This window comes from Athene noctua, chromosome 6, assembly GCF_965140245.1.
Source record: "Athene noctua chromosome 6, bAthNoc1.hap1.1, whole genome shotgun sequence".
NCBI lineage: Eukaryota > Metazoa > Chordata > Aves > Strigiformes > Strigidae > Athene > Athene noctua.
In genome coordinates, this window is record NC_134042.1 from 34,643,223 (window position 1) to 34,931,580 (window position 288,358).

General features: G+C 39.9%; 3 protein-coding genes across 5 annotated transcripts; all 3 read right to left on the bottom strand.

Moving 5' to 3' along the window:
* Positions 1-2,258: 2,258 nt before the first annotated feature.
* Positions 2,259-3,410, bottom strand: GPR68 (G protein-coupled receptor 68). The gene has a single exon (XM_074909353.1). The coding sequence runs from the start codon at positions 3,390-3,392 to the stop codon at positions 2,316-2,318; it is 1,077 nt and encodes a 358-aa protein (XP_074765454.1). The 5' UTR covers positions 3,393-3,410; the 3' UTR covers positions 2,259-2,315.
* Positions 3,411-32,519: 29,109 nt separating this feature from the next.
* Positions 32,520-140,574, bottom strand: CCDC88C (coiled-coil domain containing 88C). Of its 3 annotated transcripts, XM_074908548.1 has the most exons (31): positions 140,122-140,574; positions 139,909-140,009; positions 131,901-132,009; positions 94,042-94,111; positions 82,433-82,491; positions 80,728-80,811; positions 79,276-79,416; positions 78,323-78,507; positions 77,672-77,753; positions 77,060-77,218; positions 70,853-70,999; positions 69,334-69,478; positions 66,443-66,624; positions 62,813-62,950; positions 60,283-61,353; positions 57,232-57,359; positions 56,182-56,323; positions 55,421-55,609; positions 54,902-55,063; positions 53,127-53,404; positions 48,262-48,405; positions 46,557-46,743; positions 46,163-46,308; positions 44,632-44,721; positions 43,584-43,825; positions 39,511-39,693; positions 39,118-39,186; positions 38,251-38,319; positions 37,186-37,487; positions 35,990-36,205; positions 32,520-34,766 (listed from the first exon to the last, which is right to left on the bottom strand). In XM_074908548.1, exons 1-31 carry the CDS (start codon positions 140,179-140,181, stop codon positions 33,753-33,755), a joined length of 6,294 nt encoding a protein of 2,097 aa, XP_074764649.1. In that variant the 5' UTR covers positions 140,182-140,574; the 3' UTR covers positions 32,520-33,752. The 3 variants fall into 3 exon arrangements, with proteins under 3 accessions (XP_074764649.1, XP_074764651.1, XP_074764652.1); XM_074908550.1 differs by lacking the exon at positions 35,990-36,205; XM_074908551.1 differs by lacking the exon at positions 139,909-140,009 and having other exon boundaries at positions 140,122-140,136.
* A 10,655-nt stretch (positions 140,575-151,229) lies between these two features.
* PPP4R3A (protein phosphatase 4 regulatory subunit 3A) lies at positions 151,230-200,104 on the bottom strand. Its single transcript, XM_074908552.1, has 15 exons — positions 198,735-200,104; positions 190,880-190,935; positions 180,978-181,076; positions 177,902-178,519; positions 169,158-169,235; positions 168,939-169,055; positions 168,326-168,442; positions 166,861-166,992; positions 166,668-166,770; positions 165,230-165,388; positions 163,838-164,007; positions 161,284-161,426; positions 158,569-158,759; positions 157,809-158,035; positions 151,230-155,449 (listed from the first exon to the last, which is right to left on the bottom strand). Exons 1-15 carry the CDS (start codon positions 198,874-198,876, stop codon positions 155,336-155,338), a joined length of 2,466 nt encoding a protein of 821 aa, XP_074764653.1. The 5' UTR covers positions 198,877-200,104; the 3' UTR covers positions 151,230-155,335.
* Between the last annotated feature and the right edge of the window lie 88,254 nt (positions 200,105-288,358).

Genomic DNA, 288,358 nt, shown 5'->3' on the forward strand with positions numbered 1-288,358 from the left:
CCTAGGCCTAACCGTTACAATATAGAAAGTATTGATAAAACATTGACTTCAGAAAAGAAGAAAAAAAATTTTTAAAATTCCCCCCCCTTTTCTTCTGGATTAGCAGGTTAAATGCTGAGAACTCTAGCAGAATGGTGGACTCTGTTACACAAATCTCCATCTGATTTTTAACTTCAGCAGCTGACTAAAAGCTGACCACATCAAAGTACCAACTCAAATAAACCTTAATCTCTCAGATGACAATTCAATGTAATATGGCATGCTCTGCATTCCAGCTGTCTAATTTAAACAAGATGGGTAACTAAAGAAGTAAAGTATAAACACAACAACAAATGTTTCAACCTAGAACAAACGACGTGTGTGTCTTACATCCTGCCAGGTCATGGCAGTCCAAGTAGTTGGCTCGGTGCTCAACAACACACGAGCACAGCATTATGGCAGTCAGCAGTCCCTGCTTTACAGTGCCATTGATACAGACAGGAGATCAGAGGAAAAGTAAAGCTAAACAGCACTAATAGTCATAAGAAAAGAATGTATATGGAAGGTAATTAATCCAGTTTGGTGACTGGTATAAGTATAAAAGAAATGTAAAATAATTAAACAAACCAAATGTTAACCTAAGCAAACCTAATCCCCTCCTGGGATTGTGGACATGAATCCTTTCTGCGAGAGGAGGGAGGAGAGGATCTGTAGTCTTACAAATAGAAACTGTGGGCCAAAGCCATAAGATGGTTATTTCAAACGCAGAATGAACAAGTATCGGAAGAAAATAATAAAAACATTATTTATTAAACACATCCCCTAATTATTTCTAATAGTGCACTCTTCAAGGCGCTTTCCAGGAAACTGTTAGAATATATTCCTTTTAGAAACTGTTGACAAGCAAGGCTGTGTTACAATGACATATTTCAGACACCAGGAGTAGACTGTCCAGAAAATCTTCTGACATTTAAAAAAAAAAAAAAAAGAAACAAAACTGATTATACTGCTGGAAGTTATCAGCTCCGGGTTGCAGAGACAGAGGTGTTTCAAGCAAGGTTTGAAACCAGAGAAATGAAAGGACAAAGCAATATTCATGGTGTAACAGTTACAGCTACAAGAAGGTATGATAAGCAGATCACAAAGAAGTATCATACAGGATTTATTAGTATAGTAAAAAAAAAACTAGAGAGGAGATGGTGGTAGAAACAATACTTTAGAGCACAACTCCCACATCTTTAACTGCCATTATCTCAGCTTATTCCTCTATTTTGTTTCTGTCTAAACTAGGAAACATAGTTCATTCATACATCATATTTATGATATTTTTTTTACTGAACAATGACCAAACCCTAAGGTCTAGTATCTATGGGAGAAAACAGAGTTTAAACAGAATCCAGAATCCGTTTAACAGTTTCCCTGACAAATCATTGTTATTTAATTGTCTGCATGGTCTATTCTGCACAAGACACACAAACTGTAAAGGACACAATCAAAACCTTAGCAAGGTGTGGTAGAACGTAGATGTAACTAAATTTGTCTTTGAACAGTGACTCAGAGAAGCACATGAGTTCAAAGCACCTCACATACTACCAACCTCCTGTTCTTTTGCAAGTCAACAGACCAAATTATTTATCCCCATCAAAGCCAAGAGTTCTCATACCTCTGGAAGTTAACAGGAGCCTTATGATGACGTCCAACAGTCCAAGACTCAACAGTCAATCAACAAACTGAAGGTCTTAGAAGATGCTGAGTTCCTTGTGCATATTGTCCCAGAACATCTCACATTATTGCACTGGCTGTTGTAGGAGCTTGGTTCTGACACAGTCTCTGCAGGCCTCAAAACTGGCTGAAGGAGGTTATCTCAGCGAGTTACAGAAATGTTGCAAAAATGCTGCTTTTTTTTTTTGCTTTTTAAAGGTACATATGGGGACATTCATTTGTTCTGTCTCCAACCTTTTCAACAGGTGATGACAGCTTGTAGAGAATCATTTTCTCTAGATGCTATAGGGGCAAACAGAAAGCAGTTTAAGATGAATTCAGCAGAACCACACACCATGAGTACTAGGCTTATTCCAGTCAATGCAGTCAAGACAACAGGTTTTGAGCGGTACCACAATGATCACAGACACGTGATTGTAGCTGAACTGACTTGGCGTGTGCTTTCCTCACTATTGCCAAGGTCTAAGCACCTCCAGAAATGACCTCACCATACTGCATTGCTAATAAGCCTTTGGGAGGTAACACCATCCATTGTAATACATGAATAATTCAGATGGATACACAAACAGGGCCATAGCTGCAGCTTCTAGATTAATGTCCTTTTTTGATAAATGCTATAGGCTGCCCATGATAGTTGTGGAGGAGTCCTTCATTCCAGCACCATCATGTGATATCAGTAATAACCCCGGTTGTTGCTCATGCTGTGGTCTGTTGGGAGTTTCTGGAGCATTCAGTGGATAGGATTCCTTTGTCTCAGTCCTCAGACACCCTAAACATGTTAAACAGGAGTCTCGCATCTTGGCAAAGTTCTGGTAAGTGCTTTCACTGGAAAAACAGTACAATACCGGATCAGCAACACAGTTAAAAGTAGTCAACAGGAGAGAAACATGGTAAATATTAAATATTTTCTCAGCAAATGAGCAGTTGTTCTCCAACAAGCTGCGAACCACGAGTAGAATGTGGTATGGTCCGAAGCAAACTAAAAAAATGAACACAGTGCTTGAAACCAGTCGTTTAATTTGGATTTTCTTCTTCTTTTGAGTGCCATGACTCTTGTGGACAACTCGTAAAATTCCACAGTAAGAGAAAGCCAGCAGAAAGAAGGGGAAAAGGAAGCCAGCAGAGAAGCGGTAGTAATTGACATTGTGCTCCCATTCTTTGATGGGGTAATGCTCAAAGCACACCACGTGGCTCTCAGCATCCATACTGATCTCCCCGTGTGTAAAGACAAAGCAGCATGTCATTATTTCTTTGGTCCAGATAACAGTGCTCACAATTGCAGCGGCCTTCATTGTCCGAAACTGTTGAAACCGAAAAGGGTGCACTACTGCGAGATAGCGGTCAATGGAGATGCAGCAGAGGAAGCCCACACTGATATAGATATTCTCATACAAGAGGATGCCACAAATTTTGCACAGCAGCTCATTGTAGGTCCAATTGTCATGCTGTAAAACATACTGAAGCCAAAAAGGCAAAGAAAATATGTAGAGCAGGTCTGCTACAGTCAAATTGCAAAGGTAGATACCCAATTCATTTTTAGCCTTGATCTGTAAATACCCATAGTACAGTGACAGGCAGTTAGCTGGCAAGCCTAATATAAATACAAATACATATACCACAGGTGATAATGTCTGGTGGATGTTGTGATCAATAGTGCAATTCTCAGTTGCATTCTCTGTGAAATTCACCATCTTCTACGTCTCTCTGTGTATTACTCATCAGGGTCCTGAGTGAACAGATGTAAAATTTAATTTCATTCAGTTTCATGTATCACTTGTTTCCTCCACAAAGCTTTAGGCTGAAGTGATGACTTGCTGCGGGATATTATTAACCTAAAGGTAAAACATATGAAAATCTTCAGAAGGGATAAGATGGTCAAATACATATTACGGTTTTCAGTTAGCTGCCTTTTCCTAGCACTAAGTTTCCTAGAGTCTTTGATAAAAGATAAAGTCTGTCTGGGAAATCATTATTCAGATGAGCAAGTCCTAGTACTTACCAGAAAAGTACCAGAAAATTTTGTGTCCAAGAATCCCAAAGCAAATTACAAACATTCGTCGCTTTACCTTTGCAAGTGAAGAAATATCTCTGTTTTGCAGATAATGCACAAAAGCAGTAATCTGATTTGTCCATGATAGAGAAAACCATCTCTGGCAAACCAGCAGTCTATTCAGACTTCCTTAGAGGATGCAGGGTGCACAAAACATTATTTTTTTTAATTTCCATTTCTTCAATTTCCCTTTAGATACAAAAGAGTATGGAATATGCAGTTCAACCCATCAGGATTTAAAAAAAAAAAAAAAAAATTTTTAGCAGTCTCTCTTACAGTTACTTGTAAACACAATCCTGAATGCAAGCTGTCTTTCTCTGTCAGAAGAACACTGTTAAAATCTGATATAACGTATCCCCATGGTCTCAGTCCTACAAGATATGCTATTACAGAATAATTATTTGCCATTGGCTCTCAAAAACACTCATTTATTGTTACTACTTACACATTTGTATCTTCCCTTTTCATCTTCATTGAATATGAACATAATTGTTTTAATCTGAAGAATCTTCTATAATCCAAGCACATACCCATACAGACGATTCCTATACTATACTATTACTACTTAATACACTTACAAAAATCACTGATGACAACGGGTTAGCACTCAGTTCAACTAGGAGTTGAGCGTTCAGCCTTGAGTCGGCTCACAGTAACTAAACCCTAGACTAAAAAAAGTATCACATTCAGCATTTTATCACCCTGTGCTATATTCACATTGGCACAAATGCTCAGGACTGCAAAACAGTGGGGCAAACTGCCCGGCCTGAAGGGGATATATGTTTTACCTGATGATGCAGAGCAGTGAGACTGTACGTCTTTCAATCTCTTCCCAGAAAATGCACGGTTGTAGTGTATACTTCTGTAAGGTTAACAGTTTGTGTACTCTTTCAACAGCTTCAGTTAATATGGATTCAAAAGGAGACAGCACTATCCAGGGACAAAGATAAGGCCTTGCTGCTTTTTCCTGTTTACTATCCTAATCTGTATTTTTGTCATCATCTTCTGTCCTGTCTAGGAACATACAATTTTTTCCAAGGCAACTCTTAAGAAAACATGACCATACTACAGTAAAACTACTGTCAGCTGCAGCATTTGAGGATGCTACTGTCAAATAATTTTTTTTTCAAATAGCGGTGGGCTTTACTCCTGTAGAAATTGAAAGAAAATCACTTCCTTTAGGCCAGAAAACAAATGCCTGCCTGAAATAAGTGACTAAACCTGCAAAGACTTTCAGTGTTTAGCTTCACCCTGTGTAGCAGAGTCTCCCAGGAATCACTTCAAAATTAAGGACACATGTAAATATTTAAGAATTTGAATGTGGTTTACATTCTTTTGCTTTTCCTCTTTTTCTTACCAACAGACAGAATATCATCCCCAGTTTTGGTGGAAATATTCTTGGGGTTCTCAGATACCTTCAGTCATGAAACAACAGGCCAGCGTAAGCTCATCTCTCTCAAAATGTCTAACTTCATTTTCCAATGCAACTTGTGTGAAAGTCTGGTCAAGTCTAGCACAGTGCAAGGTCTGCTCTCCTTCCCTCACTCTCATGCAGCAACTTTGGGGGTTAAGAGACTTACCCCCTCCATTGTGGGTAGTACAATAGTTATTATGGATAAATCAAGCACAGCAGGATAAATGCTGCTTAAGGCACCCAGTCACAGATACCTATGGTTCAGTCTGAAGTTTGCTCCATAAACTTCCCATGGAATAATGATGATACTGTTAGCAATGCAGACATGTACAGCAGAAATTAATCATTAAATCACATAAAAATTTCCCAAAGGACTGTTACTTAGGGGCCATTGGCTCTCCTGTAACACCATCCAGTGCACTGTGCATTTCTCAATGGCTTCATAACCATCACACATGGTTTTCTGTCTACAGAAGACCTGGATCCACACACACAAGGAGAGCACACAGAATCTTTGCCAAGGTAAAACCTACTTACTGCGCCCCACCTTTTCCAGTCCAGAGCTCCAGGCCAAGTACAACTGTATTTGGGTTTTTATTTAATACCATTTCATTTCTGTATAATAATTTGGTGACTTTTACACGTAAGAGTTTGCCTGTACAGGATGATTGGTAGACCTAATCAGAGTCTAAAATGCCTACAAATCTGCTATCTGTCATCTACTCTACCAACTAAAAGCGTCCAGTCAGTGTCCAGCTCCTGTTGATAAGGCCAATTTGAAAGCTGTCAACAATTTTGAAAAGTCTAAACTGTCTTTATATGTCTAGCATAGTTCAAAAGAGCTGAGTTTTGCTCAGTGTCACCCAGTGAGTCAATATGGAACACAGTATGAGAAAAAGCAGATGTACTCTACAGTTGCACTGTTTTTTGGAAATGTTTCTTTTCCTCAAAGAACTCAAAATATTTTAATTAAATCATGTTTATGTCATGGAGAACATGATTGTAAAAATAATTTCTGTTTAGCTTAAAAGTCTTGCCAGAATGCAGAACGTGAAGGAGACAGAAAAGGTCTTACTGATATGACGTTATGCTAATATAAAACTCAGTCGTGCTTACAGCAACATTTCCTGCTCCCGGAGGAAGTGCTGGAGTGGGCTGTTTCAGGGGGCAGGAAGAGAAGGCTGGGTGTTACCAATCTTCTTGCCTTATACCAACAAACCCTCCCCAAAGACGGGGATGACAAAGGTCCAGATTTTTGCTTGCCCAATAGCTGTTTTATATTGCTCTTCTGATGAGTGGCAGCAGTGAGCAAGAAAATCCTTCCCATGTTTCAACCTCCTTAGCACATGGGCTCTGGGAAACCTTGGTGCCCTCTGACCTCCTGTGCCTGGCTAGGGACAGGCTTAGTAGCCAAATGGGAAATACAAAGGCAGTTCACTTTTGTCTCAGCACCAAGTATACCAGCATAGCTGTGCACTGGCCAGGGACTGAAACTGTATGATACCAGTACTGCTGAAAAAGCACGAGTACTGCGATGGCAGTGTTAAACAGATGGGTGCAGAAGAGCTCTCCATGTTACACACAATACACAGTGGAAACTGAGGGAAAGGTGATGCAGGGTATGGGAGGGAAAAGAACTGACCTTGTCTGGATAGGAAGAGGAGAAAAATTTAAAGAGTTGCTGTATAAAAAACATCTGGGGTGCAGATAATCATAAAGCTAAAAGCAGTTACGAATAGGAACACACAAACATCCCATTTAGACAGTTTTAATACGGAAATAGTGCAGCTGCATGATTTTTTAGAGCATAGTTTATGTAACACCTTCAGTATCATGAGTCTGCAGACATTTCCAGGCAATATTTCTCTCTCATATATGCCCACATCTTTTAGATGATACCCATCTAAGCCCAGGTCTTGGAAAAAAATTGCAAGAGTCTTACCAGCTACATGAGCTTTAACAAATTCTCTTGTTCCTAGACAAAAAATAAAGACAAAGATCGCTGGGCTTCAGAGAGTTTCACTTTTTCTTGGTTTAAACGAGCCAACTTCCATTACTCACAAGAGGCTCTTTTCTTCCCAAACTCCTTTGTGCCTTAACTGTTGACAAAAACAGGACTCCCCACTGCACTGTGAGCCATGGAGCAGCTCACATGTTAAGCATTGTCTGCTGGTGTCAGCAGAGGAAATAGCTCAGAGCCACTTTTGCTAACAGCCTCTTCAGCTCAGACCAAGTACTAGCATGGAGCCTGGGGGGCGGTATTTCAGTTTCAATGAACATTGCTACAATCTTCCTCATAAGAAAACTGTATGCAGTTAGACCTACACAGGCATTTGCAAAAGTTCTGCATGCAGTTTGTCTCATCTACAAAGCACTTGTTTCTGTGAACAGGGAGTGTAACATGGTCATGTGCCTTTATGTGACAGTAGCTCTCCTGTTGTTTAATCTGCCTCTACAATGCAGACAGACCTGAGTCATGTGGCTGTCGTAGCAGGACTTGCACTGTGGTTGAATGTCTTAGAACCAGAAACCTGAGGTTTTTTCAATTTAGAATTTGGTTCAGATCATTACTCATACAAACTCCTGCCCTTAAATTCACACGCTAAGCTTCCCCCACCACTTGGGGGTTTGTCAGCTTGGTTTGATCCTGGTTCACAAAGCCTAGAAGAATAAGGTCAGATAAAGAAACCAGGAAGCAATGACCAGCAGCACAGATTAGGGACCAGTCAAACAATATAAACTATGCAGAAACTGGCTAACATCCTTAGAGCAAGTTTAAAAAAAAAATGTAGAAGAAAGTGGAAATTGGGGTGCGTAACCAAGTATGAGAAAATGGGACAATGATATTTGGATTCCATCAGAAGAATTATGATTTAAAAGAAGGACCTGTTGGTGCAGGTCCAGAGGAGGGCTACGAAAATGATCAGGGGGCTGGAACAGGTCTCCCCGGAGCCTTCTCTTCTTCGGGCTGAACAATCCCAGCTCTCTCAGCCTGTCCTCATAGAAGAGGTGCTCCAGGCACCTGATCATTTTCATGGCCCTCCTCTAGACTCACTCCCACAGGTCCATGTCCTTCTTATGTTGGGGCTCCAGAGCTGGATGCAGCACTCCAGGTGGGGTTTCACAAGAGCAGAATAGAGGAGGAGAATCACCTCCCTCACCCTGCTGGTCACACTTCTCTTGATGCAGCCCAGGGTACAGTTGGCTTTCTGGGCTGTGAGCACGCATTGTTGGGTCATGTGAGCTTCTCATCAACCAACACCCACAGGTCCTTCTCCTCATGGCTGCTCTTAATTCACTCATCACCCAGCCTGTATTTGTGCATGGGATTGCCTCAACCCATGTGCAGGTCCTTGCACTTGGCCTTGTTAAACTTCATGAGGTTTGCACAGGCCCACCGCTCAAGCGCCCTCTGAATGGCATCCCTCCCCTCCAGTGTGTTAACTGCACCACACAACTGGGTGTCATTGGCAAACTTGCTGAAGGTGCACTCAGTCCCACTGTACACATCACCAGCAAAGACATTAAACAGCGCCAGTCCCAATACTGACCCCTGAGGAACACCAATCGTCAGCGCTCTCTGCTTGGACATGAAGCCATTGACCACAACTCTTTGAGTGTAACCATACAGGCAACTCCTTATCCACTGAGTGGTCCATCCATCAAATCCATGTCTCTCCAATTTGTCAGTCATGATTTGCCCTTAGTGAAGCCATGTTGGCTGTCACCAGTCACCTCCTTATTTTCTATGTGCCCTAGCATAGTTTCCAGAAGGATCCACTCCATGATCTTGCTGGGCATAGAGGTGAGACTGACTGGACTGTAGTTCCTCAGGTCTTCCTTTTTTCCCTTTTTGAAAACAGGGGTTATGTTTCCCCTTTTCCAGTCAACAGAAGCTTCACCAGACTGCCATGACTTCTCAAATATGATGGATAGTGGCTCAGCCACTTCATCCACCAGTTCCCTCGGGACCCTCGGATGCATCTCATGAGGTGCCATGGACATGTGCACCTTCAGGTTCCTTACATGGTCTTGAACCCGATCTTCTCCTACAGTGGGTGGTTCTTCCTTCTCCCAGTCCCTGCCTTTGCCTTCTGCATCTTGCACAGTGTAGCTGGAGCCCTTGCTGGTGAAGACTGGAGCAAAAAAGTTGCTGAGTACCTCCACTTTCTCCATATCCCAGGTGACCAGGCTTCCTGTTTCCTTCTGGAAGGGACCCATATTTTTCCTAGTCTTCCTTTGATCATCAACATACCTACTGAAGCTTTTTTTGTTGCCCTTGATGTCCCTGGACAGATTTAATTCTATCAGGGCTGTGGCCTTCCTAACCTGATCCTTGGGATAGAAAATACACTTACTAAATCAGCAGATTATACTGACTTGTTAAGGAGTATATAACACAAACAGGATTTAAGATGATCTTGGCCTGAAAACAAAACAAAGTCCATTGAAGGCAAATGTAAAATTACTGTGTTTGGAAAGAAAAAAAATAATTGGATTGTCAGTATGCAATGGAGAATACCTGGCTGTGCAGCAGGATGGATAACAATGCACTTATATTCTATCTGTTACTGCTGAAAATAAAAGAATTACAGTGGGATGCCGTACTTAAAGCTTTGGCATGAAGTCAGGTGTCCTCTCTGCTCACCACTGGTGAAGTCTCTGGAACATTTTGAGCTCTAAGAAATACACAGGTAAATTAGAAAAAGTCCAAATATTCTGGGCAACCAAACGATACAATCCCCATCTCTCTGTCTTCATAAATTCAAAATTATATTCTGTTACAGACAGGAGTTCTCTGAAGGTAAATTGATAGTGTTTGTGAAGCACTCAAATGTCCTACCAATGACTGCCACAGATAAAACAATGAATGACAGGCACCTTTGTTAGAGGAGGAAACAATTCTAGTGAATAAGGTGTTTTATCCTTGTTCATCACTTGGAATAAGGCAACACATTACCCAGGCACTCACAGGGGCACAATACAAAGCCATGGAGATACTCTTAAGCACAGACTGTTAGCTCAGGGATCAGAAACAGCAAAGTTGAGGCAGTGAGATGCTTGGCCTGGCAGATAAAAGAAAAAGGTGCTGTCAGGCCTGGAAGAAATCCAAGGTAATGCCCATCTACTGCATTATGTTTCTACAGGAAAAGTGCTCAGATTTGGCTCAAGCATCTCAGTAGGGCACTGGTTTTGTTGAGTTCAGAGTTGGCATGGCTCATATTGACACAGAAGTCCAGTACAAATAACAGTTCTATTCATTAAAGATCATAGCCTGGTTTAAATATGCAAGTGGGCTAAAAACGAAGTTGCACTAGAGACCTTAAGATTTCTAATTCCCAACCCTAGCGTACCTGTAATGCTCACCTTTTCATGCTGCTCATTTTATGTGCACCATCAAGGATTCTTTATAGGCCACAGGATTAATTTCTCTACTGACCATACCATGGTTTTTTTTAATTGGATCAGTTTCTAAACCATTCTCAGTGAAACCGTAATTAAACATATACCACTTTAAAGGCAGATCCATGGTGCTTAAGAGTATAAATTATGTTACTACAACAGGAAGTGTGCAGAAATATTTTTATCAAACCTCCGAGTGAAGAGCAGCTGGCTGCAAGGAGTTTTGTTTGTGTCTTCTGCTGGTGGTGTTGTTTGTAAAGCAGAAAGGCTACTTCCCTGCTATACTTACTTCACCTTTCTTTTTTCTGTCTGTTTTTTTGCATTAGAATAAACTCTGTATGTCCTTCACTTTGCAAGAGAGTCTTACCAGAAGCATACAGTAAAAAAAAGACTGTATCTTTTTAAACCTCTGAAACCTTCTTACGTAAATTGGAAAAAAAAAAAAAAAAGGCAGAAACTCAATTCCTTCTTAAATTGAATTCCGTTCTAAAGTTAATTTAGGTCTATACACAACACATCCAGTGTTTGTTAACTTGTGAGTGGACCTTTCTAACATGAACCTCTGTATACAATATTTATTACTCTGTGTATCCGTTTCAGTGGGAAGAAACCATAAAAATATTCTGTAAATTACAAATCACTTTACTTTTGTCATTATTGTCTGACTCCATTTATAAACCTATTGTCAAAGTAGGAAGACAGCAACATTTTTCCAGAAACCACATAAACAAAAGACTAATTAGTCACCGATGTCCAATTTTCCCTAACACAGACATGCAATTATTTACAGCACTGGGTAAATCACTTCATTTGCTCAAACTCTGATATCCTGGGAATTTGTCCCAGCTTCTTCATTTCTGCTTACCAAATTTCTCTGAAGCTCGTTACATTACATATTTTATTGCTAAAACTTCAGACGCCATCTGGCCCACAGTGGTGGGGTAGTTGAGGGTTTCATACCCTCAACTTGTAAATTTGTCATTAGGAATTGATCATGTGGATTTGAGTAACAGGTTCATGTTAAAATACTTGAATCATGAATCTTTTTTCTTCCTCATAGTGAATTTGATGCTTGTCCAAAGCTGAGAAATTTGCTGAGTCCATAAGTTGAGAAATTTGACCTGTGCAGTCTAACATAAGCAGTGTGGGCTGATGAATGCAACGCAGCTAGAAGCCAATGCAGAAGGCCCACATATATTAACTACGTGATTAATTCAAATAATTTCATGACCCCTAAATCTAGTTCCAGTGCTTATTTCCCATTCAGTAATGACATGGTAATGTAGTTTAATCTTACAAGTGTCCTGGCTCACAGATCATGAAGCTCTGTAAGGAACAGTATGGAACACAAACATAAATGTTCTCTGTTCAACCCCCTTTATAAGCCAAACAAACAATCAAACTCTCAGTTAAGCAGGAAGCCACCTAGAAAGCAAGCAGCTAAGCATTTCTGAATAGCCATGAAGAGTTAAGGCACCACACACCAGTAACTTGTAATAACACATTACCCTGTAGGCTACACCAGGAGAGGTCACAGGAAAAACTTGTTGAAACACAAAATTTACATTCCTGGAAAATGTAAATATTTCAGAAAAAAATGCCCTGAAAAACCCAGGAGGTTTTAATCTTGGGCTCACATATGTCATTTTAATTAGAGCACTGAGTATCCAGCTTCTTTCTTACCTGATGTGCAAACTGCTGTATATGGCATATTATGTATTTCCATACAATACAAGTCAGTAATAAAGCATATGCTATTTTACAGTAGAATGCCAGGAAGGATGCAGGGGGTCCAGAGGTCACACACAGAACTGAGGTCAACAACACACTTTTATAGAACACACACCCCACCCCCCCCCCACACACACACAGATCACATCGGGATCTCTCAGCAGGCTGTGGGTACTGCCCCTCCATCCTGTGCACCTCTGTAAGGCTCTGAGGTGCACGGATCCTCTGGGATCCACCAGCTGTGGTCAGAAGAAGGGCAGGGGAAAGGTCAGATGTCTATCAAAGCTGAAGACTGAAGGAGATGGGCTTGTTTAGTCTGAAGAAGACCAGATTGAGGGCAAACACAGCAACAACATTCAAACATGTTAATGATTGTTGCAAAGATGCGAAAGGCTAGGTTAAACACAATGAAAAACTTTCCACTAACAAAGACAAGTAGAGCACTGGGATAGATGCTCTTGAGACCTTCTCATTCTGTTCACTCCTATTGTTTGCCAGGTGACATGACACAACTCATCCCTATTAGTGACATGCAATAACATGGAAAAAAATTGTATAAACCTGACATGAAGCAAAATCATCTCTGCAAAGGAATTTTGTTTTTAAAAAATAATAGGAACATTATTATTTGTATGAAAGTTTTTTAATTTTGAAAGTTTTTTCCCAGAAATGCCTCATGGTTTGAGCCCAGAGGGCAAGTGAATACCATGCAGCTACTGACTTGCCCCTTCTTCCTCAGGAATGTGAAGGAGAAAATAAATAAAAAGGCTTGGGAATTGAGATAAGGACAGAAAGGGATCACTCACCCATTATGGGCAAAAGACAGACTCATTAGGGGAAGAAAAAGAAAAAGAACATCAATTTAATTCAAATGCTAACAACACCACCACATAACAGAGTGGACAGAAGTACTACCACACCTTAGAAACACCTTCCCCTCACCCCTCTCTTCTTCCCATGCTCAGTTTTTCCTCTCCATTTCTTCACCTCCTTCCCTCCAGATGTACAAGGGGCAGTGAATGGGGGTTGTGGTCAGTTCTGCTGCTTTTTCCTCCTCAAGGTGGGGGCAAGTCCTTGTATTCGTCCTCTGCTCCAGCATGATTCCCCTCTCACAGGAGACAGTCCTCCCTGAACTGTCTCTGATGTGAGCCCTTCCCACAGGCCACAGCCCTCCCTGAGCTGCTCCAGCACGGGTCCCTGCCACATGCTGCAGTCCTCCCAGTGCCAGACTACAACAGCGGGAGCTTCTTTCCCCAGAGTCCCAGACTTCTTTGAGCACAGCCCCCTGTGCTGGTGTGGGGTCCTCCATGAGCTGCACGTGAGCATCTGCTCCACCGGTGACCTCCATGGCAGGTGTGCTGGGTTTGAGTGGTGGGGCTTTTGGTAGCAGGGGAAGTGGCTACAGGGGGGAAGGGTTACCCTTGTGAGAAGTTTCTTGAAAGCTCCCCTGGCTCCAAGCTGGACACACCTCTGGCTAAGGTTGAGCCAGTTAGCGATGGTGGCTGTGCCTCTGTGATAACATATTTAAGAAGGGCAACCTGGAAGGGGGTTGGGACTTTGAGAAGGAGTTACAAGAAGGACACCTGTGTGAACACTGAGGTCAGTGGAAGGAAGGAGGAGAGAGTGGGGGAGGTGTGCTGGAGCTGAGAGCCCCCCTGTATCCTGTGGTCAGACGGCAGGGCCACCCCCTGCCACCTATGGGGGTCACTGAGGAGCAGAGATCAGCCTGCAGCCTGTGGAGGACCCCGGGACTCTGGGAAGAAGCAGCCCCCGCTGTTGTGTTCAGTGCTGGGAGGACTGCAGCACATAGAGGTGACCCATACTGGAGCATCTCAAGAGAATGCATCCTGTGGGGACAACTCACAGAGGAGAGAGATTGTGGAGGACACTCTCCCACGAGAGGGGAGCCACTTGGAGCAGGGGGAAGAATGTAGCAGAGTGTTCCCCCCTCCCTGCAGGAGAAGTGTTGGACTGACTGCACCTCTCATCCCCTGCCCCTATGCTGCTGGGGGAGGAAGAGGTAGAGATATCGGGAACAAAACTGAGCCTGGGAAAAAGAGAGGGGTGAGGGGAGGTGTTTTTAAGATATTATAATGCTTCTTACTGTCCCATTCTGTCTGTTAAGTGTAGTTAGTGTTTTGAATTAACGTGATGGGGTTTTATTCTTCCCCTAAGAAGCCTGTCTTTTTCCTGTGACCATAATGGGTGAGCCACCCCTCCCTGTCCTTATGTCCATCCCTGAGCCTTTTGATTAATTTTTTCCTTCCCAGTGCTGGGGGTTATGGGGTGAGTGAACATCTGCATGGTGCTCAGTTGCCCTCTGGGCTCAAACCACAACAGGTAGCAGGGGCACAGCCCTCCCTCTCACCACGGGCTGCAGGGGAGTCTCTGCTCCAGCGCATCTTGCCCTCTTCCTCCTCCTTTCTTCCACTGACCTCTGTTTGCATAGGTATTTCCCTCACAATTCCAACTCCTCCTTCCAGGTTCCCCTTCTTAAATATGTTATCAGAAAGGTGCAGCCACCATGGCTAATTGGCCCGGCCTTGGTGCAAAGGCGGGTCCAACTTGGAACTGGGGTGCTTTGAGAAGCTTCTCACGCAGGCCACTGCTGTAGCCCCCTCCCCAGTTACCAAAAAACCCTGCCACACACACAGACCCAACACAAAATGAAAGCCATATTGAAGTGAAATCTATATGACTTCACATGCACAAAAACTAATACCAAAAAAAAAAAAAAATCCATGTTCTACTGCTGTACCATTTCATTTCAGGTTTTTATGACTGGACTTCTTAGATGAGGCCTGCACATATGAAGGACAAAATGACATGGAGGATAAAGGAAGGCAGATAGGATAATAAGCACAGTTAGTCCAGTATCTCAGACTACTACTTATTCTTTATCTAGGATTAGGGCCTTTTTACCAAATGCAAGGTCTGAACAACTGGTTGAACACAGAGAAGTGCTAAAAAGAAACACCACTTTGGAAACCCCCTATTCATGGTAATAAGCTCATACAATGTGTAATTTCAGGCAAGCAGTCCAAGTGGTATCAGGAAGGTGAATCACGTATCAGGAATTAGTCATGCCATAGCTGCCTCAAAGCTTTTAAAAATGATCCTCATCTGCCCCCTCCTTCCTGCTGTTAAAGATCAGCCAAGTGGACTATACGACCCTTCAAGTATTTCACCACGGAGCTTTTGTTGCGAGCTCCTACCCACAGGGGACATCTCCCTGAGGCTTTGTGGATGACTTGCTTGAGTACAGAACAGCAGGTGGAGGAAAATACATCACACCACTTTCTGCAGAAATCTTGCATCCCTATATTCCTCAAAGAACAACTGAAAATCTTCCTTTCCCCTCAACAAAAACCTCAGCCGAATCAACCTCCCTCTCCCCCACAACCCTCCTTGTCACAGAAGTCAAAGCAGCGTTCTGTCTCTATTGCACAAGCAGGAAAGTAAGTAACAATCGATCATAGGCAACAGAACTGCTTATAATACTGAACCTGTGCACCGATCCTCATTGAAAACAAGACAATAAAATCCAAGATTATGCAGGTTTTACTTTTTTAGAAGCCACACGAGCCATGATCAACATGCAATACTACCAGTAAGAAACAAGGACTGGAAAAACTGTGTTGTAGCCTGGGATTAAGAAACAGGAACTTCACCCTTCTGAACTAAACGAGCTCTGATTCATTTTACCATCTACGGCCTTGGGGAAAAATTACTCTTCTGATTCATTTTCACAAACTCTGTATTATTGCCTCTTTTGATGCTTCAGCCTGCTCTGACACCAGCACTTGTGCTCCATCAGGCAATGCCAGATGTCTTGCATAGAAATCAGTGACTTAAGGCTTAGGTCATACCTGTATTGCATTTCAATGATTTTCACCCTCCTTGTTTTGCCAGTGTGCCTCTCTACCCCCAGCCATACAGCCTCTGCTTCGCAGCATGACTGCCCGAAGGGAGCCATGGCCCCAGGGGAGTCACCCCACAGACTTCTCAGCAGCCTGAGCATGGGCCCCCCATTTACAGCACACGGGCCACAGCACACTGCTGGCATCCCGTACCGGTGAGCATGCACGCACCAAGGCTCAGCCAAGTGAGTCAGTTGGTTAGCCCGTACCTTCACCCAGATGCTTACAGCACTACACAGACATAGCTAATGTGTGTGTGGAGAGCAGCTTGCTCTCTGTACACCTATGCCCTCACAGAAAGGGGAGGGGCTGCTGACAACATGCAAGGCAGTCCCTTCTGTCAAGCCTCCCCAGCATCACTCGCTGGTTACAAGGGAAAAGTATTGTTCAAAAACTAACAAGTTGGAGACCAAAGGAAGGCCCAAATTATCTTTCTGCTTGCATATTTTATAATGCCATTGCCTCCAGACAACACAAGGTATAATTAAACCCAAGTATCAGCACATCGTACCGTCCAAACAGAACTATCTCATTAACCAAAAGTGGTTTGGAAAGTAACCAAACATTCATCTGTACAATTTTCTCTCCCCCTTACTGACAGTTCAGTGGATAGAACTGATTTTGCAGTGCTGCTGATGAGCAGTAGCTTGGGACATCAATAATCAATGTTTGACTAATAATGTTTGACAAATAACAAAGACTGAGAGAAAGATTTTGCCTGCTACATCTAACTGAAATGTGGCTGAAACACTTCCATGTCTAAAGAGATTGAGCACATCTCCTGTTGAAGGAGAATGTTAACATTTTCATTACTCCACGCATCAGCAAGTAATGATACATTCAATAAAGTCATCTCTCTTTTAAATGCTATTTTCTGCATATATGATTCAGCATATGATTCATTTTGTACAGCAAAAGTTTTAAGACATGGTAAAGTGAAAAGCTGTTTGCAGTAGCTGGAGATTTTTCCCTTCTTACCCTGATTTTTCTTTGACTTAATTCTTTTTCTTCTAGTTGGAATTTATTTTAATCAGAGATTAAATTCATCATAGGATAGGAGCCTTTTCAACTGAAGCACTTAACACTGTGTGCACTCTCATCATCTAAGACTGTAATAATTATTTTGTGCCTTTACACTGTGTTTGTGTTTCTGACTTACAGTGATTCCCATTGTGCATTTCAAACATGTTTCTGTTCTAGATCCAATTCTTTCTAGTCTAGCACACCATCCGCCCTTCCACACACTGCTGTTTAGCTGTGCTCATTTCCTTTCAGACTCAAGTTGAGTCTTTTTTGGCTTCTGTTCTGTATTTCTGTATTTATTCCTTGGATCCAGCACTGGGGGGCATGGGGTGTGTGCACATGCATTTGTGCATGTCTTCAAATAGTCCCCACCTAGCCAATAGAGATTTAGCTCTTCTAAGCAATCCCTTTTTGCTGCCTTTAATTAAACTTCCTTCTATTTTTTTTTTTAAGTTTCCCTTTTGGAGATTAACCAGGTTTCCTTTAGATCTAAGTCAATATTCGCATGCAAGGCGTGTTCTCCAATGTTATTTCTCAGACTTCTCATGATTATGTAGAAGCAGTGCACCTTGCAGGTTTTCCTCTGTGCTCTTTCCCTCATTGTTGCTCTTGCTCCCTAGACAACTATTGAAAACTTCAGTCCTTTTTTTTTTTTTTTTTTTTTAAACTCAAGGATACAGGACTCCAACAACCTAGTCCCTAAAGGATAAATCATTCTAAACAGTGATGGCATCTGTATCTTCAGCCTTGCTTACATTTTCATTTCCTGAATTTTCCTTTCCTCAAATCCCTTAATTTTAATTTAAAAAATTCTTTTAGTATTCACATGATTCTAAGTGCTAGTGTCTTGCTTTCATTAAGATTTAAACAAAGTCTGTCTTTTCCTTACTCCTGAGTGTCCTCATTTCCTGATGTATATGAATTCATCTTCCCTCCTCCGTTTTCTTAGTCATACCTTGAAACTGCCTATCTCTATACCTCTGTCTGGCCTTACATATGGTGGGAGAAGCCTTCCTCAGCACAGTGCTACAAAAGCCCTGTACTTCAGCATCCTGTCTATGAGCCTAAATGTTCTTTCCAGCACCTCTCTATCTCACCCTTTGGATGACACTGGCATCCAAACAGGCAGTGACTGCCCACCTCCCCTGTGTCAGGTTTGCCACCTCTCTCCTGGGAGACAAATCCCAGCATCCTGCTTGGAGGCACAAACTCAGCCAACTATCTGCTTGAAAACCATCTGACCCTTCTTTAGTCAATTTTTAACAAAAACTGGAACAACCTGTCCCTAATAACGGTATTAATCTGGATAAAAGAGTTTACACAGAAAAATTGAAAAAAGTAGTTGAAGAACCATGACCTCACAGAAATGAAAAAAAGCACTTCTTTAATATCAGAGAAACAACTCACAGCAAAAGCAGCAACCTTACTGTAAACCATTCACACTTCCCAGCATGCATCTGACTAGAGAAAAGGAAGAGAATCAAATACGTATTACAGGGGAGTCCTGACAAGCTCTTGGGCAGGAGATGGTAAAGGTGGCACAGGAGATGCTGGATTCCAAACTTGAGAGCTGTTCAGAAACCCAGATCCTGCTCTGGGGTGGAGGTGTAAGACCATCTCTGAAATTCGGACACAAGTTCAAGTTCCAAATAATAATGTCCTGACATAATAAGTTAAGTGATCTTAGTTTAAAATCTCTTGCAAGATTAAAAGACAATTGCTATTTTGAAAGCTATGTCTCATCTCTTCTTAAACATGGAGTATACAACAGATACACCCTCTAATTAGATACATGTGTAGACAATAAATCATTATCCATCACAGAGTAAAAATTCTCCTTCTTCCTTTGGCAGATGGAAGACAAAATGTTACCAGATATAAAATGCTCAAATTCTAGTTGTTACTAAAATATTGAGTTATAAGAAAGCCAAACCAAGAGATCTCTGTAATAATATTTCCATTCTTCCCTACTGACGTTGCCCATTTTAGCATTTTATTCAGGTGTCACTGAAGTGACTTAAGTTTGATAGTTTGACTGCATTTGCTTCTGTAATGCATTCATTTTTGATCTCCCCTTCCTCTGTTAGCTGTCTAGCCTCTCTTCAAAGCTATGTGTCTTTACTGTTAACCCATAGCAAACAATGTGAGAGAAAGGAAGCTTGAAACCTTGTTGAATAAAGCAACAATGTTCAGAAATGAGAGACTAGGCTCATCCTAGCAGCAATAACTGTCCATAGCAATTTTTGAGTGGATGATGTCAGAAGGACATCTCTCATGGAGCGACAGTAATAGCAGCAGAGTGCCCTCTCCATTACCTGTAGACCAGATCAGTTTTGCATTTCTGTTCACCTCTGGCATGGTGACCGATCTGAGCCTAAGCAACCCCAGATCAAACTCCAAGACAACCCAGCTGGAAACAAATTTGTTGCCACAGAAACAATTTCTGGCAAGAGGGCTCCATGGAGAGGAACAGAATATACTTTCAGGTGAACTCGTTTCTCAATCTCCCTCTAACCCTCTAACCTATTATTTAGTCTTTTTTTCTTTTTCAGACAGATTAGCTACAGCTTCCGGATGAAGTGCCTAAGAAGTTCTCCTTTTGCTACCCAGTAGATTAACAGAGTTCAGAGTGTGGTTTCTAGTGGAGAAAAAGAAATTATAGTGGATGCATCCCTCAGAGAATAAACTGCAGTGTTGTTCTTAGCTGCTGATGATTACTAATACCTTTACTTAAAATTATTGGCCAGTTTCTTCTAAACATTAAAGCTGTTCTGTGTCTTTTCAAAACCAATTATCATCAGCTGTCAGGGACAGCAGCTCTGCAAATGCTTCAGCTGGCAGAATAATTCATAACAAGCATTAAAAGCCACTCAGAATAAGCTTTATAGGAAAAACAAACCTCTTAGAGGAGACATTCAGCTAATTATAAGGTAATGAGCCTCACAAGGCTGCCACTTCTGCAGTTGTCTTTCCACAGTTCTTCACTTAAAAATAATTAGCAAGTTGTGTAAATGTCTCATGAGCCTGAAGTAACTTTTTCTTTGGTTATCACCACACTGACACAAGAATAGTCAGTGGGAGCGAAGTCCCAGGGCAACACAAATGCACCCTCAGGTCAGGTCTAGAAAAACTGTCGAGGGGAAAAAAAATTGTCTCCACGTGCTGTTTAATGGGGTGCTGAGAAAACTTGCAGTTACAGCATCAGCTGGTTAATCTGAGTGACAGCATCCACAGGGCTGGTTAGGGGAGGAAAACTTACATTAATGCCCACACCTTTGTACACCTGGTTCCACGCCAACTGTGCTCAGCCACAGGTAGGAAGTTTCCAGTCTGTCCAATCTTAGGAACCAGCCATCCCCCAGGCTCACCCTATTTGATGACATCTAATATGATGTCAATGTACACCTAGTTTGGCTGGGACTCATTTTCCTCCCTTCTCTCCCATTTCTCTTCTCTCTTTTCATACTGTCTAGGGTTGCTTACATGCCTCAGGTCCCAGAACAAAGGTAGTCCATTTTTTCTCCACCAGCCACAAAGATATATACATCTCACTGAAGATGTCAAGTGAGATGAGGTTTTTTTAGTGAGATTTTGGAACCACCACATCTTTCTTAATTTAAAACTGTGATACTCAAATCATGACTCTGGGATGTAGACATTGTTACGCCCCCAACTGTGCCCCGCTATCACAGAACAACATACTGGTCTGGTCCTATAAAACCAACATTTTCTCATGGTGTACTCCCCAGACCTTGGGAAGACTCCTAAAACTTTGGGGATGTAGCTTCTGTGTTATCATTGAAATTACAGTTGTATAGCACTGACCATAAAAGAAGTTGGAGACGACTACTTTCTGCCTCTTCCCTCATATAACAGAAAGACCTTTACAATCACATGTGTAGAAGCAGCATGGTATGGGGGAACAACAACATACTAGCAGCAAGATGGGAAGGCAGGAAAGATAGGGGCAAGACAGTAAAAAATTTTGTTTCCTTAGAAAAGGAATGGAATAGTGGGTGTTCAATACACAGGATTGACTCACTTTTACTGTCTTCTTGATTAAAGCAAACTTGAAAGAAGAAGTGGTACTCTTCTGGAGCCAGTGTGAACACAGGGTGCTAATGTGGAAAAAGTCACGGAAGGAGCTGATTAACAGACTGCTCAGAAAGTCCCGTAATGCTCACAATGACAGTGTCACATCTTATGAGCCTATGTGTAGCCATTTTTCCTTGCCTCACTGTTAAGTTTCCTTAAATTTTTATTAATAAATATCGGCATGTGTTCTGAACACAAAAGAACAGGACAAGGCTGTTTTATTCTTCTAAATTCTGTATTTCTCACCTCCCTCCCCCCCCATGTACACATGGAGCTGATTGCTCAGTCTTTACAAAGACTGTCAAGAACCAGAAAAATGTACTTGTAACACAGGCAACCTACAATAATGAACACAGGTTTTCAACCCTATTATAAAAAAAAAAAAAAAAAAAAGATTAATTTTTTCATTTTTGGCCAAATGGATTTCATTTCACTAAACAAACTTTCACATTTCAAGTTTCCCAAGTCAGGTTCTGAACAGCAGCAAGAAGAGTGGCTTAGTGTTTGGAAAATACAGCAATGACATACTTTTGAGATACAAAGACAAATCTATATAGGTGCAGAGCACCCACACACCAAGGTATGTAGTTTAGCAGTTTCCTGTTAGGTGTAACTTTTGACTTCTTGTTAACAGGGGAAATTAAGTATTGAAGTTGCTTATCAGTCCTTCAAAATAGCTTATATATAGTCAGCTTACACAGTCCTACCAAGTTCTCTGAAAATGATTTCTGGAATTTATCTACTGGCTAATGCTCTGATTCCCCACTGCAAACATGAAACAGTTTCTTGATTTATCTTAACAATTCCCTTTCGATCTTCAACATTCAGCTCTCCTTGTGCCTAACTGGAACTCAAGAAAGTTTTTCTGGAAGAACTTTTATTCAAAGTTCTCACTAGTGGGAACTTGCCAAGCAAGTTAATTTTTAAGTTCTGAATTTTTTTGGACATACTACTTTGGTTGAATCCTTGGACTGCCTCATTGTTTTGCTTTAACAACCTAGTCAAAAAACTGTCCTGCCATCCTTCCAGGGGTCATAATCTTGTATCACCTGGCTCAATGCTAGAAAATTAACTTGCTTTTGAGAATGAATAGATAAAAATGCAACTCACCTGTAAGTAGAGTTTATGCAAAGAGGTTTTCCCTGCAGCGTGAAGAGCACAAAACTTCCCAGCTCCTGCTCAGGCTGCGAGTGAGGCTGTCCTCCTCTCAGCTGTGAGCGAGGCTCTCGGTGAAACAGCACAAGGAAGGAGGAGGAGGAGATTGTGTTTCAGCTCCTGTGCTCTTTATGGTTCAACTGCAAAGGAGTCAGCCCAGCCCAGCCCTCTCCTCCCTCACCCTCTCATTCATAAATGAAAGAGATGAGAGTGCCAAAAGCAGACACTAAATACGGAGATTGCAATGCACACAGAGCGGTGTTCTCACCCGTACCTACCATCACAGACACAAAACAGCAGATAAGTGCACTGTGACCACAAGCAGCTGGTGCAAAGCCCCAATACTGCTCCTTACAGCTTATCTAAACACTCACAGATGTTGCCGCCTGCAGGCATATTACAAAGTATACAGAGGGTTAGTGTTGTTATTAGTATTATTTGCAGTAAATTGTTTCTAGAGCTTGCTGAGATCAGACCTTCATTATGTCCAAACACAGCAGAAGCTGATCTCTGCACAACAGACTGTCTTCTCTGGCTGTGCAAGAGCAAGGGCTGCAAGGATGGATTTCCTTCCCCTCTCGTGTACACAGCAAGACAGACCAAGGCGTAAACAGATCAAAGGGCTGGTCCAAGGTCATTCAGGAAGATTGTAGCAGATGTAAAAGCCAACCTCCTGCTAACTCACACCACTACTCTTATTCCTGCAGGAGTGAAAGCTGCACCATGGGACATGTATTAGAGTGTCTGTCATTGAAACTGAAATGCACTACCCTTAAAAAACCCATATAGATAGGAATTACATCATTGAAGCTCGAAATAAAAGCTGTTACCAGTTCAGGCTCTGAACTGGTGCGTAACTCACCCAATGTAGCGCTCTGCCGTGCTGCTGTAGGGACCCAGTGGCACTGCGTGCTCAGCACCTGCCTAACGAGAGCTCCCCTCTGCTCACTGCAATGGGGCAAGAGTGCCCCAAGGGCAGCCAGAGACTCTAAGTCTGGAAATAGGACTCTGGTGCAGGGTACTCCGGGACATGTTCTCCATTCCAACCTGGTGGAAAGCAGAGTGACATAAGCGCATAAACAAAATAGAAACAAAAAAACCCCCAAAACACCGAACTAAAATACACCAGGGAGAGGATACAATGACATTTATAAAACTTGGAAATACTCCAGGAGTACCCATGGCTAACGTCAGACCCAGCATCAAAAATAACTCCTCATTCCAAACACAAGCAAAGGGCTTTCCAGGTATGACGGGGTACCAGATGGCAGAGCCCTTCCTCTGCCAGGGCCTCTGGCAGATCAGAGATCCAAAATAATCTGTGGGATTAAAGGATCTCTCAGAGTTTCTGAGGAGGGATGCAGCAGAAAAAAATGGCCATAAAATGCTGCGAAAAGCACAGAATGGTCCTTTGCAAGCTCACTATGCTGCTCAGAGGATGGCAGAGATGCAGACAGCATACCTGCCTGAAGAGGCAAGGCACAGGCTCCTGGAGCACAGCCAGAGGCTGAACACCCTGTGCAATACTAAAGAATATGATGGGTTTACATCAAATTTATTAGGACTACTTGGAATGCTCCCCCCTCTGTTTGTTTGGGTTTTTTTTATTATTTTTTATTATTTTTTTATTTTTTTATTTAGCACTCATTTAGTATATATATGTATTTTTATATACCTATGTAAGAATATTTACATGTAAAAAACTGCACGGAGCAGGATCCTTCAGGAAGCAAAGTAAAACATTTGTTCCAGTGCCTTTTAATCCACAGTTACATACTCTTGGATATCACAGCTCTTATTAGATTTAAAGACTTTATTAAAGATGGTATTAAGAAAACTAAGTCTAGTTACTTTCTTAGTAATATGGGCGTTACTCTTCACTAAGGAGCAACAGGGCATTATACAGGACTACTTGTCTTTCCCAAGACCTTGCCAGGGGCAGAGATCACTTTGGTATCCAGGTCTCACTGGTGGCTGCAGGTAAAGCATTTCCACCTCCTGCAGGGTCCAGGCTGCAGATGGGGAACAAGTCCTGAGAAGACACACAGACAGTGATTACCCCTCTGGGTGCCAGGGAAAGCAGAGACACGGGTGGGAGGGACATTGTGGGCAGTACGTCCTTCCTAGTTCCCACACTGGCTGCAATTCTGTCATGCTGAACTGCAAACTTCCTCAAAGATGTGTTAGACAGATGTTAGATACAGGTGACCAGATTATCCAGAAAGCAGAGCCAGAGCAGTGGTCATCAGACACAATATATGACTATCAGAGTGCGCTAAAAAGGCAGCACTTGACCAGCACAGCTGGTAAATCAGGCCTTGCAAGTGGAGCAGAAACAGTCACTTCCACAAATCTCCTTTTTCAAAAAATTACAGTCAAAATAAACTCCAGAAAAATCCTGATTTGCTTTCCTTTCATCCAGTCATTCTATTTTGCTTGTCTCAGTATGCAGATGCTGTAAAACAGGTCGCTAAAATAAAGTGATTTGGTGGCCTGGGTCACCTGCCCTTGTCACTATCAAGGGGGCAGAACAGTGTCTGTTGCAGACCACAGGCTCCATCACACAGAGTCAGCAACTGCATGCTGGGCCATATTTAAAACTCTAGAAATGAAAAGAAATTACAGTTTCTGTAGCCTTTTATCTCTGTGAATTATGCAGCAGCTATTAAAGCTGACAAATAGCTATTACTCAGTGCAAGTGGCAATTCTTGCTTTTCACTTGCTTTGGTCAAATCATTTGAATGTGTATAATGATTAAGTAACTCCACTGAATCGAATAGCTCCTCTCTTGCATGTGTCAGAAACAGAAGGACCAAGCTTCAAAAAGAATGGAGCTAACCTGGTGCTATAAATGTCACAGATGCCACAGAAGTGCAGCAGGAAGGAGGTCATCTAGACCATCTCCTTACTCTAAGGTCCAGTAAGGAAAGCTAGACTACCTCCTCCAGAACTTTATCTTCTTCTATTAAATTGCCACTGGGGAAGATTCTACCTCTCCTCTGGCAATGTCTCCATCCCCTGGCTAGGCTTGTTCTTAAAAAGCTTGCACTAATATAAAAATGTTAATCTTCCATGTTTCCAATTAATTTATTTTTTCCTTGTCCTTCTGCGAATGAACATGAAAGTCTATTGCTACCTTTCTCAACATTAATCATTTAAATATCTGAAGATTAATCATGCTGTCCCTCTTAAACTTTCATTTTGTAGACTAAACAACCCCATTTTTTCAGTCTTCTTCACAGACCATGTTTTCCCAACCTCTGCTCACTCATGTTGATCTCATTTCCAGTCATCACCATCCCTCCCTAAGTGTATTTCAGGAGAAGCCCTTTGTGGCAGTGTTGGCTCCATTTAATTCCAATTATCTGATCTATGCTTTGGCTGTAAGGGTCAACTTTTCTATTGAGTTTGATTTAAATCCTTTCAAGCACATTTCTATGAGGATAGGAGGAAAACAAATAACTTCTCTCTTTTGCAGTGATAATCCACACCCACATACCCATTTTGTGTAGCTGAGAAACAAGGACTTGCTACTGCTCTTCCCTCCATCCTGGTACCATCTCTAGAGCCTTTGCACATCCAGCTCTTACTGAGGAGTGGCTACACAACAAAAGGCTTCACATGTTTCAGCTGCCAGTGCAAGAGGGAACACTGCTGCAGACTTCACTGTAGCCCAGGCATCTTGATTTATCTATCTGTTATCCTGTTTTCTCTTGTTTCTGTTCTTGTCCCAGTCTGCACTGTACCATGTGTTATTTTTAACCTCTTCCACAGGTCGCAGTTTTCACTCTGCAAGGCACATGTGCAGTCCTCAGATCTGCACTCCAGGTGCTTTGTGAAGATGCATGGACCAATGTCCTAGAATTTATGCCCAGAACGTGTCCCAAGTGGTGAGCTTGGCTTCAAGAGTTCCCAGTGAAAAATGCCATTGCCTAACATACATCTCACAAATAAGCTCAATCACCCAGGTCACCCTTCTACCTCCAAAAGAAACTTCGGGTCTCTGCCCTTGCCACTGTGCTTGTTAGACCCGCTCTCCTCCCTCTCAGTGTCTGACTTACTGGGATTTCCCAGCTTCCCTTCAGAGCCTGAAGGGTTCCCATTCCCCTAGACTCAGCACAAGACCAACAGCTCAGCTCTGTCTTCCAAGCCAACAGAAGAGCACTAACCTCTTATTCCCAAAAAACAAAAGAATGGAGAAGAGCCCAAGTGCTGGCTAAGCAGAGCACCATGTGTGTCAGTGCTCTGCCAGCAGCATGAGGGCTTTGGCAAGGCCAGCACTGATGAAAAGCACTGGCCTGAAGAAGTGCTGCTGATACCTGTGACAATATGTGACGCCTGTGGCCACCCACAAGCAGTGGGGTCTCTCACATGTGACGCCGGCTATTTGGGAGCTTCCATCCTTCAAATGGTGAATCTCTGAAGTTGTACCCAATCCTTAACTATTTTAAAGACTTTCATTTCTGCTAGCAATGTCTGCTGACCAGACTTTTATCCCACTCACTGTCACGTCCCACAGAGGAAGACACAGAGACAGGACACGCAGGGGACGCCTTTCGCAGCCTCCGCTGCTGGTGAGCTGCGCCTTTCAGCTGACTTGGTGGGTTAGTGCCTCAGCTCTGTCTCACATTGGTTAGCACAACTCTGGCTCGGTATCAGCCAGGCTCTACAGGTCTAGAAATACAATCTGGGGCCAGGTAATCTAGCTTGGGGTACCAGTGTTTTCATAATTCAATTTACCTTATTCCTTCCCAGGGATCCTCCTTGTGAGAGCGTCCTTCAGTGTGTATAAACTCTCTCCTAGCTCAGAGGTTACCAAACTTTCAATTGGTACCTTCAGCAGCTAATTTCTGGAAGGAGGAAAAAAGATTGTCAACACCTTTGGGAACTCAGAAAAACTGAGGAACTTCTGCCACAAATTAAAGCTCAGCGAGGTGACACAGGCTGAGACCACAGCAGCTCATCACAGGAATGTGTCCATACCATGTAACCAGCAGGAAATTCTGTCTGTCCTCACCATGCTGGTGTTTCCCAAGCTCCTTCAAAATGCAAAATCAGAAGTGCTCATAATTTCCTACGTCTGCTCACCTCAAGGTCTATCCCACAGAGCTTGTGCCTGCTTATTTTCTCCATTTGTCTGTTCACAGAATCATAGAATATCTCAAGCTGGAAGGGATCCATAAGAATCATCAAGTCCAATTCCCTGCTCCTTGCAGGGCTACCTAACACTAAACCATATGACTAAGAGCGTCATCCAGATGCTTCTTGAACTCTGATAGGCTTTTGCACTGTTATGAGCAAGCAATCCTTACTCAGAGGATTGCAGTTCTAAAAAAAAGTTCCTGAGATTTTCCCTTCACAGACATTTCCCCGATTCTCAATATTTCTTCTACTTTCACTCACAAATAGCCAAAAGGGTCCTACCGGAGCACTCTCAAACTTAATGGGAGTTTCATCTCTGTAGAAGGCTGAGATGCTGCAGCAGAACATTCCCAGCTAACCAGTGGTTCTGAAACACACACATCCACGGATTAGGTATTTTATGGGCTCACAGTGCACACACACACACAAATGCCAAGTTTTGGATAACCAGAGAAAAAAAAATCCTTTTGCAAAGGTGCAGGGGAGCATTTTCCATGGGTTTAACAAGAATGGGATAATTTTGGTCAGAGATATTTAAAGCAGCAAGGAAACACAAATTTTCACATACCATGACTTTCAAAATACCCTGCCGAATGGTAAAACAGACTAGAAGCATAACAAAATGCTCACTTTGGTTCTTACAAACTTTCCCATTTACTTGCAGAAAACTCCCTCTTGCCTGCAATGCAAGTCTCTAGAGATGCCTCAGCAGTCCACCGGGGAGTTTTGCTTCTCCAGCTTGAATATCCTTCGCAAACTCTCACGTTTTTCCATAGCAGTGTGTTCCCAAACACAAACTGTGCTCTACTTGTCATTAACATGTCTCTCACTTCCAGAGCATGCCAACCACTGAAAAAGTGAGGTGATCTTTGACGTGTAAATTTGAGGGTTTTCACATGGAGAGGTGCCCACTGTTCCTGGTGTGATAGCCCAGCTCCATTCAGAACCCAAAGGCAACCAGCACCCGATGCTGGAGAGGAAGGAGAGCCTCTTACATTTTACCTGATGACGTTTTCTTAAAGCAGAGGCTGTTTACCTCTCCCATAAACTATCTCACACCATAAATCAACAGCATTAAACCACTATATTATATTAATCTATTTGATTCCCTAAGAGCCTGGTGTAATGAGTCTTGCCAATAGCTTCATTTTTCCCTTCCTAAGCACTCTCTTTCTTTAGCGTGACTTTGAGATCACACCAGAAGGGTGTCACTCATTGAAGAGAGAGCTGCGCTCCTTCTGTTTTCCCTTTGTGCAATATATGCTTTTCACAGGCTAACGCCAATGCTTAAATCTATTACTCTTCCTCATTCTGGTATGCAACACATGCATTATGTACTTTAGCATAGCCTCACCTTCAGAGCTGCATAATCCTCAGTTATGATAGTCTTTGGTTGAAAACATGCAAGTATTTTAACTAGAGCCGATCAGCACAGCATCTGGGAATGAGAGCTGACATTAGTTTCCATGGCATTCTGCTTTGTTTTGGACATATTTTAGGTTCCTAGTTTCTGTGGAATAACCACATTTGCATTGTCCTGTTGTCAGTAAAAAGCGATTTCACTTCTCCACCACTACTCTCCTTCCCCCCAACCCAACAGTCAATAAATTGGCCCTTCCACATCTTCAGCAGGGTAAGCACAGGTAGTCTGCCACTGGGGTGCCCACTCACCCATATTACTCTTTAATGGCATTCTTTGCAATCCTTCAAATCTGAACTTTGTGTCACAGTTCATCAACTCACATTTCACTGTCTTTAGGACTCAAGTTAGCCTTTTAAAGACTTTCCTATTTGAGAGGGTTTTAAACAGCAGCTTCCTGTTACCTACTGTTCTCTTCATACTTTTGAAGAAAACCTTGTGACTGGAAAAGCGCCACATAGTTTTGAAAAACTTGACATAGCTTCTCCCACTCACCTTAAACTCCTGCCAGTACTCTCGCAAATCATAGCTTTTTTCACCACTCTTCAGCTGGTACCACTCTTAGTTCTTATGTCAGATTCTAGTACCAGCTTTCAAGATAAGACCTTCACAGCCCAGTCTATTTCTCCAGTCTAGCAACTCTTCATAATAATAACGTCGATTTGTTATTTTTAGTAACTTAACTATTTTACTCTGCGCTGTTACATCAGGTTAATTCTGTCTGGTACTGGTGATTTGTAAAATCATTCCCAAGTTTACCACCGTGCTGCCAGGATCCGATACTCTACAACTCTGATGGGCAGAGAAGCAATTGTTAGGACAGAAATTTCTTTCCTGAAGCTTACCACAACTGATATTTTCCCTTTCATCTAAAAATGCAAAACCACAATTCAAATGTTCGCAGCACAGATGGGTTCATGTTTAACCAAAAAAAAAGTAAAATTGTGTTGATCTCTTTACATTCAGGTTGTAGTCATTTCAATGAACTAACAATTTCTGGAGCATTTCTTCCATGTTCTGTCTTAATTTACCTTTGGCTGAATTAATATGCCCTCAAACATCTGGATGATGAGAAATAATTTCCAACCACATGGTATTCCTTGATGCATCGTTTTTCTGAGCTATGTACTAGCCATTTTTACAATGCACTTACACTTGGAACTTCATTACAATAAAAGAAAATTCTACTTTTTAATTCTTCTTCTGGAGGTTTTATGTTCTGCACTCAATTAACTGAAATCAGAAAAGGTCTGTTCACTTAATGTTTAGCTCCAAGATTTGAGGAACAGCTGAATATCTAATAGGAAAAAGGTTTCCATAACATGGTGTCTCTGTGAAGGACCTGGGATTCAGATTTTTTGGTGCTCTTTGGAGCACACAACTCCCTAGGAGCAGTTTCCACAGCAGCCATACCTTTTACTTGAAGCAAGTACCATCATCATGCAGCACATTCCATTTTAAGAAAAATTTGTTTCCTCGCGTCAAACAGCTTCAGTGACTTCAGTTTGAGCACGCTGCAGGGAGTGGGTGTTGCCAAAGGCACAGAATGAAATGGCTTTCTTGGCTTTCTCAGAAACCTATTGGCAACTTAGCTAACTCCTTGGGATGGGAACCCCTTCAAAAATCCGTCCTTTAGGAGAAAACTGACAATTAATGAGCCATGTATACAAACTGAGGCATTCCATTACGGAATGTTACTTGAGCGTTCTGTGCAGAACCACCGACACCGCTATTTAGCACCCACCGATGAGCATGCGCTCCGCCCGCATCAGGAAATATCGGCCCCCTACAGCCCTTTGCCAGGCAGAGCTGGGGAAAGCCGGTGCACTGAAGCCCAGGGCTCCTACAGAGAGGTGCCTTTGCCCCGGTGCTCCAGGCGTACCAGCGCAGGGCTGCGCCCGGCGCCTCGCCACCTTGCTGCCCGCACTCCCAGCCGCCAGGCCCGGCGCCTGCCGCACACAGCAGGTCTCGGCAGCCTTCAAAGTTGTGCAAATTGAAACAGTTGCTATTTTGTTGCAGTTCCCCTTTTCTTTGTGGAAGGAATTGAGAAGCCTGAAATTGGCATCTCTGCTCCCCCCTATTTTCCCCTCACAGAAAAACCTCTCCCGGCAGCTCCCGCCATCTGCCCAGCTCCACCAGCACAAAGGTGGGAGGATTTGCTCATTGCTCTCTCTATAAACACGATCAACTTGTCTCCCATGTTAGCTCTGATGCACTGAAACACCCATTTGTACTGCTGATCACTGCTCTGGGCACCCCAGAAAGTCAAAGAGTAGCAGCACCTTGGCTGCAGACAGGCCTTGTTCTCCCACCCACCCTGTTTCTTACCTGATGGTGCAGCACACGTCAGGAGCACGCCAACCTGGGAGCCATTGTGTCTATCAAAGAAGAGTTGAAAACAATTACATGAATTAAGAAGACTGCAAAATGACTGCACCTGTTGCAGCAGGACAGGCACCTATTACCAAAATTTTCCTTAACATTCTCAGGAAAGCCCGAGTGCCACAGTACCGCATGCTTCAACAGTTGTTTCATGTTATGACATCTGTATTTAAACTTATCCCATATTTGAAAGGTACTATGTAACTATTAAGTACATTTTTATTCAAACTCACTAGAACTGAGAAAGTAAATAATTGTAAATAACTCAGAAAATGACAACTACAGTGTAACTGAGCAGGTATTTATAGCAAAGGCAGATCTACAGTAACTGACAACACACAGATCAATTCCTCAGCCATCTAGCCTTGCAGGGCAATCAGGCAACATGCCTCTAAAGAGCAGCTGAAATAAGGGAAAAACACCTTTCACCTGTAGTGATCTCTCCAAGAATCAGTGTTGAGAGAGAATTTCTGGAAGAATTTCAGTTTACCAAAACCACTCAGTATGTTCTAAAATTGCTGTACAGCACATAATTTTAAAATTGTTGCAAAACTATGGTTTGCCATTAAAATAGCAGAGAAGGCCGAAAATTTCTTTTGTCATTCTCTTCATATTCCAAGATGGGTAATTTCTCACTTTTGTAAGGCATCCTGAGAGTTAAGCATGAAACAGACTGTACAAGATGTAAGCTTGGTCATAATTGACAGCATGCTTGGCACTGTCTGAAGTGGTCAGAGAAGAATAAAAATCTAATGGTCTGATTCTGCAGTGACCTGGAGGTCATCAAATCTGCGTGATCAATCCTCTTAAAGTCTTCAGTACGAAGGTTACAATCAAATGGAAAGATTTCTGATACGCCTCCTGTGGCAACATTATAAAAACAAATGCAGCTCTGCCACACAGAGATGTAAATCAATACTGAGGCTTACACAAAGCTATTGCAGACGGATCTCATCCAGCACAATGAATCATGGGGTTGTTTTTTTTCCCCAAGGAAAAAAAAGTACAACATCCATCTATTTTATTTTAATCTTTATTATAAACAATTTTGTAGTTTCCAGAATGTGATTACTACATACTAGATAACAAAAACATCCTCAGCAGATTCAGTTTTAGCTTTTACTAGATTAAATCTGAACCAACAAAACAAGTATTTTTTTTTAAGGATTTAGTCTATTGCAAGAAAAACAGCTTTACAAACATGAAATAGAATTAAAGATACACATTTGATCATATATACATAAGCAGCTGATGACACTCTGGACAGAAACATACAAGGAACCTCTTTGCACATAAATAGTTTTTTTAAAAGTATATTTCTTTCACATGTATACAAAATTATTTTGCTTTCTAGACTGAGCAAAGTTCTTGGAGACATAAACAAGGATTTCTAAGAGACAAAATCCCACATATTGCTTAGGATGTGGGCTGTCATGCACACAAGGATGTAATAATACAATTTACACAGCATTCCTATACAATACTTGAGCTTCTTATATACATACTTACAAGACACTTTTGTACATGAGATGCCACCTTTGCAATTGAAATGGCATCTACCCTGAAAGGCTGAATTAGTTCCAGTGTTTGTATAAAAGATATAACAATTTTCAAAAGGCAGCACCACTTGGCTTGCAGAGTCAAGGATCCACAGAGCTGCAGCTATAGCAAAGGCAGCAGGGGAATTACACTGGCCTCTGTGTGTTTACACAGTCCCAGTGGGGAAGGTTAAGATGTGACCCTTGAAGTCTACACACTATCTATGAAATGTGGCTGTGCCAAGGACAATTGGTTTTAACAGATCCATGGCTAAAGCCACACACTTCTGCTCTTCAGCTTTCTCTTTAAGCTACTTAAGCCAAGTGTCTGGTTCTGTCTTTGGGGAAGTTTGGGTTTACATTACCTCTTCAGTATGGTTAAGGTTTTTATCAATGGTGGGGCTGGGTTCAGCACACACACGACCTCTTCTTTAATGCAGAGAGAAGGGGCGCACAGTGTAGTAATGACAGAGGACCCTGCAAAGCTTCTCCTGGAGGTTGGGAATGCTCAGCACCTGTGAGAATCAGTTGCCAAGCCTGCTGTGAGATTAGGTCAGGCTTCCACTTTGCTTTAGGCACAACAGTATCATCAAAAGAAAGGCTGGGGTTGTGCTCCTTGTTTCTCTTAATCATATTTTGTCCAACTAGAAAACAGTACCTGGAGAATACTCAGAGCAGCATGCAGGTGATGCCTTTTAAGACCTGGCACAGTGTCTAGCCAAATGCCACCTGAACGTCAGCAATGCCAAACACACATACTACTAGCTGCATCTGTGGGTTACACACACCCATACTCATACCAAACCGTCTGCTGATCCCCCTGGGGGTCTGGAGACCCAGGAGTGCTGCTGGAGCTGCTTCCTCTCATGGGCTCCTCCACAGCCCCAGCACTGCCTTCTGGCACCTTACCCTGGCACTTGGTAAGCAGGGCATCACCCTGGCCTTGCCCTGGGGAAATATTTCCCTCAGTGCTGCTGGAAACAGCTCTGGCAGGGGCCACCGTGGCCACCTCTCCAGTACGAGGGGCTGGCTTGGGTTTGACTTTAGAGGGAGTGTGTGATGTGGGTGAGTAGTGTTGCCCAGGGTTCACACGCTCCTGTTGCTGCACATTGAGATTGCTGCTGGATGCAGTGGGTGAGGCAGAGAACTGATGGAAGGAGAGCGGCCTCTCATCCTTTGGTGGGGCCAGGGAAAGGCGCCGCGCATCCAGCTGACGACAGCGGGAATCGACACCTTGCAAGGAACCTGCTACCTTTGCAGACTGTGGCCTCTCTCTTAAGGTTGCCTGGGAGCTCAATGGCACAGAAGCCCTCAGGGTCTGACTGACAACATCCTTGCCCCCACGCAGGTCTGCTGCTGACTTCTGAGAGCTCTCCTGCCTGTACGCCTCCGGGCCGGTGGCTCTGAGGAGGTCTGCAGAGGCTAAGCTAAATGCCCTGCTCAGGGATGTACTCCTCCTGCTCGCGGTTCCAAGCTGCTGAGGCTGTGCCATCTGCCGCATCCCACTGGCAGACTGGTGCTGTGATGTGTGAGGAAGCTTAATGGAACCCTGAGAATCTGCCAGAGGCTCAGGTTCGACTTGTCTGAGGTTTGGCTTCATGTAATTTCCAGGCTTAGCCGTTCTTCCTTCTTCACTGGCAATAGTCATCTTTACAGCTGGAGCAGCAAGACTAGGGGGCATTTTAGCAGCCTCCTTTCTGGACGGCTGAACCACCAGGTTCCCAGTAGCTGAAGGCTCATTTGCTTTCCTGAAATAATCGCTGAGCAAATCATCTCTGTTACTGCAGGTGTCCTGGTGTGAGAAAATATGCACATGCCGCATTAATGACAACACTTTTTGTTTAAAGAATTACGCAGAGTTTTGCGTTCAGATAATCTTCCCACTTAATTCAACCCAAATACAACCACAGATTTTAGTTTTAAAGAGGGGAACAGAAGATAAAAATGTTTACAATGGCTATAAATCCAAATCAAGGAGTAACATGCTTATCATAATTAGATCATGACAGACTTGTTTGCCAGATTAATTGTCTTAAATTTAAAAAAATTCATCTTTCCTGCAACCTGGGCAGCATCTCTTTTCCTTCCTTTCACATCAGCCACTGTCACTGTAACATCAGTATCATATTAATGACAGCCATTGGTATCAGCAGATATCAATTATGGGCTGTCATCTTCCAGAATACAGTTCATCTAGATAACACTCTAACTTCAGGGATACAACAGAAGAGAATATCCTGGGGAGCTGTGCTAGCATTACAAGAAAGTTTCTTTCTTCTCCACTGATTCGCCTCCCCTCTCCCAGTCAACATACTATACATGTTAAAATCTGCGTGTACGATATAATGAAATGTACAAAAAATCATTACAAATATTGCAAAATTATTGCTTGCCCACAATTAACTTGCAAATTTCAAGTCAGACAATTAACCTGGCAGTAAAAGAAAATATATGATGAATGTTTCATGGGGATGGTCCATGCAATCCAAACCAGTGATACCTGATCAGCTGCCATTGGACTATTAGTACAAGGCATGCTCAGAGTAGTTACGGAACATGCTGTTTTCACAAAAAACGTGCTGAAACAAGCTCATGGAATTTACTTCTTTACTCTTCTCTAGGGAGTATGTTAGAGCTTAATATATTCATTTCACTAGCGTTCCAAACGTTTCTTCCAGTCACAAAACTCATTTGCTAGAAGTGAACACCAACAATGGTGATAGTGCAGCAGTAAGATTTCTATGCTCAACTAAATGTTAAAGCGTTAGGGTTATTTTTAACTTCACTTTAAACTTCTGTTACGCACATTAACATTACAGCATGACTAGTTCTCCAAAAACACGCATGTTTATGAACAAGCTCTAGAAATACTTTATGAGCAATTAATTCAAGTGATCTGTCAGGCTTCAAAATAAGAGCTAAGAGTTACAAGTATGCTTCTATAGGTATTAATATGCTAGCAAAAGCTGAGGTTAAGTTGGGAGCTGTTGCCTTCATAGCAATAACAACAGATACCCTGGGGATATACAGTGAAGTAGCTCTCCTATTTCCCCTGCCTGTTCTGTGCCTCACGCTGTCGAGACATGAATGACTGAGGACCGATTCGAGTGACTGCGAAGGTTCCTGATGGAGGGAAGGACATAAGGAGTAGCAAGAGGGATACAGTGCATCAGCTTCTAACAGAAATTGGTGCAATGAAATCATTTCACTCTCATTTAAACTGCGCCGACGCTGAAAAGGAACAAGGATGACAGAAAGAATGAAAATGGAGACATGGTCATGTAGTTACAGATAAAAAAAAAAAAAGTAAAATTTTAGACATCTCTAAAAGCTAAGAATTGTATTTAGGATAATGAAGGAATAGGTGGTATGTTTAAATATTGCTCTGAAAATTCAAGGACCAGAATTTACTGTAGCATAAAGTGGTACAGTTCTGTTGATTTCAATACTGTTACCAAGGCATTCATGAAACAGAAACATCTGCTCACTTACACTATCAGTGAATTGTTCTTAAGATATTAAGAATGTGCTCAATACTGCACAGCCTCACTACAGTAAAAGACAAATGCTATCCAGAAAATCAACATTTCATTTCCAACAAAGCACTTCAGCATGTGGCATATTCCTGGAGTCACTGAACCAACAGAACAGTGCCAGTCAGCATACAAACACACAGCATGGTGAAAGCATTGAGAACTTCCTTCAGCAAGAAAAATATTCTCTCTGAAATGCACTGATGGTATTTTCAGATTAGGAGACTGTTTTAATAACTGCATATTTTGCACTTCAATTGAAAACTACTGTTAGGTTTCACTTCTAATTACAGTTTTAGCAGGTGAAAATTCCACAGAAAACTTATCAGTTCACAAATGAAAATACCTGAAGCTGAGAACTGATGATATAATACAAAACGCCTTGACCACCAGGGTTTGGTATTGGAAAGCCCCAGCAGTCCAATACGTAGTACCTGCAGTGAACTATCTGCCTGGCTTGCCATAGCTGATACACCAGAATAAATCAGCAGAGTGCTGTGTGAAAGTTAATTTTGCCTTAGTTGTTGGAACTGTTTCTTTCATTTTGCAAGATTCAACAGCTCTCTGCAAGTTCCACTCATATGAACTTTCCTGGTTTCCCTATGTCCTCCTTCCCCTGAATCAGCTTTGAACAGTTTTTTGTTATCTGAGATGGGCTATCTAGCTCTATTTACTTACACTTGGTGGGGACAGCCTGTTGCTCTCTTCCAAAAATTCTTCCAAAGTTACCATCTCACTGCCAGGGGAGGCAGACCGTTGTCTGCCGGTGTAAGACTGGGATGGAGTACTCTTCTGAGGTATATCGTAAGAGATCAGACCATTCCTGTGGGAGGACAACTCATGCCTGCTGCTAGGGCTTAAGACATCAGAAGCGGAGTGAAAGGGATAGGTGTCTCGGAGCAAGGCTGGTGCCTCTCTGTTTGGCACCGTATCTTCACTGCTGAGACTCTCTGTTCTACCATGGATGTGATCTAAGGAACCTGAGGAGAAGCATAAATACCATTAAAGACACTGTTCTTCCCTCATTTCAGTAGATTTCTCACTGAGATAGAAACTTTTTCATGCAGGGCCACTTCCACACGGACTAGATGGCATTTTTGACCTTACTTTCTTCTCCCATAGAACTCAAGGCAGTCAGAACTTTGAATCAGGACTGGCAAACATCTCACAGTACATACTTTGAGCCCCTGTGTTAAAACTAGCACAGCTACTTGTCCAAAGTATAGGAATAACAGAGATAGCAAAGGGGCATCTTTACCACCTCTGTGTTTGTTGTAAAGTCATCTTTACCTGTGTGATCTGAGAGTCAAAACTTAGCAGTGGAAAAGCAAAAAGTGGATTTTCCCACACTGCTGGGTCACCTGGCATCCTTCAAGGATGCACAATTTCAGCAAAAGCAAATCTCCAGAGCACCCCAATTCCATACACAAGCTGTGTACAGAGTAAGAACACCTGTTGTTATAAAGTAAGTCTGAGTGGCCTGATACTTCCCACGATATGATGCCAGTCAGACTGAAGCAAAACTAGACTGCCTGCCTTAAAATCCACCCCTTGCCAAAATCAATCTTAGAAAAATACTTCTTGCCAGCAGTTTTGATTCCCAAGACAGCCACGTCCAGATTGCATAATCATTACAATTTCAAAACAACAGTCTTCAAATTTAATTGGAAGGAAAACGGCATGTTGCACAGTTTCATGGAATTTCACTTCCTGTTTGTCAGAACTCAGCTGTAAAAGCTTTACCTTTCAAATTGAGAGGTGAACTGCTGCTGGAAGCATTCCTACTGCTCTCTAAACTGTTTGGCTTGGACACTGAAAAACACAAAACAAGCATTGAACAAACAGATCTTAAGTTCCTCTAATTCTCTGAAAGACTTGGCTACAGTCTGCTTTCCGAAAATAGGACCTGTGCAACCAAGTCACTTTGAAAACATTGACAACGTAATATACACAGGATGCCAAAATCTGGACGGAGTAGAAACCATTTTCATATTTCAACTCAAGTTATTCAGGATCCATCTTGTTCTTCTCACTTATTTTTTGCATGAAGAAATATGTTCTGTTTTTTTCTTTTACGGCAACTATAAACAAAGTAATGTAAATACTGAAGAATTTCAACAATAAGCTGCTGTCTCTTTCTCAAGTTTGTTTCTTTAGAAGGAGCAAGGAATCAGCCTACAAATTAAGTCTTCCACAAATCTCTAACCAGGCAGTGCTGCCGCTGCACCAGTTCCCGCCATGCATCCACACCCCACACCCCAAATGTTTTTTATTGCTGATTCACTCTCTTACGGAAGGAATTGAACACTGTTCAGAAAAATCAGCAACAAAGCTGTAGGACATGCATTAAAAGGTCTGTTGCTAGGGCAAGGCAACTCATCTCAAAGTCAGCATCGGTTTTGAAAATTTATTTTGGGAAAACACCCATTAAAAGCTTCTTAATAGAAAAATAGAAGTACTTAGATCCACATTCCCAAAATGGTGTTGTGATACTACATCTCATTCTATCATGTTAATTTTAACTAAAGCGCTCCAGGATAGTTCATGTGGATGCAATGAAACAAGTCTTAATGTAAAGGTTTAAAGCACTCGTATATGCTACAAGCTTACCGTGCTGTCTGGTGCTTGCAAGCTCTACCTCAGGGGACTGTTCACATAGATTATCTTCTGAATTATAGCCTGAAAAGAACAAAAAACTTTAATCAAAAGGCTTTTAGAGAGCCAACATTGGAAGAGCAGCCACCTTCTCACCACTGCTGTGAACCATTGGACAGGGAACCACAGAACTGACATCCAAATGGGGTCTGTCAAGTTGATGACATTACAAGAGTGATGAAACCCAGCATCTGATCAATTAAACCACTGGGCAGATAAAGTAGGAGTGAAAATACTAGTGCTCTGGTTTTGTACTTGAATGCCAGTAGAAGCCATGTTTCACCCAAGCAGGAACTACGGAGTGGGCTGACTTGTAGTAACAGCTGGTACATCAAATGCAGTGCACACCTTTTGGTCTGTTTTGGAGCCTGGAGATGGGGGTGGAAGCATGCAGATGAATAGCTGAGGTCGAGTAAGTCCTGGGACCCAGTTCCACCCAGCAGTGTTTTGTCACAGAGTCTGCCGAGATTTCAACATTATCATTGCTGCCTCCGTGATGGGAATTCCTCTTCTGCTTTACGTCCATTAGCACTGAGGGGGAGAGAGGTAAATAAATACAAGTCAATGAAAAATAGCATTAGGAGATTTGTATTTATCTGCCCATACAAACATGACAAGCAGGCACAAAGAAACTGCACAACAGAGGCACTAGTTTTGCAAGCTTTTCCATAAACAGTTCAGTATTGGATAGGAAATTTCTGCCACCAGTTTTTCAATCATGTGTGCTCTCTGTAAAGTGTGGGAGTGACAAGGGCTGCTTAGTGCCAGTGGGTGGGTTGATATTATACATGCAACAATTACTGTGAAAGGAAGAAAAAAAGGAGCAAAGTCATGAATGCAGAAAAGATAAGTGAGGTGTAAAATTCCCATAAAATTATTCCTTGCAGGTACATTTTATAAGCACTTGCTTCAGTAATAAAATAGAATAAGGAAAGAGTGACAGTAGTCACGCTCTTCTTCAAAGAGAAATAATGCTGATTTGGAAACTATCTAGCATGATCCCCACACTAAGCTAATTGCTCTCAGGTTTAGATCTTTGCTGTGGGTTAAGAGCTCAGTCTCTACAAGATTAAAACTCTGCTGCTCTTATGATGCTCTGGTGCAATGATTTTTAAGTGGAATTCCTGGGATCTTAGCGTGAGAACAACAAAAACTACCTGCTAGAATGTTATTTTGATTCAGAAAGCTGAAGACATCTTTCCTAGTGATGAGGTAGGTTAATTCATTTCTTGTAATGTGAATGTAGGCACACATAAAATAGAAAAAAATTTAAAGAATTTACTGTAGCAAACACCCTTAATGAGATGCAAGATGCTAATTTTCTACATATTTCTAGGGAGTACTTGGCTTAACTAGTCATAACTAAATGCCGAAAACACAGCAGAGAGCGGTGGTCAAAATAAACATTTTGCAGAGACAATGGACAGACAGTTAGTTCAAAGCACAGAACAACAGCAAAGTTGTGTTAGAGAAATGGACCGAGTTACTGTCATCTTGGATGACTCCTGGAAGCTGATTTCAGAAACAATGTTTTCTCCCACAGTCTGCGTGGGCTCCATAGCACAGGCCTGGCACTTTCTTTCAGAACTGTTTATGACATGCCTGTAGGGGCAATTACTGGCTAAAGCCTGGCATGCAAATCTAACTGAATTTGTAGATGCACTTAACACCTTCCATAGATGTCAGAACTATTAACTGCCCTGGAGACAAGTGTTCTCTACAAATCCCAAAATGGGCAATAACAGGCTACTCTGCCAGTGTTGTGTCACAGAGGGTCAGTTCTCAGAGTGAGAAGGAAAATGAGATCTTCTGGCCTCTCTGCTAAGCGCCCAGTAGCATACTGCCCATGCTGCATAGGTTTCTCTAACACAGAGTGGAGACTGGACCCACACATTCATTTCAGAAACCACCAGGTCATGACTATCAGGCAACAAGAATTCTGGGCAATGGATCCATGATGAAGGTTATTCCCAATCTTAAAAGGACAAATCTACTTTCTTCTTCCAAAAAAATCTGTCAAAACTGAAGCAGCAGAAACTGAAACTGTAGCTCAATTCAAGATGAATTTTCATAGCTGGAAGTGTAAAACCTTGCTAAACAGCAGGTTTGAATGCAAACGTCAAGACACTTTGCAGAGAATAATTTTCCCAGTAGATTCCACTCTATATTCAAAGCTAGAGTATTTAAAAGCAGACAAAGATGTTAAAAAACCTGCCATTTTTAGCATTTAGTGGCACAGAATACTGAAAAAATCTCCAGGATTTGAGACTACTTATATATTAGATTTGTATTTTAGTAGGACTATGACATTGTAGAAAGCATAGCAACAGCAAATCAGTTCAACACTTTAACTGGACACGATGCAAGTATGTGATTGCAAGAAAATATTGAAGCGCATAGCATCTTCACTTACTTATAACATGCACCACAGCCAATATACATACGCAAACTGTATGCCATGAGGTCCCCTAAAAATGTGCTGCATTGAAGAAATGATCCACAGTGTGCAATAGTGATTCATCTTCTACAGGAAAACTTAAGTCCATGTTCGCTAATCTGTGCTTGCACTTAAAGAGTATTGTAAAGACATGCTGAGTGTTTCTATTAAGGTGTGTGTTCTTTTAAGGCACATGGGATTTTTATTTTTATTTTTTTAGTTTAAAATATTTGTCAGAAAAAAATGAAGATAAATGCTAAAGAAAAGATGTTAGAAATCTCCCAATTCCGAGAAAGAAAGAGGTTCATTAGGAGAGGATGGGATGTCGGAAGAAGACCAGAACCGGAGCCGATTAGAGAGAGACTGATGATTCGATGGAGACTTAGGAGACTTTTCTTTATCCTTGATTTTGCTTCTCAAAAAGGCAATCTTTTTGCGATGCGCAGCTAAATTGTTATCACCCAGGTATCCCAAAAAGAAGAAAAAAAGTAAAGAAAACCTTGTAAATAAGATTTAAAGGGTCTTAAACAGATTAAAGACTACACAACCAGTAAAACCAAAACAAGCTACACAAAGACTAATACATATATTTGGAGGACTGACTAATACATATATTTGGAGGACTGATAATCATTCTGACTCAGATTAATTCATAGAGTAACATGTATGTATAAAATATAAGCAAGTCCATTAAGAAATCACTGTTAGATCACCCAAACTGTTTTTACTTAATAAAGTGAAATCAAATAGGTGTGCATGTTACTTGGTGATAATATACTCAAACTTCCTAGATGTCTTATAGGCTTTAACACTGATGCTCGTCTCAACATAAGCATGTTTCAAATAACATCAAAAAGAATGAAGTCCCAGAGACTCTCTGTTATTTCTGGCACTCCATGAGGGCCTTGTTCTGTGGAAACCCAAGACCAAATTCCTGGGTTGAACTCTGGATGCATGTTAAACACTTAACACCTCCGGGAATCCCATGGATGATCTGAGACATGCATTTTTAATTTAAGTGAATCAACGACCTTGAAGAATACAATGGGAAAAGGGAAAAATAAAACCCAATCAATACAAAAACTTTAGCCAGACAGGCACTTGCAGTAGTTTATAGCAATAGTTCTAACCTCCTCAGCTGCTCCCCTTCCGTTTCCCACACTCCCCAGTAGGAAGACAGAAATTATTATTTAAGGATTAATTTCAAAACTGCTTCTTGAAAAGTGTTCTGGGAGGAAAACGATCTATATATAGAAGATGAGTGATCTCAATAGAATAAGCAAAGCTTGTGATATATAATACCTTTAATATAGATCACAAAGTATTTATTTTGAGGAGCTTTTTTCTAAATTTCCCATAATTAGGAATGCCTGATTTACTGTATGAACTAACTAAACAGAAAAATAAATCATTCCAGCTTCCTTATGTTTGCCTTAAGAGTGTTCAAAAATTTATTTCATCATTTTACATTAAGAAATTCTTAGTTTGATTCTAAGTCAAAACATGGTATCATTCTCCAAAATAATTCGATTACAGTCAATTAGCATTTGTTGTTATTTCTTTTGCATGTGCGCCATCTCCTGGCAGTGGCTGTAAGACCAGACCCATTTGAAGAATAGTTGCTAATGAACCATAGTATTGTATGATCCAACTTTAATCTGGTTTGTTGCAAAACCCCAGTAAATGAAGCATCTCCAACTTGCAATGCATTCAGGCAAAACAAGAAACTGTATACAAAAGCTGAAGGGAGAAATAGATAAAAGGAACAAACTAAACTGAAACAAAACCAAACAAAAAAACCTTCTAGCTTACTCAGCCTTTTAGTTTAGGGGATTTTGCTTAGTAAAACTTTTAGTTTACTAAAAAAAGGAGCATAAAATGTAATGTAATGGAGTATTAACATATCCTACATATTAAAAGATATTTTAAAAATCTTTTCAAAAAATGCTGTTCAGCTCATGAATTTAGGCGGGGCATTCCTTACCTTTGTTTGAAGAACCCCCTGCGTTCTCTCTCTCTTCCACAGAGTTTGACCCTTGAGAAGTATTATCTTGAGTCTCTTGTTGATGTTTCAGTTTTTGGGAGGCAGATGGAGAGTTTACCATCTCGGGCGATTCACAATGCCATGGAGGGCTTTCTGCTGCTGGTTTCAATCGCTCCCTTGTAGTCTCCTTCTTTGGCTTGATTAGCTTGACTAAGGCTCTGGCTCCAATCCAGTGGTTTTTCCTGATAAAGCAGGTTTTGTGAATGGGATTCACAAAATGCTACAAGAAATACTCCCTGAGAAGTTTACATCTGTGCTAAAGCCATCAAGCCATCCTACATTCTTATTTGTTTACTGATATTAAATGGCCGGAAAGATGCAGCATGAATTTCACAGAGCTTGAGATATATTTCTCTCCCGAAGTCAAAATTATTTCACAGAAATATTTCTTCAGCGTGAGAAATGTAAGAAAACCAACCATTCCCTCTTCTAGAAACCTACACTACACATATGGACCCACATTTTAACAGTGTGAAAACCTCTACTACAGGAACAGACTGAGAAGAAATGAAAACTGCTTTAAAGACGAATCCCCTCTCTTTGCTCAGGCTATCAAGTCAGAACAGTGTGTGGTGGAATTAGCTTGGCTCTTTTTCCGCTGTTCTAATATAATTTTAAGTCCTTTCTGACAGACTTTCTGACATCCCCTTTGGAAAAGCAGCTCTGGAAGCTCTGACCGCTGCTCAGTTATCATATTGGGGGTTCCTCTCCCTTCTAGGGACAAGACAATATTCATCAGGACAAAGTGGCTCTTTTCCAGTTAATACTTTTTCAGATTCCACTATTAAAGCAGAGGGCCCCACACGAGGTACCATGCTCTTTATCAACACAACCTGCTGCTTCAGGGAATGGCTTGCGGCGTGAGAGTGAAAACAGAAGTGGAGATGACACTGTCCTTATTTCAGATGAAATTTCTGTTTTTCCAGTTATGAAAAGACCCTTACAAATCTGTATAACAGTAGCAGAACTGAACCCATATGGGACTTACTTTTTTGGAGTAGGATCATAAAACTTGTACTGATCCATTATCTTCTCTTCAAGTTTTTCCTTGTGTCTCCTTAAGGCATTCAATTTATCACTGTGAGGGGGGAAAAGCACATTCTTAACCATCTGTATGAAATTAAGCATAATCAAAAAAATTGAAGACCAAAAGCCACCAAGAGAGAAAAGAGACCGAAATATCTTCCTATCATGTAACCTTCAGAATCCTACTGAGCTCTTTCACTGTCTGTTTAGAGAGGGCGAATGCAAAAGCCTAACAAGCTTGCTGATGGGTGATTTTTATGTAATAAGCATTGAAAGGTGAAAGAGTAAAGTAGATTGGTGCTAGATTAGTCACTAATAACTCATGCAGTGTTTGTTTCATGGGTGTTAAGATTAATCTTATTTTGGTTTTGAAAATTCGTTTGCTGATTGCTCAGTCTTATTCACAGATCACTGACAAATACTCAGGGTTAAGGGTTAAGATCCTTACACAGTTCGAACTTCTTGTCTACATGATAACTGGGTATTTTATTTCTGTTCTGCTTACTCTGTTGTAACTAGAGAAATAAATAATGTTTGACCTCTTTAAGACTACTTTGGTCTCCTGTGAGCAGTGTTGAAGCACCTTCAGCAGTGCCATGTACTATTTTTTTTTTACTCATTATTTTATTAACCTGCACAGTGGATGCTAGCAAATCTTTTTTCATTCAAGTAGTAGGTCTAATGTACCTCCATCACAGAACTGTCAGACACCTGGATAAATATGCTTGGATTACATTTGAACTGTATTCAACCAATTTCAGCAATTTCTAGTATTTCAACTATATAACCCAGTACTGAAATAAAACCCAGTCAGTAATTCCCACATCATCCTGAAGTGCTTAGACTGAAGTTCTTGGGATTAAGAACACTTTTCTTCCTTCTTTCATACCTATAGGAGAAATTCACTGCAGTAAGAACAGGATTCTTTGTAAATGTATGTTTACAGTATGTTTAAACAGAGCATCTCACTTAAGTGTGTCATCCTGTGCATGGGGGACACAGCAATATATGTTGACACTTGCATCTTTAAAAACATCATCAAAGGAAGTATTTCTTATAATGCAAATATTAAAAACTCGAGGAGTATGAATATTTGCTACTCTTCAGGAATCTAAATATAAAATGACTCAGAACTAAATTTTTGTTGCAACTCAGCTGTTACTCAAGCTCTTCAGAAACCTTTGAGAAGTACCACTAGATTCAGCATTCCATCTTATATAACTAAGTTTTCCACATGGGTTCATCTATGTTATTTGAAAAGAGCTGTGCTTGTCCGGGTGTCTCCTGAACATCCCTTTGCAGTAAGGCAACGCAAAGAAATTTTGCAGCTTCTCCCCATTACATATATCTCCTCCTAAGCATCCCCTTTTCTATCCACACATCAAGTAGACCTATCATTCCCCTGCCTGGCCTTCTATTCCTGATAGATGATCAGTATTCTGTGCTTGTCTAGAGGACTTTATGTTTTACAATTCAAATCTCTAGGTTCTTACATGTACTGTTTCTGTTCTTCATGATACTGCTCCCTGTTCTCCATGTTCTGCTCCAGTAACATCTGATTCTGCTGGCTCAGCATCTGAATCTGACTCAGGAGATGATGGTTTTCTTCTTCCAGATTTCCCTTTAGACGGGACAGCAGCTGTTAAACAAGATAGATTATTAAACAAGATAGCTCCTCTGCATCTGGCTTCCCTGGAAGTGCACCATAATCAAGCTAACACAATAGCATAGCAACATAGGATACTAACTGATAAACTTCAAAGTATATGGGGGTGTTATTATGACCACGTAGCTTGACCACCTCTATACAGTGTGCCATAAACTTTACACGATGAATGTTAGCTCTCTAACAGGAACCCAGCAGCATACCCACCTACAGCTACTCACCTCACAGTGGTTATCCAGTTTGGTCAGAGAGATATCCATGGACTGATGCTGTTCTTTCAGCTCATCGTAGCGAGCCTGCCAACGATTCAGCTCCAGCTGGGAGTTGTTCAAGGAAGTTTTCAGCTCTTTAGTATGTGAATGCAGCCCTTCATACTCTGCCTTTAGTTGGCTGTGCAAGAAATTCACCCTAAACACGAAGCAGCCAGCAGGCTTATAAGGACACTTCATAGAAAGTACCTCACATTCAAACACCACACCATCAGCGTGCAGCTGTCAGTAAATCAAGTATTAAGTTCCAAAGACTAACTCTTAAAAGAAATTTTTATTCTAAGCATATAATAAAATTTTATTACAAAAGTAGTTAATAGCATTATAAAATATTTCAAATATACAAAAGAACTGAAAGCAAAATAGATGAAACACAAAACTGCTATTTGCTCAATGTTTAAGAAACACACCACAAATTTCTGAGGCACAATGTATTTAAGAGCATCTGGATATAAAGGCAGTTCTACCTGGCACAAAAAACACTCACACAAATCTTTTCCTGATGCATGAAATATGAGCACTAAAGCATCCTGAACTGTGAAACATCGTAATGTTGTAAGATGTTACTGTGGTATTCTTTTATAGCTTTTGGTGAACCTAAAAATGTCTACAAATCATGAAGGCATAAAATTAAATAGTTAAATAAAAAAGATCAGGTTCTGTATCTACTGACAGATCAGCTAAGCCTTGCTCTCTGCCAGTACTGCAATCTACATTTTGCAGCATCTTCCTTTGTCCCTAGAGAAACTGAGTTCCGGAAACAGCAAGCTTGAGGAAAACTCCTCTGCAGTGTTCTAAAGTACAATTGGGGCAGCATATGAAACTTTCATGACTGAACTTAACATGTGATTTTAAAGTATGATTCAATCTGACATTACTTTAACTTGATACGACCTTGGCCCCTTATTTGTACCAAACTATTTCTCAAAATGCTTCCGTAGTATCAACAGTGGCACTGAACTGGTTATAATGGAGAAAGCCCCAGGAGTAATACAGGCTGGGGGGCACGGTACGTTTCACCTCTGCATTATGTAAAGTTCAGATGCTATCTCACAAAAGGGGTTTGACATGAGTTAACAGTCACCCACTGATCATATGAATCACTAAGTCCACTTCTAACAGCAAGAGTCAGGTCTCTTTCAAATATTAACAAATGGCAGCTTTCTCTGGACAGGAGAAAATAAACAGCAATGGTAACTCCTAGAACTAAATCATGTTGTGTAAAAAACATAACACAGTTCTCCTTAAGGAAAAAAACCTGGGTAGGAACATTTCACACAAGTCTAGATATTATTGTGCATTTTGAGTATTTGTAGTTCCACTTAAAGACAAGCACTTGGAAACAACTCATTACAGAAACACTTGTGAACTGAACCACACGTGGAAGCCTATTTTGAATGAACAGAAGTCTCAGGATCAGACCATGTCTGAAGCATTGAATAACAGTATTTGCTGACAATGTTCATGAAGCTGATAATCTTAAATAATAAATAATAAAATTAACAAAATAATAAAATTAACAAGACAGAAATTGAGAAAAATTAACGGACACATTAATGAAGGTATGCTGGAGATACAGTTAACACAGCAAACCAACTGTGCTTTCCATAATTTACTGTTTAATGATATATACAAGAATTTAACAAGGGAACCATACCTGTCCAGTTCCTCCCTCAGCTTCTGATTTTCCCCAGTGGTTATTGCATTTGATCTCCTCTCCTGTTGCAGAACCTCTCTCTCAGTCTTTAAAACTATTTCCAACTCTTCCAATTCTGCTTTGTGTTTCATTAAACTGTTGTATCTGCAAGAAAGAGGAGTAGCATATTCTTAGCTTTCATTTAAACGTTTTTTATTCCTCTGGTTTAAGTTTTCCAATAGGTGATACCACCATGACTAGAAAAGATTTTTTTTGTTCCTGCCTGCTTAGTTTCATACACACTTGTGTGGTTAAACATCTACCAAGGCTGATGAATTCTACACTATGCATGGAAATTCACCTTAGTCCATAAGTCAACAGGGAGGCTTTTAGAAAAAAGCCATATTTTTTAAGCACACTGGAATGCAATTGCCAGAACCCTACTTCAATTCCAGATTCTGATAATTTGGTAAAAAACATGGGTCTCCAGGGTGAGTGGAAGCTGCACCATTAAACTGGAATCCCATTCACAAATAATTGTCAGTGACAGATTTCAAAAACCTAACTAAAAAGCAGAAAGCAGCAGCCAAAACGCAACAAGCAAGCAGTGGAATGAGCAACATTTTATTAGGTAACAACCTAATGTATATTAGATTATATGCACAGGTAATAGCATCCTGCATAGGTAATAATCTCCTGCATATTCCAGACAGATGAGTTGACAGCAAAACACCTTTAAGCAGGGGCTGACCCACCTGCTTGAGCGGCTCTACTTGTTCATTAGTAAGCAAGAGCAACACTGGTGTTCATGTCCAGGCTTTCACTGTTACTTGGTTTATACAATTTGGGCATAAATTCAGGACGAGGAGCTGCGCAGAGACAGAGGGCAGACACCATCAACTATGTCTTTAATTTCAAACTCTGGAATGCTAAAACAACAGAGGTGTGGAACTCCCCTGATACTTGGCACAGGCATCGATTAGGCAGACTCAGCCTGCCTGAACTGCTACACCACCTGTATCTGGAAAACACTGCAAAGAATGAGGTGGCTTGAGACCACTTTGCAGAAGAGCAAGCTGTTGTCAGAATTTATTTTTTTTTCCTCTGGTGGCCTCTGTCAGGGTCTGTGCCCATGCACACACACTAGCAGAAGCCACTGGGGACACTAGGGCAGTGAATGTCAAGTGTCATCAGCACATTTTTCTGTGACTGTGATAAAATGATATTGCCCCAAAATACCCCTGGGCAGATACACCGGGGCCTGTCACTGAGAAACATCCTTCTAAGCAATTTTAAACCAGCAACTATGTGGAAGATGCAGTATTGCTTGAAAAAGCTAGAGAGAATAAGCATCATCTATCTGTGACTCTCATCCCAGCAGAGATGAATGCAGAGCACAGTTACTCTGCAGTCACAAAAACTTCAAAACAAAAACAAAAGCACCAAATACACTGACTCCTGCCAACTTGTTTTTCTTTCAAGCTACCATTCCCTTCATCCCAGGGTCAAATTACAGCCTGTCCCAAATTCCAGTCCATTGAAGAGCCACACAGAAAAGTACCTGTCTCCCAGACAAAAGCTGCTTTTTGCTATTCATTCCCAGTAACAGCAGTGGAGTTTAATTAACCTTATTTATTTGTTTTCTTCCTCCATTCAGCTCCAGGACATTTCAAATTGAATGTCTGTACAACAAATAGAAGAACCTGAAAGCAGAGGAAGGTTTCACATCCAGCTCCAAGAAGGATTTAAGACAGAGTGCATGCCAATCCAGAGTCTGAGAAGGCAAACTCCACAGTCAGTCCCCTGGCAGATTACCATGGCTGCCTCTGCAGAAACTGTGTTGCTAATTCATTTGCCTCCTCTGTATGATAGGGCTACTCGGTTCATTTTTAACCAAGCCCTCTCTTTAAAAAAGAGGGCTACTTAGAGGGAAGCAGTATACTGGTTCAGTTTTATCAGCCTGGCCCAGCTCCACATGCTGCCTTTGAGCATGTGGACCTCTGAGGTAGACCACAGATGCTCTGCTAGATATTAGGTGAAAAGTAAGAAAGAAGAGACTGTCTGCAAAAATGCAAGTGATTCGGTATCTCTGAAGCCCTAATGAAATCCCTAGGCAAAATTTTCTTGTAATCCAGATTCAGCATGGAGTCAACCATTTGAGCAGGATTTCTGCAACCTCACAAGCTCTACCACAAGGGGCAAGGTTACCCATCCTGTAGGCTATTCAACATTCATGTTCACACCACTTCTTTAAGCATCAGGCACCTGGACAAAGGGACTTTAAAAGTATTTTCTTATACATACAAATAAAATTCATTTTGGGTCTGACACAATCCATTGCTAGGATTCAACAATCATATTCCTCTTTGCTCTTTCCAGCTTTCGCTGTTTCTTCTGCTCTGTTAGGAGAAATACTATGTGGGTAGGTATTTGTGACAGAGAACTTTAAAAATGCTCAGCTATGATAAAAAGCATGTGGCGAAAGGAACCCAGAAAAATAATTACCAGCCAACACTGGTAACATAACAATGCAAGTCCCTGCAATATGTAACACTCCACAGCAAGGATTCTGTTTTTCCAGTGAGATGAGTTTTTCTCCTGTCTCTGCAGTTAGACTTCTTCAGAGTAAGCCACAAAGAATTGCTCAAGGATCTGCTAATCAATTGCAGCTAGTAAATTACCACCTCCCCTTCGTAATGTGCAATAGGTAAAGTAATTTTAAAAATGCAGCAAGAGTCCAGCCTTTCTGTGTTCGCTGAGATGGTCAGCCAAACACTGCAAAGTCAAGAAACTGCTATTAATGGTAAATGATCCTAACATACTAACACTCCTTGTCTTGCCAAGTCAAACCTACAGGTCTGTGGTTTGCTGGGCTATGACAGGTCATTTCACTGCAGTTACATGCAACCCATTATTCAATCCCCACTGCAGTGCTAATACTGTGCAGACAGAGCCAAGGGAGGTTTAATGAAGTTTGCTCAGGTGCAGAAAATATCCTGTGGTTAGAATGCATCAGTGAACCACACAGACCTTGGCTGTACACAGTGTTAGGAATACACAAGCTAACTAAAGTTTCTGTGGATTTTTCTAGACAAGCTGCAGTCATACAGTTTGCACAGGAGTGCAATCCTGCCTTAAGCAACAGAACTATGATTACAGTGCTGTCACCAGCTGAGAAAAAACAATTACCTTGGAGTTGGGACAAGCAAATCTTGTCTCTTAGACACTGCACAAGCAAAGTTCTTGGCTGCACTGAGCTGCTCTGGGAACATTTAGCAGGTGGTGCATTCTAACTTAAGTTGAAAGTGACGTATTTCATCTTAGCAGTAAATGCTTCACAGTGGCAGAAGAAAACAGTTTTCTTACAGCTGTTTTTCTAACTTTCTTCCCTCTGCTTCCTCAGCCAGCTGAGTTGCACATAGCACATGATGGAGGGAAAACAAAACGCACACAAAAAAGGTGGCTTGTCTCTTTTTTCTGACAACCAAATGGAGACACAGGCTGTCCTTGGACAAATCACCTCGATAAGCATCTTTTGAGACTGATCTGCTGTGTAGGACACTGCACTATTACAACTGCCAAAATCAACCTGCTTTGAGTATAGAAAAGGCCACCATTCACTCCACTGCAACATCTCTCACCAGCTGTCACATCTTGGTAACAGAGATTTCAAACTGTTAAATGTTTACAACAGCGATCTGAGCATTTTATCACTAGAGATAACCTATTTTTAGAAAACCACATTTTCCTTAGGCTAGAACTGTTTAATAATTGGTACTTATCAAGAAAAGAAAGAACCCAGCAAACTGCCTCAACACACCGCACGTGATAATCTCAAGCAAAGCCTAAATCAGTAAGAACGATTAATCAGTCCGAGAGAGACTTGGTAGGCAGGAACAGTGTCTGTGTAATCACTTACAGCTCATTTAGTTGACAGCCAAGCAGCTGTCCTGTCACACAGCCCTGGTGGATATTTTAATCACAGTAGGTTTATTTCTGTACTTTATCAAAATCTACCACACACTGTATTGCCAGCTCCTTAGTCTTTGGGAAGAAAAGTGTATCACCAGTTTTTAGTCCACCCTCAAAGATGATCACTGAGTTGCTCTGAAGCCAACTTACGGTCTTGAACAGCAGCTGAACTAAATACAGATATTTTGAGGAATATCACTGAATTGTATCAGAAAAGTTTTGAGCGGTAGGCAGAGGCGGCTTTTATGTAGCAGTACATTATATATATTGTTCTATCCACACGCAACTGTCAGAAAATGATAATGACAAGAGACTAAATTAGGAACAGATTACCCTGATTTCACAATTCAGTTGAAGGGCCTGAAGTGAAAGCCTTGGATTGTAAGAACTAGACGAAAATAAAAACATCACTATCTCATAGTTAGCTCAATACAGCTTCCTTCACAAACCCTGCCTTGTCATGAGGTGGATGCCACACCTAATCTGCAATGATTTAAATTTCTCAAGATACATACTACCCACAACATAGGTAGCTACCTGTGACTTACAGACCTTACTGTATGACTAGAAAAGATAACCCCACAGTAGAACTGTGAGATTCTTAAGGCTGTATGCTATTATAGCACAGATCTTTAAATGCAGTAAAGGCATTTAAGCTACTTCAGACAAAGCATCCCCAAGACCCAAGCCTATGTTTGCAAAACATCACCAGTCAACTGTGGTTTGCCACCTTTAGAGGTCTAAAAATCTACGGCTTTGCAAATATCTTCATCTAATCTCCTAATGATATCAAGAAGACACTTTTCTAGGGGAACAATTCAGTAGTTTTCATTGTAATTGGAGACCAACATTTAAGGCTAAAATTGTAACATGGATACATACAACTACACTACACGCCTGAGCAGTGAGCGTACCTCTCGCCCAGACCTTTGTGCTCCAGATCCAGGTTTTTGTGTAATGTTTTCAGGCAGCTGTGCTGGTTTATTAACATTTCATATTCTGCAGACTGCCGTTCGTGCAGTGAAGCAAGGTGTTCATGGTCCTGAAGCAATGACTCATACTCAGCTTTCAGCTGCTCTTTCTGTTTCAGTAGGTTTTCATTCTCATTCTCCTTGGCTGTCTGCTGATTTTGGAGTAAAGCATTCTGGGTCATCAGTGAAGCACTCTGGGAGCTGAGGGTTGAATTTTCTACCTAAAGTTTCTCAAATAAAAAGCAGGCATTACTTATTTACACCTTATTTACACATACAACAAACATGTAGAAGCAGCCTGTATCTGTATAGAGTTAATCAAGAATGCATTCATCGTTTTGTAGACTTAAGACATCTATGGAAAATTTTGCATCATTTTGATATCATATTGCTATTGCAACATATAAAGCCGCAATACCAGCAGTATGAAAAGTATCAGGATAACCTCCAAACTGAAAAAACACTTTTACTAGCAGAAGCTCTTGAGCCTAAAGACCAAGATGAGCTGGAATACTCACAATCCAACTGCATCTCTGACAATGATATACAAAGACAAAAGTTACCCCATGTTTTTGTACAAAACATGAAAACTCAACAAAATTAACTGCACAACTGTGTATGGGGCAGCACTCCTAACAAGTCTGATTTCAGTAGATAGGTAGCATGCTGATTTTATATGTTACTTCTATACTTGAATTACAGGTGAGAAATAATTAAAGAGAGCAATAAAAAAATAAAAATCTGTGAACATGCAAGAAAAAAGCCTGAAAAGGAAAATTCACGTAAAAAAAAAAATAGACCTGATTCAATATTGCCATAGAATCATACAGAATGGGTTGGAAGGGACCTTAAAGACCATCCAGTTCCACCCCCCTGCCATGGGCAGGGACACCTTCCACTAGCCCAGGTTGCCCAAAGCCCCGTCCAGCCTGGCCTGGAACACTGCCAGGGAGGGGGCAGCCACAGCTTCTCTGGGCAACCTGTTCCACTGTCTCACCACCCTCACAGCTAAGAATTTCTTCCTTATTAGATTAGATACTAGATCTACCCTCTTTCAGTTTAAAACCATTGCCCCCTCATCCTATCACTACACTCCCCCTTTCCTGTAGCCCTCTTTAAATACTGGAAGGCTGCTATAAGATCTTCCTGGAGCCTTCTACTCCCTAGGCTGAAAAACCCTAACTCTCTCAGCCTCTCCTTTAAAACTGTTCTTTTTCTCAAGCTAAGTTTATTTTTTAAAAATTAATGTTTAAGAGTATCTGTTTTCCATCAGCAAGTTTGATATTTTGTCTGAAAGTATGAAAATTGTGATTGGAATTCATTGCTATAATGCCTCTTGGGAGCTGACTTGTGTCCTCTTCCCATTTCTTCCAAGCTCTTTCACAGGCATAGCATTAATAGAAAAAAAAAAGCAAAGATCTTTTATCCCAGAAGTGCAGCTTCTGGAACAACACAACTGGATTTTGCTGTATTAATTTTTAAAATTTCTAAGTAACTATCTTCTTAATGAAGATAGCTACCAGATATTAGCTACAGAGCCAATTTCCTTCCTAGCTTGGAGAAATTCAGACCCCAGACTAAGTTCCACCTTATGGACCTCATCTTTACATCACTACATTGGCCGACCAATGCAAACATTTTCTGATTAGCTGTCATCTTCTCCACACTACTATAATCAAATCCAGTCTCCTGGCACAGAGGTGCAAGGCTGTCCTGACCTGGAGCTTGGCTGTCTGCGTCTGCAGGGCAGTGTTGTGCTCCTGCAGGAAGACATTTTGCTTCTGTAGTGTCAGGATCTGATTGTTGAAGGAGACGTTCTGTGTTTCCAAATGCTTCAGCTGTTCTTTAAGCAGCTGCTTCTCGGTATGCAGGGCTGCATTCTGAAAGAGAGATGGCATTTAAGGGGTGACAGGAAGAAATGAAACAACTGTCCTGATCATTTGGACTCCTATCAAAGGTGAGAACCAATTAGTGATGATCATTCTGCAACAAATATGTAAAAACAAACTCTTCCCAGCATTAAATGAAGGTAGGACCGATGTTATACACAGGATTAATCACTGCAATGATGTTATACAAATATGTAGAGCATTAAAGTCCCATGCAGTCCTAAGAGATGCCCAAGGAATTTGGTAGACTTACATGCTCCAGAAAAACCACCAGATTCCTATAGGCTCAAAAATACATTTCCCAGCAACCCACTCCTGACAGATAACAGCGAAAAGGAGAAGGCTTACATTCCTTTCCAGTTCAATTGCCCTGTCCTTTAGTTTCAGCAACTCCATGGTAGCTTCTCGGTGCCCTGTTTCCAATTTCTCATTCATTTGGTGGTTGGGAATGAGTTTCTCTGCAGAATACCTCAGTGACTTCTGAGCATATTGCCCATCCTGTTGAGTCTGCTTAAGTGCATCAAAGTCCTTCTTTACCTGCAAAGCCAACAAGCAACAACCTTCAACACTGATTTAACAGTGGGATTTTATATTAATTATGATGGGATATGCAGTTTCTCTCTTGTATTGTAGGGACTAAGGGATTCAACAACCATTACCCTCCCTTCACAGATGGGGAAGCTGAGACACAGTCAGGTGGAGGAATCCATGTCTCCCAGCCTCCAGTCAGGTGCCTTTTAACTCAAGCTCACTGTCACCTAACAGGCTGTTCATAGGTGAGATGTTTCAAGTGCAGACTTCCTCAGACTATGTTTTCATTAAACAAGACAGAAAAACAAGACCGTGGCAATGAAAAAAACATGGGAAACTAGAGATCTGTAAATAGCTGTTACGTAAAAAATACTCCTGCCATGCCTCCAGCCCAACAATTTTTCTGAAATTGCTGCCATTATATAGAAATGGGCAAAAGAAAGCACCCCAGTCAAAAAGGGTTTTGGGGAAGGGGGAGTGGGGAAGTAGAGATAATTTGTTCTTGCTAAATAAAAAAAAAATGCATGTGGTTGTGCAGAACTACATCATGAAAAATTAAAATTCAGTTAACCTCTTACCACATTTAGATCATTCTGCAACTGCTGGTTCAAGTTCAGAGTATCTTTCACTTGAGCTTCAAGCATTGCAATTTTTTCCTCTTTCACTGCTAGTGTTGTTTTTAGTGCTGATTCAGTTTTGCTCTCCAGAATCTTGTATTTTCTGAAAGACATGAGAACAGCTCTCCAATGTCTGCCACTAACACATGAGCCACCATCTATATAGGTGACTTCACATTCACCCACTTCAAATCTCACCACGTGTTACATTATATATGTTTGCTTCTTCAGGAAAATTATTTCCTCTACTGCCCCAGATCGCTACTGATATATTTACAGCTGGGGAACCTGCTTTTGGAAAGTCCAATCTACTTTAATAGAGGTAACACCAGCATGGTTCTACAGAAATATTTAAACAGCTACATAACTTGAAAGTAAGTTATTCTCTTTTCCCCCTAAATACACTACAGAAATTTTTTCTCATGTCTCTTTTTTACACTCTTGACAAGGAGAAAAATCGACAGTAGATTCTAAAGACTCCTACAAGCTGGGTATGTTTCTCTAATTAGGTCCTACCAACAGTCCTATATACACATGGGGTTTTGGGGCTTCTTTGTTCATTACTATAGGACTTGCAAAGGAATTCTTGCAATCGTGAATTTCTCAGGCAACATCTGTGTTTATATTAACAGGTGGATGGATAACCAATTACATACGGTAATGACAGACACTGCTTAATAGTCACTATTCTTACTTGTAAAGAGAGTATGAGTAGGAATACACACGAAATATCTACCCAGCTACTCTACTGGGCAGTAGAGGGGGACTGTAGTACCACTGGCTAGCAGGGAGAGAGAAAATGGCAGTTTTTCCTTCCACTCATGAAAAAGTTTGCAAAACTTGCAGTATACTGCCAAGATTTCTACAGAAGAATACACTTTATGTCAAAAATTGGTAAGGGTAATTGAAGTGAGACAGATGAGAAACAAAAGAGAAGGCAAAGGGCTTGAGTTAGGCTGAGGAAAACCCTACAGAGTCAAAAGAATGACTAAGAGAGCCCAGTTTCCTTACGTGTCATCATTGCCGTTGTCATCCTGTAGCAGCAGCTCTTTGTTCAATCCTATCTTCTCCAGTTCCTGGCTCAGTTTGTCCAGCTCACTAGACAACTGTTGACTCTTCAGCTTCTCCAAGACCAAATCCTGTAACAGCACTAACAGGATTAGCTGCTGTGCAAAGGGTGGTGATAATTATCTGGCACTATTGATTTTTTTAAAAAGTACTGAATCTTAGTTCCTACAAGGTCAGCTAAAATTCTTCATCAGTGACAGCCGAGTGTAGAATTACACTGATTGCTTTTATTTATAGTTTACTTGGAATAAATCTGAAAAATGCTTCTTTTGGCCTTTTGTCTTGCTCACTGTATGGAATTACATCTGCCAACGCTGGCAGCCTGCTTGCCTGCCAAAAGAGGGAATGTGTGCAGGCCGGGAGACACCCTGCCCTTGTGCCACAGAAGGGATGTGTGCAGGTCAGGGGACAGAGGGAGTTCCCACCTCTCACCTAGGACAAAAGCCCTACTGAAAAGCCCAGCCAACACTGGCACATACAGAGAGGAGTGACAGTGTTTCGGTATGAAAGTTTCCTGAAATAATACTGTTAAGATGTTATTACTAAGGGACTTGGTAATAGTTCATTTTTACTACTGACTCTGAGTTTCTGACACATGGTAAATTACCATCAAAATTAAAAAAAGCATAATTACGTTGTCATGTAAGAGACAGTTGAAATGCTGGGGTTTCAAACCCAAGCCCCAAATTAAGGTTGACATATGGGTGATTCCCCCAGTTTCCCTTTAGGCTTCCCTCCAGGGTGGGTCCAGCCTGGCAGGGAGAGCCATTGGGTAAATGAGCCCCGGGTGTCCCACATTGAGTAACCAAGGGTCAGGTGTCCCACTGAGGGAGAAAAGCTGGGACCACTTGCAGGCAGGGGCAGTGTCTGTGTGTGAGGTGGGTGCCCTGTGCAGAGTTCCCTGTTGGGGAAGGACCTCCTGCCTCCCTGGGACTGGGCTCCAGTCAGGTCTGGCTTTTGTAAATGTGGGCTGTGTAGAGATTCAGTATGTGGCTTCCTTGGTCTTATGTATTTGGTTTGTTGACTCGGTTGTCTCCTGTCCCTTCTATGGGAGACTGCATTTCACCATTTATTCCACCCATTGTTGGTCATGTGGTGTCGTTGTTGGGGTCAGTGGGATTGATGTCGATTATGTATCATCTGACTTGTTTGTACCCCCAGCGCTCACCCATGTACTGACCCTCTTGTAACAAATACAATTTGGTTATTGGTTCATCTTTATGCTGGCTGTGTCCTTTATGCTAGGCCTAATAATTGGCAAAACAACAGTACAGCTTTGGAGATTAGAAAGCTTCGTCACTTATTCTGCACCTTCTAGCCCATTCTGGTTTCATTTAGATTTCTTTGGAAGAAACTTAAGCAGAACCAGACAAGGCAGTCATATGAGGAGGAGATCTGGTGGAATTGTACCAGAAGGTATATTGGGACAATGTTTTGCTGTTATGCCAGTAAAGTGGTCTGTGTGGAAATGGCCTGAGAAGACATAATACTGGCCTGCATGCTTAGAAAGCACAAATTATTTTTGGTGCGTAACCAAGTTCAAAGATTCCTATCATTCAAAACTGCCTGAAGAGGAAATGTACCACAGAACTACACTGCTCATGTTTCTGCTCAAAAGTTTACTTAAGGTGTGAAGAAAAAGCACAAAGTTACTGAAGCACTTCAAGTAAGAAAAAAAATATCCTTGGACATTAAACAGAAGCAAGAATAAAACTTTAAAAAATACTTTATTAAACATAAACTGTAGGTATTCCATACTCCTCTGATATCGCAAATTTAGCCACATACTCATTCACATGGCAAGGGGAAAAAAAAAGGTAGGGTTAAGGTCAGTGACAGTCCATGCTCTGGAAACAGGTCACAGTCACTTCAACACCCACGAACTCCTTCTGTAGATTCTACAGGAAGTAACTAAGGAAAAGAAGATATGCTTCTGTATGGGTCTGCACCACTGGAAATGTACAAAGGGGAAAGATTAAAAGAGAGCCTTCTCAGTAATGTTGTTATTTTATTTCTTTTTATGGAAAGTTGGATAGAAACACAACTTGGGACTTTTTCAATCTTCTCTGATAAACTGTTTTTCCTTCTCAAAATTGCACTAATGCTTCAAAATCTAAAGTAAAATTAAATCTTAAGTAATTGCTTACGGCATTAGCCTTGCTAAACTTCTCACTGAGCTACTGCAGCATTGACCATTTTCCTTTGAATGCTCTTTCACAGGAAATCCTGTTTCTGGCAGGACAACAGCAACTGGGGCAGACAATGTAGGCAAGTTGCAACAACTTTAATCTGCTCATAGGTATTATAAGAGTGTCAGGTTCTGGCACACACATCATTAATTTGCTAATGTGTGTATTTTAAAAAGATCACTACTCGGAAAAGTGCAATTACTGCATTCTGCAGTGGAGAGGGGTGCGGGAAGAGATTGCTGCTGCTTAAGAACAGAGCTGCTTAGCACACTATCACTCTGCATGGAAGCATTTGGGGAAAAATGCTGTAGGTAGTTGTAAAGAAAAAACTTGGTGCAGCTGTTATTTGAAAGGATTCGGTTGATCATCTGGGATGGTTCTTGCTAAGTCTGATTTAGAACAGAGATGTTAATGTGTCCTCAACAAGTGCTCTAATTTCTAGGTTTAAGAGTCAATCTCTCCTGCTGGAGCTCTCATGTTAGCAAACAATTTTGTGGTCACAAGGTCAGCAAAAGTATCAAAGTCTTTGTTTACAGCTACCATGTGGGACCTGTGTCAAAACCTTATTCTTTGTGAAAAAGATGTCATTTGGAGATACTGTGTTTGTGCACACAAAGGAGTACATTGCAGTTTTTGGCAGGTTCGACTTTCCAAGGCAACACTATCCAGTCATAGCTGTTAAGGCTGTGAAGATGTCCTAGCTCATGTATTAAATAGTCATGGGACAGATGTCTCCCTTTGGTACTTCACAGCACTGAAATAAAAAATAGTATCGTATTGAAACGAGTAGTAGTATTTTGCTTACCTCTCTTAATGTAGCTAGTGTTCTTTTATCAATTGTAACTTGCTTTATGAGATCTTTATTATCCTTCTCAAATTCTTTCAGCTTATTAGATGAATCTCTGAATCGAGCAATTTCCTTTTCTAGTGTCTTGTTTTCTTTCTCAGCAACAGCCAATTTTACTGTACTATCATCCAAAATAGCATCTTTCAGCTCCACTTGCTGCCAAAGCCTTTTTGTTTCTTTCTCTAGCATTTTTTTGTCTTTCTCAAGTTGAGACACTTCTTGTTCTAGGGCTTTGTTTTCCTTTTCTAACCTTTCTAGTCGTTTGGCAGAAATCTTCAGCTCCTCAAGGTTTCGCTGGAGGACCTGATTTTCACTCTCCATTCCCTGTACTTCTTTTTCTAACTCCTGGATCTTTTTGCTGCTGTTCTCCACGATTTGCTGAAGCCTCTGGTTTTCAGAGTTGACACTCTGATAGCTTAGCTCCAGCCTCTCTGATTTCTTGCTCATTGTTTTCAACATTTCCACATTCTTTCTTAAGTCCTCTTTCTCCCTCTCCAAATCTTTATTTTCTGCTTCTATTTGTGCCATTTTTGTGCTGGTAAATCTCATGGTCTCCACCACCCTCCTGAGCTCCAGATTTTCTTCATCCAATTGCTTGTTGTCCCTTTCCAGGTCCCCAAGCCGAATGGAAATATTCTGCAACGTGTCCAGGGATTTTCTTAGCTTCCTATTTTCCACTTCTAGATCTCCATTCTCCTGCTCTAGAACTTCCACTTTTTCTGTCACTATTTTCATTGCTGCTGCCTTCTTTGTGAGCTGTTCATTCTCCCTCTCGAGCCGATGAAGCTCTTTTTCCATTTCTTCCACTCGTTCAATTTTTTCTTTAACCTGGTCAAAATCTTTTTGCAATTGTTTCTTCTCAAATTCCAGCTTGCTCAGTTTGCTACTAGTCTCTGTAACTGTTTCGTGAAGGATTTTGTTCTCTTTTTCAATATCTTTAACCCTTGCCTCACTGCTCACTTGAGATCTTTGTCTCAGGGATAAGACAACTTGATTAAGGTGATCGTTTTCTTGTTTAAGGTCCTTTATCTACATAAACAATAAAAAAAGTCATGGAAATATTACTCATCTACCTTACAAAATGCAGTATAAATTAATCATCTGTCTGCTTGAGGACTAACAAAACCACGTTCATTTAATCTAAAAAAAATTTCTCAACAGTTTTCCCTGACTAAAACCAACAACCCAAAATAATGAAAAAAATTGTTACCTCTGGTAACCTGTGATTCTAACAAATTAAAAACAGTGCTATATTCCTGCTACCAGCTAACAAGGTCAAGGTAGAGGGAGAAAGTAGACAGGGGACCTTCACAGAACACCTTTGAGAAAATGCCTTGTTTGGAATCATTCCTAACAAAGGGTACCTTTCTGTTTAGGCTTACATTTGTCTTCAGGATCTGAAGACACCAATTATTTCTGATAAGACATGAGAAACCTGAAAATTTAAATTTATAGCAATTATAGATCTCATTAAGGACACTTTCTGTAACAACAATACATTTACCACACTGGTCAAATTTCAGCTGAAACAGTTGAGATTTAGACTGCAATTTGCATTTGATTCTTATCTAACAACATCCACAGAAATTCAAAAGAACTTAGACCTGAAAAAAATCAGAATCTACCCTTTTCTGAAGATTGAGGCTATTTCTGTTTTTACTTCCTGCCTTACCTATGAAACATTCATTAATTCTTACCACAAAATGTCTGTATGTGTCCTAACTGAAACTTATAATTTTGGTGATAAAGTGCAGTTTCCCAAGTAGAGGTCTGGTTAAGAATCTTTCAAAATGAAAAGCACTACACAAATAATACATTTTATTTAATCTTCACCCTACAAAACTTTAAAAATTAAAAATTAAAAAAATTAATTTTTTTAATACAGGTTGAAAATACACAGACCAGTCTCCAGTGATCTGTCTGTATTTTCTTCACTAGTCAAATTAATACAGATGATATCTTGCATGAACCTGTAACAGGATAGTTTCAAGGCACTGCACATGAACTGCAGCATAGTAGTAGTAAAAGCTGAGGGCATTTAAAACATCAATCCAGAAGACATAACATGCTTTCTCAGCATCTCTTTAAATTAGAGCAAAACAGATTGGGTGGTTAAAAAAAACCCAAACCAATCAGGACATATGGCTGGCAGGGGAGCAGTCTTCTGCAATAAAAAGGGGTTTTATTTGCACATCCTAAAACTCGTTGGTACTCCATTTAGTAAGATCCAGGGCTTTTTTCCTCAAAGAGGGAAGGTCTGTCTTACAGCAGCCTGCAGATCCCCCTGTGGTAACAGGAGCAGTAGCTAGTAAAACATGGTGGGCTTTTTTGCTTGAAGAATACTTTTACCTACATTTGAACAAGTTCAACCTGCACTTAATAGCTCTCAAACCCACTTATCTCCCTGAGAGAACCAGATGCTCTAAATGGCATCAGTGAATTACCACTTCTAATATATGATTTTATATTACATTTGTGAATTTTTCACCTGTCTGTCTTTGTCAGCTTTTAGAGTCTCCATGATGACTTGTAGTTGTTCTTTATCTTTTATCAGCTCTTCACTCAAGGTCTCCAGATCCTGATTACTTTGTTTCTCTTTCTCAATTTGATTTTGCAACTTCTCAATCTGTGTGGAGAAAACACACCAGCACACCAGACACAGCTTGACACAATGACTGTTTGCACTTAAAAGTTATTTTGAAGATCAGAGAAGAATGAGATGGGGACTATGGCTGAAAGATGTAATCCCTCCCTTCTGCAGCTTGCCATTCTTAGAGGAAGAAATGGACTGTTTTGTTTTTCTCACAGTGCCAAGAATCTCCTTCATGCCTATTGAGATCAGAGCATATGAGGTACAGCAGTACGAAACGCTTCACCTGCCTGCCTGATACCCTGTTGCACTCCTGTCATCAGTGATTAAGCTTCGAGTGCTCACCTTTGAGGGACTTGACTCATCCCAGCATCTCCACCACTGAATGCTTTAATCTACCAGTAAATGCAGAGAAAGTTATTAAGACAATTCAGTGAGCAACAGAATTAAAAAAAAAAAAACAAACAAACCCAAAACAAACCCGGAACAGAGGTAAAACACTGGCGCTTCCAAGTTTACCTTCCCTCTCCCTGTGCTCTGCTGGCCCTCTGTGTTCCCCAGCGGGTGACAATACTGGATTTGAATGATTTGTGAATAAGGTCCCAGTCCTACTATGAATGATCCCTCCCCTTTTGAAAGTCGTACTCATAATGCACTGAAAAGCAGTAGCTCTTCAGTATTCTGAAGCAAGAGGTTCAGAGAGCTACACTCCCCAAGTCAGAAAATAATCCTTTTTATGCTTGTAAAGTACTGTGAGCACCTACAGCTCCGCACAAGTATCAGCTCATTTTTTGTTTTGCTATTATGAACTTTGGCAACAGTGAAAATGTCAGTGAAAAAGGTATTAACAATAATTCTTACAAGTTGGAAATAGCTGGAGGCTGGGCTCTGCCTATGTCAACACGTGCCTCATTACAGGAAGTGTTTAAACAAGCAGGGGCTGCCCAGATTGGAGATAAGAAGGGCTTAACAGTTAGAAATGTAACCATGTTAAGGTTCACTGGCCTCAGAGGAGCTGTTCAGAGAAAGCTGGAACAAACTCAGTAACTCAGCAATAGCTGGTCTTCATTAGCACCTCCCAGAAAACTGGAAGCAAGTAAGAAGCTACTGTTTACAGCTTGTTTCAGTCCAAGAAGTCAGGAATGCAGAGAAAACAGATAGGTGCTTGGACTGCTACTACTTGACTATGCCTGAAAGGAGGGTTTTCTATTATAAGTTCATCTGAAAACTTTGCAAGAAAGGAAAAAAATGTATACATTACTTTTCCTTCATATCATCTCCTCTTGTACTACCTGAATAATCTTGTTCTGGCTACATGATCCTTCCAAGCACTAGATAGCCAAGCATACTCAACACTTTTTGAAAGTCTCAGAGAGTGGCGAAATCTGACTCCACTTAAACCACTTTAGGGAGGCAAGATTTTACTATGGGTATCTCAGAAAAGTTACCAAAAAAAATCACCAAACACAGATGCATACAACATTTGAGAAAAAGAACTTACTTATCTCTTATCTATGACTTTATACGTGCTTGTCTTTAACAGTCCTTAAGAACTGCTGCCCTTTCCTCTGCCTACTGTAGTGACCATTCTGCAACGAATCAGGTATTTCCCTGATTATTCCCCTTTCTCCTAGCACACCCCCTGCATACTCTCTAAGTAAGGGGATACCTGTGTGAGAGAGATATAAATACATGTTAGAGAAAGAGAAGATTAAAAACCAAAACCAAATTCAAATATCTCAAGATTATTTTATGTATCAAGTATCAGGTTTCTGTACATTGAGAGACAACCGTATGTCTTGCACAGACTACAGAATACTGTCTACTAGCTTTTTTCCCCCAAATCTCCCTGAATGGGAGGTGAAATCCAGCAACTTGACTTGCCTGTGGTATTCAGTCAACAGCTCCTATCCTATTCTATGTTTCTCTGGTGAAGAGTTCATGCATTTCAACTGCTCTCAATAGTAGTATTTTTACTTGCCATTTTTTTACTTGTTGGTCTGATACAGTGCCCCCTTTCACCACCCAGGCATTCCCCATTACTGATTTTTGCCTTATTTAACTACCAGACCTGTAAATGACCCCACCACATCAACGCATTCATCATCATCAAAAACATCAGACTAATTCTGCAATCACAACTGTTGGCACCAATACAGTGCCAGAACAAGAGGTGCCCACAGGAATGTGCCTAGGGGAAAGCCAAAGGTTGACCATAGTTGTTCAAGTGACTTAAATTGCTGTACACCACAGGTATCTGCTGAGTGCTTTATATGCCTTGATCTCAAATTTTATGCATGTAAGTTAAAGCTGGAGTGAATTACTCATACACAACAGGTCACAAATGCGAGTGTGGAAGGAGGTCTACAGTAAACTGAATTTCTGCAGTTTTCCTTGTTCACAGAAGAAAGCCAAGAAGCAGAACTGGTATCTCAACTTGGCAAAAGAACCTCTCCAGAGGATGGAATGATGCAGTGATGGATATCTGTTCTCTGCAGAGGAACTGGCACTCTGCTAGTTACAATCCATGACCAGCATTTCATATCCAGACTCTTTCTCCCCTTGTTGGTTGAAGCATAAAGTTAGCCCATAGGCAGGCCAGAGAGGTCTGAAATCTTCATTTCAGTCTCACACTCAGAGGTTACAGCAGTAATAGAAGGAGGAGAAATGAGCCTTATATTCTGAATAATTTAGCAATGGTAGGAATGTGGAAAACACTGACGTGGAAATTTTTTATACTCAGACTAGCAAGAATCCTCTTTCCCCACTGGCACTTGGCTCAATCAGAGTTTAGGATGCAAGTTACTAGTCAGACAAAAATAAAGCTGGTGGTTGGAGGTGAACTCAGCACTGTTTCACAAAGACAAGCACTGAGCTGGCATTTAAGCTAAATGTAATCACAGTTAATAATAGAGTGTAATACACATATATATAAAAATAAATTGAAGAAGTGATGACTTTCATGTTTGTTACAAAGATTAAAAGAACTCAGATCTTTGCAAGAGGGAGATACAAGAGAACTTCTAATAGGCAAAAGGACAAGACAAAAAGAAAGAGGTGGTCCAAGACTACGGACAGCAAAAGAAGATGTATTTAAAAATACATTAACCTGAATTCACTTGTGTGATTTATTTAACTTTCATGGAAACAATATTAAAACTTTCAAGCAAACAAAATAGTTCTACATAGCCATGGCTTCCTTGCCTAGCAGTGACTGCTATAACATGACAACAAGGGACACAATCAATAGTATAATCTGACAGGGGCAAATGAGCACTGAAAAACATCTTTTTCAAAACAAGAACAGTCACTTTTGCTTACAATGATGCACATACATAGGCAGAAGTAGAAGGCAATAGAATACACCAGTGTTACAGTGCAATTAAATAGATGAGCCCTAAAACATGCCCAGTCTTCTGGGGAACATAGGTGAATACCCTACAATCCCTCATAGTTCAGGAATGCCATACAGCCCTGGGTGCACTGTGTTTAAAAACCTGAGAGGTCTGTTCATGTGAGCAAATTTACCTTTTTGCTAAGCTGCTGATTTTCTTTTTCCAGTTCCACAAACTTTAGGCTGCTCTCTCTGGAAGTCAAGGAGGCATCTCTCAGCTCTTGGATTGTGTTCTGCAGGCTCTGATTATCCTTCTCTAGCTTCAGTATGCGACTCGAAGCACATTCATTCAATTCAAACACAAAGGACTTTCTGGCTGTTGAAACATGAGAATCAGAAGATGGCAGTAACCAGTTCACAAACATATCCTTTCCTAGGTCCTTAAGATTCACTTGTATGAAGATAATTGCAGTCAGATCCTTATCATTTCAGCTTGACTGCTAAGTAAACACTGTTAAAAACAGAACCCATTTTCAAAGATAACAATTAAGACCTTTAATAAATAGGGAAGTATCCGAACAGATAAACATCTTAAAAGTTACTTTCTTAACTCTTCTTAAAGAGGCTTTAGCCATGTTAGCAGTGTGCTTAATGTTAGTAGCAAAATATACTTTGATATGCTCTCATACTTCCATCAGAGAAATAAATTGAGGCAGAAGGTAAAACCACTGCAAAGTGTTTTTTAAAACAGCAAGATGGTACACTTCCAAAAGCTAATGAGAACTTAGGTAGTCAATCATATTTAGTCATGGAAAAAATTCTTTAAAAAGTGAGTTTCAATGCTTATCATTGCAGCTACTTCATCAAGAATATGCTGAATCAGGGAGGATATTTTAGGTATCCCGGCACAAGACGTCCATCAGAATGCTGACCATAGAGAACTGTCTGAAGATGAAATCTCAAAACTAACTAAATTTATGTAAGTTTTACAACAGAGATGTTATTTTACTCTAAATGATTGTAGATCAAAAGTCTCACTACCTCTCAGTCTCAGCTCCTAGCACCAAAGTCTCATTGTTCTGTTCATTCCTCTGCTCAGCACCTGAATAAGAGCAACCCTCTGTTTCACATGGAATAATTGCTACCCTTCACCTCAAAACCATGTTCCACATGAATTTGACTTTAACGTTGTCTTCAAGTCTCATAAAATTATTCACTCCTGCTAAATAATCAGCACTATTACATACAGCACACTGAGTACTTTAGAACTCACAGGTTTCTGAAAATGGTAAAATCCCACTTGTCTCTTTTATGGAGCATCACCTGGGAAGTTTTGGTCAAATTAAGACTCAGAGTAAACGTTAACTAAATGCTCCAGTTGAGTTCTGTCCTGAAGCAAAGTCCATCTAAATTACTTTTTCCCATACTTATTTTTTAAATTATTTTGAATAAAACATTCCAAACTAGCATGTGAAATTTTCTGCTATCTGACACCCTTGCAGACTCAACTTGAAATCTAGGAACAGGAGGCTTTCCAGAAGAGCTTTGTAGACTGACTCCATTTGTACAAACAAGCTGCATTCAGAACAGCAACGTGCATTGAAATGGAACTTCTTAAAGAGAATTATTGTAAAAGTAGGACAGCACTTCTGTAAAATAATTTCAAGTTTCAAAGTTCAGTGTTCTTATTAAAATCAGGCTTCCTTCACTAATTTATTTTTCCTACTGAATACAAAAGATTACTGATGTTCTCAGTTCCTCTTATGCTCTTTTTCTCTGGTTAATCAGAGGTTCTGGAGTTGCAGTTCTGAAATGCTAAGCATCAGTGCAGTGAAGCAATCTCAGCTTTTTTCATTTTTTTTAAACCACTCTGTTGAGCAAGTTTTGAAAGTTATGTTTCACAGAAATTAATAAATAAGAGATAACAAAACTAGCATCTTTCCTTCCATTACATCACTTGTGAAATCAAATCAGGAAGAGGACAAAACTTGCTATCTGAAACAAGCCAGAATATTACAGTTTTACATTCTCTTTAAATAAGCTTAATCAAAACTTGTAAGTTTTGACAGTGTTTTTTCCTCACTGACTAATATAATAAGCAATATCATTGATTAAACATAAGGAGGAATAGAGTGCCATTCACTCCTCAGGCTAAGGTAAACCTGCTTTGCAAGATTATGAATTAAAAGTATCAATTAATTAGCCATTAATCTTTGTAAAGAGAACTCAGATCCTAGACAGCAAGTAGATTTGAGAATTGATGTCAGGCACACATTCTGTTATTTTACAAAACAAAGCCGCTGTTCTAGACAGCTTTACTGAAAACTGAACACCTGCTTATTCTAATTTATTCCTTTGTCTTCAAGTTAAACTGTTCCTGGTACATAAAACCAAACACACAAGTCTTAGCAGAATCAGGTGGGTAATCAATAAAAGCTGCAAGGTGAATTGCAAGAAATAGCTTATATTTCCCATGTTCCATGTAGCATTGTTATTTAGGCTGGTATTATGGACAGAAACCAATGCTAAAACCTGACTAGTGAAGGAAGCATTAGTTATGTTTGTGATAGTTACAGAAATCTAATCAACCATTCAAAAAAACCCAACCATCCAGTTATTTTAACTGTACACATTTTTCAGTATCTAGTAAAAATAAATGACTTCAGCATACACTGCTTCCTGGGACTTAAAGACCAGCTAATTGTCTGTACTAATTGTACTAAAGAATACTAAAGATCACAGAATCCTCCCAGCCATTCAGTTAGAAATATCCAGTGTTCAGTATGACATTTCTGCTTTCTCATTTATAAAGTTGCTTTTTAAAAATCATTTTTCTTAAAAGTCACTCTCTTGGTGACGAACAAAATCAAAGGAAAAAAATTTAATGCTTTCAAAAAAAGTGAAAGAAACTAGAATGAATAGATTTCAGAAGTTCCAAAAAACTAAGTTCAAAGTGAAGTGGCTGAATGAACAAGTTCTCCAAGTTGGACTGAACTTCTGTTCCCATCTACTCTGAAAGAGACCACAAACACAACACCACTATCAACACCACAACACAAGAACAGCTACCCCAGCTGGTACTCACTATCTGCAAGATCTGTGCTTTTAGACAGTTGTTCTAGTTCCCAGCCTAGGTGTGCAGACTCGTTCATGCTCTGTTTCTGTGCAATCTCCAGGACCATGTTCTCCTCCAGCAGCTCCTCAATTCTCTTCTTGTCTGTGTCCCGGTCCTGTGAAAGACACGCATGAATGAAAATACACATTCAGCTTATCCGTAAGATTGTTCTGGCAGCTGAACTGCTACATGCACAACACACATTGGAAGGTAGAAGAATCTCCTTCTACACCTTGCTTTTATACTGAAATACATGTACAGCATTAAAAGTTTGCTGTGGGCTACCATACATGTCACAGAATGCAGTGCAAAGACACCTGACTGGCCCTGTTCAGAGTCAGCTCAGGCCCATGATACACTTGGAGGGAGGATGATGGGAATGAGAACATACTGGGTGATGACAGGACCAGTATAAGCCAGGGCTAGTAAGGCAGGCTGGATTCAAGCTATCTCCAGAGCTAAGCTCTTCAAAAACATGTATCATCATGCACCGAAACACTAGACATATGGATTGGCAAGTAACACCTGCCTCATAACCTGGGTTTTAAAATACCCAGAAAACAGACATGGAGAATGAATCCATCATTGCTCCTTGTGATTATTTTGGCCATTTTCATTTGTGGGAGCTTAAGGGGTGCCTCAGAGAGTCCCAAATTTTCAGAAAGCATTACACAAAAATTCAAGTCACCCAGAAAAGCATCATTCAAAATCACTGGCCACTTTTGAAAAGCTGGAGCATGACATGACCCTTATAATGCCCTGAATCAATCATTAAATCTAACTCCACACAGCACCCTCAACATCTTTGTTTCCAACAGACCCTGTTGGAAACCCTATGCAGCTAAACCCCTACACAGTTAAACCCACAAGGATTTAAAACACAGTGGGTAAGAGGAAGACTTTTAAGTAAAACAGAAGAGATGAAAGAGTTCTTTATGATTTCTAGTGGGATTATAAAATCCAATGTTGCTTTTTGTTTGTACACAATAATATGCCACTTTTTACATTTTCTTGTATATGAAGCAATAAGCCATATGTCTGATTAACAAATAATACATTTTGAAACTTTGTGTCTTTTATGGAATTAATGGATTCTTAAACTTACTGTAATGGCTGGGAGTTTTGTTTCCAACAAGAAAGATAATTTCCTACAGTTGGTTTCATTTCCTGTATCTAAGACATTTCTACTTAACTGACAGATTTTAACATCTCCATTACCAATATGTATGAAAGCAATCTGTATTTTAAAACTGTGATATACCTTCTTGGATAAAATTAAATTCAGTCTCTCGCAAAGTAGCATTGGCAATATTTACAATGTTAACATTATAGTATTTCAAGAATTCATGTACCCAAAAATCAAACTAAAGGCTTCTAAAAGCACTGTTGATTTATTTGCCTGTTTCCACTGGTTTCTGTGACATGAATCTGTGACCTAACATGAAAACAGAAGTTCAAAAATTAGCATAATGAAAAAAAAAGGGTATACCAGCTCTACATCATGAAGTTTGGACTTCAACTGCAAATTTTCCTTCTCTAATTCATGAAGTTTATCACCACGAGCTCTTGCCATTGTTAGCTGTTCTTCTAGCATGGCCTTTGTTTCAATTAATATGATGTTGTCCTCTCTTAACTCCTACAGAGAAAAGGTAACAATGTTAATCTATTTAAATAAACTGACTTTTCAAAAATGAGGTGGCTTTCATAAACTGACATTGCAAATCACAAGAAAGAAATTTGACATGTTTCTCAGTTTCATAAAAATGTTTTTACCTGATACTTTTATGGGAAATATTGTGTTTAATTATCTGTGAGTCATTAATACAAGTAAATCTAATATTCCTTATTGTTTTTTCCTGAATTTTAGAAGTTTTGAGTTCTTTTTGCTTTATATGAGGCTAGATCAAGAGATGCACCAAAGAGACTCAAGTCAGAGGAGCAACTGTTCAATTCCAATTCCACTGTTACAGTACCATTTCCTTAGCAAACTCACTATAGTTTCTACTTTCCTGTTTCAAAATAGATTATTTACTTTCAAGTTATATGTTACAGTGTATTCAAAACATGCTGGGGAGCACTATCCATTAATATATACTATGGCCATATCCCTGTTTCAGTTCACTTACATTTGAATGTCTGTTTATTAAAATTTCTCTCTCTCATGAATAGGAATTCAATTCCTTAAACAAAAGAAGTTGTTTTATACTTAACACACACCCTGCCCCAGCCCCAATAAACACATGAGCATTAATTGCACAAGCCATGCTGTTTATCCATTACACTTTTTTTTATCTGTTTTTACGGAGTAAAAGTTTAACTTATTATTCTGCTGTAGCAACAGCATTAGAAACAAGTTAATTACACTGCACTCTGAATGTTCCCTGCAAAGCAACAAATGAAGCTCTGTATTCAAGTATCTTATCTCCAGAAACATGAAATGTTCAAAGCATAAAACCTAGCCATGTATTCTTGGTCATGTTTTAAAAACATTTATTAAATGTCCTATTTCAAGCTATAGTACTTCACTGCTAGCTTTTACTCTTCCTGATCCTCAGATAAGTCTTGAGTCAGAGACAGAATTTTCCATGGCAGGAACACACCAGCATTTAAAAGATTAAATGAATACAGAAAGGATTTTTGCCCCAAAGAGTTACAACAGGGCAAGAAGTAGATTTACTTGACTCTCTAAAGAAATTTCCTTTTTTCTCACTTTGCTTTCCTCTCTCTTTTCTCCATCCTTCCTGCTGTTCCAATGAAATATGAAAACCCAGAAAATGTGCACACAGGCAGGATGAAATGCTTATGGCTTGACAAGTTTATTCCTGGACAACTGTCTTCAAAATGTGAAGTCTCATCAGTGTTCATGTCTGCTTTCTCAGACCACAAACATCCAAACCAAGTAGATTCCTGAAAGATCACCAGGCATGAGCAAATCACTTTCACTGCTTCATCAGCAACTACCTTCCCATTTTTCAGGGTAGAATCAGCCTTAAGAAGGCTTGTTGGCTCAGTTATTTAAAAAACAGAAAAAAGAAAAAAAAAGAAAAAAGAAGACAGCTGTAAAGCATGAGTTAAGAGTGTCTGATGACAGCTGCTCTCCTCTCCTTTTGATAATACAGGTCACCATGATTTAATAGCCTTATATAGCAAGTAATCTTAGTTGTTTGCAGCATCTTGACTGTAGATGCATAATATGGAAAGTCTACCTTATGCAGTACCATATTGCCCTTGATCTCCCAGGGGATCAACTACCAACATGCAAAATATGAGAAGAAAAAATCTCCCTACTACAGTAGTATTAAAAGGACAAGTATGTTAGTGCTTGCAAAGTGGTTCAACTACTGCAATTAAAATGTCTGAGTATGCAAGTAACTAAAATAATAGTAATACTGAAACACTAATTTTATAGAACCAGCATTTTGGGCCAAGTCTGATCTAACAGGGTCAATTCAAGGTGGGCAAACTAAAAAGGCTGACACTAAACTGATGACAGAGCAGAGGAAGTAGACAACACAAAATGTTCTGGGTGTCATGTAAGCTGCCAGAATACCTGTAATGAAACAGCAACATGACAAGAGTTTGGTTTGCCAGATCATCACACTCAATCTGGACCACAGCCCTAAGAAGTAAGGTGGTGTCTGACCTCAAAAACATGGCCTCAGAACTATCCCCAAAACTGCCTACCAAGCAGGAACTAGTTATTTTAGTGTCTCATGAAGAGTCAAGCTATGTGCCAAGCACATACCATATCAAGGCTGTGGTACAAACCACACATCACTGGGAGCTGCAATTCGTGGAAGCCTGAAACACTTTCCATCAAGTGCCCAGGAGGGGTGGACATGTCAGTTCAAAGCAGTTCTGATGAAATCTTTAATTAATAACCTGGTGGAAAAATCCTGCTATGGCAAGGTCAACATGGCTCACTGGTGTACCCATGATCTGAGGTTGTCTTAATATTGGAAAATTCATGTAATATAAGTAATTACTCCACGGGAGCCTTGTAGAGTTATATCTCAAGGCCTGGAAGGTAAAATTATCCTAAGTAAAACATGTCAGCACTAACATCTCCCAGAAGTTGCTGGGATAACATAGTTGACCTAAAAACCATGTCTGGCTACAAATTGCATTTGTTAGACAATCAGCAGGTGATGGTCATAGGGTAGCGGTGCTTAACAAACCCACCAAAATTACTTTGTAAATATATTTATTTCTAAATTGACAGCAAAGAGTTGGTTGTAGATTTATTTTTTTTTTAAATACACTGAATTTATTAGGCAAAGGCTTAAAAAATCCTTTTGTTTTAGATCACTTAAATTGTGATGGTTTAATATCCAACGTAATGCTGCTTTTGTAATTTCTAAAATAAATTACATACTGTGCTTTGATCCTGTATCACTGTGCCTTGAAATAGCTTTAAGAATGTGCAGCATATACCTATATGGTTACAATCATCACTGGGGTAAGAGATTGAACAATCAGGGTGTGTTGCTACTGGAAAACATTTTCAGAAATTAAAGTAGCAATCAGATTGTTTAAATCTGACACTAGGGAATTTGCACATGCACCCACAACTAGTTATTAAACAGAGTTCAAAACCCTCCCTTCTGACCATTCAGAAGCTGCCCCTATTGAGCCATGATACAGTTAACACCTTGTGACAATAAAACATTGCTTTGGACAGCTATATGAGAATATAAGAGATGTTTTTGCTTTTTTTCACCTTCACAGAAATTCTTCCTGTCATCCCGCATGGAAACATGATTGCAGTGAGGAGGAGGAAGAATGGGCAAGGCAGACTCCCTGGCCTCAGAAAATAATCTGATCTCCTGGAGCAAGTTTCAATGGAGAGGAATGGTGGAGGGAAGCTTTACATTGGAGAGATGCACCTCCTTGGAGGAAGCCCTGCACTAAGCCTGCTCCTCCACATTCACAGTTACAACCTCATTAAGCCACCCCAGCAAAAAGGATATGAATATGCTCTGGAGACCATGTTCCTTGAACGATGATCAAATTAAAACGTCATTTCTGAACAGCTTTGTCAAGACATACAGAGAAGGAAAACACACATGCCTAAAGGAGTTACGTTCACATAGACTTACTCCTTTTGCACTCCTTCCTGCAATAGCTCCTTAAATCTCTTCCTACTGTCACTGCTGATTTGTATTATGTGCTTTCAGAAACCAGTTGTAAGCTTGCTCTCAATTCCTAAAGCTTTCACGGTATCATACACAGAACACATGCCGTGCTTTTTGCTCAAACTACCAAATGTGTATGTGAACTACAAGAAGGCAAAGATTCTAAGTGTTTATTTAATAGCTTTCTGCATTGATGCACAAAGGTAAACCCACTTTTTCTTCTCACTTACCCATTTGGTACTGCTTTACATCCGTCAAGACCCCATGAGCCTTAAGGTATCACATTACCATAGAAAAGTGGCTTATGCTGTACTTTATGCACCTACATTTTCACTGCTGTGTCTCTAAGATTTGTTCAGGTCTTAAGACTTAGAGCTTAGGAAGCCAATCACAACCAGTAAACGCCATGAGATGAATCAGCACTGTCTAGTGGCAAAATTCTCTACCATGTTACACCCCTGTACAAATCTCACAACTTGGAACTGTAAGCCAAATTGTGGGTCTTTGAGGGAGTGGAAGGAATCTGAGCAGATGCTGAACTGACTCTGGTCATTAACCCTTCTTTTAGAGGGGCGGAGGATTTGAGACAGTTAAGACAAAAAAAATGAGGGACCATGGGAAGTTGGATACTGGCTACTATGCACAGGCTTTGTGCTACTCCATGACCATAAAAAACACAGAATAGTGCCCTGTGGAATCCTCTGAATGTATCAGCATGAAACCAGTGGAGTTTGCCTGACGCTGCCACTGCTCCAGACTGGCAGTCCATGGCTGTGCCAAGACCTGATCAATGATGGAAGAGGGAGTGGTGAGAATGTAAAACACTCTGGCTATTCTAGACCACGAACAGCCTGCAGACAGCTGTGTAATCCTGCCTCATATTAGAAAAGCTCAGTCCCTACAGCAGCGACAACTCTTGCTAGAGGCCCCACTGTGGCCTAGAATTGGAAAAGTGCCATATCAATGGGAAATAATCTTGGTCTCACTACTGTATTTCAGGGAGGTATCCTTGGAGAGCCAGCACTCATCTCTGACATTCAACACTTTCACCAAAAACTGACAGGCGGAAGAGGGAATGAGGAAAATTAGAACAAAGTTGAAAATGAAGTGAAGGTCTCTTTACTGAATGATACGTTAAGCAAGACTAGCATGCAGACAGCAGAGCAGGGAACTGCTGGCTCTAGGACAAGCAAGGAGGCTGAGAACTCAGGAACAGAAATATCTACTCCCCTTGATCTCAGATGAAGACTGAAAAACTCCTCTCCTAGCTCCAGCTGAATTATCTGAGTAGCAAGTAGAAGCTAAGTGACTCCAGTGCACTGCCAAAAGGGAAATGTCAGGATGCCACACTGATAGGTAGTGTGCCAGGTTAACGCACGACTGATTTGCCAGCTTGAGGGAGGAAAACAGACACACACAGACAGGGAGGGTTACATGCTTCTAATGTAAACTGGGAATTACTGAAAGGGAAGACAGGCTTTTGCAGGCTATTACTACCTTTAATAACCATCCATTGTAGTGAATCTATTCATAAGAAGCAGCAGCTAGCTGGCCCCTTAGGTTAGAGAGGGAAAAAAAAAAAATCACCTACAAAGTAGAGTTTATAGAGCAGAAGTAAAGTCTGTGTTCTCAGCCAGAGGCCTGGCAAATGTGAGTTTTAACATCACTCTTCTACCTCAGACCTGGGATTTTATCTAATTATAATGAGGTGGTCAATTACTGAACCTCCATATGTTCACCAAGTGTGGATATTTACTTGACTTTGGCTGGTGTTATGTATGTGGTATTGAGAGTTCAGGTGAGAATGGCTCAAAGAACTGAAAGAAAGTAAGAGCAGTCTGATGCAAATTTAAGGTCAGCCATGCTGGGAGCAATGAGTTTGTCTAGATGATTTTCAAGGTCCTTTCCAACCTAAGTTAATTAATAATTCTAGGAGGGCCACAGCTGCAGGTAACTAAGCTGAGTAACTGGCATTACTGCTGGAACAAAGCTGTATGTTTCTTATTGACATACGCTACTCGGGGCACTAGGGAAGATCCAAATTTTCTCTCCTTTCTACTATAAGCAACAGCTGCAAAAAGGGCTGGCTAGAATTTGCCATCTGAGGTCATGCTTAAAAATGTCCACCCATTTTAACAACAGTTGCATCTGCTACAAACCCCTAAGGAAAAACACTCAGACATGAATGTAGCTAATTTATACATGACATTTAAAATGTTGGTCAAAGGAACAACTCAGGAACACATGCATTTTACCTAAGAGTAACTTCTCAAGGCTAGACTAAAGGCCTGGATTCTCTAGAAGAAGCATCCCAAAAAGGTCTGACCTGTTTAACCACATAATGCTGAACTAAGCAGAGATTATTAAAACTAATGGGTATTTATTTTTTGTGCACCAAGTCCTTCTTGACACTGAAAGAAGTTTCAATGTTGCTGTGTCAATAACTATGACATGTTATGAAATTTCCACTTACTCCGATGCTTTGCTACAGTCAGATCAATGAAAAATGACATGAGCCATTAAGGATTACTCAGCAAATCTTTCTCCCAATTTCCACTTGCCTCCATGCGAGCTTTGTAAAAATCCACATCATGAAGTTTCTCTTTGCACCGAACAAGTTCCATCTCAAGTCTCTCCACACGGTTTGCCCTCTCTCTCAGAGAGTCAAGCTCATCTCTGTATGCTCGGGCAGAGCGAGCATCTGAGGCCAGGTGGATATTCTGTGACAAAAGAGGAATAAGCAGGAAAAAAAAATAATCTTAGTTAATACTTTAAAGCATGTTCTTTAAACTTGATTTTTATTTATTTACTTATTTTAAGCATAGGCAAATAGCATTCCCCTGGTTCAGGAGTAAGAGAACTCTCCTGCTAGTCAGTAAATTCTCTACAAGACAGAGAGGTTCTTCAGCCTGTTGGGACAGACATTTCTAATGCCTGCTGCTGCACAAGCTTCAGGCATTACTAGGCTATTTGCAAGCTGAACAGATGAGACTTCTCTCACCAGTGAAGTGTAAAGTGTAGCAATACTATGCCATAGCCATAATCATCAAACAGCTTGCTGGAGTAACGTGATTTCTTCATTAAAAAATAGGCATAGTAGTATTTTTAGCCTCATGCTGAAAGTGGCTTTTTTAAATAGGGAAGACTGTAACAGGAAAACGAGCCCATCATACCTCTTGTTTTATTTTTTGCAGTTCTACGGTGAGCTGCTCAACTTCATGTTTAGAATCTACAAGCTGCTCAGTCTTCTCTTCCCTGAAAAGAATTGGAAAAATCTTAGTAAGAATTTTTTTTTTCCTGAAACAGTACTGATTATATGGACGCTGCTATGAATCTGGAAAGGAAAATAGAAATCTTCTAGCATATTCTGAACATAATGCTTCTTAGTCATGACAGCTTCATGAAAACAAGTTTTTTCTCATGATACCATAAACTTATGGACTTGAGTTAACAACTCTATTTTTATACTAAGTGCCTCTGTTAAAATCTCATTGGTGCTCCTGCTGTTATAGATTCACTGGTCTCTGGACTTCCCACTAATAATTAAAAAGTGCAGCTAGCAGTTGGCATTTTGAAGATTGGAAGAGAGAGGTGAGAGACAAAAAGAAAAATGGAAGTAGTAATCACATCTAAAGACCAGTTAAGAAAGAAGAAAGATGGAACACCCATACTTCCTACTGCTATGACTAAACTATTTGAAAGACACGATGCTGAGAGCTCCCATGGAGGCCAGTGTACTGAAGCTGACAGGCACCTGTTATTTTCAGGATGCACAAGACTAAACATACAAGTCTCTGTAAAAGTGCAACTCATCGGTGACTCACAGCTCCTGCCGGATTCTTCTCAATTTAGCCTTTGTGTCTGCCAGCTCAACTGCAAGGTGCTGCTTGTCTTCATTAGAAAGAGGGCTGGGTGGGTTTGGTGAAGAATCTGGACTTGGTGCTTTCAGAGGACTTGGTGGTTGCTGAGACTGCAGATAATCTCTCTCTTGAGTGAGGTCTACAATGACCTGAAAATACAGGAAGTATGTAGTGTCAAGAGATAAATAGTATAATTATACACTGTTTTTCAAATATCTAAAAATGAGTTATAAATGTAGAAAATTATTAGCATGGCATTATACAGAATTCAAATGATAGTCAGGAGGGAAGGTTACACAGAGGAGGAAAGGAATCTCCACTATGCTCAGACCACTAAAACATTCCCCTTCCAATGCTCAAAATAAGCATTCTGTTTTGCTTGGAGAATTCATAAAAACCTATAACAACTAACAGTTTTAATTAACACAATCACAGTCAAAAGCCTGACAGAAAATTAACAGGTTAAAGAAGGTGAGAAGCCTCCTCCAGAGATCTGAAGGGAAAGGAACTGATGAGTCAGCAATAGACATGGCCATCTTCACAATGAAAAAAAATAGAGAAGACACTGGAACCCCTGATGGTAGACATCAATGGAGAGACAGACAAGTAGTCACTCAAAGCTGAATGACTGAGCAGACACGCAGAGTCAAAATTCTCAAGACAAAGTCACAACTTCAAATATTTTTGTCTCCACTTCATGGAGAGACCACTCCACTCCTCTTTATCAATCGTTTCACTACACCTTAGCGTTTATGCAAGAATCAATCAAAAAGTCAAAATCTTTCTACAGACTTTCAGGTGTAGTAAAAAGGTGCAGAAGAAATAGAAACCCAGTGCACAAACAAAACGAGAAAAGGAATAGAGCCTCCATCTGCTGCTTCACATGAGCTCTAGACAGGATAGATAAGTCATCGTACTTCTGTGCATTCATCTCTCTCATCAATGAGCCTCTTGAGGTGGAAAACCATATTCCTGGAGAGGGACTCTAGTTCTTCTGGGGCCATATCTGGGAGCTCCAGCCACTGCAAGTCAAAGACATTTTCCTGGTTGTGAGTCACCTAGGAATGGGAAAAAAAAATGTCTTTCCACTGGTTGATTTGTAAATTTGTTTGCTATATATGCTGCATCCTCCAGGTTCTTCTACCAATTAATTAAAAAACATATCACATTTCACCAAAACCAGGTAGTAAATAATAAACAACTACCTTAACTGTAACAGTACCCAGCAATTTCTGGTATTTAGATTTTTTTATAATTATTAAGGCTGATTTTTAAAAGTGACCAGATACATATTATGATCAATAGCACATGTGCTTGCATATTAGAAGTATGCAATTGTCTTACTGCAAGCACTAAGGTGGTCACCACAGGGGTTTGAAGGGACTGATCCCACACTGAGCAGTCAGGCTGGCTTCTCACTGAGAAGAAGCTCTGCTTTCAATGAATTTGAAATTTGCAGCTGAAACAGCTGGGAGAAGCTGCCTTTAGCGGAAATGTCTCTGGTTTCTGCTGGCAATGTACCTTTCAACTGCTATCTTACCCAAACTGATGTTCTCTGAATGATTTAGCAGAAATATCAGGCAAGTCTCTAAAGCTCAGTTAAAGACTGTTCCTGCTTTTGTCATAACCATGTACTTAGATCATCATGCTTTTTTTTTTTTTTTTAAAGCAGAACTGATTTTTTTCTAAGTGTTAAGACCAGTCCTGTCTTAGACTTTCGTTATTTGTTTCTCAAATCTGAGTGTACCAGGCTCTCCACACAGGCACACACTGACACCTGGCCACAGTCAGTGCCTGCTCCCAGAAAGGTGCACTCAGCCTGGGCTGTTTCTGCAGGGCATTCCTTTGGGTCTCCAAAGCAAGCTGGATCCTAATGCCTACCTGTATTTCTTCCCTCTGGAGAAACCGTAGAGTCCAAGAATACTTGTCATTGGATCAAACAGAGTTTATGTCCAATTTCAGCTGCAGAGTATGCTTCTTAAGACCATCTGAATTATCACCATCTGTGTCTCACCTACCACAGGAATTGGGGACTAAGTGCCTACAGCACTGCAGCTCCTAAGCCATACAGGCTTTTTGGAAATAGTACACATGTATCCTTACAATCCCTTCCACATAGCCCATAACTGGCAAACGAGGCATTTACCACTGCATCTCATTAAAAGACCATTGAGCCAAGTAATGTTCCCAGTATCTATCATTTTCATTGTAAAGTTTGATTGCAGTAACATGTTCAATCTTATTTTGGGGTGAAGTTCATGAATCCATTATGAAATTCCAAGCATTAATATTTCATAGAAAAAAAACCCCTGTTAAGTCAAAAAAGGGAGAGATCAAAAGTCAAAAATAGACAATACTGAGAGTCCTACCTCCTGAATGTGTGACACAATAGCAGCTTGGGTTTCAATATCCAGTTGTTTTATTCTTTCAATAAACTCTTCTTTTCTTTCACACTGTTAAAAGAAAACACACCCTGAAACAGCACTACATATCCTAAAACTTACTGCACCATTTTTCATTTAAATTAAAAAAAAAAAATCCCACATTGCTAACGACAAAATGTTCCACATCTACACTCTGTCACACTAGAAGGTCTAATACTTCACTGCTCCATATGGAGCATGAACTGAATTATGCATTAAATTATTTAAACTTTTTACAGTCAGTACAATTAAGGCTAAGTTAAATGGCTGGTTTTGCTCTTTAAATACAAGTTCAACACATAATGAGATCAAGAGGTGGGGCAACAGCCGGAGAAAATAATCACAGCTTCATTAATGGAGCTGCACAAATGTAAACCTACATTGCATCATTTAACCTGTCTGCTTTGCTCTTTGCATTTTGCTTGGTTTTGGCAACGAAAAGAGATGCATCACTTTAGATACTTTTCACATCAATGCATAATGTTGCTTGCTGGACTAAATCAACATGTGCTTTAGATTAAAAATGGGGTTAGGAAACATTCTGAATAAAAATGAATGACATTTCAGGCAAACAATAAATCTTTTGCTTAAGACTTTAAAAGAGGCAGAAGGCAGACATCTGCTATCTGTGCATCCGTGACTGTACACTAACAACATTATTGCCTTCTTGTAACAACTCTGCATTGTGTAGAAGTCAAGCACTACTTAAAGTTTTTTTAAACTCATTTACAGTGTCCTTTTGGGGCTAGGTTCTGAGTCTCAACCATTTATTTCACTGTGAGGAACCTCAGATCCATAAATGGGGACTGAGGATGCACAGCAGCTTGCCAGATCAGATCTTTATTCTTTGTGCTGCAATGCAACACCGAGATAGTTCAAAGCAGCTATACGTAGACAGCTTTACCCTGACATAATTGACTTGACATAGCAAGCTGGGTAAGTGTCCTAAGGCATGACAAAAACACTAGAAAGACCTACAAACAAGGTCAATTATAAGCAAAGGGGAGCCTGCAACGCATCCATTGTTTACTGCCAGAGAGGTTTGGTGGGGAGAACACTGATTTCTTTATCTGGTAACTGTCGTGCATTTCTGGAAAGTTTCCCATATACATTGTCTATTTTAACAAACACTACATAAAAATCCCCACATGAATATACAAAGTATCTATTCATTTCAGATTTTCTATGTGCAATATTCAATCAAAAGATTATGCAAATAAAATCAGGATTCATTAAACAAATGTTTAGACCTTTAGCTTATCTGTTTGATATTAACATGTACTGTTCCACTCTCTATTTTAAAACAGCAAGAAAATAAACCAAAAACAATCTTGATAGCAAGAACACTATTCAAAGCTTATCTCTTCCCACTTTGTTATCAAAGTAGACTACTTAGTTGCAAGAGGACATATCCTGCGGCTGATTAAGCACTGGCAACAAATTGAGGCTACTGCTATCACAGAGTGTGCTTCCTCTCCCCTGCATTGCTTTCATTCACCTATTGTGTCTTCTCACAATTTCAGCTCACAAGCTCTCTTGAGCTGGAGATCTGTTCATATGGCACTGATTTTTGGGTGGATATTCTTAGTCCAGAAAAAAAAAACAGATTCAAAAAAAAATCTTATTTTTCAAGCCTTTAATGAATGTTCACCTGCACAGCACATCCCAGAATCAACAACAGCAGCTTCTTAATTTCATCCATACTTTTACCTAGAGAAGAAAAAACAGATTCAGTACATCAAATTAAGTACTTGCAAGTAATCCTTTCTAAAATACCCACCTGAAAAGAGAAATAAGACCTCTGAACAAGTGCCTGAACAATATATATGTGGCCCCTTATGATGTCACCATGATGATGTTCCATGTAACAGTACAGTTCTTATGGATTAGTTTAAAATCCCAAAACTGGCAAGACTGTTTTTCCTTGATGTGCTATCCTCACCTACATTTTCTGAGGCTCTTCTGATCAATGCAGGGAAAAAAAATTAATCCTTTAAATAGTCCAATGCATATGCCCAATGTTTGTCCCTTGTTTTATGATTAATCAGGGTGCAAAAAAGCCCACGAAACCACCACCACCTCTTCCCTTCCTCCAAAAAAACTCATCAAAACAAAAACATACTGGGCAGTGATGAAGGAGGGTTACTCTCAAAGAAAGAACTTGTCCTAAATTTTCTCTGTAAAATACTTGCTACTCAGACTTCCCAAAGCTGAATGTCATTCTGTGTACATAAATTCTCTCTGAGAGGTGTTTTAAGCAAATAAATTCTGTGTCTGTTCTGCATCAAAGGCTGTTCACACTTTGAAACACAAACCCCATGTGCTAAGAGGAATAAAAAAAATAATAAATGAGTGATGTAGAAGGATAATATGCAGCTAACCATATGCTCAGGGAGCTGTGGGAGAGAGGAGACACACACAGGTTGTTACTGTAGGGAATCCTGCTGCGACAACAGCCTTGCCGGCCACCTCCCAAAGTTAGGAGAGAGAAAGCTGCACACAGGGAACTGCTGTGGCTTTGAGCCAACTCCGGATCTTGTTTCAACAAAATTATTGTGGGGATTGTTCGGTGGTAAAGAAAATTATGTATATCAAAGTTAGATAAAGGGAGATAGAAGGCAAGCAGCTTCAATGAGGAAATAAAAAATCATTATGGAGTTAAACTCAGGAAAAACTTGACCTCACCCACACGGGGAAGAGGAGACAGAAACAGGACACACAGTTTTCTTTCATCCCTATACATCTGCATGCTTCCTGACACAGAGTGTATAAACCGTGGGATAATGCTTCCATTTTATACCCTGCTTTACTTGCACGTTCAATTGCTCCTACCACTAAATAGACAGATAATAATTTCTGAGTGCAGCTGTGTTCCTCCACCGACACCATGCCCTTGTAAGGCTGCACTGGCAGAAAGTTAGAGGCATATGCAGGACCAAAGGCTGCGGAACTGGACTTAAACTGACTCATCAGTTAAGCAGCCTCCCAGACACACAAAGACACACTGACCTAAATTACCACAGGGGTTAGTTCCATTCTCAGAACTCTGCAAGCCACTGTGGCCACGTGCAGGCAGCTTAGGAAATAACTTGTTTTCTGATTTCCTGATTTTAGGGCACACAAATGCCCTAAACAAGTCTTTAAGTATCTTACTTGTTAAATATTTTTTTCAACAACTTTTAGGAATGTTGATCTTTAAAATGTTTCAATAATGCCCTACAGAAGTTATCAGTATACTGCACAGATCAACACTAGAATTCTCAATATCCAAGTCCCACTTTATTAATCATTTAGATTTTGCAAGCAGGAATTCTTCTCTTCTGCAGAGACAGACATATTTAAAATGTGCTAGTTCACACTTCACCCTGTAAATACGATATTGTTGATTTCCCTATTTAAAAACTGTTTTTGAAAGATGTACAACCATTCTTACTCTTCTCCCTGTACTAGCAGCATACACAGATTACTTTTTTTCAGAAAAATTACAATATACAAATAGTATTTCAGTCTGTGAAAAGTCTGATTGTTCTGTATCATTCTGAATAAAACAACCTTAAATGTAGACAGTGCCACAAAAAACCCTCAGAAAGAACAAAAAACCCAAAAGCGTTACTTTGTAAACAGTTCCTTTGGGAGCACTACTAGCTCAAGGAGACAGTTCGGTCAGAAGACATTTTTTCACAAAACTGATTTCTCATTAGACTTTCAGCACTGAGTCTCATTCAGCATCAGCTTCAGAGCAGATACAGACCATGGATTAAATACAGAACATGCCTGTGGGACACAAGAACAAGTTGCTAATTTATGGAGAGCAAGTAACTCGAGTGTGTCTCATTCTCCCAAACTTACTCAGGGCAGAACATCTTCTCCATGAGAGACTGAAGGAGTAGCCACCAGGCTGCTTGCTCTGGATTACACCAGACAAGTGCTCTAACCCTGGCATACTCCGTTATCCTGGTTTGAGTGAGTGGAGGGGTTTTTGGTAGCAGGGGAGGGGGCTACAGGGGTGGCCCCCTGTGACAAGTTTCTTGAAGCTCCTCCAAGTTGGACCCACTTTTGCACCAAGGCTTGGTCAATTAGCTATGCCTCTGTGATAACATATTTAAGGGGAACCTGGGGGGAGCTAGGGGAGGTGTGAGAAGCTGCAAGAACATCTGTACCAACACCGAGGTGAGTGGAAGAAAGGAGAAGGGGGGGAAGTGCACCAGAGCAGACTGCCCTGTATCCCGCGGTGAGATGGCAGGGCCACCCCCCGCCACCCATGGGGGTCACTGGTGGAGCAGATGCTGATTTGCAGCCTGTGGGGGGGCCCCACATGGAACCAGTGATTACACCTGAAGAAGGCCCCGCTGCTGTAGGCTGGTGCTGGGAGGGCTGCGACACGCGGGGGTGACCCACACACCTGTGGGAGTGACTCATGTCGGAGCTGGTTTGTGGAAGACTGTCTCCAGTGAGAGGGGGACTGCGCTGGAACAGGGGAGGAATGCCAGGAATTTCCCCCACTGAGGTGGAAGAAGCAGCAGGACTGACTGCACCCCCCATTCCCTGCCCCCTGCTCTGCTGTTGGAGGAGGAGGAGGTAGAGATAGCATGAGCAAAGCTGAGCCTGGGAGGAACAGAGGGATGGGGGAAGGTGTTTTCAAGATGTGGTAATGCTTCTCACAGTCCAACTCTGTTAAGTGCTGTTGCTGTTAGTGTCTGTATTAAATTTTATGGGTTTTTTGCTTCCCCTAGTAAGTGTGGATTTTGCCTGTGCCTTAATGGATAACGTCATCCCTCCCTGTCCTTATCTGAAGTTCCTGGGTATTTTGCTTCTCTCCTTCCCAGCACTGGGGGGAAAGGGGAGCACAAGCAGCTGTGTGGTGCTCAGCTGCCCTCTGGATCAAAACATGACATGTGGGCACCTCCATCTGTTGACCATAAATTCCAATTCATGCATCATGGCATCACAGCTATCCTCAGGGTGAGCCTAGTGGCTTGAAATCACTCATTTTAGAAAACATCAGGGTTATCTTCCAACAGTTAGAGTATCTACACCATCCTTAAGCCATTCAAACCACACTCCAACTCTCTGCACCAAAGGTAGTAGGCTTTGCTATTCTCTATGTGAGATAACAAATGGGCATTGGTGATTCTGCATGGCCCTGTGAGGTTATTACTGATTACTGTTATTACTATTACTGCAGAGTAACTTAGCAAAGTCAACCTGTTCTCCCACCAGGGACAGACCTTGTCCTCACTTGGGCCCTCCTACCAGGAAGAGAAGTGGAGGCAGACAGGGCAGGCCCCTTTGGCAGGTAAGTTTACAGTATAGTTTATAGAAAGGAGTGAGAAATTAAAGACTCACAGTAATCATGAGATGCTACTGTTTTAAAGGTAACATTTGGCAGTCTGCTTTCCCCACTGGCAAGTTTTACAGAAAACTTAGCTGCCAGAATTTTTCCAGGATTTCTTTTTTAATAAATTATTTTATGTTTGCAGATGTGCTATGCATGTATAATGAAAATGCGATTGTACTGCCCACTAGAAACATTTTTAAGATTGAAAGGTCTACTTAGCAGATGTACTCTGCCAGCCATACAAGTGTTTCAGAAGACCATGAGTGACTGTTATAAAGAGTTCAATTACTTGGGCTTTCATTCAGAAATTGTTTCCCATGGGGCGGAGACACTTTGCTGGCATTAATGCACTCCAAGATCACTCATACTCAAGCCAGGTTCAAGTAACATTTTAAAGCCTCATAGAATAACATTATTTACAGGAGATATTTAGAAGAAATAGGGTGTGAGTATGAAAAAACCTCTCTACCCCTCTAAAGTGCTTTAGAGAGAGTTTTCAATTAAACCTCAGAATGAGCTAGGAAGGGATTAATTATGCCTCTCCCCTTTCATGTCACCCACAGGAGAGCTGAGATACCACACACTTAAGTGGAGTGCCCAAGGTTACTAAGTGAATTGGAAGCACATCTAGGATTATTACGCATCGCAGCAGCTGAGTTCTACACTTGGGACACTGCATTTATCCTGAAATGCATGGTGAACAAAAGCAAGTGATCTTTATCCCCATTCAGCCATGACTCCTCAACAGCAAATGATTCTGCAATGCTTTTCAAAAGGCTTGATTTGTGCTAATTTAATAAGGTGGTAAATTCCTTGTGTAATTGCATAAGCAGGAGGAATGTGTAGGCTTCTCTCAGCTGGCTCACTGGGATAGCAAGTCCTACCTGGACAGCTGGGAAGAAAGTCTGCTGGGTCCACTCAGGCTTATTAGCTGACCTTACCAAGACAGTGTCCTCCTATGACCTAGGATGCAAACACTTAGGTCTGGCACAGCTCCTCGCAGACAGGTATACACAAGCGGAAACAAACAGGCAGGATTCAAACTAGCACAAACAGAAAGGTGCTAATTCAAAAAAACCCAAACAACCCCAACTAAACAAAAACCCAACAACCTCTTTTCTTTTTGAAAATTCCAGAGCAGCTGCTCTCAGGCCACATGTTTGTGCCTTCAAGAGAATCAGCCACCTGGGGGATTTGCAGAAAGACCATCTGCTCCCAACTGAGAGACAGAGCCAGCAGGTTTTCTAGAAAATAAAGGGAGGGAAAGCCCAAGCACCACCTGTACATCCTGGGAGCCTCACTGTGCCAGAGCCAGGAGACCCCTCTGCTCTTATAGGGGACGGAGGGTGGGAAACAGATGGCAGGACTCTGGGAGAAGGCAGGCAGAGGGTTTAGGAGACACAACAAAAAAAATGAGGATCAAGGTACACAGAGAATACAGATGATGAAAAGAAAAAACGAGGAGAGGTAGGAAAGATGTCAGAGAAAATGGGAGCGAGAGAGCCCAAGTATGTAAAATCTTGAGCTTGTGCCACTTCTTTCTGCACATTTCAACTCTGATGTTCCTCCAGGGGAGGAGAGGGAGTGCCAGCGCCTCTAGTGCTACACACAGCTGCCGGTGGATTTGCAGAGAAGGTGGAAAGGGGTGGAACACACAAGCGCCATTTTTCCCAACTGTAGCAACATCCTGAGTGAGAAAAGCTTGAATGCTAAATTTACACTATTGAGGCATTGTTTTGTTATTAACTTCATATTTTATGAACCTTTGTGCCTCCAGAGGTTTGTGAAACAAAATGAGGAAGGAAGACAGACATGAAAAAAATACCCCAGTGAGCGTAGACATCTTTTATGATTTTAATGAAAAATAGTCTCTATAGACACTTGCCAGCATGGACTTTGGGCTCTCTTATTCACAACCTTAACATATAATTTGAAAAGAGGATCTAAATAGCAAAGGTTTTTTAAGCAACAGAAATGAGCCTACTTCAGGCAAATAAAACCTCATTTCCATTCTTGGTCTGAAAAAAGTTAACCCCCCCCCCCAATTAACTATGACTGTTTCAAAGGATTAATTGCCATCAGTTTCTAAGTACACCCACTAGCTGTGTTAAACTAAGCACGTCTAGAAACTAAGAAATTAAACAACACCTCTAAATAGAGGTTTGTGACCAGTACTGTATACTGATATTCCTTGTGTGGGCACATGAATGAGTGGCCATTTAGAAGGCATGCTAAAACCAGAGGTAATTATAAAAAGTGATTACAGCGATGTGTATAGATTATTACACTGATGATTCTCATATTGAGCACAGGGGGATTTGTGGTGCAGTAATGAATTGAAAAGGCTGTTCAGTAAGAAAAAACATGGATGAAGACAAAACCAGAGAGAAAATTTAATGGTAGTGGCTGTCTACTGTACAGTGCAGTGAAGAGGATAAATCCAGTAATGTCAGCTGCATCGTTCTGCAAGTCGGATTCCTGGGAAAGTTTTCCAAATCCTTTAATTAAACTTTCAAGTTTCTTTTCAGCACCCTATATTCTAGGAAACAGTCAAAGCCTTCATCATCTTATAAATATTTTTGCAACTTTTACACCCATGGCCAAATGAATTGAAGTAGGTAAAATTGCCATGGTTTAAAATAAAACTATTTAGAGGACATGAAAGCAAGTAAGGCTCCTAAACCCAGCAGACATGTGCCTTCTCCTATGCAAAAGCCCAGCTTCTACATTTTTAGTGGTGGCAGCTCTGTTTTCCCAACTGTCCCATATTCATAGCAGAGCTACAGAAGCCTTCAATAATACCAACTGCTGAGTGCCAAACAGGAGCTAAATAGCAAGAAAAGCATTCCTAGCTTTAAGGCTGTTCAGTTCATAATTTAATAACATGTAACTTTTGGCTGTGTTTTAGAAGAAAATTTGCAGATAGCACGTGAACAGACAGCTCTGAAAAGCATGCATAGCAAAACATGACGTGGTCTTGCTACAAGGAGTAAGTCACTGACATTGTTACACAGTAAATCATACTGAATGATCTAACAGCTCTCTTGTCTTGGACCTACAGAGTAAATACAGTCATTAGGAGCTAAAACAGTACAAAGCAACACTGTACTTATTCCAGGAATCTGATTGTGGGATCACTTTTTCTTCCTCTGGTCAAGAAGGACCTTTCATTCGGGTAACTTACCTACAGGACAGGGAACACAAAACTGGGAGTGCAGCCTCTCAGATCCACCCCAGCCCTGCAAACCTGCGTCTTTGTCTCCAGCTCCAGTGCTCCCCACACCACCCAGCACTGTCTCTGCAGATGCCTCCCTCAGGACTCTCCTCCTTCATCTCTGTCTTGGACTGGATCACTGACACAAAGAGGTTTTTCCTCTACCATTCTTGCCACCTTTAAATACTTCCCTCAAATAACCATCTTCATCACCTCTTCTCCCCATACTGCTGTTACCCCCAGCCTCCTCGCTTCTCTGTCAGCTTTCCCTGGAGCCTCTCTGTCTTCACACCAGATGCACAATTTCCCATACTGATGACTGCTTTGTCATCACATCTCTATGAAATCTGCAGCCCTCCTTTAGCACTCTCACTGACAGAATCTCTCATTTCATTTGTTTTTCCCCTTCCAAGTGCCTCTGCTTTCCTCTCACTCCTCTCTGCAAGACACTCAGTAACAAAAACATGAACTCGACAGTGACCTGGTCACCACTCACCCACATTGCTCACTGCAGCCTATTCCTTCATTTAGCTTTTTGTATTGGTTTTATCAACTTCTCAGCTTTCTCCTATCTGTTCCCTCTTTCCAAACTTCCCATCAGTGCTCAGTCAGGGTCCTCTTCCTGAAGGAAGTTCTAGTTATCCACTTCTCTAACCATTTCTTCAGCACATCTGACCATCAATCTACCTAAGATTAAGATGAGCTTCTCTTGAAACCCTATCCCTCAGACACTCTCCTCCTTGAATACATTCTTTGGAGCAAGTATATCTCAAGTCTTTGTTCACCACCCTTCTCTGCAGTGTTTAAGCTGGGACTGGTTCTCAAAACCATTATAAAATATGGCTAAACAAGAACTTCATTTTTTATACGCACATATCCCATCAATTTTAGACATGCAGACATTTCTGCATTCTTTATCCCCTCTTATGGTTGGCATTATTCAGAATGTGAGAAGTCAGCAATGGATAAAAAATAGTTAAAAAGACCACATTAAAAAAACCAAAACCAAACCACCACATTTTAAAAGATGTCAAAGTGAAGCAAAGTTTCTGGTTGTAATTAAAGGAGCTGGAAGATGGGAACACATGGATATATTTCCTACAAGAGACATCAGGTACTTTCTTCAAAGAAAGATAGATCTAAGGTGCTGACAAAAACCAGCAAGTCAACAATTTGAAATTATAGCTAAATACAGGACAGCTTTCAAATGTGCAGCTTCCCCAGGAACCAACACTGTGGATACTGCATTACGAGTCTCCTGCCAGCTGTCACTCAGGAATGGCCAGGACAAGAAACCATCCAGCCTTTTCCATTGACACTTAGCCAGCAGAGATACTGCCTTGTTGGTCCAGACATCTCTACTCCCTAGAATTCTTGATGCTAGCAGCCCAGGCTCTGCCCACTGCCCATATGATAAGAAAAGCAACACCTCTTCTATTTCCATTCTCTTCATCACTCATAACAGTAGCCTGTACAGGATAATTAAGACTGGCACTGCACACTTTCATCGGCTTTCTGAAGAAGTGGATGCCTTACTTTCAAGCTTGATTTTACTGCAGAAGTGCCAAGACTGAATTTCAGTGATCCAACATCTGTAAGTAAATTTTATTTTCCGATATAAACCCCTTTTTTTGTACATATACACACTACTGCTGCTAAGAACAGCAAAGTAAAATCTTGTGCCAAAGTTTCTGCCATTTGTTTGTTCTGGAGATGCTGATTACCATGTCATTCCCCATCACTGCTGACTGGGTTCATCCAGTTTTCCTTCTTTGGTAAAAAAACATTGTCCTTGGCACTAGCATGGGACTACGGCAGAGACAGAACAGGCGTGCAAAGAAAAAGTAAAACCCACAGCAACAAAACCTTTAATTTCAGAAATGTAGTTCTAAGGAGAAGTCAACTTCATTTTCAGGCTAAACAACTTTCATTTTGTCTCAACAAAGGCTCTGGACATGAGCTCATAGGCTTCCAGGTTGCTTTTGAGGTGATACCTCCTACAACAGATATCCTTGCCTAGACAACATAGGCAGACAGGTGCTTTTCTCCTTGTTCATTCTTTCTCACTTTTCCCAATTTTTCATAGATGTATTTTTCTCTCCATCCTCATATATTTTTCTTCTCACATTTAATTTGCAACAGTTCCTTCAGACTTTAGGGCAATTCTGCAAGACTCTTCTGGTGTGTACATATAGCCACAACTGAACTGATTATACAGGCACACAGGACAGAAAACCTGGAGGACAAATTATTCTCCTATGGCAGACTCTATCCTTGGTCACTTGCAGTGAGGAGTGAACAGACACAGGACTTCCAAGCAAACAGTTGCTGCTCTGGCTTTGACAAGAATTAACTCACTACCACATGTGTATGACATGCAGACATGTATGTCATTGTATTTTTATGCACAGGTATGTAAATAAGTGTTATATCTTAAACTGTGAGACTCAGAGGTACTCAAATACTTGTAGTTTGGCTACAAATACATATAGTTTGTTTAAAAACATGTTTGTAATTTGGTCTGTTTAGCAGCCTGCTTGACAGAGTCCACTGGAAGGCAGTGCTGAAGGCCAAAGGAGTCCAGGAAGGCTGGAGATTCTTCAAGAAGGAAATCTTAAAGGCTAATGAGCAGGCGATCCCCGTGTGCTGAAAGACAAGCCAGCAGGGAAGACAACTGGCCTAGCTGAACAGAGAGCTTTGACTGGAATTCAGGAAAAAAAGAGAGCTTATGACCTTTTGAAGAAGGGACAGACAACTCAGGAGGACTACAATAATGTTATTAGGTTATTCAGGAAAAAAAATTAGAAGGGCTAAAGCTAAGCTAAACCTTAATCTGGCTACTGCTGCAAGAGACAATTAAAAAAACCCCTTTCTATAAATACATTGACAACAAAAGGAGGGCTAAGGAGAATCTCCATCCTTTACTGGATGTGGCAGAAACATAGTGTCAAAGGATGGGGAAAAGGCTGAGGTACTTAATGCTACCTTTGCCTCAGTCTTTAATGGTAAGATCAGTTGTTTTCTGACAACCAAGCCCCCGAGCTGGAAGACGGGGAACAGAATGAAGCCACCATAATCCAAAGAGAGACTGTTAGTGACCCGATACACCGCTTAAGACACACACAGGTCTATAGGGCCGGATGGGATCCACCCAAGGGTACTGAGGGAGCTGGAAGAAGTGCTCACCAAGCCACTTCCCATCATTTATCAGCAGTCCTGGCTAACCGGGGACGTCCCAGTTGACCAGAGGTTTGCAAATGTGACACCCATCTGCAAGAAGGGCTGGAAGGAAGATCTGGGGAACTCCAGGCCTGTCAGCCTGACCTCAGAGCCAGGGAAGGTTATGGAGAAAATCATCTTGAGTGCCATCACACAGCACATACAGGACAAGCAGGTGATCAGACCCTGTCAGTATAGGTGTGTGAAAGGCAGGTCCTGCTTGACAAACCTGATCTCCTATGACAAGGTGACCTGCTTAGGGGATGAGGGAAAGGCTGTGGAAGTTGTCTACCTAGACTTTAGTAAGGCCTTTGACACCATTTCCCACAGCATTCTCCTGGAGAAACTGGCTGCTCATAGCTCAGATAGGCATACTCTTTGCTGGGTAAAAAGCTGGCTGGATGGCTGGGCCCAAAGAGTGGTGGTGAATGGAGTTAAATGCAGTTGATGGCCAGACACCAGTGGTGTTCCCCAGCTCAGTATCAGGGCCAGTTCTGTTTACTATCTTTATCAATGATCTGGATGAGGGGATCGAGTGCACCCTCAGTTTGCAGATGACACCAAGGTGGGCAGGAGTGTTGATCTGCTTGAGGGTAGGAAGGCTCTACAGAGGGATTGGGACAGGTTGGATCAATGGGCCAAGGCCAATTGTATGAGGTTCAACAAGGCTCTGTAATGGGTCCTGCACTTGGGTCACAACCACCCCATGCAACACTAGAGGCTTGGGGAAGAGTGCCTGGAAAGCTGCCTGGTGGAAAAGAACCTGGTGGTACTGGTTGACAGGCAGCTCTATACGAGCCAGCAGTGTGCCCAGGTGGCCAAAGTGGCCAATAGCATCCTGGCTTGTATCAGAAATAGTGTGGCCAGCAGGAGCAGGGAAGTAATCATCACCCTGTACTCAGCATGACTGAGGCTGCACCTCAATTACTGTATTGAGTTTTGGGCCCCTCACTACAAGACGCTGAGGTGCTGGAATGCATCCAGAGAAGGGCAGTAAAGCTGGTGAAGGGTTTAGAGCACAAGTTCTTGCAAGCAGCAGCTGAGGGAACTGGGGTTGTTTAGCCAGGAGAAAAGGCTCAGGGGAGACCTTATCACTCTCTAACAACTACCTGAAAGGAGGTTGTAGCAAGGTGGGTGTCAGTCTCTTCTCCCAATTAACAAGCGATAGGACAAGAGGAAATGATAGGACAAGTTGCACCAGGGGACGTTTAGATTGGCTATTAGGAAAAATTTCTTCACTGAGAAAGGGCTGTCAAGCATTGGAACAGGCCGCCCAGGGAAGTGATTGAGTCACCATACCTGGAGATATTTAAAAGAGGTATAAATGTGGCCCTTAGGCAGTGTTAGGTTAATGGTTGGACTCAATCTTAAAGGTCTTTTCCAACCTAAACAATTCTATGATTCTATTCTAATTTAAGAAAATAAAACAAATACAAATTTCATTTAGCATTTCAGAGGAGAAGAGTGAAGAACCCAACAAACTACTCACCAGAAAGAGGATCTTTGCCAATCATTAAAACATTTGGTAAATTCATTACAATCAGCTGCTGGAGGACCTCCTAAACAAAAGAGAACAACAGGCAAAGTTCAGTGTGAAGGAATCCCAATCAATCACACCACAAAGAATACAGAGCTCCACTGCTTACAAAGCTTTTAACATACTGGCAGGTCAAAGGTCACAAGAGGAAGCCCCACTTGAGAGAGAAATCACTATTTGAAGATAGCATCAGGTTGCACAGCTAACATACACTAATCGCTTCTTTTAACAATGGCCAATATAGAACTTAAAGGGTCCCATGGCACTAATCAGAATAAATGTGTGGCCATGCCAGGCACACCAATCAGTCATGCCTTTACCCCAAGCATGACCTGTATTCATTTGATGTTCAACATACAGCTGCTGTCATGTTTCAGGGCATATAGATGCAGCTGGTTCAAAGGTACCTAAGTCATTCTTGTGAAGTCTGAGTAATTCAAATAATTGGTCAAATTATTTCATGAGTCTGAGATTTTAATGACGGTTTGGGGAAGTAGGTGTGGGGGAAAGCTACTGAATAAGCATCTGGCACTGCTCAGAGAAACTGGATTTAAAGTTCTAGATTTGTCTGCATTGTTTTTAAAGGGGAGTAAAACAGATTTAAGTATGTCATAAACCTTGTTTAAAGGTCATTTTATTTTGGGGGAGATGAGGGAAGGGAGGTGCATTGCTTGGTCAGGTCCAACAGTTAAATGTCAGCTGCCTGAAGCTACTCTGAAATGACAGAATGGACCTAAGAGAAAGGAAAGGCTACAAACCCTGGGGCAGGCAAAACGCTTAAATATAGAAAAATAAACACATTGTAAAGGGAATGCTGCATAGTAATACTGTCAGCCATGCACCCCAGTAACATACAGAGCATGGGAGTACCAGCACTCATTTGTGATGACCTGAATAAAGAATTTTGCAGACAAGTATTTGTTTCACATAAAAAGCCTATGAGGAAAATGGTTGTGCTATTAAAACACCATGCTGGGATTCAGGAAACAAAAGTTAGCACATACAACTGTACCAGATGTTTGTCAGGTGCCTTTTCCCTGCCTGTCTCATTTCCCAGTCCACCTCTAGGCCACCGGGAGGGCACATGCATTGATACTTGCAGAGCATTTAGAGCCAGGGGAAGAAGTACTGCTGCCAAGCACAGAAACACACTTCCTGAAACAATCACCCATTCACACAAACACTTCCCCTCCAAGCTACCCCATTGTTATTTCTCTGCTTTCAAAGTTACCATACGAGGAAAATTAAGCTGGACTGAAAGAGGAAGTATTTCACTGAGCCTGTGGTATTTGATAAGTAATCAGAGCGGATATTCTTAAAAAAAAATATGTTTTGGACATATTTCATTTCTTTTTCCTCTGATCCATACCCAAAACATATTCCTCAGCAGTTTCCCTTTTGGATAAAGTAGAAAAATCTCAGTGTCACTGCTTGATGGGGGTTTTGGTGCTGTTAAGAAAGAAGGCTCTACAAACCTTTATGCAATGTGAAGTTTGGCTAACGCAGACCAAGCATTCGCTGAGTCATTAGACAAATACTTTTTATAGTTTGTGCATTTGATACACATTAAGCAAAGTTTGTTTGCACCTGCTACCAAAACAGGTGCAAAACCCGCTGGTTTTAGCAGCACATGGCTGGACTGCAATATCTGCTATGACAATGCAGCATGGCACTGAGGCTTTAAACAAAAAAACAGAATTTACATATATCGAAGTACTGAGCTTTAACCAGCAATTTCCATGGCAAAAAAAGAGAAAGAATTGTGCTTCTAGTCACCCAGCCATGGAGTGGCACTGAGGCAGGAATGCATAAGGAATTTGTGTTGTCTTTGTGTAATCATCAGATCGCTAGCTATTTAACTGGCAGACACAAAAGACATTACAGCTAACCTTTATGCTGGTAACATTCCCATGAGCTCCTTCTGTAAAATTATTTGAGTATACCATCCAACATAACCCAAAGTGAATGCCCTCGTGGCTGTTTGAATTTAGTATTTTCTGGCAAGAATCCGACAGTCACCGAATACATGCAGAAATGGCCCCAAGCATGCGAAGAGTGATTTCTTAATTGAGATTGAAAGATTCAAATTGGTGCAAGAGGTGATACTCTGACCTGTTTATTTTTAAAACAAATTATTTAAACAGATAACGATCTTTACTGTTCTAAACGCCTTCTCCTTCAGATTAGTGCTTATGATGATAATACTTAGCTGTTAGGCAGTGCTGCTCACCAGTAGATCTCAACACTTTATAAAGGAAGGTCAATGTAATTGCCCTCCTTTTTCAAGATCAGGAAAGTGAGTCAAAGAAACAAAGTTATTTCAGTTTAATAAACTATCTGCTAACAGTGATGTACCAATGAACCCTCCACTCGCACAGCAAGTGTGAAAAAACGTGTTAACTGTAAGCTCTTACACTGACACTGATTAATTTAGCTCACATTTTGTCCAGACTAAAACCACAGAAAGTTAGTAAGGCTCAGCTGACACCCAACAACTGACTCAGTAGCTGGGATAATGTGACTGTGTCTCAGGTCTACTGCTTAAAATCCCACATCTGGAAATACAACCAAAGTCCCCTCCCCTAAGAGCTAATCAGGAATTCTTCAATTTCTATCCACTTACCAATATTTTCTTGTTTTCCTTATTTGAAGCAGCAATAACACAGATTAACAAGTAAAATGCTGTGCCTCAGTCTGGCCTCTTTGTTCCCCTCACATTTTACCATCCCACCCTGAAGGCCCTGCAAAGTCAAACTCAGGCTTCAGGAGGGGAGCTGTGCTCTTACAGCCTGTGTGTGAACTGGCATGAAGGGATAACGGGTTCCACGGACCTGACTGTCTCCCAGGGTACAACCATGCTGGACACTGGGTTAACCTGGACACACCGATGAAGCCCAGCCAGCAAAAGAAATGGTAGATAAAACGCAACATTTCCCCACAAGGACAGCAAGTTAGCGTATTATGTAAAATGGTGCTGTTATACTTGAAATCAAACACAGCTGTGAAACACCTCAACAGATGCAGAGATGGCATTTATGTGTCCTGCCTCAGGCAACCGGCATGGCAAGGGGCAGCACACCCAGGCAGGAGCTGCTGGAGAGCAAAGACGGGTTTTCAAACACTTTAAATAGCCTGCAAAACCCTATAGTACTCAGGAGAGCAATCGTACAAGCAAAAAAATCTAATTCCTCCCGTGAACAACCTTTTAATCATTTTTACAGCACAACAAATCTTGGTTAAACCGTAAAGGTTACAGCAAAAACATATGGTAACAATCTCTCTGATTATTAGAACAATTAGGGTCTGGAACCTGCCAGCTTTACACCTAGACCATTAACCAACTTGGAGGCCAGCTACTGCAAGTCAGGAATCACCTCCTTCAGACTACAGTTTGCCTCTTTTTTTTTGTTGCTAGTGAGATTTCCACAAAAAAATAAGGTTGGTATTGGAAGTGTTAAGGAATTCAGTTAAAAACACAACCCCGTCGGGCCTTGGTGCAACATCTGTAGATGTCTGAAACGCTCCTCTACTGAAGATTAGGATATTTTAAGCTTGAAGAGATTTGTTCAAAATCTCAACTCTTTTTGACAGTAGTGATGGTTGCAAGAATGGATGTTTCTAGTTAGCAGGTGAACACCACTACCGCAAAAATACAGAGACCAGCAGCCAAGTCTTTATCTACTGAGTTTGGGGGTCTGGCTCAAGTAGTATAAGTCCACAAAGGTTTCTGCATGCTGAGTTACATGACCCCATGAGCTACAAGCCCTCGATAGGGAGGGCCTTTTAAGTGAAGGTCAAACTGGATGTTCAGTCCTTGATCACTCCCTCTCCTGTCCTTGCCTGCAATGATGTGGAGCACGAAGCAGGCTGAGAAAACCCCGGCAGATCTGAGCAACAAGAAGGCTACTGCCTAAGCCAGAGGTAAGTTTTGCTAAAAGCAGCTAGGCACTCCAGGACTGGTACCCCAAAGATTCAAAAACATTATTAAATTACCTAGAAATCATGAGGTTAAACATAAATAAATAAAAGCTGTGTTCTCATTAGAAGCCTTCTTGCATCTAAGCCCTTGCTGTGCACTTGCTTCACATTTGCAAGTTCTTTGCAATCACTTTGCTAAGAAAGGAGCTTTAAAAAAAGATAAAGTCAAATTTCCCCCACATTGATTCTAACAGTCAAAGGCTTTAGGAAAAAAATCAAGACACATATGAGATTCAGGATAAAATTCTAAGCAGCAAGTTAAGCTTATTAAGAGCATGAGCAAACATTCATTCCCTCTACCTAAAAGTTTCTAATTCATTTCTGGAGTGCTGAGGCACATTTTATCTACTCTTTCTATCCTTTCAAGATCACACACACCGGATGTTTGCTCTCTGCCTCAGATCATCAGAAGAGATGTAGTGGCAGCTCTCACTCTAAAGTCACCATGGTCACATATTAACGTTTTATTTACCTGTAACAGGGTAAATGGGCCCCTTGTAATTTTGTAGAAACAAAGTCTTCTTGGGCCACACTAGACTTCAGTACACATTTGCTTCTTAAAACTACAAGTGCAACAGCATGAAATAAAATGGTCTTAAGGTATTATTCTTGGCTTCATTTTTAAGTGCCAGTATAAGCATGCCAACCGCGCTCGCAAAAAACACATTGTTAGGAAAGCAGTAGACAAAATTGTCCTTTCCATGACTGAGAGACCAGGCAAATACAAGCTCTACACAAAAACTTCCCCCTGCACTGCAGTACAACACAGCATTAATGTAGAGTAACTAACTACTAGCTTCTCATGCAGAATTAAATTAACCTCTTCGTGAATCCTAAGCAAGAAGCAAGTACTAAATAAATTATGTAAGAAGAACGGCAGTCTACCGGCCATTGTAATTCAACACTCAAGCCAAGCAATTCCATTTAAGTATATTGCTTAGCTATAAAATGCTAATTGCCCAGCTGACTGGAAGCCAAATGGTGCTTTCCTACTTAAAATGCCCATGAGGAAAAACCATCACCAGCTTTATTTATACCAGCAAGCACAAGCACTACCTAGCCAGGGCATCTGGCTTACATTTCAGCAGCAACTCAGGCCAATGGAGGAAAAGTTCAGCAGAGCCCTATCTATGCAGCACAACTGACATCTTTCTCCGATAAGCTCAGTATGGATCTGATCTCATAAACATCCTTGGAGTGGGAAACATTTGGTGAAGGAGATACTACATGCTTCGATAAGGTCTCAACAGGAGTCAGTGGCCATCTGCACCAGCTCACAGCCTCCCAGCAGCAGTACGGGGTGGCAACTTTGCCCCTACACATCTTAAGGATGCTACCACAAAGACAGGCTGGGAGCTGTGTTTCCCAGGCAAGGTGCACTCCAAGTCTAAGGGACAACTGAACTCAAGCTTTTCTGGAATCGGAACTCTAAGGAAAAGTGAACACTCAGGCTAATGAACAAGTTTTTAACATTTCAACATATTTTAAACAGCAAACTGAGACACAGGGTTGTATTTTACATATGATTTTTCAAAGTTTCCAGTTTTGTTTTAATATGATGAAAACAAGTTATTATGCAGCCTACAACAGAGAGGTTATTTTAAAGGAAAAAAATATTTGTCTTCTCATATAAACTTTTTTTTAAACTATAATTATCTGACGAGTTATTAATTGTGTCAGGAAAATAATTTATAGCAAGATTCTGTAACCCGTAAAACAGGGTCCCACAAAAGATTAGACAAGATGAAACAAGTTATTGCAGGGGAATGACAAGGAAGTGAAACACAAACAGGTCTTTTATTGAGACGTTTTCCATGTACACCTTACCATGCCATCAAGCCTGATGACAATGTGCATGTGACTCAGTACTCATTGTCTCCCTGCCAACATATTATATACATGACAAAATTTGATTAAGAACTTTGCTCATCTCCACAACAATTATATTTGTTATGTAACTGACTAGAGGATTAGCTGTCTTTAAAGGGATTTTTTTTTTTCCTGAAAACCACCAAATTACAAAGCACACTTCTAAAGACCCTTCAAGTGGAAACCCAAAAGCCACTAAAATAACTGTTGCCTCATCTGCTGAAAATAATCATTTCTGACAATCGTAGACTGATCTCAGTGGGAGGGGATGTGAAGGAATCATACCTAGTCTTAGCTACATTTAGCCTGTGCAGGGTGCAGATAACCCATCAAACAACAGAAATATACTCAATGTAGGAGTATTATTTTTTATAAATGTACTTTTTTTTAAAAAAAAAAAATCACATATATACAATTTGACTAGCACATAATAGAGTATCATATAAAAAAACTAGAAAGGACCCAGACACAATCATCCACCCAATTCATTGTTATGGCTCAGGTTTTGTTATCTGTATTAGAGGAGTGCAGAAATCCCATTCAGGAGCAAAACCTCATCTGCTGCAAGATGTACAAATACATAGTGAGACACCCCTGGAACAAAGAGCTTGTCATGTATATATGTGCAAGCCATCAGTAGGGTGATGAAAAAATAGTAACAAGAAATGAAGGAAATGAAAATAAGATTCCATGGTTATAATGTGATCCATTGTGCACACTGTCACTGCTTTATGAACTGGTTAAGTCAGCTGCTCCAGGCTGGCACAGAACTAAACCACTCTGGATAGCAGAAGGCAAGGCAAGCAAGTCCTGATAAAAACATCTGCTTTAAGATCAATTAAAACTGTTTACAGTGCACACTGTTTACATCATATAACAAAAATTCTATGTATATTTAAATAAAGGTACTTTTAGATATGTAAAAACTATTTTAGGACACAATTAATTCTACTTCTAGCCCAGTGGAACAAATAATGAAGAAGCTGCCACTCCCACACACACGAGTTGCAGAGGAAATTTTTTTTTTATATCAAACTAAATACAAAAATGTACATTTACTTCTAAAGTATGAAATGTTCAATGGCTATGTTAACAGCAGATTTCCTACCCTAGTTTCACTGACTCCAAGATGAATCACTTATGTTAATACAACATACAGCTCTATGGTTGTGCCTAGTGGCAATATTGATTTGACTCAGAGAGGAGAAAATCCAATTGTGAAGCACTGTGTTCTCCTGCTTTTATTGCCAGCAGCACCCTTGACTAATTTACCTACTTTACTGAAAATAAAAAGCCTATTGATTTATCCTCAACTTCCCTCCAAATCATGTATAAGTGACTTCACATGTTTGTAACAGTATCCAGACAAATTACTCGACTTCTATTTTATTTCACCTTAGATTTGTCCTGGGGTGGTTTACGCAGTAACAGGGAATATGAAATGTGTAGTCTTAAAGGCCTGTCAATTGACATTACAAATATAACCAGCTAAAATGCAATCCATCTGTTCAACATGGTTACAGTTAATCTGTGGTGGTCTCTAAGGACTGTAATAATTTAGCCTAACACATTAAAAAGAAACACCACAGGCCATCAGAACAGACTTGAAGCACTTCTGAATTCTCTGAAACTCAGCAGCAAGCACACTCATTTGTTTTAAAAGGAAGCCAGTTTTCCCATACATGGTTTGAGCTTATTTTGCTGGAATAATAAAGCCAAAAGTTTTCCCATCGAACTCTAAAACTGAGCAAGTATATTTTAGTTTTTAACACTGAAGCCTGTGACCAAAGTACATTAATCACACAGAGCTCTGAGGTACAAACTCTGCTCCACTGCCCTTGTTCACTGGAGTGAAAATATTTACAATATTAAAATACAGTTTGCCATTAAGAAACAAACACCAACCCAATAAAAGCATTTCTAGGAAGATTATCTACAGCATATGGTGACTTTTGGGACTTATTTAGAGGCTCAGAGTTAGAGATCTGCATTGCAACTTCAACACTACAATGAGTCTCAGTGTCTGAAAAAGCACCAAGAACTACGAAGCAACCAACCACTGGAGTGACAATCATAATGCAATGCCTGAAAAAGCAGAAGCCAAGTGTACAGGAATACAAAGGAGTTAGAGATTGGAAGACGCGGGAATACCAGTTACACATCACAGCAATACTGCATTCCCAAAGATCAATAGCGAACAGAAGCTACGTAGTATAAACGTACACACATTTTGCATTTTTGCCAGTATCAGGTAATTTATTTGTATAAAAGCTGTTTGAAAGAGAATGATGCATCTTAGGAAAAACTGTAAAATAAACTGTTAATTCCAGAAGGGCAGAGCAATTGTGACAAGAACCATTTTGAGGTTCTCTAGTACAAATATTGAAAAGTCAAATCAAAGCCATCAAAGTTTAAATAAGAAAACAAATTTGTGAAAGTAGAAAAAAATTAATAAAGGGGAGGAGACACACACACACAGAGGAATGGGATACTTTCATGATTTCTAATTAATTCCTTGTTATGAATGTATTTTAGTAGCAAACAGAAAGCCTAACAGAGGTGATCAAGTTTAACGTGAAGGTACAAGTCAAAATTTCATCAATGACTAAGGGTAACAAAAGTAAAACAAACATCCAGGTTTACTGTTACTAATCTGATACTCCTAGGTCCTGTTTAGAGCAGGAACTTGCCAGTAATTTTCAATCTACCCCTCAGTCCCAAAAAGAAACAAGCTGATTTACCCTGTCACTCTTACTAATGCTAAGTAACATCCTACTGTCTCAGTAGCTCTCTTGATTGCCACAGGGTCAGCTCACAGAAAAATATTTCTCATTGTTAGCATATGGTACCATGCCTCTTCACTACATCCAAACATCCTCAGAGTTGCTCAGATATAAAGTAGATAATGCTTAGAAACAAGCACAAACTTGCTCAGCTTTCCAGAATAATACTTCCTGAATAAACAAGATTTAAATTCACATTACACTGGTAAACCATTTTGAGAAACTTGGATGAATGGTACTGGAGAAGTGCAGAAAACGACACCTAGAAATGGAGGAACAGTAAACATATGGACAGCATTCAGGCAGTGATGATCAACAACAATTTTATGGGATAAAACATGTAGGTTATTGGTTTACACGGCTCATTTTGAAATGCATGAAAATCTTTCAGTCTGTAATTTAGGAAAAATGGTAATCCTGAAACAATTTTTTCTCCCAGTAAAGAAAAGGGTTGTGACAGTGCTTGAGGAATACTAGAGAGAACTGAACAACTGGTCTGTTAGCACTCACCCTATTTTCTCTCCCCAGCCCCCTAAAATGTATATAAATGTGAAGAAAAAAATTAAAATCAATTAAGTTTAAATTAAACTGATTAATTTCCAAAAGCTTATTTAAAGATTTTTAACCATGAGTTTCCAACAAGCTTAAACCTTCTTGCGCTTGGGCAGCTTACGGGCAACCTAGTATTGAACAACAAATCAACGTTTCAGAAAGCACGCAAACAGTCACTATGCCATCAGTTTATGATTTAACTTCAACAGAGGACAGCAGCATAGGCAAGTGAGGTCCTTGTAGCATTTGCAGACAGCCATGCAAAAATCCATGTTGGATTTACAGGAGAGGGAAGTTTTCAGCTGGTCTGAAGGGAAGACATAGCAGGTACAGGGACAAGCTATCCCACCCTGGAAGGATGCCTGACCAAACAGTAAGATGCTATGGGACAAATGAGGTAGCTGGGGAAGTACAGGGAGGGAAAGATTTTATTGATACTGTCTGTGGGTTAAAACAAAGGAGCTCACACATGCTACTCATCTGATTATGTTAGCTGTTTTCTCATTCATCTCCTGCAACAACACGACCTTCTCATCACTCGGAGCTCTCTCTTACAGGCAAACTCCTGTTACAAACCAGTTACCAGGGGCACTAAAATCTTAAATACCAATAATGTGGAGTCCTTGCAGTTCAGGCATGACCCAGTCAAATACTCTTAGAAAACTTCAAGGGGTATCATTTCAAGTTAATGTTATGAGCTTTCCAATTATTTTGAAGCAGAATTTATATCCAACGTCATTACCTCAACATGTCACTGCATTATCAGTATCATCTAATTTACCCAATATCAACAAGGTCAAACACCCAGACAGTCCCTAGTCAGATTTGCCACTGTAGCAAATTTTTTTCTTAAGGTGGGTAAAGGGAGAAGCTTCAAGTCAGACCAGATGGTTCCTCCATGCACAAATGTACAGTGGTGTTTATAGCTAGCAGATTGCCCCAGGCAGCTAACATGCAAGGGGTGCTTCTTGCACTGTACAGGTGGAGAGGCTGCAGTAAGTTTTATGTGGCTTTCCCAAAGCAACCCAAGCACTCTTGTGAAAGAAAACACTCCCAGCGTTTACTGTGTCAATCACCAGTTTTACCATTAGCACTGTGCTGCAGTTATAATAAGGAAGAAAAAAAAAAAAAAAAAGACAGACAACCACAGAAACTAGCAGTGGTAAAAGCTAATAGTGAATAAAATGGGAGAGGGCAGGGAGATGAAATGGGGGTCATGTCCTCAAAATAGCCTCTGGGCCTCTCATTGTTTCCCTTCTGGATTTTCTAGGCTTATTTGTTTTCAGTTGCAAACAACCTTTCTAAACTGCAGAATTACTGAGTCCCCCTTGGGATGCAGTTACTACAGGGAGGAGACACAGCCATTTGAGTTGATGCTTGACTATTCACAGAGTTTACTACCAATAACTTGCACCTCGACAAAGCCAAGTCAGGCATAACCCCGAGGCAATTACCGTGTCAGGCTTTCAGGGAGAGCCTCCCTGGTCTTCCCAACTTGTTACCGAGGAAGCTCCTCCTCATTCCCACCCCAAGACCTTTCACTGGCATCTGACCCCTTTGTAGACTGCCAGCCCGGAGCTACCCCGACAAGAAGGGATGCTGCTTCGGGATGCTCAGCCCTCAGCAGCTGCCAAAGACTAGTGGGTCCAAGGGGGTACCTGGGGCATTCCCAGTACATCCTTAGCGCTGGGGCTTGGGTCCCATCCTGTGCCATCCCCATCTCAGCCAAGTTCACTCGTTGCCCCCACCCTTCTGGCATCACATAGTAAGAGAAATACTATGCTCTAGCAGCAACTGATGTACATATATGTCTCTATACACACACACAGTTACATGTATACATGTGTTTCCATTACTTCTCCCCACTATTACTTCAAATTACTATACCTGCTCAAACCTGGGACAAGCAAAATCCTCTGCAAACACCATTAGATTTGCTATACATAAGACTGCCCCACGTTCAAGCATTCAGAGTTCCATGGCTTAGCAACAAGAGCATTAGTTTTACTACGCAACACACAGCAACAAGCTGGCTTCTTAAACACACAACACTGAAAAGTCTGCAAAAATTATAAAGAAAAAGTGTGACACTGTGTACTTGATAAAATTTAAGGTTAGTCTTTCGGGGTCAGGAAAATCCAGTTACTAAAGTTACTCTGAGCCTGAGAAATTATACGAAAGAATTAGCTGCTCCCACACTTCCTTTAAAGAAAAAAAGAGTGAAAACTCAAACACTTTTAACAAATAAGGAAAATCACAACACAATGTGCTGTGTTACATTAAAATCTTAAATCTGCAATCATTATATCCTCCCTTATGAGTGATGCATCCTATACACCCTTACAAACCTCAGTCACCTTCCACACCCTATTTCACACATGTGCAAGAGAAAAAAAGCATTAAAAGTTCATGGTGAAAACCCACCAAGCCACAATGAGTCCACAATTCATGTAGCAGTTAACATCACAAGATAACAAAGATCTCCTTACTGTTGCAACTACACAGCAGGGGTAATATTTCATATTCAAGAAGAATTATGGCAAAAAAGATAAAAGAAAGGAAAAAGTCACTTCCAACATCTGCCACAATTTCACCTATACACAAAACAGGAAACAGTCAATGTCCCCGTGTGGCAGCTGCTAGGCAAAATTTACTTATCAATGGGAATCCGGGCTATGCATTCACACACATACGCATACTTGCACATGCAAACACTCTCTCAAGAAGAATTTTCACTCTTGCCAGTTCTTAACAGTGCTCCTTTAAGTATCTGAAACGACTGATTAACCCTGCTTAATACAATCTGTGTAATCTACTGTAAATCTTGCAGGTAACTCATAACTGTTAATATAAATTAAATCAGCAGAGCGCTACCCCCCTTCTTGCCCGCCCACCAGCCTCATACCCCAGGCCTCAATTGAAGAGTTCTTCACAACAGCCCTAACAGACAGCTTAGGCAGAGTTAAGCAGCAAAGGTGAACTTCTGATGTAGAAAACTTGGTTAAATAATTGTTGTGCATTTTTAAAAAAGGGTTTCCCTGGTTTATACTTTTCTTCATCAGCACCTGCCAGTAGTTACAGCACACTTCATGCATATAACACCCCGGGAATACCCATGATATCATAAAAAAATGTGAAGGGTGCAGTTGCACCCTAGAAGATACTTTTCTTTATGCCACCTGTCACAGAAACAGAAGTTGTGTCACTATGTTATTATGAACATTCAGAAAAGATTAACTTCTAATACTCCTGCTATGCCAGTTCTAAGGCTTCTAACCACTAGATTTTCTATACCAACAAAATACAATTTTCTCTTAAGCTGTGATATTTAGTGTTTTCCTGAAAGCAAGCCTTATCTATCATGTGCTCAGACAAAAGCCTCACCTATAATTTAAAAAGTGACTTTCAAGACCTTGCATCTACTGAGGAAAACCTTAAAAATGGTCACAAAAGTTTCAAAACCAGCAAGAACCCCCAAACACAAGAAGCTGCTCTGGCTACAAGCAGAAAAAGCAGAACTATGCACACTAGCAAAAACCTTTTGTATTACTAGTGTAATTTTTCAAGTATACTTCTTAATGTTCAGTGCCCTTTCATGGCACATGAAGGTGGCAGGCATGTATGTTTCCAGGCAATTTCCAAGCTGCCTCACATGTGGATCCTATCCCTTACCTACATCAGCAGAGCTCAGGTTTACTATTTAAGCAACATAATCGAGGGAAACTTAATATGACATATTATGTGACTTGCACTCCCTATCAACCCGATCACAAAACAACAGCAGTGCTGCCGTGATGGGCTGGCCTCTCAGCTAGCTGAAAGCTGAGAAGGGGCGGGTAAATTCCCAGAAAGATTGCTCAAGGAAAGAGTGATTCAAGCCTCAGGCTGTAAAGAGCAACACCACCTATGGTCTAACACATTTAGGCTGAGTTGCTCTGTAAAAATAAAAACTGTTAGAATTTTAAAAGATACAGATTACCCAAGTTTATAGTTGTTGCGACTACCGAGCAGTGTAGCATCTATGCCTAGCAGTGTTCAAAGCATGCCAAACCTCCTTGGTGGTCCTAGAAGCACCCTCAGACGAGATTTTAAGGGGCATTACAATCAGAGAAAGGTAACACAAGCAACATTTTATCAGCAGAGTGTTTACACCCCTCACTTCAGTGAAGCACAAAACCTTGGCAAGGAGATGCAGCTGTACAACAGAGAAAGATCCACTGCAAACTCCGAAATGTTGGTGATGTTAAGTGCTGGAGTAAGGACTCTTTTGTTCTGGTTTACACGCAGCTTTTCACATAACTTATTAAAATGACTCTCCATCATTGTTTAAACATACTTTGGTGGAGGTATTGAGTTACGTCGACAAACCTGTTTTTTCTAAGAACATCATGAATTGGTTGAGTGATGAATGGCTGATCAGAAACTGGAGCTCTATGGGAATTACTGCAGTCACTCACCGAAAGAAATGCTGCAGTAAAGCAATTTGTGCTCTTCAAACCTACAGCAATAGTTTGCATTTTAAAGTTGGGCATCTGAACTGATGGTCTTACTTCTCAGTGCCCAGAAAACATGCAGCCCCCCACTAATTTTAAAAGGAGAAACAGATGGTCACTATTGGGATAAAATAATCAGAGAAAATCCAGCAGTTAAAATACAGTAGCTGAATGCAAATCTAGATGCTTTGGCACCTCAGTACTACTACCTTAATTCACCATTCCTTTAAATCTCAGCATAAGCCAATGTTTGTATCTCCACAATATTAAGGCATTTGGTAAATATAAGGTGCTAAAATCAAGCATTTAAGTTTGCATCTCCAAGGTAAGCTATTTCTATTGACAGTGTAAACATGCTGAAGATCTGCCAGATCTCCAAAATTTACTACTGAATATTAACAGATATTAGTGAAAAAACGGAATTTCCCCTGAGCTAATCTACAGTCACTGATGTCACTTTCTATGCAGCAACACAGAAAGAGGCACAATCGAAACTGAAAATAAAAAGAGCGTTTGCCACGTTTCAGATTAGTAGATACATGATTCCTTGTGAATTTGGACTGAAAGTCATTCTCACGAGGTAGAGGCAACAGCCCCTTTGAAATTGGCTCAGCACAATGCAGGCAGGAACTAAGCAAACTTCTTCAAACAGCTCTGCCAACACCATTCAGCTCCAAGCTGCAAAACTCCTGCTGTTTCAAATTCAGGGCCTCCTGTGAGCAGACTGCTGATTACACCAGGTTGTATGGCAGGTTTTTGATATGTGCAGAGGGCAGAAGAATGAGAATAAAACCTGCCCACTGGTCACATTAAATAAAAGATTTCACACCACAGAAAAAAAAAAAAGGACACTTTGCCATTTATTCATTCCTTCGCCCCCCATTAAAGAGAAAATATATTGTAGTATGCTATACAGATACTCCGCTCTGTGTGTACAACTCATGCAAGTGTTACTGGACAGGCTACTGTCATGAAAGAGAAATGGCAGACAGCATATGTATTGGAGAAATGAAAGGGGGGTGAACAGAAGGCAAAAGGAACAAAGAGATATTGACTTGGATAGTTTTGACAAGGAGGAAGGTTTCAGTCCAGGGGCAGGTAGGACTAGGTAGGAAAATACTCAGAAAAGCTCAGAAGGAGGAAGAGAGGCTAAATACAAGGGTTGGTCCAGATCGTTTTATGCCAGCATAAAAACCAGACTGGAATCTAAATACAAGGGCAGGCAGATTTGGTGAATAAACAGAATCAACAGTTGACTACTTTGTTCATAAGTCAGTCAGCAACAAATATAAGAAAGTTACAAAAGGACAGGGCATGTCTGGAACATCAACATCTCAGTTAACAGAAAATGTTGCCATTTTAGCAACTGCTTTTGCTTAAGCACAAACCTCCTCTGGGGAAGAAGTTCCCCAAGAGGACAAAAATCAGGAGGAAATATGAGAAAGATAATCCCTCTGGGAAGGGATCAGTGTGTGATCTCCAAGGACAAGGGACACTGGAAAAAAAAAAAAAAAGAATGTCCAAAGAGACAATCAGTTAATTGGATACCGCTGTCTGCACCCATTTCAGAGGCAGACTTATTTATGATCGGTATGGAAGACTTGAATTGATGGGGACCAGGGGTTGAGAAATTAGAACTCCCCAGACAAACCCCTGCTTTCTGTTAAACTAGGGAATGAGGCAGTTACATTTCTACTTGATACAGGGGCAACATACTCTGTACTAAATAATTGTAAAAGACCCATGAGCAAATTCTTTATGTCAGTGATTGGTGCCACAGGGCAGAAAGAAAATCAGCTGTTTTTCCAGACTTTGAAGTTTGGAATTAGGAACAGGGCATTAACCCATCAATTTCTTTATATACCAGATTGCCCTATGCCACTAGTAGGACAGGACCTATTAAGTAAACTGAATGCATAAATCACTTTTGAAAAAGGGAAAATCTAAATCCATATTCCTGAATATAAAACTTAAGATGCACAAGTCTTTATTCTCAGATGGAAGCTGAGTGACAGGAGGTACCTTCAGAAGTCGAAGATGCTTTGACTCCTATTGTATGGGCTGGAGGAGTCCTTGGACAATCCAGAAGAGCAGAAGAGCAGAATCAGTAATAGTTGACCTTAAACCAAGATCATCCCCAGTATGAATTAAACAGTATCCTCTAAAGCTGGAAGCTAGAAATGAATTGGCGCCAATAATTAATAAATTCTTAAAGTACAAGTTATTAGTAGAATGTGAGTCAAAATACAACACCACCATTTTACCAGTTAAGAAGGCCAATAGTAAGGATTACCAGTTGGTCCAGGACCTGAGGGTAATAAAATGGATAAACCCAGGATATTCATCCTATAGTGGCAAATCCATACACATTGTTAACAACCTTCACTGAAGAACAGGGTTGGTTCACAGTCTTAGACTTAAAAGATGCATTTTTCTGCATTCCCCTTGATATTACAAGTCAGAAACTCTTTGCTTTTGAGTTGAAAATCCAGAACCAGGGAGAAAAAAAAAAGTCTACCTGGATAGTTTTAACTCAAGGCCTTAAGAACAGCCCAATAAACTTTGGAAATCAACTGGCAAAAAAGTTAGAAATTTGGAGAAAAGAAAATCAAAGAACTGTATTAGAGTATGTGGATGACATTTTGATTGCAGCAGAGACTGAGGAACAATGTCTTGCCCTGACCTAAGCCTTTTGAATTTCCTGGGCACCAGTAGATACCAAGTGTCAAAGGACAAGGCCCAGATCACCCAAAAATCAGTTACATATTTGGGATTTGGAATCCTGAAAGGCCAGAGACAGCTAGGATCCGAGCACAAAGAGGTCATCTGCCTCCCTGAGCCCAAAACTGAGAAAATTATGAGCACTCCTGGGAATGGTGGGATAGTGCTGCTTATGGATCATTAACTATGGATTATTAGTGAATACTCTAGATGAGATGTTAAAAGATTCCCATGAGTATCTTGATTGAACTGATAATGGCAGAACTACATTTAAGCCATTAAAATGGTAGCAGCAACAGTATTGCTAATCCAGCAAGCCTACAAGCTTACTCCAAAACAAAAAATTACTGTGTATGTTCCACACATGGTGGTTACTATGTTAGAACAAAAAGGGGGGCATTGGCCAGCCCCCAGCCTCATGCTAGAACATCAAGTGGTCTTGCTAGAACAGGATGATGTTCATCTTTAAACCACTTCAATTGTTAACCCTGCTGTGTTTCTCTTGGCTGACCAAGTAGGAGTGCCAGAGCACTATCAAAGAAATCTACTCCAGTCAACCAGTCCTCAAGAACACCACATTAGAGAACCCGGATTAGGAGCTGTACACCAATGGAAGCAACATTGTTCAAGATGGAACGTGAGTGTCCAGGTATGCCATAACTACAGTTGACAAGGTAATAGATTCACAAACTTTGTCTTCAAAGGTGTCTGCCCAGAAAGCCGAATTAATAGCCCTCAAGAAAGCACTAGACCTGAGTGAAGGAAACAACCCAACATATGGACAGATTCCAAGTATGCCTTCAGGGTAGTCCATGCCCACAGGGCTATTTGGAAAGAAAGAGAGTTGTTATCAGCACATGTGATTAAACATGCCCCCCAGATCCAAGAATTACTGGAAAGCATTCAAAACCAAAAGGCAACTGGCAATCATCGTAGTTATGCATTGTAAAGCCTACCAGACAGGTAAAACCACACCAGAACTGGGTAATCATTTGGCAGATAAAGCTGCAAAGGAAGCTGCAGAAAAAGGCACCCTAGCCCCGGTATCTGAAAAAGAAATCATTTTACCAAACACACCACCCAAGTATGATAAAAAGGGTGGTAAATAACTAAATTACAGGCCAAAGAGCGGGTGAATGGATGGGCCATGATGCCCACTGGACAGGTAATTATCCCACCCTCTTTGATGAAAGAAATTGATAGGAAAGAACGAAGTACATTGGGGAACAGAGAATTTGGTGAAATGACAACAGCCAACCAATTTAACAATTTATTAACACAAAACTCAAGTGGTTAGATACAATAACTTGATGACAACTGCTTAACTAGATAACAAGCAACCTCTGTGCTACACGTTTTTACTTGGATCTAGTCACAATTCATTAAGTTCATTACAGAGAAAGAAAGAAGGGGAGACAGGGAGACAGAGACAGAGAGAGACATCACCACCCGTGGATCCAGCAGTGTCCCATTGATTCTTGATTCTCAGTGCCTTGGTGGTGGGTGTGTCCCCTAGCTCCTGATGGTATATTACCATTTTTATACAGTCCAAGCCCCAAAGTCTCTGCCTGGTTCAAGAAACTTTAAGCATATGTATGGTGAGTGTGGTGCCGGGGTTGCCTTATATAAGGCCCTTCCTCAAAGTCAACGACCTAGCACCCTACACCTGCATTTATTTGATGACAGTCATCAAAACCACAGAACATATTGTTCAATCCTACCTCCACAAGGCTGGAAACCTGTGTCTCATTCTTGCTTCCCTGTACCAAGAAATGTTTAAGGCCAATGTCCATGCATCTGTCCGCCCCACCACCCCGTGGCTTAAACATTGATTGGTACCATTTCCTGAAGTCCTCATAGTCCTTGTCCATGGGGGTGATATGCACATAACAGTTAGAAGGAAGTATAGAAGAAGAAGCAGCAACAGTACATATAATCATGAACAGCACATAGCTATGCTAATTAACATCTTCTTTTAACAATAATATATTTCAATCTAACTGGTTTTACAAAATCAAAATGTGTCCCAGGCCAAGTTTGAAAAATTGCTTATGGCTCTGGGAAATCAGAAGACAGAGCTGATTGTCTACCACAACAATTGCAAGGCAAACAAACACATATATTAAAAGAATAATTACAGCAATAGCTAACAGGGTAAGTGCCCCAAAATAAAGTAACAGAATTGTATACAATTTGTCTTCTCTTGCAACTCTTCTAGTAATATCAATTCACAGATAGTGCCTCTCATGACAGGAAAGTGCCTTCTCTGCATTACTCCCAGGGTTCCGGCAATACGAAGCTGGTCATTGTTGATCACAGCCCTCGTGGTCAGTGCTGGAGCCAATGGCTACACTACCCTGGTCCAACAGAGTTGGGGTCTGCATACGCAGCAAGAAAATGGATTTCCACACCCCCAGCCCAGAGCGCATGTGTGGTTTGGGCCTGGGTACTCTCATCACATATTTTTCCCACCTTACAGTTCTGGTGTTTTAATTCCAATACAAACAACCAATGATATTTTCCATATCTACCTCTTCCACCCCACAGGTAGTAGAGCTGCTGCTCTTAAATTGAAAGTAAGGAAATCATGATTGAGTTTTATGTCTGGTCTGTGACAATTATGATAGCCATGAGTCAAGTCTGGCCAGAGCCAAAATAGAATCAGAACCTATTGTTGGGTCTGTACACATTTACCAGAACACTCTTCAGAAACACCAGAGTACACAAGGATTCCAATCCCTGATGATACCCCTTACACGATATTACCATTGCTCAAGGCCAGAGCTACAGACAAATCACAATGAGCGCAGACTTTCAGTGGGGCAGTGCTAATGACTACTCAACAAGAAATCCAAATAGAAGAACCTTAAATATCCTGTAACTATACCTGCATACAACAATGTCATCTAAATGATGCCACTCTATACTGTAAAAACGCTATAGATATAAGATTAACCAAGGGGTTTAACAGTTACATGAAATATGTAGATGGCCAATTTTATCTAGCCATCTTAGATCAATTTAAACAAAACAAAACTAAACCCTCAGTTAATTGACCTGTACCCCAAACTGAAGGAATAGGATAGTATTGGCTATGTGGTAACCGAGCTCAGAAAAATATTACCCCTAAGATGGAAAGTGTGTACCCTAGGAGCCCTAGTCCAAATATGACAATAGTTAATAAGCTGTATGAACTGAGTGGATGGGTGAGGATCTTCCTTAAACAAACCAGACTCACAATGCTGTAACAGACCATCCTTTTGGATGTCCAATTGAAGTGTCCAGTTTATCTCAGGTAGTATTACAAAATCAAATAGCCCTTGACTTTACTATTGGCTTCACAAGAGGGTGTCTGCACTGTGATTAACACAAGCTGTTGTGTATATGTAAATCAGAATAGCAGAATTTCCATAAATTTGGCAGAAATTTAGGAACAATGGTCCTGCATCAGGTACAATATATCCTGAGGCATTGAAAAATTGTGACACAAACTTACTTCTTGGCTACCAAATTCGGCATGATTGAAAAATTTGTTAGGAATGATCACAATGATAATCTATATCTGTGTTCAAACGTGTATCATGATTCAATGTTGTAACTGTTGTTCACAATTATGCTTTAGTATCAAATACAGAAAATTCATATAGAATGAGACCTACAGGATATTACATTATCCTGTAAGTCTCAAAGAGAGGAGTTGATGCCTGGTAGCTGATGCCTGGAAGCAGTTCGTGCCTGCAAGTTGAGGCCTGTAACAATTAGTGATCCATTACACCTTAAATATTAAGAAATTATTTTACCAAACAATGTTTAACTTCATTTTAACAAGGCCTAAGTGATTAAAATGTACAGAGAAAATATCCTAACCTTGAGAATAGATACATCCTGGCAGAAATGCTCAAACAAGGTGGATAAGAAAGAACATCTTGGCTAGACAACAGAGTTAGGAAACATCCAAGGAGAAGTTGTCCTCCAAAGACTCATGACAATAAAATGGAAAAAGGAGTAGGAGCCTAACTCCCTAAACAACCACTGATGACCACCTGAGATGCCATACATGCATAGTATAATTTTGCAATGACAGCATTATTTAAACATAATAGGCAGAAAGGTGGAAACTTCTTGGAAAGTGTATGAATATTCATGTCTTTAAGGTATAGAAAAGATAAACTTGTGGTTTAGTGCATGCACATTAGGTGGAATGATCCCCTGTGCATCCAGTGCTGCAATAAAGAATGCCTGCCTTCTAAAAACTTCAAGCTAACTCTTAGAGGGTTCTTTTGAGACTGAATTAACAGGAGCAGTCAAGAAGGAATGAAAGCAAATCAACAGGCATTTTTCAAGCTGATTTTTATGAGAGGGGGTAGAGAAATCAACTTTTACAAGTTTCTGTGAAATGCTGACAGATAAGACCCTTGAGTATCTCTCCCAGCAAGGGAAGAGCAAGGGCTACCATACCAGACAGCAGCCAGGTCAGCATACACCTTGCTCCACACACACCTCTGCACGTGCCTACTGTTGGGTTCAAGGCATGGGGGAAAAAAAAAACCATCAGGGTTTGTGGAGGACAAGAGACCTGCAGAAAGCTCTCCTCTGTTCCCAAAATAATTGTTTTTAGTTATGAATTTGAGCAAAGAGGCCTTTTGCTGCCTAATCAAGTGCAGTCCCCTTGTTGCCTTGTTGTAGCATCACAGCTGTGATTCTCCTAATTGCATCTTTGGTATGCAGAAGGCAAGAAATCTTCATGAAAAGATGACACTAAAGGCTTCACTGCCTGGTGATAAACATGGACAGTAGAGTCTTTCCTTAGGGAATGGCCAGTACAGAAATCACATGCTCAGAATATATTTCTGCCCATATGGTTCAAAGTGATGAATAATGGACTTTAGAAAAGAATGACGACAAAAATACAACACCGCAGTAAACCACACGCCATATTAAACAAATAACAGGTGGTGACTAAAAATGCATTTTTAATGAGCACCTCTTTATGAATGTACACAATGCAAAGAGGTTTCCACTGCTTTGTAACTCACCACTCCTCATTAAGGATTAAAAATATGTCAGTTTTATAGAGCTAGATGTGTAAAGTCTTTACTTTCTCCTTGGACACCTCATGGATTTACTTTTTTTTTTTTTTAAGAAAAAAGTTAGCAATCAAACAACATGAACTTTAAATTCTGAACTCTTAATACCCACAGATTCTTTAATTAACACTAACTTTTTCACTAGGTAAATCTGTAATTAAATGTTAAAACTTATACTGTGATGTGTGTTTTCAACGCATCAACCTCATCATACGTGCTGTTCTTCACATGTATACAATTAACTGAGGAAGAAGGCAGTCCAGTGGTTAATGCAGAAGAGAATGTTTAATTCCTGGGTCCAGACAAGCATGAGACACAGACCCACAGCAGCTCTTCAAAGTGAATTACTGCATTCACAAGCTCTTCCCAAACCAGTCTGCATGCAATCCAGTGGCCAAGAATGAGACACTACTCCACAGCAGGAGGTGCTCCTATACCACAGGGCATTAAAACAACCTAAGAACCATTTCACCAGCGTTACTTATCCAACTGAAAGCTACAGAAAGTATTACAGAGAACAGTTATCTAAGGTATTTAGAAAGCAAGACTGGTTTAAATGGATGTTTCTGCAATGAAAAAGTCTCAGAAAGAAATCTTAGGTAATTAATACAGTCAGAAAATGAGACTTTGGGCTATTAGAGCTACAGCATAATATATTATGTTCAGCTAAACCTGTACCCTTCTCTGCCTCAGCAGAAGAGCCATATTATCTTAAAGTTTCCAGCAACAGTTTAAGCAGTTACTCAAGTCTGAATCTTCTTGCATGAAGGTCAACGTTAGAGAACATGAAAATAAATTTATTTCTCCTCTCTCAAGTGTGGCTGCCTTGTTAATCTCAAAGATTAGATTTTCCTTGGGTATCAATCACCACTTAAAAGCCCTGATTCATACAGAGAGACTTAGGAGCACAGAGCAGGTTATTATTTCAGCAGGTTGCTTATTTCTACGGAGCATAATACTCCTTGTAATTCTTAACTGCTTTTCTCCTTGAGGGCATACAGCATATGTCTTGGAAACTGGAACAGACTTGCTCTGAATATCAAAGGAAAATTAATGACTTGTCATTAAAGAGAAAGGTGAGAGGTAGTAGTTAAACTCTACTCTCTCCTAGTTGGTTCCTTAGAAGGACAATAATTTTTAAAAATGTTATTTTTCTCTGTTTAATAATTGCTTAGATGGTATGCTAAAAAGTAAAAGGCTTGTCCCTGCAAACAGAAATTATTTTAGACTGCTACATATTTAATATTGTATTACATTAGTCAGACTGGTTGTTCTGTTAAGCACAAACTTAGATGGCTACCCAAGTGCCAGGAAACCAGTTCACTCCATTCATAATTTCTCTTTGATACAGCAGCAGTGTGTGCCAAAGATGTGGAACTCAAAAGGGTCTGTATCACACAGAGCGGATGATGATTAAACAAACTGGGAGTGCTTAAACTGACACAAAAACCTCCCTCTCTCCCCATCCTCACAATAGTAACTGCAGTGAGTGGATCTCAGTTAATGTTAAGAGCCAAATTCTGCCTTTTCATAAACACACAACTCCACTGAGCCCTTGAGATTTGCATCACAGACTACAAAAATCTTTCACATCCATTCCTGATTTAAGACTAGCATGAGGAGCTGAGAATACCCTTCTAGCAGTTTTTAGAGCACCCAGCAAAAAGCACTGCACTGTAATTCCAGCATAGCATTTGAACACTTCTTTGCCTGTACGGAGTCATTAAATGACATGTCTTATGCTAGGAAGCTAGATACTGCTGGTACATATTAAGATACATTATTAACATAGTAAGCCTCAGTTTATGTGGAAAGGAGCTGCCTTGTTCAAGCAGCTGACCATGACCGCAATTCCCATTGCCATACCTGGGAAAAAAAATAGCTTCTATCACTGTACAAATAACCATAGAAATTCAAGTCATTAAGTGCAAGAGGAAAATCTATTCAATGGGAGCTTCCTTTTGTACTGCAAGGCAACAAGAGCCCAGAACCCTGAGCAAACACCCCTCCACGAGGCAAAGCTCTGGTCTCTTGAGACAGCGTGGATGTAAGCATTCACAAGGGAATGTGTTCAAACTGAGCTTACGATATCCGATGAGGGGGTTGCCCCTCCCGAAGGCAGACTCCCTGCTGTCTTATCCCATATGCCCTACACAGCGTGAACTGACTTGGAAATGGTTTATACCTACACCACAGTCCCAACACAACCAACAGACAGAGAGGACCAGTTCTGAACCTGGCACCCATCTGACAGGAGGCTTGTGCTGTAAGTTTTGGAAATTTGGTAAGCTGTGTGTTTCAGTTCATATGGATTCATGCTTTAGGTAAGTCAAAGTCACCATCAGTATCAACAAATTTACCTGGCAATAAAGCAGAAATTTCAAAGTTGTTGATGCAATAACTACCATGAACCCAGTAAATGAGGTCATATCTCAGATCTTCCCCTTCTCCCAAGCAAATTTATCCATCAACATCTAGAGTACATGTGTTCTGGGATCAGGGCACTCACAGTCTTTTCCTCTGACAACTCTTCCATTTAATTTATTTCATATTCTTAACCTATTTCATATTAGACACACGTGTGCCTTGATATCACTTTTTCTCATTTCATAAAACTAGCTCTTTTCTTCTGCTTTTCTTAAAGTGCCCCAAACAAAATATTTCAGGCCAAGTTAAAGAGTTCACCTGGTAGGTGGGAAAGTAGGATGGAGGAAGAGGGATTTTAAAAAAATCATAGTCCTAGCTGAAAGTGGAATAAGACAACAGTTAAAACAAAATTATCAGTGCATGAAAAAGTCAAAATCCATACTATTTTTAATCTACTATTTTAATCCCTATCTTTCTACCCGAGGGTAGGAAGGCTCTGCAGAGAGACCTGGACAGGCTGGAGCCATGGGCTGAGGCCAACTGGGGGAGTTTCAATAAGGGCAAATGCTGGGGGCTGCCCTTGGGCCACAACAACCCCCAGCAGCGCTACAGGCTTGGGGAGGAGTGGCTGGAGAGCTGCCAGTCAGAGAGGGACCTGGGGTGCTGATTGACAGCCGGCTGAACAGGAGCCAGCAGTGTGCCCAGGGGGCCAAGAAGGCCAATGGCATCCTGGCTTGTGTCAGCAATAGCGTGGCCAGCAGGGACAGGGAAGAGATCTGACCCCTGTACTCGGCACTGGTGAGGCCGCACCTCGATTCCTGTGTTCAGTTTTGGGCCCCTCACTACAAAAAGGACATTGAATGACTCGAGCGTGTCCAGAGAAGGGCAACGGAGCTGGTGCAGGGTCTGGAGCACAGGTCGTACAAGGAGCGGCTGAGGGAACTGGGGGTGTTCAGTCTGGAGAAGAGGAGGCTGAGGGGAGACCTCATCGCCCTCTACAGCTCCCTGAAAGGAGGGTGCAGAGAGCTGGGGATGAGTCCCTTTAATCAAGTAACAAGCGACAGGACAAGAGGGAATGGCATCAAGCTGTGCCAGGGAAGGTTTAGACTGGATATTAGGAAGCATTTCTTTACAGAATGGGTTGCTGGGCATTGGAATGGGCTGCCCAGAGAGATGGTGGACTCCCCATCCCTGGAGGTGTTTAAGAGTCAGGTCAACATAGCGCTGAGGGATATGGTGTAGTTGGGAACTGTCAGTGTTAGGTTAATTGTTGGACTAGATGATCTTCAAGGTCTTTTCCAACCTAGACAACTCTGTGATTTTAGAATCAAATTGATGTTTGAAATATTAAATAACTTGCATTAAACACCTCAGAAACATCTTACATCTTAACTGGACAGTATGAAATATTTAGCAGTATTTTTCTGCAGTTTCAGTTCTCCTCCTTTACACTCATTATAACTCTCAGACTAACTTGACAGTACAACAGATCTCCATGGTGAGAAACGGCTTCCAGTATGTCTAGACTTGTATGCTTGTCCCTGTCACAATTTGTTAGTACTATATTAGGCAGTAACCATTCCTCCTTATCATCCCAACAAAGAGAAAACATACATATCCTAGCAGAACCACCCTGTGGTGGTCAACCACTCCCCATCATAGGTACCAGCAGACAGAAGATAGGCAGGGAAGCAACTGTAACATCACAGCATATACCCACACAGTGAGTTTATTCTTACTTAAAAGAAAAAAATCCCACACAACACCAAAACCAAAGAAAAATTATTAAAAAATGCAATAAAGCCTACAGTTTAAAAAGTAGTCTTCGATGCAAATTTTTGACACCAGGGGGTTGTGGGGGTTTTTTTGGGGGGGAGGGGGATATGTTTAAAAAATGGCTTTGTTTTGGGATGAAATACACAAGGATTGACTATTTCCCAGCCTCTTCTCTGCTTATGCAGATGTATCTTTCAGCAGCACCTCTCTACCAGTTACACAAACACAAAAGACACAACCAGAGAAGTGCGACACTACATACTCAAAAATACCTACCTGTAACAACTTAAATTCAGGGCTAACCTGATAATATTCTCTGGCACACTGGTCAGACAACTATTTTAGAATCTCAGATTCACCTATGTTAATCTATCACACACACCACCAGTAAGCTATAGCCTCTGGTTTCGTGGTGCTGCAGAGGTACAGTAAGAACTGCCATAAAAAAAATTTATTTAAAACAAATGTGCTGAATGCATCCACTTGTTACCTCCTTTGTATATTAAATATGGTTGGTGGAAGAAGTCAAGACTCAACTGTATCCTAAAGTTTTAAATTGAGAGTTATATGCTACCCGTTAACAGAAAGAACAAATTACGAACTTGTTTGTATTTTAAGCACCATTTTAACCAACTAAAATTAAAATTACTCTTCACTATTAACTTTAATTTACAAAAGACTTTAAGGAATTAAGATTAATGCAGTCTGATGGGACAGACTTGCATGAATATCATTAAGATGAAGGTGGAGGGGTTTTTTGGGTTTGGTTTTTTTTTTTTTTTAAATGTACTTGATAAGTTTATCCCTTTAGTCTCAAGAGGTTAAGTCACTGGTTATAAGTGTATTTCTACCTGTTTATAAGCAAAATGAAAAGAAACTTCAAATGATCTGTCCTTTATAAATGGGTGAGAGTACAGGCCTGACTGCAAGAGTCTGCATGATGGAAGAGCAGAGCAGTTCAGACTGTTACAAAAACAACTGCTTTTTACTCTGTCATGCCAACTCAGCTCTCTCATCTGAAAGCATCTCTTACCAGTAGGTCTGGCAGAACGCTCAAAGCTTCCAAAACTAGGTGTCCTGCTAAGTTCAAGACTGGGAAGGCAAGTCATGGTGGGTCCTTCTGTAGATATTCAAACAGCTGCCATAAACACTGCAAAATCTCAAAGTACTGATAAAGTGTGATAAATACCTTGACATTGGCAAAGGCTGCAACATGCTGTCAAGGAGAAGAGCCAAAACAAACCATGATTTGGCAGACAGCTCTGGTTTCACAATATCCAGCAGTAGCAAAGGAAAACTGCTTTAAAGACTGCCACACAAGATGCTCAGCGTCTCAAGTTGCATCAAGTCAGCCCAAGAAAGTCAGTGCCACTTAAAATCAGGTCCTATGCCATACAAAGCAAGTGCAATTGCAAGTTAATCGAGATGCTTTAAGAAACAAAGAAACCGAACTGCAGCTGCATCTGATGGAAGTTAAGTCTCCAAGCAATATAAGTGATTTGAAATTTGAATCCCTCGGTTGCACTGAGGGTTGCAGAATTCAGACCCAGCAATTTTTAAAGAGAAAGGGCTAAGTGAAAAAGGGAGATCAAAATCGCCTTTCCAATCAAGGTTTTGGCTCAGGCTACAAAGGAAACACATACTGGAAGAAATGCAGGACAGATCAACCAAGTTAGAGAATTGAAACCAAGCACTCTGGTTTAGTTTCTTCTGCATGACTGGAAGTTGCGAGCTAGATTAAGCACCAGAGCACTGAAGTGTAAGCAAGGCTTCTAATAATGGCAGCTTTTGTGGTCCTCTACTACAGACTCATTCCTTCTGCATGTAAAACTGTAAAGTTAGATCCATGTGCTGTTTGGATAAGCATTTACCACGAACCTTGAAAACAAAGGCTAAGCCTTCAGTACCAACACACAGCTTTTTCATATTCAGGAAAACACAGAATACACAGGGTAGGGCTCTTCTGTTTGATTGTTGGCAGGTTTTTTTTCCACTTTGTGAAAGATCAAAATTGAAGAAGTGACCTTAAGACAGTTATTACATTAAAAGGCAACTCCTTGTAGTTAAACTGTAGTTCTGCTTTTAAGTAACTCAGTCTTAAGAGATTCCAAGTAATTCAAACAGATAAGCAGTCAAATTCGAAGGGTTTGTTTGCATTTTGGTTTTGTTTGTTTGGGGTTTTTTTGGTCCCCCGTCCCCCCCCCAAAAAAAAAGAAAAAAACAACACCCAAACCCCAAAACTTGAAGCAGGCTTTACTTCTCAGGACTGATTCTATTTCTTTGGAATCTGCATCCCGACAAGTGAGCCTTTTTACATACATAGTAATTCTGCCTTTAATATCCAAACTTTGAAAGAAATTTACCTCCTTCCAGTTTCTAGCAGTAAATGCTTCTGCCTCTCATGGGACTCCAGCCACTTAGCTTTACTGTAACACAGCTGCTCCAAAATAAACAGGCATTAACCTCAATACCACCCTCCCTTCTTCTAACACACACTGTGCACCAAACAGGTCTTTCTGTAACACAAATTTGATGCTGCACTCCCTTACAAATACTTTTCCAGTGGATAAACTACAAATGGGATCACCATTATAAAAAACTCCAACAACAAAACAACTCTTCAAAGTGCCACAGGGAATTTATCTTTCTTCTTTTGCTTCTCAGCCTTACAGCAAATAACTGAAATGTTTTTGCAATCAGTTAACATCAGGTAAATAAAGGTGACTTTGAGAAGAACATCACCTATTGTAGTTTAAAGATATGAATAACCCACTAAATAATTTTCACAAGACAGGAAGATATTTAAATAGAATTTGTACAGTATTTTTCCTTTGTTGCAAAGACCACAAGTCTTTACTACCAACCCCCAAAGGAGCAGATGTCTATCACTTATCTTGATCACTTAACAGGCACCAACGATGTCATTTTAAGTCTAAAAAAACAAATTAAATACACATCTAGAGACTTTTAATAACACTAATTATGAAAGAGAACAGACAGTGACAGCTCCACAGGGGCCATTTCAGTCTGCTGAGCAGATTTTTATTTAGGCACTTTTACTGGCTATATGAGGACCTAGCAGAATTTAAACACTTAACTCTCCCATTATTATTAAGAGATGGAGCTGAAGGGAACAGTAGAGGCACCAGCTCACACAGAGCTTATATTCAAACAGCTATAAAAAAGTCATTCTACTTACGTAAAGCATAGCATATGCACACCTTCACTTGCTGCTTTATTTACTCTTCAGTTTGGTGGGTTTTTTCCTATTAAATCCTTCCTTTTAAAAACCAACATACTTGCCAATGGGAGATCTATGCATGTGACAGTATGCCAAGTGACAGCATTTCAATTTCTGTGCATTCATGAGTAGGTGCCTTCCCTAATTTGTGCTGGCTTAAAGTTCATATACCATGTAAAGTGAAAAATACACCCTTTCCTATGGTTTGTCTTCAGCAAGAAACTAGCACGCTAAAACTTCCTCCTGTCCCCAGGGCTGTTGCTTACTCAGGTTCAGAGACCCACTTGGAAGGGTAAATCCCATTATTCTTAACCTGGGTAAGCAACTCCACAACCTGCATGCCCGTTTCTTAACCGGAGCATTCACATTTGTCAAAAGTAGTGGAAGTCAACATAAACTTGAGCAGACCTTTACAAGCCAAACATGTTTTGTTTTCATAACTAATTACAAGTCTGCATTTGGATATGATACTCTATCCAAGATCTCCCACACATTTCCAAAACTGATAATCACTCCTCCAAAACAAATAAGCACTGCTTAGAAAGACATCTCAAATATCCATCCCAGATGAAAACACACTGTGGAAGAACTGCTTACAGATCTAGTAAGTCATTAAAAAAAAAAAAAAAAAAAGCAGCGCACAAAAAGGTGAGAGTTTGTTACAGACCTTTGTAAAAAAAGCTAATTACAACACTCCTGGTGTGGTAAGCCTAGGCCAGCTGAGTTAGAGGCACAAAGAGACACCTTCGCTCACTCCACACCACAGGGTCACAGATGTCACTGGAACTGATGGAAACAAGCCTTGACAACAAACCTTAATCCAGAGTCAGAGTTGTATAAAAGCAAGACCACTGACTGAATCCAGTGTCCCACGATACAGCATGTGACAATATCCTCAGTAAAAGACATGCTGGATTAAACACTTTCACAGACAGAGCATGGAAATAAAATTATACATCACTTTCACTTGCTACCTGCTATTACAAAGCAGAAATTATTTGCTTTGGGAATTGGTATGCAATTAGGGGGGTTGCTTTACAACCATACTTCATACATTTGTGGAATTCATCTTCTTCTCTCCTTAAAGACTTTTTAATGAAAAGGACTAAGTGACATGAAATTCACTACAGAAACACAAGCAATAAAGCAATCTTTAACTTGCATTTATTATTATCTTTTAGCAAAAATAAATCTTAAAGCTATTTTCAGCTACAAGTGGCATGCAGGCTATTTTCTAACTTACCCAAAATTGGTAGACGCTACAAAACTTATCTCGTTCACAAAATTTCAGCTGATAAAAATGGGAAATTTGACTGAAATCTAGGTAGCAGGACTGAACGTGGCTGGCTTGTGAGACTGTCTGAACAGATCCTAAACCTAATATCCAAAAATAGATATATGTAGTAGAGGACTGAAATACCCCATCAACTTCAGCATTGGTAATCACACAAATGGCCTAGGCGATTAACATTAGGCCTTGGCTTTCATTAAGAAAAGCCACACAAACTCTCACATTACCCCTTTTTCAAGCCTTATAAAGGACACAGGGGATGTGTTCTATAATTCAGACATCAAAAAAATTGTTTTCAATTAACATGTCAGAGGTTAAGGAAATACTGGTGCATGGGAACCAAACAGCTATTCCATACTGTAAAATTTTTACAGGTCACCTCCATTTGCCTCCATATTTTAGGAGACTTCTCCTTTCTTCTTGGCCTGGTTTCTGTCTGCACAATGAATTCACACCCCTCTATATTACTAAGCAAAACAAAGACAAGACTACAAAGACACATGCCAGCCTTTTCTGGTCTTTCCCATATTCTAGCTTCAGGAAATTACAGGCAATAAAGTAGTTTAAAAGCCAACCTATCCTCTTCCATCTGTTTGAGGTCACTATTCCATTCCATATTAAAATGCATGTGGAGCCTCAAGGGAAAAAAATGCATTGCTAAACCCAGTTGTCCCTTAAACTTCCAGACATAATTCAATATATCAGCTGAAATGCATCCTAGAGTCACAGCCAGTAACCACAATCAGGTGTCCAGCAGCATACTACTAGCTACCTGAAATGGCAGCTGTCACCAATCTGGGAACACTACTCAGAGACCTCCACAGAATCTTATTTCAACTCTGGGGCAGAAGTTGGTTTTTTTGTCTAGTTGTTCTGGAAACCAGCAAGACAATTCTCACTGAAAAAGCATCAGACAGTCTGGCTGGTGGTGATGAGTCACCTGTCTCCACCTCTTTCTCGCTGAAAGGCTCGATAACAGAACCTATACAAAAAAACCATGCTCTTTGTGATTGTTCTTACGTTCATTCCACTTGCAGCAGAGTGGTACCACTATTTTCAGGTGAAGGACTAAATCAGAGACTAATATCCCCAGTTCAGCATTTCCCAGAACATCTGTGACAAGGTCAGTCACTCCCTTGCCCTGTAGCCACCACTGTAGTAATTGAATATCTTCACAATACCAGTCTTACATGCAACCTTCATGTCTTATGATCATGCTACTGCAGGACAGAAAACTTAAAACAATTTTGTCACTGCAGAATTAATAAATCCTTGTTAAGCTAAGTACTGCATAAATACATATAGACAGTCTATGCCTGTAGCAAGTTTTAAGCTAACTAGAGAAGTTAAATGAAGAATAGGAGTGGAAACAAATACGGAGCTAAGGTCCTCCTCTAGGTCATGCCTGTGGCAGAGTGGCAGTATCTCCCAAGTCCTTGCCCAGTGCATTACCGAAACACAGAGCATCTCTGCAGTTGTACCTCAGCACTACTATCTTGTCATACTAACTTGTTTATTGTACCCTTGTGGAAAAAAAACTATAAGATACAGAGAGCTTCAGCAGCTGCTCACCATTGTTTCTACATGCAGCTGCAACATAAGGCCACGAGAATCTGCAAGCTACCCATTCCCAATGCAGAAACAATTCAAGAGACTGTATGCATGTAGCCTGCTCAACTGTACAGAAAAAGGAAAGAACACACTCTTAAGAGTGCATAGGATCCGCAAAGTATTTGAATTAGAAAGCTCTTATCTGCTGAAGCTTCTTATATCTTCCTCAAGAAAGCTGACATTCTCAGTTAACAGTCTTGGAATTTAAAGCTTAAGATGAGGAAAGGTCCCTCTTAAGCCAAGTTGCTAAATTAAGATTTCTAAGAAACAGGAATCAAAGGAAAGCAGTCACCCAGATGTATTGTGGTTTTAACACACCAAATGGACAAGGCTAGCAAAAAAGTTTATTTTATCACCTAATTCAGTATGTCATTGTGGGTACAAACTCTCTCCCTCAGAACAGAGGAATGCTTTTTGACTTCAGGGAATGCACATTTATGTGCATTTCTAGCATTTTGGTGTTTATTTTGCTAGGACTGGATTAGTAGCCCACTAGAATTAGTCTGTCTAGTAGGGAAAGATTTCGACTCACAAAAGAGGACATTGCTACTTCCAGAACTTTATTTATAGCTCAAGCACAGTTGCCAGTTCATAACTTGTGCCCAAATCTGGAGCTCCAAGTTTAAATTTCTTTTTGCAATCCAGTCAAGAGCTCTAAATCTGACTCAATGCTTCAACTGCAGGCGTTGCTTATTGATCTGGAATCTACCAGTATTGCAAGACCTCTGCTGACCCACCATAAAAACCAGCTTCTGCCCCAGATTCAAGACAAAACAGTTTCTCTTTTCCAGAGGCTAGAGACACAGCACTACTGTAGCCTCAGTGTCAAACTGCTCACAGTAACAGCCAAACTCACAGGCAGCTAACCCCCTTTAACATGCCTGATACAAACAGAAGGATAGGTGATATAAAATCTCTACAAAGGCAGCAAACAGTTTCATCTTTATTTGCCCACATCCCCACTTCAACGTAAATGCTAAGGGTTATGAGTTTCTTATTGAAGCTTCAAGGCCACACAGTCACAACTGGTTTCAGAACTGTCAGTATGATTTTTTTTTTTTTAATGAAGACATATTTCCTATCTAGAAACATGAAGTAATCTGCTAGGTATTTAGTGGCCACAACTGCAAGAAAATACAGGCAACAAAAATACAGCCATGACCACATTGCAGCATTTCTTCCAACAGCATTTCTCATCCACGTACTTCAGATGTGGCCATAATAACCATGCAGGGACTAGCCAAGGGATGATCAGAATCTTTTTTCTTCTATCAACCTCAAGTTTTTCATTTAAGTGGTAGGAGTTTTTGCTGGAGTGCAGTATATACTGTTGGAGTGATTACTGGTATTTTTGAAGTTTAGAAAACTAGCTGACATCAAAACAGATCCTTTCATAATTTTAGGGTTTTTATAACCTGATATCAAAGTTATTTTTAGTTCCTTAGAAAAACTCTAAATCCAAGGGTTTGCACATGAGCAGAGGAAGGACAAATCTACTTCAAGCTTTCCCTGCCTGCCTGTCTTAGGTCCCTTCCAAAACTCTCCAGGTCTGAGCATACTGTCCAAATGTTAAAGACATCAGGGCAGCTGCTCTTAGATGGACACTTCAAGTACCAGCATTTACAGGATTTAAATATTCCCTACAGCATGGCAAAGGGATAGGCCAACAGCCCTCAGATTTTCTAGCTTTCTTCCATCATCAGAAGTGACAGAACCAACAACAATAATAGCTCCTGCACAGGTCACTGCAGCTTAAGGGGGGTTTTGTTCCTTTTTTGTTGTCTTTTTTTAAACATTGCCAACAAACTCTCTCAGTAACAGAGAGACAGTGTCACACCACTATCAAGATACCTGCTGCAGCTGGGATTAATCACTATTTGGAAAAGCAGCACAAGGCCATAACAATTCACTGTCAATAAGGGTCAGGAATCCTTATTTCAGTGAAGCCAAACAGTTAGTTCAGTCTTGCAGTACTCACAGCTGAACTATATTCAAACCAACTTAATTGAGCCTTAGTGGAGCTCAACAAGAGCATTTCAAAGTGAAGGCAGAATTTAGTAATAGCAAGACAATTTCATCGTGTTACACTGGGCTAGCCAGTGTCAGCTTAAGAATGAACATTCCCAACTATGTTATCATGGCAGTAGACAACAGCTGGAGGTCAATCTATTCCATATGCATTGGGTAGCTGTAGCATGAGGTAAAGACTTAATCCTTGGATGAGGATGCACAACATCTGCACCAGTGAGAAGTGGATGAGTATCTCTTCCCCAATACACTCAGTTCTCTACTGACCTCTTTAATCAACATCCTCAGCGCAGTTATGGACAGTAACCTGTAACTCTCTGTACTAAACTATTCCCTACAAAAATATTTTGTATTCCAGTTTAAAGACAGCCAAGTGTCTGAATTCAGTCAGAGCAAGAAGAAACATGAAAAAAAAAAATCACACTGAGCAATGAACACATTCTGCCACGCTCAGCCCTTTTCCAAGATATGGCACCAATTCCAGAAGTTTTATGACCAGCCATTTCTCCAGTGAACCAGTGCTGTAACAGTTATTAAATGCAATTAATGACAGATTCTCTTGAATGCTCATGAAATCCCACAGCAAAATGAGTCATTTGGCCTGGTTTCAAAAGAGGGGCCTCTCAAGCCAATAAGAGACCTGCAAAGGTGCAACAGCTCAGAGTGGGAAATCCAGAGATGCTGCTTGCTACCACCCATAACAAATGTTACATACCCAATTAAAAAAAAAACAAACAGCAAACCATGATTTAGAGTCTTGTAATAATGTTTTTCCTAGTAGCCATAAGCAATGCAGTTTTATGCAGCTAAAAGTTGTGAGAAGGCAGCTCTTCAGAAAGTTGTTTAATGAACAAATTCAGTTAGCAAACTTCTAAAAATTAGATGTTATTTGAACTGGGAAAAGGCTTCTCCATCGCATTTCCCCCTCCCAAGTTACACCTGCTGAAGCACAGATAGGAACTGATCTTTATCAAATCAAAGCCAAATTCCACCAAAAACCTGGTTTGTTCATAGTCATTCCCAGCAGAGACCCTTGGCCTAAGACATTAGGAAAGCCTCAACACTGTGGAGAATACCTGGATTCACACTTCTGGATTACACCTGTCCCCGTTTCCTCAATTAATATTATCTGCATTAATGAGAATTTTGCTTCAACAGAGACATTAGCTATACAAATATACAAGAAATCTGATACTAGATACAGACAGGCTAGACAATTACGATCTGAAATGTCAACTAGCTTTTGAATATCAGAGTTAATTTTAGCAGACACATACGTTGCCTTTCTCAGATACAGTTTACCATCAATTCACATCATACTCTTGATCACTTCCTGCCCAGTGCAGAGGGGCAAGTATTCTTCCATAGCTACTGATGTCTTTCAATAAAGCACAAGGTGGCATTTTCCTCATTCTAGGAGGCCTAGTTGACCAAATTCAGTAACCACGTCATAAACTTGACTTAGGTCCATTAAGTGAAAGGGAATGTAAAACGTCAAGGCCAACACTGTATTTTTAGCGCTTTTGTTTCTTTTGAGGAAACAGCAAATTCATGTTCCTATTGTTTGTCAGGAACTTCCTCAACTCCTCCAGCCTGCAACCAAATATGATTGCGTATTTTCAGTCAGTAAGACACTACCCTCATCTTAACTGAAGATAATGTATTAACACTACTTCAGACAATGCCCAAAACTTCAACCTATTTAAAAAAAGTCTCTAGCGTTCAGGAGAGAAGAGGCCTAACAATATTTAATATATTTCAAAGCATCTATTTAGTTGCATGTTGAAAAAAACTACTAAAAGCTACTTATATCAGATGCTGAAGTACAACACAAGAAACTATCCAAATATCTAACAGAGACATTACTACAGATGTAATGTTATACTCAGCATCAATCACATACATTGCTTGGCCACAGCATAGATAGCCTTAACTCTTCCCAGACTATGGAGAGTTGAAGGCTGCACACCACCACGAGAGGAAATCTCAGAATAGCATCAAGACCTTGGATGTTTTACATAACGTTATCACACAATGTTTTAAACTTTGTTGCAATTACACAATTTCAAGACGAAATGAAAAGAATGACTGGCTCTCACGACTGCTTTGTTTACATACCATATATATAGTCTTCAGTGAGCAAGATCAATAGTACTTAATTTCTGGACTACAACAGGAACATCCCTGTTATGCCTGCTACTGCAAGCCTCAACTACTGTTTCCCATCGAAAATTCTGCGTCTTAACCTCTTCTAGTTGTTGCTAGCTTTGTTGGATTATGACTACACAGCTCAACAGCTAGGTCAACAAGACACCAAGCAACATCCCACATGATTCTGAATCACTTTTCTTCTTTCCTGACTCTTCCTCTCTCTTCAGGTACTCTTAGAAGAGGTCAGATTATCAGCTTCAAGACAAAGAACTCACGTGAATAAGAAGTTTTAGAGTTTTAACACCTGAATAACCAGACTCTCAGACTGTAAATCTTGTGGGGGTGAGGAAGGAGCGAGAAAGACTAGTCCTGTCCCTGTCCTTAAACATGGCCCTTTTTGCTTCTAGACTCCAGAAACATTTACACTGTTCAGTGAGTAACAGAAACAAAAAAACCTTCAGCCTCTAGTTATGACCAAATGGAATTTCCCCTTAGAAATCACAAGTCTCAGGAATGACATCATACTGCATCAGCATCTCCAGTTCTCAACTATCAAGACACATGTCAGCTGTCTTCAGAAATACATGATATTATCCTACATCACCTCAAACCTGAGTTAGACACTTAATTTTTCTAGCAGGCTGCTGGAGCTTGCACAGATGAGTCATCCACCTCAACTGACTTTTTCGGAAGTCCCTCTCTCTTTTACACATCACTAATCAAGTCCAAAAGCAGAGAGCAAAGTAGTGGCAATAACATGGAATAACAGTAGGAAAGTTCTGGAATAGAATGGCATCAAAAGGCACTACTATAGTTAAGTATTACATCTCTCTTGTATTTTGAAGACATATGGAAGAGACTGTATATTGGCTTTGTACAGAAAGATGAAGAGTCCAGGACGAGCACACCGACATCAACTCCTGCAGTTTGTTTTGTTCATTACATGATTGAGACACTTATGCAGAGGAGCATTTAAACAGTCCTCAGTGCTTCCTGACTGGTTTATACTGCACAGCATTTAAATCTGGCAAAAGATGTGTAAAAGGAAACAGCAAAACAGTTACCCCTCTCACTAAGAAGTCTAAATACACACAACCGTGTGCATACAGAAATTCTATTTAGAGTAACTGAATTCACTCCTATGGCTTTCCAGCAGCATCCAACATGTATCTAAGTACAAAAGTGTTCAGCTGTCACCACTCCAGTTTTGGGGCAGCACTATTACAAGCAGAATAACACTGATGGTCAGTTCAAGGATGTTGCCTAAGTAGGGCACTGTGAGAATTTCCACTTAAATCTCTTAGAGAAGTTCAGAACAAACAACTGCTTTAACACCTAAGAACAGGTACACAGCATAAGTTACCTACATACAAGATAATCACAGATTTATGTTTCCTAATAGTATATCAATTTGAGGTTTATATCCTAGCATTAAAGGAATTTCTTCATAACAATTTATTTGCTGGCAGCCCCTTTAAGAGAATGTTACTTGTTTTAAACAAGTTCTGTATCCAAAAACATTATTCCAATTTCAGCAAATCCCTTCACATACACACTCCCCACAACTCCACCAGAGGATCCTTTTTACTACATATATCTCCAAGTGCCATCACAGCTTTCAAGCACAATTTCCTCTTTAGAAAAAAAAGAGGGGAGCAGGGAAGCAGCCTCTGGCCTTGAGGAATAGAGAAGGTAGCCATATTGCTTCATAAGAAAAGCATGGCTGAAAGTACTTTTACACAAACAAAATTTCCTTTCCATTTCCTCTCCACTTTCAGTATCAAGCTGCTTTTTGAGCCATCAGCCCCTGCACTAGCTGAAATGTTATAGCAATCACCACAGATCAATGAGCAGAAATCTCACCTGATAGTAAGTCTTAATGTTTCTGACTAAGATAGTCAGGTTTTGAACCCGAAGATAGGTGTCATTATTTACATGCTTGTTGACACGTTGGTTGGTTGGTCGAGGATCTCTATTAAAAGAAGAAAAAGAAAATAAAGTATTACATGTTTATTCAGTGCTAAGACTTAGCATCTCAATAATGCACCATTAGGAAAACCCTTAATTAACCCATTAAATGCACTGACAGGATACATACACATTAATTCATGATAGAATAAGGTCACTACCTTTGCACCTATGTATATATTGGAAATCTTCCTATGTGCCACAAAGTAACCTACTTCAGGTTAACCTACACAGCAGTTCAGGGCAGCTTCCCTCCTTTATTTGTACTTTCCCAAAGAAAAGAGCATATTAGTTTGTGCATACTAGATCAAAGCAGTCTCCGATAAGGGCTTTGCCTTATTTAAATAAAGGGAAACCTAGGAAAGACTACCATGCCTTCTTTCAGTTTGGAGTTTTATGACAAGAGGATGGTGTTAGCATTCAATCAAAGATCACTGTGCAAACTGCAAAACTCAGATACATCACACACTGAAGAAAAAAAAAAAAAAAAAAAAAAGAGTACTGCACTTTTCTTACACCCATATTATCTAACTAGGTCTCTCATACCCACTGTTTCACAAAAACCAGCTCTACTAGACTCTAATTCTATGGGTCTTCAAGATATAAACAAAATATAAACATGGTAAAGATAAGCAAGACAGGAAAAAAAGTTGGTGGAAAAATGTAAGGGAAAGAAGCCTAAAGTTTCTGTTTGATTTTAAAGGAAAAGAAATCAAAAGGGTACCTGAAGCAATTTTATTTCTAAAATAAAAGACACAGGAAAAAAGCTGCAAATAAATTAATATGAATGTGCACCTTCAGATTCTCTGTGTACACCCTAACATGTTGCAAAAAAGTAACCTGAAAACCTTTATCTGCCAATACCGTAGATCAAAGCCATGCAATTCCTCGCTAATACTCTTATCAGCAAACTCCTACACAATCCAAACACCTGCCTCCCAGAGCTGTGCTTTGGCTGTTAATTAAGCCATTCACAGCTCTTCCGGAGCCAAATATTGAACTCGGGCATTGACAAGGAAATGAAAGAGGAACTGATCCAATATTTATTTTTAAAATATATCTGCCAAAGTTTACACAAGTATGTCAAAGAGCTTTTCTTTAAAAAAAAACACCACACAAACAAAACACAGCCATCCCAAAGCACCTCTCTAGTTAAAGCAGTGCTATGTGTATAAATATGACAGAATACACAGATATTCCAGAGATGGAGAGATGAGAGAAAACTGCCTTGGCAGCAGATAACAGACACAGTGTTTATGTACCAGGGTTCAAACAAACAAAGTACAGATGACCAAAACTGACACTGGCATAAACTTGCAAGACCCTATACAGACTTTACAGCAGCAGGCAACTTTGTATACCGATTGGCACTGTAACAAATTATGAAAAAAATCCCAACCAAAGCCAAAAACAAAGAGAGGCAACTAACAAACTTTTACAGTAAAATCTGTAATAAGTATTACATTTCACTGATGCTTAGATACAGGAGCGCAGAAGCCATACTCATACACAGTTTGACAGTATGGGACTTCAACAACACAGTAATTTGGAGAAATTTAACCGGCTCCTGGGGGCTTGAGTACCTTGCTTTCAGTACTCCGAGCATCTGGATCCTGAAGGAAGCTGGATGCTCAGCCTTTTTAGGCAAGGTCACGACAACAAACTAGGAAGCTAAAAGGGAAGAAACACAAAGTAAAGAGAAGCTGGCCTAACAGAAGGGTCAGCCTACAGTTCTCGTTTCCATGTGAAAGCTCATGTAGGCAGCACACTGCCATGCCGCTGTCTGGCAGTGACCCCAGTCTGTGGCCAGGAAAAGAAAGCTTTGGCTGTATAGCAGAATAATACTCCACAACATTTCCCAAAGCTGCACAAAATAGGGCAAAAATCCACAAGACACACCCACTGGCCACAGCAAAGGAGAGGCAATTTCTTCAACAGCTGTAGGCAGTGTAACTGCAGGACTTGGATGAGGTTTTCAAAAGCACGGAAGACACAGAACAACTCCTTCCAATACAAGACCTGCTCATCTTCTGGCAAAGTGAAGCTAGTCACCTGTTACAAGAACATAAGCATTGACAGGATCAGGCCCTCAGAAGCAATTTTGGAGGTTTTATCCTATCATCTTCATTAATGGTAATTGGTTGCCCCAAGAGCCCTTAATGCCACTGACCTCAGGGTCCTCTTAACCTGAAGCCAAGCCACAGCACACAGTGTCACTGAGTCCTGCCTCCTCCTCCTCACACAGAAGTTAAAAGCTTTTCTGAAAACAGAATGTAGGTCAGAAAAGTGACAGTTTGGATTTCTGGATGTGTTGTATAACTAACTGCAGCCAGCACCTCAGCTCACTTCAGAGAGAGCCCTTTGCAGAAGACATGAAAGACAAGCATAGCCTACACTTTGAACTACTACAGGGTTTACTGTCTCCATGGTGAAAAATAAATTCCATCTCAACAAGCAGTATCACATTTCTTCTTCGTTACCATATTTTTTTCTTAATCCTGGTCCAGATCAGCTCGAGTACTAACTATAGGTGCCCTAGCTCCACAGCTGAGAACTTGGAGGAGCTGCAGAAAGCTACTCTTGGAGGCAGTGGGAAGTTCCAGAAAAAATAAGTACTCTTTTCCATTTACCAGGTAAGCTCAGTTTTATCCAGTTGGCAAAACATCTTTTGATCTAATAATCATGGATATGAACACTTAGAAGAATCAAGGGTGTGAGGCACATGTTTATACAGAAAGAATATATTTGATTCATTTTCAAACATTTTCTGCATCAGACCTCCTGCCTAGAATAACCATGTCACACTATACTGCCGCTGCTGCCTACTCCATGATACTCACCCAGCTCCTGAGACGTCTTGGAGGACATGGAAGAAGTGAGACAGAGGAGCCAGGAGTTGCAGCAAATGGGCCTCCTGCTGTAGAAGCAGAACCCAGACCCACCCGGTGCCTCCTCTCCGAAGGGGAGCGGAGAGCAGCCCAGAGGTGGGCAGGCCTTGCTGCAGGGGAATGGGGCAACACTGACCTGTGCTTGGGGAAGGAGTGAGCCTCCAGAAAACCCACAGGCACACATGCTTACCGATCTCAAGAGAAGTGAAAGAAAAAGGCTAAAAACCTAGAGAGACTGAGGAACTCCAAACACTACAACCTGAGCAGCCTGATCTACAGCAGGGAAAAGCAATGCTGTTAGTACCACACTCTGCACATTATAGCACTTGTTTGGTTGGTGAAACTTGTTTATGAAGAATTTTCCAGAACAACTCTTTCCAAGGATCACATTGAAAATTAAAGATTTCTTGCAACACTAACCAGGTAACCCAAACAAATTCCTGTCTGAATGTATCAAAAAAATCCCTGAACACAACCTCAATGAGATGTTTTTTCAGCCCTTTGATGTTTGGTGTTTCCCTTACATACATATATAATGAAAATTACAATTCTCTTTTTTTAAAAAAACACCTACTCCTCAAGATCAAAAAAGTTATCCAAATAACACTGAGGCAGTGTGACTAAGGGAGGTACTTCACAAACCAGTAAAAAACACCCTAGCCAAATAAACAGAAAGAAAGTCTCAAACCTTAGTATAAAGCCAAACATTTTAAAGAAGTCCTCTGGTCTGTACACCTTCATAGATTTTACAGGAGCACAGAGGAAGGGAAGAGCCAGGAGAGAGAGGCCAAGTGATGAGTTCAGCAGGTATGTGGCCAGCAGCTTGAAGATGCAACCCCTTAAGCCACCAATTAAGTAAAAAAAATAAATAATTTTTAAAATTAAAAATGACAATCCCATTCGAGCAATTTCTGACAATTTTGATGAGTAAGGGGGAAACCCAGAAGCTGGACCCAAGGGTTATGAGACTCCAGAAGGAACCAACTGTGCCCAGCACCCCACAGCACTTCGCTCTGCAGATAACTAACTGAAAACACAGCACTCTTGGAGCAATCCAATTCTCCTATCATGCAACTTCTTCCTCTATCATCAAATGAGATGATGCCACTAAGTCTGGCAGAGTTTCTAATTTGTCTGGAAAATGGTAGAAAAATGCACCTCTAAATGAGATTTTAAATTAAAGGATGCACATCTTCAATCTTCCGGTACTCACGCCATTTGCTATAAACCACAAGAAGCGGGCACTCACAATGTGGCTGTTCCCGTCACGTGGTCTAAATTAAAGATGACAGATTGACAGTACCACAAACCATGACAGCTGCGATCGAAAGGGAAAAACCTACTATTGTGCATTTGCATTATGTGGTTTTAATACAAGTAGTTTTATCAGCCATATTCCTAATACACATTTCTGTTTGCTAAATGTTATACCAGAAAAGCAGAATCTACTACCAATTAGAAGAATCAGAACAAGTTCATATGAAAACACTTATGTGTTTATGTGCCTGCATACCTAAATCCCCACACCAAATCCCAAATAAAACTTTCCATAGCAAGTTAAGCAGGGCAAATATTTCCTTATGTCTGTAGATATTATGCCACAGCTGCAATTGTAACACCAAAGGCAGTGTATGAGGTGTCACCATGTGCTTGTTTCACACCAGGAAGTGACACACAGCCATCTGAAAAAAGGTTCTTTAAAATTTGTCCACAGAGAAGCTCATTAACCCGATACACATAAATCCACCAGAAACGCAGAAGCTCAGGACACAGAACTTCCACTCTGAAGATCAACAAACATTTTTGTATGTAGAGTATTCAGTCAGTACTGCAAGTCTGCAATAATGTGTCCTTCATGCATGATCAGGTTGGGGTATACACTTGGACAGAGCACAGGAAAAGGAAACCATGCATTTACAGCAAAATGACTTGAAAAAAATTTGTCTTGTTTTAAAATATAAGTGGGGAAGCCAAACGCTGCTATCTCTTCCTATTAGATTTCACTCATTCAGCAGCTAGATGCCACTACTGAGAAAGAAGCAACCCCCACAACTTTTTTAGAAGGGTCTTGCTTTGTTAGGGATCACCAGTAAAGACCAGCAGCTGATCACCTACCGACCACGTAGTGGCCAGAATCTGCCTAAGCCAGACCAGGTTCCCTTCCTCCGCCCTTCCACAGTGGCTACATTTGGTGTGCCTGAGCAAACTACATTTTATGCCCAGCTAGCATGCCTGGGGGCAGTTCATTTCTGAAGAGGATGGAGCAAAGGCAGAACCCTATTTTCACCTCCTGTCCCACAGCCAGTGGGGACTTGGCAGGCAGGAAAAGCAATAGATGTTACATGTTCTAGTGACACAGCTGCCTTGCTGATATGAACCCACCACCTAAAAAACGTTGACACCACAACATCAAGCAGTTGGGATCTTCTCCACCCACTCTAAGTTGCCAGACAGCATTTGGGCAAAATCCAACCTATTACAACAGACACTAGAGGCTGACTGAACTCATACAGCCCACTCCTGCCTCAAACACCTAAAGCCCTACTTTCACTCAGCAATCTCCACTCAGCAGGTATATCTGGATTTCTTCAGATCCACCTGTCTTTTTGGCCATCAATTAAACTTAAAATCTGCTTAGCTGCAGGATGAAAGTGTTTTAATAACGAAAATTCCAAGAATTTGGCTTTGAAATCATTACTGAAAAAAACCTGTTGATCTGCAGCGAAGTACTGCATCACACCTGGTGTTTAGATGCATGCTCATGTGCCTGTGTTGTGTTCCAGTAAGCGGGCAAGCAGGATATTTAACCTAAAAAACTAAAAGTGAAGTAACACACACAAGTGAGGTGACAGCTATCCACATCAGGAGCCCAGCTCTTTCACTCTGCTACACCCGCTCCATGCCTCTGTGCTTGCAGGCAATCAACAGTACCACGGAATGGCATATCAAATTCTAGCAGATTTATCAAAGGCCCTCATTAATACAATTTCATCAGGAAGAAATCTCGAGCCAAGCACTGAAAGTCATCTTCAGGGACCAGAACTTGAAAAACTAATGAGCAAGCACTTTAAAACACATATCTATTTTACCATTCTGAAAGCTCTGTGGGGCACAAACAGGCCTTGCAAGGCTTTCCTGATTTACAGGCAAGGAGTAATTGCATTGCAATTTCTAAAGGTTAAGTCAGGAAAAAAGTGAAGGTCAGCACCTCTCCTGAGCGTCTTTCTGGGTTGGGATACATAAATACAACCACACTCAGTCAGCCTATATGTTTATCCTGATTTCAATAAAAACTTGTTGTTCACCCCTTGCCCCCAGAGGACTATGAAGCTGCTTCACAGACATTAATGATTTTATGTCTCCTTAGACATTATTTCAATGGCCAATGACAAAATATTTAAGTTTGCATACATCACCCAATAAAGCACTTCCAAGAGACATCACTCATACAAACGCCAGTCATTCAAAAGCCACATAACTTCAGCCTATTTAATAACAAAATTCAAGAGTGACTAAGTATTAATTTTTCTTGTTTTGAAATAAGATTCTTTCACAGATTAGATGTGATAGTTTAGTTAAACCTGCAGCAGACTCAAGTGCTGCCATCCTTGATCACCTCTTTGCCAAACACAATGGTCATAAATCAAAATCCAATTTCCCACATCTTGGAAAACTACAAGTCTGGATCTGAACGCTCATATTCAAGACTCTAATTTGCAGAAAGTTCTATTTTTACAGTGTAATTAGTCCTTGAGAAATGCTGGAAATTACATCTTCTCTTTACATCAGGTGTCCACCCCAGCTAACATTTTAAACCATCAGTTCATTATCCCCAAGCAGGCTGAGTGATCTGGATTCTGTTCTGAATCATGAAACTTCACAAGCTTCACTATCTAAAGTCCAGCTCACAATTTCCACTGTTAGTAACATCAAGCCAGAAGAAAATTTGATTACCTTTTCAGATGAAGCAGCCAGGTACCAGAAGATAACAAAACTTGCAAACTTGAGTGGATAGGAGTATGGGTTGCAAGACTTTTTCAGTTACTTTACAAGAATTTCACTTAGAAGATTCTAATATGAATTCTTAAGTGCTTGGACCTGGCCTAACATTGCAGATGACTGGGTGAGCTTCAATTGATTTCATTCACTTAAAAGTGCAGTGCCAAAACAGAATGATTTCCAAAGTCTCCTCCCCGAAAGTCAAATACTTGTCCCTACAAACTCTTTGTAAGTCACACTGCAGAATATTTAAAAGCAGATACTGAGGTGACAGAAGTCATGATGTGCATGCAGCAGACTAGCAACAGGGAAGGATGTGGTTAAAAAAAAATGTGTAACTTCTATCAACAATTCATTTCAATATTACGGTATTTTCAGTGTTTGCTCTTTTAATCTATTTATAAGATTCCTCAAGACATATCCTTACTGCGCTGCCCGAAAGAACTGTCACTGATATTGTTCTTTTTTTCTCTGAATTAGGTATTTAATAAAGTTTACATGAGAGTAGACACGCTTCAGATTTAATCCTCTCAGTAAAGTTTTGTATGATAAAGTACTTTCATTTCCTTATTTGTACTACCACATACCTCCCCCTAAAGCATGTATGAACAACTGAGAAAAAGTAGTTAGTTTGGAAAAAAAAAACAAAAAGCAAAAAATACATACCCAGAAAACACCCTCGAAAAATATTAGAGCAGATTTTATAGGACTGGATTCGCCTGATGGGTTTTTTGTTCCCCCTTTTTTTTTTGTTAATTTCAAAGAGCAACCAGAAGGAAAAGCCCACGCAAAGCCCGTGCTTTCGCCCTACACGCGGCCCCCCAGGCTGGCCGCTGCCAGAGCCGCCGGTGGCGGCCGGGCGGGCGCAGCCCGGCTCAGAGGGACACGCCGCACCCCGAGAGGCCTCTCTCTCCCCCGGCAGCCCCGCTGCCCCCCGCGGGCGAGGGGCCGAGGCGCGCCCGGGCCCGCTCAGCGCCGGGCTATCACCCTCCTCCCTCCCTCGGGAGCCCACTCACATCTGCAACATAATTTTGTTCAGGACGACACCATCCACCAAGTCCATGTAGACGCCGAGACTATCCTCGTCGCCGCTCTCCAGGGCCCCGAAGGTTTTCACCTGCCGGGAAGAAGGACGGCGGGGTTGGGAGGACGGCGGAGAGCCCAGCCACCCCCCCCCGCTCCCCGCGCCCACGGCGAGCCGGGGCCGCCCCGCCGCTCCCCTCGCTCACCCAGGTCACCAAGGGGCTCTGCAGGAAGAGCTCCAGGAGCTCGGAGACCGTCACGTCCATGTCGTCGGGGCCCGGCTGGCGGCGGGAGGCTGCGGGAGCGGAGCCGCCTCACTCGGGAGACAAAGGCGCGGAGCCCATGGCCCGCCGCCCCGCTGCCCGCCGGGCGCTGCCTACAGGGGAAACAATGCGCGGCTCATCGCTCCCCCGCCCCCGCGCCGGGGGGAGACGCGGGGCCGCCCGCCGCCGCCGCCGCGGTCCCTCCTCCCGGCAGCAACAGGCGGGTCTGGCCCCGCCGAGCTCGCCCCACAGCCACAGGAGGGACTGCCCAGGCAGGACGCCGGAGAGGAGGCGGAAGGGGGACAGCCGCCCCCGGCGAACCCCCCGCCCCAAGGCTGGCGCTAGAGGCGCGAAGCTCCCGCGGAGCGGCCCCGAACAGCTGCGAGCGGCGCAACACCCCCCGGCCCGCTCCGGACGCCGCCGCGGCGCTACCTGCGGCGGGGCGCGCCCTCGCCCCGGCAATTAGACCCGAGCCGCGGCCGCGCCGTGACGGGCACGGCCCGCCGCGAATGAGAGGCGCGGACAAGGTCGGCGCCGGCCAATGGGCGTCGCCCTGGGTGGCGGCGGGGGAGGGCGAGGGCGGGCCGCGGGGCGAGCTGCCCGTGCCGGCTTCGCCCGCCCGTTGCGCCTCCCGGGAGCGGCCGCCCCCGGCCGCCGCATCTCCCCCGCCGCAAGCCTCCGGGACGGGCAGCGGCCGCGTCTGTCCGCCCCTCTGTGATGGGGGTGGGGGGTAGGGGCGGCCTCGTTCCCCCGCTCGAGCCGAGGCGCTGTGGGGCCCCGCTGCGAGGGCGGCCCCGTGACCGTGCCGTGGCGGCTGTACCTGCGCGCCCGCCTGCGCCCGTTGCTCGGACCTGCGCCCTACTCTGCTGGGGAGCAAGGCAAGTGCGGAACGCTAGCGCGCAGTTCTAAAGTTTCTTCGTTTTAAGCACGAAGCTACCCATAGAGTGCTCGGGCAGGCAGGAGCAGCTTCTCTAGGGGGGGCCTCCAAACGTGCAGTGTAAGTCCCTGTTGCAACACAAAAAAAAACTAAAAAGGAAAACTTGGAGGAACCACGAGCGGCGCAGCCTGTTGCGTGCGCGTTTGCGGTGAAGCGCAACGAGCCGCCGCTTCCCGCCGCGCGGTGCCTCCCCGGGGCTGGCGGGGGGCGCCGAGGCTGCGGCGGGAGCGCTCTGCCCCCGGGTGCCCGGCCCGGCGCTGCGACGGGCCGGTTCTGCCACCCGGCATGGGAATTATTTTCCTGCGGGGGCAGAATGTATTCTGTCTTTAGTTAAGGAAAAAAAAATAATCCTAGGTAATCCGGATGATTCCTGCTTTATTTATCCGTCTCAGATTTTGAGGAAATATGACTTAGTCATAAAGTCGAGCCGTTACGTGTGTGGTGTTAGATGGTGAGGTTTGCTTTCGCTAGGTTTCACGTTTGGCGGCTTGCTCTGTTTTTCACAGATGCCATCTTTTATCTCTGGTATTGCCTTTGCATCAGCTACTTCTTAATGCCTTTTGCCTAGTTCTTGTTTAATCATACTGAAGTCGCAACATTCATTTTGGATTTTACACGGTCGGGCAAAACATATCTAAAATTCAGTTTATTATTAACCTCTTAATCTTCCATTAATATTTCTGGAAAGGGAGGTGGGTACATGTGTGTCTGTGTATCAGCTGAGGGAGGGACATCTGTTGTTTTGCCTGAGGGACCTGAGCCGTTTGCAAGCAATCAGTTACTAAATGATAGTTCATTGCAGCGGCCTGTTTGTCCCGCTAAAGATCAGATTTAATGATTTCCCTCATGAGGATCCTTATTTTCGGCAGCCCGGTACGTACCGAGGACCCTGCACTTGGTGGTAGCATCAGTCGCCGATACATTAGCGAGCTCAGGCCTTTGTGTTTGCTGCTGTCGGACTTCGACAAAGCAGAAAGGGAAAGTTGCCAGCTCGCCCCCCCCGCCGCCCGGCCCGCGGAGGGCAGCTCCCGCCGGCCGCCCCGCCTGTCCTCACGGTGCCCCCCGTGGGGTCGGTCCCGCGGGGGCACCGCCTGGCTCCTCATTAACGAAATCTAGAGCGGCCCAGGCCGTCGGCTGCGGGTTTGCATTTCGAGGGATCCCATTATTACACGGAAATGGCCCTAAATTAGCTGGTGAACGCGCTGTTTGAGGCATGCGATTTATTTGTAATCCTCAAACCTGTAGACCAAGGCAGGGTAACGCCTGGTGGGGTAGCCAGACCTGGCCCAGGGGAACTGCCACTTCTTTACAAGCCAGTACAGCTCTTGAACTCCAAGTTTCTCAGAGTTTCTTGGATGTACCAGGAGCGTACAAATTGATAAATTAACTCTTTGTTGTGCGAGTCTGAACCTGGAAAGAAGGTAGGCTTGCAAGGAAACCACCTGTTTATTTGGAAGGAGAAATAGGTACGTTTCTGAGCATAACAGCTCTTGATCAGGTGTGGAGAGGAAAAGAAGAATAGTTAATAATTTCTCAACACTTCATAGATAAGGGCTGCTACACTTCAACCTCTTGAAGCCTTGTGATCCCCTGTTTTGTGAACAGATGTCACTAAATAAGATCTTAAAGCTGTTACTGCAGTACTTACAACAGAGGACGTTAATCAGTAGAGTCAAAAGAAGAAGAAGTTAATATTTGAAAAATGTGTGGTTTCCTTCAGAGGAGGCAGAATGCAGATGGAAGAATTCTTTCCTGCTTCTCGTAACTGGCATGCGTACACCTCGACACACCCCTGAAATGAAGCAGCAGTTGCGGATCTCGCCGTTGCTGGTAGGCAGTCGGAAGGGAGGGTGCGTCGTGGGGCACAGTTCTAGTAACTAAACTTCTTATCCAGGAAATCTTCCTGGGGATGCTGTTAGGTGCCGGGTGCTCACACGTTAGTCAAGGGTACCGCGTGCGTTACAGGAACTATCTGGCCTCTAGCAGCAGCACAGCGGGTGCTGGGGATGCAGCCGCTGGGCAGGGGCAGGGGCCCGGGACGCGGGCGCCGCTGCCTCGGCGGGCGGGGGCCGGGCGCCCCCTGGCGGTGCCGTCCGACGGCGCAGGCGGGACCGGGGCGCGCCGGCTGCGGGGTGGGGCCGGGCTCCGCGCTGACCTGCGGTGCTGAAAGCAAAGCGGTAGGAAATAACGCTTTTCTTGTTTGGAAAAGCGGTACCTCTGATGATACAGCTAAAATACTGTTAAACCCCTTCAGCATGCCCGACAAGGGGGAATGGGAATGCAGCGAGGGTCTCCAGCCCGCAGCCGAAGAGCAGAAGGGCCGGGGGGCACGCTGAGAAATGCCGATCCGAGAGCCTTCCAAGGCCCCCTGCCCGAATGCTCTCTTGGGCCGCAGAATTAAAGCTGCCCACACAAGCGCGCTACGTGTCGATAAAACCCTGCTGACCTGGAGAGGAACAAGACCAGGCTTGCCCGGGAGTCCTGCAAAGCTGTCTTGTGCACACAGGGCAGGACTGGAGAGGTCAGACTGCCTGCCTTGGGCAAAAACCATACCCTGGCTATTAGACTCCCAAACTGCGTACACTGGGTTTTTTTCTTCTTGGTAATTCTGTGTCAAACCTGTCAGCCCCAGCTAGGCTGTGTGCTGCTTCCTCTGTGTTCTCTCTAAACTAAATTTATAGTACGAGTGCTTTTATTTACCCACCTCATGCTTCACCAAAGATGCAACTTGTAAAACCTCACCTACCTAGGTAACGTTGCTCAGGTAATGTTCTTATTTCTGGTGTTATCTGAAGCTGCTGCCTTCCCACAGCAGACAAAATAAAATAAATGCTTGTCTGTGAATATATCCAAGAAAGTTCAGATCCAGACATGTACATGCAATTGCATTTGGAAATCATGCTTCTTACAGTAAAGAAATGATGAAAATTTGTAGTATTTAACTTCAATGTGATTTGCAACAACTTTCTTTTTATACCATTAGCACATGGTCAGCTTTTAACTAAAAACATAATTATTAAAGAAGTAAGAAAGACCAGAACAACAATTTAAAGCACATACAAAGGTTTAAGCAACTGAAGATACCAGGATGTTTAATGTCTCCGTTATCATGGTAGATTTCTAAAGCACTCTCCACAGCAACAAAGCACCCGACTCTCAGCAACACAGACCACAGAAGGAAATTTCTAAGCTCAAGCATTTCCAAATGTTCCTTTAGGCTGACTGTAAATGGCATGATTCACCTCCCTCAGACTGTCCCCTAGCAACGATTACAACTATCAACAAAGCTCCACCATTCATCTGCTGTCTGAAGTGTAAGTCGCTGAGGGATGGGAATAACAGAATTCACGAGGTTACAATACAGGAGTTAAACTCATGGTAATCAGGAAAGGGCTTTTTCTCCTCCTTTGCTTGGGACTGTTGTTAAGCAGCTTTCTTGTAAATATGACTCTACTGGTCATCAACCAACTTCAGCGCTATGAGGCAAGTTTACTTTAGACTCTGGAGTTGTAAACAATGGGTGCCAATTAAAAAAGAAGGTAGCCAGAAGATAGCTTTGCTCCCCACAATATCTAATTCAGAAATGCTTTTTTCAATATTGTTCATTTTGTTTGGACAAAGGTGGTAAAGAACAGTGTTAGAGAAATTTGAATGAAAATAAACAAAGCTATATGAATCTATGTAAACTATGAAAAGAAACAAAACTGTATGTGCTACCAAAACACAAACAAAACCCCAGAATTATTTTCTTATGTGCCTTAGATCAATCTGAATGTGTGTCAGGAGGCAGGGGATGCTGGTGATTTACAGAGTCTTTGTAGCTGGTATCTGAAAAAAAACATTTAGAGAGAAACTCCCAGAAAACCCAGCATTAACCTTTTGTACAGGGCAGGATGTTCATTCAGTGATGAAATTTAAGTCAGCTGTGTAGGCTCCTGACAAGATTAACATAATACAGAATTTAAAATACAAGGAGAGGGAGTTTGGGCAGAGTATCTCATAAACATCTGAGTCCACAGAAAATAAACACAAATACATAAGGCAAATAATAAAGTTAATACTGAGCAAAAGATGTGGGGAGAAGATGAAGGGGCAGCAATGGTTTATGGATCTTTGCATGAACTTGAAAGCAAGGGAGGAGCACTATCCCAGGCAAACACAGGAATGATGGCATAACCTTCTTGACTTGAACTCTTCAGAGAAGCAATGAGTGCCACAGCAGTGGAGGGAGGAATGCTCATGAGCCTGAAGGAGAAAGAGAACAAATTCATTTAGGTTAGATTCAAAAGCTAAAGAGGTGCTAGAAACAAAGAATGGTTGTGGTGATCTAAGCGGAATTACATGTCCAGCAAACGAGGAAGGACTTCATTTGAAGCAGCAGCAGAGAGAGGAAAGTGTCTTGTAGGTTTTAAAGGCATGGTAGGGGCTGGTCTCTTGAGAGGGTGATTACTGAAGAGGCAAGGACCGAAATAATTGTGTAAAGGCTTGGGGACGTTGTCCAAAGGTTGGGTTCTTATAGAGTCACAGAATGTAAGAGGTGGATGATTGCCATGCCTCAGTTTCTCTCTTTGGCAGGAGGTAAAAGAAGAACTACACCAGCAGCGTTAACTGAGAATCATGAGATGAGTAGAAGAACCAATAGGACCACACTAGGGACTGATACTGGCCCCTCTAAAGGGAAAAAGGGAAGTATAGAAAGAACTAAAATGTATCACATAGAACATCTTTTGATTATGTTAAAGATTTAATACTGATGATTTGAAAATATCAATTTGAAAAGTATCAATTCCTATCAGTCATCACTAGCAAATGTCCTTATAAAACCAGAATGTGATTCTGAAGATCCTGTGCCTTGGGAAATTGTTCATTCTTCAGACTGCTGCTTTGGCATTTTAGTTACAGAGAGTGTGTCAATATCTATATTGGTGGCATTGGGAAACAGGTAAAAATAACAGGCAAGCACAACCAAAGATTTTATGAGTGGCTTTGGAAAGTACTTAGCCTGGCTAGAGTTGAAGAAAAGCATAAAACTCATGCAAAGAAGACACACCAAGGAGGAGAAGTTAATAGAGCCTTAGCAGGGAGGTAGATGACAGTAGGGCTGTGACCACCACCTCTTATCTATCAAGAGAGCCATTTCTTGGAACAGTGAACAACGTGATGAATAGGGAAATGTGTGTCTGTGCTACTTTCTCAAACTGCAGCCAAATTCACTTCTGTGTGCAAGAGTAAGACTGACACAGTAAGAATTTGAGGAACTAACAAAATTAAAGACTCCAGTTTTGAGGTGTTGTGACAGAAGACACAAAACTGAGGTTTGTCCAGTGATAACCCCAAAGAAGGGGTTAGAGATAGCTGGTTTACAAGAGTATGGTAAAAATTGGTGATCAGTGGTTTATGTATCATATGCACTGACATAATGTGCTGAAACAGAGAAGGTGGCTTAGGTTCTAGTTGAATTATGTAAAAGAGAAGGTCAGTGTGAACAGAAACTGACTTTAAATCAATCATGGGCTTGACTCATTCTCTTAGAAGTGAGATTATTTTTCAGTTACAAATGCTTAATTGTTACTTGCATTTAACACCGGTGTTTCACAGATTGTGTAGTGACTGTAAACTCACTGTAGAGCATACAAAGACTCTACTTTGGTGAGGCTACTGTTCAAAAGCCACTCTTTTCCCTGGCTATACACACCTCCTGCCTGTCCTCATACTCTGACACAAGATCTGTAGGCAGATTATCCATCAGCACAACTCAGTTGTCTCACTATTTGATGTAGTAGGAGCTGGGGTGTCCAGAAAGCACAGAGAGATGGTCAGACACATGTTGTGGTGATTGTATTCACTACACTGTACACACTATCATATTTGATCTACATCAGCCATCTAGCCGTACTTTACTAATATTTTCAATTCAAAGACCAGTAGGATACTGCAAGCTGCCAGACACATTTTGATATCAGCAGCACCCTAAAACAGCCATAGTGTATTATTACTGCAGTAGAGGAAGCCTTGACGCTCAGTGGGAAAGGTCTATCAACGAACCCGTAATAAAGAGGTGGGCTATGCTGTGATATGGTAGAGTACCTTTCAAATGTCCAGATAATGGCTAGAAATAGATGAGGTGGTGATGTGAATGGTTTAGCTGTCAGCATCACACACCTATCTGGCAAAGTTTCTCTGATTGCCAGGTATGGCTCTGGAGAAGGAGAGGCAAGCTGAAGCTTGCTTTTACATTTGGAGCAGGTAACTGTAAGGACTCCACAAAGGCATCAGTAAACTACAAATTCATCTCTTGTGGAGTAAGAGTTTTGCTGTTCTGGTGAGGAATTTTATGCCATCAGTTATAATATGCTGAATGTGGCATCTCCTACCTTGGGTGTCTTTTGGTATTCTGGATTTTAATAACCATCATCAGCTGTCTGTAGCTGTCTGTTTTCAGAGATCTACAAGAGGCTTCCCAAGGGCACTCTGGCAACCCCCTGGCTTTCTTCAGCTACTTTTTATTCATCACAGTAGCCTGCTCATCTTTTCCATAAAAGGAGTTCATTTTCCAATGTCTATGGAAATTTGTAACTACACTTGCAGAACTCTAAGCAGATAGTCTTCATTCCTGAAATAAATGATCCCTTTAAGAGGATCCATATATTTAGGTGTAGCAGGAACCCCTTTTTGCAGGACAAGGCCAGAGTCAAGTCACACCCCAATATGGTTAAGTGTCATGCTCCACTATCTACATCTGTCAACAAATTACTTACTGTATTAGACGTTAAGTTAAATTGTTTTACACTCCAACAGGCTATTTTGTTCAAGGTGGATGGAGCTTTTGCAACCCCTACTCCTGGGGCTAAGAGAGATGCAGTGACAATCTCCCCAGGCCTCCACAGTGCCACTTGATCTTGGCAATCTGGGGTGAGTTCATGATGCGCTATGTCCCATTTTGATCTTTGATGTTTTGTGAGGTTAAGATTTCTTATACTAGGGGCAGAGTGAGCCTTCCCAGATAGCACGGACCTCTAATTACTCTGGCAGGGATCTCTTCCCATTCATGCGCTGTTCACAGAGTGGTAACTTCTCACAGTTTAGTACTTTTCCACAGTTCAGTGTTGCAGCTTTCCCTGCCACCTTGGCACAACTCAGCAGTTCCTTATCTATCTTCTGAGGCCAGTTCTTCGTCAAAACCTAGCTGTTTCTCAGAGGATGTGTAAGGCTGACAGGCCGATGCCTCCTACATTTAGGCATGCATTTATTTTTTCCTTAAAATGATGTAATTAACAGCAATCCTGAATTTGAGTAATATTGCTTCACTATGAAGGTAAATTACAAGATGAATGAAATTTGTAAGAATTCATTGAGGCTTGCGGCACACTGAAAATGGGAGTATTTCTAGTAATCTCATTAGGGATCATATAATCAAAATAAACACAGACACAAATCTCTGTAGAATTTCTGCTGCTGTTCTAATGTTTATCATAAGAACCAAGAGATCTTGCTGTCTATTACAACATTGTCAGCTCATGGCATAGGGGCTGGCATAACTGCCTGACAATACAAAGGTGATTTGTCTTTTGATGGAGATGCTCTAACTAGCCTGCTGCTCTAGGTCTAGTGTGCAAACTTGATGCTCTGATTATTCCTAACTTTGATAGAGACATCAGGAGAAGGCCTGTCCTGTTCTTGGGTATCAAAAGGAGATATGGCTGCAGGTATCAAAATGACTCACCTCTTGCTGCTGGATTGACAAAGACTGGCACCTTGCTTCTCCCTTACACTACTGCCATGCAAGTGGTCTCCCTCCCAGCTTGAACTCCGAGTCTGTCTCAAAAGGTAAAAGAACAATACAGTTAGTAGGTGTCAAAAAATGACACTTGGCCAATGATTTGGGTAGAACTTGACCCAAATTGTGCTCAGGGACAAGCTGCTAAAGTGTGTTCACCATAAAGCCATCAGGCACTTCATCTGGCACCTAGTGCTACCAGGTTATGAGGCAGGAATGTGTTTTTCCTTGGGATTACAATCAAGCATCCTCACATTAGCAACATACAGCAAAAGACAGCTCATAGCTCCAAACAAACTACACATCTACCACAGCCATTTTCTTCAGATATATCACATGCCATGTAGCCACAGTCACATATCTCCTAACTGAAGAGCTGTCAAGACAGATTTGCATGCAAACATGTCATGCAAGTGTAGCTCTTCCTTATTACAAAGTTAACATGAATTAGATACCATTAAGTCAGGAAAATTAAACGTACTAAATGTGTGGAGTTCAGATCCTACAGGCTTGAGTCTAGCTTAGGTCACGGAGTCAGGCACCTCACTGTACAGGGAGGTCTTCTTTTGAATGTCCAAATATAGAAAGCTCATCTTATTCACCAAACTGAGCAAGAGGGAAGTCCAAAGGTGGGTAGTCAAGAGGTTCCACCTGTAGTCCTGTTCATAACAATGACCAGCAAAGACTGTGGTTATTCTCTGCTATGCAGAACATCTGTATGGCCCTGGACAATTGTATCAAAAAATAAGTCCCACAACACGACTGGTCGAATAAAATACATGTATCTCCATACTTGGTTCCAAAGGAACACATGCTTTAGAGATGAAATAGTGCCTGTATATTCAGATAAGGATATGGCTAGCTATATAAATACTAAGAGAATTTGAAAGGTACTTTATAATAAAGAGCACACATAAAATTTTCTGAAGACAGACAAACACTTGTATTACTCTATTAGCAGCTTTGGTCCTTAGTTCTCCTGTCCATGAAAAACAAACATTTACATCTTCCTTGTTTCTTAACTGCAGGTAATGTAGACCTTGAAGTAGAAGATTTATTTCCATTTTGAGGCTCAAACATGCCAAAAGCTGTGCTCTGTTGTTGGTTTTAATCAGCAGTTATTTCTTCAGTAAGAACTGCAGCTTCCAGCTCTCCTGGCTAATCTACAAAACCCCGCCGGATGGCAGCAGAAGCAGCCACTCCTGGTTTGGGGGAACTGTGGAGGTGGGGAAGTCATGGGGAGGAAACAAGCTTTTTTTCAGGATAAGATGATCTAACTTAACACCATTTTCAGATGTGTAAAAGTAGAGGCAGACTGAAAATGTAGGGTTTTTTAAGGTTTTTCCCAAATGTTAATTGTTGATAGCATAGACTCATGTGAATCAGTACATCGAGAGCTACTTCCTGTTACCTCCACATCCTTAGTCACAACATTGATCAAATCCTGCTTAAGGGTGAGATTTAACGAATTGCACATCCCCACTCATAGCTTTCTTTGGGGATCCTTGACCATTCAGCTCCAATTCAGTGACAGAGTGAAGGTCCAGGAGGATGGTAAAAGGCCACTCAACATCAGTAGGTTTAAAATAAGCCTTATTGAGGTAGGCACAGTTAAAAATCAAATTTTCAAGATTTCAGCCACTACAGTGTACATCTGAAACACAGGAGAAAAGACTAGCCTTGTCTGAAAACTCATAAGCATAATGTAAGGGCTCTAGTATGCACCTACTTCCAGAAGCAATGCTAACAAACAGTGATACCACCAGAGAATGCTTCTGAACCCTTTTAGGTGGGCAGCCCACATATGGTATGGTATCTTTATGCATGTAATTTAAAGTTGCTTACAAGTAGAGTATCAAAATCAATGTTATTCAGCCCAAATCATCCCCAGTCAATAATACAGATGCACATTTTGTGAGCATAATTCCACCCTGAACTGAATAATTTCCAGGTCTCAACCTAAACCATATGGAGCCATTTCAGAGAAGTTCTGAGACAGTCAGATCCCTTATATCTCTGGGAGATGCAACGGTGCACACCGAGGCTGCCAGCATATGTCTGAAATCACTGTAAACCAGCAGCTATTTCAATCATTTGCTAGTAGCATTCTACCTGCCTTTTTAAATACATATATATTATACACTAGCTTATGTATTATATTTACACTGTTCATAAATACAATTGGCATCCACAAGACTACATCTCCCCCCTCCCTTCTTTTAATTGCCTTTTTTCCAGCAGTCCACAGGGTTTCATTTCAGCTTTGAATAGTTTTATTAATTTCAATTAATATAAAAACCCCACAAGATTTACATGCTCCAATGAATGTGATTGCAACTAGAACAATATTAAATTGAGATACAAGCTCACCACCTATGAAGATAAAGTAAGTTATGCCTCCCTCACATGAATAACAGACTTTAAATTGTGGCTATGGTTGAAGGCAGGTGTTATAAGCTCTTCCACAGCTTTTGCTGTATCTGCAACATGCCCACATGCCCTGTCTCCTTTCTGGACCGAACTACATTCTTCTGGACATCAAGAAGAGAAAGCAGTAGCAGATGGGGAACACACACGTGGACATGTTATCTTGAAAAACTTGAGTCGTTGGTAACTTCTCTTCTTTGAACGTTTGCCTGGTTTCACGCTTACGCTGCAGGTGAGACTAAGCAGTAATCCATCTGGTCTCCTGCTTTCACAACTTACCTGGAATGGGTCTTGATATCTTGAGGGCAGGGAACTGCAGTACTACCCTAGCATAGACAGCATTGCTGCAGGATGCCTCTGCAGCTGTACAATGGTTGATAAAGGTAAAGCTGAACTCCTGTGGCCACTCTACAGATGCTAGGAGACATCATTTAGCAAGGCAACCAATGTAACTTGTGCTGGGTTGACAGGTAGCTAATTCCCTCATGGAGCCACAGGAGCAATATGAGAACAGACTCTTATCAGTTACTTCATTAAATAGTTTCCGAAATTTGCAGAGATGTAAAAACACAGCCAAAACTGATCTGAACAGTTTCATCCTTGGTATGTTAAAAGGATTGGGCCTACTTGACACTTGATTCTGTGAGAACATGATGTCTCACTTGGGTGGACTATAAGACATGGATGAACAGTCTGATCTTGTTTACCAAGTAGGTGTATTACAGACAGGTACATTTTAGAAGCAATTTATCATTACATACACCAGTTTTCAGATCCTTTCCCCCTCATGACACAGAAGATCTGTTTTTCAGTGATGTGCACTGTTACCTGAATGCAGCTGCCCTCTGTGTACAGTGGAAGAAAATCCGCAAATATTCCAGATTACAGGGTGTGCTTCCTTGGGGGACCAGGTATCTATATACTTTTGTCTGGTATCCCCAGCAAACCCAGGCTCAAAGCTAGGAAGCGTACATCAGAGCAACCAGCATCGAGTCTTTCAAGCACTGAAGGAATATAGGGGCCTGTACTGATGATTCAAGCACATTCTGTCTTGCCTGTACAATACTTAAGGGTATACCCTGTAAACCATACTTAAGGATACAGTTAAAATGCTATTAAAAATGACCGAGCCATGTTTAATACAATATACATCCAGCTCTCTTAGGATGTGGACAAAGGGTATTAAAACTAAGAATAAAAAACCCCCCATCAGACCAGAGAAAGCTCTAGAATGCAACACTTTCGTAACATAATTTTTTCCACCTCTTAACTCATACTCACTTTTTTTTTTTATACATCTATCACTTCTCACAATCCCAGTATTTCCTTTTCTTCCTGAAATTTCATGATTTCCAGGAATACAAAAGTGAAAGTCACTGGGCAAAAGCACGCCCACCACTGTCCCCAACTCACCTACTTCCAACTTCCATGAATATATCCTCTAAATGTAGACTCATCCTGTCAGGTCACAAACAATAGATAATTGGGAAGACAATTAACCATCTAACAGAAGTTAGATGGCATTAAAAGATGTGCAGCTTAATATTTTGCCAGTCCTTTGAAGCTTCATAAAAATATAAAAAGTTCAAAAATATTCCTACTTGCATTATTATTTTGACTGGACTCAGTCACTCAAGGATAGCATTTCTTCTGTTAAATGTAATGCTTCAAGTTCTGAAAAGTCCAAAATCCTACAAGTATTATGAAAATATCCAAAAGTTTAGAAGACTGCAGCATCAAACATCACAAAATCAAGCACCCAGTAGCTGAAGGAACATGAAAAACATTAACAAAAAAATCTTCCTTTGACCAACTCAGAAGAATGACTTCCTGAGATACAGCCTGGAGTACATGAAGACAACTGTATGGATAAATTTTGTGAGCTTTATGCTCATGGAAAGTTTGACAGATTGGGAAGGATTTAAATTCAGGCTAATTAGGAAAACCTGCAAAATTACAGATTTCCTTGTCACGATGCCTGCTCTGACACCAAAGTTGCAAAAATCAGGTTTCAGACAGGTTGTTGAGACAGCATGGGAACTCTCATAATGCAGCAGCAGATTTCATCTCATCTTGTAGTTACCAAGCACTCAACTCTTGCCCTCTCTGAAAAATTTATTGCTGAGAACTGCTCTGTCACAGACATTTCAAACACACTGTAAAAACTCAACCTTGGAAAGTTATTTCAAATGAACTATTTGAGGAAAACATACCTAATTATTTTTCCATAATGTACTCTCTTACTTAAATCTAAAACTACTAATATGTATTAATGAAGTCCAAGCACAAAAGCTTTGACTTTTGTAGTTAGTATAGAATCTGCCATGCAACGCACAATTTTCAGGAACAAAGTGCTAATCTACACTTGGGTGTGATCATGTATGATCCAGCCCAGATTTTCACTTCTCTTATTTCTATTTGTATGTGATACATTAATATATAAACATCACGATTGTTGCAACATTGGTGCTTTGAATATCCAAAAGGAAATCAACTCTTGAAAATATATGTAAGGAAGGGTTTCTTGTTTGCAAAGGAACTGAATAAACTCCCCTTCACAGGAAGCGCTGCTGTGCAATCAAAGATGTCTTCTGTAAAAGCAGTAATGAAGCAGGATATAACATTTAGTTTCAAATTAATATTATTTAGATTTTTGGAAAAAGGGGAAAGAATGTAGTCATTGAGTTAGACCCAAAGTTTAATTGCTGTTTTTCAATTGAGTATTAGAATAAATTTCAAAAGATGGTATCCTTATAAAGAGTTTATTCTACAACCATCTTTGATTTACTAAAACTGGTATTCCAAAGGGAATCAGAGGTTTTAAAAAAAATACCACTAATGCCATTTTCCTTCAGCTTTAATTATATCTTTTTTTATTTTTATAAGTCAAATGAGTCAATATATTGGTATTCCTAAATCATCCATCTTGCATTTTGATGAGTTAGTCTACCATCATCGTTCTGAGTTACGAAATTTCAGTCTCTTTGGAATACTAATTTTGTATTTATAGGTTTCATTTTTTTCATTCCATCCTATTTCCCTGAATTTTTTCTTGACAGTTGCTGAAGTAAAATTTAATATAAAATATTTAGTCACAAAATAATATTGCTTTTATGCACATTGTGGTAAGATTTTTTTTTTCCAATAAAAACTATACCATCTTCCATAAAATCCTAAACATATTAAGAACTGTGATGCAGAACAAAATTACACAGGGTGAAACAGGTACCAGCACAACAGTGAGATTATATTACATCAAAAAATTTTAATGGTCCCAAATATATACTCAACAACTAAGCATACACTCAGGGGGGAAAAAAAAATTATGACACAAAAGTGACCACATCTAGAATTCCACTCAATCTTTAATCAAGAAGGGACAAACAAATCCCCCACCTCCAAAAAAAATTCTGCAGTTTAAAGGGCAAAGGGAACAGATTTTTTTTTTTTTTTTTTAAAAAAAAAGAGGAAACTTTATATTCGGCCCTCCCCCGTAGAGGTTTTTAAAACCTGTTGTAGCTTGACTAAAATGTTCAGAATGTACGATTTCAAAGGCAGGTCTCTTTTATACAAAGAAACTGCTGGCATTCTTAACTAGTGAAGAATTATGGCAAAACCCGCCGTTTCTTCAGAAGTCTCATACATGGTCCAAGAAAGCATATTCTGATTGTAGCAACTGACCAGCCAATCCAGAGTTCTACTTACAAAACTCCTGCCCTGTTGGCTTTTTTTTTGTTGTTGTTTGTTTTTTTTTTTTTCTTTTCCATTTCCTTCCCTGAGAAAAGGGCAACATGTGGTCCAAGCTGGAGAGCTCAAAGGCGTAAGTCTTTCCCCTAAATGAAATATTTCTCCTTCTTCTGCTCCTTTGAATTGGCACTTGATTGGCAGAAATCCATTTGTATAGGTTGATCTGTGTCACACAGTAATTCACAGGAGATTGCTGCTTTGCTGTGGGTTTGTTTTGTTTTTGGAAAAAAATCCTTCCCCTAACTGAAAATGTTCTTCAGCAGTTGCCATTATGACGACTCAAGCTTTGCTTTCTTTGACAAAGGTAAAGTTTCCTCTTTATCTTCTTCTTCATCATCCTCTTCATCATCATCTGGATAATCTACAAGCCCAACGAGACCTCCCTACAAAGACAAAAACAATTACTATAATTAAGAAAATGTTTGCACGTTGATACTTCACATTGTATTGTAAAGTGATGTATGCACAGATTACGGCCATAAGTGTATTGATTCGTGAAGTTTTGAATAAAATGAAGCAAAACAAAAATAAATCCTTCAGTATGAAGGAAAATGACATTGTCTGAAAAAAGTTTAAATGAATAAATCAAAAATGGGGTTTTACCTAGCCAACTAGATAGAAATATTTCCAATTGAAATTTAAGAAAATCCCCAAAATCTACTTAGTATTGCTAAGTGTCACTGCAGCTCTATCCATAAAGATGTAAATTTTTTTTTTTACCAGGCATAGCTAACTGCAGCAACAAGCAATCTGGAAGCACTTCAGAAAGAAATACAGAATATCCTTCAATTTGAATTTTTGAACTACAATACTTTTAGAACACAGCCTATCTTCACAAAAGCTAGTTTAAATATGAGTAACTTGAAAAATTTTTTGTATAATATAATGGAATGATGTGTACAGGTTGCAAATTTAAACAACTTGGCTGGTGAATATTAAAGCTTATCTAGTGATATTAAAAACTCCATTTTATTGCAAATAACCACAGATTTTAAGATTAGGTAGTTCTGGACCCATTTAGAAGTGGTATGAACTTCTAAAACTTCCTCTAACCATAATGCTTTGCAATTTCTAAAGCTTAACCAGCATTTGACTACAATGGGAGTTACTGATACGCAAAGATTGTATTACTTATTCTGGTGTCTAACGACAGACATCCAAAATAGAAAATTTCAGCCAACTGTATACCAAAATACAACTTGAGAGACAATTACACACATTTTGTACAGTCACATACAACATAACACTGAGGATACTGCACATAAAATAACAGGATCAGATAATGAATGAAAAACTCAATTTCAACACTGTTTCTAGTTTGTGGCTGTGCCACATTTATAAACAGTGTACATTTTACTGAAAGAAGGTAGCTTATGCCTGAGTCCATGAATGGTTTTTCAGTGCACTGCATATTCAGTGTAACCTGAAAATTTTTCTTTTGCCACCATGACTTGAAGTTTTGGAGCCAATAGTGTCTGCCATATGCTCCGTATGTAAAGACTCAATTTCAGATTCAAAGAATTGTACTGTCTGTGAGAGAACAAGCCTCCAGCAGAAATACAGAATAGACTGAACTAAATTACAAGCCAATTCCATCCCTTTTTAAAAGTGCTTGATTAACTACTGTATTTTTTTCATAAATGAAATAAATCTGCTTCCCCTTCCTCCACAGAAGGATTTACAGGCAGTGTCTCCTAGTTCTTCCATCAGCCAAACTCTTTCCATTCAGGTGTTTTCAACAGAACGTAATCCAAACACAAATTCATAAGACATGTTCAACTATAAGAAAGAAAAAACCTAAAACCCATTTGCCTTTACTAGAAGTTAGGTGAACAAGCAGTATGGTGGCATTAAAAATAAGGATGAATCAGAGTTATTCCAAGGCTACCTGAGATATATACCTGACCTTTCAGAAAAACACTTGTTACAAAAGTAAATTCTCATTATCCAAGCTATGCTGTACCAAATACATTATCTGTCCCCCAGTGCTGGGAAAACACCAGTCACTCTATCTCCCTGACAAGGTTTAAATAGAGTTTTAGCCAAAAATCTGGTAAAATCCAACAGCATCCTAAGAAATCCAACAGCATCCTAAGATGTATTTAAAAATGCTGGTTTGGGATATTCACTGCAAGTTATACTGACTCTTTTAAAAAGGCTTTCTTTTTCTACTTCAGTATGTTCCAACTCAAAACTATATGTTACTTCAAAGGGTAAAAGAGTCATGCTAGGATATTAAAAATTGTTTACATTTTGGCTTACAGCTAACCACCTCTCCATAATACAATTTATTTCTGTCATATGTGCCAGTTACATCATTCTGAACAATATTAAAAATGATAATAGTAGAAATTCTCAATGAGGGTGGTGGGACATTGTGGAGTCTGGCAAAATTTGGCAATGTTTCTGAAGCAATTCTGTATTTCTACCTAGCAAATATCCCCATGCAATTTAACAAATGTAAAGTGTTATCTGTATTTCACAGTAAAGAACACTGCAAACAGCAGCTAGTTGTACATTTCACACTTTTAAGTCAGGGCATTAAAAAAAAGTTTTTATTTCTTCTTTTTATATACGTCAAATCTCCTTAAAAATGCTAAAGGCCAGACAAAAAGTACACACAAACCAGACAGTCCACTACTCTCTGCTTAACATGTCAGAATTCACTCAAACTTGAGAGGGATGCTAAAGCAAATTCCTAGTCTGTAACAAAGAAGTCAACCTATGTCCATTCAAAATTACCTTAGTTGTAATAGCTGCCATCTGAGATGTGCTTTTAGAAACTGATCCTGGAGAACCAGGGGACCCTGGGGATCCAGGAGACCCTGGGGATCCAGGCAGATTGCTTGCAGATGACTGGTTGGTAAGGTTAGATTTTGTACCACTGGAAAAGGAAAGCTTGAAACTTGGGCTCTGACGACCGGAAAGGTTAGTTTTCAGAAGAACTTCCTTTTCTTCACTCTCTTTTACTGGAGTGAAAAAGAATAAAAACAACAAAAAAGCAAAAGTAAAGCAATATTATTGAGCAAAACATTTAATTACGAAATCACTCCACTGTGTAAGAAAAGGCTGAAAACTTTATGTAAAACTTGGTAAAGTGAGTCATCATAAACTTTTTTTTTTGTTTTTCATACTACTATACCACTCACCAGCTGTTGTCATTGGCCAGGAATGAACGCTCTTAATCTACCAATGACATCACCTGAACATTTACATTGAAAATTTTTAATTACAAACCCGAATAAAACACAGGAAAACTTGACTTTCAGCTAAGATTGTCACTGAAATACTTTAAGATATCAACAGCAATATTTTGTGTCATTCCACTTGTAAAGACAACAAAACTTGTTTTGAAAGGGTGGTCCACCAACTTGGTGTCACAATTTCAAAATCTAAGAACTTCAGAATAAATACATGCAAATCCTTCATTACAGTAGGACTAAAGAATACAAGTTATGGCTTCTTGCATGAGCCATATGGCATTCTTCTTCCCATCACTTACATTTTTTTCTTTCCATGAATTTACTGATAGGGTCCATAATATCTTCATCATTTTTAGTTTTGTCAGAAGGGGGCACCACTGCCTCTCCATCTTCCATATCATCTTCATCAGTATTAAACCACATTTCCTCCTCATCCTCCAGGGTTCTTGCATCCCTTCTGTACCTATGGTTTCTCAAAATGGAGCGCATGCTGCAGAACAGTAAGTTTTAAAACTTTTGATTCAAAAAACAACTCATATTAATAATAAAATTATTTCGCATTTACAGTGACAGCTTACAGATACAACTACTATTGAGCAATAAAAATACCAGCAAATCATTCTGTAATGTGAATCTTTGTATTTTCAATGCAAATCTCATTAAAAACTTTTATTTATAAAGAAACAAATAAAGTACCACTCTGCCAATAGCACAGACTACTCTGTCCAAAACTGTATAGCTTACAAACAGCACTATTGAAAGTAATTTTCATGAAGGTCACACTAAATGCATTCAGGCTTGGTTTAACTGTTTGCACTGGTAAATACAAAGTTGTAAAACGAAGACTGTAGAAACTTCAGACTTTTCTTCTGAAAATACTTTGTAACTTGTCAATATTTGGGGTACTATGTGTTAAGATAAAAAGACCCCAAACCAACCCGAAATCTAACTTAAATATGACTCCAGTTAAAAATAGATACATTAATAAGAAGCTCTCTCTTTCTGCCACATCCACCTGCTACATTTTTTGGTCACTATCAGCTTTTTCCATTCTTCAGAGCCTTGGATACAAAGTGCTACTTATACAAAGTGCTACTTTCCCCTCCCTATTTGATCTATTATTAGAGTGGGTCTATCTCGGCTCCACCTTCCTTTTTTCTCACAGAAGCAGTATTATGGCCTTGGAGAAGAGAGGCAGTGATGTGCATGCTCTCTTAAGAACAGGAGGAGGAAGTGGAAGAGAGGTTGAAAACACTCTCTTCATTGCTAAATGTTGATTCTAATGGTCAATTTCCAACAAAAATGTGAAACACTTGACAAACTTTCTGTAGTTCAACATATAAGTCTGAAATGTAATGTTTTTCATAAAGTATCTGTTATTGGAATAAAAATATTAATATTGTAATACAATCTAGGTTTATTCTGTTTAGAGAAAAGGTCTTGCATTACTGACAGCAGGAAAAAGTCAGAAGGGAAAAGATAGGAAATTACAAGGTATTAAATAAGAATGCTAAATATACTCTTAAAAATAAATCTAATTCTGAATAATTTGCTTGCCAACACTACCATCCGGATCTATACATACTGCATCATTTTACACTGCATCTGAACTCAAGTTCTGCTAATAGTGCAAAAGTATTACTTAAGTGGCACTCTTCTGAATGCTTTTGTGGTCCATGTCAAAAAAAATTTTGGCCTCCTGGGCTTGTGCAGCCACTATATAAGATGTAGGAAGAGGGTAAAAACTGGGCTGGTTGAGCTACAAACCTCTTGAACCTGTAATTTTCTGTTGAATAAACTCCTGCAGCACAACTACACAGTCACTTAGCTCAACTTAAGTCACAAAAAGACTAATGTTTTACTTCCTATACTGGATAGAAATTACTAAAGGAAGTGACTGGGTGTTCTTTCCAACATGTGCATTAATGTAAGAATTGTAGGCTTGAATTTCACAGCTGTTTAAGTGATAAAATTAGTTGACACAAGCCAAAACAATATCTCACCTGTAAAATGTTAGTACTCAAAACTTCAGATCCCACACATACTCTTGAAAGTGGTTCAAAGATTTTAAAACAAATTGACAATCATACTCTCAATCATTCAAATCTCAAATTTAAATATTGGTTAGAAAATCTTGTGGTAGGAAATAAAATAACTTAATAGTCTGAAATGTTAAGATGTCCTAGTATGACTAATCGGGATTAATTTTTAATGTGTTTTCAAACTAATTCAAAGACAACAGAACAAGTCTTGCTAACAACTCTCAAGAGTAACACATCTGTTCAAACAAGCAGTGCATTTTGTTTAATGAAACTACACATAAAAGTAATATAATGTACTAAAAATAAATGGGAGTAAAAAGTCCTAAACCTCCTATTTTTATACACCGTAACGTTTTAACCTTGGGTAACTGTGTACTAAGGAAGGGAACTTTGCTCTGGCCAACAGAAGGACTGATTCAAGTGTTACATCAGATTTTTTTTACTCCATCAGCAAATCTAACAGTGACAAAAAAAGCATCCTCTGAGATATATCCTTCTTCATATATTCCACTTCTCTGACATTTTGGTAGAGCTTATCTAAATATATACTCCCACAACTAACTAAAAGGAAATCTGACGTGAATTTCTTAAGGAAAAACCCACAGAGTGGTAATTCACAACTGAACAATCTTTCAAATCAAACAGTGGGAATCTGTTATTTAAGCTAATGAACTTCAGATACTTGATAGGCTTCCAGCCTCATTACAATAGTGTACATAACTTTAGGATATGACAACTTAGCATTATTACTGAAGGTTCAGCAGCTAATGTTAGCTGGAAGCTGATCAAGAGTTTGAAACAAGAGATATGGAAATCACACTTTTAAATCAGGTAAATTCAATGATACCTGAGATGCAAGCAGGAGTCTAAATTATTTATATTTCCCACTATCACAGAACAACCTACCAATATTCATTCCCAAAACAGAATTAAATCACTAATATACTAATAAGAGCATCTAGTGCATTTTACCTGTCAAGTTTTGGATTATCTTGTCTTTCCCTTTGCTGCTCAAATCGTAGTTTCAGTCCTTTGAACGTCTGCACATAATCTACATCTTCCAGTGCCTTCCAGTAATTTTCAATTACATGAGCTGTTAACGATTTTATATCTTCCTATAGGAATGAATGAACATAAACTTATAAAAAAATAACTTATTTTCATGTAAATTATTTAATACAATAAAAAAAGTAACTGAAACGAGAGATTATTTTTAAACATTCCATATGAAGCATGTCCTGGTTTCAGCTGGGACAGAGCTGATTTTTTTCCTCTCTTCTTACTCTTAGTAGCTAGAATAGTGCTGTGTTTTGTATTCAGTATGGGATTTGATACAAGAAGAATGTTGATAATGTACTGATGGTTTCAGTTGTTGCTAAGAAATCAAAAACTTTTAAACTCCTCATGTCCTGCCCATGCGCAGGTGGACAAGAACCCGGCGGGGGGGGGGGGCATGACCAGAGCAACAGACCCAAACTGGCCAATGGAATATTCCATATCATGCAGCGTCATGCTCAGTATATAGAGGAGGGTTGGCTGGGAAGCTCTCTCTTGCTTCCAGGGTTGTGGTTTCAGGTTCTCTCTGGGCTCACTAGCTGGGAACCAGCTGGGTATTGGTCAGCAGGTGGTGAGCAATCACACTGTCCATTACTCGTTTTTATTTTCTACTATTACTATTATCGTTATTAACTTTTTTTTTTTTTTAATCTCAACCTACAAGTCTCCTTACCCTTATCTGTCCAATTCTCCTCCCCATCCCCAGCGTGGTGGAGGGTGGGCAAGAGGCTGCATGGTGTTTGGCTGCTGGCTGGTTTAAACCATGACAAAGCATCATATTAATTAGTTTATGCAAAATTTAGTATTATGCATGCAAGTGTAGTTAAAAATCTAGAGCTTCAAATATTTGATTAGTGAAATAGGCATAACAGCAGCAATTTTCTAGCAGTATCTCTTTCAAAACACAATGAACAGAAACTTAAAACCCTGATAGAAAATTATACCAAAACAAATTCTAAAAGGTCTTTCCCACTCTAACTTATAAATATTTTTATATTGATAGATTAACTAATACCTGTTGTAATCAGTAAATTTAAAAATATCTTTACGAGATACAGACTAAACATTCATATTGTTACTCTCCTTGGTGCAAATAAACTACTTATGTAAGAGTAATTATTCAATGCATTTGTGTAGGATGAGAACAAGGAAGATATTTTTCATCGGAAACTAACATCAAGTTTTACCCTTGTGGGCACACAGTGCTGGTCAAGGTCCTTCACAAAAGCCTCCCAACTGTTCTGCTACTTCAGCTAGTGTTGTGGCTACCCCAAAGCCACCCTAGACAGCTGAGAGTAGCATAGGTCTGTATACTGCAGCAGGAAAATTACTCCTGTGCACAGCCCCTGGAATACACTGCAGAACAAGCTACCATCTACTAAGGAGATGCAAAGCAACATAAATCTTAATACACTGATTATTTTCCCTTTTTTTTTTTTTTTTGGTTACGTGCTCAAAGGTCACCTCTTAGGAATGGTAATCCACCAGTAACAACAAAAGCACACTTTTTTTCTTTTTTTTTTTAATTTGCTCCCTTTAAAAACAAACCTGGATTTAAAAAAATTACAAAAGTAATTGACAGATACCAAGAAGTATTCTGGAAATGTAACCTGGGTATCTATGTGAAAAGGAAGATATGAAAAATAAAAGATGATTTATTTCTCCATAGCATGAATTGTAGAATCGCACCCAATCTCAGAGAGTACTGAAAGACCACAGCACAGAAGTCAGGGCCACCTATATATATTAACTTTTTTCATAGCTTCAAAACCATTTTTAAATCAACTTTTCCAGGACTAACAGGACATCTCAGTCTTGAATTACCTTAAGTCCTAACTCAGAAGAGGTCAGCACAGAAGATTTCAAGAGGCGACAAAGCCTCATTTTTTCCTCACCCACTTACTCCCTTGGAACTGTCTGCACCCTAGCTTACAGATTTACAGTCTGTACAGCATCTTGTCAGAATCTGGATGCAAACAACAGTGAAGAAACTGTACTGTGCAGACAGCCAAACTGGTGTGAATATTTTAACAGACTCCCCATGGAAGGAACTTTGTAACACTCCATTAATAGAGACTGGTATCTCTTCTGTATGTTTCCATATCTGTTGAACTGACACTACAGAGCACAGGTAAATTTGATGGGTTGTAGCACCAGTTTCAAATTACATTTCTGTCATAACAGGCCCATCCAATCTGCATGGTGAGACTTGATTAGTGCTGCTTTTGCAAATCTGGGTACTGTGAATACACTATCGAGTAAATTTAATTTTCAAGTCATGGTACTGTTTGAACGTAAGAAAGAACATGCACAAATATCTAATAGTGATATAAAAGAAAGTTCATTTAAATACAGTATCATATGGTCCCTTTATGAAAGCGTAATTTAGGGTACAAGCAAAAAGAAAAGTCATCTTGAACTACAGGATTAAATGATACAGTAATTATATTCAGCATATAATAGCACTCACCACTCTGATAAATTCAAACATCTCTATTATGGCCGAGTTCATCAGATTATAACGGGAACCGTTATTTAGAAATGCTTTGACCACAGGTTCAAACAAAAAGCTTTTCATTATGTAACGGTTGTAGAACTCATCCTTCAGCCCAATTATCTTTCTCTTGAAACGAAGGGCACCTGAAACAGAAGTGTTGTCAAATTAAATTTAAATGTGAAATGAAAAATTCCAGAAATTACTCAGCATTAGTGAGGGCAATTTGCAACTTCAGTCGTTATACTGCATTACATTATTAGAACCAGGTAATACATTCAGCTATTCTCTGCTTCTCAACAGTTTTGACTAAACTGCTGAAGATTACTGATCTATTTTATCATAAATAAATACTCCATCATAACTGTACATGTGAAATCACCTCTGTTCACTGAAAAAATAATATACTAGTATTTAACTATATTGCTATTAACATAAAGATGTATTTTCAATTTTTTAAATTACTTGTGATAAAGGTAAAATATTTTCTCAGTAGCAGAACTGGGAACTTCACTTATAATTCTTATTCAAGTGTAAGTTTGATTACATTTAATTAAGTCCTAATTGATTAGGATGCAAACTATTTTATTTTTAAATTGGTATATGACATTTTCTTCACATAGACTTAATTTATATCCAGTTTAAAGCGCTGAAACTCCAAAGCATACACAAGGATGTGAATGTCCATGCATAAACAGAAAGCAGAGTATCATCTTGCTGTAAGGCAGCACATTTTGGTTAGCAACTAGGGGTACATGAAAAAAAGATTATTCAAGGGTTCTAAAACCAAACTCAGGTGATTCAGTTACAAATTTGAAAGGTTCTTCTTATTGTATGGTACTGCTCAGTCAGCTTCTGTTTTACTCTGTGTGCACAATGGAATCATGGAAAAAACCTTTTACTTGCCTCCAGAATTAAGTCACACTGCTTTGTTATTACTATGCTGAGTATGGTCAAGAAACTACTGGAGTTTGATGAGCAACACACTGAGCTTCTGTGTGGTTTGATGCAGTCAGATAACTGTATCTCTAATTAAATACTTCTGATAATTTCTACTAAAAAAATATCAAAACTTACAATGGTTCTCTTACGATATTCAATAATGAGATACCATCTTTTCAATTCACCTCTACATTAAGGAAAAAAAAAATCTTTTCAGAAAAAAGACACCTATAAATGCACAATTATTTACTCATACTAGCTAACATATCTATAACTTGGTATGAGAAACACAAAGAGTAATAGTATAATTTCTGTATTCAGTCACAAATTGTCTTGATTTGTGAACAGTTTTGTTCCAGCAGAATGAAGATACGTAACACTTCACATTCACAGAATAGTAGTTTATTCTTTAGCTTTCGAACTTACACAATGCCAAGAAAGCATGCTTTGAGGCCATGAGAACAAGTACCCTTCGCAGGATATCTTTGTTGATGATGTAGTTTTTTATGTGATAAGTATGATGTTCTACACAGAAAGTCAGCAATTCCAGTATTAATGCCAAGAGTTGGGCTGTCTGAAAATCATCTGTAATAAAAGCAAAACCAAAATAATTCAACATATTTAGGAGGCTGCCTTCAGAAGCTAACTTCAAATATCTAACCACAGTCTGGTCAACATTTCCAAGTTCTTGTATATTCCCACAGATAGTTCAGGGAACATGCTGCAGGGTATGTTTAGTCTTTAAAATAGAAGTTGAACAAGCTTGTTAAGGACTGAGTATTTTCTATTTATACAGATATGGCAGGAAACCCTCTTACAGAAACAATTACATTTTGTCTGTCTTAAATCAGTGTTTGATGGTTCAGAGAGTACGGAACATTGACACAAGGGGTCATGCCTATTTAACCAAATCTCATTATTTGGTTAAATCCTCATGTCTAGATCAAAGTATTGCCCTATACACAGTGCCTTGACTAAGTATGTATCAAAAATGTGACCTAATATGCCTTTTAACTGAAGTACTATACAAGAAATATCTCAGGCTCTTCTAATACTTTTAGGACACAATCATATCAGCATATAAAAAACATAAATCCTGCTTTTAAGTAGACAAATAATAGATTAAATACACATTAGATTTAATCTTTTTTAAAAAGGTAGCACTGCCTTTTAAAAAAAAAATATTGCCAGATTGTTGACCATTAAAGAACACAAGTATTTTAAATCGCAAAAATCTTGCTTTCAGTCTATCTGGGAGTCAGCTGAGATAAAACAGATTAACTAATCCCTTGGAAATCTTTACAATAAATTAAACAGTTTAGAGAACATTTATGTATAATTTATGTATCTCCTTTTACATCCATTTTGGATGCGTTACACTATTAATAAACAAACAGCACTGCTGCTAAGTAGCCATCAAGAACAGTTACTTCACTGATCTCTGCTTTTTTAGTCTGATGTAAAACCAACATCCTCGAATTCAGCACAGCATCGTGATAGACACCTTCTCAGGGGCAAATTTGCATCTTCTCTAGTACACCTGACCTTAAAAAATATTTATGTATGTTTACAAGTCTATGTCACTGAACAGCTCCATGAGTTACTGAAAATCATACAAATATTTTAATTTTTGCTGGAGGAAGATATGCAGCAAATGCTGTTCACTTCTTAAATGAGGTTTCTTTGCTGAATTTTATACTTTTTAGTTATTCAAATGGCTAAATCATTAATCAACATTTTATTCTGAACTATGTATCATAGTCTCAGATTCTCTTTAAGACAGAAAAAGTACTCTGACAGTTATTCTATTTTAAACATTGCCATTCAACAGCCTTGATGTACCCAAAACCCAGAGTGGTATTACCTTTGCTAGGCTTGTCCTCTGTAGTATTGGCCAATAAAGGGGCTGTCAGAACGTGCATACAGTGTTTGTAGAAGAAACCCAAGAACTCTGTCTTTTCTGTTTTCTAAAGAATAAAAAAAGTAATGATATATATAACACATCACCAAATATTCTAAAAAAATAAATGTAATTTCATTTGAAGGTATTTACTTACATTGGCAGTGGCAAGCATATTTTCTGGATCAACCAATGTACGAAGCAAACCCATGAGAAGCACTGCCCCTCCAAGTTCTGGATCTGTGTCACAAATCATGTGTTCTATAATGAGGTTAATGAGTAATATATCCTAACGGGGGGGGAAAAAAAGGGAAAAAAATCAATTGTAGTGGTACTCCCTTGCCCCAAATCTGAAATTATCTTCTAAAAGGGTTATCGCCTGGTTAAAAATGACACTCTACCAAAATTTTGTAAAAAATAAAGAATACCTAACAAGAAAACGCAAGCTTAACAGAAACAAATTAACTTTACATTCCAGTGACACATTCTGGTCAGCGGTTCAACTGTAAGAAGGCAAGTAGTGCAGAAAAATCTTTCAAAGCAACTGAAAATGGTTCTGAAATTAAGACTCTAATTTAGAATTTAGTCTGAACTGAAACACTGAAAGATAAAAAGTACAGAAGCAGATACTTAACAGTCTCAAAATTCAACTGATTTCTGGAAGGATTTTCAGAGACCAGAAGTTCTAATTTGTATCCCCCTTTAGAATACATACCAAGAGTTTTATTTCCAGAAACATACAACAGTAAATTTTACAGTGTTGTTGAACTTGATGAGATTATTTTCACCTAAAAATAACCCCAACATGTATTTGCAGAAAACAAGAATAACACATAAAAGTAGAAAATAATATTTACATTTCAGAATCCCTACATGAAAGGTGGTTACCACTGTCCCCCATAAAAGATGACAGACATCAAATGGCTGGAACCACCAGAGATATTCCCTGTCCCAGCTGTCCCTTTCTTCCCATACAGAAGTAGCAGCACCAGCAGCTTCCTGTTCTCCAGCATGTTTTTAGCTGACACAAGAAAAAACATTAACTATCTCCTCTATGGAAAAGCCAGCACAATGTTTTTTCTCCACTGAATAGCACTCTGAAATACCTTTCTTACTGCTAGTTGTGTGCTAGCATTTTGTATTAGTCAGCTACAGAGAATCTCTGGAAAATATAAAACTCTGTCAAAAAGTGTTCTTAAACACTTAGGACTGTAATTCCACTTTCAACATGTGTGACAGTAAACTGAACACAGGTTTCTTAAAAGTAAATTAAAAATGTGTGTACATGTTAAGGTCAAGAATGAAATTTTTATTTCACATTTTAAGGAGGCCATCATTCAAAAACATTTTGTTTTGCTTGTATGACAGCTGATGTTAACCAAAATGGTGCTTTATGATAACCTGTTTTACTTTACACACAACAGAACAAGAATATGTAAATAGGCAAACAATCCATCTCGCCTAACAGAACTTGTAGAAACATGGTAGTTCGGTATCCTGTAACCATCATGACTGTATTCCATACTTCTTCATAACTAAGGCTCATGTCATTAATAGAGTTGTAAATATAAACCAGTAATTTCAGAAAATAATACAGATATTTCTGGGGACCCTCTACTTACATCATCATTCTGCTGTGCTTCCTGCATGACAAACTCCCGTACCATGGATGGGTTGTATTCAACCAAATATGAGAATATATCAGTGGCTGCACTTCGTACTTGTGCATCATCCATACCCTGGAAAAGTCAAATAAAATCATTTATGTTTCTTTCAAAGAAAAGGCTTAAATGGAATGAAAAACAAAGCATATAGCTTTTACTTCCTACTTAAAAGTCATACTTAACTATTACTAAAACTGTATTCTAAAAATGAATTGACTAACCTCTTCTTTGTACATTTGACAAGTGTTGGGCAAAACAAATTTTATACTTTCCCTGCCCTTTGGTGGTCTATTCCCCTGTTTTCTTACTTACTTGTACACCAAGATGCATTCAAAGATAGGAAAGCGAACAAAAATATAAGAAAGCCAGGGCACTTACCAATGTCATATTGCAACGTCTTTTAAAGTTTTACAAAAATATTTTATATGTTCTGAATCTCAAGCTAAGACAAGTCAAACAAAGCAAACACTTGAGAAAACCATGTGACTGGAGTTTGGCATATTTACTTTTTATAAAAACCTCTCTGGAGATAGACAAAATTGTTATCACAAATAAAATTGAACTGACTTACCAATATGACTTCTAGTGCTGGCAGTATGCCCATATTTGACAAGGTTTTGAAAAACGCATCTCTGTTTTGAGGTTGCAGTGTTTGAGAGAATGCACAGAATTCTTTCAGAAAATTTACCTGAAAAACAGGAATAATATACTAGTTAGTAATTAAAAAAAAATGCACATATCACTTCGTAGTAAGTGTCTCCAGTTCATGTATATTTTGCAGATTTCTTACCAATTCCTGTCTTTTCTCCTCATCTGTGGCTTCATCTGTTAGTTGTGCAAACAAGTCTGTCAGAAATTTTTCATCCTCCTACAATGGCAAAACAATACCATTTGTTTATTTAACAATATGAAAAGGCATCCAAGTATAATATAAAGTTCTTCTAAACCATGCTTCCTGCAATTAAGAGAATATACGCTTGTGTACTGCAGTTAATCATACCAGTATCAATTTTCCAATCCAATTTTCAAACAAATTAATATGAATGTTGTTTTTGAGCTTTTATCATGTTCAACACCACCCTACCTCCCCAACACTTCATTCTCAGATATGATGTATCTTATATTGCCTTTTGGCTATCCTTTTTCTATTTTCTACTGTCATTCTCATAATTTTGTCTATGACTTCTCTAACTTCCTTCCCCCTTGTCACATGCCTGTCCTCTTAAACCACACTACATTACCCTTGCTTCAACTGTTTACATGCATTTATAAACAATCTCCCACTCAGCCCCACACAAACATGTTATGAGGTCTTTGCAGCAGAACTAAAGCAAGGATGCAACTAAGGGAGAGCTGCTTAACAGTAGGAATTAAGTGAGATTCTTTCCCTCCCATGTAGTGAAAAGAATCAATTCTAGAAACCAAATCAAAATAACTGTTCCTGTTATGTACTGCATTTATTGGGCATGCTGTCTGGCAGCAATCAAAAACCATTCTGATATTTTTCATGCTGCTGTACCTTAGCAAAACAGCAGCCAACACACTACAAACATATGTTTAGACTGAAAGAAGCAGTGATATTTAGCTTTCCATAACCTATACTGTCATAACAACTAGAAGATTATTAAAAAAGAAATAAACCTTCCCCCATCCTTTCCCCAATATTATACAATAATAAGACATCATCTGCTTGGAAAAGATACTTATACATCAGATACAAACATTATTTTTTCAAAAACTTGACAGTATTGTTTCTAGTGAAGTCTGTAACACGTGCAATATCCCCCCTACCCCAAAATAACAGTGCTAGACACCCAAGTTGCCTTCCTTATGTTTACACAGCATAAAGCAGAACCATGAAAGTATGTCCGATATATCCACATAAACTTTACTACACTGCAAATTATCTAGGTACCTCATCCAGGTTCACCTTGCAGCCTTGCTGAGAAAATGAGTACCTCAGTTCCAACAGCACACCAAGCTAATGCAGCTATAACACTGTCAAAACCCAATCCAGAATCTCTACACATGATACTGCACAACACAGATAAATCCAAAATAGCTTGGCCTGAGCTACTGCTGGCATTTCACCACACTATAAGGTAAACCCTATATTTAGGATGTGCCACATTTCCTCTTGTTTGATGCTGTGCTTCTAACCTGATCCAACAGTCTAGTAATAATGATAAAGAATTATTTCTGGACACAATTTCAGGTCCTATTTCCATACTGCTTCAAAATCTAAACAAAAAGAGATAGGAGAGGCCTCATTTGAAGTTTACTGAAATTCACTCTGGACGATCAAGCACTGGAAATGTAAAATTTGACTTTCAGATTTCAACACTCAAACATTCAAACAACTATTAATGTCTTTGATTTCAAGAAACATAACTTAAGCTGTGATGAAAGAATACAAGGATGTTTGACTACCTGCTATCCAGCTTGGTAAGTTCTCTGTTCTAACATATAAGTCATTAGACATTACAGATAACATAACTAATCCACAGTAGAGAGACTGACATACTTGTTTACTGAAATAATAAAAAATCGGCACAAAACCAAAAAATAAAACATAAAACCCAGTTCTTTTGAAGAGCATGCAAGTTATTCTCCATGATTAGCAGTGCATTTAACAAAAGTCTAATTAGTTCGCTTTCATTTCTCTTTTTGCTATTTTGATCAAGATGTAAAACTAATCTATCAAAACTATTTAGAAGATGCACACTTATTATCAACTGGAAAATGTAACCCTTATTTCCATTCTCACTGTGAAATGAACTTTTCACCTCCTTCATAATACCTGCAAGTCAATACCACAGAAATATCTCTGAATAACCACTGCGAAAAATTAATGGAAATTTTCAGCATTTAAATGTGTCAAGAGCCATGATTAGCGTGCTCCTGCATAAAAAAGGTACCTCAGTATTGCTCAAAGTATCAACTTTTTCTTTTTTTAAGTCAAAATGTGGGAGGAGAGAAGGAGACCCTGCACTGCTGGTGTTACGTGGGGTCTAATTTATGACTCACTGCAGAGCCCCAGAGACAGAGGTGGCCAGGGAAGCTGCCCCTCCAGCACTGCATGGCAGAGCATGGCAGGCAAGGCCTCACTGGGCAGGAAGGCATGGGCAGGACTCCAGCCTAGCTCTCCCACCAGATCCTGCCACATCCCTGCCCGGTTCAAGATGTGGCCACCCACAGCCAACGCCAACCCACTCACCCTGTTACTGGGCTTGCAAACACTTGGGACTTGTAGAGGGGGCATTGGGAAGTGATGAAGACTTCAGTGCTGATGCTTAGTGTTTCAGGAATAATTTGCAGACGTTCTGTGTGTAAACATTTTTAAACCTTCCACATATATACTATAAAACAGTATTTTACAATTCTGTATTAAATATAATATTGAGGCATTTCCCACCCATCTCCTCTCCCAAACTCCATTAAATACACTGTAGTTTTTAATAGGATTATCTGAAATGTCTAGGCCTCAGAACAAGAGCAATCTACTTAAAATCAAATTAAGATGGAACTGAGTGATTTGAAACATCCTACCCTTACATGAATAATATGCATTAAATGACAGCTACTTCAAGAAAATAAAAACAACCTATTACTAACTTCACAGTTATATGTTATCTGAAATGTGTTTAGATGCTGTCCGATTCCAGATGCTTAATGAAAGGTAGACAGGTTGTTATTGATGGGAAAAGCCCCCAACCCTCTCACATTCATAGAAAAATCGTGATTGCAATGAACATTCTAAATATAAGATTCTCTCTCTCAAGCTGTGAAATTACTGACAAGGGCAGCATATCTGAAGAGACATTCCTGAACAACACTACCACAATCTACAGAAATGTACAGTCTCAGAGCAGAGTTCACATATTTTAGAAGTCACAAAGTGCCAATACCAAATGCTAGAATTACACCAGCTTAAAAGTTTTCTGGTTTTTTTCCAACTTGCAAAAAACCCCCAAACACATCTGTGAAGTGAACACAGTACAAATGCATATTTCTTTGCAGTATCTGGCCTCTTCATGCAAAAAAGGATCAAAACTCATTTGGATGTTATCTTAGAAGCTGTGAAGGTCTCAACTGTTTTTGAAGAAAACTGCAGATGATAGCTTACAGGGTAATTGTAGAATGTAGCTATTTTTCTCATGCACAGAAATTATGAAATGTGCAATACTTAAACTATGCAAATACCAAACACTAAATATATTCATTTTTGGTTTTGGAAGATCTAAATAGATGCTTCTAAGATTTAATACCTTTCAAAGTTCATGAAGATAAAATTATGCCAGGCCTCCTCCTCCCAAAAAGCACTTTAAAAAGCATTCTTCAAAAGCTGGCCTCTTTTAAATACAATTGACTTTCAGTTATCAGATACTTCATGTGTGTTATTACAGATAAATGACAAAAAATATCCCTTTCTCAAAAAAATTGCAAGAAACTCTGTGACACCTAAACTGGAAAGTAGAGTACACTTCCCATACCATTTTCCACCTCCATATTCATTTTAGGCAGAAATAATATTTCAGCCCAGAAAGTGAAAAGTTTCATAAAATGTTACCAGCAAACAGAATTACAGCCTCAAACATACATTCCTTCCTGCTACCACATCTGAAGATTTCATAGTTCAAAATGTTTTAATCTCCTTTATCTCTGACTGCCCTTCCACACATGCCTTCGTTCGCTATCAATAAGCTATTTCCACCTGAGAACACACTGAACCAGCAGTGGGATTCACTGTTTCTGTACACATTGAAAAAAGTTTTCTACAAAGAAGTTGATCTCAGAAATCATTAGCATGCACCACTCACAAACTTCTTTTACCAAGTCATTTCCCTCAAGAAGTGGCATCCTTTTACACTTTATTGCAAGGTACATTTTGCTGAAAGTAAATCTCCAGTTATTCCTGAGCCAACTACTGCAAAACAGCAGGAGCCATTCCAATCCTAAAACATTTGGGAAAAACTACCAACATGCACTGACACAATTCTTCCTCAAACAACTACTGATGATTACATTTACATGCATGGGGTTCTGTTAAAAATAAGTAACTATGCGTAAAACCTCTTACAAAATTAAAGCCAGCCTATTGTTATATCCAAATCCAGTAAAATATACAGATGTACGTAAATGCCTGCTATTTCTTAGGTACTGAAAAGGGGAGATAGGGACTATCAGTAACATGATTTCTGTATTTAAAAAAGCTGATTTACCAGTATAGCAATACCACATGATCACTGCTCTACTAGGCACACAAATTACTTTAAGGTATGTCCAATTCCACTCTCCACTTTCCTGAAAATAAAAGACTGAAGTCTAAATGCACATACTCAAAATGTAATCCTAACAATATTCTGTATTCCGGAAGATAAAAAACACCGCAGGAGAAAGGGGGGAGAGAACGGAAGGAAACAGTGTTTGCTCACTCTATGGCGCAGTTTTGCAAGTTTTTATTTTTTAAGAACTAGTTAATAATGCAAAGGGAAAGAACTGGTGGCCTCCAGTGTGAACATTACTATGTATTTTTTAAATTGCAAAAGAGCGTCATATAAAGTAAGAAACACCACTTACCTGTCCCACCCCCACTCTCAAAACTTGGTGAACTCCATGTTTCAGCAAGGTTTCTTGGTGGCTATGACATCTCAAGACTAGAACAGGCTGGACCCCAAGCAGTAAGAGCATATTAGGAGGGGCTGAAATTGGAAAAAAATGTTATATACCTCTTTCGTATCTTAGGTACAACAAATCATAAAACCTGTAACTGAGTAGGTTTCCCCAGCACTTAATTCTGTAGACTGGAAATATTAGTATTATGGGTTTATTATCCATCATGACCAACAGTATTTAGTTTAGTGAGATCTTGACATAGTTACTAAAAATGACCGATCTTAGACAACTAAATCGCAAATAAACTAACCTCCATTTCTCAGAAAAGCCCATCAGTGTAAGCATTTTAATAAAGATTATGGGAAAGCTAACCTTAGTGAAGCAGGAGGGAAGAATACAGTTCATAACCCTAGGTGCCAAAGGTTGACCCATTCTCTATTTTTGGTTTTACCATGAAACGGACAAAAGTTATTTAACTACCAAAGATAGCAAAATCATGGAAGCAGGTATCTTCCATGACTACATAATTTATATATTTTTTTTCAAAGACATCTCTCCTAATAAAGCCAGAATTCTTAAGAAGCAGCATATTCTTATTTACAGAATTCACTAGTTATAATTGCAAAACTGACTTTAGATGTCAGTGACCTTTAATGACCTTAAATGTCCTACCTTGACACCAAATACCTTAAAAAAGACACAGTGGTAATTTTAAATAAAGTCACCTGGCCTGTCAAAAAGCATAAGGCACAATCTGCACAGAGTCTTGTACAAACTTCTAGTCACTTTTCTGTAACTAATTTGAGATGAGGGTATTGCAAAGTGCCACTTTAGTTAACACACAGCCTGAGATGAAAAGGGCTCTTTAGAGCTCATCTTTTTTTCATGGTGGAGGTAACAGTTTTTCTTCTCCTTTCATTCACAGCCAGTGAGAGAGAAAAGAACAGAATATAAAACAACTCAGGTGTACACACAATAGTTGCAGTATGTCACAGGATATTAGCTGCTCAGGGAGTTTACTTTTAATATGAGAAGTAAAATATCCTGAAAAGACAGCTCTGTTGCCACAATGGTCCAGGAGAGACAACCTCAGAAGAATTAACAGCAGAAGTATTCACCACCTGTATTATGCATCAACTGACTAAGAACTTGAGACTCATCTGTGGGTCCCAATAAACTACATGAAGCAGCCCAAAAACTCTTCAATTAATAATGACTTATAACAGAAACAGCTTCTTAAGTACACACTTGAGGTTAGTGAACACCAGGATGTCACAGGATCTAAAATAATGAATGCCAGAACTCCAATTACAGACAACTTTATATCTTTCATGAAATAACACCCCCACCCCCACCAAAGTATTGTGATACAACCAGCTACAGAAATGCATGTTAAACCATACACTAATGAAAGAAAGACCTTACGAATTATAGAAGTGAAATCAACAAAAACAGTCTTTTAATTTTGTTCTCAGACCATTATTTATTCTGCTTAAAGAAATGAGAAGGAACAGTGTCATACATTTTATACATGGACTATGGGAAGGGGGGTAGAGAAAGGAAAGGGGACAAGGAAACTTTAGGGGGCAGAGATTACAGAAAAGTACAGCCTGCTCTAAAAATAAATGAATAAATAAATGCCAGGTAAGCAGGCTTAAACCTGGTTTAGAGCTACACTGTGAGAACTTGAAAAAAAAAAAAAATCAATCAAGCCTTTTAATCTCTTAGAAATGCAATGGGCATGTATTTTGTGATAAACTCTTTAATTTCCCCAAAACCAAGAGCTGATCATTAGTGTCAAATACCAACCGATTCTTATTTATAAACTCGGGAAGTTCCCCCTCAATGCTATAGAGCTGCACTGTGAAAGGACTAGGAAATGCAATATAGCACAGGACATATTTTCTTCCTTGTGTGCTACCACTCTTGGCTCCTCAATGCTGTAGAAAGCACCTTAAAAATTTAAAATATTTATCTAACTTTTAAAGTAATGCAATGCTAATTCTTCCAGCTCCACTGCACAGGGAGCATTATTCTCAACCATATACACAACAGCAACAGAAGTGAAGGTTCAGAAACCTGTGGTCACATAACAAATCAAAATCAGATCTGAGCCTCTATTTCAACTGTAAACTGCAATTAACAAGTTTCATAACCACACTGAACCTTGATATTCTAATCCAAGCTGAACGTAACACAGGTGGTAAGAGACAGAAGAAAGGAAACTAATCAGCCACTAGTCCTCAACCAAGTTACCCTGAGATTTCTGGCAAACAAACCCATAATGATTTTGCAGGATCAGGTCTCCTTGTTCCTTGTCCAGTTTCCTTTTTAAAGTTCAAGATCCCTCTCAGAATCAGCTTCTGACACCAAGACTCCTGAACAATTATTCTTCCCCTCCCTCCTCAAACCAAAATGTATCATCCTCAGGACTCTGCTTTTAGCAACCCTTGCAAAGAGGTCAAGATATTTTAGAGACACTATTCATACTGGATATTCAAGTTGAGATCCCTTAACTGAATTTTTTTCAGCACTCTCTCAAATTCAGGCTTATAAACTTTCTCAAACTGACCGCTCCAAAATTATTAAGGCCTTCTGACTGTTTCAAATACAGATTTCTGACTCTTTATCAAGGACACACATACAGACATGAAGAGTTCGTTTCAGTTAAGCATAAGCTGGAGTCTAGTACTACTGAAGATGTCCCAAGCATTCCACTAGGCCTCCAGCGGCTACTCCAATAAGTAAGTGATGGCCTGTCCACAAGGCACGCGCGCCAGCTGCTAAGCCTGGGTGACATCTTGTGCATCTGGCTGCTTGACATAGATTAAAGTTCTGAGAGAGTGGATTAAACAATATCCATACTCTAATCAACTGAGAATGCTGAATGAAATGTCTGGAGGCCAAAAAAATGTCTGTTTTGACAACGATTTGCTGTATGAGCTTGAAAAAGGAATATTCACTTTCCTTTGCTGTATTTTCCATGAAATTAAACAGGGTGCATTCTGAGATTCAACTGACGATAAATATGATTAAGGCAACCAGCAACATCTAGCACACTGTCCGTTTCTCCAGATCAGACAGCTCCTACAAGACAGTGGCTATTGGCTATTCACTTATTAAGTGTGAGGAGAATGAAAGTAAACTTCTACAAACCAAAATACATATGCTGTAACACTTGGCTGAGTTAGTTGAAAGCTTTGGGAATCTCCCATTACAGAGATGTGCCACCTGCTTCTACATAGTTCAGGAAGTTCATGGGTTGGCGCAGAATACTTAAGACATCTAGGTAAAATATCCAAAGCATCACAGAACCTCTTTACATTTGCATACATCATGAAAATCTGGTAATTCCAAGCAGTATTATTTAGGAACTTATAAGACAAACTAAGAAAACATTCAGGCACCTAAGGCAATGTTATGTTTTGAACCTGTACTTTCCAAACAACTAATTTAATTTACTTCAGAATTAGAAACAGTTATATACTGGCAAGAGATTATATTTTTGAAATTTAGGTGAAGCAATTTTTTGTTTTTTTTTCTGATCATGGTAACATGACAAGAATTATCATTAACTGTAGTACCTATAAAGTCCCAAAATACAGAAAAAAATCCCTAACAAAATCAACCCTTCAAAATGCAAACAGTACTATTAATTCCAAACAACCTCATTCAGGATTCTACATGTGCTTGCTCCATTTAAATACATTACAGAGAATCCAGTCCAAAATATGAAATTTAAGAACAAATATTTAACAGCTCAGTATTGAAAATCCATGCCTTCTATGTCATACTTCAAAACAGCTTTCACAATGACAGAAGTGAAGGTTCCACCGAAGCACTTCAATCTTTTCAAGAAAAATTATCCAACTTTCTCTGCTCAAGTGCAAATAAAGAGACTGAAATTCTGAAACTTACCTGTAACATACCAACTATTTCCACTTTATTAAAAAAGATGAAAGAATGAAGTGTTGATAGCATATTTTCCTCAAAAACTGAGGGTGTGGGTAGGACCATATCTTGAATATACTGTACTCTGTATGTCTGATGTATTTTTTGCTTCAGCTCTGGATCAGATATAGGAATCACCTCTTTAAATTTTGCTGTTTTAGTCAGAAATTCCCTGTGTTTCCGTGACTGTGATAAAGAAGGATCATATTCTAGGCATCCAATTACATCCATTATACATTCCTCAGAAAACATGACTTCAAAAAGTGCAGTTCTGTTCAAAAGGAAAATTCCCTTGATAATTTCATATAAGTGGTGTAGTCCTTCAATGTTCTCCAAGTCTTCGCACACATGAAAAATTTCTAAGAGCTTCTTAATATAGCCCTCATTTTCCAGTGCTAGCGCGAGTTTTTCACGGCGTAATGGTGAAGGCAGTGAAGATGCCACAAGTTCTGCAATTTCTTCTAGTCGACTTAATTCACAAGACGGCAATTCTAGACCTGGTGATGACATATCATCAAAACGTTCTTCCTCAGATTCATCAACAAGGTCCTGAGTAATATCGACAGAAGGGTCTTTGCCTTGAACCTACAAAATGTGTTAAAAAAGTAGAGCTTAATGTTTACTGCTACTTGAAGCTTTTTTTAAAATACCATTTCTAATGTCACACTTTTTCTTTGTATGGGCAAAACAGAAGTGCAAATGTTAAGACATGAGTACAGCTGGTTTGGCAAATAAGAGATAATGAAAAGATTTCTTCTAACAGAAGTCTTTGCAAAATTATTCCTACATTAGATACTTATTTTCTACAAAAAGAAGGAAGAATAAAGAAAAAAAGCTACGTTTTCCCAGTACTTGAAACACACAAAACCAATTCATAATTACTAGTAGGGACAACAACTTTTTAATAGACTATTGAACAAAGCTATCTGTTTCCAGTCTTTATTATCTGCAGACAGATTTTCAAATGCAAACCAGTATTACATTATTGCAGTGACAGCTTTAAACATTTCTCTATAGGTTATTTAGCTGCTCTTGATGCTTTTTAAAGCTTCTGCTACCTCAAACAGAGGAGGGAGGCCAGTCTCCTTACTTTAATGGTTGTTTTCAGTTACAGAGAGCTGCAAGTCAAAATCTGTTACTATGCGCTTTCTAAATACTCAACAGTGGCACAGAATCCCCTCTTAAGAAGACAAACCCCCAAACAAACACTAACAAAAGAGTAGTGGAAATCTAGAGCTGTCAGGAAAATAAGGCACGGGATCTGCAAAGATCTTTCCAGAGGTATGATGAGGAAACTGTGGAAAGTACAAATTAGTGGAAAAAAAAGATAGAGACAGATGCTTGGACACCAGAGTGTTTCAGCTTTAATGACATCTTAATTGTAGTATCTGCTTGGAGTCTGATGTGTGAAATTCAGAAAACCACTGCTATGTAGAATGGTAGAAGGTACTCTTCTTTTTAATCTTGAAAATCAGCAAAAAAAAATCGTGAGAAATAATTTTTCATGGGTAACAGCAAGCTTATACTTAGATTAAAATCCAGAATGCTGTTAAAACCCACATACTCTTCTGCTTATACATCAGCAAGTAGTTCCATTATAAGTGGTCTCGAAGTTTTCCTTTTAGAAGAAGCTTTAATGACTGAGGAAGCCTAAGATCTTTAAAGTACACTAGACACAAATACAATAGCATGGCCTCAAAACAGGATGTAAAGACACTGGTTTCTTACAAAAATATTAGATCTTTACATGAGGCTGAGGAAGCTGGGCTTCTTATCTGGGTGTTTCCCAAGAACACAATTTCCCTTTTCCCCCATTCTGTTTCTGTCCCCAACTTTTGGTGACTGTGAGGTTCCTGGAAATGTTTCTGTACTTATTTACATAAGTTTTTGTATTCATTTATGTAAGTGGTAAACTGTTGAAAAGATCCATTCCTCAAAAAAGGAATGATCTATACACATGCAATTATGAAAACAGACTTCTTTTGCTTTATTTCTGAAATCAGTGAGAACAAACTCCAAAGAGAGTGGAGAGAGCTAGATGTTTCTTAAGAAGAGAAAGAGAGTGTGCATAGAGAATTAAGCAAATTTAGATAAATCCCACCTAACATAGCACAGAAATTAAGAAACGCTGTAATGGTTGGAATGGAAGAAAAAAACAAACAAGAACTGACACACTGAACTAACATCAGTGAATATATTGACTAAACTCTTTTAGGTGTTGGTCAATAGTTAATACCTGACCAAATGTTAAGCAGAAACAGCACGGATTCAGTAGCTTTGTAATCATCTGGTCGTAGTGGTAAAACATAATGAGTTAATTAACACATATTCAAATATGTAGATTCTACATATAAATTGTCTGATTTCTTTAAACTGTAAGAATAGTAGCTTTGAGGTGGTAATACCGGGATAGAGCTATCTCCTACTTCAACTATCAGATCAATCTTTCATACCCTGACCCTATAGAAGCATACTGTCATATTTACATAGAAGAAAGCTCTGTTGAGAAATTCAATAATCCCCTCACCTGAAACAGAAGAATGAGATAAGAGAAAGAATGAGAAATGGAGAAAAAGAAGTGTGAATAAGCTATAGTTAAATCCATGAGAAATGCATTATAAAATTCACTAAGAGCTCACACACATTCTTCTCCCTACAATAAAACTTTGAACAGGTAACCTTTCCCCTTCTGGTTGACCTGGGAAAAGTTAATTATGAAATTAATTGTTACAAAACTTTTTAAGCACTTGTTTTGAGCTAAACTTCCTTGGGTGATAAGAGATCTAAAAAGTTATGTTAAGCAAAAAGACCTGAAAATGCTCTAAAAAAAATAACCCAAACAGTTAAAGTTCATATCAAATTTCTGGAGGAAGGAAAAAGTTTTCAAACTCAAACATGCAACATTTGGGGGAGGTTGCTAAGATGGTAAGTTTTTACTTTCTATGTACTCTGTTCAGATTCATCCCTTAGAACAGCCTAAAAATTTTGAACACAAACATTAAGATGATTTAGGTTGTCTCAATCTTACATTTATCAAACTTACCTGACATATTTTTTCCCATATTTCATCACATCCTGCTTTTTCTTGAAAGCTAAGTGCCAAATCATAATTTTCAGCTTCAGACCACACAATCAAGGTATCCTTTAAAGAGAGGAAGAGTATTTTCAGGCAATGTATTTCAGATTTTACAAACCTGAATAGTGTTTAAAGAGTAAAATTTTAAAATAAAACCAGCTTGACACGTAATAATGACAGGACAATATTACAATACAAACGTAATCATCATTCTTTTTATTCTGAGATTCCTAGGATTAAAAACATTTCTCCATAAATCATAATAAGGAAGTTCCAGAAAGATATTGAAAGTTTTTGTTCTTAATTCACATTATCATAATATTCTAAGTCTCAAAAAGTTTCATCTAGAATATGCACTTCTACCTCAATGCGTCCTCCGCTAAAATATGGTAACAGAAGTAACAGGCTTTGTGGTTGTTTTTTTAAAAATGTATCAATTGGGCTACATAAAACTGAATATCTTTTGTAGGATCAAAGCTACAATCTTTTCTTCATTTTTTACAGGCTCCAGAAGACACTGTACCAATGCACAGAACAGCTGCTTAAAAAGCAGCCCCAAGATGCCTACAAACAAGAACAAACTTGAATACACAGAGTTAACTGCCCAAGAGTATGCATACCTATTACACTGAACCACAACACACCATTTTTACTCATTCCAAACTATAATTCTGAAAAGATGTTTTGCCCCAGATTTCTAGAAGTTAGATGAAACCGTGTTTAGCTGTGTTTACTACCCAGACACTTAAGCTCTCATCTACTTACTAGAATAGTTCAAGAGTTTATCAGAGCCCTCATGCATCGAAAAACAATATATGGAAGTGGAAGCTGATACTGCAAAACAGCAATATGTCACACTGAGAAGATATTTGATGCAGTAGTTTACAGTCTGCTAAATAACTGTTAGAATAATAAAACACAAGAGAAGAAAATATAATCTGCATTATTTACATATTGGATCAAGTTTTATTTTTAAAGTATTTTGTCTTCCTGTAACAGCTATCTGAAATATAGACACATTAAATATATACATCCCCATGAAACCGCATTATTTCAACTAAGTGCCAAAATAAGCATTTACTCACTAGGACAAGACACAGAAGAATTCTTCTGTTTCAGTGAGAACCATAAAATAGTTTTGCTTCATTAAGGACAGATTTTGCTTATAGTGATTATTCCTAAATAAATTAATTTTAAATATTTGCAAAAGCACTGTAAGTTGCCAGACAGCTACAAAGTTTAAGACAGTTTATTAATTAGGCTTAATTTATTTCAAATATTAAAATGAACACTGAGGATAAAGAGGAACTGTACATTTAGATCTCCATATGCACATAGTAGAAAACTCCTTAAACTAAACTATAGTCTAAATAGCACGATCAGCTAGCTCCGTTAGGATTCAGTCAAGCAATACAATATAATCAATTTGCCATTACCAGAGCAGATAAACTGCTTCAGAGGCACTACCAGCTTTACCTTGCAAATGGCAAATAGTTTACCTTTTCCTTTTCCAAAGGGTTGAGGAAGAGGTGGTACACAGAAGAAAGGGATTTAGGAAGACCACCTCCAAAATACAAAAGGAAGAAGAAAATCACAATTAATGGTTTATTCTCTACCAGACAAGTCATGGTGCAAATACTCTGGTAATAACAGATTGACAGCACTTAGTACTGCTGACTCCTATAGAACAAGAAAAGTAAAGTTTACAAAAACTTAGAATGGAAAGGTCCAAAAGATTTTTTTTTTAACCATCTTTTAAAAACAGTATGTACCTTACTGCAGTATTAATTGTATGTATCAGGTTCAAAATCTAATAAATTAATCTCTGCAGTAAGTATTTATACTGCAGTAATTTTCAAGACCACTGTCACATCAGCTTCCCACTAAGTAGTGCTTATTTAATTTAAAAAAACCCCAACAACCCTAACAATATATCTTAAGTAGACCCTAGCAGAATTTGCAATGTTCCTATGTAACTACGTTTCTATTTAAATGAAAATGGTTGGATTTCTAAACAAGCCATTTCCAAAAGAAGACCAAAATATATTTTCTTCTCTATAAATAATATAACTAACAAGCAGGGAAATGACTAAAAGAACAGAAATAAGGATAGTGTTATTAACTTCAATAAGTTGAATAAAACAAAGCTCTAAGTCTCTGAATAAAATCCAGCACTGGCCCAAGACAGGTCTGTCTGTCTGTCTGTCTTTTTCCTCAGGGGAGAGGAGCCATTGGACAGAGGAATGCAGGCAGAGAAAAACAAAAGGGAAAACACAAAGGTAAAGCTGCTTTTGAAAACTAAAGTCACAGATGTACAGAAGTGTATTTGGCCATAGTATATCAATTGTTCTTGTTAAACCAGATAATCTACTATCATACATGGAAGTTCAGACAGTATTTTTTCACTTCTACACATTCTGATTATTTTTTAAAACTGTTTCTTCTTTGGAAAGAAAAACAAAAAACTAAGGAAAAATTACTTGAGTAGCAGAACAGTAATCGTCAAGTTTGGTTTATTAGTATTATAAAAATATTTTCCAGTTACCGATAATAACCATTTCAAATTATTAGTTATCTATTCTCTTATCATTCAAGGATTTCATATTGTAGATCAGTGCGTCAACAGAAATCTATCAACTGCTACTCATCGGATCTTTATTAAGAGAGTATTTGTACATCCTTTCTTGCCTCAACAGGCTTTTAAAAAAATAACATGAAATAAAGTGAGAAAAGCATTTCACTCTGTTGCATAATACACAGTTTAGTCAAAGTTTAAAATGACTGTTAAAACACAGACAGTTATTAGGGTCATTTCATTTTCTTAATCCTACAAAATTTATAATTATCAAAAAGAAGAGCAGTATAAGACTTACACAGGTAGGGAGAAGTGACTGAAGGAAATTCTAGAAGTAGTTAAAGATAAAAAAACATAAATAAAAGTTTCATTTCTGCTTCTTTTATTTAAAGGTATCTTTCTATATGTTTGATCTGAAATCCCCTCAAGTGTAATTTGAATCCACTAACTACTCTGGACCTCTCAGCTATGGATAAGACTATCTGTTGCTTCCAAATGTCAAACATTACTTCTTGCAATTCCAAAAAGCAACTGAAATTTCTTAAGAGTCATCTCCTCCATTTCAAGAGAAAGCAGGAGTGTGAATAAATATGCATAGTAATAGTAGCTATTGATTAGAGGTAAGGACATGAGTCTTGCATATTACCCCTCTATGATCATAAAATCTTCAATCTTACACAATTCATAAAAGCAGTTCTGGCTCAGTTTGATAAAAACCTTTTTTTTTTTTCTCATTACACAGAAAGCGTTAGCCTCTAGACAAGGAACTGGATGGGATGACTAAAACAAAAATCCAAAATTGTTCTTACCTAGCTTGTTAAACACAATTAAGTTGTGAAACTGCAGCATTAAATCATAGCTACATTGTGTGAACTAAGTCACAAACATGGACATATGCTTTATCACTGAAGGCTTTTATACCAAGCGCTCTGCAAGAATCCAAGCATTCTAGCCCATCACATTTTACAAGATGCATTAATTCTTGGCAAGATCTTTTTTAAATAGGTTGATAATCAGGAAACTACTTCCATAGATTTAATCTTATTCTGAGTTTGAAAATCATTTGCTGATTTGCAAAAAAATATTTTGACAATAGTGCCAGTTGGATGTGTCATCACTACCTTAGCCCATGCAAAATTGCTGTCTTCATAGGACTGTTTATATAAACTTGTCTTCTTTCATATTATTGGTCATTATGACTGCTCATTAATTTTAAGCAAAAATTCTAAGTATGCCTCTTTTTAGAATAACTATGTATTCAACGTTCCCATAAAAAGGTATTTATAATTTCTACCAATGGAGGTTAACTTCTTGCATTCTTATCCTTATAATATCACACCCTGAGGCAAAACTTCAGCATACAATCAGGGATTTCTCTGCTGCTTGTTTCATTGTTGGCTGCATCAAGTCCGCATGGAGCAAGTTCTGGTTTAGTTAGATGTTTTCAAGGAAGTATTATTGTGTGCTACAGCTTTATTTGAGGCTTCATCCCTAAGAAGCTAACCTTCAAAAATACCACTGCAATAGTTTAAGTCAGGAAGCAGTGGCAACTATACTTAGATGGACAGGGCTTAATAAGTACCATAGGATTTCTCTTTAGTTTTTGAAATTATTTCCAAAAGGCTTACTTTCCTTAATAGAAAAGTTGTTGAATATACACTATCAGTCTCAAGTTCTCACCATAACATTCACCAGAAGTCACACTTTTATTAGACATTAAATCAGTTTTATTTAACTATTAGCAAGCTGATAAGCAGGTGTGTCATACAGCAGTCATACAGTCTCCAAAGCAAGCCCTGGAATTTCATAATGAAGAATTTCACAGAAACTAGTACTCAGGATTTGATTCTGCTAGAAGATTTATTTAAGATTTCTTTCCTAATGTGATAAAATCAAGAAACTGTTACTGTTTGACAGTGCTCTCTCACTGGTGTTCACATCCAGGGAGAATAGTAGTCTTCTCTGCAGCTCCAAAATACTCTTTTGGCAGCCCTATAAGATTCAGGCTACTCTCAAGAAGTAGCGATCCCACAATTTAGATAGGTCTTTCATAAATTCTTGCTTTCTGTCTTAAAAAGCAAACTAATCTCTCCCTGTTAGTCCTCAAACGATTTAGGCCTATGACACTTTCCTGGTCCTCAATGGAAGGTCAACACAGGAAGGTTGTTTCTCCCTGTTTTGGAGCACCTGATTGCTAGTCTTCCTTATCTAAGCCCTTACATTGTTTACAGTTACAGACACCTCCCTGGACATCCCAAGCCACCTTTCAGCATCTTGCTAGCAAGTAGTTTCATAAGCAGCTTTCTGCTTATGAAATAAACTACCACACTACCCAGGTTTTTTAAGTTAAATATATATAGTTATCATGGTAGGTCGTAGCAGAATCTTCAAGCTAGAAATATACCCCACCCCAGTAATGTAGTATCATTTCAATCCTGTATTTGTTTTTTTGCATTTGTTCACCTAGAACCTGGACATCTGGATGTGCTAACAAGTTATCCCAAAACTGGAATAACTAATCAAAGGCATACTCAGTCTTTTGGCAGAACATATTCTATTACCTTCTATGAAAGCTCAACTATCACACAAGACTTTTCAGTTAGCGATTTCATAGCTGCATTCCCATGAATCACATGAAATAAAATCAGTTTATTAGTTCTGTAACAGAACCTTAACCCACTGGCCTAGTGACCACACCATAAAACAGGAGAAAAATTAGATTTAACAGGAAAACGTGTGTGAAGATAAAGGAACATGTGATCGTTTAAAATGGAGAACCAATCCACCCCAAAAAAGCAAGAGTAGTCACTCCCCTCATTTCTCCCCTCACCCCACAAAACCACACTCTTCCTTACTGTCTTAGCTACAGTAGGCACAGATTTTATTAAAATAGTTTCACTGTTGGCTTGCTTGTCCTGACAGCAAGGTTAGGAAGTTCATAATCTTTGAGCATCTGCCAGCGTCTTTTTAGATCTTTTCAAAACTTAGCTTTATTATTAGTAAGTCTGCTCGCCATCATTCAAGGATAGTCACCTTCAAGCTACATAGCTAGTAGATGGTACTCTGGGTGACTTTAAGCTTTGTATTCTTGTGAGGAACTGAAAAAGGGACTGCAAAAGCAGAGGACACAAGACATTGAAGTTTCTAGTGCAGAGGCAAGACTTTGTAGCTGGAAGCTGTAAGCAACTCAAGTCTTCCTTGTTTCAGTCAAAAAAGAATGCAATACATACTTCATCACTGGCTTATAGGATGTACATGGATGAATCTAAAATGAAATTGGGGATGTAAGTCTTCACTGTTCAACTGATAAAGCAGTGCCAAAGTATATTAAGAGTATATAGCCCCGTCCATACCCACATCAGCTTTCTCCCTAGATAAACGCTACATATAGTTTATTTCTCCTTTAAGGTTGCATAGGAAGAGGTGTGTTGTCCTAAAATACTAGGGCAACTATTCATTTTCTGAATAAGAATCACTTGTTTAAGAACAGCACCTCTACCACTAGCATTCTGGAATTGTGTCATTTTTATGCCTTTAAAATCAACACGAAAAACCAGAGCATGGATTGAAGCATGTAAACCAACTTCACCAGGACATTAAAATCAAAATATCTTCTATCTTTACTACAAACTACAGAAGAGGAAAACTAGGTATTTATCTGTGGTCCAGCAACTCATAGTACAATTAAATTCCACTTACTAAGCAAAATTTGCTTTGAAACTGTACTACTTATCCATAATTAAATCCAGTATATGTCACACCAAAGTTTTAGGACCATTATTGTAATGTTTTAAAATAAGAGTACCAATAAAAGTTAACATAAAGCCCTAAACAAGAATACATGCCAGGAGGCTAAGTGGCTGTACTGATGTGCATTTTGCTTTTTTCAGAAAAAAATCTTCTGCTTATAAACTGTACCTTAACATAAGAAATATTAGTCCCTTTTCTGAGCCACTGGACATTAGTTTCTCAAGTTGTTTTCTTTCTAGCTTGTTTTCCTCATACAGATTCCTTTCTACTAGATCTAGTAGAAATAATGAGTTTGCCAGGATGTACATGATTCAGAGCATCCAAAAACTTCCACTGGCAGCAACTGTATGTTACAGAATCAGACACATAGACCCATCTTTCTTTTTGAACACTCAGCAGAAAAGGACTCTTCATTGTGACATAAAGACTAATCTAATTTATCTGACTAGTGAAAAGGTAGTTAGAAAACTGTCTATGTGTTTCATGCTTTAAGGAATTATTCCAAACCTCTAGATGGCATGTAAGTCTGGGAAGAGCAGGGACTAGACTGTGCAAACTGCAGTACCTCAGGACCGTGTTGACATATGAAAAATGGGTCCCCAAGCACGTCTCGAGATCTGCCAGGTATTCTTCTTCTCCAAAGGGAAAAGCAGACACTATCTACCACCAAATGGATCAACATTTATGTGAACACAGAGACCTGATTAATTCACAATAAAGGGTGGTCATTGCTTTCAATCCTAAACTCCAATAAATCTAAAGCAGACAATTTGACCAAGTTTACTTGAAACTCAGGTTCACAAGGTATGGCTTTTGTTGTTTTTTTTTTGTTGGTCTGGTTTTGTTTTGTTGTTTCCATGGATGTTTTACATGCTAAAAGAACAGAGGCTATATATGCAGACTTGTACTCAGGTCTTCCCACTATTATTTTGCCAAATAATGATTTAAGCTGTGACAGTCATCATTAAAATATACACATGTACATGCTGAGATTGCGTAATTTGTGGTATCAACAATCCCTGACACAATCTGTTTCTCACTGGCACTAACAGTGCAGCATAGGTAAAATGTTCTTCCACCAGTGGAAAAACTTACCTGTTTATCACAAAAGTATCTATAGGCTTGTTGAAGAACCCGAAGCAACTGGCATAGCGTTGCCCCCAAGAGCTTAACTACCACACATTTCTCCTTCCTTCCAACTATAAATTACAGTAGCTGGTCCCATAAAAGATTGTTTCTTCTTACAAACTTCATGTCAGCCTAGACAAAAGTCAGAACTCATCCACCTACTCCATAGGTATCTAAACTGCCCACAAGTCACATGCTAAAGCATGCCACAGAAAAAAAACAGCTCTGATGTATGACTATGTACCCCTTTAAAAGGGAACAGAGGTTTACCCTCACAACAAGACTAAGATAAAAGGCTTTTAAGACCGCAACACTGGAAATTTACTTTGAAGTTAAGTCTTAGGTTTCTAGGAGATTTTTCTTGAAATTGCAAGTACAACTGACAACGGCAGGAAAACTCAAACATAAGTCTTCTGTCTCAGGCTGCAATTTCACTAGTAGCTGAGGCCACCTAAGTGGCATTCTGCAGCCAAAAAGGGAAGATCTCACTCACTCTTCTATCACACAGTTCCACAAGTGGATCTTGTGTGAGGTGACTTGAAACTTCTGCTGATGTTAACAGTTTTTGAAGAGGGATTTGGAGTGCCAAGTTGATTTTCTTGTGATTTAGTGAGTTTATGCAGTTCATAGTTCTATAAGCAGAGCTGGAAAGAAGAAACTCTTCCTTCCAGCTGCTAAACTCCAAGCTTAGTTCATATAGAATCAGGTTTAAACTCTGAACTTTCACTAAGGGAAAGGATAAGTAGGCCTCACCTGAAAGGTAATGTGCTATAAAGTAGGATTAATAGACACACCAAGAAAGATGTGGTATTTCTATGGCTCAGAGTGGAGCCTTACATTCAACCTATATTAGAGACTGCTTTGTTTAAATAATATGAACAATCCAGCTGCAAATACAAAATTTCTGTCTACACAGCATTTGAAAGCTTTAAGAACAGCCCTTTTCCTTCTCCAGCACAGAAAACATACAGTGCTGTTCTAACAGGCCAGATCCACGTTTAATATTTTTATTTGTCTAACCACATTTTCACAATCAGCAGTATTGACAATACACATCTGACACAGAGTAGCAGTGAGCACAGATATGAAATGCTGTTGCACTGACAGGCATGTGTGGTGGTTTGTACCAATCTTACAATTTTATGCCTACTTTAAGTAGGGTTCATGTCTGATCTGGCATGAAGCCTACTGATACAAAGCTCACCCCTCAATGCTCTTTAAACAGATTTGAACCAGCAAAGCAAGTTTACACTAGATCAGCACTTTATGCCATAGAGCTGTGAGATATTCAGTGTCATTTTAGGATTCCTAAAGCTTGAGTTACTGTATCACAGAACCATGACCTCAAGCAAGTCAGGATTTCAACTAAGAGTTTGTTTAGCATTTTTGCTGGGCCTTGTCTCTTCATACTCCCTGCAATTGATTCTCCACCCCACATTAGCCTTACCAGTTTTTCAGTGCTGACTGTTTATATGGTGCATGATGAATTATATCAAGGGGCAGACACAGGTTAAATTTTCCAAGCAAGGACACTTTTAACCCAGATTGGTTCTCCCCATTCAGTTCAACATAGAATCCTACAAATTGCTGCAGCTGCACAAGCACTGGGACTGCCTGTGAGCAAACCTACAGTATGTCTATGCCTATAACAAACTATTAAAGCTGAAGGCTGAAGAGTGTTTTAATACATTAACTGTACTTGACAGGATTTTAGCGAGTCTGAGCTGACCAGACAGGCAACAAAATATAATCTGGCTCAGCATTTCTTAACCTCTAAGGGTAATTCTCAGCATCCATGAGATAAGAACAGCAAACAAAGCACAAAACCTACAGTTCACTTCTCACCCATCTCAGTAGCATTCTTTAGGGGCTCACAATGTATGGCTTAAATAATTGAAGTAAGATGCAAACTAGAGAAGCTGCTTTTATGTATACAGAATGCTTTGAAGCAGTAGTAACCCATATCCATTTTCCAAGTAAAAGCCAAACAACAGTAAACATGCAAATAGCTTTAAAGCCTTCTAGTCTTCTCTTAAATGAAATACATTGAAAGTTGTAGTATCTGAAATATAAGAAAAAAGCCAGATGATATTAAGTTCCAGATACTATAATCCTTAGAAACCTCAGCTACTTTGTGATTTTCACAACTATGCTTTGCCTGTCTCTCCCAAAGCATTTTGGTTTTGGTGTAAAACAGAGTTCAAGTTATCTATATAACTTCACAAAAAATGCACAGAAATAAAACACATATCCTGAAATGCAAAAAATGTCAAGAAGTACTTTGCCTCCAATTTTTGGTACATGAACATATAACATAATTTGCAATGGAGGCAAAAAAAAAAAAAAAAAAAAAAAAAGACTGCATTATTGAAGTTAAAGAACCTGCCTTCAAATGTGAGGAAAAAAGTATGTTTACCTGTTGCTTCTGGTACGCAGTGTTCGGGTTAATTTTGGACTCCAAAAGAAGAGAGCCTAGAAAAAAAAAGTTCCACTTATTTTCACATGTACTGAAATTTCAATCTCAATATAATTTTCTGATCACTCTTTCCTCAGGTAGGTATTAATACCTTTACTCCCAACAATAAGTCTGTTACACCCCTATTCTACACCTGTATATTTAATTTTTCCCCTCAAAGATACTGTTCACATAGTACAGAACATTCAAGAGTGTTTGAAGGTCTGGATTTTTAACCTTTCTTATTCTTAGTAACGACTTTTCCACATAAATTTTCTTAGAGATGATAAAGTCCGTAAAAAATCAGGACACAGAAAGCATCACAACTGCATTCCATAGATCATCTACAGTTTTGTATAAGATTTGCTAATCATGTGGTACTCATTCTTACAAGTTGTTTGGTGGAAAGCCTATCTAGAAACTAATGCTTAGAGTAGTAACCATTATGACTGCCAATATTATAGAACTTCAGACATGATAAACTTAGGAACAATGTTTTCACAGCAGCTTATACTGATTTAAGACGTAGAACAGCAATTCTATTCTCATGACTGTGTTTTCTTGCCCTGCCTTCTGCGTAAGTGCTAGTGTTAATACAGGTCACATTTAAGTGGTTTGGTGGGTTGATCAAGGTGAAAACAACCCTTAAAATGCCTTTATTTTTGATCCAATCATTTCCCTCATCTACCTTGCTGCTCAGCTGCACAAATGCCAATGCATGAGGGACTCTGTACAACCATGACCTGAATTTACTTATCTGCAGAGCTTCACTCAATATACTCAAAGTACCAACAATAAATTAACTAGCATAGTCAGTCTTGCATAGTCAGTCCTGTAATTAACACATAAGGCTACAAGCATCCCTTTAAAGAGGCACTTCTCCATTCATTTACCTGTTTGAAATTATTCTTTCAGAAAAGTCCAAACTTTCTCTAAGTCTCAACTTCCCAGTTTCACAGCTACAGTTCCAAGGCAGTCTTATACTTGTATTGCTAGCATATGTGCCAAATATCCTCACAAAATCTGTTCTAATGAAAAATCAAAATGTTTCAACCACCTCAAATATGGGAGCTTGACTACCTGAAGACAAGAAAACAAATTACTTGGATTTGAAAAACATACTCAGAACTGAAAATTGTACTTCCAAATCTCACAGTAGAATCAACAATGACTTGCTAGTTTTCTCTGCTAATTTACACCAATTATAAAATCCACAACAAAAAATATCCCAAACCAATGTTTGTTTACTAAGTATCATTACCCTCAATCTCATAGGTTACATTTACAAAAAACCCACACACTCTTTTCCTAAAGAATAGATACTGACTAACAAAGATCAAAGAATAGTTTGGGTTGGAAAGGACCTTTAAAGGTCATCTAGTCCAACCACCCTGCAATGAGCAGGGACATCTTCAACTAGATCAGGTTGCTCAGAGCCCCATCCAACGTGACCTTGAAGACTTCCAGGGAGGCGGGATCCACAACCTCTCTGGGCAACCTGTTCCAGCATTTAACCACCCCCATTGCAAAAAATTTCTTCCTTATATCTAGTCTAAATCTATCCTTGTCCTATTGAAACAGGCTCTGCTAAAAAGTTTGTCTCCATCTTTCTTGTAAGCCCCCTTTAAGTACTAAAAGGCCTTAATAAGGTGTCCCCAGGGCCTTCTCTTCTCCAGGCTGAACATCCCCAACTCTCTCAGTCTGTCCTCATAGGAGAGGTGTTCCAGCCCTCTGATCATTTTTGTGACCCTAGCAAGTCCATGTCTTTCCTGTGCTGAGGACTTGAGCTGGATGCAATACTCCAGGTGGGGTAAAAAAGGTTATTACTCCATGAATTTATAAGTTTTACCATGGATTTTTATATTCATTAGCTTATTATGTACATAATAATCAGACTTTTTTTTAAATTAACTAACTTACCTGTGATGGCTGCTTCTAAGTCATCTGTTCTACAAGAAAGCAGCCTCACTAATGAAGTTGGCTTGAGAAGCTATCACCCTGTCTCTTGCAGTAAGAGCTATTTACAAACTAAGATACAATAACAAAACTGAACTAAACAGCCATCAAGGGAAAACAAGATAACGAAAAAGCAATCTTTCCCTAAAACCACATATACTACCTGTTCTTTTTTCAGGTTTTCCCAGTCTTCTAACCCTCATCAGCTCTGTTAACAAAGCAGCTTAAGTGTGACAGCATAACTAAAGAAAAAATAAAATTCACAAACTACAGAGCAGGACAGAGAAGTAAAACATCTAAGATGAGCTTTAGTGGTGAATCCAATATACTGTGGTACTTAGGCCATGGTCTCGAGCTTTGAATTATCAATTTGCCTAGTGAACACCTAAACAGCATTCCCTTCTCCATTATGGTCATCAGTTACGTGCAGTATTTCACTTCAATCTTACTTTCAGTTTCAAAGCGTCAGCTTCAACTATGTGAAGTTTTAGAATATTTTTTGGTGGTAACTACTAGAAAGTCTTTACTGCCTAGAAGTATTTAATACCAGCAAGTGTGATTTAGAATCTTATAAGAATTAAAAGCAATTAATTTTAAACAGAAAACAGCTCTACAGACATGGGAAGTCTGAAATTAGCCAAATATGTGTAACTTGAATGCCATGTTTGACAAAATGCTATTTTAAAACAATAATCTTGAAGACAACAGAATGAAGAAATTTCATTTTCTAAGCTAGAAGCAGACACTTAAGAGAATGACCTCTTTACTAGACTTACCACAAAAGAGCATTTCTTCCCCACTAAACCTGATGCTTGCAGGAAAGACAAGTCAAGCCTTATAAGGCTTGACTTGCTTCTCATTACCACATGATTCAACTTATTCCTCGCCATTCTGGACAATAACCAGAAAAATATGATTTGGAGATAGAAACATACCAAAACATAAACTGCTCTATAACCTGTAACTGCCCCAAATGCATGCTTCTGGAAAATGTGATGCTCCCTGTGTGCAATTTGTTCCCCAAAACCGGTTCAACAGCTCAAAAAAAAAAAAATGTAAAAAAAAAAAAATCAGTGACTGATCTCTTAGTTCAATGAGTTTATTTTCATACACTAAGTTCATCCCCTCCCAGTACGAAGCAGTCTTAGGTCTCTATTAGTGGCTTCAGGGAAACAGGCAACAGTACTATGTCTGTAACATAAATACATTCTTTAAAAAAAGGTTACAGAAAATTAAGATGCAGCAAATAAAGTTATTCTCCATTAAGTCAATTATCAATATTGGTTCCTAGATACTGTTCAAGATGCTTACTCTTGCATTTGTCATAAGCAATTATTTTCTATGTAGATATTTTTCTCTTGGCACTACCCCAGAATATGCTAAGACTATCCAGTCTACTTAAACAAAATATACCAACAAAATTTCATCGTCATTGATCCAATGACTTTATTCAAAGTTAGGTAAGACCTGGAAACTCACCTTAATAGAAGCTATGGTTTTAATAAACACCCCAAAATTATGCAGATCTAGTTATTTTCTAAACTGAACAAATTTGTAAAGGCAACTGCAAAACACTGGTGCCAGAAAGTAACATCTGAAACTACCTATAAAGAATAAAACACTGATCTGCAGAATTTTATTTGCCACTGTAATGCAATATAGACAGCCCATTTTTTTTTTGTTAGTATAATACCACCGTTCTGTGATGTGAAAGAAATGCATGTATAGGAAAAGACTTGCTCAGAAGAGATTACCTAAAGACATATAATGCTGCTTTCAAAAATATTTACAGAACATCAAATATCCCAAGCCAGTAGTCTTAAACAACAAATCTGCACTTGTTTACATATATGCATACAGGGAGACCTCCTGCTATGGAATACTGTTCCTATCCCATCAAACTGTTATGTGGATCCTTTCTCAAAGGCAGAAAAGGTACAGTGTCACTCATTACCCCTCACCAGCATAAACATGTTTATGTTTAAATGAAAATTTCAATTCAATACCTGTTATTTTGCAAGATGCACACACAGGGTTTAAGTTCTGCAATCAGTTCTGCTGCTACTGAATCACAGAAACCAGTCCACAGAAACTTAGGAAACAGCTCAAATTGAGGTCCACAAATGTGCTCTGCAATTACAAGAGCCTACTCCTCAGTCTAACACATTTGTGAAGGGTGAAACCCAAATGTTAGGGAGAGGGGAGAACCAGCAGGAAAGAAAGAAACAAACAAAAAATCTACCCCCATTTTTTTTTTTTTCATTTTAACCTACGGTAAGTACATAACCCCAAAACCTTGTGTTGCTTTCTTAAAAATAAATAAAATTCACCCCTTGAGTTTGAGCAAGGTAAAGCAAACCTAGGCCAAATTTTGGCTAAGCCTCCTGCCAGTATTATGGGGTTACTGATACTTAGTGTAAAGAAACAGTGAGGATGTGGATGCCTATCCTGTAGCAAGTCAACACAGAATTCAGAAGTGGCAAACTACAACTTCTGAATAAAAGTGATTAGATCCTAAAAGAAAGCTGGCAAATAGGGCCTCCAATGGGAGAGTTCACTTCGGCTTGTCAAAAAGTTTAGTTACAGGACTAGTAAGCTTTAATTAAAAGCTTAAGCCTTCAAATTAACCCAAGTTAGTTGAATAGGAAAGTTAATTTTAGAGGTCATTTCGGTCATGTGGGCTCAGAACAAAAAAAGCAATCTGAAACCATGCAGTAAAGATCTAGAAGCACATAGACATTTTAAGAATAAGGCAGGCCACAGCAGCCTAAAGTATGATATGAGAAACAGGTAAGAAATCAAAGGCTTCTATTACACACAGAAACTCATATGGAACGTGATCATTTGTAAGACTTCACTATTACTCTACTGCAATTCAAGCAGAATACACTGCAACTAGGAATCACACAGAGATACTTTACAGGGTTTTAAGTAAAAACGTTAAACATTGTTGAAGTGTAAAAAAAAAAAAGGAAATACAATTGCCTGTTTCAAAGCATATTATATCTGATCTGAAAGCAGTTTATGGTACTTCTGTACTGTAATAGATGAGTCCAAATTGTCTGCAAGGACTCTTTAAAAAACTTCAGTCCCTGGGAGCATTAGACATCTCGATAGCAACACAAATCACTCATCTGCTCTAAATTATTTTCTTTTGAGATGGTGTTAAAAAAAACAACCCACCAACCCAAGAAAAAAACCCATTCTTACAGATAAAAATATTGCACTCTTATTCACCTCAGACGATAAATTACCTTGAACTTGGCATACCGATTGTAGCTCCCTTATCTGAGCACCCTGACCCTGCCATAAAATCTCAAGCACTTGTAAATCAGCTAGGGAGCTACACCAAGTCACAGCTGCACAATCTAAAGACTGAACTATGTGCTAGCCCACATGATCAGCCAAATGAACCTCTGGTACTCTGCTGTTGCTCTGTGCACAGCGGAACTGGCCCTTTAACAGGAGTGGGAATTTCCCATGCACAGCAGGAACTACTGCTAACATCCCCCACGGCCTCCCCCACTCAGGAAACGGAGCCCTTCAGGCAGATCCCGACGTTTTCACTCAGCTTCCTGGAGTAAGTCAGTAAGAACATGCCAGCGTGCACAGGATGAATCTCAGCTCAAACACTAGGAAAAGCTGGTTTAGAAAAGGAGGAAGGAAGAAGTTTCATTGTGGAAAGAGAAGGAGCTGACAAACAATACATGAACGCAATGGAAACATGGAGGCAAACGGTGTATAGGTCAGGTTTCTAGTATCTGTATGTTTTTGATAACTAGGAAAAAAAAAAATCAGTTAACTACTTCATTTAGTTAAAAAAGCACACAAGGGAGCACACAAATTGCATAATACCTAAAACATAAGTCTAGCATTACCTTTTTCCAAGCCATTTTCTCACATGTAAAAATTACTACATTTGCCTTAAAATTAGCTGACAAACAATTGACACTGGGAGTAAACAAAATATAAATAAAATTTTATGAGGCGTTTACACAAGCAAGTTAGAAAAACTAGCCTATTAATAGAGTGCACATTTACGCAGGACTGATACTACCTACTAAATTAAGAACTTAAGCGCTGTATATTATTCAATACTCTTCAAGTACATGTATGCTGTTCGAAAGACATCTAATGTGTGTATCCTATTAAATATACCTCTGTATATTAGGTGCAATTAGTAAATTTGAGCTAGTTCTGTTTTAATTAGAGTATTTTAACTACGCAACACAAAGTAATGACTTCATCTTTGTTTGGGGATCATTTACACCAAATTGTATTTTCCTTCTTCCAGATGTTGCCAGCTTATTTGTTGTAAATGAACAACGGTCCAATTCAGGTTCTAATCAGTCTTAAGCAAGCACACATATCCCACTGAAAATCAATAAAGGGATTTTAGTTTGAATGGGCTATTTCTTCACAAGCAGGTTATGAACTGCCGTTCTTTCGCTTTCTTTTCTAAGAATAAAAAAAAATAATCAGGAAATCGTTTAGCATAGCAAAGACATGACAGCTTTTAAACATGAGCACCTCAGACATGTAGACAGCAAGGACTGTATCTACAACAAAATATACTGTAAAGATTAGCCTAAAAAGTTAGTGATAACCTCCTTTTTACCTCCCTCCCTCTTACACTGGGAAGTTGGCCAAACTGTAAATGCATCTTCTTCAGTGTAAAATAAATAAAATCATGTATCAGTTTAACTTTTTAAAAGTATAATCAAGAAACTACAAAACCCTGAGATTAATGCTTATCAAGCTCAATTACCAAAATCCTGCTCAGATGCAAATTTGATTCTTCCATATCAGTTTATGATATTTGTTGGAGAGATTATTGCAGTTCAGAACTTTCTCAGGCAGTAAGAATTAATGATTATGAAGTTGCTTTTCATCCCAATTCCTACAATGAAAAAGCCAACTACAGAAAAATACAAGGTCTTTTGACAGTCACAAGCTACAACTAGATCTACAAGCCACTAGATACAGTAGCTATATATCTAATGAAATAAGTCATACACTAACAGACTTTACTAGCAAAATGGCACATGCTAGATACTGCAAAGTATACATTTTAAAATCTACTCTGATCATACCAGTCATGAACTTACTTAACCAATAATCAAGACTAGCCCAAACACGTAGCCACAGGGGTAGATAATACTACTACTCATCCTATACTACTGTCATCTGTTGTCAGAAAATGCGAAGAAGTTGATAATGCATCGTTTTAAATTTATTTACAATAAGATCTAGAACTGCTGAAGGACTGAGAACTACCATTCCATAAAAAAAGCATCTCTGAAAATGCTGTTCTGTCCACTGTCTTTACTACTCTTAACAACTGTACCTTGGTAACTGTTGATAGCTTTCAGAATGTCTTGCATAATTCTTGCTACCAAAGAAAAAAAGGGTGTTGTCCATCCAATGACCTTTTCAAAGTTTATACTAAAATACCTGATGTAAGTTTTGAACAATTCCTTTAACGACGGGATCACTTCCAGAAACATCTAAGGAAGGATATATCCAAATGATCAGTTTTGAAACTGGAGTATACAGGACATCTAGCAACAGATCACTAGATATCCAAACCCACAAAAGATTGACCACAAGCCCTGAACATATTTTGTACACAACACCGTATTCACTACGAATCAAGTGGCTGCTATGCTTGCACTTGATGACTATCTTCCATTTCTTTCACTTGGCCCAACACAAATAAACTATGGTTAGTGCCTACTTGCTTCTTAAAATCTTATGTGAATTACACAACAAAACATTAAGGCAACAGACACAAAGCTAAGCCCAGTTCCTTTTCTAGGTAGGATGAGGAAGGATTGTACCTTCAGACATACACACTTACCATCACTCTCTGCCCTGACTAGCAGGGACATGCCCTTGAGCCTCTCCACGTAGCAAGAGGACACATGCCCTGTGCCTCGATCATCCCACTGGCGGTCCTCATTTAGCGTGTAAACCTTCACCCTCCGCCGGGTGTCAGTCATCCTGCCGCCTGCCACACCACAGCCACCACTCTGGCTTGCAGTTGCTGGAGGAGCAGGAGGCTGACCGGGGGCTAGGCCCCCCTCAAAGGAGGGGAGCGGGAAAGAAAGTAGCAACCCCAAACGGGCACGCCAACCAAGCTCTTCTTACTTCTCTTCAGTGCTCTAACGGGATCCTCATTATCGAGGGCAAAGGAGGATCGGGGGGCGCCGGAGAAGAGGGGGAACAAGAAAGGAGGCGAAGATGTGAAAGGGGAGCTGCTCCAGGAACAGTCAGGCGCTGCACAAAAGCCGAGTAAGATTACGCAGGGGAGAGCCGCAGAGAGGCGAGAGACTCTTTGCAGGGCGAAGGGCAGGCAGGAGAGGCGGTGAAGAAGGGATCCTGGAGGAGAAGCGGATCCGCGGGGGTGGAAGCAGCGGTGGACAGCAGATGGCACGGGCGGCAGTGGGCAGCCGGCCCGGGGTGACAAGAGCAGGCGACCCTGGAGGCCGGGGCCCTGGCGCGGGAAGCAGGCGGGAGGCTGGCGAGGCCGGGGTGAAGCAGGCGGGAGGAGGCAGGCGGGAGAGGGGCCGCTCGCCCCGGCCTGGAGCTCGGCTCTATTGTGCAGCAGCTGCCCAGGCCCGAAGCCCCTCGCTCGCCGTCCGTCAGCGCGGGGCTCCGAGGAGCCGCCCTCCTTCCCGCCGGGGCTGGCCGGGGCCTGCGGGCACTGCGTGTCCCGGGGCGGGATGAAGCGGGCAGGCGGGCTCAGCGCCCCGTCTCCCCCATGGGCTCCGGTCGCAGGCGGCGGCTTCACTCCCAACCCGACTCCGCCGCCATATTCTTCTTCCTCCTCCTCCTCCTCCTCCTCCTCCTCCTCCTCCTCCCGGTGCTGCGGCGACTCAGTCCCGACTTCTCAGCGCGCCCTGCGGCGTGGCTACGCTCCAGGCACTCAGCAGCCCAGCCGGCAGAGAGGCGCTCTGCCCGGCGGAGAGGGCGACGGCGCGATGCGGTGCGGTACAGCGCGGCGCGGCCCGTCCAACCCGGTTCCCACCGGCTCCGTCTCCGCCTCAGTCACTGCGCGGCCGCCATCTTGGTTTCACCTCTCACTGGAGGCGCGGGGTCTCCCAGCCAGTGGCGGCACGGGCCGCCCGCCAGCATTTAAAGGGCCAGCGGCCCCGAGAGGGCAGCGGGCTGGGGGCGCGCTCCGCGCCCACGGGCGGGTACGCGCCGCCGGGCCCCGTGCGGCCCCACCGCCCGGCACCGCGCCCAGCGCCGCCCCCACGCAGCGCCCTGCCGGGATCGCGCTCGGATCCGCGCGGGCGGGACGCGCGTGGAGCCCCGGCCGCGCCGTTACCGCGGGCCCAGGAAGCGGGAGGGAGGCGGCGCGGAGGGCAGCGCCGGGCGCCCCCGCTGCCTGCTGCGCCCGGCGGCGGCTCTTCCCGCGCTCTGCGCGGCGGCTCGGGCCGCCCCGGGTGCTGCCGGGGCTGGGGGTGGCGGACAGCGCGGCGGCCGCGGCGGAGCGGGGTGCGCCGGCGGCCCCACGTGTGCGCGGGGGCGGACGCGCGGCCCCGGGTCCAGTCGCAGAGGAGCCGGCGGGGAGCTGCTGCCGCCCCCACCTCCCTGCCTTGCATCGGGAACCGTGTTTCGGGGCGTCTCCGCTTCGTGAGCACAGCTGGAGCGGGCCTCTTGCGAAAGGACTGTTTGGGGTTTGTTTTTCCTTTATTTTTTTCCTGTCACACGTTACCGAGTGATCTGAAAGTTAAACGGCTTCTGGTTGAGCGGCTGTTGGATCTCCATAGACAGAGATAGGATCTAACAATTGCAATAACAAACAGAAGCTGTCGAGTCTCTGCTTTTGCCGCTGCTGCCAACATCTGAACATATGTTTGACAGATTTCCCTAAAATATTCAAAAACACTACTTCGTTTGGGACCCACAGACACACCACTGCCTGAGAGAGTCCGTTTCAGAGTATATTCCAGATATGCTGCATACATGGGAGCTCATTGCACTTTATATACTCAGATCCATTTATTTTATACTTTCAAACAAGTATTGATATTTGTTTATCCAAGCGAGTTATACTGGGGCTGGTTGGAGCCGAAACCACAGATCACAAGTTTTCACCCCATAATTAATTACAAATCACAAGGAATCCTCCAGTCAAGTACTGTTTTCCTTTGCCCATCTTCTAGTTTGCTTGCCCCATGAGAAAGACAGCGTCCAGCTCCAGAACTGGTGCCCAATTACCTGATGTGCTCGGATGAAGTCATTTGGCCTCTGCTTTCAGGCCTGGCTCTGATGCCTGAGGACTGGTTAAGAATACAAATGCCTTCAAGAGTATAGTTTGAGCACCTATAATGTAGCTGGAGGTATGTTGTGCTCAGTTGTTCTTAGTACGGTGTTCTTGGCTAATGCAGTGAAAGGTCTGGAAAGATTCAGTTGTCTGAGAACTGCAGATTATGGGTCTTGTTAGAGGGAAACTGTCACACAGCATGTGCACAGAAGGGCTCTGGTCACCTTGGTTTGGTGACCTGTGCAGCCCCCAAGGGGACGCACTTGTGCCAGAATTTCTCTGAGGCAGTTCTGGAGATGGATTTTTGTGACTTCAAAAAAGACTGATGTCGCTTAGAGAAACCTCCCTGGGACCATTATACTCATTTACAATTTACAAATTGTACCCTCTTGTGGCCATCAGATTAAGTATAGACCACTGCTCACTGCAGTTTTTATTTTCTTCAGGGTTTTTTGTGAATTGAAAACAAGTTCAGTCAGATTTCAGTTTGCATAGTTTGCTTTATGAAAATTTTGGGTTAAGCTTCTTTTAATTGGCTGTGTATTATCTTGATATCAGTCTGAACAATGCTGAGCCCAACACTAGTGCCCACTTGTCAGGTTTTATCCCAATTCTCATTATATTTGGCAAGGTGTTTTATTGTTTTCAAATGTTTCTACCTCACTGATTCCAGAAGAAAGGTTGGGCATTGAGGGCAACTTCCCATGCTGGAAAGGAGATGTGAAAGAAAAAAACACTGAGTTTATTTTTCTTAGTCATGAGTTAGAAGGCAAAAGTGTGTCAATTCCTTCTCTCCATTTCCAGAGATTTGATGGACTGTGTCCAGGAGGAAATATCTGCAAGGATTGTGAGAGGCCATTCTTAACTGAGTTAAAAAGTTAGGCTCCCTTAGTTCCTATAAATAATAAAGGGCCTTGCCCTGGCAGAGGTTTTGACCCACCAGGAATTGAGCAACAAATGAGGAAATGGAGTATTGAATACAGTTTTAAAGTTCTCATATTCGTAAGGAAATAACTGTATGGATCAATGTAATAGGAATAAGCCTAAACTGGTTTACCAGTGAGGTCCTCTTGCACAAAAGTCAAGAACAAAGAACAAGATAACTTTTTATTTCAATATCTGCTCATCATTTGAGAAAGAAAATTACATTGTTATTATGAGGCACTTCAGACATAAAACTTGGAGCTATGCACTAAAGCATTCATTGAGTTCCTAAAAATACTAGCTAATTATTTTCTGACCAAAAAAATAATCATATTAGGGAAACTAACAACTTCAGACTTTATTATGGCAAATATGGTTAATATGGTAAAAATTTTATGGGATGAAAGTCAATGCTTGCCTGACTATTTAGATATGGCTGCTACATTCAGTGCATGCAAACAAAGTTACAGTCCATACTATATACACACACATGGACACTGGCTATGTCTTCCTGTTCTCAAGACATTTGTTTTGACTTGTTCCCCAAAAAGTTGTAGAAAATGAATGACTGAGTGAAAAGAAAAATTATGTAGAAAAACTGTATCAAATTAGGGGGAGTCTATAAAGAGGAAGATTATAGAGAAGTCAGGTTACTGGGATCAAGAAAGAGAGGAGATTCAGAAAAATATGTTTCTCGTTCAGTGGGGAAGTGAACACAACAGTCTGAAATAAATGCATACAATTGTAGATAAAAGGCAAACCTAACAATCGTTACAAGTTATAAAGCATAGAAAAATGGATGAGAATGTCAAGAAATATGCATGGTTGGTAGTTCTAGAAATAGCTTGTCTGCTAAATCTTAATACTGTTACAGCTCTATTATATCTAGATTTTTTAAAAATGCTGATATTGTGTGCTGAGTTTGTGTGGTGGGTTTTAGTAGCGGGGAAGGGGGCTACAGTGGTGCCCCCATGTGAGAATTTTCTTGAAAGCTTCCCCCAGCTCCAAGTCAGACCCACCTCTGGCCAAGGCCAGGCCAGTTAGCGATGGTGGCTGAGCCTCTGCGGTAACATATTTAAGAAGGGGAATCTAAGAGGGCTTGGGACTTCCGAGGATGAGTTACAGGAAGGTCACCTAGCTGAACACTGAGGTCAGTGGAAGGAAGGAGGAGAGAGTGGGGGAGGTGTGCTGGAGCAGAGAGCCCCCCTCTATCCCGTGGTCAGACGGCAGGGCCACCCCCTGCCACCCATGGGGGTCACTGGAGGAGCAGAGATCAGCCTGCAGCCTGTGGAGGACCCCACACCAGAGCAGGTGTATGTGCTTAAAGGAGGCCAGGACTCTGTGGGAAGAAGCAGCCCCCACTGTTATGTTCAGCTCAACACATGGATGTGATTCACAGTGAAGCATCTCAGGAAGAATGTATCCCATGGGGAGGACTCACGGCAGAGAAAGTTTGTGGAGGACTGTCTCCCACGAGTGGGACTCCACGTGGAGCAGGGGAAGAATGCAGAGGAGTGCTTCCCCCTCCTTGGAGGAAGGAGCAGTGGACTGACCAAAACCCCCCTATTCCCTGCCCCTGCGCTGCTGATGGAAGGAAACAGAGATATCAGGAACAAAACTGAGCCAGGAAGAAGGGAGGGGTGGGGGGAGGTGTTTTTAAGATACAGTAATACTTCTCACTGTCCCATTCTGTCTGTTAACTGTTTCTGTTGTTAGTGTCTGAATTAAAGTGATGTTCTTTTTCTTCCCCTAATGAGTCTGTCTTTCGTGCTTAACTGTAATGGGTTGGTCATCCCTCCCTGTCCTTGTCTCAATTCCTGAGCCTCTGCTTAATTTTCTTCTTCCCAGCCCTGGGGGAGAAAGGGTAAGTGAACAGCTGCCTGGTGCTCAGTTTCCCTCTGGGCTCAGACCAAAACATATTGATATAAAAAAGTAGAACTGTTTAATAAATAAATTTGTTCTATACTTGAAAGAATGTATGATATTATTTGTATCATATGATGATGATTAAGTGTCTTCCTTGTCATTATTAAGAAGGATATTGAAAAAATTTGTTTAGACAGAAACATTTTCAAGTACACAGGTCGCAAAGAACTTGAATTTGAGAGTCCTAAAGGAGTCTGCTTTTGTGATCTCAGGAAACATGGAACCTTGTTGATTTTTAATAAAGCTTAAATTATTGCAGAAATTCTAAAAGACATGAAGACTGACTATAAGTATTCAAATCAAACAAGTGAGAATGCAGATAATAATAGAATGATTTATCTGACCAATCACAGACAATAAATGCTGATACAGAATGCAATAAGGAATTACAAGATATATAGCAGTAGCAGCTGATGTGGCTTTATGGAAAAATTTCTTTAATTTCTTGTTAAATTACAATGTTGCTCATAAGGGTAGTGGTGCAGATATACTTGGGTATTTCTCAGGTATTTTTCTGGAAAATCAACATTGTATTCTAGGAAGAAAGCTTGCACTGCATGGGTCAGATACGAGGTGACAGGCATAGCTCAAAAGCAGTTATCGATCAGTGGAGATGATTCTAGATGACTGTGCAGAAATCAAGAATAGGACTGATGCTATTTAGGACCTGTAGTAATGATTAGAAAGTTAGCGTAAAATCTGTGAATAAAAACTGTGTATGACTCAGCCTGGAAGAATTATATGTACATCTGAGGACAGCAGTCAGAAACAGACAGGTTCACCTGCTGAAGGCTCTGATGTAGGAGAAGGAACGGCTTAGTCTGGGACAGCTGGGAAGGTTACTGGCAGCTGCTTCCTAATGTCTGTGAGCCCATAAGCACGTCCCAGTCATCACTGCATTTTTAAGGCGAACAATGGCATTTTAACTTAAATTAAATTTTAACTAAAATTCGGAGCTGTAAACAGTGTTGATTCAAGAGCTGATGGATGAATGGCTTGGGCAGCCAGGGTAGGGGGCACCATGACCTGGTGGTGCATGGCCTGGTTGTGCTCTGACTTACACCTCCTAAATGGAACCATACAGATACAGCCAAATACAAGGTCACACGTATGGGAATAAATAGTAAGGCAGCTCTCAAAGAAGCTAGGCTGCATAGTAAACAAGCAACACAACACAAACTTCTTACATCACACTGTGTCTGTAATACCTTTTGGGTGTACTGTAAGCTAACAAACTGTGGAAGAGTATAATGTCAGGACTAAAAGCAGCTTTAATGTCATGTTCTATAATTCTGGTATCCTCACTCTTAACAGATTTTAAGAAATTTTAAAGGGTCAGAAAGGACTGCTCTGAAGAACTTTATTTTTTTTGCAGACCCATTTGTTGCACTTCAACATCTCAGATGCCTGCAGCATGCACTCTTTTGCAGTATACCCTATGAATCATGTCTCAGATGCCACTGCTCAGTTTTTCACATCCTGCTGCAGATCCCCTAGAAGCAGGCACCCTGTTCTTGTACCTGAACCACAAACCTGAACCTTTGTCAGTCAGCAGTTAAAATTCTGTAACTTCCTTGTACATAACGTGCATATGAATCCCCTCAGCAGGAATGTCATCTCTATTCTTTCAACCCATATTGTCATCTTAATTTTCATAGTGCTGAAAAGACCCTAGTTTTCCAAGCAGAGCTGACTTTGGAGAGTTCTGTGCAACTGTATAGTCATGCAAAGGCTGTATTTGTTTTGAATTCCTCTATGCCTCTCTAGAAATGCTACACTTTATCATCTAAATATGTAGGCCTCATCATCAAAGACTGAAGAATTTCAAAGCACTGCTGAAGCTGTTGGATGTAGGGAACATGTCTGGGTCATTTATTCATTCAGTAGTGAAAATTCCCCCTTTTTTAAGAGGGGAACTCTGAGACATCTGAATTACAATTGCTGTCACTATGCAATGTGTATGTCTATTTTTACATTTATTATTGTGCTTGCTGACTGTATTTGCAAGCTTTTTTAGTAAGATGTTATGGAGTACTTCTTTTCCTTTCTCTATGGCAGACTTCCTATGGCTAACTTATGCTCCCATGTATCTTTTATTTTTTTCCAGTGCTTTATCTGTAACTCAGACTGCAACAGGCTTCTCTTAGACACATACAGTTGGTAGTCTTTTGAGAAAATAATGGATAGAGGGGCAGGAAGTATGAGACCCACTTCATAACCTTCCAAGAAGCTTTGAAAGTCCACTAGAAATCCAGAAGAGAAGAAACTAGCCCCATTTTCCTATTATGTATCTACCTAATCACCTAAAAAATTACTAACCAATGCAATACTCTCATTAACATAAATTCCTCATTACCTCAGGCGCATCCTGAGGTGAGTGTGGGAACCGTTAAAGTTGTTTCCAGTTTGTGTAAATAAGAATTACATAGGTGGATTTGAGCGAAAAAGGAGAAAGATAAAAAAGGGGAGGAGAAGGGACACTGTCAGAGCTAGAGCAAGACAGTGGCACATGGATGCAAACGGGTAGACACTCATCTATACACACTCACACACAGTCTGAGTAGGTTGATACTTTAATTAGAGCAGGCACCTGGGATGACCGGACTGGACCTGTTTAAGTTTAGGATCAAGTTCCTGGACAAAAGCTATTGAAACTAACAATACTTCTGTATGTAATAAATGTTAAAAAAAAAAAAAAAAAAAAAGTCATCAGAAACCTGAAAAAATATTGGGGAAAAAAAGGAGGAAGATGAGTTTTTTGAAGGAAGTGTTTTAGAATCAGCCATTGTGATGACAGCAACTCAGATATAGCCTTATTTTTTCAGTTTTACAAGTTAATGAGTCACTTCAGTGTTCGTGACAATGATGACCTTAAAAATGCAAATACTTTGAGACTTGCACAGAGCAGAAACAATTGTAGTACAAGTTGCAACTAGGTAATATGAATAGCAGGCAGATTGGGAACACATCCAACCAGTAGAGAGATTACTTTACTAATTACCTAAGTCGGCTCTAGTATCTTGCATTTTGCATATGAAGCTAATGAAGCAGAGGTGAGAACCTGACACTCAGGCTCCATAGTTTGTGCATGAGTTCTGCAGTAACAGAGGCTAGGCATTTAGGGAAGGAAATGCACACTGTCCTCATACTGCATCTCTAGCCAAAAATGAAGCCAAGTAGACCAATTGCAAAACTTGAGTTTTTTCTCTTATTGCTACCTAGAAATAACAACCTAAATTGTTTTGGAATGGGTGTGCCTCAATAGTCACACTGAATTTCTCCCGATTCTACCTTCCCAGCCTAGTCCCCTGGATCTTCCCCACAGGTTGGCTCTTTCCTGTCTCACGCCAGAGTGTGGCAGACATCTGTAACATCTTGGAAGGCATGAAGAAAGTCCGCAAGGGTCAATTGTTTAACGTCTTCTTCAACAAGAGAATGGAGGAGCAAGAAGTTCAGCGAGTGGGTGGGATGGTCAAAAATAAGAAAAAGAGATGGTTTTTCATACCCCATTGAAGAAAGTGGTGGAATGTTCTGCTGCAAGGTGATTGGATGCTGAAGTCCCATGCACTCATCTACTACCAGGCTGTCTTGCAGATAATATGGATAGCTTCAAAGCAGAGCTCTTAAGTCAGAGACTTTCTGTGACTAACGGGAAAAAGCATTAGTGGCATGTGGGGATTATCAGCGGGTGTGCAGGAGGAAGAAGGTTGGGAGTGGTGTCTGCGCTAGTAAGGTCTGCAGCAGTGAGGTGCAATGGGGGCGCAGCAGCTTTCGTGCCTCAGTGCGTTGAAGTGTAGGGTGAACGCTGTTATATGTGCTGCACAGCCCGAAGGCCTCTGCTCTGAGGCTGTCTGATACATGCCAATAGGCCTAAATAAACAGGGTTAACAAATAGTCCTAAATAAAGGATTAAGAGCACCCTTGGACATGGCTACCAAAGACAGTGCAAGTGTTCGCCACTTCATTAATCATCACTGCAGCTTGTTACTTACATGGATATTACTTAATAGTTACTAAATAATCACTGACAATTGTTTAAACTAATTAACATGCAGGTTTTATTTTTGAAGTTTATAGCTTTCATTGGTGACAGAAGCTGAGAAAATAATAACGAGAGAATCTGTATTCCATAAGAATATATCTCAGTTCTACCTGTTTATTTGTGTTTAATACTGACTAGAACAGTACAGTGAGAAGGGAATTTTTTACATTTTCTGAAATATGCTGCATAAAAAGTCTTGTAAACATTTACTTTCTGGAGATTTCAAAAACAATTTGAGAATGATAACTCATTCTAATGGAGAATTTACATATGTAAAAATAAAAATTTCATAAGTTTAGCAATATATTATCAAATCAGGAGCTACTTTTAACATAAAGCATCTCTAAGAGGTTCAGTAAACATGCAGGGAAATAAATAAATAATCTTTTCAGTATCTCCTTGTACATAATTTGAAAACACTTCTCCTCCACCTAGGCAAAAGTTGCAGTACTTGTTGTAATGGTTATCCTTTGTTGTTCGCCCTGAATTCATGGTTTTTGTTCTTCATGATTCTATCATAATTCTGTCTCAGAGATGCTGCAAGGATAATGTCCACTAATAATACAATTGCTAATATCCAAATATAATATTTTTTCAGAAAAGGTCACAGCATCTTCAACATAAATCCAAACAAAAACTATTTAAAATAACTGTTATGCAATTATTACTAAAATTCTATATCAAAGTGTTAATGCATTGAATTTATTATGTCTAATACAAAACCTAAATTATTCTCAGCACAGAAGTAGAAGAGGAAGGTCTTTTTCCCTCAGATGAAAACAATCTGGGAGCTCAACAGAAATTCTGTCCTACTTCAGTATTCCAGAACAAAATCGCTAGGTTGCAAGGTGGAAGGTGGATGGTCACCACAGGAAAGCAATTTCAGTGATGGAATATCAAAAAAGATGTTTTTATGTAGTAGGTATCAATTGTGTTATGTCAACACAGTATTTTGTAAATAAAAAGCTGAGCTAGAATTAGTTTCATTAGTTCCTTAGTCTACCTTTTTTGAGTTCTCTTTGACTACAGGTGTTTTGAGCTAAGAGCTGTATCTATGTCTATTTTTTTTAATAAAACATTGATTCATGACACCCCAAACTGCAGTATGGAACTTTGTGTTATCATTTTCCAACTGAAAAACTAGGATAATGATCTATTAAAAGCACTTTCTGACTATCAGTAAACATCATCTTAACAAAAATATATACTGATGAATGTCGTCTGCATGCAAACCTCTGTGGGGTCACAAGGGTCACAGGCCAGCAGTACTTCTCTGCATTGGAAACTTCTCTGCAGGTAAGCAAAGGGCTGGAGACTGAAAGGGAGTTAATGTGCCATCCCTGTGCTGACTGTCTCCTGTTAGAGGTGCACACTAAGAGGAGGTCAAGAGTGTTGACAGGCCCCAGGGATGACACCAGAGCTGCAGGGGTTGCAGATCTCTGTGTAACTGTTAGGTGAAGCCTAGGTGGAGCTTGAATTTGACCAAAATGGATTCATCTTACCATGTTTAGGAAGCTATAACACAATATTCAAGGAAAACTGCTTCTGCAAATGGCCAAATACATGATCAGGGTGCTGTTCAACCAAAGAGTTGAGGTTGGACTTGCACAAGTAAAGCTTTTCATGTAACAACTCATTTGTTTTTCATAAGAAATGGTATGATTGTTGTTTTAAAATAACACTCAATTATACTGACACAATGACATTTAATGACTATAAATGACATAAATTACATGCATTTATGGTTCCTGAAATTCATCAGAGAGGTGACAATGGGAAAGTCAAGAAATAGGTGATACTTTGAAATGGAAAAGACCAAATCCCTTTTAAAAGAAATCATCATTGTCATTGATGGATTCTTTGTTTTGAAGAAGAAAAAATTAAACAAAATATAGGCTTTGCTGAGCAGAAACATTTGACACCATTTTCAATCAGTTCGATAAAAGTTGCTGAATTTTTAATATAAAATTGAGCAGAAGTAAGGCTCGGAAGGAACATACCTATGATGCACTTAAAAGCAATCAAGAAAGATTTAAGTAAGGATCTTCAGCTGACTAATAATTTTGTCTAGTGGTGGGTATTTTTTGCATTCTGGTGCTCACAAAAGGTCTACTGGCAAGCAGACCAAAAGCTGGGTCACTATTTTCTTTACATATTTTATTTCTTCTTGATTGATAAGAAAGGTTTCCTTGTGAGTTAGATCGAAAAAAAAGTGCCATTTCCTGGTTTGGGCAGCAGGGCCACCTTCTGCTGAAGGAGATGTAGTCTCATAATCACAGCCCAGCTCTAAACAGGTGATGTGAGCCGACACTATAATTCCTGTAGGACAGTGCATTAGGAGAAGACAGCTTCCATAGAGAAGTTTAAGGGGTTCAAAATCAATGAGTATAATTCAATTCACTCAAATAAGACATACGTATTCTTCTAAAATCTATATGTCAATATAATCACAATCATTAATAAGTCATATTTCTAAGGCAAAAAAATATAAGTGACAGTGTATAGAATAAACTGATTAGTTAAAAAGGCAAGATTATTAACAGGATGTCTGAAGCAACTTATTCCAAAGGTTCATACACAAAAGACTCATCAAAAGTTTCCTTAATTGTCTTTGGGAATATCACCTTAAAATTACATGATGCATAAACAACGCTAATTCCAGTCAGTAAAGCTGCAGCTTTGATCCCTTCCTGCTTTCACAGAATCACAGAATCATCTAGCTTGGAAAAGACCTTGAAGATCATCTAGTCCAACCATTAATCTAACACTGACAGTTCCCAACTACACCATATACCTGAGCACTATGTCAATTCAACTCTTAAACCCCTCCAGGGATGGGGACTCCACCACTGCCCTGGGCAGCCCATTCCAACACCCAACAACCTGTTCTGTAAAGAAATGCTTCCTAATATCCAGGCGAAACCTTCCCTGGTGTAACTTGAGGCCATTCCCTCTTGTCCTGTCGCTTGTTACTTGATTAAAGGGACTCATCCCCAGCTCTCTGCACCCTCCTTTCAGGTAGCTGTAGAGGGCGATGAGGTCTCCCCTCAGCCTCCTCTTCTCCAGACTAAACACCCCCAGTTCCCTCAGCCGCTCCCCATATGACCTGTGCTCCAGACCCTGCACCAGCTCCGTTGCCCTTCTCTGGACACGCTCGAGTCATTCAATGTCCTTTTTGTAGTGAGGGGCCCAAAACTGAACACAGGAATCCAGGTGCGGCCTCACCAGTGCCGAGTACAGGGGTCAGATCCCTTCCCTGTCCCTGCTGGCCACGCTATTGCTGACACAAGCCAGGATGCCATTGGCCTTCTTGGCCCCCTGGGCACACTGCTGGCTCCTGTTCAGCCAGCTGTCAATCAGCACCCCAGGTCCCTCTCTGACTGGCAGCTCTCCAGCCACTCCTCCCCAAGCCTGTAGCGCTGCTGGGGGTTGTTGTGGCCCAAGGGCAGCCCCCGGCATTTGCCCTTATTGAAACTCCTCCAGTTGGCCTCAGCCCATGGCTCCAGCCTGTCCAGGTCTCTCTGCAGAGCCTCCCTACCCTCGAGCAGATCAACACTCCCACCCAACTTGGGGTCATCTGCAAACTGACTGAGGGTGCACTCGATCCCCTCGTCTAGATCATCAATAAGGATGTTAAACAGGAGTGGCCCCAAAACCCAGCCCTGGGGGACACCACTCGTCACCGGCTGCCAACAGGATTTAACTCCATTCACCACGACTCTTCGGGCCTGACCATCCAGACAGTTTTTTACCCAGTGATGTGTGTGCCCATCCAAGCCATGAGCAGCCAGTTTTGCCAGGAGAATGCTGTGGGAAACAGTGTCAAACTTCTTACTAAAGTGAAGTTAGATAACATCCACAGCCTTTCCCTCATCCAATAAGCAGGTCATCCTGTCGTAGAAGGAGATCAGGTTTGTCAAGCAGGACCTGCCTTTCATAAACCCATGACTGGGCCTGATCATCTTGTTGTCCTGCATGTGTTGTATGATGGTACTCAGGCTGAGCTGCTCCATCAGTTTCCTGGGCAGCAAAGTCAAGCTTCTTCTGTTCTTCTCACTTCTCATAATTCCAGATCATTGGGATTATGATTTATGATTTCTTGTTACCTTTTATATATCATATGGACCAGTGCTAATTCCCTTCCCTGACTTTCTCACCTAGGAAACCATGGATCCAATCATGCTCACCTCCCTCCTTCACTCATGCAGCTGCCCTCTTCCTGCTTTTACTGCATTTAGCTCTCATTCCTTTCAGCACACCCAGGTGATTTGTGCTTAGGGTTATGTTCTCACCTGCTGCTGTTCTCATACCCATCACTGGTTTGAAACCTCTGCTTTACATGTCCCTTGCTCTAGGATAATTGCTACACTTGCAAGGTCCTACACAATTTGGTTCTCCCCTCTAGCCAAGTACATTTTCAGTGTTTTTTACTATCCTTCTCCTTCCTGTCTTATATTGTCTTGAAAGCCTTCCCCTATCAATCAACATGTACCAGCCTCTGGTTTATCCCATTTAGCCCCTTCTTCCTCACGTTGTAAATGCTATGTTTGGTTTTCTCAGGAAGTGACTTTTTGGGGATTCCTGCACACAGCCTTGTCATTTAATTCAGTCTAGTCTCTTCACAGGCATGAGAAAAAGATTCCTGATAATATTGCAAAATAACCATATAGGAAATCCACCGTAGCCGCAAACTATGGTGAAGGCATGGACACAAGAAAAGTAACAGTATGGGGGAAAAGCAATGCTTTTCTTAGAGTAATGCTCCAAAAAATTTCTGGCATCTGTTACTATGCAATGACCTTTAAAGATCATGATTACTGGTTTCAGGATTACTGGGTTTTGCCATAGACTCACTGGGGTCAAAATTGTTCTATAATTTCAAATTTCAAATTATCCTTACCTTTGACTTCCCAACCTGTCCTTTGGCTGGCTTCAGTAATTGTGAAAACATAAGGAAATGACAGATGTCTAATGGACTTGAAATACTTATGTCAGAAACGGATTGGAAGAATTTTAATTGGATACTTCATTCTTAGAACCTGAAATTTAAGTTGTATATTGTTATATGGCTACATTTAAAGGAAACACTGTTCTGGTTATTTCAGGCATTCATTAAACCTTTCAAGCCTTGGTGGTCATTTGGAATCTCTCCTTTATAGTTCAGTTCGAACACAATTTTCATTGAGCTCTTCTTACTCTAATAGTGGTTGGGTGTTTGGCCAAGTACCAGAATTTAGCTTAGGGAAAATAATTTCTATACTTCTGCTTTATTTCTTACCTTCTCTGTCCAGTCTGAGGAAGCTGAAGGTGAAGACATTTTCTCAGCTAAGGTGCAGTTGCATTCAGCTTGAGTTGACTTGTAAGCAAACAAATGGGAAAATACAGGGTAATGCATCAAATCATTACTACATGAGAGAGAGAGAATAGTGATTAAGAAAGGTACGTCACCACTTGCACACGTTACCATCATCCAGACCCGCAGTGGCTGGGCAGCCCCGGTTACAGCGAGGGTTTGGGGAGCCTGTCCCGGCAAGGGGGAAATCCTACGCGATGCATCCATCCATAGGTGTCGCTGCAAGTGAGTCCAGCGTTATATACCAAAAATCAGCAAGCCAGAATAACTGGCACCTTTGTTTTGAGTGGAAAATAACTGGTTTCATTCTCCTGTTGGATTCCACCCAAAGCCTGTCCAGGGCTCGGGTCAGGAAACCAAGGGAGTTTCTAACAAGGCCAAACACTTGGGTTCTCAGCCTTGAACAAGGCTAAACAAGGAAAGCTGGATACATTCTCTTGGCCTTTCATCCTCACTACTGATTACATTCTGTCTAAGCTGCATCTTTCACTAGTGAGCTTACACACGTTGTTAGTGATTACATACTAAGTTAGCAGCTTCAGCTTGGGCCCTGTTGTTCAGGCTTTAGTACTTCAACACTTGAGCACTTTTAACATCAGCATAAGTGGGTTGTTATAACTTAGTACAATACCTGCTAGCACAATGGTTATCAGTTATAAAATATACAGCATTCATCTGTAGGTCAGCTCTGGCTTGGGCTGGTTGTCCAAGCCTTAGCACTTCAATGACCCAGCTACTCACCTGAGATTTCCTTTAGTTGGTCCCAGCTTATCTCATTGACAAAGCTTCTATTTCTTTTGACTCACAATATGGTGAGAAGACATCTAATAGGCCTTTCCCTTTCCTGGGACAAGCAGGAAGTGAACCTGTGCATTAGTTGTTAGGAAGTGTCTATAAAGAGATGTTTAAAGTTTAGAAACCTTTTGTAGTGTAGGCAAAAGCCAGGAACACAGAGAGGCAGGTGAGTTAAAAAAGCCTGTGAGTGCATTCCACATGGCATTTCACAGAGGAAGCACAAAAATTCTACTATTTCTTGGTACAGTGTTGACTCTGTGTTAACTTTTTAGGTTTATTAACACATAAAATAAAGATCTGTTTAAAAGTCGCAATTTGAAGATTTTGATAAAAAAGCTACTTTTTCCCCATATGTCTTAAGTTTCAGAACTATCATGACTGGCACACTATGCCAGTTGTTTTATCAACAGTGTTTTGGGAGAAAAAGAGATAGGTTTACAGATATTCTCTCCTGTTTTTCTGTCTTAATTCATGACATCAATACCTCTGCTAGTGGTGATGAGAATAGATTTGAAGTGGAAACTTTGGCACAGGTACTTTCCTCATTAATGGCTACTATTTAATAATTTACATTGAAGTTCCCTGATTTTATATTTCAATTCCTTTTCTGCCCCACTGTGTATCCTCTCTGTTAATGCAATATTCATAATTTTACACCATCACATACTTCAGAGCCTGATATAAAAATATGTATCCTCCAGTAGTGTGTAATCAAAAGGTCTTAATTGAAAGAAAATAGGCTGCAGTAATCACACCACTGAACTGTCCTGTCTATACAGTCTGCTTTTTGAAATACTGATCATTAGAGTATGTTGTAGAAAAACAAAGAACACTATGTATGAAATAAATGATGGTAAAATAATTAATATTAAGATATGTTTAGTACTCATGAAATTATTAGAAAACACTTTTGAATCCTTATGATAATTTATTGTTCTTAGTTTGCTGGGATCTGCATTATAAATGTTTTCACTAAGTGGAATAACTATTATCAGATACATGTCTGTAGTTTACCTGCCTATAAATGCACCATAAAACAGTGGAATGTAGATTATGTATACATTTATTGTGCAGAAAGTTGATTAAAAGTTATTCTTAATGTCAGGATAATACAACAGAATAAATGGTTTGTCATTAAATTCCAAAAGATACAAAACAAAGCAAGTCATTCATCTATGTCAAATATTTCGGTTCCCAGGAAGTCCTCTTTATTTTTTTTTCATTCTTAGCCATCAGCTCAGTAGTGACAACTGAGCCAATAGATGTTTACTACTCATGTGAATTATGTGATTTAATATATATGCCTGTCATTTCTTGACTGGGTCCTTCAGACTCAGGATTTTCAGGTGATCTTTCACTTCTACCTGATACTGCTCAGAAACCATGTTCAGAAGACTTCAGATGCTTTCAGTCCACTCTAACTGAACCCTACAGATCTTTAGTATATATGTTATTTTTACAGGCTTGTCTTAAGTTTAAATCAAAGAGATGAACAGAGTATATGTCTTATTTAGGCAATGAAATCATAAATACCAGTTTAATATGAGATAAAAGTTCTATTAATCAGTTTCATTTTAAACACAGGACATATTATTCAGTTTTTTAATAGTTTAGACTTAAGATTATGCATTTCACAAAAATAAACAAAAGCTTATTAGCAAAAGAAATCTTCAGCCATTTTAACAGGAGATGTTTATGGAATGACAATTAAATGGTACTTTTCTAATAGCAGTACAGCGAATGATATTATAATTGGGAACTGTACTGTTTCTTGCCTCCAGCTATCTCAGTTCAGATCTTTCATAGCAGAACTTAGGGATCCTGAGGGAAATTTTTTTTTTTTTTTTTTTTAAAAAAAAAAAACCAAAACAAACCACTGTACTGAAAATAAAAACCTTGGAAGGTCATGGGGTTACATGAAAACTAGCAGTTTAATTTATTCAACCCAAACAGCAAATAGCATATTTTAGCATACATTAAAAATAAACTCCTTTTATGGACATTTTAAATCCAGTGTCTGATTTTGCGTGTTGATTTATTTCTGCACAATGCATTCCCACTATAGAAACTGGTAGGCTGTTGACAACTTCAGATAAACAGGCATGTAAATATACACATGCTCCTGGTTCTTCTGCAAAAAATGAATGCACAAGGTAGGAAGTCCTTTCCCTTTCTATACCAATTCCTAGGCACCACCTAATGGCTGTTTAGCTTTCTTACTGGCAGTTCATTTAGGAAAGGAGAATCATTATCATCTTTTGGATCTTTCTGTAGCCACAGTTCAGCAATCATTGGAACTGAAGAAATGTAATGAATTAATTTCCCACATATGCTGCCACTCTTCCATGTTCTGTGTTGCCATATCACAAATACACGGTGCTTCTGGGATAATCACAGCTATTGTATGTTTACATTATAGGTGAAAATAAATTAGTGCTCCAAAACAAAGAGAGCCAATTAAAAGAATGTAGTAAATACTATGTTTGCACTGACAGATATATCTGCATTACAGTTTGCTCCTCCTGCCTACTAATCTAGTGCAAAGTATAAGGGGACTGGTTTGAATTTGTTTGTCTTGGAGCCACTTATTTCAAAACTGGCTTTCTCCCTTTGTAATGCTTCTGCAGTAATAATCAGAAGACCATTTAACTGATCCCTCTTTTTGTAAGGAATGGCCTCATAGCAGAATGCTTAGCGAGGTGTCATTGACTGAAGAATTCATAGTTCTACTTTCAATGTAACAAAACCTGATTTTGTAGCTTTCGGTGTATGTGGCAATGCCATACTTTTACCAGACTACTTGGGGGGAAGCAGTTGCCATTTATGAATTTGTAAAACTGATAACAGAAACGATGTGAACAAGTATGGTACAAGCAGATCACTGCCACACATGATTGGCACTGATGTTATTTATGGGCTCGTGTATTTTTAGCTACTGGCAATGCCTGCCACAGTAGAGAGGGCTGGTAGATACAAATGGAAAGAATACTTCGAAAAGGATGTTATTTTTATACTGAACTTCTCATATTGCTCAACTGATGTTGCCTCAGCATGACACTGAACACAGTCAAAGAAAAAGTGTCTGTCACAGGACTGTAAGAACTGCCACATGGTCATACCAAAGGTCCATCTATTTCAGCATTCTGTACAGTGACAGTTGTGACTGTTCAGAGAATGGGTGTAAGAAACAGGATAATACAAAGTGGCCAATCCGTTGTTAAAGCATTTTGGACTATTGAATTCAATAGCAAACAATGGACCCTCCATATTAAACCTATCTATACTTTTGATTTCCAAAGCATCTAGCAATGAGTTCAGCAATTCAGTTAAGCAACATGCAAAGAAGAGAAGTGTTTCCTTTTGTTTGTTTCAAATTACTATATAGCTTTTGCACTTATGAGAAACAATGAATCACCATCTTTATACCCCTGATTTTATGCCCTATCCACCTTTAATCATCTCTTTTCCATGAAGGAATGTCCTATTGAGTTTCCCTTGTATAGAACCTATGGTTTCTGACCAGTACTGTTCAACTTCTCTGTGTCTTATCTAGTGTTACTACATTGGTCTTTGAAATGGATGGCCAAAAGTGCATGTATTTGTGATTTAAGACTGGTACAAGAGCATTGTGATGTTTCCCTGTTTTGTTCTCTATTCACTTAATTAGGAAAAAATTTTAATACTCAGTTTGACTTGTCTTGCCACAGAGCATGGTGCTGACTATCCAAATAACTCCCAAATACATTTCATGAGTAGCAACAGATAAGAGTTCTCTGCTTTGTATTTTTCTTTGAATTTGTTAAACATGCATTATATGAGAGGTTTTATTGTCTGGCTGCCCAGCATTTGTTAAAACTTTCTTCAACTCCTTGTTGTTTGCTTTAGTTGTGACTGCTGCACAACTTATCTTCTGCAAACTTTCCTTCAGTATATGCTTTTTGGTTGTCATTTGTGAGTAGGTTGTACAGCAGGATCTGGTCCTCTGTAAATCCAGTGGTACTCCACTGGCTATGTGAAAAATTTTCATTTATTTCAATCTTCTATCCAGTTGCTAGCCCATGGATGATCTTTGTTCCTGTTCTATGACAGGTTAGCTTCTTCGAGAGCTTTTAATAAGGTACCTTTCTCAAATAAGCATTTTTCAAATCTAAATATGCAAAAATCACTAGCTCAGCCTCATGATTGCTACATTTGTGACACAATTTCCTTTCTTAAAATCTGTGTTGATTCTTCCCTCGTAGTTTAATTTATTCAAATTTCTACTAGTTCTATTTTACAATAATTTCAATCAGTTTAAAAGTCAAAACCATAGAAGTCAGACTTTGGGTCAGATCACCCCTGAAGTAGTTTTTGAAAACTGGTGGCATGTCTGTCATCTTCTGTTCTTCTGACTGATTGAAATGATAGGTTACACACCACGGTTTCCAAGTGAGGAATTTAATGTTTAAAATTCTTGAACGACCATTCTATGCCCTGACAGTTATTTACTATTTCTTTAACTGATTTGTTCTACAACCTTTTCCAATGACTTGTCAGTGTGAGAGAGTACTCAGATTCTTATTTTCCAGTTCTTGAAACCCCCCATTATCGATCTAAGATTTCCCTTTTATATCAAAGCAGTTCCGTTCCATCAGAAGACATTCTTACAAGATTGATCTCACCCAATGCCTGTAGTCTGATCTCCTTCAGTCTTTCTGAACTACATCTCATGTTATATTTATAACTAAATGTACACCTCTGTGTAATCACATAGGAAAAGGACTCCAAATTGAGAAAGTTCAGAAGAAAACTGGCTGTTTAGAGGATGATATGAAGGAACTACAAGAAGTAATAATAAAGAAACAAGACTGAATCAAAAACAGAAGAGGGATACTCCTACCTGACTACTCATATATCATAATTTTTTTTTGAACAACGTTCATTACATAAAGGAATGCATTGTTGACATTATATTAATGTTCTATCCAAGGACTGAGAAAAGCCAGTCAGGAAATTTCAGTAAAATTTTACATGATTAGTTTTTTACACTACATAAATACATCATTCAGACTCAGTCTAAAGGTAATTCCCTCATTTACCGAAACTATTCAGAATAAAATAATGCTTTATTTGAATAACCATTCAGAATAAATGAATGGTGGAAGCATGGCTATTGCTCAGAATAAATTTTCTTCCCTTAGTGACTTATAATGTTTGCTGCTGACAGAGAATTCCAGTGTGTAACTATTCATTTCATCCCAGTCCTCTTTTGCATTCACTTCCAGTAGAGATGGATTGCCAATTACAAGGTTTGTTAATTGAATTTGAAACATTGGATAGGCTGTGAAATCAAGAAAGTGAATATATGTTTTCAGTACTCTGTTCTCTGTAGTTGAAGAAAAGCCCAAGAAAATAAATAAAGAAAGAAATAAATAGTCGAGTTCTAGAACTTACTTCCATTCTTAGCTGTGTGAATGGAATAGAGAAAATTTCTTCGTTGCAGCGCTGTGTGTACTCTCTCCCTCTTTACTAGTTTGGCTCACTGACTAACTAGTCCTTTATTATACTGTAGCCAAGGGAAATGAAAGTAACTGTGGAAGCATATTTAATTTCTTTGTCTGTAGCATTTTAATCTCCACTTATTTCACACTTTAAATCTGTACATAGTATTGATTTTAAAGTTTTCTTTCTGACTTTCACTGATCTGAGCTCTCCAGCCCTTGTGTTGAATTCTTTCTTACAAGCCAGCTCCCTTTGTCTTTTTGTTGTTTCTTTTTTAACACACACCCTACACAGACTTCTTTTTAAGTTTATCCATGTTAGTACATGAAAGAAAATACATGCAAGTGTAAAGAAAGTTCTCTTCACAGCTGGTTCCCTTTGCTTTAATCTCAGTGAGGACTTGAGTACTTAAAATAGGATTTATCTGAGTTTCAAGCATCAAAAGCCAAAGCTGGCCTTTCTGTTTGGCCTTCAAATTCTCAGTGTTCACAGAATCACAGAACAGTTGAGGTTGGAAGGGACTTCTGGAGACTGCCCACCCAGTCTAAATCCCCTGCACAAAACAGAATCCATTAGAAAGGCCTGCTCCAGATTTTGTCCAGTGAGGTTTTGAATATCTCCAAGGATGGAGAGTCCACAGGTGGTGTTTTACCACCCTCACATGTTTAAATGGAATTTCTATGTTTCTTTTTGTGACCATTGCCTTTGTTGTGTTATTTCAACACTCCTTCTGAGCATTTCCAGGCTGCTCTGGCCTATGGCCCAGCTCTCATATAAGTTACCAGGGATCCAAATGTAAGTGGAGCGACACATCATTTTCCTAAGGAGATCTGTTGGATTGGCACATTGTGTCAGGAAGGAATCTCAAGTGCCCTTCTTCAGTTCTAAAATGCCTGTGTAGCTACTTTATTTTGCCAAAACCAGTTGTTGCTAGGTGCGCTGATCATTAGCTGTAGTCTACTAGTCAGAGCACTCACCCAGAAAGTACAAGAGGTTCAACTTCCTCCACAGCCTAAGTCCAAACCTTTTTCTCAAGAGGGCATCCTGTTAGTTTATAAAGCTGGGTGAGCATATTATTGCCTCCATCTTTCCTATTGCTGAAATACTTGCTGTTACTCATGTGCACAGGGAAATGAAGCCAGAAATACGGGATGCATGGGAAAGCATGATGGTTCAGCCTGATAGGACTGCAGGGGGAAGAGAGAGTCCCAAGGTCGTGGCTGATGGCTGGAACTGGTTTTGATTTCTTACTCCAGTGACTAATAACAATAGTCTTAAGATCAGAGACCAGAGTCCAAATATTAAGCTGCAAAGTCATTGTGCAGTGAGTGAGAACCCAGAATGAAGGGCTTACATGCAGAGGATGGACTCATTTGGTAGCTATGAGAAGGAACAGTTTAAGCCACAGCCATTGGAGCTGTGTACTCAACCATCAGTGGCAGCAGCACAGTTACTTGTTTTTCCTTTAAGAAGCAGGAAGGTCAGACAGATACCACTAAAACTGATAACTTGGCCTGGAACTAATAAATTGACTACCAAGATTTTAGGATTCCTGAAGGGTGTGCGTACTTTTTCCATGAAAGAATTTTCTTATGAAACTACTTAGGCATTTTGATAGGTCACTTACTCCCAGCATGATCAGCTGTCAATCCTGGTATTACTCTCCGTTATCAGCAGGGTGCTTGCTCAGCGTACAATAAAGCTCTGCGGTGTCACGAAAACCTTGAATTCCTTCCTGCCTCCCCAGATAGGTTAGGAGTAGCTCACATCATATCAGATGCATAGGACAGGATGTGGTCGGTCCCCTCTGTACAGGTGAGAGTTGGGATTTTCAGATGTGCCTTGGGGATCTAAAAGCATAAATCTCTAATTTTCCAAAGGAACCTGTAAATGCTGTAATCTTTAGGAAATATATCTTTGAAGTGTTTTGTCCTCCTGATTTAGAATGTTAAATTCTTATCTAGACACTGTTTTCCTTAGTGATTTGAACACCACTAACACTACCTTATGTATACTTACATGTTCAACAAATGGCCAGTCAAGGTGAACTCCAGATTCAACTAGTCAAGACCAGGTAGTGCAGAATTACCCTTCTTAAGTCTTGGTGAGAGATGTTTATCTTAGTGATTATGATAATGTCCTCCTAAACAACTTTACCATGCAGACTTTTACCAGTAGAGATAACTTGCTTTACAAGACAAATATCACTAAAATCCACAATATTCTTCACACAATTAAAATAATTGTCAAACCACACACATTGTTCTGTTAAATTAAGATTTTATTTAAGCACTGATCTCTGCTACTTACATTGTTTTTGCTTCTATTCCATTAATTTGACTTATTCCATGATCTGTTAAGGACTAACTATTTAAGTAGTTGTGTATGTGAGTCAGGAGCAGTAACTATGTCCACATGCAACAGAAAATGAATAAATACTTGAAAAAATAAATCATTCAGCTTTAAATGTCTTTATCTTTATTTCTATAGTATTCTTTTGAAAATTCTCAGAAGTCATTTTTCTTTTATGAAAACAAAGGGTCATATGTGTAGCCCAGTTAAATCAGTGGAATGGTGCTCACTTCTCAAATTAACTTTGAGACATAGAATCAAAATTACAGATGAACCTAAAGACTTTACATTTATAGCGCTTTAAGCCTGTGTGAAGGTATTTAACAGAAGATAACACCTGTATGGACATTACCAAATTAAAAGAGACTTAAAAGATTTCATAACAGCCACAGTAAAGTGCTTCTATTTCTCGGTAGAAAAGATGAGAGACAGAATCTGATAAGATTCACTTTTGGCTGAATATGAGCATTTAGAATACATTTTCCAGGTAATAGTATTTGAAAATAAAGAAGAAATATTTTAATAGATATTCCTAAAGTTTAAATTTGCTGAGATTATAGAGCTGTGCAAAGTCACCCAAGCTAGCTAATGGCCATTTCATGTATTGCCCATAAACTATTATGTGCTTAAAAAAAGGACAAAATACTCTTACTGTGCATTGAGGGACTGCTCTGAATCTGGAAGTGTTAGGTTGTGTTCAGATCCAAGTATTTAATACTATTCTTTGCTATATTATTACAGTCTTGCATCAAATATCTGCACTATTCTAACTTCAGGTCCCATTTTTTTCTATTTACAGTACCAAAGTCATGCAAGAACCATTGCTTGGATGCAAAGTTTCTGTCAAAAGGCACCTTGTCAGGCATGGTGGGGTCTGCTATAGCGCTTTTACTGTCCAGAATACAGTCCAGAATTAGGCAGATACTGCTCCCTGGAATCACTACTGTCTTTTCCACGTCAGCACTTCTAAACACATTTTTACTTAAGGGAAGTAAAGCAAAGAGTTAAAGTGTTCTTGTTTATTTTTAGCACTGTGGTTCTGTGGCCAAATCATGACCTTAACTTTGAATAATTCCTTATCCCTACTATTTGAAAGACCACAAAGCAACACAGTCTGCCCTATAACTTCAGTTTAAAATGTTCATAAACAAGCTTGATAATTAAAAAATTCATGTTAGCTACAGCAATCTCACCATTAGAGGTAGAATCTATGGCATGATCAGCACCTCCATTTTAACATGATGTATAAAGTTATATGATTACAGCATATATCCCATAATTCATTTTAAAGTATTAATGAAAATTGTCTTCCCTCAAAGCACCAATCCAATGCCATTGCTACAGCGGGATATGGGATAGAAGCAAAGTCCTCTAGTTAACCACAACCTTATTTTAATTTATTCTTGCCTTTCTGATCAACACACAGGCAAGAAATTACATAGAAACCTCTTCTTGGGCCTGCACCATTCCTTGCAAAGTGATTTCAATCTCTGCTTTGTGCACTGCAGCAAGAGTCAAGTCTGGAGCTCTGAATTTTTATGTTTCAATTTTGATTTCAACAGCTACTCCAAAAAGAAATTTAAGTGTAGCATAGAATTTGCTGCTAAGTGAATCACGCAGAATCACCTTACACATACTTGTAAGAAAATTTAAGGATAATGTAGCTGCTTTTTGTCTTACAAAATTATCCAGTTTCAGCTTTTAAAACAAACAATTTTTAAATAGTACTGTATAAAATTTAACTAAAGATTATTATTTTCAATTAGACAAAGTTTATGAATTGGAGACACACTCCATGAAAGGAAGGACAATTCAGGCTTAGAGTGTACTGCCTCTTCAAAGGTGTTGATTATAGTTTCCCTTTCTGGGAAGAAAGCATCAGGATGTATGTGATCAGCTCACATCTTCGAAGGTTTTTGCTGATTAGAAGGTTTTTGCTGACCAGCCTCTCCGTATTCACATTTCAAATTCACAACCCACCTAGCTTCATATATCTTTTTCTACTTTCATTGTGTGTTTTCTGGACACTGTTGGTATGTGACATTAAATACTAATAGTCTCCATAATAATTTACAACAGTGGGGAAGTGAAAATTGTTTAAAAAGTTATTATAATATTGTTTGGGTAGGGTTAAGTCCTTTTGAGACTGGCAGGTGTAACAGCTACCCTTCATAAATTATTTAAGAAATTATTAAAGAAATGACTGAAGTCTGTTTAGTTCTAGAGAACTAAATCAATATCAACCTCCACACAGAACCTGTGGAGCTTCCAAAAGACATGCTGGGCATACATAAGCAAGGGTAACATAGATTACCTGCACCTAATTTCAGTGTAGACTGCTATTCTGTGAAGGGACATCTAGATGTCTGTCTGTCCATGAGTTTAGAAATACACTAGCGAGTGTATGTCCACCGTACCTCACTGTAGGATTAGCTAGTGTACAGCCTCCCAACATCTAGCTGCTCTTACTCAGTGGTCAATGGGATGTCATCTATACGCCATCCGTTATGAAATAAGCATCCCTATATTAGTTCATATTTATTTGAACAACAGTTGTCATGAAGTTGTTGCCAGGATTTCACTATAAATGGTTCTGAAATAGTCTCAGGAAAGAATCATGAAGACTCAGGCAATGGGTATGTTGGAGGAATCAACTGATTTGTAGTGGAAATGTTCTTCTTTGACAGGGTAGAAATCCTGAAAGTGGTTACCTGATGCAGTATTTTTTAATTTAAATTTAAAAAAAAAAAAAAAAAAGGATAAGTAAATTCAGTTTTATGACCAAGATTTCTGGGGATTTTTGGCTTCAAATTTTCTTGATGCTCAGAAGCAAGATATATCCCTGGAACTGTGCTGAGTGTTTCCAACAAATAACAGATAGTGCAAGGGGAACTGCCAATTGCTTAATCTTAACCAACAAATTTAGTAATTGCTGTATAGATAAGAAAGGGATGTAAGAAAGGAAGCTTCTGGAATTTCTTTCATCTTTGTCCACTGTAAGGTCTCAGCTGAAAATGAATGCAAGGAAACCAGAAATTTTCTGGTTAACATGTAGTTGACAAAGACATAGGCGGTCATCTGGCACAAGGCTGAACTTTGTGAGAAGCTGAGACTTTACCATTCACCTCAACATTTCCCACTAAGAAACAGAGAAAAGATCTTACAAGCTACTGAGAAAATTCAGATTGAATTAGTTTCCTATAGGGCAGATAATGATATCACCTTTGGGTGTAATTAGAAAGTAATTAGGCAAAAAGAGGTATTTGGAAGGCAGTATTATTTCCTCAGAACACTATAGCGAGACCTTTTTGGATTCAGTAAGAAAAAAATTGAGAAGTGACCAAAGTAGGTATCAAGTCACCGCACTAGGTCTGGGAAAGGAAGATTTGAGTTTGTATCACTATTTCAAAACTGCTCATTATGCCTTGGGAATCACAAAACCTTTGTCAAATGATGTGAGCATTTGTATTAGCTAAGGAATGTTCACAGTGAAAAGAGCTTTTACAGATATAGAGCCTCTGCACAGTAATGTCATGCGAGACCCTAAACAGGCTATGTGCCAATGATGTGCTTAGGCCTCTGCCTGTGGAGAGATGTTAATCATTCCCAAGGGCCTTGCTAAAAGAAACTACTCTCTGGCAGCTGAACAAAACCCAAAAAGGAAAGAGAAATTTCCATGACAATTTCAATCCAAATATGTTGTTTTAATCTGGTGATGTAAGTATAAACTAAAAGAAAAAAAGTGGAAATAAATAAACAAACAAATATATATAGTTAAGTCTCCATAAAATCTTCAATTAGATGTTTGTTGCCTTGCTGGAAAGAGTTGTTTATAATGATGTTCTTCTAAGTCTCATCAGGACTGTGAGTTGAAAGAAGATGAGGATGTTACAAATTTACTGGACTTGTGGTACTGATAGGTATAGAAACCACCTTTCATTAAGATCAATGTAAAAAGTGTCTGAGCTTCTTTATGAAAGAGATGAAATCTGAGGGGATTCAAAGTCATGGGAAAAGTGGAGGACAAGCTATGCCCAAAGAGTAGAGACTGGCTGAAAGGAAGCATTGCCTCAGTGAAGGTGAAGTAGAAGGAGTAAGGGAAAACACAGGAACTGACAGAAAAAGGAGCAGAGGTCAAGAAATAGCAGAATAAACACTAAGTAAAATGAGAAAGACTAAGCTTCTTGGCCTGAGCACTGCCTGAAAGTGACTTAGAAAGAAGAAAAATCCCCCACTTTGTGCTTAATGCCTCGTATGTCCAAAGAACATACATTTATATGCACATTATAATGAAATACCAGGCTCAGTTACTAATTTATTCTCTTATTTGAACCAATATGCCTACTAAAATTAGCATACTTCAGAAAGACAGACAGTACAGTTTTGACTTTTGGATTGTTTGTATCTAGTCAATACATTTTCATCCTCAACTAATTTGCAGCCCACTGAGTGATGTGTACTGCAGCCAGCTCAAAGAGAGATGAAGCAAATGGATGGACGAATGACTCTTTCACTCCCCTGTCTTACCATACTAACATGTAAAACACTAAAACATTGCTGAAGGTGATTAGGATGCAGGCAGCTGAATTTGAACTGTAGCGGATTCCACAAGGTCTTGAAGTGACTTGTGAGCTCATAGAAGACTTTGGAGTGCTAATAATCACCTGGTAATTGATAGCATCTTAATATACTACAGTGATTTCTAAAGTGATTCTATGATTCTGTTCAAACCATATCACAACTAGAGAGAAAATAATATTTAAGGGCCTATTTATTTATAGACACCTATAATCACATTTATGTGCATGCTTGAAATAAGGGGAAAATGTTTGTGAATTTAATACAAATTGTTATGAGTTTAAAAGCTTAGATTGTGAGCTCAGCAGAAGTGTGAGGCAGGAGCTGCTACTCACAGAGCAATAGCTTCTGGCATCCCTTGCTATTCACAGGTCCAGGCTGCTTGTAGCATGCTGGGCTTTGTGGCCATGGGATTCAGCAAGGACTTCTGTAAGCCAGCGATTACTGTTGCTCAAGGAAGGCAAAGTTGTAAGTGTATGGCCACAAACATCCACTGACTCTGGACTCTGTAGGGGCTTCGGCAGTTCAGCTGTGTAACCAACCAGCACACCCCCACAATGGCCCCAAAGATGCGCAAAAACCAGTGAGCTCAGGTAATAATGTAAAATAAAGCAAGCTCAACATATCTCAATACCAGGTAGACTGGAGGGTAACCTTGGTTTTAGGTAAGAGAGCTGCACCGGTGAATCATCAGGTCCCCTGAGAGACTTAACAAAGAATAATGTGCTGAGCTAGCCAGACCAGCACTGGGGGATGGCTGGGGGGCAGTGTATAGGTAGCTCAGCCCAACATAAAGCATAAAAATTGGACAAATAATAAACTTTGAAGGAAGAAATGGTCTTTAGCTGGCTTCAATCCATTTATTCCTTCCAGACTCGGGATGCCAAGTGTCATGACAGTGAGCACACAGACCAGTAATGAAAATCACTCTTGCATTGAGATTCAACTACAGTCGAATATTGCAGTTGTTATATTATGCTTGTGTTGTGATTTCAGTTCATTGCTGTATCACTCTGCCAAATGAAACCCCCATGTAATGCCAAATATACCACATAAGTAAACTTGATATTAAACATCAAACCCTCCCCATGTGGAATATCTAAAAGAACCTGGTCAGAAATTATTGTACTCTGACAAGCTGCCAAGAAGAAAATCTTGCTTCTGTAAGGTGTAGGATCTTTTGAATCCTGCTGAGTTCAGAACTGAGGAGAAACTGTGGTCTGGGAGCTGCTACTAATTGTCAGAGACAAAAAATATTTTGCATCGGCTAAAGGCAATGGCTTTTTAACTAGTCTGTTCTCTGGCACTGGCATTTCACATGGAGCTTCCCCCCCGCCCTCCAAGAAGTGGTGTGCCTATTTAGAATAGGCAACAGTGGTATTGAAATAAGAGGAAATGTGTATTAATATCCTTTTTACTGTAACAAATTAATGACTCGTGATCAAATGCAAAAAGAAAAACTCTCCAAAGTCAAAGCAAACTGGCAAATACCAGATGTGGATGCCAGATGACCTGCACATTTGAGACAATATTTAGAAGTAGGTCCTCATAATGCTACCAACTGGTGGGACAGGCTTAGAGTCTTTAATTGTATGCCCTTTGCCTGTCTGCTGAAAAAGACCAAGAGCAATTACTTACCTTCCTCCTAGTTCACGTAGCCTTATCCTTATGTATTCTGCAGCTATTGCCAGAAGGTGCCGAGTGTTCAGTGAGCGAAATGTAGCTTTATCAAATTCAAATTAAGAAACTCCACTAAAATTACTTACAGTCTTATAGTCTGTCTATACGCATATACATGATACATACATGCACATACACACGGAATAGTTTCAATAATCTCTCTCTCTCTTATGGGAGTACCCATAAGAAGCAGCATAAATTGCTTTTCCTTTGCTAAAATGCACAATAATCTGTCTTGTGGTCTCTGAAAGAGCTGTCTTGGAACACACATTCATTCAAGGTGGCTCATACTTGAGCTGAAACTGCTTGGTCCTAATAGGTCAGTAACGGCAGCAAAGAATGTAAGAAATTTCTGTACAATAACATCTGAAATGTACAGAGAAACCATTTCTTCAGAAATGTGTGGTTTGGGGAAGACAACAGCTGTGGGAATTTGTTTCTTTAAAATGACAGAATTTCTTTAAAAAAAACCCTGAAACCTTTAGAATGTTATAAAGTTAGGTTGTGGTGCACATGTAAACTTTATGGCAGACAGAATATGGTGAAGTAGTGTTGAGAGATCACAAAGTTTTTACTCTACTGATATACACATCAATGATTACATTAAATGCAGTATGGGAATGAATGCCCTATCTCCATGCTTCTTCCCACCTACACCTACCTATAAAAGTTTGGAATACAGATAACAATTGATGCAGCTAGAAAGAAAGAAAAAATAGATCAGCTTAACAGTGGACACACTTGAAGAACCACTTTGCAAAGGCCCATCTTTGTGAATCCAATGAATTCTTGTGGAAGAAAAATACGTTTTTAGTAAAGTGGATATGCAAGATAGGTGGAAAGTAGTGTCTTCACATATGGAAATTCTCCTATTGCGCAGCTTCTGAGAATAGTTCAAATGATTTCCTAGAAAGGGGTAGCTAAGGGTACAAATCTCTCGGGATTGACTGACATCTCTTACAATACCTGTCAAACTGATTTTGTCAGTGAGTATGATAGATTAATAGAAATGATGGTAACCTAAGAGATTATCTCAAGTACTGTTGCTACTAATGATCTGATATACCCACTGATGCTGTGTACCTCCTGTTTCTCATTGGGTGTTTCTGAAAACTTCTGATAAGGTAATATTTAATAAGAAGATACATCTTTAGGACTGATAATATAACTGATTTTCTTGGACTGGGTTTCATAAATACTCAAAAAGTCAGACATTGTCTCTAACTTTGAGGTATATGTCATCTGTTAGTTCTTGAGATCACCCAAGAAATGATGTCCTGACTTTTCCAGACTTCTGTATGCATCGTGTAGGTGACTAAGGAATATATGAATCTTTGGAACTAGAAACTGTAGTATTAATGGCATCAATACTGAGCTAAAGGACACCCAATAGTTTGGGCTAAATAGGCTTTGCTCTTGCTTTCAGAACTTGTTCCTGACAAAGCAGAGATGCCAATCATCTGTGCAGACAGCCCATTTTGTACTGTTAATTGTGCATGCAAATACAAGGAAATATTTGGTACTGTTGGTCTGAATGAGGATTCTTCTTTAGAGACATCGGAATAGTGAACCATAGACTTCAGCTTCCTTTAACAAGAAATCTATTCTTGTGGTCCTTAGAGAATTAATACAAGGATCTTTCCTCTCAGACTGAGTGACAAAAAGACAGTTGAGGGCTGAATAAAATGCCCCAAAAATTATAAAAGAAGAACTGCTAAGTACTTTCAACAGCAGGCTGTTCAGAGCTCAATGTATTCCATTATTTGTATATGAGATACGTTCCATAGTCTGAGGAGGTAATTTCTGGCATCTTGAGTCTTTTCAGTTAAAAACAGAAACAGTTTTTTCCCTATTTCCCCTTTCTCTGAAAGAAACCAAATACTTCAAGAGCCTGTTGCCAAGGAGTATGGAATCACTTGAATGAACATTATATTAATGCACAAAATGTAAATGCTGATATAACTACAGACAATGGGTAGCTGAAAATAAGTCTTGGTCCACTCCTGGTGGTCTCAATGACAGTCTGCTGAAGTGTACTGTATCAGCAAACTGCTGACTCAATGCAGAACATCATTATCATGTAGGAAGACAGAAAATAATAAACACGGGCTCTACAAACCCCACAACATGGTATTTCAGGGACCAAATTCAGTCCTACATAAAACAAAATTCCTACCAAAAATCTGTTCTACGTAGTAGTTTTCCAAGAACTACTAATTTTGACTCATTCAAATGAATGCCATTTTAACCACTTTATTTGCTGCCGGTGTCGCTCCAGCAATCAAGGAAGAAATAATATTTCTAATCTTTGCTGTTAAGTACCTGACAACGGTTTTTAACATTCTCTGAGAATTCACAGGGCTTTGGCAAAGTTTTGCATGAATCAGAATTACTACTGGTGAATGTGTTTTTGAAAAGCTGAAGAAGTAATAATTGACAAAGAATGCCATATTCAACCATACTTCCACAATAAAATTATGAAATTTCACATTTATTAGAAGATTGTATTATTTATTTATAATTTCTAAAACAGCATATCAAAAAAAGTAAAAATAGAAACTATAAAGTATTTCGTCAATGACCTCTTGCTAGTTGCTGTTTGAAAGTATTGAATACTAGCATGTCAAACCTTGATATGTTGTATCTGTGTCTCTTGACCTTTACTGAAGTTATGAATTTTTGAGCTCTTGATAACGCCTTTTCTGCTGGTTGAATTATGCTCAAAAATTACTATTTGCCGCTCAGTGATTTGTTGTGGGCACAATACATGGTCAAATAATTTGTTTACTTCGTAAAAGGTCAGGAAAAAAAGGGTTTTCTTACTTATTCTCAATTTCTAGTATTATAGTATATAAATTTATTTTGATGTTACATAATCCACTCAAAAAACCCTATTGACAAATGGAAATAATTAAAATAATTAGTTTCTGTGAAAGTGGCTGCTTCCTCACCTTGTAATGGACATCTTGTCCATAGAATAACTATCCTTTTAAAAGTTACATCTAATTGATCTCAAATAGTAGAATCTATAATAATATAAGTATTTCCTTTTTATAGCAAAAAACTAGCTGAACTGTGTGTTTGCTGTCAAAAATCTCTACATAGCAACCAAGGTATTCCTTTAGACCATTTTCTTACTGATCATTTGAAGTGTCAGCAAAAATTAATAGTAAAAGGTACAAGAATTATATAGCTGGATGATGGTTGGCACTACTTAAATTGATTCAAAAGGTACGATATTCTGATTATGCCATCATCAGCAGAACACTAACAGTCAGGAACCTTTATGTATGCAAAGTAGGCTTAACTATGCCAGCACAGTTAGTAGCACCATATCTCATGGAAGGAAGGTTACTTGTACAGTCCCACAGTCTTTGCATTCAACATATTTGTGTTCAATTTATTCAAAACTGAATCGGAAAGGAATGAAAAACAAGGTAATAGATATTCACTAATGATTCTAAGTGTATTACAGATAGTGTCTGACTATGTAGAGTTGCAGAGGGATGTCATGCTATTATGTGACTGACTATAAAAGGACAAGTGAAATTCAGTGTGGATAAGCGGAAAGCTGTAAGTCCGAAATTTAATTTTTCATATACAGTAATGTCTACTTATGCAGCAGCACTGGGGACCCAGCTGTGTTCCATGGGTGAAGTGAATGCTCAAAGCCTTCTGCATCAGACAAGTACAGCCTGTCTACACGAGCTGCATTAAAAGGCCTTTTCAAACATGCTCAATTTGGAGAGAGCTGTAGAGGGACTCCAAATACAGAAGTCAGTTCAATCTTTTTTTGGTAGAATGGTACTACAGGATTCATGGTCGGTTATCTCTTCTCTGAATATTACCCTGAGTGCAGAACAGTTGTCACACAGCCCAGTTTATACATTTAAAATGTACATACAGCTGTATATATGCAACAGCCTGGCATTTCTCCATACAATAAAGATATTTTTGATTCATTTTCTTGCACAAACCAAATCTTCCTGAAGTTTTACAGTGACAAAGAAACTATTCCTTGCAGATTTAAAGGATATTTTGCAACACTTACTTCATTTTTTTTGACAGCTGACTTCCACTGATGTTAAAACAGCTATCTTCCATATTTCTAGCTTTCCGTATATCAGACTTTAACTTATTCAAAGTAATTAGATGCAAAGTTCCCAAATGGTTGTAGTACAAACTGCCAACACTTGTTGTTAGTCTCAGACCTGGCCTATTTTTCCAAACCTACAAAGAAATACAGGCAATAAATTAGAAAAATGCACATGAGAAGATGAAAAAAGTCATGCTGCTTAAGCTGATACAGGAGTAGCAGTGAGGTTCTGTACTTCAATCAGACCTCATGCTTTGACATACACCTAAAAAAACACTTTCACAGTAAATTAGTAAGGGGAAGAAAAAAACCTCTTTAGAGCAAATTGAGAAGTGAACAAAAGGTAACTTTTTTTTCCTAAGATACCTGATAACACGTGTATCATCCTGCACTGGTCATTGGGGTGGATACTTATGTCTAATAAATTCAAGGAGTTTCTACAAGAACAAAGGGCTTCATGTCTGTATAGTTCTTTATAGGATTAGAAAACCTAGGGGTCAGCTCAAAGCATGGCAAAAACAATGGTAAAATTCCCACTGATTTCCATAATCTTTCACACACAACTTACATCTTGCTAAAGCATTAGTATACCCCTCCTACAGTGAAATTCATGTATGTACACTTAACTCAGTAGGTTTCTTTGTATATTAGAGGAGCAGCGAACAAATGATTTGGATGCTCACAGGACTGTCATTACACAAAAATGATGTCACATTTTCTTCTTCATGGCGAAGTACAGAACAAAAACATTCAGCTAAAATCAGCAGCTCTTGGACTGGTGAATCACTGTTATATCATAGAAACTGACTTCTAAAGAGTTCTCTTCTTACATTGGCTAACTTTTTTTTTTTCAAGTGAAGAGATTAATTAAAAGACAGCTAAATTAAATCTATATGTTCCTGATACCATATATATAAGCCAGTTTTATCCTAGTATGCTATACATAGCAGACTACAACAAATGGAAAAGGAGAAAAGACAGTCTGTGTGTTAAGATTCCATCCATACAATGGCAAATCAGGAGCTATTTGGTTATAGCCATCTCCATTCTGCAGCAGGTGAACAAGAAATACATGTATATGACTGACTAGCTTGCCGTGTCCTTTGACAACCTCTCAGCAAGTAGTAACGCATGACTCCTCATGCTTAGCACGATCACATACTATACTTTCTTTGTTTGTCTTTGTACATTGTTAACAGTATAATACTTTGCCTGAAGCCTGCTGCTCTTCAACCAGGTGAAGGATTGTGTGATTACAAGATCGATTCTCCAGCTACACAACTAATAAAAGACAGTACTACTACTTTCTGCAATCCTTGTCTGTAAACTACTCTAACCTGGCAGTTTACTCAGAACTTATCAAGAGGAAATATTAATGTTTCTGTATAGAACATGTTTACTGTAAAATGGCATTAACAAGGTATGTGTGAAGACTTATTAATGCAGGAGCTTTTTCATGTAGTTGTCATGCCTTGCTTCGCTGCAAAAGTAGGTTTAAATTCCTCACCTGCTTTAGTGAAGAAAATGCTTCCCTTATCAATCATAAATGTGACTGAATGACTGTACACAGGTGCTTGCTTTTATAATTTTTTCAACTTCCAGGATTATTAATAATTGAAAATAATTGGCTCCATCACTAGATAACCACACCTGTTAAATAGTCACTGCTGAACAACTATGTATAGTTAGATGCAGAGCCACTACAGAGACTGTTTATTAGTTAATTAATATTTTCTGAAAGGAGTACATGTCTATTCCATCAAGTGTAAAAGTGCCATTTACTTTAGTAATTGCCTGTAAACTACTGTGCATAGACCAAACTGACAGAACACAGAATCTTGTTTATAGAAAACCTCTTCCTGTTGATTCAAGATTTCCCAACAACAAAAAAATTATTTACAGATAACTTCTTGAGTAGTCTCTACAAAAACCTAAGATGAAGGATTTCCTCACTAATGATCAGTTTCTGCCAATGGTACTGATGCTGGATAACTATTATTTCAGAAAGTCTCACAAATTTAAATGAGACCACTGACAGAGATGGCACAAACCCTGAAAAAGAGTGAGTCCAGTAATAGAAAAATGCATTAAACTAATAACTTTGAACCTGATTCCACTGAAATCAGCACAAACTTTGCCAAAATAGTTCTAACAACATATTTGGACCATTTACTTCCTAAAAATAAAAAAAGCTAAATAACACTCAAAATCAACATTACTTTCTTTGCATACATGCCTCATTTCCATAAACATAGACAAAATGACTCTGTGGGTGAAAAAACATTCCATGTGGCAAAAAATTTGGTCTTTGGAAATACAAACACTGGAAATTTTGGGCTCCAATACAGTTTGTGATCTCTTATACTGTAAATAGTAACCACTGAATTTTTCTGAAGAGAAATAGCACATTAAGTATCGATAGCTGAGATAATAGTATAATTATCTATACTAAACAGTTGTTATGTAGGCTGCCAAAAAAAGTAAGACTGCGCAGTACACTTAGGCTAGAAATGAATTTAAAGTGAGGAGAAAGCAAACAATACACATATATTGGAAAAGGAAAGCAGTAATATTACATATCTAATTTCAAATGTATATTTCCTTTAACTGGTCAAATACAAGTACTCCATGGTCACCTGTAATACTCAAGAGAGGATATTTTTTATGTGTTTGGAAGATTAAAAATTTTTAAGAGTTAAGGATGTTGTAGCTAAATCCAAGGAGTTGTAGCTGAACCTGTGGGAATCCTGGAGAAGCAGATTGTCTCTCCAGCTGAATCTAAGAACTCACTCATATCAAAATAATTGTGCTGATGAAGAGATACTGTCATTTAAGTTTCTGGGTCCTGTGTATGGGAAGGAGGAAATAGCACAGAAATGAAAGAGAAAAATACATCATTATTATTTTACAATTTTTAATGCATCACTGGCAGAGATCTCAAATTGAGAGACTTTTAGGAGAAATTATCTATCAGGCAGAAGTACAACATAAACCAGAAAAGCATTTGCATCCTTTAAACCTCTCCTAAATCTTTTCAGACTGAACTTCACACAGTGAACAGATTCTTCTAAGTTCTTGTAATTGCCCCAATTTAGAACTTTGCCTACGAACAGCACCAAGAACTCCTGGGTTGAAGTGTCTTGCCTAAACTGTTCACTAACATCATTCAACCTTCTTTGTTCAAATATGTTAGAATGACAAGTAAGAATGATCAATTTAATCTAATTTATAGATCCAGGGGCAGTTTCTCTGGTTTTGCATATCTATACTATGTTTATAACATACTTGAACCATAAAAATTATCTATTCCTGTATTCTGCTCATAATCAATCAGAAACACTATTACTCTTTTGGAAGATGTTTTTGTGTCATTGACTCCTCCAGGAAGCCAACTTGTCCAACTAGAGAAGGCGTCATAACTATAAAAACAGGTTGACACCTGAGAGAAAGAAAGTGCATTGTTAGTAAACTCTGCATGTTGACATTACAAATGGGCTCATTTGAGTTTGCTCTGTTTCTGTATGATAAAGTTAAAAACAGGTCCTCCACACAAACTAGCTTACTGTCACATACTTGAATAAAAGTAAGTATCAAGGTAGAATGTCTTCTTACAAAACTCTTCAGCAATACTTAGATTTATTCAAGTCCTGAACTTTACTTGCATAGAAGTTAACATTCTTTTGAAACAAAGGTGAAATGTAATCATTCAGCTGGTATAGCAGATGGAAAACTTGGAAGGTGAAAGCTAAGCAGCCTTTCCTATAGGTATAACAAATTCTTTTTGATAAAGAATTTCAAATTAAGGTCCCTAGATCTCCATCTAAGTCCATACAAAAAGCTACTTGCAGCTGTCTGGTGCTTCACTGATCCTAAAAGGGCCAGAGGTTACCAGTATGAATCAGTAAGATCAGTAGGATAGAGTATGAACTAGAATTTATTGATTAAATAATCTGGAAAGCAATTTTTAAACAGCTGTTTAAAATTTCTAATCCCAGGACACAATATGTCAGTATTTATGGACTAGTAACAAAATAGAAATCTTAAAATTATTAAATTTTCAGGCAAACTTGTATGCAGTGTATCGTTTAAGGCAGTGTAAACCTTTCATTTTCTTAGCTGTCTCCATGTCTTCATAGAATGTGACACTAACAACATCCTCTAGAATAAATGAAACTTTCATTAATCTACCATCTCTTTAAAAAAAATTTGCAGATTATGTGCTAAGTAATTTTAAAACAGGTTCTACATTTTGTATAATTTAGTGATTTTATACATAAACAAATATTAATGATATAGTCTCTCTTCTACATGCAAAAGAGGATGTACCTACTGGTATATTTCCTGGCATTTTAGAAGGAACATTAGCACCTCTATAGTGTGTTCTTCAATGCATTGAAAGATTAAAAGCTACTTGAAAGAAATGACAAGTACATTTATTTATATAAGAAAATAACAGCCATTTAATGGGAGAAAAGATCCATGTAGTCTAGTATTTGGGCATGGGGAAAGAAAGCAGAAACTCAGGTATGTGTTGCAGGATGAGGCTGTGAGACAAGACACACACCAATATGGTTAATAGTCAAGCTCTGAAGTTTGTTAGAAAAACAAGTCCTTATATGTTCTTGTGCATTCTAGAAATAACAGCAAATCCGTGTGCTGTTCTAGCGCATGCTCATTTCAAAAACTAGTTCCTCTCAGCACTTTCAATAAGGACTACTAACCGTGCGCAGCCGGTACCTAAGTTTCTGCTTTGTTATTTTAAAGAATCCCTTCTTATTTTTTCTTCCCTAACAAGCACAAATTCTTTTGCTTTTAGTTGTCAATCTAGACGCCGTTAGTCTTCTAACACAAGTGCATCATTAATTTAGACAGTGTTAATCTTCTAACCCGAATGCTGATGATACTTTTACATTTTCAGTGACGCAGAAGGTTTGCGACCCGGCATATGCACCCACAGGTATGTAGTTTGAGAAATTCCCCATACATTTTTCTATATGGGTCATGATTTGAGTCCTTTCCTAGTCATCTCTTTAATGAGACAAGAAATAGTGGTGTAATCACAAAGCCTAATTTTTGTCATAAGGATAGTTCCTTTCAATTTACTGTACACTGCATGGACAGACACATGGCAACCTCTGCAGATGGGATCTCTCAGTGGACTTCACAGACACTTTTGAGAACTTGTGATCTGGAGTTCTCAAAAGTTGTTTCCAATCTATATTGCAAGAGTAACTGTTTTGAATTCAAATAACTGCAAAACAATATTAAGAATCAGAAAATAAGCACTGGTATTTGAAAGTCTTACCTTGCTTGTGCAAAATAAGAGTAAAATATGGGTGACACAAATGTATCTTTTAGAATACTTGTCTATATGTATATAGTATATATTGGTTTATACACAAATCTTTTTCTTTTTTTTTTTCCTTCCCCCCCCCCCCCCCCAAGACGTGAGTAACTTTTTCACATGAATGTTACATGAACCGGCCGAGACAGAATCCTCGTCTCAGCAATGCTCAGCCCCTCAGCTGTCACCTCGCAGCGTTGACGGTAAGTGTAAGTGCTTTCTGCTCTCTGTGCACAAGGTGGTGCTCGCAGCAACGGCCGGCCGAGCAGGGGAGCGCACGGGAGCGGGACACGGCTCTGCCTGAGGGAGCGCGGGTAAAAGCGCAGCGTCTTTGCCATCCAGCTCTTCCATCATCTGTACTGACGTGGCAAAATCATAGGCTTATGTTCCTTTCGCCAGATACAAGGAGATATGGAAGAATATTGGAAACAGGAGAAAACTTAAGACATTAAATAGCTCTAATATTAAAAATATATTTGGCGATTAAGAATTGAGATGTTCACATGAACTGGGAAGTTTGGTCTACAAATTCTATGCAAGTTTAGTGGGATATGAATTCCTCCACAATTTTGAAATTGAGAAGCTGAAAAAAAATTAATTTCTGAATGGACTTTGTTATTATTCTTATTATTTTTTCTCTTCCTCTTAAATTTAAAATCTGATATATTACCTTCATAGATTTCTCTGTTAGCTAGACACTGGTGATTATACCATATACTTGCACTGTATATAATCATTCTATGAGAAATGAAAGAAATCATGAAAGAGATTGTATCTCCTTTGACATGAAAATAAATTTATAAATAACACAAATTTACTTGCAATAATAGGCAAGCAAAATGAATGTTTTGTTGTATTTGGATATAGCTAGATCCCTTAAAGCCTGACCTCAAGCTAAGAAAGACTGAATATGGTCAGTACTCTGGAAGACCTTCAAGGAAACAGCACATGAATTGTTCTAGTCAGGAAAGTGAAACGTCTGAACATAAACAGCAGCAGAAGCAGCAATACCATCTGCTGCAGATCTAATTATCCTGATTATACAGAAAATCAAAGCTTTGTTCATTCCGTTTAAAAACATCCCCTTGCATTCCTACAAGAATATCCGCTGGTAACATCCCAGCCAAATTCAAGTAGCTGCAACTAAAGTCCAGAGTTACAATCCAAAGTTGCATTTTTCTAATATCTTGGCTTAGCCTAGAATGTCACAGTGTTAAGATGTTAAACAGTTGAGCTGTTTTGTCCCAAAGAGTTCAAATACTTTCAAATAAATATTCACACATGTAAAGAGATTTGCAAATATGAAGATTGAAAACAGGTTACATCTCCAGCTTTCTTACCATTTCAAAACCATGCAGCACCACTTGAGAGCGCTAAGGAAAGAAAGGAATAAAGATAGCACACAATAAAGACAGCACAAATTGTAATGATTTTAAAAGAGATATGCTAGTGTCTCCACAGTTGTGCTTTTTTCTATTTTTGTTTGTTTCTTTTATCATCAGGTCACAAAGTAATAATGACATAGGCACTGGCTACAGTAGTGGAATGTTATCCCTTAATGAAGCATATTGTGGATCTGTTCTTGTTCCTCCAGTGCACAAATATATAGCTACTGAAAATATTTAATTGATTTTAATTTTGTGAGTAAGGATCTGACAGCTGTCTGTCATACAATCATGATTTGTGTTGCTAAACTTGCACATACGCAGTTTAGAGAACTGGAGTCAGTCAGATACTTCACATGGAGTCTTGTAATTCCAGAAGGATGCCACCACCATGAAAGTTTTACTAAAACCAAGTTTAGTAGCATTATTCATTATTAAGGTATTTGAATACAGAATCTTCTAGTAAGAATCATAGAACAGCTCATAAATTTGCCAAACCAGCCATTTTGAGTGATTCTCCTTGCAAGCTCCCTGTATCAGGCTGACATTTCCAAAATTTGGAAAATAATGGCTAAAAGTTCATCTATCTCTAAGGATATCATCAGGAAAAAATACACTGGTTTTGTGTAAAATAAATAAATTAATTTAGTGACTTATGGAAAAGCTCTTGTGGCATCATGTTTTCCATAAAGACTTGAAATTTGGCAGAAAGACTATCTTTGCTTGAAGGATGGGCTTTTTGCTGTTCTATGAGAATTCAACAAACTTCAGCCTTTCTGAAATTACAACTTTTTATATACTCAGAAAAGACTTCATTTTCAGCCGTTAAAAATCACTTGGCTCAGAAATGCAATGCACTCTTCTGCATGGGCAATGTTTTTCTAGACCATTCTGTGTCCTCCACTGCCTTCACTGGCATAGGCAGAATGAAGGCAGAACTAATGTTTCTTGTGAAACTAAAGCACAGTGAGAGCAATACCGGAACCCTGTTAGCAGCTCTGCTGCTGTGCCTGTAATAGTACAGGAACATAAACAGGCTATTTTTTATGGAAAGTGTGTATTTTATTAGCCCAAATAATTCAGTTGAAGAAAACAGGCTTTGGGGATCACAAACCCTTCTTGAGGTGACTTTATTACATCTGGTTCCAAATTCTGCCTTAATTAACATCACCAGTACTCATGAATACCCACTATGAGGATCTACAACTTTATTTCCCCAGTTGCAAATGTAATTACCCATCCTGTACATATAATGATCACTTCTATACATAGAATGATCTGTCAAGGAAATGACTATGCATGATTGCTAATTTGAAAGAAATCATATTAGATACAGGAGTATCACAGCAGTCCACAATCCTCTGCACTGCTTATAATTAATTATTTATATTAAAAGTTGCTGATTATATACCAAATGGAAAAAAAAATCTTCAAAATTAAGAGGAATTAATCAACCTTGCTAAGTGGATTTCAAATTGCTCAGATCAACAAAATCCATTGAAAACTTGGCTGTTCGGGCAGCTTCAAATTAATAAACAGGTACTTAATTTCCTGTGCAAGATTTAATTTTTCCTTCTGCAAGAGGTACAAAATAAATGGCTGCTGGAAGTATTATCCTTCTTGCAAAATACTTTGATAATATGGTAAATTCATGTAAAAAATTTACTCTTTAGACAACTTATATAGTTTTTTGAAAGATGAACACTAGGTTTCTTGTCTTTATTCACTGTCTTTAATTTTATGATCTTCTACCAAGAGCTTCAAAAAGTAATCTTTCTGAAAATAAAAACAGAAGACTAAAAATGTACACTGTCATATTTCCAGAATACCTCTCTGAAAATAGTTTAACTACTTCCTATTTATCTGAAATTTTGCAAAACTGGTTAAAAATCTACTTCATGTTACTTACTTTTAAGGTTTTTCCAGTAGGATGGCATAGGTCTTCACTGACAAATAAACCCATTGTTGTGAGGACTATTAAATAATGATTTGTTGAGATGATATTCACAACTGACAGGTCATTACAGACTTGGGCAGGGAAAAAATGAATATTGTGAAGAGTTGTTGCTATGTTCCTATCACACACCATTTGCCATTCCTGAAGTCTACCCTAGAGTATTTCCATAAACAGGAGTTCCCCTCAAAAATAGAGGGGAGGATCATGCAGGCAACCAACCTGCAGAGTAACCTACACTTGAAACTGTACAGCTGAGCACACTCCTTGGATAGTACAGTATGCACACACCATATGCTGCCTGGCAAGGAGGGACATCTTCATGCAGTCAGTCAGGCAGGTTTAAGATCATACTGTCACTGCAACCAGCTGCCCTAGAGTGCTTTACAAATGACTGACACAAAAATGGAAGATCCATGTCTAAAAATACAGCTTACTCCAGATTTTAAACATCCAAACTAAATTGCTTCGCCTATCCAATGTCAAAGAAGTTCCTTTCATATGCACACCAACCCTGTTTTTAAATATCATCTTGGTAGCCGAATCAGAATCAAATTTCCTTTAAATCGACACTTCCTAAATAGAACAAGACTATGCTGAGTAATAAACATAAAACTTCTCCACAAATGAATCATCAAAATCCCTCTAATTCCGGGTGCATTTATAGAGAGAATACCATATTCTTCATACAGTAACCCAGATGACATCATGCAAATAATGTCTATAAAACCAACAACCACTACTGACCAAATAAACTAAAACAGACAGTAAAAATATACAAACATTTAGTTATAACTGGGTACAATCATTTAAGTGCTGATCTTTAGTCCTGATTCTTAAAGGAGACTTACAAAATAACTTTAGAAGAATCTGTGAGCTCATATGCATAACTCTACTTGATATAGCAAATTATACACATTGTTTTGGTAATGTATGATAGTTTTTCCCACAGTTTACTCTTCTGTTGACACTTTAGTCCCATCAGTACAACTCCCTTCCCCTTTTTTCTTTTAATTTTTTAAATTCTCATAAACATTAAACAAATTCTGTTAAAATTAGAACACTTCACTTAAAATAGTATTTCGTTTCCCATTCAGAGGATGTCTATGTGATGTAAAATAAATAAATAATTTTTTATATTTATTGTTTTTTATTTTTCTCTGCAATCCTATTACCTTGGTATAATCTCACCACTAGATTTGCCTGGCTAAACCATTGTGAAATCAAAATTTACTACCATCCAGCTCGGTACACACGTTTTTTGTCATACTGAACCACTTTGTTTACTCATATACAAATTCAGTGTAGCTAACACCTGCATAGACACCTAAAAAGTAAAAAAAACCCAAAACTAAAACAAAAAAACCCCAAACAACAAAAACCTAAAAACTGACATGAAAGAGAGATTTATTTTTAAAATCTCTCCTCTAATGCTAGACCTGTTTAGGAAATATATTTTATTGCACAGAACACATATATAGCACTTCCCTATTCAGGTAGAAACACTATTAGCATGAAAAGAGTAAATTAGAATGATGTCTACTAATCCAAGACTTCTAATGCTTCAGTACAGTAACTTTCATTGAACTGTTGCCTATTGAAGACCCAAGTAAATGCTGGTTGAGACCACTGGAATAAAAATGTAGCTCATGTCAAACTTCTGTGTCTTAACTGTTGCTGTTATTGTGCTTAACTTCTACAAACAAATATACAGGTTTGGTTTTTTTACCAAGATTTATCAGCATCAGTCATTTTGACATAAACCCATGAGTTGGCTTCAGATTTATTTTCCACCTGGAATAACAACTGATGCCAAGCATGAGTTCTTTGCTAGGAACATAGTAGATTTCTCATTATTATTTAGTACAAACTGTCTGTGCTTAACACCATGCAAGAAAAAAGAAAAGATGTTCCTCATTTCAAATACAATTCACAGTAGCATCCTGAGCAGCATTCATTTTAAGGATCTGTGAGCATCTTGCTCTGGGGCTTGTTTTGAAAGATTTTTACCCAGCATACATACTTTTTCAGAAAGGGTGGGAATGGAACTTGGAAGCAAAAAAGTTTAAAATAACTTAAAAATAACCAACCTAAACATGGGAACTAAAGAAGGAGGAACAAGGAAACAATATGTACACACACACACACACACACATATATATATATAAAAGAAATAAAGTTCAAAGGTGCAAGCAGAAAGACTTTTAGTTGGCTATTTCTTGAGTTTCATGATCAAATGCTTGCCCCTCATGTTAATTTTGCCTTTCACCTCTTGAGATGCTATTTTTTCCATGTGAATTTGTCAGGTTTTGTAATGAAAAGCTGTAGTGTTCTCAGTTCTTGTTGAAAAATTCAACAAGAAATCCTGGCAACTGCTTTTGCCTTAATTTCTCCCCCAATGTTTTATAGCGCAGTGTTTCAATGCAGTTAGTAAGTAAGCAACTGCAAAACCATTCTGAAAAATTGAAGTAAACTTCATCAGAAAGTTTGTATGGTCGTTCAAATAAACCACCTGTGTTTGATAAATATGCTGTTAAATAGCATGTGGAAAATATTCTTAAATTATTGGTAGTTTTACCTACATCTTATTCTTCCACTCACTACTCTATTTAGGTTCTATTTTGAACTTTATGGATCTGGGAAAATATCTTTTTACCTGTCTACAGTTATCGGTGTAGAGCAGAATTACACTTACTTTTATTTTTCTGTTGTTTTTATATTTCCCATTAGATGGGAGCAGTCACTTTTATTGACACTGCAGACACTAGAGTCTGTATATATCTCAGCAGATCATAGAATGGTATATAAAACTGGTTTGCTAAATATTGAAGTTGTTCATGCTGATAGGACACATAAAAGACAGATATGCCTCTAAATAACATACTGTTGCAAGACACAGTTTAATGAGATGGAAGACTCATGTTGTGGATCTCCTGTGTGATGTCTATTAAAGGATATGTGCAGCTTGTTACTTCCCTCTCATTGGCATGTGAATAAGTTCTTTTTTTAACCAGTCATTACTTTCTAAGACTTGTAGAAAAATTATGTCCCTTAGGCTCCACCAGTCTATAAGGAATGGCTGATCTCACCAATGCCCGGAAAAGCTAGTGAGTGAAGAGAGACAGCGCCAATGTGACTAATACTTTCTCTAGAAGTAAACTAGGAAACCTCTACAGATTGTGTTACAGTAAAGGTAAGACTGAAAAACCATCTGAGTTCTTCCAGAATTAGGACTTATGATTCATTTGACCATTCTACTTTTCAAGCAACTACCTAACAAGTCCCTCTTTTTCAGTAATAGCTCATCACATCCACTTTCCTAGGATGTTTTAAAACCTCCGTACTACAGTCAATTGCATAATGCTTTTGTATAGTGTGACTTTTTTCCTGGACCTGGATAATGATCAACACAAACTCTGAGGCAAAAGATCATTTGCTAGATATTGGAATAAAATCCATCAATAAACTGAATAACTGAAGCCAGGTGTATCACTGCTCAGTGCCTTGTATGCCTATCTAGAAAACAGTAAAAATAGAATATACATGTTTCTGGAAAGTGCTTTAAAAAATAGTATTACTTTAGTAATTTCAGTATTGCTGCAATGGATTCTTGTATTACGGCAGTGTCTAGGAATCCTAATAAAGGATTGAGATGTCTTCCTTTGGTTTGTGCTGTACAAACACAGAATAAATATATTAAATGATCCCTGTTTTAAAATCTAAGCAAGACACATAATGGACACCTGAAGACAGGAAACAATGAGATATTGTTCAGCATGAGAGGCAACAGTTTCTGCATAACAGTAGTCTAAATATACTTTTAAGAGTAGAGCAGAAGATTACTTTGAGGAGGGATTTGAGAAATGATAATCAGACAGCTTAGAAAGTGTCTGCATATTCTTCCAAGAGTGAAGAGTAATATTGCAGAAACAAAATAAGTTTAGTGGAAAATTCAACAGGTATATGGACAAGGCATCACAGGTATATTGTAATGCTGAATGAGACAAGGTGGATTAAGGAAAGGCCATAAAGTGTTTCCACACTAAAGAAAAAACAGCTTCTGTGTGGAGTAACGGTAGAGGGGGAGATCAGAGAGACACGAGGAAATGCGCTTGTGGGTTTGTTTTTTTCCTTTTCTATCAGCATTGAGTGTATGTGAAGGTGTAAGATTTTGCCGACTTTGCCTAATACATAAGATAATTTAATAATCAAGAGAGGATAAATCATGAGACTTTCAACTTTGGGAAGAAAGAGGAAAAGCTGAATCTTGGGATAATAGTAGAAAGAATTTTGACGGTCTGCAGGACAAAGTAAAACAGAGTCAGGACAGAGTGGCAAGCATTGCCTAGGTGAGAAAGGAAGTTGCAAGGACATCTGGCAAGAAGTAGGTGAGGAGTTTTAAAAAAACATTTTAGACTTGAGACAAATATTACAGACCCAAGTTAACACTTTACCCAGAGACACTGTTCAAAGACAGACATCTGAAGTTAGACAAGAAGAACTTTGCCCTCTAAAAATGCTTTTTTCTCTCCCTTGACTAGAGTTTAGGCAATGAGCCAGAAGTAATATCCACATTGCACATAAACAAATCCAGAGCTGAATCCCACCTAAGAGAATAAGAACAACAGCTGAGGTCAGGACTGTTGTCTATATAAAAAGCCATAGCCTTTAGAAAAAAAAAAATCAAATAACTCTTTGTCCCAACGCATAATGAGATACTGATGTCAACAAAGTATTTATAACTTGCCTTAAAACAAAAAGGAAGGAATTCACTGAGAGCCCTTGTTCTGGAAGCATACGCTCAAAAGGCCTTTCCTGTGCAGTTATATTACAGAACTATCAATTTCTTCCTCCTTTACCCTAGACTTCCGAATATCTTTTCCTATCTCAGATAATCTGTTGGGGGTTTTTTATATTTTTTTTTCCCCTTAGGTTGTGCATTGTTTTAAACAAAGGAATAACACTCAAGAGAAGAGTAAGAATATATATATGAGCTATAAAACAGATAAAAATACAGAGAACTTAGTTCTACTTTATTACCTGGCTATGTGTGAATTTTTATCAAAGCATACCAGACTGTTTCATTGGCTAAACTGATTTTGCAAAAAGGACACAGCAGAATGCAGAAGGTAACTTGATAAATCATAGCTAATCCAGAATATATGAGTTCTTTCAAATATTCATTGCTTTTCACTTGTTAGATTAATTGTGCATTTTTTAAATCCTGGAGATCTACACTTAACCATGAACTGCAGCACTATGGATGAGAGCAATGACTACCATACCATTAGCACAAGGAGATTTTAACAAGGTGATATTTATTACATAAGGTATTACATCATCAAGGTCTTCAGGGGATACTTTTTCACCAAGCTTCCACAGAAGAATAGGTTCTGTGAAAGAAAAATGTCCAGCTGCTTAACAGATAAAGCATGAATAAGCTGTATGAATATGAACCAGACTTGAGATATTATTTGTGGAATAAATTAACAAATATCATAGATAGGAGGTTAAGTATAGTGAGCATGCAAGAAAAAGTCTCTAGCATGAAAGGAAGAATATCAAGAAAAGAAATATCATTGAAATGTAAGACCATGCTTTTAACACAGAAAACTCAAATTCATTAAACATATTTTTCATTCAGTATTAGTACACACACTGTGGCAAAAAGCATCTTTATAAAATTTAAGAGCTTTTGTATTACTTAAATTATGTTTTATATGCATCTGTATTAAAAGGAACACTATGAAGATTGTATTAAAAGGAACACTATGAAGATTGTATTAAAAGGAACACTATGAAGACTGCAAAGTTAACCTTAAGAGCTGCTGGATCTGAAACCTCATGTCTGCTGTGGCTGGGATTGGATTTCAATGGAAAAGAGGTTTGGGATAGTACACTGAATTTAGCCTCTGGTTTCAACATGTAAAAGGTCTAGGTCTTATCTTATTCTTACCTCTGAGAGTATCCAGTAACCTTCCTTCAGTGGTAAGTATATTTAATCCCTGAAGCATTCTGAGCTGTACAAACCATTCCTCTATCGGAACAATGTCTGCTTGAACATGAAGCTAATATTAATGAAAGGTTTCAATCTTATAAAATACCATAGAAGAATGATACTCACAGAAGGGACATTCTTTCCTGTGCCATCAGATCTCTTTTTTAGTAGCAACTAATCACTGAGCAAGGTCATCAGTATGTAGCTAGAAAAAAATGCATAGCTAAACAATATGAAAAGTTAGCTGAATATGAGGAATATAAGAAGTCAATATACCTGGATATTTCACAAGTACAGATACTGTTTTCTTCTGTGAAACAGTCACTGTAAAGGTCTTGGCCACATCAAGTGAAAGCTAGGTAAAGAGTACAAAGTAAATAAAATTACACACTATGGTGTTTGGAAAGCCAATTTCTTTGCTATTGAGTTTTACCCAAAATTACTCCTGTCACAATACTGAGCAGTAGACCAGGCAGAAGATTACTATCAAGAACTTTGAGTCAATTGTACACTTGCACAGTTTTGTAACAGCAATGACTTTAGAAACTCCTCCTAACCCCAATGGCAGCATACCACCATTAGCACTGCAATGGAGACTCGGATAAAAACACTTCTCTGGAGTAAGTTGTCGACAGCCTAGACTGTGAGGGCATTTAATGCAACATCACAGTGATTAGTGCCAAGCAGATTTCTTTAAAAATCTGAAATATTGGCAGGAAATGGTATTGTTAATGTGTCTACACACAAAATTAGGAAAGTTTGCATGCATAAATGAGCACTGAGAAATCATCTAAAGGTCTCAGAATTTTATTTTTAAAAAAATATGTATCAAGGATTCAATCTAAGAAAGTTAAAGCCAATCTGCAAGAAGAAGTACAATACAAACCCCAGATATTTTATGAGACACAAATATGAGCAGCAGCAGCAATGTTGAAAGAAACAGGTTGTTACCGGACCAAACAGAGGAGTTCAAAACCAAATATGCCAGCATGATTCTGGTCATGAACTCTCAAGTGGGGAGAGCAGTTATTAAAAAATAGCTTAGAAAGACTGAACTCCAGTCATTTCTGCTCTAGTAAACAACAAAAGTGTTTGTTCATCATTCAGTAACTGCATTCCTACCAACAAAGTCTTTGGAAGATAAAGAAAACTCAAAAATTTTATTTTTAAGGAATGTTTAGCAAAACCACCCCCCTGTAGAATGGGTATGATACCACTGTAAGTGGATTTAAAAAAAATCTGCAAATACTTGAGTGACAACAAAATCAAAAGAGTATTGAACACAGACAAGAAAGTTAATTAATTATGGGAGAGCATTGTAGCTACAGAAAAAAAAAAAACAAACAAACAAAAAACAGAAGTCAATTGTATCCAAAGAAAAACATATTGATATGAACCATGGTTTTAAAATTCTATATGTAATGTTTATTCTGGGGATAATGACATCCCAAGTACTTGCATTGTCTCCAGTTTGCTTTAGAAATTAAAGCCAGTAGTTAAGAGAGACTTTAAAACTTCCTTGCAATGTCTATATTTAAAAACATCCCTTTCCCCAATTACATATCTCATTGCTCATGACTCACTGCACTGTTATAGCACTAAGTCTGAGGATAAAAGCTGCTGGATACAAAAGGCTTCAGAGCACACACCTTGAGGTTATCTCTGGTTGAAGTCAGTGCAGATACATCAGAACCCCCCTGGTTCACAGAACCCTTGGAGTCTTTTATGCTTTTCTATCTGCCCCATTAAGCCCTAACTGCATATCAAACCTTCTTTAGTTAATGGCAGTCAGCTTGCTTTGGGTATGTGCTCTTGTGCACCTGGATTCAATATTTTTCTCCCCTTCTTTTCTTTGAGCAGCTTGTGCTGATAGAACTGACACTATGGTACCTTTACCAGTCCTTAAACATACACAGAACTTTCTGCCTAAGCATCAAGGTATAATTAGATCTGTATTTATATATATATGTATAAAATAATACATATAATATATATAATATATATCTAAAATAATTAGACCAATTAATGTGGATTCAGTTGTGCCAGTCAAGACAATCCATACCAGTATAATTTCTCTCTGTATGAGAACAGCTATACTGCATCAGTATCATGAGCCTTCGGAGAATAAACTTCATCACTTGAGAGTATGAGACATTGCTGTGATGATAGGAGCATAAGTAAGCCATAAAGTGTCTAGGCCTCAGTTAAAGCATCAGAAATATCTTCAAGAGGTATCTGAGCTAGGACTAAATTTCACTGATTTTCATGTATTACTGTGTCAAAGTGGGAGGAATTCCATTATATTTAGACATTACACTGGACACAATTTCTCAGTTTTGAGAGCTGTTCAAAGTTTACAGTAATTACAGAGGGCTGCTTGGACAACCCAAACCCGAATTTCTTGTTTATTCTGTATTTAATTTCCACAAGCAGCTAAAATGGTATATGCAGAAGATCATGAAAACTTTAATGCTTACAGCACTCATTCTTTTCTGGGCAACAGAGATTCAGTACTTCTACCTGGAAGTTCTAGCTTCTAACTTCCCACCCCATATTCATATTCTGCAACTCACCTCTTTAATATAAACGGCCAGTACCTGCCAGTATTCACTTACCTTCCATTAGCAATCACCAAGTTTCTTGCTCTAGCACTGAACTTCAAAATACTGTATCAGGAATGAAGAAATGAGAGTGGATGAAGCCTTATTTAAGTATGTTTCTCTTGTACTGGTCTCTAATTTTGAGACAATTGCAAAGCTAACCCGGCTGCCTAACAGACATGAAAAAAGAATAAACAACCGGTAGGGTATCTACATAGTCCCAATCACGACTACAGGTTTCACAAGTTCTGTGGCAACAGAGAATTAGTAAAACAATTGTCTTAGTATTGTCATTGAAGCTAATTTATAACTTATGCTAATCAGACATGTATTGGGCAAAAGTATGTGTCACCTGTTTTGTGAAATTCTGTGATTGTGTGGAATATTCAAGAATAGGTATTGTGATCTGGATGGTAGAAGCAAGCCCTGCAGAGTTACACATCAGTAGAAGATTCTTTCTCATTTCCAAATTATTCTCCTCATTTATGCTATATAAAAACCAGCTGGTTTTCTTTGAAAAAGAAGTAAAAATACATGTTTTAACTTGAGAAATCTTCTATCCCTCCATTGCAATTAAATAAATCAAACACTTAAAAGACTTCATAGATTAATAATTGATTCAATTTCTTTCTACACACTATTTGTCCTTGAAAGTAGATATATGCTGCCACAAGTCTGGGGTCATAGAGGCCATAACCTTCATGAAAACAACTTCACATACATCATTACTTTCAGTCTAAAGTTAACATATGCAAGTTATATGTTTTATACATTAATTTATGAGTGGAGAACATTTAGGATCAAATCTGAAGTCATAGGTTGCAATTACTTGAAAGTGACAAATATGCATTTGCAAGGTCAAAACCAAAATCTGGATGCAAGACTGATAGCTGCTGAGCTTGCTACTGGTACAGAAAAGAAACTGGAACACAGTCTGTGTCACAACAGGCTGAGTGTATGTTTAAAATATGCCCAAAGACTTCTTACTATAGAATCATAAAATGGTTGGAGTTGGAAGGGAGCTCTGGATGTTATCTGGTCCACCACCCTTGTTCAAGCAGGACCACCTTGAGTTTGTTGCCCGGGACCACGTCTGGATGCCAAGTGCAACACCAAGTGCACATTTCCAGGTATATTTTTCAAAGGAAAACTGTGTGTGAAGTACATTACTGAACATAAATTTTGAGGTCACTTACTAACAGTCACATTTAGTTAAGTCATTCTGTTCAGTGCAATGAATTGCATACTTCAGTTCAAAGACTGTGTAAAGCATAAAGCACAAACTGGTTTTTGAGGTAACTTCTCTCAGTAGACTAAACAAATCTTTAATAATACTACTACCCAAAAAAAAGAATGATCATATAAAAGAAAAAACATTCCATATTTAAGAAAATCTACTTTTTTAAACAACATGTGGTCATCACCAAAATCAAAACAGTAGTCTGCCTCTTAAATGTATATTAAGGTTACTAGGACAGTAAAAAAATTTGCCGCTGATAATCCTTCCCCAATTTAATACAGTTTTCATTTTAATAGGTCCTTCATTACAATCTTCCTAATACAAATATAAGGTAGTAAACCACAAGATATATTTTTATCTACATCAAGTGAACAAATCACAAGTATTACATATGAACACATGACTTGGAATTTAGCAGTTTATGTGAATCTACGAACAATTTGATTGCTTTTGCATCAGAGATTTTGTTACTAAAACATGAGTATTTTGTATTATCCCCTTCTGAGAGAAGCAACACATACATTTTAGTTACTTAAATAATTTTCAAAAATAGCTGTAAGCCAAATACCAATTTTGCAAAAGAAACTTGTAATACATTAACCCAAGGTGAAACTACACCTTATAAAAGAAAAGTCACATCTCCTGTGAATCAGATTTTCCTGTGATTGTTAAAGAAGCTTCTAAAGATGTAATTCCTTAACATGGATGCAGACGTCTAGCTGACTTTCTAGTTCACGTTAAAATGCATTTTATGGCTCCTTTTATAATTCATCCATCCAAAGTGCTGAATGATATATGTTAAATTAGATGTAGTTATGCTTCTAGCAGACATTCAGACTAGGTTCTATTCTTTATCTCCCTATAAAGTCTACCTGTTTTGAGAAGGCATACATATATACCCTAACAGTACAGAATTCTGAACAAGTCCCCGAACAGTAGTGAACAAGCCAAAATGTAAACCTCAGAACTCAAAAGCTTTTAAAAAAAAACACCCCAAAGAACGAAAAAACCACCTCAAAATTAAAAAAAACCCCAACCTAACAAAACACACACCAGAAAGGCTCGGTATATCACTTTGGAAATACCTTCTAACTAGAGCTGTACCACATACACTAGTAAGATGTAATGTAATCTATCTAGTTTCTGTTGATCTGCTTTCTCACAAGAAGACAGATGTTTCCAGACGTTCTAATGAGGTTGGGTTAACATGGTTGGTCGAATTGGACAAAGCCTGGAAAACCTCACCAAGAGCATAGAACATACAAAAAACTGTTCTCTAATCTGCATGATTTGCTTTTCTTGGAAGGAACAGGCAGGAACATCCATGCTATATATATCTACAATGAGAAAGGGATTAAAAAATTAGCTTGGATGTCACAAATCCATGTTCTGCTGTGGCCAGCTCCTTGTCAGGACAAAGTGTATTTTAGGCAAGCCAGAAGCATCAAAAAAGAAAAAAGCATGTTACCAAAATTCACCTGGGAGTTCAGGGTTAATAAAGAATACAAGAAAAACCCACAAGAAAACTCCAAAACATACATATTACAGTATCACAGAAAGGTTAAGGTTAGAAGGAACCTGTGAAGGTTATCTTGTCCAACCCCATCGGCCAAGTGCAGTCACAGTTAGCCAAGTACTTAGGATCATGTCCAGACAGCTTTTGAATGTCTCCAAGGATGGAGACTTCACAACCTCTCTGGGTAACCTGTGCCAGTACTCAGTTACCCTCCCAGTAAAAGTGTCTCCTGATGTTCAGAAGGAACCTCCTGTAGTTTAGTTTGTACTCATTGCCTCTGGTCCTGTTGTCACTAAAACCAGGTAAAAGAACTTACTGACACCAATGTGATGTAGAAAAGCAGACACTCCTTTATTCACCGACAGGTGTGTAGGGAAGTTGTCTCACCAACAATGCACACCTTACTTGTGTAGAATGCTGATTAATATGTATTACTGTATCCTATATAATCAAGTTCTCATACATAAACATGATAATTCCAGTAACTCATTTTCTTATTCCCACCTCTTTCCAGTCATGTGCACTTGAGTCCTGAAATGAGTTGGGGGCTGCTTTTGTGACCACCACAGACTACTGACCTAAAAGAAAGACCCTCCAATGCCCTTGACTCAAGGACTTTGGCTCACATTGCGATTTTAACATGCTCTGAGGCCCTTTCATGGGGGGGGGGGCAACATTTCTAAAACGCAACTTTTAGAACACCTGGTCTACAGGGCAACAAATCGTCCTTACCGAACAGTCTAACAATGGTACCGCATCTAGCAGCATAACTGGTTGTATGGTTACTTTAGACTAAATACAATATCGCTAGGACTACTTAAAACATTACACCACTATCTTTTATAAAAATCAATATTCCTATGAAATTGCATTTAATTGATTAGTCCTACTCATTCCTTATTAAAATAACCAAAAATCATCAACTCAAATTAATAACAAATCAGTAACAATCAGTAACACTGTCACTGGGCACCACTGAAAGGAGAAGGTTCGTGGGGAATCTCCTCACTGTGTGCAGTGATCCCACAGAACCTCCTCTTCTCCAAGCTGAATGGTCCCAGGTCTCTCCACCTTCCCTCACCAGAGAGATGCTCTAGTTCATTAATCATCTCAATGGCCCTTCCTTGGACTCCCTCCACTATGTCCATGTCTCTCCTGTACTGCGGAGCCCAGATCTGGACACAGTGATCCAGGTGTGGCCTCACCAGCACTGAACAGAGGAAAGGATCACCTTCCCCCACCTGCTGACAATGCTTTACCTTAACACAGCCCAGGATACCCGTCTTCTTTCCAGCAAGGGCACGTTTCCACAAGGGCACCACCTTCAACTTGGTGTCCACCAGGACCCCCCAGGTCCTTTGCCACAAAGCTGCTTTCCAGCAGGTGAGCCCCCAGCATGTGCTAACTGGTGTGTGGGGTTGTTCCTCCCCAGGCACAGGACTGCACTTCGCCTGCAGGAGGTTACTGTCAGACCATTTCTCCAGCCTGTTGAGGTCCCTCTGGATGGCAGCACAGCCCCGTTGTGCACTGAAGCATGACTCAGCATATTGCTGGAGAGCTATCATTACATTATCACAAGACTGGAAATGACTTTTATAGCAGAACGACAGGTAGTTATATTTGAGTTAGATGATGAAGCACCTCTGGTGCCTCCCATGTAACGAGGAACAGGTACAAGCCTCAGGAAACAACAAGGAATTAGGGACTATCACAAGAAAGAAATTAAACTGGAGTGAGCAAAAGAATGAATTGTCCTTTTTTATATAAAAATCATGTTACCCACCATTCTATTGTGAACTTGTACATCACTTCAAACCTAGGATGTTCCAAAATGTTTTGTAAAGTTAATCTTCCTACTCCAGCATTTAAGTTTATGTCTCATAAGTGATTTTGTAACTATCACTTGTACTGCTTAATCAACAAATAAACAGAACTTACAACTCAATAATAAGGTCAGCTTTCCTCTTACAATATGTGGGGCAGTGGAAACACCTTCAAAATAGTTGCAACTGTGATACAGAAAATCAGCAATTCCATCTTGTTAAAATGAACAAAATATTCCAGAGTTAAAAGTCTAACAACCTATGAGAAGAGACTTTCTCTTTCCATCAGCTCTACAAGAAATGAGGATATTTCACAACACCCTTCTGTTGGAATTGAGGACATCGGAATTCTGCTTGCCTTAGACTCCTTGTTGACTGTGAGCAAGTCAGGTCTCACATCACCTGTGTTGCCTATCTGACACTGTTGCTATATACAGTGAGACAGGGAGAGAGAGTAGGAAGGAGTAACAAACAGCAGGTGGGAATAGGGATTTAGTCCATGTTTGCCTGAATTTGTGTGGCTTTGGACAAGTTACTAATTCTTCATGCATCACATATTTCACATCCATCTCAGGAAGCGTAAGGAGAACTTTTATTTAGAAAGCACTTCGAGGTCTAGGTAAGAAGGTATAGTACAAATGTAAAGTCTGTTACTCTGTCTCCTTTAGCAAGCCCTCCTATACACATCTGTACTTCATTTCTGACTACATTTCTCATCCCTCACTTCAGCTTTATTCCCATTATTCCCTGCATTTAAGCTACCATCCCTTTCTTCTAGCACAGCTGCAATGCAGGAAGCAGGAGAGACTTTTTCTTTATCCCCACCATACCTGGTCAGACCTCTCTACCACCTTGTCCATGCTCTGCTGTGCTGGCAACAAGTCACCATGGCCCCTTGGCTGAGGCACACTGGCCTGCCTGAGGTGACCACTGGTGGTTCCAACTGTCCCCTGTAGCCAACCCTGCCCCTTCGGGGAAGCAGAGCTGTGGATGTCCCTGAGAGCGAGCCCGAGGGCTGTTGGCTCTGTCTCCTTTCACGCCTTGGATGGCAGTCTTGCCTCAATTGTTTCAGTCGCTACAGAGCTGAAGTTCACCTGCGTTTCACCTGATCCTGTGAAGATCAGAAGTAGCAGTTTGTGTTTTCCCCTCAGCAGCTTAATAAAGTTGACAACCAGAGCTCCCTCTCCTCCAGGGGGATTAAACACATCCCACTTCACCCTGCAAACAATTAGATGGGTGCTCACAGCCAGCTGAACAGAGGAGTTAGCAACATCTGAAGCAGCCCTCACACATCTGCTTGCAATCATCTGAACATACTGTTAATTGGTATGACCTACATTATTTCCTCTGATGGGTTTATGACAGATTTCTTTTACTCCAGACTGGACGTGGCAAAGAAAATTTAAAGCGAATAGCTAATGCTCCTGTTTTTTAAAGATGCTATTTCTTTTATAAGTATGCATATATATCCTTCTATAGATAGTGAGTAAAGATTGCAACAGCAGTCAGCTCTGGATGCTTAGCGTTTTCTCCCCTCCCTTACAGAACACAGAGCCAAGTGTGGATGCAAGTTATTGTGCCATGAACCACTGTGCAGCAATATACTGCCAACGTGACCATAGGCAGTGCTAGTAGTTGGCAAAACACAAAAAGTAGTAGGCATAGTCAAGCCTTATCCACAGGTGATAGTATCAGCATATCTAAAATTCTCCTGTGACCTCACACGCTACAAAGAGAAGAGGGCTTCAAATACAGGGTAATAAAACCAGGAAATGATTGGTCAACCATGGCAAACATCCACTGGAGCAAACTGCAAAATGAGGAAGTTCAACAGATGGAAGCAGAAACTGACTGAAGGAATAAAACCAGTACTGAGACTACTGACCTACATAGCCTATATATGCCCTGTGCATATTAATGTATATGTATTGTGCTAGTTTGGAAACAAACTAGTGGGAGACACCAAGTCAGAATAACAATTTAATAAGGAGAAAGAAAAAAAAAAATTATAAAGGCAGATAACACTGAGTTAAACTAACAGAGTCAGGATACAACCTGACACCCTGTTAATCAGGGTGGTGGTAGCAGTCTGGTAGAACAGTGGCTGCAGTCCCCCCGAAGCAGTGATTCTGTAGGAAAAAAGTGATCTGCTCTTCCTCAGAAAAGTCCAGTGGTGGCTAAGTAGCTCCTGTCCTCTGGAAATCCAGTGGAAAAGAGAGACTCTCTGGTATTCAGAATCTCAGGTTATATCCAGGATGGAATGCTGGTTTTCTCCCTCTGGGTGGAGCATCTCACAATGGGATGATGAGTCATGCTGCATGGCATTGATGGGCCATTAGGAGAAAGATAGTCTGCAGGTGGGGGCGGGGGGAAACAAAGAAACACTGCCCCACCTGATTTTGACAGCTCATGAGGATGCTAATAGAATACACAATCCACCCCTTATTCTATTATCATCTCCATCATCCCAAATCAATACCTTCCTTAAACTCTACACACGCCCCCCCACATATATATATACACAATGAAACCCTACACACAGTTCTCACCTAAGATTAGGTCTCCTTGTGGTACACAATGGGTTTCCCCATCTTTCTGCATTACCCACCAAGTGTAACCAGGTCCTTGAGCAAAGACAATCCCACGGATCGGTTTGCCTTTACCTGAGGTGGGATTAATCCAAACAGTCTTTCCTAAAATACCTCTCAGGTGTACCACAGGGACTCTATCTCCATCCACTGTGTGCAAGGGTTCAGACTCGGCGGGACCAGCTCGATTGATGGACCCTCGGGTATTGACCATCCAGGTGGCCTTCACTAAGTTCACTTCCCAATTTTTGAAGGTCCCCCCACCAAGTGCCTTTAGGGTGGTTTTAAGTAGTCCATTGCAGCGTTCAACTTTCCCGGCAGCTGGTGCATGATAAGGGATATGATATATCCATTCGATACCGTGTTCTCTGGCCCAGGTGTTGATGAGGCTGTTCTTAAAATGAGTCCCGTTGTCTGACTCGATCCTCTCAGGGGTGCCATGTCTCCACAGGACTTGCTTTTCCAGGCCCAGGATGGTGTTTTGGGCAGTAGCATGAGGCACAGGGTAAGTCTCCAGCCATCCAGTGGTTACTTCCACCATGGTCAACACGTAGCGCTTGCCTTGGCGAGTTTGGGGAAGGGTGATGTAGTCAACTTGCCAGGTTTCCCCATACCTGTACTTTGACCATCGTCCACCGTACCACAGAGGCTTCACCCGCTTGGCCTGTTTGATTACAGCACAGGTCTCACAACTGTGGATGACCTGTGAGATGCTGTCCATGGTAAGGTCCACCCCTCGGTCATGGGCCCATCAGTAGGTTGCATCTCTCCCCTGATGACCAGAGGCATCATGGGCCCAACGAGCTAGGAATAATTCTCCCTTGTGCTGCCAGTCCAGATCCACCTGAGACACTTCCACCTTGGCAGCTCGGTCCACCTCCTCGTTGTTGTGATGCTCTTCATTCGCCCGACTCTTGGGTACATGCGCATCCACGTGTCGAACCTTCACGGTTAGCTTCTCTACTCGGGTGGCGATGTCCTGCCAAGTCTCAGCGGCCCAGATGGGTTTCCCTCTGCGTTGCCAGTTGGCCTTTCTCCAGCGATCCAGCCATCCCCACAGAGCATTAGCTACCATCCATGAGTCGGTGTAGAGATAGAGCCTCGGCCACTTCTCTCGTTCAGCAATATCCAAAGCCAGCTGGATGGCTTTAAGCTCTGCAACCTGACTCGATCCCCCTTGTCCCTCAGTAGCTTGTGCAATGCGTTGTGTGGGGCTCCATATTGCAGCTTTCCACTTCCGGTTAGTGCCTACAATTCGGCAGGAACCATCAGTGAAGAGGGCGTAGCGTCTTTCAGTCTCCGGTAGCTCATTATATGGTGGGGCTTCCTCAGCACAAGTCACTTGCTCTTCCTCTTCTTCAGAAGATAATCCAAAAGTCTCACCTTCAGGCCAGTTCGTTATAATTTCCAGAATCCCAGGGCGATTTGGGTTTCCAATACGGGCACGCTGTGTGATGAGAGCAATCCATTTGCTCCAGGTGGTGTCAGTGGCGTGATGCGTGGAAGGAACCTTTCCCTTGAACATCCAACCCAGCACCGGTAGTCAGGGTGCCAGGAGGAGTTGTGCCTCTGTGCCGATTACTTCTGAGGCAGCTTGAACTCCTTCATAGGCGGCCAAGATTTCCTTCTCTGTGGGAGTGTAGTTGGCTTCAGACCTCTGTAGCTTCAGCTCCAGAATCCCAGTGGTCGACCCCGGGTCTCACCAGGCACCTTCTGCCAGAGGCTCCAGGACGGACCATTGTTCCCGGCTGCAGAGTAGAGCACGTTCTTCACCTCTGGTCCTGTCCTGACTGGGCCAAGGGCTACTGCATGAGCAATTTCCTGCTTGATCTGAGCGAAGGCTTGCTGCTGTTCAGGGCCCCAGTGGAAATTGTTCTTCTTGCGGGTAACCAGGTAGAGAGGGCTCACGATCTGGCTGTACTCGGGAATGTGCATTCTCCAAAAACCTATGGCGCCTAGGAAAGCTTGTGTTTCCTTCTTGCTGGTCGGTGGAGACATTGCAGTGATCTTATTGATGACCTCAGTGGGAATCTGACATCGTTCATCTTGCCACTTCACTCCCAGGAACTGGATCTCTTGGGCAGGTCCCTTGACTTTGCTCCTTTTGATGGCAAAGCCGGCTTCCAGGAGAATCTGGATGATTCTCTGTCCTTTCTCAAATACTTCCTTTGCTGTGTTTCCCCACACGATGATGTCATCGATGTATTGCAGATGTTCTGGAGCCTCACCCTTTTCCAGTGCAGTCTGGATCAGTCCATGGCAAATGGTGGGACTGTGCTTCCACCCCTGGGGCAGTCGGTTCCAGGTGTATTGCACACCCCTCCAGGTGAAAGCAAACTGGGGCCTGCATTCTGCTGCCAAAGGAATGGAGAAGAAGGCATTGGCAATGTCAATAGTGGAGTACCACTTTGCGGCTTTGGACTCCAGCTCGTACTGAAGTTCCAACATGTCTGGCACGGCAGCGCTCAATGGTGGCGTGACCTCATTCAGGCCACGGTAATCCACCGTCAGTCTCCATTCTCCACTGGACTTACGCACAGGCCATATAAGGCTGTTGAAAGGTGAACGGGCCTTGCTGACCACCCCTTGGCTCTCCAGTTTACGAATCATCTCATGGACGGGAACCACAGAGTCTCTGTTGGTACGGTATTGCCGACAGTGCACTGTTGCTGTGGCGATTGGCACCTGCTGTTCTTCAACTCTTAGCAGTCCCACGGCAGAGGGGTCATCTGAGAGGCCAGGCAATGTATTCAGTTGTCTGATATCTTCTGTCTCCACAGCAGCTATCCCAAAAGCCCAACGATGTCCTTTTGGGTCTTTGAAATATCCATTTCTGAGATAGTCTATGCCAAGAATGCACGGGGCCTCTGGGCCAGTCACAATGGGGTGTTTCTGCCACTCATTCCCAGTTAAACTCACTTCAGCTTCCAGTACAGTCAGCTGCTGGGATCCTCCTGTTACCCCAGAAATAGAAATTGGTTCTGCTCCCACATACCTTGATGGTATCAGAGTACATTGAGCACCGGTGTCAACAAAAGCTGTGTATTTTTGTGGGTCAGATGTGCCAGGCCATCGGATCCACACAGTCCAAAACATCCGATTATCCCTTTCCTCTACCTGGCTAGAGGCAGGGCCCCTCTATTCCTGGTCATGGTACATGTTGCTTCCCTCCGGTGAATATGCTCCGGAGGTCCCTTCAAGAGGATCGGTCATATTATCGTCCCTATACCATCTGGAATTCTGTGTGCGAGAGACTGGAGCAGTGTTGACTCTAGATGAATTTCTTGTGGTAGTTGTCCCTCTTTTTAGTTCACGTACCCGGGCTGCCAAAGAGGAGGTGGGTTTTCCATCCCACTTACTCATGTCTTCTCCATGTTCCTGAAGGAAAAACCAGAGATTACCTCGTGGGGTGTATCCTCTCTCCCTGGTTGGGGGACGCCTGCTCCTAATGGCAGAGACTCTTGTTGGTTCTGGCGAGATGTGGTAAATTTCTTCCTTGAGTTCCTTTTTCAGTTTCTGATGGCCCTCTTCAATCAAGCTTCGGACTTGCTCAGCCAGCCTTGTTTCTACGGAGGAGACATGGGTGCGAAATGGGGCTGTGACAGTGTCCTCGTAAATTCTCAGTTTGTTGACCGAGACGCCCACCCTGTCCTCGCCTTCCCTCCATTGCAGCGTTGCCAGGTAACAGGAGTACATCTCTGGTCCAAGGCGTGCGAACCTCAGCCACATCGGTGTCGTGCACTGGACACCATCTGGGCTCTTAGGAAATCTCTCATCTTCTGAGAAAATTATTTCCAGCACAGCCAATTCCCTCAGGCACCGGATACCTTGTTCCATTGTGCTCCATTTTCCTTGGTGCACCTGGAGGTCTTCTTTACAAAGGTACCTGTCCCTTACACTTGTCAGCAGTCGCTGCCAGAGGCTGAGGGTTTCTTGGGTTCTCCCGATCCCCTGGTCAATGACCACATCCCGGGACAGAGATCCCAGTTGCCCGGCCTCACTTCCATCCAGAATGGTGTCATTGGCTGCAGCGTCCCAGATGCGGAGCAGCCAGGTCAGGATAGACTCGTTTGTCTGGCGGGTGAATTCCCTCCGCAGGTCACGCAGCTCACCCAGGGATAGCGACCGAGTGATGATCTCTGGCTCTGCCTCTTCTGCTGCGTGCAAAGGTCCTGCTGCATCCTCATCAGTTGCTATGCGGACTGATTTGCTTTTTGATTTCTTCTTCTGCACGGGGCAACTGCAATCGGTTTAGGCTGTTCTGGTTCAGTGACGGTTTGTGTGGAGATGCTTTCAGCGCCTTTGGTTTTTTCCTCCTCTGTGTCAGTCTGCACAGACATGGATGCTGTTGTCTTGCATCTGGTTTCTTTCTCTTCTGTGACGGTCTGTGTAGACATGGTGCTTGTTGCTCTGCTCTTTTTTTCCCTCTCATGCTGAGGATGCTGTGCCATAGCTCTGATCCTAAGCATGGTGTACACAGTGCAGGTCATAGAGTAAAAAGAAAAAAGAACTGACAAGAAGATTATGCCATCCTTAACATTCACAGAGAACTCAGTATTTCCAAAAACTGCTGTGTCCAGCCTGAAAAGCTGGAAAAGAACACTCTTTAATCCTCCCCCCAGGGCATGGGTATGATTGATGAGGCCCCAGATGTAGCAGCCTAAAGTAGGACGTGCAGACAAAGTTGAGTATATATTCCGAATTATGTTCACCGTCTTGGAGGTTATCATGCAGTAGACATAGTAGACTAATAAAGCAATTTTTATATCATACCCTGGTCTACACAGGAGCATTAAAAACGGCAGATAGTTCCCCACGTGCGGAAAAATATAGAGAGCTAGATACAAGACCCATGTAAGCATGTTGAACATCATAGCAAGTAGGTGGCTTTTACAATACAAAATTGTAATTCTGACTTTTCTCAACAGCCAGGCCCCACGCTGGGCGCCAAAATATGTGCTAGTTTGAAAACAAACTAGTGGGAGACACCAAGTCAGAATAACAATTTGATAAGGAGAAAGAAAAAAAAAAAATAAAGGCAGATAACACTGAGTTAAACTAACAGAGTCAGGATACAACCTGACACCCTGTTAATCAGGGTGGTGGTAGCAGTCTGGTAGAACAGTGGCTGCAGTCCCCCCGAAGCAGTGATTCTGTAGGAAGAAAAAAATCTGCTCTTCCTCAGAAAAGTCCAGTGGTGACTAAGTAGCTCCTGTCCTCTGGAAATCCAGTGGAAAAGAGAGACTCTCTGGTATTCAGAATCTCAGGTTATATCCAGGATGGAATGCTGGTTTTCTCCCTCTGGGTGGAGCATCTCACAATGGGATGATGAGTCATGCTGCATGGCATTGATGGGCCATTAGCAGAAAGATAGTCTGCAGATGGGGGAGGGGGGGAAACAAAGAAACACTGCCCCACCTGATTTCGACACCTTATGAGGATGCTAATAGAATACACTGCAACCCAGGACAATGTATTCATACATACAAATATAGATTTTTATAAAACATCAGAACAACCTCTTAAATCAACAGGACTATGAAAATGACAACAGCAGTAAGTCTTTTGCAGTCTAACTTGTCACAGTATACACATTAGAGCGACTTAACATCTCTGTATTACAAAGCTCAGCTCACAGAATTAATAGTAATTGCAAGATGTTCAAGTATTTTAAAAATGCCAGCAAGCTGAGTACCAATGTGCTTGAAATGCAGACAGGTACACTCACACAGGAGATGGTGAAAATAAGATACAGTAGTGAAAACTGTTGTCCCTAACTCACCTAAAAATGTCCCTGACATAGCCAGGAAAAGACTTTTGATCTCCGAATTTCAATTTCTGATATCCAACACTGATCCAAAGCACACTGTAATCCCTACAAAGATTTCTATGTATTACAGAAATTGTTGGGTCGGTCTCTTAAAAATAAGACCATGTTGTCGTTATGATACCAGTATATTACCAATGTAGGAGAGAAATAGTTGCCAAATATTGTGTTGCAAAAGCAATGATAAGCCAGTGAAACATGACAAAATAAGCAGTGGGAAGTTGTACTTAATAAAGAAAATTACCATTTAAAACCACAGAAAAGAATATTTGAAAACAATCAGAAATAAAGGAAACTTTTATATGAAAGAGAATTTTAATTCAAAGAAAATAAATCACTACATATGATAATATTCTGCTAAATTCAGTTCTCACCAGAAAGTCAATCATGAAGAAAATGCAGCAATTACTAAGAAGGATAAAGAAGGTCATAGTGCAGTCCATACTGCCAACTTTCTTTTAGTCTAAAGGAAGATGTGAAAGCTTTCCAAATACTTACTGTAAATGGCAAAGTACCTTCCCATCACAGAATATCTAAAGGTCAGTGGGGTCCCTGAGTCTAATCTCCATAAGTTTCCATAAACTAGTCTTGGCTGACTTCTTGTTTTCTAAATCTCTTCCTACTACTGGGTGCTCTCTTAACATTCTCAAGGCCTGTACTCTTTAGCAGTAGAAGCAGCACAGCCTAAGAACAATATATGCTTCTCCCCCCAATCCTAATCTAAAGGATCTGCTGCTGAAATAAAAAAGGGTTTATACTAGTTGGTATCTGTGATAAAGCAACTAGTTCTTATGCTGTTCTAGGTTTTTAAGAAGTGCAGATTTGTTCACTGTGAAATGGATAATGGCCAACAAACATATTTCATATGATCAGATACAAGCATGTAATTGGTAATTCTCATCATTCTGTGCTTGTTTATGACTGGTGGTCTAACAGTGAAAGGTTGATCACTCACCATCAATCTCATCAGCTATCCAGCCCCCTACCCTATTTGTTAAACATGGATGACATCTGTAATATTTAAGACATCTGTGTTTTAAGAAGGCTTTGGCTTTCTCTCAACATACTTTTTCATCATACTTGACCCTGCAGTAAATCTGTAGCAGCAAATCTCATTTTGCAAACACAGAACACAGGATCACTGTAGACTCAGCCAAATGAGAAATTAAAGGTTAAGGAGATACATTTCTATTCAAATATACTTAGCTCCAGAATTAGCAGAAGCAACACAGAAAGTGCTTGGCTGAGTGCATACATTTAAAAATATTTTCTTTCTGAAGTTCATTCTAGTGCTATTACGTGTCTCTCAACTAATGCTGGAATGTCATTCGTTAGATGGGGAGAGGAAAATTTCAGGATGTCCCAGACGAACTGCATTGGCACAGTTATGTTAAAAATGAAGAATTTTTTTTGCAGTGAAGTCTTTGAAATTTATGAACCCTCAAACTGTTCATTAGAAACGGCAGAAAATGGCAGACTACTACTATCTTTTATCTTAGATTGTAAGTTCTCTGGGAGAGGTATTACCTTTTTGTGTGTATGTGTCTTTGGCTGAAACTTGGCAGAACAGAGGCCTGCTCCCTGTCTGGCCTTCATCTGTGACCACTGGTTCACTCAAGGGAGAATTTGACATTGACTTCAACAGACAATGAATCAAACCCCTCAATAATACAGAATAAGAATAATAATGCTCAGGGAGTAATACCTGAAGAGAATGTCTTGTAGGTTATACATGTTTATTGCAAAGATAAAAATGATTGAAAGTGTCTCTCATTAATCTGGATCCTAGAAGGATGGAGAGGTCAATCAGTCAACCCAGAAAACAGCTGTTTTGCACATGTGTATGTGAACTGTTGGAAGTGCAGGGCCAATATTTTTTCAAGTAACACGGAACCTCAATTTTGCAGCAAATGGAATGGCATAACCAAGCCATATTTTTAAATTGAACTTTTTGGACAGTATAAATGAAAACTAATACCACCCTGACTGTACATTTTGTAACCTCAAATGGAGAGAGTTCTTTTCAAGGAAGATCAGGAACTAATTGCCAAGTAGTCTCAGCAGTGGGGTGGAAGGTAAGACACTGGTTTCACAGCCTTCTTGGCCAAGGGTGAATCTGCCAATGGGGTGAATCTGATCTAGCCTAATGTGTGTCTCTATTAGTAAGATAAACTGGGCTGGTACATAGAAACACTTCCCCATCTCTTTCTGTTCTGAGGTTGTGATGAAATCTGTGTGTTTCCAGCTCACCAGTCAAATGTATCAAATGGCTCCTCTCTTCAGTATGCTCCTTACCAAAGACTCTGTGGACACCATAGATCCAGTTCTGTGAACTGTGAATCAAAAAAAGGCTCCCTGCTGGCAGCTTATTCATACGCTCTAAAATGAAGGTTCCCTCACCTGACTAAAACTGCCAAACCAATTTGAGAAGATCTATTTCCCTTTGAATCAACTATGAGGATATAATGCTACTTCCCTACCTACTGGAATTGCTTTCCTTGGTATACAACTGCCTAATAGTTGTCTCTGGTTTCAACTTCGGCAGCACCTGCTGCAGCACCTGTACTGTTCAGCAGAGTTCCCCATTTAGGAGACTGGAGCTAATGAGCAATTTGGTACGAGTACACAGCCCTGTGCTGCATCAGCTCAAATCCCAGGGAGACACATAACCCCTGTGAGTGTGGAGGGGTGTAAATAGTGCTGTTTTGGTGGCAGTACCTGGTCCTCAGAACAGCATCAGCACGGGGATATCTGCACAGCCATACAGGCCACGCAGAGCACCACAGATTCCAGTATGGCTCTTAGCCCCTGGAGGATCAGTTTACGAGATAGTAACGGTGTAAGGATAAATCAGACTCATTACTGTTTGTGTTTGGTTTTTCCCACTGAAAAGGATGGAACAGCTGAGGAGCCTGGGAGGACACTGGGAGAAGGCTCGGGATGTGTTGTTGTGCGAGCACAGGGATGGAGCTGGGGCTGGGGAAGGAAGCGGTTCGTTGCACTTCGACCAAAACGGGAGGGGGGGAGGCATTAAACCTCCTCTCACATCTCCTGATTTATCAGAGGTCTGTCATACGGTTTTCGGGCAGTTCTCCACAGTAGCCACTGAGTGGCAGAAGAGATCAAGCCGATGATTTTCGGAGGGCATCGGGGGAAGAGTGCAGCCCGCGGCCGCCGGCGAGGGACAGCCGCCATCTTGTCTGCCCGCGGTGGGCGGCGGCTTGTGGTCACCCACGGGGCCGGGGACAGGCACCGCTGGAGAAATAACGACTCCTAGCTGAGCAGGTGTGCGTTAGCTGGCAGCGAACTGCTTTTGGAGGTGCGACAGAAGCCAGGTGAAGGCAGTTCGTTCAGTTAACGGGCAGGAGTTTCAGTGCCGAGGAGCGTGCGGCCCGGCCTCACCTGCCCGTCGCAGGCCGGCTCGGAGGAGGGGTTGTTGCCGGAGGAGCCGCTGGGTGCGGGGTTTGGAACGCGGCTGTGGGGACTGGGGAAGCTGGTTCTGAGCAGAAGGAGCTGCCTGGACGTGGATGTGCGGGACAGCCAGGCAGAAGAATAAAAACTGAATTTAAAAATAATCCCCTCAACAGCAGACAATAAATAGAACTCCAGGGAGTTCCTGTTGGCGCGACGAGAAAAATCGAATGGCTTTTCCCCTCTTAAAATGCAGCGTTCCTTAAAAGAATCAGAAAACTTGTTAACCCATATTCACAGCAGAGTCGTGAGCCCTATTTTTAGCCGCTACTAGATCCTCTGGAAAACATGCTTTCAGAACATCACCATTATTAACAAAGTCTGATGCCACTTAATAAGTTTTCTCATGATCTGAAAATAATATAGAAAGGTCAATGCGTGTTGTTGCTGCAAACTTGGGACAAAATTAATAGTTTTAAAATTACATTTTCATTTCAAATTTGATTTTCCAAGCGATGCATAACAAGAAACCAAAATAAACCCTTTTGTTTTGGATTGACTAAAATGTTTTCAGTTCTACCCAAACCAAAATTATTTTCCATTTGTTTAGTTTGGCCACTGAACTGAAAAGCTAGTATGTCATTATCCACACATAACAGCAAAAAAGACATCTTAAGGACAAGCAGGGTTTTAATTAGTTCCACTTTAGTATTTTAGAGCAATGCTGAATGGAATTACTGATGGAATATATATGTCTGATCAGGAGTTTAAATTAAAAAATGCATTTTTTTTTCATGTTAATTTTGGATTAGATACTGAAAGCTTCAGCAGTGAGTCAGGGCCTCTTTGAAGTAATCATCACATACATAGACAGAAAAGATAGTGCCAGCTCTGTGTTTGTAGACAACAGAAATAAACAGAGTTGGGCAGTACAAAATAAAAGGCAAATATGCTTGTCTATGATGTAGTGTGTGTAATAAGCTACAGTTTCGGCACATTTACTTAAGTATTGACAAACTAAAAGACAAAACCCAAAACAATCCAGGCTTACATTGCTTAACTAAGGCCGTGGTGTCAAAACACACTTTAGGTGATACCAGACTGTACTTAAAGAACAGTGTTGAACATAACCATGGGAATAATTGATGTTGAAATCCAAGACTACAAAAAAAACAAAAGCACAAAACCAGCCATATGGATTTGCAGAAGTTTAAGAAAACATGATCCATATTTTAAGCAAATGTTTTTCATAGAAACTTATATGAAAATTTAAAATTTAAGGCATGTAGATATAACTATTCACTTCTTGTTTGGTCATCATGGGAATGTTTAGGAATTCTGTAATGGATCTGTGCCTGACACCTTGTTTGGAGAAGACTTCTGGCTTACAAACTATGCTACATTTCAATGGCCAAAATGTTTGTCTTCCATTTATCATGGTACAGTCTTACAGAACTGTGACATTAGTCTTGAAAGACAACATGCATATATCCTGGGTTTTATAAAACATGGAACATATTTCCAGAATATGAATGTGGTCATTGGTCTCAATGGGGCTACTTAACTTGCTAAAAAAATCGATTAAGCTGTCCTGATAGGATGACTACCTGTGTAAGACTTAATTTCATCACTTCTGCAAGCAAACAACTTTGTACTGGTTACAGGTTAAACAGGTTTGCAACTAAAAGAAGAAAAGGAGGAAAGAAGAACTGTGATAAATGTTCGTCAGCTGAAGACACTATTGCTGCAGGAAATGACTATGGCAAGACTGATCCTACTTCTTGGACATTTGATCCTCTGGCTGAACTTCAAGAAAGAATTTTGCATGTACATGGAATGAGGAACCAGAATCCATCTGTCAGTGGCCAAATGGAACAAACAAAAGATCTTAGAGTAAGAAAAAAACCCCATTGTTATTCAGATTTACTCAGTTCACAAAGATGTATTCATTCATGTGATCTTTTTACATGGTCCTATTAAATTGCTAGTCCTCTGAGACTGGTTTTCATTGTGCACTACAAAGTGAAATATAGAAAAGCACTTAATAAACAGTCATCGGTCTATACCAAACTTCTCATTTATTCAGCTGTATCCTAATTTTGATGCTGTAGAATTTGACACAGAATCTACGAACTACTGTAAAATCTACTAGGAAAAAAAAAAAAAAAGGAAAAATAAATAAAATAAATACTATTCTTATGATTGTGAAAAAGAATCATGGAAATATGAACCAAGTATGTCAGCTTCCTAAGTCCATAGCCAGCCAAAACCAGTAACACTAGGAGGGTGAACTTGACCTCTGTATCTCAGTAGGTTGTTTATATTTTTCCCCATAGGTCTCAAAGTCAGTATTAATTGCTGATGTCCACTGTTGGTATGTTTGAAGAGATGTGTCTTTCAGGAGTTTATATCACAGCACACCCTGCTTCCTTTGATGAGCTACTCGAGTTGCTCCTCAAAAGGCAGAATTATCAAAGCTTGATTTTATTTATGTTGTTGATGATTAGGTTGTTTCCTGGATCATATCTCTCAGTAGCACAAGTTAAAATGTTTCTTCAAGTTAGCACTTTGAGCCGAGGCTACAGGATGAGGTCTACGTACTGGGGAGTTTTTTCCTGCAGACTCATATAAACATATTACCCAGTAGGTATGTTTCAGTCCATTGACATGCTAGGCCTTCCCACTGTTTTCTCGTAGAAATATCTTTGAGCTTAAGTATAATACAGGTTGTATATGTTCCTGCCTTGTCAGCAGCAACATCTATCTGTTTCCTGTCACATATCTGAGACACCGAGCTTATGGCTGATTAGGGCTATATTTAACTGCCTGGGTTGTAAAATCTGTACTTTGTTGTGAATTGTAGAACATTTGGCAGTAGCTGCAGATTAAATTCTCAGTCTTGATCATGGATGACACACTAATCAGGAAGCAATATAAGGGCTCATGCAGATAATAAATGAGCTTCAGTTCTATCTAGGCTGAGTGGAAGTGTGTTATTAAAACACCTTTCATATCAGGTCAGTCACAAAAGGAACATGCCGATATCACTTGGGAAGTGAAGGCGTTCCCAGGTACCTTGCCTTCCCTAGAAGTTCCAGCACTTCATCAGCCTAAAGCATGACACCAAATTGGGATACAGTATTTACTTGTTGGGAGCTGGAGAAACTGTTCATTCCATCCATCTGGATATCCAAATGTCTCAACGATTAGTTGTTAAAGGTTCAATTTGGGGACATGAAAGACAAAACCTTTCAGTGCCCTTATGGACCCATGGCCAAACCCAGCAACAATGGCAATTCACAAGGAATTGTTTGTTTTCCAAGAGGCTGGAACAGCCCCAAATGCAGCATTTCTTTGGCATGTACCTTCAGGATCATCCTTTGCATTGTGACCTCATCTGCCTGAGGGTGTTGCAAAATGTATCTATTTATAATAATGCAGTAAGGTTGATGAAAAGCTTGGTCAGAGTTCAGCTCTTTCCTTTGCCAAATTATCCATGACTTGCTATCCTGACGCATAGGTCATTGCATCCAACACCAAGGGTAGGCTGATTATTTCTGCTAGATTTAGTATTCTGTACCACTCAGGGAAGGTGTGGTGCTGGATTTTCTAGTCCCATTTTCTCCTGCCTTACATCTGTTCCATTTACAGAATCTTTGACAGCTGTCCTGTCTGTGAGAGTAGAACCTGGAAATTTCTGTCTCTGGGCACTACTAGTGGCCCCTTTGCATGCTTTTCTGACAGGTGTAAATTTGTATTTCAAACAGGATGATTAACTTAGTCATAAACTTTCTGCGTCAGCATGTCGATATGACCTTAATCCTTTCCCACGTTTACAGGTCATGGCAGTACTTTACCAGGCAAAAACTCAAAGCCCTACAATGTGATTAGTCTTTATACCACTTTATATATGTCTGAGCAGACTCTTCTGGGAGCATTTCTTTGCAGACTGGAGTCTACGAGAACAAAGCACTGGGCACTGACCTGCACTAGCCTTGTTATTTTAAGGGGGTGTGTGGTTGCCTCCATTTGGGTCTGTGTAGACGTATCCACAATTACCACATACAGATAGGCTCACTGCAGTGATCTGTTTCACTGCCTGGGGCAAAAGACACTGATGGTTCAAGTGGGGAACTGGCTTCCTCACCTGTAAACCATGTATGTGTTCCAGTGATGTGCAGCTTTGCTGCTTCACAAAATGAAGAAAGAAAAATAAATATCACAAGAAACTGCAAAAACTTCAAGGACGTCTGTACCTCCGCACCTCAGCTGACCTCCATGCAAAATGTTTGATACAGGCAGGCCCAAGTCTTCATCTGGGCCAGTAGGTTTTCAGAAACCTTCCATCACCCAGCATGGGACCTGGTGATACCACCATACTTGCATTGTGAAATGTAAATTACCCTATTCAGAGCTTCTACCACGCCACATTACAAGAGTAGCAAACCCAGGGGCATTGAGGTAGAATAAAGATCCCATTTGCCTCTTGAGGTTAGCATCTCTCTTAAGTATCCAAACACTAGTATGTACTTGTAAAATAAATGAAAAGCTAAAATTCTTGGAGAGATGGGAAAGAATAATAATTTCTTTTCCTATATACAGTACTCAGCGTTGAAATGTACGGAGAAAGTTAGCATTTTAGAAAGCCATTAAGCATTCACTAGGCATGGGAAATCTTCCTCCAACAGACGTACTGTTACGAATTATGGCATTTATCAGCCTACTGATGATACAGTTTACTGTAAGTCTGCTCTTTCAAAGTGAAACCATATGTTGAATGGGAAAGAGTGGAAGCCTAACATAAATGTAGATAAGGCTGTTTATTAAGCTATGCTGATGGATATTTTGTGGGTGAACTTTCTTTTACAATGTTGTTAAGGGTTATATAAATTCTAATTGGTATATGAAAACAAATTTACAGACGCTGAGTATTGCATGATTTAAGTTAAGTGTCAGATGACAGTTCTGGAAGATAGTGGGACCAATATGACCAGGTGCCAAACACGCACAACACCAAAATCTTGTATAGTTCCCATGTTCAGATATATGAATAATGATAGTTTCTAAGGAGCAAGGAGGAAGACAAGCAAATAGTAATTTTTTTCCACTGCTCTTAGAAATTCCGTGTTGCAGAAAAGGTATTGAATCTTGGAACACAAGAGGAAGTCACATTGCCAGCTACTCCATAAGTCCCAAAAGGTCGAGTCTAGAAGATGTCATCCTGCTGAGTCCTTGGAGCTGTGACTGAGGGTGCAGGTTTGGTTTGTGACTATGTCTGTCAGTCTCCTGTCTTGTCGACTGCCTGCAATGCTGCCTTGGAGTTGCAGTCTCCTTAGAGAGAGCAACTCCTAATAAAGGACAATGAGGCATTTGAGCTACAACTCCCATGGGAAGAGATGAGAGTATTTCCAAAGTGAGGCTTTTCAGCTTTTGGCTGAAAGACTAGTTCTGAGTATTTAATTAGTTAATTTAAAAGAAAACAACGTTTTCCCCAGAAAGCAGGCTTTTTGTTTAAAAATATGCATTTAATAACGATCTCATTTTCCGCCAAAACTGTTTCAACAAATGCTGGGAATTATATTCCCTGACAACACTACTTGAAAATAGATTTCGTAATGTAGAGTAAAATCCAGACAATTTTCTCCAGATGACTTTAGAGTGATGCTGTTATTACTCCTAAACTAAATACGATAAACCTAGGAAAGTTAGTTAATGAAAATCTAGCACATTAAAGATACAGAAAATATATTATTTGAGCATGAAAATTACTTTAGTCACTGCTATCTCATGCTTTAACTTGGTAGTTGTGAAATAAAGCTATATTTGGTTTCATTTACTCCAGAGCATCTTAAAATAGCCAGAGTGCACAGAATAATCAGTTTTCAGAAATCCTTGGTATTGCCAGAGAAGCACAAGCATCTAGCCAAGCTCAGCTCTACTGCTCATGTGTCAGCTGCCTGGTACCTTTTGGGCTTCTCTGTTCTTCCCTAGGCCTTACACTGCACACAGCCAGTTTCTTCTACAGTTCCTTCTATAGGTACTTGTATATAGCTGTAGATACATATAAAGCAAATAACCATATAAACTCGCACAGACAGAGAAGCACACATCAGCTTTCTATTATCCGTATTCACTTGGGCATGACTTAAGTATTCTTCTTTCATATTCCATCCTTGTGGAATGTACCTGGTGCAATGAATAGTTTATCAAGAAAATATATAAAATTAATAGTGATTCTGTAATTTCATAATACAAAATATATTTTCCTTAGGAATAGCATAGCATAAGACGTTACTTTTCCAAAGTAACGCCATTGGCTTCAAAGGGCAATTATCTCCATAGAAAAGGTGCTCTTTGAAAATTGCTCCTATTTAGCATTTCAAGGGAGTTGTGCTAGTTTTGTCTGGGATAGAGTTAAATTTCTTCATAGTAGCTAGTATGGGGCTGTGTTTTGGATTTGTGCTGAAACCAGTGTGGATAACACAGGGATGTTTAGTTACTGCTGAGCAGTGCTGACACAGAATCAAGGCCTTTTTTGCTCCGCACCCCACACCAGCGAGGAGGCTGGGGGTGCACAAGAAGTGGGGCAGGAACACAGCCAGGACAGCTGACCCCAGCCAACCAAAGGGATATATATATACCATATAAAGCTGGGTGAAAAAGAAGGAAGGGGGGGGGGACATTTGGAGTGATGGTGTTTGTCTTCCCAAGTAACCATTATGTGTGATGGTCCCTGGCTTTCCTGGAGATGGCTGAGCACCTGCCTGCCCATGGAAGTGGTGAATGAATTCCTTGTTTTGCTTTGCTTGCATGCACAGCTTTTGCTTTACTTGTTGAACTGTCTTTACCTCAACCCTCGAGTTTTCTCACTTTTACTCTTCCAATTCTCTTTCCCATCCTACCAGGGGAGGGTGAGTGAGTGGCTGTGTGGGGGTTAAACCATGGCAGGAGTGTAAGGACCACCATCCTCTGTCTTATTGATGGAGTAGGAAAAACTCCTCCCTACAGCAGTTACTCAGCTGAAGTTAGTTTTGACTACAACTCTGTCCAGAGTCACTGGAGGTAGAAGCTCTTTTGAAAAAGGGCTGTTCTACTACAGGATTTTTAATTTACTGTGAAATGCAGAAACCAAAAACTCAATTACAGTGTGGGTTTGGTCCATATTTTGATCTCTCCAGTCCTGTCTCCCGTGACTGAATTTGGTGAGATGTAGTTAGTCCTTTCTACCCCCCTCCCCCATATTTTCGGTTCTGTCAGTTCCATCATTAAAATTCTTTTTATTGTTTTGTTTGAATGGGATATATTATTTTAAAACCAAAGAATTGAAGGTTTAGGTGCAGTTCTCTTTCTTTCCCTCAGCTATACACAGAGAAGCTCTTAGCGGAAATCTGTGCAATAACGACTGGATGGAAAGGCAGAGCTTTTCACATTGAGACCTTACCGTAAGACCTAAACCTTTTACAAACAATTAGCATTGGAAATGAATAACAGTATTTTGTTTTGTCCATTCCACAAGAAACAGCTTCTGAAGAGAAGATTTGACAGTAAGTATTGTGTTAAGTCACTGAATTCTGTTCTGTTTTTCATGCAGTGGTTCACATGCAAACCTTGGGACTGCTCATGGCCATTGCCTTTTTTATTTAAATAAATATTCATTCCAAGCCAGAAGGTCTAAGTAATTAGAAAATAAACTTAAACAAGGTCTTCTGCATATTCATTTTCATCTGTAAAAATCTCCATTCAATATTTCTGTTGTGATGGTTTTATTGCTGTAACATAACCTATGCATTTTCAAAGCTTTCTGTGCCCAGAGGAAAACTCAAAAAATCAGCTGAGCAGAGATGAATCACAGGTGTTGTAAGAGTATCTACCAATGCAGTGCAACAAGTACAGATGGGAAATTGATAACCGCATTAAACAGCTTACAAAATTAATTAGAACCTTACTAAGGGAAAGTATGGTTATCATAGTTGGCCTTTGTCCAGAGCATAGAGTTTATAGTAATTAAGTATTTGGTATCAGCTAAAAATTCCTTGTTCATCAAACAAGAACAAAACTTTTACTTGGTAGAAACTAAAGACAGAAAGGACACAAGAGGTTTTATGGCAGAATTCTTGCTGAAATTGATTTTTAAAAGTTTCTATTCTATTCTGCTCTGCATCTGTGAGAGTATCCGGGGTTATTCATGAGGCAGGTGCTCAAATGATGTCACAGTTAATGTTTAGCATCATTTTCTCATAGGTCAAATCCTTTCACACCCTTTTTAAACAAAAAGTTGGCTTTACACCACACGGTATTGCAAAAAGAGTCAAGATTATATGCCATTCATACAATGTCACGTTGCCAACAGGAAGCTCTGTAAAAGAAAAAAAAATGTTTCAATGTGTAAGTGTAATAAAATACCGTAATCAGAAAATCAACACACGACGTGGTAGGCCCAGCTCTGTTATACCTGGACTCGTTCGGGAATCAGCAAAGAGCTGCTTGTGTGCATCAAACTCTTAACAAATATGAGGGAACACAGAAGGACTTTGAAATTCAAAATGTGCTTAATTAATTTCATCTGGAAACACAGACTATACTATAAATGTGAATAGGTTGGGAAATGTAAACAAATTAATTTTTAAAGTCTCCAGTGGTGCTGCTTGAGTTTCCAACTATGCATCACAGTAACATTAGAGAAGATGAAGCAAAAGCACCTTCTTAAACTTTACCTTATGCATGTGTCTCATTAGAATATGGGGGTTTTTTTACTACCTTTTACATGTTAATAAGTCAACAGACATTCAAGTTCAAAGCAGCCACCAGTTCACCAAGTAAATTCAGTTTTAAACCAAGAATAGAATATATTTTCTTGCTGCCAGTGTTTTGTTCCACGTTACTAGCATAGCTCTTCTCTCTGACTAAATTCTTGCTGTCCCCATAGACAGAAATATCAGATTCTAGCTGCCAAGTCAAAAAGAGACTGCTGGTACCATGAGATGAGTCTTAAAAAGAAAATAAATTAATTAAAAGCATTTCCATTGATTTCAGCATGGTCCTGCTTGTTTCCAGGAGAGAGAACTGGAACAAATTCCACCCCAGTTGTATATCACCATGATTTTATTGCAGGCATCTTCATCCTCTTTCATTAAATGCCACCATTAACAACTAAACTGATGAAAGTGGGCTTGGACAGTAAAAATCACAAAGGGAGCTTCCAAAATGAGATCAAAATCCAGCACTTACTAAACCTTTTCAGTAATACTTTATAAACTCCTGTTTCTGGCTGGTGGCCTGACAGGGAACCCTGTGCGTACTTGACACACCCCTTGCAATGAAAGGCGCCCAAGGAATGCATGGTGAGGCCCCTGGCTGAGGAAGTCAATGAACCTTTGTTTTACCTTTTTGCTTCTATCTGATGTAATGGAAAGCTTTTACAAAACAGTGTTTATGGGACAGAACAGACAATAAGGAATTAATGGATTAAACAAAAGGTAGAGATGCTGTGTTTGCTGTAAGTTGTGCTTTGTGCTAATGCTAACATTATATTTACCATGTGGACCATAACTGTATCAGAAATATATATCTACCCAATGGGTGAATTATATAAGGTTATTTCCTTGTCATCAGCAAGGTGAGTGCTTCACATACCCTTTACAAAAGTAACTTTTTTGTCATTTTTAATTCTGAGAACTGCCAAACTTTCATGAAAGGATTAAAAAGCCAGATGAAAAGAGTTACTATTTTAATTTCACTAAAAACTTTTAATATATAATTTTTGGACTGCTGGTTAAGAACTATTTTTTAAAGACTCTCCTGCAGGCCAGCAAACTAGAAAAATAAAGAAAACCACCTTTTCATTCATCTTCCGCAATAATCAGACTTTTAAGATACACAGGTATCACATTCTTCTTGCTTCAGTATTTTATAGACATTAACACATTGCTGGGCAGTCTGAAAGCTTGAAGCAGATATTTTCTAGCTGAAACTTCCTTGTCATCTGTGATGATGTGAATGTTCAGTTCATCACTAGCAGACATAGAGAACAGTCATTCTCTGTCATCCTTTTCAACAGACTTTTGCATACTAGTATATTAGTATTATATCTCCATGCTTTCTCTTTTCCATCTTAAATAACCCAGTACCTTTAATCCTTACTCACAGGTCAGATTTTCTTGTTCTTAATGTCATAATTTTCTCTAAACTCTCTCAATTTTGTCTGTATCTGTCTAGAAAGATGATGACTACAGCTTGACACTATCCTCCAACTGGGTCTTTCCCAGCACCAGGTGAAGCTCTGTGTCATCTGTGCAAAACTCTTAACTATGGTCTCAGCATGATATTTCCCATTTTTGCAACACTACTATATTGCCAGTTCAATTATCTTTATTCTGAAGCACAAAATAGCACTTTCACTCTGAAAATGTGCACTGCGCCCACTTCTGCTTTCAGTATGAACCTCCAGAAATTACTGTGCTATAGTTTTGCCTTTACTACCTCCTTCCTGTAAATTCCAACAGCAGGCTAATTTATTACGGGCATCAGGAAATGTTTCAGTGTTTTTAAAGTAAATGAAATTTGGGAGGCCTGCAATCAGCTTGGATAAACAGCAATTAAGCAATTAGCTTCAGCACCCTGGAATATTATCCCTGACATGATTGCACACTGAAAATTGAATGGAATCAATGCCATCATATCATACACCAGTGCCTGGGATAGTGATACCAAGACGTGCCTTTCTTTCTGTCTGGTAGTTGGCTGAGTCTATAGTGTCCCTATACCTGGCCTTACAAACGTGATATTGAGCTATGCTTCCTTCACAGTTCATGTTATTTTACACGTTCTTTCTAAATTTACAACCAATGTAACAAAGAGATCTGCTGCCAAAGTGCTGGACAGCCTTTTCTGTGGAAGCCCTTGGTATAGGCTTGTGGCCTGGAACTGAATGACTGCCAGCTTGATATTTGTAGAGAAAGATGCCAGCTTCACTGAGAGAGATGATAAGAATTCTGGGTCCCTGGGCAAAATGTGCTGTTTAGCTGGGTGGTATTTGAAGAAAGTGTCACCTTCTTTGTTGGCTGGTTTATTTCTCCTTGTAGTAACAAGCACATTCAACAACAGGACCACCTCTTATGATGCTGCTACCAAGACTCTTTGTCTCCCTGACAATATGTGTGTATGTATATATGTGTGTGTGTGTCAGTGTGTATGTAAATGTATGTGTGTTGCCAGGTAAGTGACAGGTCCCAGAACTCCAGAATATTGGGGTTTTCCCTCTTTACCATCTGTGGTTCTAACTGACATCCAGGCAGTTGGATGCCAGGTTCCAACGTAAACACAGTCTTGTTAGTTTCTCAGCTGTATTGTTTTCATGAGGACCATGTGCTTACCCTGTCACAACATGACTCCCTGATCCTTTCCCCATAAAAGATTTCTTTGTGATAGCAATGCCGCTATCTTCATCTGTGCACAGGATACTGACATGAGGAAACTCCTGTGTGGCTGTCCAATCTACTGCCGTTTTTTCATTGTCATCAAAATGCTTAGCATTGTCTTAGCTTGTGCCATTTGCTGCAGCATGGGGACTCAGCATGTTTTTTTTCCCATGACCTCTTCATTAGTGTTGCACACCTTTATTCTCTAACCTTCTTTTCTTCTTTTATTTTGGATCACCTATTCCATACATTGTCATAGCCTTAGTAATTCTGCACAAGCTTTTATGAGCTGGATGACTGCCACTGCTTTGCAAAGTCCAGTGGTTTTATCACAAATTATTTGCAGAGCTTGTAGTGTCACAGTTTCTTATCTTAGTTTCCAGGTATGATGTGGTGTCTTCTTGGGGCCTCAGTGAACTCCTCCAAGTTGAAAGATTTCAATATACTTCACCTTCTCTTTCTAAAAATGTGAATTTAGTGATTTTCACTTTTACATGTAGTGCAGTCCTTATATTTCTGTAAGACAGTTTAATAGACAGCCTAAATTAATTTTCATTAATTAGAAAATAGATCTCCATTAAGAAGTAGTAAAAGCCTCAAGCACCATATTGTCAGGTGTGCTCTCAGGAGACTGTGGCACCCAAGTGCCAGGCATGCCCCATTTCCAGACTCCTTCTCTGGGCATGCTTTGAAATGACTGCAACCTTTATGTGTTGCAGATTCAGAACCTTTAAGATTCTTGTTAGTGAAATATTTTTTGATGTGCTAAATTCTCAGAATTTTATCCTTGGAACTAGCATAGCTCTACTTGACTATGGGCTTGTAGTACCTGTAAGTCTGGGCACTGTGGAACTCCTTGAATCCCAGGGAGGGGGTTGCAGGGCTAATTTTTTTAGCAGATGAATCTCCAAGCATGTGGTGTTGGCTCCCCTGTAAAAGACTGAGGATCACAGAAACTAGAAATCACTCTAATGCACAAAAACAGTTAATCAGAACTTTTGCAAGCTTATTATTAGATATTATGTATTATGATACATAATACATTGAAGCTCAAGGGCAGCCTTGGCCGCAATGACCATGAAATGGTGTTCAAGATCCTTAGGGCAGTGAAGAGCATGCACAGCAACCTCGCTATCCTGGACTTCAGGAGAGCAGACTTTGGCCTTTTCAGGGATCTGCTTGGTAGAGTAGTGTGGAATGGCTGGAAAACAATGGAGTAGCATGGAATAAAGCCCTGGAGGGAAGAGGGGCCCAAGAAAGCTGGTTGATATTCAAGGATCACCTCGTCCCAGCTCAGGAGTGATGCATCCCAACAAATACGTCAGGTAAGACTGCCAGGAGATCTGCATGGATGAACAAGGAGCCCCTGGACAAGCTCAAACACAAAAAGGAAGCCTACAGAGGGTGGAAGCAAGGACAGGTGGCCTGACAGGAATACAGAGAAACTGTCCAGGTAGCCAAGGATCAGGTTAGGAAGGCCAAAGTCCTGATAGAATTAAATCCGGTCAGGGACATCAAGGGCAACAAAAAAAGCTTTTACAGGGACATTGGTGATAAAAGGAAGATGAGGGAAAATGGGCCCTCTCTGAAAGGAAAAGGGAGTCTTGATCACCCGGGATATGGAGAAGACTGAGGTACTTGTGGTGGTGCAATTCTTACCCCTCCCCACCCCTCCTTGTTGGGCTGCTTGGTGCCAGGTGTGATTCCATTCACATCTCCCCCGAGCTATACACCAATCTGTGGAGATAAGAGCTGCTAACATTAAGGCGCCCCCTTAACAAGCCTGGCTCCTGCCTCTCAGATTGCTCAGAAACGGTTATAATGGCCCATCATCTTCTGATGGCCTGGCACACCCGTGCCTGGGATGTGGTCAAATGGAACAGTAACAGAGTTGCACATTGCAACTGCTGGAAGGCACCAGAAGGTATCTGACAAAAGCCAGTTATCCTGGACCCTATAAATTGCGACCACCAAGGACACCCTTTGAGCTCTTCTGGATCGCAGCGGGCCTGTGACCAGCATCTCCCCTGAGCTGAGACTCCTCTCAGGTACCAAAACCTTTAAGGTGTCGGCTGTCCAGATGGAAGGCCAGGGCGAAGTCCACCCACTCAAGTCTCAATTATTGCCTGTTAAGGAATGCCAAGGCATTGTGAGTATTTGCTCTAAACTCGAGAGGGAAATTTTCTTTGAGCTAGCTTCTCTTTCACCCGTTCTTTCTTTATTGGTGTGTGGGGGGGTGTATGTACCCATACCCTTGTTCCTGTGTGTGTTTGTCTGTTTTGTGTTCATTCTACTGAATCCAAACACCTTTGTTTCTGTGTATATGTCCGTTTTGTGTATACGCATGTATATATGTATAAATTAAGGTACTGTTAAGTAAGTGAATCTTGTCATTTTAGAATCTGTGAAGAAGTCACTTTTCTTTCTGAATTATTTTGTATTGATAAATTGCTGTTAGTTATTAATCAATCTAGATTTCTTACTAAATCATTACCGTGTCAATACTTTCATCCGTGACAGTACTCAATAACTATTTTGCCTCAGTCTTCACCAGCAAGGGCTCCAGCCACACTGTGCAAGATGCAGAAGGCAAAGGCAGGGACTGGGAGAAGGAAGAACCACCCACTGTAAGAGAAGATCATGTTCAAGACTATCTAAGGAACCTGAAGGTGCACATGTCCATGGCACCTCATGAGATGCATCCGAGGGTCCTGAGGGAACTAGCGGCTGAAGTGGCTGAGCCACTATCCATCGTATTTCAGAAGTTGTGGCAGTCTGGTGAAGTTCCTGTTAACTGGAAAAGGGGAAACATGGCCTCCATTTTTAAAAAAGGAAATAGGACCCAAAGAACTACAGACCATTCAATCTCATCTCTGTGCCTGGCAAGATCATGGAGTAGATCCTCCTGGAAACCATGCTAGGGCACATGGAAAATAAGGAGATGAGTGGTGACAGCCAACACGGCTTCATGAAGGGCAAACTGTGCCTGACAAATCTGGTGGGCTTCTACGATGGTGTTACAGCATTGGCAGGTAAGGGAAGAGCAACTGACATCATCTACCTGGACTTGTGAAAAGCATTTGACACTGTCCCACATGGCATGCTTGTCTCTAAATTGGGAGACACGTGGATTTGATGGATGGACCAATTGGTGGATAAGGAATTGGCTGGATGGTCACACTCAAAGAGTTATAGTCAATGGTTTGATGTCGAAGTGGAGAGCAGTGACGAGTGCTGTTCGTTAGGGGTTGGTGTTGGGACTGGTGCTGTTTAACATTTTTGCTGGCAACATGGACAGTGGGACTGAGTGCACCCTCAGCAAGTTTGATGACAACACCCAGCTGTGTGGTGCAGTCAACACGCTGAAGGGAGGGATGTGCCATCCAGAGGGACCTGGACAGGCTGGAGAGGTGGGCCTGTGCAAGGCCAAGTGCAAGGACCTGCACATGTGTTGAGGCAATCCCAAGCAGAAATACAGGCTGGGTGATGAGTGGATTGAGAGCAGCCCTGTGGAGAAGGATTCTCACCCTCTACTCCACTCTCAAGAGACCCCACCGGGAGTACTGTATCCAGCTCTGCCACCCCCAGAGTAAGAAGGACATGGACCTGCTTGAGTGAGTCCAGAGGAAGGCAGTGAAGATGATCAGGGAGCTGGAGCACCTCCTCTATGGAAACGGGCTGAGAGAGTTGGGGTTGTTCAGCCTGGAGAAGAGAAGGCTACAGGGAGACCTTATAGCAGCCTTTCAGTACTTAAAGGGGGCTACAGGAAAGCTGGGGAGGGACTCTTTATCAGGGAGTGTAGTTGTGGGTCAAGGGGTAATGGTTTGAAACTGAAAGAGGGTAGGTTTAGATCAGGTGTAAGGAAGAAATTCTTTCTTGTGAGGGTGGTGAGACACTGGCACAGGTTGCCCAGAGAAGCTGTGGCTGCCCCCTCCCTGGCAGTGTTCCAGGCCAGGTTGGACAGGGCTTTGGGCAACCTGGTCTAGTGGAAGGTGTCCCTGCCCATGGCAGGGGGGTGGAACTGGATGAACCTTCAGGTTCCTTCCAACTCAAACCATTCTTGAATCCCGTGATGGCAGCAGAGCTGGAGAAAAAAGTCCTTTGATTTGGCACAAAATTTACACAGCATGGGTAGCAGCAATTCAGCATTTGATGCCTCTGTGTTCCTTAAGCCTGACTCAAAAGGCCACAGTCAAAGAATAATCCTAATTTCATATTTGTCTTTCCCATTGTTTCTTTTAACAGCTGCACAGACCCTCTGCAGAGAGAAGGAGACACCACTGGACTGAAAGCATCACATTGTTTTGTGAAGACTGTTGAACAACCTCAAATACTTAACCACTTCCAGGGTTGTATTTGAACTTGTTAGAACTACAGCTCAGTCATCAGTTCTGCATCCTTCAAGGCCTACCCTTCCTGTAAATGCTTTGCCGTCTTTGCTTCTGACAACCTATATAATTTTTACTTGACGTACTGCAGAAAAACAAGTAACATAAAATGAGACCAAAATTCAGTTTTTAGATCAAATTCAGTCAACAAAAGAAGTTATTAAACATCCTCTACAGAAAACCAGTTATTGAATACTGCATAAAGGAAATTTACTCTCACTCAAAGCAAATATGGCCAATTTATTTGCATTGCCCAAAGTCAGAAATGGGGGAGCTCGGATGAAGAAAACCAAATGTCTGGAAAACTCATTGCTGTTTTAACTCTTGGAGGTATTCAGTAACATAGGCAAGGACATATAATACCATATTGTACTTAATAAGCAATACATTTTATGTATTTATTGATTTAGGTCTCTTCTGCGAGGTAAGAAAGAATTACCTTCATTGCATCACATGAAGAAACAGACTTGGTGTCTGTGTCAAAGACTTGAATTAGTCCATTTTTTTTCCTGAGTTCAGCATCTTAACCTTTTATATTAGAGTAAAAGTGTCCTCCCACTTGCAGCTCACAATTAGTTGGAGTGTTGACAAGGATCACACTAAATATGCTTCCCCTCTACCTCCCTCTTCCCTGTCACATCAAGAAATCCTATTTAGTAAGACAGAAAGAAATGGATAAGGCTTATTAGTTGATCATGAAGCTGTATCTTAATCAGAAAATACTAAAACTGAGAAAGCAAATCATGTATCTCCATGGATATGAAAGACCATGCAGAATAACTCTGTATCAATCCCAGTCATAGGTGAGAGTTCTTCTTTCCAATTTTCATGTGAGCTGCTGAAAGTGTATTTCCAGCCCTGAACACTTGCTTCTGGGACCCCAGTGCAGTCCACTGGTTTTCCAAGGAATGAACAGCAGCAGTCACAATCTTCTCACTTTTTAGCAGAAGACTGTAGCTTCTGTGCTTGCATGTCCAGACCCCCAGTTAAGATGAGCTGGCTCAGATCTACCACTGCACAGTCCAGTTTGTGTTACATCAGCTGAGGATCTGCACCTGAATGTTGGATTCATGGCTTGTTCTGCCAAAATTCCTGCTGAAGGGTTGATGCAGTTGACATGCGGATATGCTTGTTGTTTTTGTTGACTAGGCTAGTGCTTTGATCTGTTCATACAGAGGGACATTTGCAAACAGATTTGACATACGTTTCTAAAACACAGGAGAAACTTGTCATTCTGATGACCTTCCAGGGCCTGATTAAAGGAAGTAAAACAGCTGGATGTGTTTGACTGTGCTTTGTCTCTTAGGCAACTAAGAGACGTGCAAGCAGGAAAAGGGAACAAAGTGCTAATGAAATAAAGTAGCCAAGAACAAGTTGATGCCATAAATACCACTCAGTTCAACGACAGTATCAGCACCTGCTGTATTTTTGTAGAAGCATACTTGTAGGATTTTTACTCCCACAGCAAAGAACAGTGTTGCGTGACAGAGATTACTGAATCCACACCGAGGTTACATTTCCTTCTCTATGAATTTTGGCATTACATGCAGAGTTAATACCAGAAATCCCATTGTGGTACACTTCTGAATTCATCACACTTAAGGCTTTAATTTATACACACAATGCAGTTTGTCTACACTAAAGAATGGTAATCAGCAGGGTTGCATTTGGTCAAGAAAATGCATAATGTGGAGAGACAGCAAATTCTAACAAGTCACAGCGAAGAACTAGAGCCTCAGCGATCCTGTTCTACTCCCAGGATCTAATTCACCTTAGCACAAGAGCTTGGTTGAAGTGCCCCTAAAATCGTCGAGACTCTACTTCTTGTCTTTGAAATTAGGGGAGTGTATTAATCCTGATTTTTGCAGCCCTTTCTCTATATTTATCCAATTTTCCCTACTTTTCTTTCATGGGCATTCTGACCCACCTTTTTCCCCTGCACAGGTTTATCAGCTTGAGCCAGTCATGTTAATCACAAATGCAGATTTCATTGTCACAGTTTCATCCAGAATTCCTTGGGCTTATCTGTCCTGCTTTTAAAAAAACCCTTCAAACTTTTGATTTGAGTCATCATTCAATCATCCATTTTTTTTGGACATGTTTGTGCAGTAGGTCTAGATCCACATACAACTCTCAGTAAGGTATGTGCTCCAAAAGCAAGTCAGACTACCTGAAACTAGGCTGATTCCATTGCACAAGTCACAGGGTAGATCTGAAAACAATGATTAGAAATCTCAGATCCTGCTCCTAAGGTTCAGGACAGTTTGTAGCTGCCAGTCAGTTCTCTGCCCATGGAACATGGAGCTTTTCAACCTCAGCACCGAGTTAAATGTAGCAAGGCTAGTGGCTTAAAAAAGTCCTTTAATGGAGTCCTAATTAGATGTACATGCTGGAGATTAAAGGGGACTTGATGTTTGCTGCTACTCATCATTTTATTATCTAAAAATGAAGCCTTTAAAGCATTTCTTCATAGTAACCTTAATTAAACCTCTGCTTCTGCTTTTAGTCATTGGTAATTTCAAGGTACGTTCTCTTCACCCAGATCTTTAAAACTGCATTACTGTGACACCCCAGCAAGCGGCCAGCTCCATAGCATACTGCTCCAAAATATCCATGCTTTAACAAATGCATCTTCAGAGAAACTGCTTGAGCTGCCTTGAGAAACTAAGCTGGAACTATGATCAGCAACAATCTGAAAAGCTTCCCTGGCCTGTGGCAGAACAGAGGAAAACACAGTTGAGCCACAGCTCCTGAAGCAACATAGCATCTTTTCTCTCATTCTCTCCAAGACCCACAATAATTTTTTAGCACATTAGTCACTGCAGCTGAATTCGACTGATAGTAGAGATGTCACAGGTAATTCTGTTTTCAAAGGTTTCAAGAAAACCCAGCAACATTCAGGCAGACAAGGAAGAGCCAGCTCCCAGTTTCCCAGGTGAAGGAATAGCTGTAATGAGCTCTTACTAGAAATCAGAGAATCTATCTGGGAGAGAACCTCTGTAACTACCTGATGTGCAGCAAAAAGATTCAAGGAAGTCTACCCCGATTTGCACACCAAAGTCAATCAACCACAAGGGAAGAATCCATAGAAAATCAGGCATAATTAGGTCTAGAGCTCAGAGGTCAATGAACACAGCAGAATTAAGCACTTAATTCAGTCTTATGCCAGGGAGGTACTGAAAGAACCTACGCAAATATCTAAATGCGTAATCACCTATCTTAAGTCACGTCAAATAAAAGCTTTGTCAATAGTTACAGGCATATTACATTGCTTTGAAAAACAATGTTTTTCAAAACAAAAGCACTGCTTTTATTCTACCTCCTTCACACCCTTCTCTTAACAATCCCTCACCCAACCCATCCTTACTGCAGGAAAAGGGGCAGATTAAGTGTGTATGGTTCCACCTCAGTGTTTGAAGGACTAACGAATACCATTGCAGAGGAGACCCAGCCCTGGTTTGGGTGTACATGCATTTTCTTCTTCTGCTATGTATCACAGACTAAGAATTCACTCCTCTCCTATGAGAAGTGACAAAGCTTGGTTATATTTAAAACTAACAAGTACATTCCTATGACTTTTTTTTTTTTTTTCCCAAAGACTGCCAAGATCTTTCAGTCAGTGCTCTGCTTCATAGAAATCTGTGAGCCATACTATTCCTCCTATGAAAAATTTCCCTATATTTAGATAAAGACAGAAAGTACAATATTACGACCCCTCCCTTGGGGCATCTGGCAAGGGATTCCAGTCCCCAGGCTAAGCAGCGTTTCCCAGATCATGTATACAGGAGGTGCAAGCCTCCCTCCACCTGGAGGTGCAGCTTTTTATGATTCTTCCTTGAGCCTTCCTCTTTGCCTCACAGCACAGGTAACGGCAGTCTAACAACCACACTGTCCTCAAAGGCCAGAAGCACAAACAGCTTGCTTCTTCTCATCACCCAAAATAATTTCCTAAGGTAATTTTTGGAGGATGAGAAAGGCATGTGAAGATACCCAGGTGCACAATAAGTAGTTACAACTGATATGTCCCGTTGTTGTGTTTAATGGTACTAGAACCATACCATCAAAGAGGCGAGCAAAGGTAGCTCAGAAATGCAGAGCATCAGATATGATCCAAGGCCTAGGATTGAAACATGCCTGCTTATAGCTAGTTCTTTGAACAGCTAAAGTAGGACATGTATAACGCTGGTCCCAATACTAAATAAAGAAGTGGGGAAACATCACTAGAAAAGCAGAAAGTTAACTGCAAAAAGCAGTCATCATTTAAAGACTTGTTTATGCTGAGGGAGAAGAGCAGTCTACAAGCAAATAAAAGGAAGGAAAAAGTTGCACAGTCAGAAATATGGGGAAAATATCAGCATTGAAGATTTGTTTCAAAGCCACTGAAATAATGAAAATTGCATTATGTTTAAGAGATGCAGATCCACGTTCAATCAAATTCAGTTTCTACGGAAACATCACTATGAACAGATTTTTATCTATTTTAAAAATATTTTTAAAATTAAGCTGTGTGCAACCTTTTGTTAGATAAAGACCATCAATGCTGAAATAACTAAAACAGCTTTGAAGACTGGTTGCTTCTGCTGAACACAATGGGAGTTTTGCCTCAGATTGTGAGAGATGATAGCCTGTCCCTCAGTGCTGGGGAAAAGAATGTAAACCTGCTGGAGCAGTGTTTGTGGAACATGGTGCTGGTTTTGTGATGGCTTTTTCCATGCACCAAGCATGAGATCATGTACAGGGCTGTATTTACATGGTGATGTAATTTTACAGCAGAAACTGGAAAAACGAGGGGGGGTGTATCATGTCCAGCATGATTTACACCAAGCTGTCCGCAACTACTCAGCCTGCCTCCCATGTCATACATATGTTGGCAGGATGAAAGCAAGAAGTGGGACAACCCTGCTCCCACATTCTAGACAACTTTATGCTTTGGCTGCAAAATCAATTCATAACTCAAAAAGCAACCTCCATTGGGCAGACAGTTTTCGAGTCAAACAGCATATGTGCTTAATTGAATGCTTACAAAATTACCTTTTGTTTTATACAAATCTCTTGCCAATAAAAGAACAGATCAGGGATGTCTAATGGATTTAGCAACATGGCCCTATTTATATTATGATCACAAAAGATTGCATACTCAAATACAATTATTTTCCATGTAACATTTTATGATAATGTGGTTCACAAACTGTTACGCCCACTCAGCTTTTGAGGTAGAATCTTACATTTTTTTTCCTTAAAAGGAATGCCATGCTGTGCCATTGAGATGTAAAGACTTGAAAAATAAATTTGTTGGCCTCGTTTACATACAGAATGCTATTAATCATAAATAAATAAACTTAAACCAGAATTGTTTGATTAACCAGTGAAACTATATACACACATTCTGGAAAATCTGATTAAGTTTAGTCTATGGTTGGTTTCTAAGCATGCACAAATCTCTGTATGAGTAACGTTTAATGTAAGATCATAACTGTTCTGCCAGTTCACTTACATCCATTTTGGAGCTGATTAAAATAAAACTGGTGCAGCTTCTGAACCTCTGCTGCTTTCATCAAAATTGTTATAAGTTAGGAAGCTGAGTGAGTCACTAACTAGAAGCAACAGCAAATCCGACTATATACCATGTGTGCCTTTTATCTACAAATTAAGTGAACTGACAAAACAGCTTTCATAACAGCATTTCCAGTGACAGTAAACTTGGATATAGCTATCAAAATAGTGGCTGAGCATGCATTAGAGGGACAACATACAGCTGTCACTATTAGAAGAGTGCTCCGAGACACCTTTTTTCCTTCTTGCATGTATCCTGGAGTACATAAAGTTCCTTGCTAATTTATACTGTAGATTGGACTTCAAACGATGTATTATTTTCCTTTTCTGGAAAACTGCCTTAGTCTCAAATAAGCCAGGAGCTGAATTTGAATGAGCCAGTCTCACATGCATTTATAGTGAGGCAGTCACTAAGCAATAAAGCAAAATATTCTGCACTTCCAAAGCAAGACATCCCAGGTTATTTTAACTGGCCTTTTAAGACATTCAAATTGAAATAACATCTGCTGGAACACCCCAATTTAAAGTCAGTTGTACCCTGGGACTGCTGCTAGGAACATGCATGTATCCCCTTTCTTCATTTTTTTTTCTTCAGGACTGCTCTCTAACATAACAACCATACTGATAAGCTCTAGACCCACTGAATCATCAATGAAAAATGCTTTATGTGACAGCTAGTAAGTTTATCTGACTGGTTGATTGTACTACACCACAAATTATCTTCCATTTTTCACAATTCTGTTCAAGAGTGTCAGTGTGCATGCATCCCAGTGTCTTCTCAATGTGCACTTGTGACTTTTCCTTCCAGCCATTTCTCCATTCCTGTACAACCTCTGCACCTCTTACACAGATAACCTCACAGAATTAACTCACTGGCAGCTCCCATCCTCCAAACAGTTTCATTTTCCAACCCACTGTAACCAATCCTCTGGACAACC

What these genes read in the sequence shown, in the direction of transcription:
- PPP4R3A (XM_074908552.1), bottom strand. Translation starts at nt 198,876, where the DNA reads ATGACTGACACCCGGCGGAGGGTGAAGGTTTACACGCTAAATGAGGAC. An exon ending in AGTCAGGGCAGAGAGTGATG is followed by an intron (nt 190,936 to 198,734) that starts GTAAGTGTGTAT and finishes TTTTTTTTCTAG; the next exon opens with GCTCTCTTCTTTTGGAGTCC. An exon ending in TGTTTGAATTTATCAGAGTG is followed by an intron (nt 161,427 to 163,837) that starts GTGAGTGCTATT and finishes TCATTCCTATAG; the next exon opens with GAAGATATAAAATCGTTAAC.
- CCDC88C (XM_074908548.1), bottom strand. Translation starts at nt 140,181, where the DNA reads ATGGACGTGACGGTCTCCGAGCTCCTGGAGCTCTTCCTGCAGAGCCCC. An exon ending in AGAGCCCCTTGGTGACCTGG is followed by an intron (nt 140,010 to 140,121) that starts GTGAGCGAGGGG and finishes TCTTCCCGGCAG; the next exon opens with GTGAAAACCTTCGGGGCCCT. An exon ending in TGCAGAATGATCTAAATGTG is followed by an intron (nt 55,610 to 56,181) that starts GTAAGAGGTTAA and finishes TTGGCTTTGCAG; the next exon opens with GTAAAGAAGGACTTTGATGC.
- GPR68 (XM_074909353.1), bottom strand. Translation starts at nt 3,392, where the DNA reads ATGGTGAATTTCACAGAGAATGCAACTGAGAATTGCACTATTGATCAC.